The sequence below is a fragment of the Symphalangus syndactylus genome, chromosome 4 (genome assembly GCF_028878055.3).
Source record: "Symphalangus syndactylus isolate Jambi chromosome 4, NHGRI_mSymSyn1-v2.1_pri, whole genome shotgun sequence".
Taxonomy (NCBI): Eukaryota; Metazoa; Chordata; class Mammalia; order Primates; family Hylobatidae; genus Symphalangus; species Symphalangus syndactylus.
In genome coordinates this window covers 69,527,591-69,815,948 of record NC_072426.2, presented here as the reverse complement: position 1 = coordinate 69,815,948, position 288,358 = coordinate 69,527,591, and the positions used below count along the sequence as shown (strand labels likewise).

At 41.8% G+C, this 288,358-nt stretch overlaps 2 protein-coding genes, 2 long non-coding RNA genes, 3 other non-coding genes and 1 pseudogene across 38 annotated transcripts; 3 read left to right on the top strand and 5 right to left on the bottom strand.

Moving 5' to 3' along the window:
• Positions 1 to 1,279: 1,279 nt before the first annotated feature.
• Positions 1,280 to 1,384, top strand: LOC129481386 (U6 spliceosomal RNA). Its single transcript, XR_008657393.1, has one exon. It is a non-coding gene; the product is annotated as a U6 spliceosomal RNA (small nuclear RNA).
• Positions 1,385 to 85,296: 83,912 nt separating this feature from the next.
• On the bottom strand, positions 85,297 to 90,782 carry BAMBI (BMP and activin membrane bound inhibitor). 3 transcript variants are annotated; one of them, XM_055273988.2, is made up of 3 exons: positions 90,299 to 90,782; positions 86,686 to 86,973; positions 85,297 to 86,236 (listed from the first exon to the last, which is right to left on the bottom strand). In XM_055273988.2, the coding sequence occupies exons 1-3, from the start codon at positions 90,372 to 90,374 to the stop codon at positions 85,818 to 85,820; spliced, it is 783 nt and encodes a 260-aa protein (XP_055129963.1). In that variant the 5' UTR covers positions 90,375 to 90,782; the 3' UTR covers positions 85,297 to 85,817. The 3 variants fall into 3 exon arrangements, with proteins under 3 accessions (XP_055129963.1, XP_055129964.1, XP_055129965.1); XM_055273989.2 differs by lacking the exon at positions 90,299 to 90,782 and adding an exon at positions 89,906 to 90,249; XM_055273990.2 differs by lacking the exon at positions 90,299 to 90,782 and adding an exon at positions 89,930 to 90,248.
• Positions 90,783 to 100,242: 9,460 nt separating this feature from the next.
• LOC129481515 (U6 spliceosomal RNA) lies at positions 100,243 to 100,349 on the bottom strand. The gene has a single exon (XR_008657480.1). It is a non-coding gene; the product is annotated as a U6 spliceosomal RNA (small nuclear RNA).
• Positions 100,350 to 108,846: 8,497 nt separating this feature from the next.
• LOC129480250 (EKC/KEOPS complex subunit TPRKB-like) lies at positions 108,847 to 109,318 on the bottom strand (annotated as a pseudogene).
• Positions 109,319 to 114,914: 5,596 nt separating this feature from the next.
• LOC129481459 (U4atac minor spliceosomal RNA) lies at positions 114,915 to 115,040 on the bottom strand. Its single transcript, XR_008657448.1, has one exon. It is a non-coding gene; the product is annotated as a U4atac minor spliceosomal RNA (small nuclear RNA).
• A 28,361-nt stretch (positions 115,041 to 143,401) lies between these two features.
• WAC (WW domain containing adaptor with coiled-coil) lies at positions 143,402 to 230,375 on the bottom strand. 29 transcript variants are annotated; one of them, XM_055275019.2, is made up of 15 exons: positions 230,125 to 230,272; positions 229,089 to 229,125; positions 228,787 to 228,889; positions 227,375 to 227,570; positions 180,965 to 181,071; positions 174,593 to 174,708; positions 173,631 to 173,743; positions 168,417 to 168,725; positions 156,026 to 156,271; positions 153,324 to 153,446; positions 152,205 to 152,353; positions 149,724 to 149,842; positions 148,036 to 148,225; positions 146,613 to 146,740; positions 143,402 to 144,858 (listed from the first exon to the last, which is right to left on the bottom strand). In XM_055275019.2, the coding sequence occupies exons 4-15, from the start codon at positions 227,511 to 227,513 to the stop codon at positions 144,789 to 144,791; spliced, it is 1,809 nt and encodes a 602-aa protein (XP_055130994.1). In that variant the 5' UTR covers positions 227,514 to 227,570; positions 228,787 to 228,889; positions 229,089 to 229,125; positions 230,125 to 230,272; the 3' UTR covers positions 143,402 to 144,788. The 29 variants fall into 29 exon arrangements, with proteins under 29 accessions (XP_055130994.1, XP_063493368.1, XP_063493369.1 ...); XM_063637298.1 differs by lacking the exon at positions 230,125 to 230,272 and adding an exon at positions 229,503 to 229,993; XM_063637299.1 differs by lacking the exon at positions 228,787 to 228,889 and having other exon boundaries at positions 148,036 to 148,222; positions 230,125 to 230,375.
• Positions 230,125 to 254,919, top strand: LOC129480765 (uncharacterized). 2 transcript variants are annotated; one of them, XR_010120306.1, is made up of 4 exons: positions 230,125 to 230,693; positions 237,123 to 237,205; positions 238,565 to 245,152; positions 245,188 to 254,919. It is a non-coding gene; the product is annotated as an uncharacterized lncRNA (long non-coding RNA). The 2 variants fall into 2 exon arrangements; XR_008657116.2 differs by having other exon boundaries at positions 238,565 to 254,919.
• Positions 254,920 to 258,770: 3,851 nt separating this feature from the next.
• LOC134736349 (uncharacterized) lies at positions 258,771 to 287,508 on the top strand. Its single transcript, XR_010120311.1, has 2 exons — positions 258,771 to 272,950; positions 286,761 to 287,508. It is a non-coding gene; the product is annotated as an uncharacterized lncRNA (long non-coding RNA).
• Positions 287,509 to 288,358: the final 850 nt, after the last annotated feature.

Genomic DNA, 288,358 nt, shown 5'->3' with positions numbered 1-288,358 from the left:
GCAGAAAAGAAGATTATTAAAACTTTAATAACCTGAGCCTTTGAACCTTTTCAAATTCTTTACAATTTTCTCACATTTCCAGCCCAGATGTCTGCACGTAGTTATAGGGACAACACGAACTTTTTGTTTACAATTTTATTCAGCTTATTTATTACCTCCTTTAAAAAAAAAAAAAAAAAACAGGAAGAAGAACACACAGAAATGTTTTAGCTCTTCTAAGCAAAATAATTTAGCTATTAAAAAAATAAACTTGAAGAATGATTTTTATCCATTTTTAAGTTAAATATTTCCAGCAACACAACTGTTTCCTCCCCACTGCTAGAGGTAAATTGTCAGGCAGCCTAGCAACGTGGCCAGCTGAATCACAGCATTCTTTTCAATCATCTACAAAGCTCCAAACGACTGAAAAAGAGAGTTCACTTCGGAAACTTGAACTCTTGAGATTGTTACAAAAGAAAGAGACCAAAAAGAAGGCATCCCTTAACATAATTAGCTGCTTGCTGTTTCACCAAAGAGAGGGATATTTGCATACAACAATAGCCAGTAGAATTGCCTTTCATAGAATTCAATGTGGCAGTTGTATTATCCCAACTCCAGATGATTGTAGCCCCTCAAGAGCAATTATTACCTTTCTTTTAATAACAGAACCCCAGTTATTCAAGCATTTCACAAACATCTTTGTTCTGTGATCAAGTGCTGGCAAAAGAAATACAAGCAGATATGTTGAAAGGTACCTTCAGGAAGTCTCCAAAAAAGTGAGCCAGGGCACCTTCTTCTTCCTTTCCTCTTTCAGTGGGATGCAATTTTAGTGTGATGGCTGGAACCTGAGCAGCCATCTTGGACCTTAAGTCCAAGGAACAAAAAGCTAAGGAAGACAGAGCACTAAGCTAGCAGGAGTCTGGGTCCCTGCCCAGCAATGGCAGACTTACTTCCAGAATTATTTTCTATATGAAAGAGAGAAACATCTTTATTGTTTGAGCCACTGTTATTTTAGGATGTTGGTTTGCTTAATGTGACAAAATCTAGTCCTAACAAATGCCCTCATTTTGAGGGCTCTCCTTATAGCTACAGCTAGCTGAGAAAGAGAAAACCAGTGCTGGCAACCAGGAGCTGTCCTGGTACAATGGGCAACGCACAATGGCATTGTTAAAAGCTGTTCTGGTCTTCACAATTAGATCCTGATGTTGTCCAGTTGAACATAAACAACTGCACAAAATATCAGCATCAGACAAGGCCACTTTGTGACCATGAGAGTTCCTGACAAAAATAAGATCACTCCGTGCTCGCTTCAGCAATACAGATACTAAAATTGGAATGATACAGAGAAGGTTAGCATGGCCTCTGTGCAAGGATGACACAAATTCATGAAATGTTCCATTTTAAAAAAATAATATTATTCCATATCATGTGTGAACACAGACAAAATATGAACATTGTCCAAGCCACAAAATACCAACTCCCCACCCATCCTAGCTAATACGAGTGACTGCTGATTTAGCAATTAAAGTTCTAACCTGGCTTCCTTCCTCTCACTTTCTAGATAAGATGCCCAACTATAGAATTAATTCCACTTCCTGACAGCATCCAATTCAGACCAAAGTCCCGCTTCCTTGAATCCTTTCCCAAATCACCACACACAGCTTAAATCCTGTAAGTCCTTTTTGACACTCTTCTACAGAGACACTCCACTGTTTCCAATTGTGTGTTCTCTCTCATCGCAGTGAATAACACCAATTTGTTCAATTCCAGTTGTGTTCCTGGAGGTCTACATGGCATTCATGTTGCTATGCTGTGTCTCTCTACGATGAAAACTAAAAATAAATCTACTCAACGTATCAATCTGTAATTCAAATGATCCCACCCAAATGGAAAGCCCCTATTCTTCAACAGACTTCAATCATCAAGAAACCAAAACATTAATTTGTAGTAATCGGATTCATTGAAATTATCCCCTTGTGCTATTTCCATGGCCTGGAAAAGTCCCAGTCAGAACCTTCACCTGGTGGCAAGTTTGCAGTAACTACAGCAAGTTCAACTCAATGTTTCTTCAAATAAGAAAAACCTGTGGCAAAATAGACAGCCCGAAGCTATACTCTATTTTTCTCCCTTTCTTTTTTTTTTTTTTTTTTTTGAGATGGAGTCTGGCTCTGGCACCTAGGCTGGAGTGTAGTGGCACGATCTCAGCTCACTGCAACCTCTGCCTCCTGGGTTCAAGTGATTCCCTTGCCTCAGCCTCCTGGGTAGCTGGGATTACAGGCGCCCACCACCATGTCTGGCTAATTTTTGTATTTTTGGTAGAGAAGGGGTTTCACCATATTGCCCAGGCTGGTCATGAACTCCTGATCTCAACTGGCCCACCCGCCTTGGCCTCCCAAAGTACTGAGATTACAGGCATCACCCACCGTGCCTGGCCAATTTTTCTCCCTTTCTTTTTTTCCTGCTTTTTGTTCCTATCCCTCCACTCCCTATCCTGTCTTCTCCCTTGCTAAACTTCCAACTTTTCAGTAGTTCCTGAGCTTCATTCCCTAAGAGCTACTTTAAGTGGGACACTCTTGGACTAAGTTCATAAATTGGATTCTTAAATCACATCTGTCATTCATAGGCAGCTCTTGCAGCTATACTGCCTGCCATTTTTCCTTCTACTCTTTACCTGCTTAAAAAGGACGACAGCATGCCTCATTTTCTCAAGAAAAACTCATAGGCCCTCTCAAATGCTCTAATAGGGAAAAGCAAGAGACAACTCAATTTCTATTCTAATTTCTACTTTTATCCTTTTTCTCCTCTCCTGATCCACAGCCTGCATTCAGAAGTAAATTTCTAGAGACAATGTCCTTGCTTTTATTGTCTAAATCAAAGACATAACTCTCAAGATGGAAAAACAGAAGGGAAATTATAAGGCAGATACTTCAGGACAAGTAATGCCTTCAGATGTTTTTCCTCCTCACTCAAAATAAGCATTGATGCCAAAATTATAACTATACTTGGCTGGGTGTGGTGGCTCACGCCTGTAATCCCAGCACTTTGGGAGGCCAAGGCAGGCAGATCACGAGGTCAAGAGATCGAGACCATTCTGGCCAACATGGTGAAACCCCATCTCTACTAAAAATACGAAAATTAGCTGGGGGTGGTGGTGCATGCCTGTAGTCCCAGCTACTTGGGAGGCTGAGGCAGGAGAATTGCTTGAACCCAGGAGGAGGAGGTTGCAGTGAGCCAAGATCGTACCACTGCACTCCAGCCTGGCAACAGAGCAAGACTCTGTCTCAAAAAAAAAAAAAAAAAAAAAAAATATATATATATATATATATATATATGATTCTTGAGAATAAGAACTTTAATATCTTTGGAATCTCTGGCTTCTATCTAAACACCTAGGGCAAAAGCAAATGATAAACATTGTTTGAACGATTTAATTAATTACCTATAAAAAAAAAACAATGTAGCATACATTAACCAAATAGGAGAAAAATTCATAAGATGGACAAGGAAGAAGGTGACATGAACCAAAAACAAAGGGTTATTGTGAGCATTGTGTTTTCTTTAGGGCTTGCAAAAAATCACCTTGAAACTTGAGGCATAAAGAAACAAACAGTAAATTAGGAGTCAGGTCACCCAGGTTTTCAGAAGATCTGAAGCTTGTTTTTTCTATACTGTTTCTGTTTTAGTTTTGTTTTTTTCTTTTTTAAATAAACTTAAAGGTAGGCTCAGTGGCTCACGCCTGTAATTCCAATGCTTTGAGAGGCCAAGGCAGGAAGATCACTTGAGTTTAAGACCAGCCTGGGCAACGTAGCAAGACCCCACCTCCACACACACACACAAATTTTAATTAGCAGGGCTTGGTGGCTAATATTACTTCGAAAGAACTTTTACATTGGTTACAGAATGTAATTGATCGGTCTCTCCTAGGTATTGATCACCACACAGTGTGACATCATTTGGGTCAGTATTATACCACACTCAGTTCTCAATAGGCTCAGGTGAGCTTAAGAGTTTGATTTTTTTCTAGTGTACCATTTTATTCCTCCTCATTTTCTTTTTCTTTCTTTTTTTTTTTTTTTTTTTTCCTAGACGTCTCAATCTGTCGCCCAGGCTGGAGGGCAGAGGCATGATCTCGGCTCACTGCAACCTCCATCTCCCAGATTCAAACAATTCTCCTTCCTCAGCCTTCCGAGTAGCTGGTACTACAGGCACATGCAACCACGCCCAGCTAATTTTTATATTTTTAGTAGAGAGGGGGTTTCGCCACGTTGGCCAGGCAGGTCTTGAACTCCTGACCTCAAGTGATCTGCCCACCTCAGCCTCCCAAAGTGCTAGGATTACAGGCATGAGCCACTGCACTCAGCCCTCATTTTCCTTTCTATATTTTTTAGTTACATTCTCAGTGGCTGCTGCTCTTGATATCCTACATTTATGATAATCTACTTTGAATGGTTACCAACTTAGCTTCAATAACAAAGAAAAACTTGCTTCTATACAGATCTGCCCTCCTTTTCATTGTGAGTTCCTTGACATAGATTTATTTTATGCATTTACCTCTAAATCATATTGAAAACAAAGAAGATCTGTGTGTGTGTGTGTGTGTGTGTGTACACATATATATTTGTATATATTCAGCTGCCTTCTTCATTAAGCATTCCTCTGGTTTCTATACATTTCTCATTAGATTCCACAGTTCCAAAAAAGTAGCTTCTGTCAGTTGTTCCCAGCTTAATGGTTGTTTCATTAGAGAGATTGATTGACTATCCTGCTCTGCCATGTTCCATGAAGTAATTTGTATATATGCTTTGTTGTCTTGCTTTTTTTTAATGTTTTATTTATTTATTTATTTATTTATTTATTTATTTATTTTGAGACAGAGTTTTGCTCTTGTCGTCCGGGCTGGAGTGCAATGGCACAATCTCAGCTCACTGCAACCTCCACCTCCCAGGTTCAAGTGATTCTCCTGCCTCAGCCTCCGAGTAGCTGGGATTACAGGGGCCCGCTACCACGCCCAACTAATTTTTGTATTTTTAGTAGAGATGGGGTTTCGCCATGTTGGCCAGACTGGTCTCTTACTCCTGACCTCAGGTGATCCAACTGTCTCGGCCTCCCAAAGTGCTGGGATTACAGGCATGAGCCACAGTGCCCGGCTGCTGTTGCCTTGCTTTAAAAAAAAACTAAGCATTGTAAAATTTACTCATTATTGTATATAGCCAGAATTGAATTTATGGGTTTGTTTTGTTTTGTTTTGAGACAGGGTCTCACTTTATCACTCAGGCTGGAACACAGTGGTGCGATCTCAACTCACTGCAGCCTCAACCTCCCAAGCACAAGTGGTCCTCCCACCTCAGCCCCCCAAGTAGCTGAGATTCCAGGCACACACCACCATTCCCAGGTAATTTTTTGTATTTGCATAGAGACAGGGTTTTGCCATGTTGTCCAGGATGGATTCAAACTCCTGAGCTCAAGTGATCCTCCCACCTCAGCCTCCCAAAGTGCTGGGATTACAGGCGTGACCCACAGCAACCAGCCGATTATGCCAATTTATACTACAACAGATGACGAATGAGAATTTGAGTTCCTTCATATCCTTGTCAGAATTTGGCATTGCCAGGCTTTTTAATGTTAGCCATTCTAGTGGATGTGGCTATTAGCAATTCTTGGGTAAGTAATAGAAGAGCACCTTTATGTAAGTATGTTAACCACTTGGATATCCTCTTCTATAAAGTGCCTGTTCAAGTCTCTTACCATTTTTCTTCTACTGGATTGTTTGGTTTTTTTCGTAGTGATAAATACGAGCCCTTTATATTTTCCAGAATGAGTCATTTGCTTTTTGTGCCCTTTCTAATATACTTTGATAAATAGGAGTTCTTGATTTTCATGTTCAATGTATCAGTATTTTCCATTATACCCAGTACTGCGTGAGGGCTGGAGTATTGCAGAAATAAGATTGGCCATGAATTAATAATTATAGAAATTAGGTGATAAATACATGAGGGCACATTACATGATTAAAGGCTTTGGTACATATTTGAGACTTTCTATAATAAAAAGTTTTATTATTATTATTTTTAATCCAAGGGATAATTTAAGACAGGACCAATGGGATAAGCAGGAACACAATAACAGAAGCAGAGACAGAAGGAGGAAGGAGAAGGTGATAAGAAATGAAACATATGAATTTGGAGATTTAGAAATGGAATCTATGACTTGAACACACATCGGGAGTTTTTCACTTGGCAATCTTACTATACGATCCAAAGGAACTATAGCAAGAGTTAAATACATAGAAAAAAAGATAAGGTCAAAACTGATACACTGGGAAAGCAAAGAGGTCTGAGCGTGCATACAACTCGAATCTTCCAAGAGAGAGTAGGGTTAGAAGTGGCTTGTGGCCGGGCACGGTGGCTCATGCCTGTAATCCCAGCACTTTTGGAGGCTGAGATGGGTGGATCTCTGAGGTCAGGGGTTCGAGACTAGCCTGCCAAACATGGCGAAACCCTGTCTCTCCTAAAAATACAAAAAATGAGCCTGGCATGGTGGCGCATGACTGTAATCCCAGCTACTCGGGAGGCTGAGGCAGAAGAATCGCTTGAACCTAGGATTTGGAGGTTGCAGTGAGCCAAGATCATGCCACTGCACTCCAGCCTGGGCAACACAGAAAGACTCTGTCTCAAAAAAAAAAAGTGGCTAGTGACCTACTTACTAGTCATATGGGACAAAGACAATTAAATGATACATTTTGAGTTAACCTGAATTACTGCCAATTCTCTTTTATATGCAAAAGCTAGGAAATGAGATGTCCTAGTTAAGCCAATTTCATATGCGTAAATACCATACATTTAGTCACTTATTAAAGTAGTAAACAGAACTCTCCTGGAGCCACTTCATCCTATTGTAGAGCCTTTGGCTTTCCTGAGAAAAATCTGTAGAATATTTTTGGAAGAGAAAGTTTTTGAGTCTCTACCATTCACATCATTTCATGTTATTATTCCAAATGCATGACTTTCATTTACAAGGAAAATACGGATCTTCCAAAGATATGAACTATTCTGGGTCATTCGTGTTTTTCAGCCAGGAAAGCATCTATGGAAATGAAAAAGCAGAACACTGTTATCAGACGTGGGGTTAAATAATCGTAATGAAAGACCACTCCTTAATCACTCCATAGCACATGAGCCCCTCTAGACAGCTGAATTTACTTACATCTGTCAAAAACATGGCTGATTTTGGAACCAAGTTGCAGGTTATTATAGTACAAAATTTCAGTTGACATTTAGCAAGCTTAACCCAAATAAAGATGACAGTTCAGGCTATAGTAGGGCTATTAAATTTGTCATTATAACTTCTAGCCAAGTATTTGTCAACTACGTATTCATTTGAACAAAACCATATGCATTTATAAGATGTCAGCCTCCTAACTGTAGACATACATAGCCTAAAAATCATCCCAAGAACAGCTCAGTAATTCTCCTGCTGCAAAATTTAAGGACAGAGCCAACTCAGAGACACAGGAAGGTTTTCCGCAGCCTCTGGGGCAGAACTTCCAAGTTGCCTAGGAACAAGTCGTTTGCTTCTGTCTATTGTCTCAAGAATGCTGAGGTGCAGGCAGAAGGGAAGAAGGCAGTAGCAGAATCAGATGGTTTGCAAATATGAATCATAAGGCACTCACTCATTTCTGCCCTTGTCTGCTATCTTCCTTTCCACCCTTAAGTATTTATTTTAACCTAGTTTGATCTGTGTCAATGCACATGGAGGCAAGGATGAATAAAAATTACTGAGGATGGGCCAGGCACAGTGGCTCACGCCTGTAATCCCAGCACTTTGGGAGGCCGAGGTGGGAGGATCACGAAGTCAGGAGTTCGAGACCAGCCTGGCCAATATGGTGAAACCCCGACTCTACTAAAAATACAAAAATTAGCCGGACATGGTGGTGGGCACCTGTAATCCCAGCTACTCAGGAGGCTGAGCCAGGAGAATCGCTTGAAACCAGACAGCAGAGGTAACAGTGGGCTGAGATCACACCACTGCACTCCAGCCTGGGCAAAAGAGCAAAACTCCTTCTTGTTGTTGAACTCTTGTTTCTCTGGGTCCATTTTTCTCATGTGGTTCAACAGAGGGACTTTTTATTTAGAACCAGGCCCCCCAAACAAAGAACCTAAATGAGGGATATAGGAATCGGCCATGATTCTCACAATATGCCAGTTCATGCTTCACTTAGTCTTCTGGTTCACTGTAATTCTCTGCCAGGTTTCAAGTTGCTTTCCTTGGCTAAAGCCAAACCTCAGCTGTACTCCAGCCCTGTGACAAACCATAAAGTCCCTCATCCTGCTGGACAAAGTCTACTTCAACGTATGGCGCATGACAGACAATAGTTCTCCATTTCGGGAAATACTTTCTAGTAGACTACAAGTATTACCAACAGACTTGGGGGAAACCCACAGGCCAGATTCCCATCAATAATATTTCTAACATTTTTGGAAATGTAGGAATTTCTAACATTATTGGAAATGAGAATATTTATTATAATAATATAGATATAATAATTAAATATTTTATAAATTTATAAAATATAAAATTTATAAAATATATAATATAATTTACAAAATTTATAAGATAATTTATATTGAATTTTATCATTTATAAGTATAAATTTGTATTTATAATTTATTATTAAAAATAATTTATAAAATGATATTATATAATATTATTGATGGGGATAATATTCCATCAGTAATATCAGTAATATTTCCAAGAAAAGAGGTTTCCTGAAGTTATTACTTGTACCAGATACCTTGGCTAGGTCAAGATGCCCCTTGGACACCACTCCACACCTGCTCAGCCTCACCTGTTTCTCTTTGCATCCATTGCTGTTGCGACTAGTACTGTGTAGGATCTGACCAGCAGGTGCAACCTAACAGCACCCAGACCAAGGCCCCCACTGCCAGCCTTGGTAGGGTAGTTGACACGTGGGAACAGCTTGGTGTTCCCAGATGATGATAACTACTAAATTATCATCTTTCTAATAATCTCCATAGGATTTTAATATTTTAATCATTAATACTCTATAGGACAAACCTTTGATCATTGGAAAAATGGATCCAGTGGATAAAGGCATCCCCTCTGTTCTTTCCCTGGGCTTATGACTTCAAGACACATCTCAGGCAGTCCCACGAGACTGGACACAGGAGCTGTGCCCAGCTCAACAAAACAGCTCTGTAATCGACTCTCTTTCCTTCCTTGCTTCACTCCCATCCTTCAATCCTGCTCCTAGGTCATATGCTAAAATAAAGCATGTGAAGTATGACCTTAAGCCTTAACTATGTGGCCGTATCAGCTTTCCGGAGAACCCAGGCTAAGATACTAGTCAGCAGTCCCAGTGTGATGATGAGTAAATCATTGATTTCCCAACCTTTGAACATTTTATACAATAGAAATATAAACTCTACTAAGCCTTCTCAAATTCCAATGCCATCACATCATCTGCCTAAACAACAAACTACAACTTCTTCTGCCATCATTTCAACTCCTCAACTGTTCCCTTTCCATTTCTACTTTATTAACGTTTATTGGAAAGTCCCCTTGGGATTACATTCAAGGCTGTCCATCTTCTCCCTCCTTCCCCACCCTTCACCAGCTATACCCCCTCCCCCAAACCCAAGCTTCCCTGTTGTTGTCACTCCACGTGCAAGGTGCTCATTCTGCCGCCAGGACTTCCATTCATTAACGGTACCTAGTTAGGTTGCCTCCCATCACACCATTACTCCACCTCCCTTCAACAGCAAGATGTTGATGAACATGGTATACAACTGGCACTGTCAAATCCCCTTTACAAGCCAGATGTGGTGCTGTGCTTCTGTAATCTCAGCTACTCAGGAGGTTGAGGCAGGAGGATTGCTTGAGCCCCAGAGTTCAAGGCCAGCCTGAGCAACATAACAAGACCTCATCTCTTAAAAAAAATTCCCCTTTACAGAAAAAGAGAGAAAAACTGTACAACTGTTATTTTGCTGTAATAAGTCTGCTATTTTAAAAGGATGTCCCAGCCTAGGAAACACGGAAAAACCCCATCTCTACAAAAAAATTAAAAATTAGCTGGGCATGGTGGCATGTGCCTATAGTCCCACTACTCAAGAGGCTAAGTAAGGCCTGAGGGTTGCTTGAGCCCAGAAGGTCGAGGCTGCAGTGAACCATGATCACACCACTGTGCTCCAGCCTGGATGACAGAGTGAGACCCTGTCTCAAATAAAAAAAAAACAAAACAAAACAGGATGTCATTTTGAGCTTAGATATTTTCAAAAAAATACATGTTTGTAATGGTTTTTATCATCATAGTAGAATATTAGAATATTACCTACACATCATTTGGCAATTGAGGAAGCTGCTTTTTCCTTTTCTGTGGATATTTTGTCTCCACCCACAACTGAACTAGGACTTTATTTCTCTTGCTCTTTTCTACTCACAGCCTCAGATCATCAACCCAGTCTGCGCATCTAGAGTGGTGCATCACACAAGAAGGTACTTGCTCAGTGTGTTGGGAAGTGTTCAGGGGACCCAGCCACAGCTAAAGCCAAACAGGCATCTGAAAAACTGGCCTGGTCCCTCTTCCAACCACTGTTCTAGGATTCCATGTTCATCTCTCATCACTTGTGGGGATAAATAGTTGCTAATAAGATGAAATCATAACTCTGACTTTTAAGCCATAGGAAACATTTTCCAGACACACATATGCACACATATATATTTATGTATGTATGCATGTATATATATATATTTTTTTCCCACCACTTTCCTGGAGGCAAAGGAGATGCCTGTGGATTAAACTCAGCTTTGTAGCCATTTAGCAATTGCCTTAAGTGGGAGTTTTATAAAAACATCTAATTGAGGCCGGGTGCAGTGGCTTCTGCCTGTAATCCCATTGCTTTGAGGGGCCAAGGCAGGAGGATTGCTTGAAGCCAGGAGTTTAAGACCACCCTGAACAACATAGCAAGACCCATCTCTTAAAAAAAAAAAAAAAAAGCTGAAAATTTTAAAAATCAAAATTTAAAAAATCTAATGATATTTACTAATTCTTCCCACTCCCTACTTGTCTGTCTCCTGTCATGTAAAGGCTGCCTCCTCTCTTTCAATTGTTTAGCCTCCAAAGCTGGAATCCTCCCCAGTTTCTCTTTCTCTCACATATCATGCCCATTCCATTAGCAAGTCCTATAAGTTGTAACTTCAAAGAGACCTCAATATGACACTCCTCACCACCCTGGTCCAAACCACCATCATCCTTTCCCTGAACTGTATTTGAATCACTTTCTTTTTTTTTTTTTTTTTTTTGAGACGGAGTCTCGCTCTGTCACCCAGGCTGGAGTGCAGTGGCGCAATCTCGGCTCACTGCAAGCTCCGCCTCCCGGGTTCAGGCCATTCTCCTGCCTCAGCCTCTCCAAGTAGCTGGGACTACAGGCGCCTGCCACCATGCACGGCTAATTTTTTTTTTTTTTGTATTTTTAGTAGAGCCGGGGTTTCATCGTGGTCTCAATCTCCTGACCTCGTGATCCGCCCGCCTCGGCCTCCCAAAGTGCTGGGATTACAAGCGTGAGCCACCGCGCCCGGCCGAATCACTTTCTAAATATTCTCATTGCCTCTATCTTCACCTCCCTTTTAGCCCATTCTCAACATAGCAGCTTGTACAATCTTATTAAAATAAGAGGCAGGCCAGGCGCAGTGACTCATGCCAGTAATCCCAGCACTTTGGAAGACCAGGGCAGGAGAATTGCTTGAGCCCAAGAGTTTGAGACCAGCCTGGGCAACAAAGCAAGAACCCATCTCTACAAAAATAAAATAAAAATAAAAAATTAGCCAAGCATGGTGGCATGCACCTGTAGTCTCAGCTACTTGGGAGGCTGAAGCTGGTGGATTGCCTGAGCCCAGGAGTTTGAGGCTGCAGTAAGCTATGATCACACCACTGCACTCCAGCCTGGGCAACAGAGCAAGACCCTGTCTTTAAAAAACAAAACAAATTCACTGGGCAAGATGGCCAAATGGGAACAGCTCCAGTCTGCAGCTCCCAGTTAGACCAACATAGAAGGTGGATGATTTCTGCATTTCCAACCAAGCCTCCTCTGGTGATATCCAGGCAAACAGTGTCTGCAGTGGACCTCCAGCAAACTCCAGCAGACCTGCAGAAGAGGGTCCTAGTTTTCCTTCCTAGTTAGAAGGAAAACTAACAAAGAGAAAGCAATAACATCAACATCAACAAAAAACGCCCATGCAAAAATGTCATCCAAAGGTCATCAGCATCAAAGATCAAAGGTAGATAAATCCACGAAGATGAGGAAAAACCAGCACAAAAATGCTGAAAATCCCAAAAACCAGAATGCCTCTTCTCCTCCAGAAGGTCACAACTCCTCACCAGCAAGGGAACAAAACTGGGGGAGAATGAGTTTGACGAATTGACAGAAGTAGGCTTCAGAAGGTGGGTAATAACAAACACCTCCGAGCTAAAGGAGCGTATTCTAATGCAATGCAAGGAGGCTAAGAACCTTGATAAAAGGTTAAAGGAACTGCTAACTAGAATAACCAGTTTAGAGAAAAACATAAATTACCTAATTGAGAACATAAATGACTTGATGGAGCTGAGGAAACACAGCTCGAGAACTTCGTGAAGCATACACAAGTATCGATAGCCAAATCGAACAAGTGGAAGAAAGGATATCAGAGATTGAAAATCAACTTAATGAAATAAAGCATGAAGATAAGATTAGAGAAAAAGAATAAAAAGGAATGAACAAAGCCTCCAAGAAATATGGGACTATGTGAAAAGACCAAATCTACAATTGATTGATGTACTTGAAAGTGATGGGGAGAATGGAAACAAGTTGGAAAACACACTTCAGGATATTATCCAGTAGAAATTCCCCAAACTAGCAAGACAGGCCAACATTCAAATTCAGGAAATACAGAGAACACCATTAAGATACTCCTTGAGAGGAGCAACCCCAAAACACATAATCTTCAGATTCATCAAGGTTGAAACAAAGGAAAAAATGTTAAGGGCAGCCAGAGAGAAAGGTCAGGTTACCCACAAAGGGAAGCCCATCAGACTAACAGTGGATCTCTCTGCAGAAACCCTACAAGCCAGAAGAGAGTGGGGGCCAATATTCAACATTCCTAGAGAAAAGAATTTTCAACCCAGAATTTCATATCCAGCCAAACTAAGCTTCGTAAGCAAAGAAGAAATAAAATCCTTTACAGATAAGCAAATGCTGAGGGATTTTGTCACCACCAGGCCTGCCTTACAAGAGCTCCTGAAGGAAGCACTAAATATAGAAAGGAAAAACTGGTACCAGCCACTGCAAAAACATACCAAACTATAAAGACCAATGACACTATGAAGAAACTGCATCAACTAATGTGCAAAATAACCAGCTAGTATCATGATGACAGGATTAAATTCACATGCAACAATATTAACCTTAAATGTAAATGGGCAGCTGGGCGCAGTGGCTCATGCCTGTAATCCCAGCACTTTGGTAGGCCGAGGCAGGCAGATTGCCTGAGGTCAGGAGTTCGACACCAGCATGACCAACATGGTGAAACCTTGTCTCTACTAAAAATACAAAAATCAGCTGGGTGTGGTGGCGGGCACCTGCAATCTCAGCTACTTGGGAGGCTGAGGCAGGAGAATCACTTGAACCCAGGAGGTGGAGGTTGCAGTGAGCCTAGACTGGGCCATTGCACTCCAGCCTGGGCAACAAGAGTGAAACTCCATCTCAAAAATAAATAAATAAATAAAGAATAAATGGGCTAAATGCCCCAATTAAAAGACAGAAACTGGCAAATTAGGTAAAGAGTCAACACCTATCAGTGTGCTGTATTCAGGAGACCCACCATGTGCAAAGACACACATAGGCTCAAAATAAAGGGATGGAGGAAGACTTACCAAGCAAATGGAAAGCAAAAAAAGGCAGGGGTTGCAATCCTAGTCTCTGATAAAACAGACTTTAAACCAACAAAGATCAAAAGAGACAAACAAGGGCATTACATAATGGTAAGGGGATCAATGCAACAAGAAGAGCTAACTATCCTAAATATATATGCACCCAATACAGGAGCATGCAGGTTCATAAAGCAAGTCCTTAGAGACCTACGAAGAGACTTAGACTCCCACACAATAATAGTAGGGGAATTTAACACCCCACTGTCAATATTACAGATCAACAAGACAGAAAATTAACAAGGATATCAGCTGAACTCAGCTCTGGACCAAGTGGACCTAACAGACATCTACAGAACTCTCCACCCCAAATCAACAGAATATACATTCTTCTCAGCACCACATCACACTTTTTTCTAAAATTGACCAAATAATTGGAAATAAAACACTCCTCAGCAAATGTAAAAGAAGAGAAATCATAACAAACCGTCTCTTAGACCACAGTGCAATCAAATTAGAACTCAGCATTAGGAAACCCACTCAAAACCACACAACTACATGGAAACTGAACAACCTGCTCCTGTATTGGGTAAATAACAAAATCAAGGCAGAAATAAATAAGTTATTTGAAACCAATGAGAACAAAGACACAATGTACCAGAATCTCTGGGACACAGCTAAAGCAGTGTTTAGAGGGAAATTGATAGCACTAAATACCCACACAAGAAGGTGGGAAAGATCTAAAATTGACACCCTAACATCACAGTTAAAAGAACTAGAGAAGCAAGAGCAAACAAACTCAAAAGCTAGCAGAAGACAAGAAATAACTAATATCAGAGCAGAACTGAAGGAGATAGAGACATGAAAAACACTTCAAAAAATCAATGAATCCAGGAGCTGCTTGTTTGAAAAGATTAACAAAATAGATAGACTGCTAGCCAGACTAATAGAGAGAAGAATCAAATAGACAAAATAAAAAATGATAAAGGGGATATCATCACTGATCCCACCAAAATATAAACTACCATCAGAGAATACTATAAACACCTCTATGCAAATAAACTAGAAAATCTAGAAGAAATGGATAAATTCCTGGACACATACACCCTGCCAAGACTAAACCAGGAAGAAGTTGAATCCTCGAATGGATCAAAAACAAATTCTGAAATTGAGGCAGTAATTAATAGGCTACCAACCTAAAAAAAAAAAAAAACAACCCAGGACCAGACGGATTCATAGCAAAATTCTACCAGAGGTACAAAGAAGAGCTGGTACCATTCCTTCTGAAACTATTCCAAACAACAGAAAAAGAGGGACTCCTCCCTAACTCATTTTATGAGGCCAGCATCATCCTCATACCAAAACCTGGCAGAGACACAATAAAAAAAGAAAATTTCAGGCCAATATCCCTGATGAACATTGATGCAAAACTCCTCAATAAAATACTGGATAACCGAATCCAGCAGCACATTAAAAAGCTTATCCACCATGATCAAGTCAGCTTCATCCATGGGATGCAAGGCTGGTTCAACATACACAAATCAATAAACATAATCCATCACATAAAAAGAACCAATGACAAAAGCCACATGATTATCTCAATAGATGCAGAAAAGGCCTTGGATAAAATTCAACACCACTTCATGCTAAAAACACTCAATAAACTAGGCATTGATGGAACATATCTCAAAGTAATAAGAGCCATTTAAGACAAACCCACAGCCAATATCATACTGAATGGGCAAAAGCTGGAAGAATTGCCTTTGAAAACCAGCACAAGGCAAGGGTGCACTCTCTCACCACTCCTATTCAACATACTATTGGAAGTTCTGGCCAGGGCAATCAGGCAAGAGAAAGAATTAAAGGGTATTCAAACAGAAAGAGAGGAAGTCAAATTGTCTCTGTTTTCAGATGACACGATTGTATATTTAGAAAACCCCATCATCTCAGCCCAAAAACTCCTTAAGCTGATAAGCAAATTCAGCAAAGTCTCAGAATATAAAATAAATACGCAAAAATCACAAGCACTTCTATACACTAATAATAGACAAACAGAGAGTCAAATCATGAGTGAACTCCCATTCACAATTGCTACAAAGAGAATAAAATACATAGGAATACAACTTACAAGGGATGTGAAGAACCTCTTTAATAAGAACTACAAAGCACTGCTCAAGGAAATAAGAGAGGACACAAACAAATGGAAAAACATTCCATGCTCATAGATAGGAAGAATCAATATTGTGAAAATGGCCACACTGCCCAAAGTAATTTATAGATTCAATGCTATTCCCATCAAGCTACCATTAACTTTCTTCACAGAATTAGAAAAAACTACTTTAAATTTCATATGGAACCAAAAAACGAGCCCGTATAGCCAAGACAATCCTAAGCAAAAAGAACCAAACTTGAGGCATCACGCTATCTGACTTCAAGCTATACTACAAGCCTACAGTAACCAAAACAGCATGGTACTGGTACCAAAAAAGATATATAGACAAATGGAACAGAACAGAGGCCTCAGAAATAAGGTGTGTGCATCTACAACCATCTGATCTTTGACAAACCTGACAAAAATGAGCAATGGGGAAAGGATGCCCTTTTTAATAAATGGTGTTAGGAAAACTGGCTAGCCATGGGCAGAAAACTGAAACTGGACCCCTTTCTTACACCTTATACAAAAATTAACTTAAGATGGATTAAAGACTTAAATGTAAGACCTAAAACCATAAAAACCCTAGAAGAAAACCTAGGCAATATCATTCAGGACATAGGCGTGGGCAAAAGTTTCATGACTAAAACACAAAAAGCAATGGCAACAGAAGCCAAAATTGACAAATGGGATCTAATTAAACTATAGAGCTTCTGCACAGCAAAAGAAACTGTCATCAGAATGAACAAGCAACCTACAGAATGGGAGAAAATTTTTGCAATCTATCCATCCGACAAAGGGCTAATATCCAGAATCTACAAGGAACTTAAACAAATTTACAACAGAAAAACAAACAATCCCATTGAAAAGTAGGCAAAGGATATGAACAGGCACTTCTCAAAAGGAGACATTTGCACAGCCAACAAACATGAAAAAAAGCTCAACATCACTGGTCATTAGAGAAATGCAAATCAAAGCCACAATGAGACACCATCTCATGCCGGTTAGAATGGCGATCATTAAAAAATCAGGAAACAACAGATCCTGGAGAGGATGTGGAGAAATAGGAACGCTTTTATACTGTTGATGGGAGTATAAATTAGTTCAGCCATTGTGGAAGACAGTGTGGTGATTCCTCAAGGACCTAGAACCAGAAATACCATTTGACCCAGCAATCCCATTACTGGGTATATACCCAAAGGATTATAAATCATTCTACTATAAAAACACATATGCCAGCACCAGGCATGGTGGTTGATGCCTGTAATCTCAGCACTTTGGGAGGCTGAGACAGACAGATCACGAGGTCAGGAGATCGAGACCATCCTGGCCAACATGGTGAAACCCCATCTCTACTAAAAATACAAAAATTAGCTGGGCATGGTAGCACATGCCTGTAATCCCAGCAACTCAGGAGGCTGAGGCAGGAGAATCGCTTGAGCCAGGGAGTTGGAGGTTGCAATGAGCTGAGATCATGCCACTACACTCCAGCCTGGAAACTCCATCTCAAAAAAAAAAAAAAATAGGAAGAAGAAGAAGAGGAAGAGGAGGAAGAGGAAGAGGAGGAAGAGGAAGAAGAAGTAGAAGAAGAAGAAGAAGAAGAAGAAGAAGAAGAAGAAGAAGAAGAAGAAGAAGAAGAAGAAGAAGAAGAAGAAGAAGAAAAAAACACATGCACACATATGTTTATTGCAGCACTATTCACAATAGCAAAGACTTGGAACCAACCCAAATGCCCATCAGTGATGGACTGGATAAAGAAAATGTGGCACATATACACCATGGAATACTATGGAGCCATAAAAAAGAATAATTTAATGTCCTTTGCAGAGACATGGATGAAGTTGGAAACCATCATTCTCAGCAAACTAACACAGGAACAGAAAACCAAACATCGCATGTTCTCACTCATAAGTGTGAGCTGACAATGAGAACACATGAACACAGGGAGGGGGACATCACACACTGGGGCCTGTCAACAGGATGGGGGGGGCAAAAGGGAGGGATAGCATTCGGAGAAATACCTAATGTAGATGATGGGTTTATGGGTGCAGCAAACACCGTGGCACATGTATACCTATGTAACAAACCTGTGTGTTCTGCACGTGTATCCCAGAACTTTAAGTATAATAATAAAAAAAAAAAAATGTATAGTCAGCTCACATCACTCCTCTGCTCAAAGCCTGCAAAACAATAGCCCTCAATTCACCTAAAGTAAGAGCCAAAGTCCATAAGACATTGTATAAGCCTGTAAAGTTAGGAGGTAGTTCCAAGACAACTCTCACTTCTGACACCAATTGCAACTTCTGGGGTCCTCAGACCTCGATTTTTGATAACTCATTGAAAATCTTCACAGAGCTCACTGACAGCTATTATACTCATGGTTATGGTTTCTTACAGGGAAAGGATACAGATTAAATTCACCAAGAGAAGAGATGCATGGGGCCAAGTGCAAGAGCTCCCAGGGGTCCTTTCCCAGTGGAGCAACAGATAGCACTGACTTCTCCCAGCTGTGATGCATGATGGTGCACACAGAGTATGGCCAACCGGGAAAGGTCATTTGAGCCTTGGTATCCAGAGCTTTTCTTGGGGCTCTCTACATAGATATGGTCGATTGTCTTCATGGCTGATGTTTTGTTTTCCTCCAGAAATCAAGCTGATATGATATGACCTAAGGCCCCCATCATAATTCACAATCCAGTGTACCCCAAGGCCCCAAGGTAAAAAAACATTTTTACCAGGCAGGACATTGCAAGGCCACAGAGATCACCTCCCAGGAGCAGAGAACCAAGGCCAGACCTCTCTTTGGGTAAGATTAACCCTTTACTGCACAAGGCCCTTTGAGGTCAGGCTCTCTGTGGCCTCATTGGCCAACGTTCCCCCATTTTCTCTTTTCAAAGTTATCACTTTGAAACCAATCCCAGAGGTTTGACAAGAATTGCATGCCGTGGTTCTGGACAAAAATACAGTTACAATCAAGGATTCATCACAGTGCAGTCAGGCCCACTTCCTTGTTGCTAAAAGTCAGCTGGCACCACATCCTGCCCATTCACATCCTCGTTGTTCCTATAGACAGGATGTCTAACATTAGAATCGTAATGCTTTTGGTTAAGGATTGCTTAAGATGTTTTTCAGACCCCAAATTATAGCAGCCAGTTTGAAGACCCCCACAGAGGAACAGGGTCAGCCTGAGAACACAGCTTCTTCCTCTCCCTGTCTCGTGACTTCACCCTTCACTCTTCTACCAATCAACAATCTTGACACTTCAGCCCACTCCAGAACCTTTAAAAACCCTAACTTCCAAACTCCTTGGGGAGACGGACTTGAGATTTCCTCCCATCTCCTCGTTCAGTGACCCTTGGATTGAACCCCTTTCTCTGCTGCAACCTGGCGACATGCTGTGTGCATAGGGCAATGAACTTATCAGTGTTACAACTTCTCTCCAGCCACACCAGCCTCCTTGCTAGTCCAACACATTCAGGACACCCCAATTTAGGGCTTTCATACTTGCTGTTCCCTCTGAGTGCCACCCCTATTCCGCCTGTGCATACACGAGCTCCTCCAGACCTTCCAGGTCTCTGCTTAGGATTCCCCTGCTAGTGAGCCCCTTCCCCATCACCCTACTGAAAATAGCGACCCCACTCACACACACCAGCCTTCCCGAGCTGCTCTCAACTTCATGTTCTCCATGCCACTTAGCACTGCCAGTTAAGTATTTGTTTGCCATCCATCTCATCCATGCAGGGCAGGAAAAATAATTTTCTCCTCCACCCTTCCTGAGTTCTTAGCTGGGCTTCTCTGTAACAAAAGACAGATTAACAAGAGAAAAACAAACAGTAGTTTAATAGCATATATACCTCTTGTATCCATGGGAGATAAATCAGAGAGATGAGTAATCTCTAGAATAGATCTCAAAGGGGTAATTTAAACTACAAAGAAAGAAAGTGTGGGGAAAGACCCAGTTAAGATGAGATGGCAAGAAAAATCATCATAAAACAAAGGTATGTTCTCTCCAGTCTGCAGACTGAAGTCCTTGCTTTCTCTGACAAGAGACTTCTCTGATTTAGTCATCCTTCTCTTCCTAGTGCAGAGGAAGACACACTTACAAATGGAGATTTCCTTTGTAGATGTAAATTTCTCTTCCAGAAGACTAACTTTTCAGGGCTTCTCCTGTGTCTGCAGTTTCTCAAAATAATCAAATCAACATAATCCTTGAAGCCAAAGGGCATATTTTGGGATGGCATGTGCTAATCTCCTACAGTCATAGCTTGGGATGGCATATCCTGAGCCCCCTCATGCAAGACACTGTAAACTCTGGCTGGCTAGGATCCTCCCTCACCTGATTTGTTCACCACTCTGAGCATCTAGAACAGTGCTCAGCACAGAGTAGATGTTCAGTAAATATTCAGTGAATGAACAATTCTACATGCCCCTGAAGGACAAATGAGGAACTAGCTGCCGTATGGAGTGAGGAAACAGCTCCTCCAGGAGTTGCCCTTGTCTCTGTTGGACATTAATCAGATAAAATCCATTTTAAGTGCTAAAGAAAGAAGTACTGTAAGTTGATTTTATACTTACTTCCTGGTGGAGATTGCCTGTCTTTGGAGCCTGGAAGTCTCTGGTTCCCGGTGGATTTTGTTCTTTTCTTTTCTCCTTCATTTACCTGCTGGTGATTTTCCAGGGAATTATAAATGATGCCAGCGTTTGAGAGCCGGGAGAACTGGGCTGGAGGATCTGTCAGGTCCTGACCAGCTCTAAAAGTCCAGATCCAAGCGTACAAACAATTACTCTTGTAGTTTTCCCCCCTCTCACTGTCACTCTGCTTTCTTCCTCCCTTCCCGGTCCCGGCTGCCCTCTGACATCTCCCCTGAAGCAGTCCCTGGAGGCCTGTCTAAGGCATGAGAGAAAGGGGCCGGTCTCACACCTGCTTCATTGTGTCAGATTTCCCTTCCAGGACTCCGGACTCCGAGGATCTCTAAGAGGCAGGCACAGCTGATAACCACTATGCCCTGTGGAAGCCACCTTTGTGGTCCCACAGGAAAATTATGAGGTCACAGAGCTCTGAGGCCCCTTGCCACCCACTGTCCTCACTGCCTGCTAGGTCTCTCCCAGATCCTCAGGCAGCTGCTGACTGCCACCACAACAGCCCCCTCGCCTCCACTCTGATGGCAAAACTGCCCCCTGCCAATCCCGCTCCACCCCCCTTAAAACCTCACCTATCGCAGCAGCTGACATCAGCCAGTGTGAGGCAAAGATGAGCTGGGTAACAAAGTCATGGCTGGGCACCATGGCTCACACCTGTAATCCCAGCACTTTGGGAGGCTGAGGTGGTAGGATCACTTGAGACCAGGAGTTTGAGACCAGCCTGGACTTGTGAGACCCCCATCTCTATTTTAATTATTTTAAAAAGAAAGGGAAAAAAAAGTCAGAAGGCCTGCGTCACAGCCAAGTGCCAAACCTCCCCAGAAGGCTTATGCTCTTACCCTCCACAGGTTAATTGAAGTATAATTAACAAATGAGAACACGTGCAGTGGCTCATGTCTGTAATCCCAACATTTCAGGGAGCCAAGGTGGGAGGATCACTGGAGGTCAAGAGTTTGAGACCAGCCTGAGGAATATAGTGAGACCTCATCTCTACATAAAATAAAAAAATTAACTGGCTCTGGTGACGCACACCTTAGTCATTCAGGAGCCTGGGGAGAAGGCTCACTTGACGCTTATCACAATTAAGCTAATTAGCATATCCATCGCTTCACAGTTACCCTTGTGTGGTGTGGTGTGTGTGTGTGTGTGTGTGTGTGTGTGGTGAGACAACTTAAGATCTAACCTCTTAGCAAATTGCAAACATAGAATACATTATTATTAATCCTATAGTCACCATGCTGTACCTTAGATCTCCAGAACTTATTCATCTTATAACTGAAAGTTTGTTCCCCTTAACCAATGCTCCTCATTTCCTCTACCTTCCCATTGGTCCGACCTCTGGTAACAACCCCCTACTTTCTGTTTCTATGAGTTTGACTCTTTTGGATTCCACATGTAAGTGACATCAGCATTTGTCTCTCTGTGCCTGTCTTATTTCACTTCACAAAATGTCCTCCAGGTTCAATGTTGTCACAAATGACAAAATTTCTTTCTTTTAAACACTAAATAATAGGCCAGGCATGGTGGTTCACGCCTGTAATTCCAGCACTTTGGGAGGCCAAACCAGGCGGATCATTTGAGGTCAGGAGTTCGAGAACAGCCTGGCCAACATGGTGAAACTCTGTCTCTACTAAAAATACAAAAACTAGCCAGGAGTGGTGGTGTGCGCCTGTAGTCTCAGCTACTTGGGAGGCGGAGGCAGGAGAATCGCTTGAAGCCGGGAGGCAGAGGTTGTGGTGAGCTGAGATCATGCCACTAACTCCAGCCTGGGTGACAGAGTAAGACTCTGTCTCAAAAAATAATAATAGTAATAATAATAATAAATTAATTAATACTTCATAATGTGTGTGTGTTTATGACATTTTCTTTATCCACTCATCCATTGATGGACACATAGATTGTTTTTATCGTGGCTATTGTGAATAATGCTGCAATGAACTTGGAAGTGCAAATATCTCTTTGAGATGGTAATTTTCTTTCTTTTGGATATATACTGAGATTTGAGATTGCTGGATCATATGGGAGTTCCATTTTGAGTGTGTTGAGGAACCTCCCTGTACTAATTGACATTCCCATCTAGACTGTGCACGTTTCCCTTTTCCACACATTCTTGCCAATGCTGATCTTTTGTCTTTTTGATGATAGTCACCCTAACATGTGTGAGGTGATAGCTCACTCTGGTTTTGATTTGCATTTTCCTGATGGTTAGTGATATTAATTAAGCACATTTCATGTGCTCGTTGGCCATTTGTATAAATTCTTTGGGGAAATGTCTTTATCATTTTTTAATGGGGTTATTTGTTTTTTGGCTTCTGAATTGTGTGAGTTCCTTATATATTGTGGCTATTCACCCCCTATCAGATGGATAATTTGCAAATATTTTCTCCCATTCCATACGTTGCCCTTTCACGTCAATGATTGTTTCCTTTGTTGTATAGGAAGGTTCATACCCTTTAAAAGCCCAAAAGAATAAACTAGAACTCAAAAATTCTTCACCCTGGCTGCACTTGGGCAGCTTTTTAAGAACTCTGATACTTAGGCCTGTTCCAGACCAACAGAAGCACAAATCAGCGGCAGAGAGGAGGATGGGGCAGGTATGGGGGTCAGGCCTGGTGTTGCCTAAGCTCCCCAGGAGAGTCCAATTTACAGCCCAGGTGAGACCCCTGACCACTGCCACAAAGAAGCATCTATGACAGGCTCTCTGGGATTCCTGGGGATACAGCCACCTCCACCTATGAAGGATCAACGCTCTTGTTAATGACTCCAGTAAACCCCTTGTGCCCCCAAACTCTCCTCCACTCTACATCTTGGCACCTCTGCTCTGCCCAGTGAACTAAAGGGCAATATAAGGGTAAGGAGGCTCCAAGCAATATCATTTCAGATAATTTGAGAGGACTCTAAGCCAGAAGATGTTACTTGTTGTTTGTCCTTTACTAGCCCCCCACAAACTCCTCCATACCCACCACCCTACACCTCACCTCTCTTGGCTCAGGAGAATCTGGGCCTGCAGTCTTAGTAGTAAAATGATGTTGAAAACCATCTGAGTGGTGACACTAATCAACCGCTCCGTGTGTCTGTGTGGGCATCAGCAGCATCTTCCCACGTGACACCAGGAAGTGCCGTCACCTGAATGGCCCTGTGTTCATCAGTGCTGCTTCAGTGAATCAAAAATTAAAGCCCAGACAACTCTCAGAACTCTTAGAGACACCAAATTATTCAAAGCATCTTACAGGAGAAAGTGGCGCCCAGAGCAGTGTGGCTCACACCTGTAATCCCAGCACTTTGGGAGGCCAAGGTGGGAGGGTCACCTGAGGTCAGGAATTCAAGACCAGCCTGTCCAACATGGTGAAACCTCATCTCTACTAAAAATACAAAAATTAGCCAGGTGTGGTGGTATGCACCTGTTATCCCAGCAACTCGAGAGGCTGAGGCAGGATAATCACTTGAACCCAGGAGGCGGAGGTTGCAGTGAGCCAAGATTGCACCACTGCACTCCAGCCCGGGAGACAGAGTCAGAAGAGAGAAAGAGAGAAAGGAGAGAAAGAGAGAAAGAGAGAAAGGAGAGAAAGGAGAGAAAGAAGGAAAGAAAGAAAGAGAGAGAAAGAAAGAAGAAAGAAAGAAAGAAAGAAAGAAAGAAAGAAAGAAAGAAAGAAGAAAGAAAGGAAGAAAGAAAGAAACAAAGAAAGGAAGGAAGAAGGGAGGGAGGGAGGGAAGGAAGGAAGGAAGGAAGGAAGGAAGGAAGGAAGGAAGGAAGGAGAAAGAAAAAGAAAGAAAGAAAGAAAGAAAGAAAGAAAGAAAGAAAGAAAGGAAAGAAAGGAAAGAAAGAAAGAAAGGAAGAAAGAAAGGAAGGAAGGAAGGGCCTGGCGTGGTGGCTCACGGCTGTAATCCCAGAACTTTTGGAGGCCGAGGCGGGCAGATCACGAGGTCAGGAGATCGAGACCACGGTGAAACCCCGTCTGTACTAAAAATACAAAAATAAGCGGGACGTGGTGGTGGGCGCCTGTAGTCCCAGCTACTCAGGAGGCTGAGGCAGGAGAATGGCACGAACCTGGGAGGTGGAGCTTGTAGTGAGCCAAGATCGCACCACTGCACTCCAGCCTGGGCGACAGAGTGAGACTCCGTCAAGCAAGCAAGGACGAAAGGAAGGAAGGAAGGAAGGGAGGGAGGGAGGGAGGGAGGGAGGGAGGGAGGGAAAGAAAGAGAGAGAGAGAAAGAAAAGAAAGAAAGAAAGAAAGAAAGAAGAAAGAAAGAAGAAGAAAGAAAGAAAGAAAGAAAGAAAGAAAGAAAGAAAGAAAGAAAGAAAGAAAGAAAGAAAGAAAGAAAGAAAGAAAGAAAGAAAGAAGGGAGGGAAGAGAGGTAGGTAGATTTTGGCCCCATCAACTGGGACTTTAACCAACAGCTCCTCATTTTCTCTGCAGATTAGGATCAAAGGTCAGACCCCTTGAGGTTCTACTGGTCTCTTGATGAGACCCCTGTGTTACATGTGTGTAGGGAAGAAAATGAAAAAGCCAACCAAAATCTGCTCACTCTTTTCCTCTAGACTGGAGCAACCAGATGATGTATAATAGATACCATCTTTCTTGCCTAAAATATAACTCTAAAAAGGTGAGAGAGAGAGAGTGTGTGTGTGTGTGTGTGTGTAGCCATCAGGCATAAACTTATTCAAGCTTGAGTATCTACATCTCTCACTTACCCACGTCTGTACATATCCTCCTAGCAGTCAATTCCAATGACTGGTCCTTCTTGGCCATCGCACAGTGATAAAAGAAAAACTTCAGCCCAATTAAGTTTTAAGGAGTTTAATTGAGCAATGAATGATTTGCGAATAGGGCAGCCCCCAGAATCACAGCGATTCACAGAGACTCCAGCACAGCCACGTGGTAGAAGAAGATTTATAGACAAAAGAGAGAGAAATGACGTACAGAAATAGGAAGTGAGGCACAGAGCGGTTGGATTGGTTACAGGCTGGTGTTTGACTTATTTGAACACAGTTTGAACACTCAGCAGTGTATGAATGGTTGAAGTATGGCCGCTTGGATTGGCTAAGACTTAGCTATTGTTACAGGTGCATACTATGAAGTTAGGTTTTCAATTTTGTCTGCCTATTAAGCTAGGTTACAGTTCATCCACAAGGACTCAAATATAGAAGTATGGAGTCCTTCTCAGGCCATATTTAGTTTGCACTAAAAGCAGGCTTTGACACAGTGACCATTCCCTTCTTGAACATGCTCTCCCTTGGTCTCCATGATGTTGCTCTTCCCTGGCTCTCCTCTGAGCTCTTGGGCTGTTCCAACTCAGTCCTCTGCCTTTTCTGTCCATGTTAAGGCTCTTCCATGTTCTGCCTTTAACTCTTTTCTATGCACATCTCCAGGAGATTTCACTTATATATCCACAGATTTCTTATTATCTGTGCTGTGACGTTAAACCGTCTCTTTCCTGCCCTTTCCTGAGTACAACATGCCCCCCCAAACTCAACGTGCCACAAACTCATGATCTTCCCAGCCATCTAGATCTGCTGCCCCTCTTCTTGTGTCCTCACGCTCAGCCAAGAACACAAGTGCCATCCATTCACTCTGGAGGAACCTGGGAATCATTCCAGCCTCCTTCATCTTCCCAAAATGCCCCATCCAATCAGGGACCTGATTCTGCCTCTTCTGCATCTCTAGTGTCCCTTTCCTCCCTCTACTCCTGCAGTGAAACAATCTGACTTTATGCCCTTGTCCTCTCCCTCCTGGATCATTGCAATTGACTCTCAACAAATCTCATCTAGTCTCAGCATCCACCATCCTTCTCCACATGTTACTAAAGCAACAATTCTAAGGAGCAAACCTTGACCTGCTCTTCCATGGCCTGGGATCCAAATTTATGTCTGCGTTGGGAAGCAGTGAGTGGGTAGATATCTGTCATAAGAGAGTAGATCTTACTGAATTTGAGTGGGAGGGAAAGTGTTGAATCAGTCCAACCATGAAAATGAAAATTATTCTAGATATTTCAAACAGAGGGCATTTAATACAGGGAAGTGGCCGCAAAAGTGTTGGAAGACCTGGGGCTCACAAGACGGTGAGGAAGTCCAAAAAGTTGGCCTGAAGGAGGCAGTGTTCCTGGAGTTCAAGATCTGACATCTCTTGGGATCAGGAACCTAGAAGAGACATGATTACTATTGGAGATGCCAGAAAGACAGGACAAAACGTGCCTTGATCTCTTCCTACCACTTAACCTCCAATTTCATGCCAGTGCCTCCCATTGGCCAAATCCAGCCAGAAGGCAATTATGGAAATTCTGGAAAATGATTTTCCTATAATACAGACCAGAGCAAGGGAAGGGTAGAGAATGAATCTAACAGCAAACAGGAAAATGACTGGCATAAAAGTGTAGAACATTTATACATCCACAGGGTTTTTTCAAAGATAGAAAGCTCAGTAATCAGACCATCTGATTCCACAAGTGATCTTTGGAAACCTTCAACTTCTTCGCCAGGCATGGCTTGCTCAAACTTAGCTTTTTAGAAACTCTTCAAATTAGTCAGCTCATATATTTGTCCCCTAAATACAGAATGAATATTTCTTGGCTCAAATTGTTTCCTTCTGTCTAGAATAATGATCTTGCTCTGTCTACTTATTTAAATCAAACCCATCTTTGGAATCTGAATTTTTTCTTTTGCTTTTGTTTTTTGTTAGAGATGGCATCTTGCTCTGTCACCCATGCTGGAGTTCAGTGGCACAATCATAGCTCACTGCATCCTTGAACTCCTGGATTTAATTGATCCTCCTGCCTCAGCCTTCCTATTAGCTGGGACTACAGATGTGAGCCACCACGCTCGGCTAGAATGCTAGTTTAATTCCAAACCCTTTCACTAGCATTTCCTGACAACTACTATTGGGATAGGGTTGAAAAGTATTATCAATTCTAGTGAACCACGGTATAGCTGAAAAGTTACAGGATACACAGCTAAAATCCATTCACTATAAGATAAGGGGTGTCATGGATGAGTGGTGACTATCTAGACCAGTGGTGCCAGTGGTAAAAGCGTTTACCAAGACAGTTGTAGGTAAAGAAAGGCAGATTTATTACAGAAAGTAGAAAAATACATTGCAAGGGAGCAACAGGCAGGCCTGCAAAAACGAGTTGACTGTCAGGAGACAAAGGCTTGCTGGGGATTTTATACAATAGTGTTTTTGCTTGTGCTGAAGAGGGCTTCATGCAGTACTGATAATGCCAAGGTTGCAGTGAGCTAACTTGCATTTTTCTATCAGCTGAGGTTCTGGTGATAGCTGGGTGCAGGAAGATCGTAAGTTATTTGTGCAGGAGGGTTATGTGTCTTGGATCATGAAGAAGGGCAGATTTGTAGATTATCTGCTTCTTCTTTTTGCGTTCCTTTGGTCCCGCCAGCCCAACTCCTTTTCTCTAACTAGAACTCCACAAGGGGAACTTTGGTCCCACCAGCCCAACTCTTTTTCTCTAATTAGAACTCCACAAGAGGAACTTCTGGTGCTTCCACCATGAAAAGAATGACCATCAAGACATGAATATAACATCTGGCCTCTCACCATCTCTTATTCACTCTGTCTAAGAGAAGGTAGAAACACTTTTCTGAGAAGAATATACTGGGCATGAAACTATCATCACAGGGTTAACAAGAATTGCATGGCAGGTTCTGGACAGAAATAAGGTTACAATTAAGCATTCATCAGGCTGCACTTTGCCCACTTCCATGTAACTGAAAGTCACATAGTTGGCCGGGCGCGGTGGCTCACGCTTGTAATCCCAGCACTTTGGGAGGCCGAGGCGGGCGGATCACGACGTCAGGAGATCGAGACCACAGTGAAACCCTGTCTCTACTAAAAATACAAAAAATTAGCCGGGCATGGTGGCAGGCGCCTGTAGTCCCAGCTACTTGGAGAGGCTGAGGCAGGAGAATGGCGTGAACCCGGGAGGCGGAGCTTGCAGTGAGCCGAGATTGCGCCACTGCACTCCAGCCTGGGCGACAGAGCGAGACTCCGTCTCAAAAAAAAAAAAAAGAAAGTCACATAGCACCAGATACAGACATTTTGCATCCCCACTGTTCCTGTAGATAGGATCTCTGATGATAGAATCATAAAGCTTTTGTTTAAGAATTGCTTAAGATGCTTTTCAGACCCTGCATTCTAGCGAAACGGCTGACGCAAACCAGTTTGAAGACCCCACAGAGGAATCGAGTCCGCATGAAAATAGCTTCTTCATCACCCCATCCTATGACTTCACCCTGCACTCTTCGACCCATGAAAAATCCCTATACTCAATCCACTCTAAACCCGTTAAAATCCCTGGCCCCTCAGCCAGGACAACATAGTGAGAACTCTATCTCTACAAAAAATAAAAAATTAGCCAGGCATGGTGGTACACACCTGTAGTCCCAGCTACTCGGGAGACTGAGGTGGGAGGAAGGCAAGACCTACAGAGCAAGAGAGAGTCCTAACTTCCATTTTTTTTATATATAATATATATATTATACATATATGCAAATATAGGAATATAGAAATATACATAAATGCGAGTCCTATACTTGCATTTATATATATTCCTAGCCCCAAACTCCTTGGGGAGGTGGATTTGAGGTTTCCTCTTGTCTCCTTGTTCAGCAGCCTTATGATTAAACCTCTTTCTCTGCTGCAACCCTCAGTGTTGGTATACTGACTTGCTGCACATCAGACAATGTACTTCTTATGGTCGTAGGCATTCTTGGATCAGCTACACCCTTTTCCCTCTTGGAAGTGAACTTAACTGCAAGCACCAAGAGTTCTCTGTTTCTCCATGCTGTAAGTCTTACCTGGTCCAGTGCCTACATGAGTGTGGGGTAAGTATGTTGAATTTTGGAATTACTTCACAGGTCCCTTTGGTTCTTGCAATGAGCTATGGCTTCCAATTTAACCTTGAACAAAAATAAAGGAAAACTGTGGCCCTATCTGCTACTCTGGACCTGTCAGGCTTTTCAGAACTTGAGCAGGAAAAACAGGTGCCATTTATCAGCACTCCTTCTCCCACAAGAAACTCTAACATGTGATTTTCATCTCAGGTTCTTATGCATAGATTCCTTGCTAGTCATATTTCGGGTTTTGTTTGTTTGTCTGTTTGTTTTGTTTTGTTTTGTTTTGTTTTGTTTTAGAGACAGGGTCTCACACCGTCACACAGGTTGGAGTGCAGTCGCACAATCATGGCTTATGCATGCAGGCCCAAACTCCTGGGCTCAAGCGATCCTCCTGCCTCAGGATCCTGAGTAGTTGGGACAACAGGTGCATGCCAGCATGCCTGGCTAATATTTTCTTTGTAAAAATTGTTTATAGAGACAGGGTCTCATCATGTTGCCGAGGCTGGTCTCGAACTCCTGGCCTCAAGCAATCCTCCCAGTTTAGCCTCCCAAAACACTGGGATTAGAGGCATGAGTCACCACACTTGGCCAATATCCACTTTTTGTTTCGTAATAAGACACCCCTCTATCTCTGATCTGGTTCTTCCTGGACTTTTGCTATGACATGGCATTTCTCTATTCTGAAATGTCAGCAAAGTGTACCCTGATCTCTACCCCTGCTAAGTTTGCTGGATGCCTTCAGATTCTGCCTCCCTGCTCTTCACCAGAGCAACCAACACTATTGGGACGAGTCATCTCCAGCCCACAGCGATCTCTAATTCTTTTGAGCCCTTGGTGAGGCGTGATAGCATAGTTGCTAAGAACATGGGCTCTGTAGCCAGACTGCCTGCATTTGAACAGTTTCCCCATTTAACAGCTGTCTAGCCTTGGGCAAGATACTTAAACTCCCTATAATATGGCATTACATAATAATTCATGCTCATAAACATTACATGAATCATCAAGCAAAGTTTAAAATCTGTCCGGCATGCTCTGTTTAAGAAAGTGAAAAATATGTAACACATTCTACAGATATTTTTGTCTACAAAAGTTTACAAAATGGTGATGCTTAAAAGGCTAAGCTTTGATTATTTCAAAACATAATTTAGAAAGGATGCCTCACTTCCTGACACAATTGTATAACTGAAGCATGAGTATTTTGGGGAGGTTGGCTGGGTGCGGTGGCTCACGCCTATAATTCCAGCACTTTGGGAGGCCGAGGTGGGCAGATCACCTGAGGTCAGGAGTTCAAGACCAGCCTGGTTAACATGGTGAAACCCCGTCTCTATTAAAAAATACAAAAATTAGCCAGGGGTGGTGACCCGCACCTATAGTCCCAGCTACTGAGGAGGCTAAGGCAGGAGAATAGCTTGAAACCGAGAGGCAGAGGTTGCACTGAGCCGAGATCAAACCACTCCAGCCTGGGCAACAAGAGTGAAACCCCGTCTCAAAAAAAAAACTTTTGGGGAGGCATCCTGGTAGAGTGGAAGAGGTCCAAATTTGAAAGCAGACCTGAGTTTGAATCCCATTTCTGGTGCTTGCTGTGTCAATGCATGTATGGTGTTTTATCTTCCTAAGTACCTGTGTTTGTCTGTGAAAACGGAGATTGAAATTACTACCTTGCAAAATCATCATGAAGCTTAAATGAAATAGTAGGTGCAAGAGGATACATGGGCAGCAGCTCTAGGGGTGAGGAGGGGTTCTTCAACAGCCACTACCCCAACCCACTGGGATTTGGACCATGAGTGCTGTGAGTGGAGTTGGACAGAATTCTTCTGCCCACTCACCTATTTGCCCCAGGAATTTACATAGGAACAGGAAGACTCTTGCAGAGAAAGAGATCTTTTCCCCTTACAATTCAAAATCATTAAAATATATCTGATGGGCTTAAAAGCACCAACCAAGGCCTAATTACACAGAGTACAGGACAATGAGGTCCCTGAAAGAGAATTCTCCCTGAGGGTAGAAGGAGACGCACACAGGTAACTCCCCAGGTAAGGGCTAAGGAACAAGATGAGTATTGACCCTGGTTCATGACTTAAATCTGTCCTGATTTAGCCTGGTGACAGGGTCACACCTCAAGAAGAGGCTTTGTGAATGATTCCAAAGAGCTAATGAAGCCATATGATATGCACAAAGGACATCCAAAGCAGTGCTGTGAGGGAAATGTGTAGCCTTAAATGCATACAAGAAGAATTGAAATAAATAAAGCATCTAAATCAGGAAAAAGCAGGCAGAAGAAACAGTAAATAAAAGCAGAAATAAATTTGAAAGAAAGAATTATAAAACTAATAAGTATATCACAGAGCTAATCATAGGAAAAAGCAGGCAGAAGAAACAGCAAATAAAAGCAGAAATAAATTTTAAAGAAAGAATTATAAAACTAGTAAGTATATCAAAGCTAATCATAGGAAAAAATACCCTTCTTTTCCATACTTGTTGGGTGTGAATGGATTACATACTCAAAAATTAAGTTATGAGATGATAGATGATGATAGATGATGATGATAGATAGATGATAGATAGATAGATAGATAGATAGATAGATAGATAGATAGATAGATGATAGATAGATAGATAGATGATAGATAGATAGAAAGAAAGAAAGAATAGTTGTAGAGCGGGGGACCCACCCTGTCTTAGCTCCCTAGAAAGAGGTCCATAGTAAGGAAGGTGAGTCCTGTCTTATTCTTGGGCACCATACTGCTGTCCCCTGGGCTCGCCAGCAGAAACTCATTTTGTCAGGAGAATGGCTCTCTTGGGTCCCCACTTAATGGGACAGCACACCCAACTTCCCTCCACTTTTTTTTCCTCTCATGCCCACATCCAATCTATCAGCAAATCTTTTTTTCTCTACATTAATAATAGATCAGGCTGGGCTCAGTGGCTCACACCTGTAATCCCAGCACTTTGGGAGGCCGAGGTGGGCGGATCACCTGAGGTCAGGACTTCGAGACCAGCCTGGCCAACATGGCAAAACTCTGTCTCTACTAAAAATGCAAAAAATTAGTCCGGCATGATGGCGAGTGCCTGTAATCCCAGCTACTTGGGGGGCTGAGGCAGAAGAATTTCTTGAACTCAGGAGGCGGAGGTTGCAGTGAGCCAAGATCGAACCACTGCACTCCAGCCTGGGCGACAGAGTGAGACTCTGTCCCCCACCAAAAAAAAGAATAGATCGGAATCCAACACTTCTCACACCTCCACCCCAGCCACGCTGATCTAAGCCTTCTCATCTCTCACCCGGATTATTAACAGCCTCCTAACCAATCTCTCCATCACCTCTTGCAATTTTTCTCTCAACACAGCAGCCAGAGTGGTCTTTTTATAACAGGTCAGTCATGGCATTCCTCTATCCAAAATCCCCCAGAGGCTTCCCACCTCCTTCAGAGTAAATGTCCAAGCCCTTTCGAGGCCTACAAGGCCTTTGATAATCTACCTCGCAACACACAAGCATCCCACACCAACAGCGTCCCCAACTCCTCTCCTAAGCACTCACTGAGCTCTGAACACCGGTCCCCCTCACATGTTCCCATGTAAATGCCTGTGCCTTTGGGGTTTCTCCTGCCTGGAACTGTTTCACCCCAGACATCACACAACTCCCTCACATCTTTCGGCTCTTGGTGAGACATAGGTTATCAGTGAGGCCTTTCCTGACCACCTACTTAAAATAGCAACCTCACTCTCCCGGCTACACACACACCCAGCCAGTCAACACTTTCTCTGCCTATTTCCCTCTGCGGGACTTATAGACTTACCAGTTACTGCATTTGCTCACTCATTTTTTAGCTCCTTCCATTAGAATATAATTTCCTAGAGGCAGAGATTAGATGTGTCTTGGTCACTGTGTCCCCAGTGCCTAGAACCATTTCTGGCACATTTGAGATACTTAGTAAATTAAGAGAGTAAATGAACAAATGAATGAATGAATGAATGAATGAATGAATGTATCTGTGGTGCTGAAAGCAAGAATACCACTGAGGCTGAGCAAGGTTGCTCACGCCTGTAATTCCAGCACTTAAGGAGACCCAGGCAAGAGGATCATTTGAGCTCAGAAGTTTGAGATCAGCCTGGGCAACATGGCGAGACCCCTGTCTTGACAAAAAAATACAAAAATTAGCAGGCGTGGTGGTGTGCGCCTGTAACCCCAGCTACTAGGGAGGCAGAGGTGGGAGGATCGCTTCAACCCAGGAGGCAGAGGTTGCAGTGAGCTGAGATCCATGCCACTGCACTCCTGCCTGGGTGACAGAGAAAGATTCTGTCACAAAATAAATAAATAAATAAATACAACGGAAAGGGGAAAACAAAACAGATCTTAAGCAAAGTCCTTACCCTTCAAGATGAGCCTTGTAACAATAGAAACAAGAAGGCCAGGCGCGGTGGCTCACGCCTGTTATCCCAGCACTTTGGGAGGCCAAGGCTCATAGATCCCTTGAGGCCAGGAGTTTGAGACCAGCCTGGCCAACATGGAGAAACCCCGTCTCTACAAAAAATACAGAAATTAGCCAAGCATGCTGGTGCAGGCCTGTAATCCCAGCTACTCGGGAGGCTGACACACAAGAATTGCTTTAATCTGGGAAGAAGAGGTTGCAGTGAGCCGAGATTATGCCACTGCACTACACCCTGGGCGACAGAGTGAAACTCTGTCTAGAAAGAGAAGAAAAGAAAAGAGAGAGAGAAAGAGAGAGAGAGAGAAATAGAGAAAGAGAGAAAGAAAGAAGAGAAAGAAAGAAAAGAAAGAAGAAAGAAAGGAGGGAGGGAGGGAAGGAAGGAAGGAAGGAAGGAAGGAAGGAAGGAAGGAAGGAAGGAAGGAAGGAAAGAAGGAAGGAAGGGGAGAGAGAGAGAGAGAAAAAGAAAGAGAAAGAAAGAGAGAGAAAGAAAGAAAGAAAGAACGCAAACAAACAGGCCAGGCACAGTGGCTCATGCCTGTAATCTCAGCACTTTGGGAGGCCGAGGTGGGCGGACCACCTGAGGTCAGGAGTTCGAGACCAGCCTGGCCAACATGGCGAAAACCCATCTCTACTAAAAATACAAAAATTTGCTGGGTGGTGGCAGGTGCCTGTAATCCCTACTACTCGGGAGGCTGAGGCAGGAGAATCACTTGAACTCAGGAGGCAGAGGTTACAGTGAGCTGAGATCACGCTACTGCACTCCAGCCTGGGCAACAGAGCAAGAATCTGTCAAAAAAAAAAAAAAAAAAGGAAGGAACAAGGAAAGGAAAGGGGAAAGGAAAGGAAAAAGGCCCTGGAAGGGTTTTAATCGCCTGTCAAGTCTACAAAGTCAAAATCAGTGTAACCATTTGGTTTCGTTTTCTGTCTCATTCCCCTGCATAACTGAACTCTGACAACAGGATAGGAAGCCAGAGTCCCTCACTCCTGGCTCCTGTCATCTCTTCCAGCTCCATCCCTGGGCATCACCTGGAGCCAAAACATCCCAGCTGGTAACCCCTAGCCAAGGCACCGCTCACACCCCCAATTTAAAACCCACTGTTCTCTTTAGAAGAGAAAGTCATGCAACCTGGAAGCAAATGTAGCATTTGAGAGGCCTCAAGCAAGCAGCTCTTTAGAAACAATTATCTCCTACAAACTGTGGATGCCACTTTTTTTTTTCCTTTCTGCTTTTTGGCACAAGACCCTTTAAAAAAAGTGACTTACTGTTGCCTAACAGGATTAAATTCTTAACTGAGGCATTTTCGTCTAATCCATGCACTACCTGCTAATCCCCTGTGAGTCAGAATGTAAGGAAAAGTTTCTATTTTGACTCAAAAAGCACATTCTTAGAAGTCCCCACACCCTTGCACTCCTCAGAGCCTCCTTGCTAAACAGGGCAACCCCAAAATGAATCTTCAACTGCGGCCTCAGGGAGAAAATTCTCAAAAGGACCTTAGCTCTAAATCCAGATCAACTCTTATTTACCACCCGATCTTGCCTTGAGCCATGACTTTTTTGCTCTTTTGTTTTTTTCGTCTCACTCTTGTCACCTAGGCTGGAGTGAAATGGTGTGATCTTGGCTCACTGCAACCTCTGCCTCCCAGGTTCAAGCAATTCTCATGCCTCAGCCTCCCAAGTAGCTGGGATTACAGGCTGTAATTGTGCCACCACATCCAGCTAATTTTTGTATTTTTAGTAGAGACGGGGTTTCACCATGTTGTCCAGGCTGGTCTTGAACTCCTGACCTCAGGTGACCCGCCTGCCTCGGCCTCCCAAAGTGCTGGGATTACAGGCGTGAGCCCTCACACCCGGCCTCCTCTTTCCTTTTCTCTTCTTCTTTTCTTTGATGTACAAGCAAGAGATGTTCCCTCTTGGGGCAAGTGAACATTCCAGAGATCTTTCAAGGAAAAGGTCCCCTTGGAGCCGTGTTCCTGTGGACAAACTCAATGTTTCATTCTATGCTACAGATTTTATTTTGAAAATCTTAACCAGAGACTCATCAAGCATCACCAATCCATTCTAGATACTCCTTATTGTTGGAAATGTAGGAAAAATAATATTGAAGTGGGAATTAAAGCACCTAGATTTTTGTTTTGTTTTGTTTGTTTTTTGTTTTTTGTTTGAGACCAGTCTCACTCTGTCACCCAGGCTGGAATGCAGTGGCGTGATCTCTGCTCACTGCAACCTCCACCTCTGGGGTTCAAGCAATTCTTCTGCCTCAGACTCCCGAGTAACTGGAACTACAGGTGCCTGCCACCATGCCCGGCTAATTTTTGTATTTTTAGTAGAGACAGGGTTTCATCATATTGGCCAGGCTGATCTCAAACTCCTGACCTTGTGATCCACCCACCTCGGCCCCCCAAAGTGCTGGGATTACAGGCGTGAGCCATCGTGCCCGGCCTAGATTTTATTTTATTTGTATTTATTTATTTTTTTAGAGACAGGGTCTCACTCTGTCACCTAAGCTGGAATGCAGTGGTGCAATCATAGCTCACTGCAGCTTTGAACTCCTGAGCTCAAGTGATCCTCCCCCGCTTGACCTCCCAAGTGGCTGGGACTACAGGTATACACCACCACACCTGGCAAAATATGTATTTTAAAAACCTTTAGTAGAGATGGTGGTCTCATTATGTTGCTGGGACTGGTCTTGAACTTCTGAACTCAAGTGATCCTCCTGCCTCAGCCTCTCAAAGTGCTGGGATTACAAGTGTGAGCCACCGTGACCAACCTAAACCCCTAGATTTTCAATCCAGTTCTCCTACCTACGAGCTGACTCACTTTAGCTTGCTGAACCTCCATTGTCTCATGCCTGAGAATAATACCCACCTGGGAACCTTCACAGATGAGGAGCCTAATAGATGAGTTCTTGTGTATGAAGGTGACTCATAAGCTACAATGCACTCTACAAATACAAGGTATTAACATTTTCCATCCTGAAGTTTGCACGTGTTGAAAATGTGTCCTGTCCCCTTTGCCCAATATAAACACAGAATGTTATTGTACTGTTATCTTCTGCAGGGCCTCTCCTCCCTCATAAATCCTTATTACCACTGGTCCTCTGGACAATCTTGCTGGCCTACAAAAAATAATATTAATGTTATTTAATCCTGGATTATCAGGGGTTTTCTGTTTGGCAGATGTTGCTGCTCTGTTGGCCTAAGATTAGACTATTAGGTAAGGTAAATGTTTTGCAGAAGTATTTATTTCTCTAGCAGAGAAGGAATTTGCGCAATTAATTCACTGGAAAGATCCACATAGATATATGATATGACAGGATTCTTTTCCATGAAATACTGCCATCACAAAGCAAAGGAGGAAAAGTAGCACGTATTCATTGGGAAGCATTTTGTAGTCCCATTTATGCCATAAGAGGGAAGGGAACCATGTTCTAAATGTTCAGCAGTCTTGTTGTAGACCAAGTCTCTGGCTTCTCGGTGCTGAACTGGACACTCTTCTATTCCACAGGGCACTTCATGGCCTTGGTGTGTCTAGCGTCAGCCTGAAAGCACACACACGTGTGTGCATTTGGCAGCAGCTTTTCACTACAGCACTTAACATTTCTTGAGAACGAGACCAGACACAATGACAAATTACCTTTGGGGAGGAAGCAGGCATAAGCCAGTCCACCAGGCCACCACGCTGTGTGTCCCGGGATATTAGGGCCCAGGTGGGCCTTTCCTCTTCCCACTTTTGCTCCAAGTACTGGTCTGACCAGGGAATATTCTGCCTGATATACAGGTAAATTTATCAAAGTACAAGATGCAGAATGTTTCAGCCACATTCATCACGCTCCATGTATTAGTCTGTTTTCACACTGCCATAAAGACATGCCCAAGACTGGGTCATTTATAAAGGAAAGAGATTTCATTGACTCACAATTCCCCATGGCTGGGGAAGCCTTAGGAAACTGACAATCGTGGTGGAAGGTGAAGGGGAAGCAAGGATCTTCTTCACATGGCGGCAGGAGAGAGAAGTGCAAGCAGAGGAAATGCCAGACACTTCTAAAACCATCAGATCTCGTGAGAACTCACTCACTATCATGAGAACAGCATGGTGGAAACTGTGCCCATGATCCAATCACTTCCTTGCTTCCACACTTGGGGATTACAACTCAAGATGAGATTTGGGTGGGGACACAGAGTCGAAGCTCATCACTCCATCTCTACAATCAGATAGTTGCAAAGGTAAGTAGTTGTGGAGAGAAGGCCTTGCAAATTCTACTTAGGACAAGTGGAGAGATGTAGTCTGAAGTCTTCCTAGCAGAAATAATTTTTGTGCCCATGGGAAGAAAACTGTTCCTCTTCCTTCTTTCCTTCTTAACTGAGATAATGGAGCAACTTCCCTGGGCTGTCTTTATTAAAATATCTCTTTGCAGGCCAGGCACAGTGGCTCATGCCTGTAATCCCAGCACTTTGGGAGGCCTTGGTGGGCGGATCGCCTGAGACCAGGAGTTCGAGACCAGAAGTTCAAGACCAGCCTAGCCAACATGGTGAAACCCCATCTCTACTGAAAATACAAAAATTAATCAGGCATGGTGTCGGGTGCCTGTAATCCCAGCTACTTGGGAGGCTGAGGCACAAGAATTGCTTGAACTCAGGAAGTGGAGGTTGCAGTGAGCCAAGATCACGCCACTGCACTCCAGCCTGGACGACAGAGTGAGACTCTGTCTCAAAAAAACAAAAACAAAAATCTCTTCATGCAGTTTTATTCCAATTCTGATCTTTACAAAAGATGAATGGGTGGGATGCTTTGGAAGAAGATGATATTTGACAAGAAAGGCAGCTCACATGTCCTTTCTAGAGCGTACTGTGGGTTAATAACACATTGCTCTGTTGAGGCCTGTAGGAAGTCTGTTCTGATGGGGAACTTAAATAAATCATATTTAGCCTCTTGATGGTTTCTCCCTCCCTATTTTGTGTTTCTCAAATCCTGTGCATTTTATTTATTTATTTATTTCTCAAATCCTGTGCATTTATCAACTATGAGCGACTCTTAGTTTGCTGAGCAAAGGCTGTCAACTATGCAAAGGCAAGCTTCAGCTCTCAGTCTTTTCAACCTGTTTCATTCCAAGATCTGGCTTTGAGAGATTTGAATTGATGAGGTATTATCATAGTACAGCCAGTAAGCACCAAAGACTCAAATTGTGTGTGTGGATGGTTACTGTCAGACGCCCAACCTCCTCATGAATCATGAATCTGTGTGTCCCACGGCATGTTCCACTTTGTAGGATACATGAAATGACTGGTCCTCACATTTTGGATGGCATAAAATTTAAAACCCACAGATTATTAATATCAGATTCTCGTTTATTGTTTCATCATTCCTGAAAACATGCTCTGTAGTAAAGACTTTCCAAATATCTTCATATTCATGGGGCCGCCCTGGGGAAAAACAAAACAAAAACAAAATTGCCCTTTGACTACAATATGTGGCACAAGAAAAGTCATTTTCTACTGAATTGGCCCCTGTCACAATTATCCCCTGATGCCTGGTTTTGAATATAGAGCTTACATTTCTAATCATCCATGCTGGCATTTTCTTTACTTGATTGCCCAATTGCTACAAACACAGACATTATGGTGGATTGACCTGAGTTCATTTTTGCCACGATATACTCTGTTGTCTTATGAATAAAAGACTCGAAATTCCTGAAGGGAGGCCTGTGATTGATGGCTGTGTTTCGGTAACCCTTTATGTGGGGTGGGTGGAGTGAAAGAAGCTGGGAGAGGGTCAGATTTGTACCTCTAAAATATGTAAATGAGGATAAAATTACTTCCCAGAAAATGGGGGCTAATGCAAACATCTAGAAATTTTGTTTGTTTGTTATTTTCTTAGAGACAGGGTCTGGCCCCATCTCCCAGGCAGGAATGCAACAGCGCAATCATAAATCACTGTAACCTGAACTCTGGGACTCAAGCAGTCCTCCTGCCTCAGCCTCCCAAGTAGCTAGGACTACAGTTGCATGCCACCATGCCCTGCCAATTTCTTTAAATTTTTTGTTGTCTCTCTATGTTGTCCAGGCTGGTCTCTAACATCTGGCCTCTAGTGATACCCCTGCCTCAGCTTCCCAAAGAGTTGGAATTACAAGCATGAGTCACCGTGCCCAGCCCAGAACATTTTTTTTTTTAATTCAAAATTGGCTGGGCACGATGGCTCACACCTGTAATTCCAGCGCTTTGGGAGGCCAAGGTGGGTGGATCATTTAAGGTCAGAAGTTCAAGACCATCGTGTCCCACATGGTGAAACCCCGTCTTTACTAAAAATACAAAAATTAGCCAGGCATAGTGGCACACATCTGTAATCCCAGCTACTTGGGAGGCTGAGGCAGGAAAATCACTTGAACCTAGAAGGCAGAGGTTGCAGTGGACCAAGATTGCACCACTGCACTCCAGTCTGGGCAACAGAGCAAGACTCCATCTCAAAAAAAAAAAATCCACCATAAATTGTTAATGGATTGGGAGGCCGAGGCGGGCGGATCACGAGGTCAGGAGATCGAGACCATCCTGGCTAACACGGTGAAACCCTGTCTCTACTAAAAAATTCAAAAAAAAAAAAAAAAAGAAAAAGTTAATGGAAAGAGCGTGCCTCTCTACATAGGGCCAAGCCTGAAGTTGATCAGATGATAGAAGCATCTTTTCGTCCATTTTGTAGGATTCTCCAATGTCCTAAGTCCAAAGTTCCCAATATAATGTCTTAATCTGTTTTCTTCTTACCATCGTTTATCAGAAAAGATCAGGTTCATTTTCAGAGTGGTGTGGCCATATACCTTACCATAATTTAAAAGCTCAGTTGTTATCATCATTCATTTTAATTTGGTTTTGGGAAAAGATAGGAGGAAAGAGAGAAAAAGTTATATTCTATCAGTCTTAAAATTCAATATATAAATCAAATTTAACTTCAAATTTTCCACTTTCTGGTATTCTGCAAAAATCCACTAAATTTCTGCCTAGTCCCAAGAGGTAATACTACCATCCTGTAAGTTTAACTTTCTCTTATGCCAAATATTTAATGACCCAACATACAGCACTGCAAAATCCTTTCTTGGCTAGACTCTGCATCCAGCCATTACATCTGCCTTTAACAGACTGTCTGTCTGGCAAGAACACCCACTATATGAAGAGCTGCTATTGATCTCAGGTATAATTGGTTCACAGCCTGGCCTGTGTCAGGGTTGGCAACACAGGTCAGCGGAAATACGCACAGATTAGACATGATCAATAGGTGGTTTCCAACCTCTTTTCCATCGGCCCAAGTGAAGGTAACAAGCACACAACAATCTTGCCCACCTATAAACTGGAATTTACCACACAAGCAGTCCAACTTTTCCAGAGGATTAAGCTGGAAGGCAAGAAATTAAATTATTAAATATGATTGCTCTTTGCAAAGCATGATACTGTATAAATACCAAAAATATTACAGGTCAGATGTGATGGCTTACACTCAGAATCCCAGCACTTTGGGAGGCTGAGGTGGGATGACCACTTGAGCTCAGGAGCTCAAGACCAGACTGGGCAAGATAATGAAACCTCGTCTCTACTAAAAATAAAATTTTAAAATTAACCATGTGTGGTGACATGTGCCTGTAGTCCCAGATACTCAGGAGGCTGAGGTGGGAGGCTCTCTTGGCCAGTGAGGTCAAGGCTGCAGTGAGCTATGATCGTGCCACTACACTCCAGCCTGGACAACAGAGCAAGACCCAGTCTCAAAAAAAAAAAAAAGCAAAAAAGCAAAAAAAAAAAATTACTCTGTTAGGCTGGGCACAGTGGCTCACACCTGTAATCCCAGCACTTTGGGAGGCCGAGGCAGGTGGATTACCTGAGGTTGGGAGTTCGAGACCAGCCTGACCAACATAGAGAAACCCTGTCTCTACTAAAAATATAAAATTAGCCAGGTGGAGTGGTGCATGCCTGTAATCCCAGCTACTCAGGAGGCTGAGGCAGGAGAATCGCTTGAACCCGGGAGGCGGAGGTTGTGGTGAGCCAAGATCACGCCATTGCACTCCAGTCTGGACAACAAGAGCAAAACTCTGTCTCAAAAACAAACAAACAAACAAACAAACAAACATGACTTTGCATAGGGGAAAAAATGGAAGGATTCATGTATTTCCTCATCACAGTTGAGAATATGGATTAATACAACTGCATCATAGAGAATTCATTGTATCTTATGTATACACTATAGCATATCACTCCTTTGGATTTTAAATTTACTAGGTCAAAAAGTTTCCCTTAACAGCAACAACAGTAAAAAATTATATGTGTAGATGTTTTACATGGTGGGGTGGGCGGGGGGGGGGCGGGAATTAATTCTTCAAGCATCAAAGGGGAGACTTAATGTTGTAGAAATGTGGCCAAGTTCATCAACTTGGAAAATTAACTTATGTGCCTGGGTTGTATTGACTTCATCTGCTATTCCTTCTCCAGAACAAGTTAGAAACACTCAAGATTTTGCAAATAAGGAACCCGTCTGTCCATGTAGTCATCAAGAAGTTGGGGGTCTCTTTCCAGTTATCTGAGAAAAGTGATTTCAACGCTCTGAGCCTCCCCGCCACTCCCTACCTCCCCCAGGACTTTCACAAGAAATTCCAAGGTCATTCAGCCTGGGCCAAAGGAAAAAGAAAGATATTTTTTAATTAAGAAATCAATGCAAAAGCGAAATGCCTTTGGTGTAAGTCCTCTCCAAGTCGCTTAGAGACGTGAGAAAATCTGCTCGAGCTAAGCTATCTTTAATAATACCAATTCTTCAGCGAGCCCCTCCTAGGTGGGTTCACATATAGGCCCCCCAGAGAGAGGCACCTCTGCGGAAATGAACATTGACCTCACGCGGCTGAGTATTCTGCAGCAAGGGGATGCCATCCCTGGGGCTCCTGGATCCACGTGTTGCTGGGGCGCATTTACACCTGGCACCGGGATGGGCGGTGCGTTGAGGCGCTTGGAGGATCTCACCTGGGCGGGGAGACGGAGCGCTGATGTTAGCTGGAACTGCCTCAGCATTTTGCGTTCTTGATCACATTTCACAGGGATTTCATTCCCACCCGAGCACCCTCTTTCGGCTGCTGCTGATGGGACGCGTGCATCCAGGGATCAGTGAACCCAGAGCGAGGCGGGGACGTGACACAGGGCGGCGGGGCCTCGGGGGACAAAGGGGACCCGCGCTCGGAAGGGGACGTCCGGGCGTGCGCCATCGCGACGCGGAGACGTTTCTATTTCCAGCCTGTCTGCCCGGAGGCTGAGTTTGCCACATCAGTGACGGCCGGCCTGGGAAGGTTTCTCTAAAATAGCCTCCCACTTGTGCTCAACATGAAGCTGAACCCATTAATTCAAAACACAGCTCTGCGCTTCCTCCCCGCCGCTGCTTTCGCGACAGACGCTGCCCCAGCAGAGCAAACCCTCGCATTTGGAGGCCCGCGCGGCTCCGGAGCGCTGAGCCCGTTTGTCTAAACAGCTCCCAGCGGTGGTTCTCATTACAGGGAGACAGCCCCAAGCAAACAGACAGCCCTGCTCCTTTAAACACAGCAATTTGGGCTCGTCTGTTGCTCCCTGCTCTTTTTTTTTTTTTTTTTTTAATCATTTGGACTGTAAAGTAATTAGAGGGATAGACATTCCCAAAATAAGATCAACAGCTGAGCTTTATAATTCTAACGTGAGCACACATATCATTTCAGGCTCTCCCAGGACCCCTAGGCAGGTACAATTTCAATAATCAAAGCGTTTTGCATACATTTTCTAATTACCACTCTTGCCCTTGGATTTTTTTGTTTTTGAACTTCCAAGCTCGCCAGTGCCACAGAGGGTGGGCTCCATCCCCTCTGTCACCGCCGGGCTTCTCGCTCCTATCCTCAGCCTTTCCCACCGCTGAGCATAAATTTGGTTTGTTTTTTTTCCCTATCAAAGCGCTGTGCGAAGAAAGGAAAATAGTGTTTTGAGGGGGAAGAGTAAGGAGTGGTAATTATATTCCTAATCACATGTAATTTAAGAGAAAATGAGTAGATGGGAGAGGCTATTTAGCTCTTGACTCCGTGTAATTCCACAGTCTGGGACCACGGGCACCCCACTGTCACCTGGGTGTCCTTCAAAGCCACCCTAGGCTCAGCAGCCAAACGGTTAATTACAAGGGAGAAGCTGCTTTCCAGCAACTGCAGCTCTAACTGTGGAACACTGTCATTAGATGACAATGGCAGCCTTTGCCCCAAATCCAGAGCCTACCTCAGACTGTTCCCCTGGGTTCTCTGCCCCACTTCCGAAGTGGGAAAGGCACTAGGCATGTACAAACACATGACAACAAACAGTAGGGCTGCACTCCGTTTAACATACCAGTATTTTTGTGCTCAGTACATTAGATATGTAACTCATGACATTTGCACAATTCAATTAATGAACAATTGAATAATTTATTGAGCAAAAGCTACTCACATGGGTAACATTGTGCAAAGAGTCACATTTGTTAGTTCATCTGTGAAACAAACACCGACTCAAGAATTGCTGAGAGGATTCAATGAGATAATAAATAATAATGACCGGGTGCGGTGGCTCACGCCTGTAATCCCAACACTTTGGGAGACCAAGGTGGGCAGATCACTTGAGACCAGGAGTTCAAGACAAACCGTGGGCAACATGGAAAAACCCCATCCCTATAAAAAATTTAAAAATTAGCCAGGCATGGTGGTGCATGCCTGTAGTCCCAGCCACTTGGTAGGCTGAGGTAGGAGATCATTTGAGCCCAGAAGATTGAAGGTGCAGTGAGTGGTGATCAAACCACTGCACTCCAGCCTGGGCAACAGAGCAAGACCTTGTCTCAATAAAACAATAAAATGAAATAAAATTAATAATAATGATAATAAAACCTTGAACACTTCCTGACACAGCAGGTGCTCAGCAAATATTACATATTAATACTTAAAATTCAAACCTGAGCAACATAGTGGGACTCTGTCTCTTTTTTTATTTCTTTATTTTATTTTTCAATTTTTTTTTTGAGACAGAATCTCGCTCTGCTGCCCAGGCTGAAGTGCAGTGGCACGATCTCAGCTCACTGCAACCTCCACCTCCCGAGTTCAAGCAATTCTCTTGTCTCAGTCTCCCCAGTAGCTGGGACTACAAGTGCCTGCCACCATGCGCTGCTAATTTTTTGTATTTTTAGTACAGACTGGGTTTCACCATATTGGTCAGGCTGGTCTTGAACTCCTGACCTCAAATGATCCACCCACCTCGGCCTCCCGAAGGAGACTCTGTCTCTTAAAACATTTTAAATTAGCCAGGCATGGTGGTGCACACTTGTAGTTCCAGCTACTCAGGAGGCTGAGGCAGGAGGATGACTTGAGCCCAGGAGTTCGAGGCTGCAGGGGGCTATGATCACACCACTGCACTCCAGCCTGGACAACAGAGGGAGACCCTGTCTCAAAAAAAAAAAAAAAAAAAAAAAAAAACTTAAAATTCCGTGCATATAAGTTGTGTGTCCAGTACTTTATATTCGTCTTATTTCATATTTACAATAATACCATGAAGAAGGCTATTCTTGTTCACATTTCACCAAAAACTGAGAATTAAAGAGATCAAAAAACTGTGCCCAAGGTCACAAAGCCAGTAACAGAAGTGGGATTTAAACTCAGGAAACGTGACTCAGCAGTCTGTTATTTAATCAAAACATTCCTCTCTTTCTCTCCCTCCCTACCTCTTCCTCTGTCTTATCTTGTGCATATAAATATATGTATAATGTTGTACGTCTTTAAATAATAAACCTCATACAAACGACCTGTTGTTAGAACCTCAGGATTATTATTTTCCCTCAAAGAGATTTACTGCATCTCACAATTTATAGCTAGAGTGCTTGATTGACATAGAGTTTTATTGAAAGTTATGTTTTAAGTGTGTTGTCTTATCTCCAAAATTGTACTTTGAGCTCCTCTATAACCACACTATGTCTATTCAGCTTTGTATCCCCCCAGGGTTTGCCCTTTAACATCAGAAAGAGTGCAATAGATAGCATGCATTAATTAAGTTCAAAATGAATTAACAAATACATATTGAGTGCCAATACAAGGCATTATTCACCATGTTCTTTTCATTCAAAAAAAGTTTAACATAGCCAGAAATTAAAGATAACTTCACAATATCTTTGCCACATGGCGCCAATGGCAGAGGCTCTCAAAAACAACAACAACAACAACAAACTTCAATGTTTGAATTAAATGATGAAATTTCTTTGTGTTTTTGAAATAGGGTCTCACTCTCTCACCTAGACTGGAGCGCAGTGGCATGAACACAGCTCACTGCAGCTTTAGTCTCCTGGGTTCAAGCAATTCTCCCACCTCAGCCTCCCAAGTAGCTGGGGCCACAGGTATGCACCACCATGCTCAGCTAATTTTTCAGCTTTCTGTAGAGGTAGGGTCTCACCATCTTGCCCAGGCTGGTCCCAAACTTTTAGGCTCAAGTGATCTGCCCTCTTCAGCCTCCCAAGGTGCTGGGATTACAGGTGTGAGTCACCGCACCAGATCAGTAATTTCTTAGACTAACATGGGGCAGGAGCCATAATGGTCCCATGACTTCTCAACTACAAATAGTTGCCAAAAGTGGTATCCACAGCCATACTTTATAAGTGAAATTTTATTAATCAGTTGATTTATATGAACATAAATGCAGAAAGGGGAGCAATAAGTATTTGATGTTGCCCTGGATTATTATAGTGGTTAAAAAGGGAGGAAAATTATTATGATAAAGGTAAGGACCTATTTATTCAATATATAAGTACTGATTATCATGTATTCTACATTGAAGGTGTTACAAAGATGTTTAAGAAATGGACTGGCAGCCGGGTGTGGTGGCTCACACCTATAATCCCAACACTTTGGGAGGCCAAGGCGATGGATCACTGGAGGTCAGGATTTCAAGATCAGCCTGGCCAACATGGTGAAACCCCATCTCTACTAAAAATACAAAAAAGAAAAATAGCTAGACATGGTGGCGGATGCCTGTAATCCCAGCTACTCAGGAGACTGAGGTAGGAGAATCACTTGAATCCGGGAGGCAGAGGTTGCAGTGAGCCAGGATCGCATCACTGCACTCCAGCCTGGGCAACAGAGTGAGACTCCATAACAAAAAATAAAAAAGAAATGGACTGGGCATGGTGGTGCACACCTGTAATCTCACCACTTTGAGAGGCCAAGGAGGGAGGATCAGTTGAGCCCAGGAGTCTGAGACCAGCCTGTTCAACATAGGGAGACCCTGTCTCTACAAAAAATAAAACTGGGGGCCAGGCACAGTGGCTCGTGTCTATAATCCCAGCACTTTGGGAGGCCAAGACGGGTGGATCACCTGCGGTCAGGAGTTCAAGACCAGCCTGGCCAACATGACCAAACCCCATCTCTACTAAAAAATACAAAAATTAGCCAGTCATGATGGTGCGCACCTGTAATCCCAGCTACTCAGGAGGCTGAGGTATGAGAATCACTTGAACCCCAGAGGCAGAGGTTGCAGTGAGCTGAGATCACACCACTGCACTCCAGCCTGGGTGACAGAGCAAGACTCCATCATAAATATAAAATAAAATAAAATAAAATAAAAAATAAAATGCCATCCATGGTGTATCACACCAGTGGTCCCAGCTACTCAGGTGACTGAAGTGGGAGGATCAATTGAGCCCTGGAGGTCGAGGTTATAGTGAACTGTGATCACACCACTGTACTCCAGCTGGGCAACAGAACAAACTCCTGTCTCAAAAAAAAAAACAAAAGGGAAAAAATTAGCTAGGCACAGTGGTGTGTGCCTGTAGTCCTAATTACTTAGGAAGCTGAGGTGGGAGGAGCCATTGACCCCAGGAGTTGGAGGCTGCAGTGAGCTATGATGGCACCACTGCACATCAGCTTAGGCAACAATGACTTTGACAAAAAAAGAAAAGAAAGAAAAAAGGGAGGGAGGGAGGGAGAAAGGAAAGAAAGAAAAGAAAAGAAAAAGGAAAAGAAAAGAAAAGGAAAGGAAAGAAAAATAGGGAAAAAAGTGAATAAGACACTGGCTGTGAGCTCAAAGAACTCAGAGTTCAACTGGAGAGGTGAACATGTAAATAAACAATGACGACACAATGTGGTAGGTGCAATAACAGCTAGAAACATAGAAACAGAATGTCCTGAAAGCCCTGGAGAGAAGTCAAGAAACAGCAGAAGAAGTGACATTTTAACAGGGTCTGGAAGGCACTACAGCAGTTGGCCAGGTAGAGCAGGAAAGAATAGCCTTCCACACAGATAACAACATGGACACACAGCAAGACTGACACTAACAAAGCATGTTCATGTTCATCATTTCATTCAGCAACTTGAGGGTAGGAAGGACAAATATTATTATCCCTGTTTTACCAAGATAGAAGCTGAGGCTCAGAGAATTTCACTTACCTAAAAATTAGTAGTTGCAGGTCATTTAACTCCAAGTCCAGCTCCCTTCTGTCTAAGATAGACACCGACCCCTGAAAAGTGGAGGAAATATTGCTCCTGAGAGGAGTATTTTGCTTGTTTTAAAATTGGAAACGGGCAATGGTGGAAGGAGTGGTGAGCATTCATAATTTTATGAGGCTTAATGATGTTATGGCTGTGGGTTGAGAGTTGAAGGTTCTGGTTGGATGTGACAGCTATGTCCCCTTTCAATCTAGTTGTCATAAAAGAAGAGAGGACCACTTCATTAACAGTGCTCTCAGGGTGGGCTCAGTGGCTCACACCTGTAATCCCAGCACTTTGAGAGACCAAGATGGGAGGATTGCTTGAGGCTAGAAGTTTGAGTTAAGCCCGGCCAACATAGCAAGACCCCATCTCTGTAAAATAAGACAAAAGGAAAAAAAAAAAAAACCACCACACAATGCTTCCATTTTCCCAGGAGGGGCTGCACTTTAAAATAAAAAGTAATTTGAACTCCATGCCTGTCTTAGTCCATTTGGTGTTCCTACAACAGAAAACCTGAGACTGGGTAATTTATCATGAACATAAACTTATGTTGTCACAGTTCTGGAGGCTGGGAAGTCCAAGGTCAAGGCTCTGGCATTTGGTGAGGGCTTTCTTGCTGTGGCACCCCATGGAGGAAGGCAGAAGGTCAAGAAGAGGTGGGGAGGGACAAACTCATCCTTTTATAAGGGATCAACTCCCACAATAGCAGCATTAATTTGTCCATGAGGGCAGCACCCACATAAACCAAACACCCCTCATTAGGCTCCACCTCTCAGCACCAGGGCACTGAGGATCAAGTTCCCAGCACAAGAACTTTGGGGCACACATTCAAACCATAGCAATGCCTTCCTTTGTTTGGGCCCCTTTGTCCTGCAAATAACAAGCTGTTATCATTCTTCCTCTTTAGCATTTTCAGGCTCTTCTTCATCTTCATCATTAAACAGCCATCTTCCTTCAATGCCTTCAAAGCTTGATGCATGGACAAAGGACACATTTTTATATCAATTGATGCAAAAATGAATTAAGATCTTTATCCATTGTGCTGGTGTATGACTTTTAAAACTTGAATTTAATACACACTAATGGCATCAGAGTTGGTTTGACTTGGGTCCCACTAACTTAAAAGTAACTTGCCACAGAGGACAATAGTGATTTCCAGTGACAAAGAGCTCAATCCAAAAGTGTTGTTCTTCTGACTTGGTACTCAGGAGGAAAATACCATAGGTCTCATCCCCCACCAGATCCAAGACTTCTAGCTTTTTACTTGTTAGGTATCAGAAAAGCACAGAAAGAGTTTTTTCCACATTGGTCATACTCAACTATGAAGCTTTCTCCAAGGCTAAAAGTATTCCTTAAAATATACCCCTGTCACCTGCACACAGAGTAATTGCACCACTTTGGGAGGCCAAAGGGGCGGATTGCTTGAGCTCAGGAGTTCAAGACCAGCTTGGGCAACATAGTGAAACCACATCTCTATTAAAAATACAGAAAGTTAGCTGAGCATGGTGGCATGCGTCTGTAGTCCCAGCTACTTGGGCGGCTGAGGTGGGAGGACTACATTGAGCTCAGGAGGTCAAGGCTGCCGTGAACTGGGATTGCACAACTACACTCCAGCCTGAGTGACAGTATGGGACCCCGTCTCAAAAAAAAAAAATTTTTTTAAGAAATTACTGGGAGGAAGCCTAGGCTGTGCCCTTTGCCTACAAGCCAGTTGAACTTCTCCAGAAGTGGTCTAAGTGTTTGCTCCTAAGATTAGAGAATGAGCTGAAATAAAATTTTTAAATTGCCCACCAACTAGTTAATCCCTTTTAAAATAGGCAATGCCAATCAACTTTTTCAGACGTACTTAGAAAATGAAGCCTATCATTTGCATCCTTCTGAATTGTACTTCCTGCCTTTGAATTTTGAAAAAGCAACTCTTGTGTTCTCAAAGAGAAGGGTAACGTCAAGTTCACACAGCAGCTAGAAACGTGATAAATCCACCAGGGCCACAGTGATGCCTGCCTAAACTAACAATCCATTTATTGCTACAGTTCACTGCCGTTGTCATCACTTTCATGCCTCTAATTACCTTACATCTGTTTTATGTTTGAAGTTTACAGCACTTGCCCACTTTGGCTACACTAGTTTACATCTAACACCAAACACATGTTTATGTTTACCACATATCAGTTCTGCATTCTTAGACTTAAAATTATATCAATTTATAATCCCATTAATGGAAAACTTATGAGAAGGATCCGGCTCCTTTAATAAAACTAGAAAGAACAACCATTTGGATGCTGTTAAGTACAAGCCCATACCGAAGGCTAAATGCTTCAATTAGATGCACCCCGTTCAGGTAAGTGGGCTTCATGAAACACTCTCTTGGCTGCTGAGTACAGACGATGTCTTGTAGTCCATTTTCCAGCACTCCATGCTGGAGTTCCCATCTTCATTGAAAAGATAAAGTGTGATCAAAGAGTAATTTGGGTGTGCTTTGTTCAAAATATATCAAATTTATATCGGCATCTTGGAACTTCGCATTTTTAAGGTCACATTTGTGAATAAAATAAGTTTTCCATTTTGAGAGTGACAGGGGAGGCAAGCGAGCAGTGTTTTACCATTTGGCAACACCTGCCCCCTCCATATATAGAGCTCCCTACAACACAGCTGGGTACATGTCTGAATATCTGTGTCTACTGCTGAACGATCTCCAAAGAAAACCACAGATAAGAACATTATTTGGATCTTGGACCATTTCTGAGGGATTTCAGCTCTATAAAAAAGGGGGGAAAAGACCTTGGGAACTGTAAGCGATTAAATTCTGCTCACATATGCTTCGTTCCACTTAAAGGAGAAACTACCCTTTCCTTTCAACCTGTTTTGCCAATTTCAATCCTCTTGTTGGGAACCAGACTGAGAGTCTTGCCCTCTACTGGAGTCCAACATCTATTAACAGGAAACTTGATCTTCAAAACCAGTAAATAAACAAGAGGTTTGATGACCTTTTGATGACCGTTCTAAGTAGCATTCCTTTAAAACAAAAAATAGCTCTCTATCTAGAATACACTAATATAGACGACTGGTCTAGCTGTCTGAATAAGAAGTTGTATGTTAAAGAAAATGCACTATGTAGCCTGAACAGTAGCAACTCTTCTATCTTTTGCCTCTACCTCTTCAGAACCGACACTGGGTTTTAGAGAGCTTTTCCCAGGTACATCAGAATCTTGCATTAAAAATCGAAGACATAACCTGGGCAATATGGCAAAAACCCCTCTCTACAAAAAATACAAAAAAAACTAGGCATGATGGTGCACATCTATAGTCCCAGCTGCTTCGGAGGCTGAGGCAAGAGAATCATCTGAGCCCAGGAGGTCAAGGCTGCAGTGAGCTGTGATCGCACCACTGCACTCCAGCTGGGCAACAGAGCGAGAACCTGTCTCAAAAAAAAAAAAAAAAAAAAAAAAAAAATCGAACACATCAAATGAGATTAGAGTTTGTCCTGAAAAGCCAACCTGGGCTTGTCTGAACTCAATGATCGGATCCCTTTCCCTTTCATCTAGTGGCCCGCTCAGCCAACACAAAATCTAAGTGGCACTTTTCCCCCATGGGATTCTTGCTGCCCTGGACGTCTCACTGTTTCGTGGGGTCTCTGAAAATCCTCTCTGATGGGGATCAGCATGCCTGCCCTGGTCCCTATCAACCCAGAATAAAGATGCGCTGGACAGCACAGGGAAAAGGGTAAAGGAGGGAAGGAGCAGGAAGGGAAGGAGTGCTCATGACTGAGCTCAGCAGCCTGAGCCCTGCTGAATCATGTCAAAGATTGTAATTCATGCTTGCAAAGCAGCATCAATTCTGTTCACTTGGGAGCCTTTCTTTACCACGTCAGGCTAACTTTTGTATTTTTAGTAGAGACGGGGTTTCACCACGTTGGTCAGGCTAATCTCGAACTCCTGGCCTCATGATCTGCCCACTTCGGCCTCCCAAAGTGCTGGGATTACATGCATGAGCCACAGCGCCTGGCCATAATGGGTTCTTAATAAATGGTAGCTCTGATGATGGGGACCAACCCCCAACATCACAGAGCTGGGGACTGGAGGAACACGGACTCCAGCTTAGATCCTCCACCACCGAAGGCCTTACCCTTCCACTACAGGCCATCTGGCAGTGGCTGCAGAGGTGAGCAGCAACATGGTATTCTGTAGGGGCTGCACTATTGGCAAACAAAATCCGTTAAGATCAGGGATTGTTGGGCTAGGCATAGCAGCTCATGCCTGTAATCTCAGCACTTTAGGAGGTTGAGACAGGAGGATTGCTTGAGTCCAGGAGTTCAAGACCAGCATGGGCAACATGGTGAAACCCCTCTTTTACCAAAAAATAAAACAATTATCTGGGTGTGGTGGTACTCACCTGTAGTCCTAGCTACTGGAAAGGCTGAGATGGGAGGATTGCTTGAGCAGAGGAGATCAAGGCTGCAGTGAGGTATGCTTGTGCCCTGTACCGTAGCCTGGGTGACAGAGTGAGACCCTATCTCAAAAAAAGAAAAAAGACCAGGGATTGTCTCAGTCCATTCAGGTTGCCATAACAAAATGCTTTAGACTGGGTAATTAGTACACAACAGAAGTTTACTGTTCACAGTTCTGGAGGCTGAGAAGTCCAAGATCAAGGCACCATCAGATTTGGTGTCTCTTGAGGGCCCATTCCTCATAGATGGTGCCTTCTACGTGTCCTCACAGAGCAGAAGGGGAAAGGGGCCAACACCTCTCTTAAGCTTCTTTTGTAAGGGCACTAATCCCATGCACGAGGGTGGAGCCCATGTGACCTAATCACTTCCCCAAAAGCCCCATCTCTCAATACGATTACACACTGGCGATTCCATTTCAATACATGAATAGTGAAGGGGCTCATACCTGTAATCCCAGCTCTTTGGGATGTGTAGGCAGGAGGGTTGCTCGAGCTCAGGAGTTCAAGACTAGCCTGGTCAACAGAGTGAGACCCCATCTCTACAAAAAGCCAGGCATAGTAGTGTGCACCTGTAGTCCCAGCTACTTAGGAAGCTGAGGTGGGCAAATCACTTGTGCCCAGGAGTTCGAGGCTGCCATGACAGCCTGGGTGACAGAGCGAGACCCCATATCTAAATTAAAAAAAAAAATTAGAGGGACAGAAACATTCAGATTATAGCAGGGATTTAGGTTCTATAAGATACATTTGTCCACATATCCCCAAGTCTATAAAAAGATACTAATGCACAAGTATCAAGGTGTTATCAGTGGTTGTCCCTGGGTATTAAGTTTTCTGGGTGTTGACATTACAGTGGTTTTTACATTCTTTTCATTTATCCGTAGTTTCTAATTGTGCTCAAATGCTCATGTAGTAAGAGGAAAGTTTGGAACCTATTGAAGACTATCTATAGCATGGAGTGTCTGCCTAGTGGACCTATGATACTTAAAGAGAACTGGGGCCTAGTGCAGTGGCTCACACCTGTAATTCTAGAACTTTGTGAGGCCTGAGTTGAGAGGATCACTTGAGTCCAGGAGTTCAGGACCAACCTGGGCAACATAGTGAGATGCAATCTCCACCAAAAGTTAGTGAGGCATGGTGGTGCATGCCTGTAGTCCTAGCTGCTCAGGAGGCTGAACTATGACCACGCCATGGCATTCCAGCCTGGGTGACAAAGCAAGACCCTGTCTCTGGAAAACAAACAAACAAAACTGAAACTGAGCACCGGTAGGTAGCCTTTGAAAATCTTTATTTTAGACCCCCAAAAGGTCTGCACCAGCAGAACTGTTCTTTTGTTTTAATTTTTTTTTTTTTGAGACGGAGTCTCGCTGCATTGCCCAGGCTAGAGTGCAGTGGCACAATCTCAGCTCACTGCAACCTCTGCTTCCTGGGTTCAAGCGATTCTCCTGCCTCAGCCTCCCAAGTAGCTGGGATTACAGGTGCGTGCCACCACGCCCAGCTAATTTTTGTATTTTTAGTAGAGACAGGATTTCACCATGTTGGCCAGGCTGGTCTCGAACACCTGACCTCAAGTGATGGGCCCACTTTGGCCTCCCAAAGTGCTGGGACTACAGGGGTGAGCCACCAAGCCCAGTCGAGAACTGCTCTTTTAACGGGGGTTGGAGGGTACTTCGTTTTTTGTACAGAAGCTTTATTAATGGCATTGAATGCCATTATCAAGCATTAAAGCAAGCCTAGTGACAAGATGTTATTGTCCTTCCCTTTCATTTCTGTCTCTATTCCCAAATGACAACAGCCATTTGAATCAGAGATACATGTATAGATTGGCCTTGACTTCTGCCATAAGGAATTACTCACAGGGTGTGTTGCAATTGCCTTCAAGGATGTCTTTCAATAAAAAGAGCATTTGACAATCTTGGCAAAGCTGGGCCTAAGCCCCCTGCTCTAAGCTGATGAACTTGGGACTCCCTCTGAGGACAGAGTTCAGTGTTCTGAAAGTCTCCTGCTCACAGAGATTTCACATTCTCAGTTGAGTCTTTCCTGCCAGATAAATGGCCCTAGACAACGTGACCAAGTTCATTCACTTTCTCCATCCACCCACCATCCGGTGAACTCCTGGCCTCTAGGCATCTCTTCCAGTGCCAGAGCCTGGACACCACCTTTGTCCAGTGCACCTTCCTTTGCCTTCTAGAAGCATTCCATCCAGATCTGCTTTTTCATTTTCATTCTGAACTTCCTGGATCTAAAATGATCTTTATTTCCCCATCAGAATTCCAGCTCCTAGCTAGTTTCCAAAGTGGACAATAGTGAACTTGTTCATCCCGAGATTGTTAGTGACTGATACAGATTTATGAGTGCATGTCCTGGGAAAACATGTCCTTGGAAGAGTGAAAAAAAAAGAAAATTAGAGAGAGAAAGGCCCAATCAAAGGAGAGGAGTGGCAATGTTGTAATCATGGGTACTGCAGGCTGGTAGAGGAAACATTTGCAAGCCTGCGCATTTCCAGAACCTTTGAGTGTGATTCAGAGCTGCAGCCTCGCCCTCATGTGAGGCTCACCCTGCTTTTGACATGACATGCTGCAAAGCTGTGCCCTTGGAGAACTCTAAGGACTTTTCTCACTGCTGGAATCTGTATCCACAGGTTGCCTTGTCCACTATAGTGGCAAGGGCTTCTCTGTTCACTTTCCGAGTGACAGCTGGTGGAGGACAAGAGGCCAGGCTGGGAGGCAGAAGGCTGGAGCTGGCCCATTTCCACCCCAACTCATGCAGCAACCTTGGGAAAGCACAGTGGCCTCGCCCTCAGCTTCTTTACCTGTAAAATGGAGAGTTAACACTAAACAACTGCTTCCCAGGCTCTTGGATTTTGTACCAAAATGCTTAAAACAAAGCTCTTTTCAAAAACGTTTTAGCTTTATCTTTTAAAAAATACTTTTAGATATATTGTCTAATTAAAAAAACATGGGTTGGGGCCATGGCTCACACCTATAATCCCAGCACTTTGGGAGGCCGAGGCGGGCAGATAACTTGAGGTCAGGAGTTCGAGACCAGCTTGTCCAATTTGGTGAACTCCATCTCTACTAAAAATACAAAAATTAGCCAAGCGTGGTGGCAGGCACCTGTAATCCCAGCTACCCGGAAGGTTGAGGCAGGAGAATTGCTTGAACCCAGGAGGCGGAGGTTGCAGTGAGCCAAGATGGTGCCACTGCACTTCAGCCTGGGTCATAGGACAAGACAAGACTCCGTCTCAAAAAAAATTAATTAATTAATTAATTAATTAATGATAATAAAATAAGTTATTTTATACCAACGAGGGAGAAAAACAAAACTTCAAAGTAAAGGTCGGTCATTTAAATGAATAAATGTATTTTCTTAAGAAAACTCACTATAATCTGAATTTTTCTCTTTGGTTGGCAGCCGTCGACATTCTGGCCTGGAATCATCCCTGAGGTCCCTTCTAGCATCATATCCTAGAGAAGGAAAAATTAAAAAGGGAAAAAAAAAGCAAACCTTTAGGACAGAGTCAAAGCAGCTCCTTCAAAGCCAAGAAGGATGCTTTAGAACTCGGGATAATTTCAGGCTCCACATTTAAGCAAGGCTTTGCCATCCAGTAAGACTTTAAGAGGAAGGATTTAGAAATCCATCTGTTTGCCTTGGGGGACTCAGAGCAAAAGCAAAGTTTCAAGCTGATAGGCCTGTGATAATATAACATATTCATTAGGTCATAAAGGGTAAAATACATGACTGCAGGTTTGGAGCCCCTCATTTACACAGCTTTTAGGAAACTCACTTTATATACCCCCAGCTGGAACTGCTTCTCCAAAGCCATTCCCCAGATTGCATAATTGTTCATTATGTCTTCAGGGAGGGTTCCATCTGCAGTCACGAATCCCCATGAAAACTTGTGGGAAAATATCCTTGCTCTTTCATTACATCTAAAATGTGATCACCCGATATTAAAACACAAAGCGCGGCTACATTTTAAAGGTAAACTGCAGAGCTAAATTGAGACTTGACTTAATCCCATTTTTATGGGCTGATTAATGTCCCGAGTAACCAGGCTGGGAGGAAAGTTAATGCCTTTTTTCCTTTAATGGAACGCACCATGTTTCTTGCTTTTTATCAGGGGAGCACATCGCTACCACTGTGGCTTCATACAGAACAAGACTCAAAGCGACTGTCAGAACTTTCCTTGTGTCAAATGGACCTCAAATTATACATGCACCAAAATTCTTAAGTCTGAGTTTCAATAAAGGAGGAAAAAAGGAAAATAAATGGGAAGTTGAGATTTCTTCACAAGAGGCTAATCGTGTCTACTTGTGACAGCTTGAGATGAGATGATGTGTAAACTCTGCCTCAGTGGTAACAGTAACAGCCACTTGTTGAGTAGCTACTCTGTGCAAAGAATTGTGCCAGGCACCTTGCCTATGTCTTTTTTCTTTTTTTTGACAGAGTTTTGCTCTTGTCGCCCAGGCTGGAGTGCAGTGGCTCCATCTCGGCTCACTGCAACCTCCGCCTCCTGGGTTCAAGCAATCCTCCTGCCTCAGCCTCCTGAGTAGCTGGGATTACAGGTGCCCGCCACCTCACCCAGCTAATTTTTTATATTTTTAGTAGAGATGGGGTTTCACCATGTTGGCCAGGCTGGTCTCATCACTTCAGGTGATCCACCCACCTCAGCCTCCCAAAGTGCCGGGACTACAGGCATGAGCCACCACCCCCGGCCTCTTTGCATATGTCTTCTTATTTAACCCTCTGAGATAGCTGATATGAGCCACACAGAGGCTGAGCAACCTGTTCAAGGAGCAGACTTAGGCTTGCCTGACTTATGGGCCCCCCTGCCCACCCCAGATTGACCTCCCTGACTCTTCAGTCTCCCATCTACCTTGGACAGATTCTCTTACCCACCAACGTGCAGCAGTTTCAAGAAGACATCCTTTCATTCATCCATTGACTCATCAGTGAAGAAATTAACATTGTATAGAGCTCTTTCCAAAAACAATATGGCCAGGCTGTCTAGATCCCTCCCCTCAACCTTCGCCCTGACCACAACCACCACCACAAGCGCCCTGATCACAGCTACCACCCCAAGTCCCCAACCCAACCTGAGATGTGGCAATTTCACTCCTTGTCCCTTGAGTCCATACCTCCATAACTCAGCATGTCACAGGCATACCCATTGTGAAAAATATCCATTATCACCATAGTATTACCAACACATTATTACAGGGCTTTACGTGTCACAGAACTCTTTCTGATGAATTATTTCATTTGATAATTACCTTAGGCTGAGGGAGAAGGGAGAAAGATAAATGATTTAAGGCTGGGTGCGATGGCTCATGACCTTAATCCCAGCATTTTGGGAGGCCAAGGCAAGAGGATTGCTTGAGCCCAGGAGTTCAAGACCAGCCTGGGCAACATAGCGAGACTCTTCTCTCTATAAAAAAATTCAAAAATTAGCTTAGCATGGTGGCTCATGCCTGTAGTCCCAGCTACTTGGGGGCACTGAGGCCGGAGGATCACTTGAGCCCGGCAGGTTGAGGCTGCAGTGAGCTGTGATCATACCTCTGCACTCCAGCCTGGATGACAAAGTGAGACCCTGTCTCAAAAAAATTAATCAATTAAATTTAACTTAAAAATTAAAAAATTGGCCAGGTGTGACGGCTCATGCCTGTAATCCCAGCACTTTGGGAGGCTGAGGTGGGCGGATCACAAGGTCAGGATTTTGAGACCAGCTTGGCCAACATGGTGAAACCCCATCTCTAATAAAAATACAAAAAGTTAGCCAGGTGTGGTGGTGTGCATCTGTAATCTCAGCTACTCAGGAGGGTGAGGCAGGAGAATCACTTGAACCTGGGAGGTGGAGGTTGTAGTGAGCTGAGCTCGAACCATTGTACTCCAGCCTGGGTGACAGATAAGAGACTTTGGGAAAAAAAATTAAAAATTAAACTAATTAATTAATGAATAATAATAAAATTATTTAGGCCAGGTGCAGTGGCTCACGCCTCTAATCCCAGCACTTTGGGAGGCTGAGGTGGGTAGATCACTTGAGGTCAGGAGTTTGAGACCAGCCTAGCCAACATTGTGAAACCCCGTCTCTACTAAAAATACAAAAGTTAGCCCGGCATGGTGGCAGGCGCCTGTAATCTCAGCTACTCAGGAGGCTGAGGTGAGAGAATAGCTTGAACCCGGGAGGCAGAGGTTGCAGTGAGCCGAGGTCGTGCCACTGCATTCCAGCCTGGGTAACAGAGCAAGACTCCGTCTCAAAAAAAAAAAAAAAAAACCAAGCTGGTTACAGGTTGGTTGCAACCTGGTTACATTGTCACTATTGTCACTTGATGGTATAGTATTTTGGTTTCCAGAAACTGAAGGGTGAAGAAGTTATCATTTTCCAACACATCTGCCTTTTTCTCTGCTTGCTTGAATCTCCAATATTTATCCCACCTAATTCCTTTCTTTATCCTCTACTCCTCACTTTCAAGAAAAAATATGGCCAGGAGCCATGGCTTACACCTGTAATCCCAGTGCTTTGGGAGGCCAAGGTGGGAGGCTCACTTGAGGCCAGGAGTTCGAGACCAACATGGGCAGCGTAGCAAGAACCCCACTCATCTCTACAAAAAAAAAAAAAAAAAAAAGAAAAAAAAGAAAAGAAATTGAGAAATTGACTGGTCATGGTGGTGCATGCCTGTAGTTCCAGCTACTCAGGATGCACCTGAGGAAGGAGGATCACTTGAGCTCAGGAGTTCAAGGCTGCAGTGAGCTATGATTGTGCCGCTGCACTCTAGCCTGGGCAACACAGAGCAAGATTCTGTCTCTTAAAAGAAGCTAAAGAAAAAAAAGAACAGAACCTATTTGCATGCACTAAAGTATAATAACTGAGAACAGATCAAAATGTTAACTCTTGCCATGCCATTTTTATCAATAGGGATTCAATGTCTTATCGAAAGGCATAGTTTCAAAAGTTCAGACGTTAGCTGATGGGTCGGGAGAAATGGCAGCAAGAGAGCGGCAGAACTTCTGGAATTAGAAAACACACAGCCTCAGCCGGGCAGAGTGGCTCACACCTGCAATCCCAGCACTTTAGGAGGCTGAGGCAGGTGGATCACCTGAGGTCTGGAGTTTGAGACCAGCCTGGACAGCATGGTGAAATCCCATCTCCACTAAAAATAAAACAAAAATTAGCCGGCCATGGTGGTGGGCGCCTGTAATCCCAGCTACTCGGGAGGCTGAGGCAGAAGAATCACTCGAACCCGGGAGGCAGAGGTTGCAGTGAGCCCAGATCATGCCACTGCACTCCGGTCTGGGCAACAGAGCAAGCCTCCATCTCAAAAAGAAAAAGAACACAGCTCTTGGGTGTGCTTTCTAGCACCGTCCAGTGATTTGCCTCTCGTCAAGTCAGACAGTCCTGAAGCAAACCCAAGCATCTGTGCTTCATCTCCCTCCCAGACCCAACCCCACCACCAGACCCCACCCCACCACCAGGAGTCAGTACTGATGCTCCCTCAGAGTCTCCAGCGGCCCCACAACCCGAGTGGGCCACACAGCCAGGGCTGCTGCAGGCCCATGGTCATCTAGCAGCCTGGTTGGCCAGGGATATGGGGCCAAAAGGGATGCAGACTGCCGCTGTTACCTGCCACTTCCTTCCCAGTTGGTTGTTGTAAAACTACGGCAAATGAGAAGAGGCAATCAGCCCCCTCTTTTTTTTTTTAAGTGATGTTACTCTTAAAAGAAATAATAGCTAATGATAAATAACATGTTTTTAATACTTAACCATGTGTCAGGCACTGTTATAAGCATGCATTAACCTATTTAATCATTACAGTAATCCTTTGATGCAGACACTACGATTGTCCACATTTTATTGTGAAACTGAGGCTGAGAGAGGTTAGGTGACTTTCCCAAAGGCACACAGCTGCAAAGTGACAGCTGGGACCCAAAGGAAATAGACTTGAGTACTGTCCACAGCAACTCCATTAAGGAGTGATGTGACCCGGAGCCAATCCTTCAACTTCTCTGGACTCCTCAGAAAAGGATACTGGACTAGATCACCTCTGACCACACTTAGCTCTCTCATCTAATGAATTTAAGCTCTTTTGCGAAGTCCCTCACCCACCCCGAGCGCTGGAACCTAATTCATTTTCTTGGGAGTGGTTGTGAATCAGATCCTCCTGTTTCAAAGCCCAGTGGAATCCCAGGCATGAAGTATATTCTATAAATGTTCGGTTGTTATCGTTATTAGTGTGACTTTAATGGGAAGTATCAGCACTAATTTCCCCTAACCCCTTCAGGGGTTTTTCTTATCCCTGGATCCTTTTTCATTCACCACTTAGACAACAGCAAGGGAGAACATTTTATTATTAACATTTTATTATCTGCGTGGAGGCATCTGGCTTTGCACTCTCCCTCCTCTGCAAACCACCTCCACTTTATCAATTCCAGTGATAAATTATTTATTCCCGAGACGACTGTTTTTTCAATCCTAGGCTTGGAACAAGGAGGAAAATAGCTACATTCCCTTCACGCTCACGGTCAGCTGTCTGATTTATTTTCCCCTTTTGCAAATTCCTCTCCTCTCTTTTCTCAGCAGCTTTTCTGCTAGAAGAGTTATATCTTAAAATTGCCCCAAGGCCTTAGGCCACCAGTGACAACCCATCCCATGCCGGAATACGTTTCTTTTCTGACTTTGGGACTAAAAGCAGAGAGATTGGACAGTATTTTAATGGCTTCTTTTTGGAGGTTGTAGGGGTTTTTATATTTTGGTTTGGTTTTCAGGTTTTTGTTTTCTTACATTTTGTTCTGTTGTTTTTGTTTTTTTTGAGACAGTGTCTTGCTCTTTCACCCAGGCTGGAGCACAGTGGTGTAATCAAGGCTCACTGCAGCCTCATCCTCCCAGGCTCAAGCAATCCTCCCCCTTCAGCCCCCGCAAGCAGCTGGGATTACAGGCATGCACCACCACACCCAGCTAATTTTGTAATTTTTTGTAGAAAGAGCATCTTCCTATATTGCCCAGGCTGGTCTCGATCTGGGCTCACGTGATCCTCCCACCTCAGCTTCCCAAAGTGCTGGGATTACAGGTGCCAACCACTGTGACTGGTAGGTTTTTGTTTTGTCTTTCTGCCTGAGGGAAGGATCTCTAGGTGGGAGGATCCAGGGGGGTCCCACTCGAAGGGAATATGGAGTTCCTATGAAACTCACTCCAAGCAAGTGAGGCAAGCCTTCCTGTTGTCTAGTGGCCCTGACTGACTACTGTAGAAATGCCGCATTTTTTTTTTCTTCCTGAGACAGAGTTTCACTCTTGTTGCCCAGGCTGGAGTGCAATGGCCCGATCTCGGCTCACTGCAACCTCCACCTCCCGAGTTCAAGCAACTCTCCTGCCTCAGCCTCCCCAGTAGCTGGGACTAGAGGCGTGTGCCACCATGCCCAGCTAATTTTTGTATTTTTAGTAGAGACAGTGTTTCACCATATTAGCCAGTCTGGTCTCGAACTCCTGACCTCAGGCATCCACCCGCCTTGGCCTCCCAGTGTGCTGGGATTACAGGCATGAGCCACCATGCCTGGCCCAGAAATGCCACTTTTAAGATGCCACTGCAATGCCCTCTTATCCCCAGGAAGACACATCCTGACTTCTTTCTTTGGGGCCAAGCTTTGTCAAAAATCTGTTTAATCCAGGCACAGTGGCTCACACTTGTAATCCCAGCACGTTAGAAGGCCACGGCAAGAAGATCACTTGAAGCCTGGAGTTCAAAACCAGCTTGGGCAACACAGCAAGACCTGTGTCTACAAAAATTCAAAATAAAAACATTAGCCTGGCCTGGTGGTGCATTCATGTAGTCCCAGCTTCTCAAGAGGTGGAGGAAGGAAGATCACTTAAGCTCAGGAGTTCGAGGCTGCAGTGAGCTATGATCACACCACTGCACTGCAGCCTGGACAACAGAGTGAGACCCTGTCTCAAGAAAAAACAAACAACAAAAAAATATGTTTAAAGGCAACAACAACCAGAAAAGAAGAAGACATTCCAGAACCAGATCACTGCCCAAACTGATATCCTGCTCCTCGAGAAAAGAAAACTACAGGAGCAACTCAAAAAGCAAGAAGAATGGATACACTGCAACAAACAGAATCTTCGGTCCAAAGCAGGGTGCTTTTCCTGCATGAGGAAAATAAGCAATTACAGGAAAGCAATCTCCGGCTCACCCTCTTAGGGCACAGTCTACAGAGCCCCCTGATTTTCAGAGAAGAGAAAACAACGATTAATAAAATTCCCGAATTTGAAGTATTGAATAAGATACTGCTTTTAGCAGCCAGGCACAGTGACTCATGCTTGTAATCCCAGCATTTTGGGAGGCCTTGGTGGGCGGATCACAAGGTCAAGAGATCGAGACCAGCCTGGCCAACATGGTGAAACCCCGTCTCTACTAAAAATACAAAAATTAGCTGGGTGTTGTGGCACTAACCTTTAATCCCAGCTACTCGGGAGGCTGAGGCAGGAGAATCACTTGAACCCGGGAGGCTGTAGTGAGCCAAGATCGTGCCACTGCACTCCAGCCTGGCGACAGCAAGACTTCGTCTCAAAAAAAAAAAAAAAGATACTGCCTTTAGCAAACTCTAGTTTTTCAGGAACAGATTTAGTTCCTGTTAAGAGATTGAAGAACATCAGTCAGAAGAAGCAAAGGGAAACTCAGCATCTCCGGAGTCTTCATGTTCCTAGAATTCCAAAGCTGGACATATAAATGAGGCTTCTCTGAAAGAGACATGCAGCATCCAAGAGCAAGACCCAAGTCAGAACTATAAAATCACCCACGTTTAAAACTACACTCATCAAAACTGCTGACTTGAAGCCTGGACAAGAAGGTGGAACATGGGCCAAGGACGGTGGCTCATGTCTGTAATCCCAGCACTCTGGGAGGCCGAGGTGGGTGGATCGTTTGAGGTCAGGAGTTCAAGACCAGCCTGGCCAACATGGTGAAACCCCATCTCTACTAAAAATACAAAACAAATTAGCCGGGCATGGTGACATATACCTGTAATCCAAGCTATTCGGGAGGCTGAGGCATGAGTATCGCTTGAACCTGGGAGGCGGAGGTTGCAGTGAGCCGAGATTGTACCACTGCACCCCAGCCTGGGTGTCAGAGTGAGGCTCCATCTCAAAAAAAAAAAAAAAGGTGGAACATGACGTGGAGAAGAATTACCATAGACCCGTACTAGACCAGTATGTTAAAAGTTAGAAGTTACTGATAATACCAGGCACAGTGGTTCACACCTTTAGTCTGAACACTTTGGGAGGCTAAGGCAGGAGGATCGCTTGAGGCCAGGAGTTTAAGACCAGCCTGGGCAACATAGCAAGACCTTGTTTCTAAAAAATAAAAATTTTAGTTAGCCAGATGTGGTGGTACACACCTGTTGTAGTCCCAGCTACATTGGAGGCTGAGGTAGGAGGATCACTTGAGCCCAGGAGTTTGAGGCTGCAGTGAGCTATGATAGTCCCACTGCACTTCAGCCTGGGCAACAGAGCAAGACCCTTTATCTAAGAAAAAGAAGTTGCTGATAAATTCATTAAACTAATTCAATAAAAAAGAATAAGATTAAATGTAATAATGTAATAATACAGAATGTAATGTAAATAACCCCTCTTCTGGAACACATAATGTTGTGTGACACTAAACTGCATCCACAGCACGTTTGTGTCCCATTCTATCAGTCCTTGCTATGCGTGGATCAGCCGGGGCTGTGGCTGCTGGCCTCTCGCTGTCTCTGACCCAGCCTGACCAGAACAAGGTCCCCCTTAGTAGCCCCATTCAGCAGCAGTTAGAATCTGGAATTCACTTTGCACTTGTGACCTAGAGGACATTTACAGCCAAGCACACCTTAAACCAGCCAACAGTATCCAAGTGGCTGTGTCCCTCAAATTCAAGTTAGTTGCCACTTCTCTCTGAAGGACTGGAAATCTGAACCCAAACCCCAAACCAGAAGCCTTTCGTAGTACTTGTTAACCTTCTGTCACCATGGGCTGAATGAATTTGACATGTGTAGCCCCGATGGAGTCTCGGTCAGAATGGGGTGACCACTCAGCTCTAAGGCATTGCCTGCCACCTGCCTATGTTCAAGGCCCTTGTCCCCTCAGCAACAACGCCAGCTCAGATCAGACCACATGGGGCTCAGCTCTCCACCGGTCATCCCACTCAAGGGACGTGTGTGCTGCCAGTGTCCCTTTGGACCAACCCCAGGAAGGCCTGATTTCCTCCCTTTTCTGTGGTACCATGGAGGTCTCAGGTCCGTGGCCTCCAAACCAGCTGAAGATATGATAAATCCTGACCACCCAGGAACTATTTGATAAGAACTAGGAAGAACAAGACCTGGTTTAGATGTTTGCCCCCTCCAAATCTCATGTTGAAATGTGATTTCCAGCCGGGCACGGTGGCTCACGCCTGTAATTCCAGCACTTTGGGAGGCTGAGGTGGGTGGATCACCTGAAGTCAGGAGTTCGAGACCAGCCTGGCCAACATGGTGAAACCCTGTCTCTACTAAAAATACAAAAATTAGCTGGGTGTGGTGGCACACACCTGTAGTCCCAGCTACTCGGGAGGCTGAGGCAGGAGAATCTTTTGAACCCAGGAGGCAAAGGTTGCAGCGGGCCAAGATAGTACCACTGCACTCCAGCCTGGGCAATAGAGTGAGACTCTGTCTCAAAAAAAAAATTAGCTGGGCATGGTGGTGGGCACTTGTAATCCAAGCTACTTGGGAGGCTGAGGCAGGAGAATTGCTTGAACCCCGGAGGTGGAGGTTGCAGTGAGCCAAGATCGTGCCATTGCACTCCGGCCTGGGCGACAAGAGCAAGACTCCATCTCAAAAAAAAAAAAATTAGCCAGGTGCAGTGGCACACAACTGTGGTCTCAGCTACCGGGGAGGCTGGGGTGGGAGGACCGCTTGAGCCCAGGTATTCAAGGCTGCAGTGAACCATGATTGTGCCATTGCACTCCAGTCTGGGCAACAGAGAGTGACCTTTTCTTTAAAAATAATAATAATAATTATACATATACACACACACACGCACACAGCATAAAATTTACCATTTTAACCACTTTTAAGTGTACAGTTCAATGGCATGGAGTACATTCACGTTGTTGGGCAATCATTACCACAATCCATTCGCAGGACTTTTTCATCATCCCAGACTGAAAGTCCCTACCCATCAAACCAGTAACTTCCCACTTTCCTTTCCCCAGTCCCTGGTAACCCCTATTATACTTCTGTCCCTATGAATTTGCCTCCTCCAGATACTTCATATAAATGGAATTACACAATATTTGTCCATTTGTGTATGGCTTATTTCACTCAACATAATATTTTCAAGGTTTATCCTGTGTTGTAGCATGGGTTTGAATTTCATTTTTCATGGATAATATTCTGTTGTATGTATGTACTGGATATTGTTTATCCGTCTATTTGTTGATGGACAAGCGGCTTGTTTCTACCTTTTGACTATTGTGAATAATGCTGCTATGAACATTGGTGTACAAATATCTGTTTGAGTCCCTGCTTTCAATTACTTTGGGTATGTACCTAGGGGTAGTAGAACTGCTTGATCACGTGATAATTCTATTTTAACTTTTTGAGGAACTACAAAACGGTTTTCTATGGCAACGGCATTATTTTAAATTCTCAGAAGCAATGCACTAGGGTTGCAATTCTTCACATCTTCACCCATGTTCGATATATTCCAGGTTTTTTGTTGTGATTTAATTTTTAAATAACAGCCATCCTGGCCAGGCATGGTAGCTCATGCCTGTAATCCCAACACTTTGGGAGGCCAAGGTGGACAGATCACTTGAGGTCAGGAGTTAGAGACCAGCCCGGCCCACATGGTGAAACCCTGTCTCTACTAACAATACAAAAATTAGCTGGGCATGGTGGCACGTGCCTGTAGTCCCAGCTACTAGGGAGGCTGAGGCAGGAGAATTGCTTGAACCTGGGAGGCGGAGGTTGCAGTGAGCCGAGATTGCGCCACTGTACTCCAGCCTGGTGACAGAGCAAGACTTCGTCTCAAAAAAGAAAGAAAGAAAATATTTTAAAAACCAACTGCATTTCTATATCCTAGCAATGAAAAATTGGAAATTGAGTTTTTTTTAAGTGTATAGGGAGTCATAAGACAAATGTATTTGAGAACCATTGCTCTAAACAACACCACTTACTACAGATCATTGGTTTGGAGCGCTCTCTTTACAGTAAGGAAACTTTGAACCTTTGCTTCATAAACTCCGTCTATGTTTGGCAGAGAGTGATACCTCTTTCCCAAAAATACTTTTTACTGGTTCACCCCCTGGTTCTCCAGAGCAGTGTTTCTCAAACTATTTATGATAGAAGGCCAATTTTCCCCCAATCTCTCACAAACTGATATTTTATAAAATACATTAAAAAGACAGTACTAGCAGAAATGAAATTAAGAACAAAGATAAACAAAATGAAGCCCCATTTTAACAATATTTATTATTAGATTCAACAGACATAAAGTGACTCCATTGAATTGTTCTAAAAGTATCTAAATGCTTTCCTTTATTTGTTATGCTTATTAGCTGGGCGTGGTGGTACACACCTGTAGTCCCAGCTACTCGGCAGGCTGAGGCAGAATCAATTGAGCCCAAGAGGTGTAAGGTGCAGTGAGCTGAGATGGCACCACTGCACTCTAGCCTGGGTGACAGCCTGTCTCAAAAAAAGAAAAAAAAAATTATTAGGTAGGTGCAAAAGTAATTGCAGTTTTTGCAATGACTTTTAATGGCAAACCCCACAATTATTTTTGCACCAACATAACAACAACAATTTTGTGCTTACCTCATCATGAACCAGTACAAAACAGTTTGTGCAGTAGCCTCAATCTGTGGGCCTTACCTCAAGTCACCCCACCCTAGAGTTTGGCCAGCAAGGCCAAGGAAGGTGTGGGGAGCTATTAAAAATGATGAGGAGCCCAGATCATGAGGTCAGGAGATCGAGACCATCCTGGCTAACATGGTGAAACCCCATCTCTACTAAAATGACAAAAAATTAGCCGGGCGTGGTGGTGGGCGCCTATAGTCCCAGCTACTCAGGCAGCTGAGGCAAGAGAATGGCATGAACCCAGGAGGCGGAGCTTGCAGTGAGCCAAGATCACACCACTGCACTCCAGCCTGGGTGACAGAGCAAGACTCCGTCTCAAAAAAAAAAAAAAAAAAAGGAACCAACAGTCTAGGAGGGGCCAGGGCATGGCTTTACCTCAAATCAGTGCAGACTCCAGGAGTGAGCCTTTGCTGGTGACCCTGCTGTTTCCCTACTCCTTGGTCTCAGTTCTCAAGGCTCCTGGCATCAGATTTAGCTGCTGCTTGGAGACCACCCATGACCCTGCGGCTGACTCCACTGAATGGTAACCTGTTCCATTTGTTTCCCTGTTCCACATTCCAGAAAGAAATTTAATTTCCTCCTACTCTTCTAATATTCCTTTATGTTTTCTTTCTTCTCCCTCGTTCTTTTTGTTTTTATTTCTCTCTCTCTCTTTCTCTCTGTCTCTCTCTCTCGTGCAACCATAGACTACAGAAAATCAAGATGATGGCCATGCATGGTGGCTCACACCTGTAATCCCAGCACTTCGGGAGGCCATGGTGGGTGGATCACTTGAGGTCAGGAGTTCGAGATCAGCCTGGCCAATATGATGAAACCCTGTCTCTAAAAAATACAAAAATTAGTTGGGCGTGGTGGCAGGTGCCTGTAATCCCAGCTATCCCGGAGGCTGAGGCAGGAGAATTGCTTGAACCCTGGAGGCAGAGGTTGTAGTGACCCAAGATCACGCCATTGCACTCCAGCCTGGGTGACAAAGCAAGACTCCATCTCAAAAACAAACAAACAAAAAAAATTAGCTGACTATGGTGGCAGGCACCTGTAATCTCAGCTACTCTGGAGACTGAGGCAAGAGAATTGCTTCAGCCCAGGAGGCAGAGGTTGCAGTGAGCCGAGATCACACCACTGCACTCCAGCCTGGGTGACAGAAAGAAAAGAAAATCAAGATTACTCGGGTACACATAAAGACTTCTCGAAAATTGCTAAAACTGGCCCGGCATGGTGACTCACACCTGTAATTCCAACACTGTGGGAGACTGAGGCAGGAGGATCACTTGAGGCCAGAAGTCCAAGACCAGCCTGGGCAACATAACAAGACCCCATCTCTACAAATAAAATAAAATAAAATAAAATAATTAGCCAATGTGGTGGGGTGTACGTCTCCATAGTCCCAGCTACTCAGGAAGCTGAGGTGGGAGAATTGCTTGAGCCCAGGGGTTTGAGGCTGCAGTGAGCTGTGATTGCACCACTGCACTTCAGCCTGGGCAACAGAGCCAGACCCTGTCTCCACAAAAAAAGTAAAAAAATTTTAAAACTTCTTTCCAATACCCTGTCCAGGGCACTTTTTAATGTGTTGAAATAACCAATCCAGAATTATTTTTTCCTCCCTCTCTCCCTCTTGCTCTCTCTCATACATTTCATTTAAGCAAAACTTGGAAAAGTTAAATGTTGACCTTTGATATGCTAGTTATTCTGAAGTAAACTGAAGTCTTAATTTTCTTATTCTAGCATTTTATCAGTGCCTGACAAGTTCCATTAAGCTGCTTACTTTAGTTCTGAAATATCAAATATTCACTGCCCAGTAAGAAGCTGAATGTCTCTGGGCTGGCTGATTATTTTGGAAATAGAACTCTGCTCTTCCATGAATTCAATCAAGGAGAAAATTCCCCCTGACTTGCACTCATTGACTGTTTTCTGAAAGGAAATTCTTTTAAGATAGTGTTATGGATAAAGTGAAGGAGTTGTCAAAGCATGGTTTTGAAAGATGTTGTTTGAGTCTGTTTTGTGAGTAAGACACTGTCAGGATATAATTATAGTGTCTGAGTGCTGTTGAGGATTTAGAAATACAATTTACATGAAGTTTGACATTTTGCGACTTTACAAACTATATGCTGATGCTAGTCACTGAAATTGCACCAGGGATCTCCTGTTCTTAGCAAGGAATTAAAAATCAAGACTATTGAAAGAGTAAATTCAATACATCATGTTTTTCCCTGCAGGTAATTCTATATGTTTCCAAGGGAAAAATTACTCACTTTAAAAAAAAGTATTTCAGAACAGTTCACTAATATAAACCACAAAAAAGAATCAGAATCAATTATTTCTGCTTCTTTTGGTCTCAAGGGTGGTTTGTAAGGAAGTAGGCAATGAGAAGTAAGTGAAAGGATGAGATTGTGTTTTCCCCCATCTTTCACGCCCCACAAAGCCAAAAAAAGGAGGGGGAAAGTTAGTTAACAGTGGTCTCTCCTTATCCCTAGAGTAAGTGGGTAATGAAAGAGGAGAATAAAAATTTGTTTCTCAGACGGGCACAGTGGCTCACACCTGTAATCCCAGCACTTTGGGAGGCCGAAATGGGCGGATCACTTGAGGTCAGAAGTTGGAGACCAGCCTGGCCAACACGATGAAACCCCATCTTTACTAAAAATACAAAAATTAGCCGGGCATGGTGGTGTGCACCTGTAGTCTCAGCCTACTCGGGAGGCTGAGGCAGGAGAATCGCCTGAACCCGGGAGGCAGAGGTTGCAGTGAGCCGAGATTGTGCCACTACACTCCAACCTAAGCAACAGAATGACTCTGTCAAAAAAAAAAAAAAAAGTGTTTATCATAGATTCCAGAATGTTCCAGAATGACACATAACATGTGGAATCTTCCCTTAAGGAGTCAAACCTGGAGAGAAGAGGAGAAATTTCTTCTGATCCCCCAAACTGCATCCCAGAAATAACTACACCAAGAATTCCTTCCCAGTTCCATAGGTAGGATGGAGTGTGTCTTGGCAGAAATAGTGCGACTGGGGCAGGGTGTGGTAGCTCACACCTGTAATCCCAGCACTTTGGGAGGCCGAGGCAAGCAGATCATCTGAGGTTGGGAGTTCAAGACTAGCCTGACCAACATGGAGAAACCCCGTCTCTACTAAAGATATAAAAAATTAGCCGGGCGTTGTGGCACATGCCTGTAATCCCAGCTACTCAGGAGGCTGAAGCAAGAGAATCGCTTGAATCCCGGAGGCGGAGGTTGCAGTGAGCCGAGATCATGCCATTGCACTCCAGCCTAAGCAACAAGAGCGAAACTCCGTCTAAAAAAAAAAAAAAGAAGAAGAAATAGTGCGATTGGGGTTTAGCATGGTTTTGCCTCCTGAAAAGCAGAGAAGACCCTATATGAGACAAAGTGTCATTGTACGGGTTCCATTCGGATATAAAACCTTGAAAATTTAGTATTATCGTTCTCACAAGTTTTCAGTATCCTTTGGGGTGAATGTGTCCCAGTGATTTAATCCCAGCAAGAAATCCCCAGGTCTGAGTCCTCCTCACAGCATGGCCTCGAGTGAGTCACTTTGCCAGTGTTTTCCAACTAGGAGGTAGGGAGAACACCCAAATTTGCAATATTTTTGCACCATTTAAGTATGAAACATTTAGGCCAATAAGAAACATAATTATTTGGCCAGACACAGTGGCTCACACCTGTCATCTCAGCCCTTTGGGAGGCCAAGGCAGGAAGATCACTTGAGGCCAAGGATTAAAGACCAGCCTGGCCAACAAGGTGAGATCCCATCTCTATGAAAATAATAATAAAAATAAATAAAAGGAAGCATAAATATTCTTTCTTGTTGTTTCTTTTGTTTATTTATTTCGGGTTTGCTTTTATTTTTCAGAGACAGGTTCTTGCCTTGTCATTCAGGCTGGAGTACAGTGGCACCATGACAGCTCGTTACAGCCTGAATTCCTGGGCTCCAGTGATCCTCCCACCTCAGCCTCCCGAGTAGCTGGGACGACAGGCACACACCACCATGACTGGCTAATTTTTTATTTTTTGTAGAGACAGAGTCTCACTATTTTGCCCAGGCTGGTCTTGAACTCCTGGGCTCAAGCCATCCGTCCGCCTTGGCCTCCCAAAGTGCTGGAACTACAGACATGAGCCATCACATCAAGTCTTTGTGATGTTTCTAACCAAGACACAGTCTACTCATCTCAACATTTCAGCTTATTGTAGAAAAATTTCAAAAACAAAGGGCAGTTTCGTTGCTGTGTAATATTTATCTTAAGTAGGAAGAAAAACACAAGGTTATTTTTAAACTTATTTTTAAGCAGGATTGTCTCCAAGGTTCTCTGTTTTCAGGGTTTTTTGTTGAACTTTGTTTTGTTTTGTTTCATCTTTATTTGGGAGACTCAAAAAAAATTAATGCATTTGTTTTAAGCTATACAATAATGTTGCTACTGCTTTTGTTAATTACAATGTTTAGACTTGTCTTTCCCTTCATTCTTTAGCTCTAAGTCTGAGGTTTATTGTAAATTCAATCACAAACAATGTTGCAAATAGGTAGTGGATTTATTGGTTGAAAAAGGAAAGATGGCCTCAAGCATGTAACTGTGTATGTGCCATTTTCCATCTTCTTAAAGCAAACTTTATTGGTTATAAACATGAAAGAAAGCAGACACAATTCAAACCTGTATTTACAAAGGAATGAGAACGAAAATTATGAAAGAAATAAAAATATGGCCGGGCGCGGTGGCTCACGCTTGTAATCCCAGCACTTTGGGAGGCCGAGGCGGGCGGATCACGAGGTCAGGAGATTGAGACCACGGTGAAACCCCGTCTCTACTAAAAATACAAAAAATTAGCCGGGCGTAGTGGCGGGCGCCTGTAGTCCCAGCTACTCGGAGAGGCTGAGGCAGGAGAATGGCGTGAACCTGGGAGGCGGAGCTTGCGGTGAGCCGAGATTGCGCCACTGCACTCCAGCCTGGGCGACAGAGCGAGACTCCGTCTCAAAAAAAAAAAAAAGAAAAAAGAAATAAAAATATATAAATACATGAAAAAGGCTTATCTTTATTTCAAAATAGCATTTTAATAATAATTCCCGTTTTATAATGCCTTCCCCAAGCAGATCAAAGGGCCTTCAGGGCACTGTAGACTTTTAATAACATGCATTTGAGGTTGGAGGAAAGCATTGTGATCCTCTAACTCTCACTTTACAAATGAAAAAGATGAAACTGAAAGATGACTTGCTTCACTAAATCTCACTGCTCAGTATAGAATCTTGGAACAAATTGCTTTTTGTTTTAAATTAGCTGGGTGTGGTGGCATGTGCCTGTGGTCCCAGTTACTCAGGAGGCTGAGGCAGGAGGATGGATTGAGCCTGGGAAGTCAAGTGAGCTGTGATCGTGTCATTGCACTCCAGCCTGGGTGACAGAGAGACTCGGTTTCAAAAATAACAATAATAATTTATTTTTTTAAAAGAAAGGATGGGTGTGGTGGCTCACACCTGTAATCCCAGCATGTTGGGAGGCTGAGGCAGGCAGATCACTTGAGGTCAGGAGTTCGAGACCAGCCTGGCCAACATGGTGAAACCGCATCTCTACTAAAATACAAAAATTAGCCAAGTGTGGTGGCATGTGCCTGTAATCCCAGCTACTAGGGAGGGTGAGGCAGGAGAATCACTTGAACCCGGGAGGTGGAGGTTACACTGAGCTGAGATTGTACCACTGCACTTCAGCCTGGGCAACAGAGCAAGACTCTGTCTCAAAAATAATAATAATAATAATAAATAAAAGAAAGATAAGAAGGACATGAAGTCAGAGCAAAAGGAGGCAGAGTAAGCCAGAGGTGGAACCCCAGAGACGGCCTGAGCTGTGGAGACTTGCAGATGGGCAGGAAATATCAAGTCAACAGGGAGAGTTGAAGGTAAAACATTATCATTTTTTATCACAAGGTCATTTCGAGGGAGCAGAAGAAATGGGGTTAAGAGCAAGACCCAGGATGGAAGGAAAGGTTCACAAGCTGGTCTGCTAATGCAAAATGTGCTGGAACTGCCTTCTGGGTTTCACGCCGCAAGTGCCTGCAGGAAGGGGCTGGTGGCTCCTTAAAGGTGCTGGACAGATGTGGGACACACAGATCAATTCCTGGGCTTGGGGAAGCCCCACCGATTTGTCAGTATCTTAAGTAACATACACATTAGCCTGATATATGAACACTAAATCACAGAAGCATTTATGCCCCAACTTTTTTTTTTTTGAGGTTCTTGTTTTGTCACCCAGGCTGGAGTGCAGTGGCACAATCAGAGCTCACTGCAGCCTCAATCTCCTAGGCTCAAGCAGTCCTCTTATCTCAGTCTCCTGAGTCGCTGAAATTATAGGTGCATGCTGCCACACCTGGCTAATTTTTTGATTTTTGTTTCTTGTAGGGACAGGGTCTAACTATGTTGCCCAGGCTGATCTTAAACTCCCAGCTTCAAGTGATCCTCCTGCCTCGGCCTCCCAAAGTGCTGGGATTGCAGGTGTGAACCACTGTGCCCAGCTCCAGCATTTCTTAGTAAGGAACAATAAATGACTAGGTGTTGGGTTTATGATTTATACTACAATTATTAAAGCTGTATTGTGTTTTTAGTCCAGCAATTTTTTGGAGACAGCATCTTGCTCTGTTGCCCAGGCTGGAGTGCAGTGGCACAGTCTCGGCTCACTGCAGCCTCCACCTCCTGGGTTCAAGCAGTTATCCCGCCTCAGCCTCCTGGGTAGCTGGGATTATAGGCACATGCCACCACGCCCAGCTAATTTCTGTATTTTTAGTAGAGACGGGATTTCACCATGTTAGCCAGGCTGGTCTCGAACTCCTGACCTCAGGTGATCCACCTGCCTCAGCTTCCCAAAGTGCTAGGATTACAGGCGTGAGCCACCATGCCCGGCTAGTCTGGCAAATTTCTTAGAAGCCCAGATTCTCATGAAAACAGACCTCACTCAGTTTATGAATTACAAGCATGCTCTAGAACAACAACAACAACAAATTTAAGAGAAGATCTCGCTCTGTTGCCCAGTAGGGAGAGTAGTGGCACCATCGTATCTCACTGCAGCCTCGACTTCTCAGGTCCAAGCAATCCTCCTACCTCAGCCTCCTGAGTAGCTGGGACCACAGGCATGCACCACCATGCCTAGCTAATTTTTAAATTGTTTTGTATAGATGGGGTTTCACCATGTTGCCCAGGCTGGTCTCCACCTCCTGGGCTCAAGCAATCCTCTTGCCTCAGCCTCCCTAAGTGCTGAGATTACAGGCATGAGCCACCACTCCCGGCCTGGGACAAAATTTTAATTTGTCTCTTTCCTCCCTATGAGACAAACTTTGCCAGCCCTTCACCTGGACCCCCAAGAAGAAAGACAGTGCCAGGAGCTCATACCACCTGTGCTCCAGGCACAGCTGTCGCCTAGAACTGTGGCTTGGCGCCCCATCAGCAGAGCAAACAAGCACACTCAACAGGTGTGTATTCATTAATAGGATGTGCAAAAACAGCTATCTGTTGTAACATGGAGCAGATAGCATGTCCTTCCTGAAGAGTGTTAAACTATTCTGTGTATCGCACATCGTAACTGTTCCTAGTATGTAATATTTTCCTGCAAGGGATATGTTAGTTTCAATATGTTTAAATAAAAATTAAGTACTTTCCTACTGTCTTGAGCAAAATATAATCGTGGAAAGTTAAAGCGAATTCAAGACACTCACACCCACAAACGAAAAACCTTAAACATCACTGGATCTGGTTTTTTTTTTTTGAGACAGAATCTCACTCTGTCGCCCAGGCTGCAGTGCAGTGGCATGATGTCGGCTCACTGCAACCTCCACCTCCCCAGTTCAAGCGATTCTCCAGCCTCAGCCTTCCAAGTAGCTGGGATTACAGGCATATGCTACCACGCCCAGCTAATTTTTGTATTTTTAGTAGAGATGGGGTTTCACCATGTTGGCCAGGCTGGTCTCGACCTCCTGACCTCAGGTGATCCACCCACCTCGGCCTCCCAAAATGCTGAGATGACAGGTGAGCTACTGCACCCGGCCTGGATCTTTGGGTCTACCTGAAGTCCAGCTCTTCCATTTGTAGAGTCTGCATAGTGATCTCTATCATCTGTGTGTGTTTCCTAGGCACTGTGAGGGCTCATGAAGGAACGATACTTAATAGGAATGGCTAACTTTCACAGTGTTTTTAGGAATGATACTAAATCTTTATTTATATTATCTCATTTAATCCTCACAACAACCAAAGTGCTAATAAAGCCCAGGGTGGTGGCAAAAACCTGTAATCCCAGCTACTCGGGAGGCTGTGGTGGGAGGATCACTTGAGCCAGGAGTTCGAGGCTGTAGTGAGCCATGATTGCACCACTGCACTCCAGCCTGGGCAACAGAGCAAGACCCTGTCTCCAAAAATAAGTAAATAAAAACTTTAAAAAATAAAGTGCTGATAATATTATTACCTTCATTATGTGAGTGAGGAAGTTGAGAGGTTAATTAGCCCAAAGTCATACCACTAGTAACAGGCTAAGTCTGAATTTGAACCCAGGTCTCTCAGAGTCTGGAACCATACATACTCATAGCAGCTTGTTTTAGGTCATTCTCACACTGCTGTAAAGAACTACTTGAGACTGGGGATTTATGAAGACAAGAGGTTTAATTAACTCAGTTCCACAGGCTTAACAGGAAGCATGGCTGGGAGGCCTCAGGAAACTTACAATAGTGGCAGAGGGTGAAGGGGAAGCAAGCACTTTCTTCTCATGGTGGCAGGAGAGAGAGAGAGAGAAAGAGAGAGAGAGAGACAGAGACGGAGGGAGAGGGGGGTGGAGAGAGGGGGGATGGAGGGGGGAGAGAGAGGGAGAGGGAGAGGAGGGGGGAGAGAGAGGGAGAGGGAGAGGAGAGAGGGGAAGAGGGAGAGGGAGGGAGGGAAGGAGGGAGGGAGGGAGAGGGGGAGGGAGAGAGAGAGAGGTGCCACACACTTTTAGATAGGGAGAGGGAGGGAGGGGAGGGAGGGGGAGGGAGGGAGAGGGAGGGGAAGGGAGGGAGAGGGAGAGGTGCCACACACTTTTAAATAACCAGATCTCGTGAGAACTCACTCACTATCATGAGAACGGCAAGGGGGAAATCCACCCCCATGATAAAATCACCTTCTACCAGGTCCCTCGCTGACAGACGGGGATTGCAATTTGACATGAGATTTGGGAGGGCACATAGAGCCAAACCATATCACAGCTATGCAGGCTTATAAAAACATTAGGATGTAGGCTGGGTGTGGTGGCACACACCTATAATCCCAGCACATTGGGAGACCAAGGTGGAAGGATCACTTGAGCCCAGGAATTCGAGATCAACCTGGGCAACATAGTGAGACTCCCCATCTCTACAAAAAAATTTTAAAAATTAGCTGAGTGTGGTGGTGCACACCTGTATTCCCAGCTACTCATAAGAGTGAGGTGGGAGGACTGCTTGAGCCTGGAAGGTTGAGGCTGCAGTGAGCCAAGATCCCGTCACTGCACTCCAGCCTGGGCGATAGAGGGAGATCCTGTCTCAAAAAAGAAAAAAAATTAGGATAAGCACTTTCAGAAAAAGCTTCAGAAAAAAGGGCGGGTTCTTCTTTAGGCCAGGTGCGAAGGTGTGACTTCCCAGAAGAAACGGGAAGACCAAAAAAAATTGGCCAATGTATTTTTCTCCAGATGAGGTATTTGTGTATGGATATTCTGAAGAAAGGGTTTTCTTTTTCCCCCTAGCAGTTGGTTGCTGTCACATGCTGGGGACTAGCCAGCAGAGCCCTAGAGGAACTGCAGGACGTGGTCACCACTGTCTGTGTTAGTCCAGGGAACCAGCAGAGCTCTTTGGCTTCTGAAGCCTACTTAAGTTAATGAAAATCCTAGGGACTCTGCTGAACCCAATTCATTGCTGAGAGCCATGAAAAATAGCTCCATAAATCTGCCTCTGAAGAAACGGTCGGGCTTCCCAGGTTGGGATAAACAAATTGAGGATTTCAAAGCAACCTGTTTTAGCTACTCATGTCAATTTGCATACAAATGCCAACAAACAACCTCCCATTGTTAAAGGAGATGGTGAAGGGCGTTCCAGTTTTATTGTCCAACTATGGTGACTGTCACAGTCCAATCCCTTGAAAGAGTTACCTCGCAACCTGCTTCACAATCAAGTGTCAGGACAGGGAAATGACCCTTGACATTTACCAAGCCCGGATGGATAGACGATCCCCCCGCAGGCCGCCTCCTCAACCAGCCACACCTTCTTGCTCTGTCCAGGCTGTGAAATTGGTGACCAGATGCCTCCACTTCAAGCGTGATAAATGCTACACCACGTTTAGCAGAGAGAATACGATTTCTGACTTCCAGCCAAGGCGTTTGCATTTTAAAATGTCCACAACAGTGTTGCTTTTAAAGAGGGAGATTTTCTCTTTTCCACATTTATTCCATTTTTAGTAAGCACCACTGGAGGGGGATGAAGAGAGCTTGATTAGTAGGTACCAATAGATAGTTTGACAGAAAAAAACATAAGACCTAGTGTTTGACAGATCAGTGAGGTGACTATAGTTTACAGTAATCTATTACATATTTCAAAATAACTAGAAGAGAATAATTCAGATGTTTCTAGTATACAACAAAGACAAATATTTAAAGTGATACCCAACTATACGGCTTTGATCTGTACAAATTATATGAATGTATTAAATTATCACATGTGCCCCCAAAATATGTACATCTATTGTGTATCAATTTTTAAAAATCTAAAACATTAAAAAAAAAACGCAGAAAGCAGATTGACACTGGTTTGAGCCAGGACTCAGAAAATATAAAGATATGTATAATATTTTAAGATAAATAAATAAAAAGAACACAGGAAACTAGAAAAAATACTGTATAAGGATTATGAAGTCAAGAATGACCTTCCCTTCTCTCCTGCTCCTGCCACCCCTACCCAACATATGCATTCTTTTTTCAAAATTTATCTTTGCACTTTGGGAGGCTATGGAGGGAGGCTCACTTGAGGCCAGGAGTTTGAGACCAATGCGGACAGCAAAGTGAGAGCCTCATCTCTACAAAAAAAATTTTTTTTAATTAGCTGGGCATGGTGGTGCACAGCTGTGGTCCCAGTTACTCAGGAGGCTGAGATGGGAGGATTGCTTGAGCCCAGGAGTTTGAGACCAGCCTGGAGACTCCCTCTACCAAAAAATGAGAAAAGGCCAGGTGTGGTGGCATGTGCCTGTAGTCCCAGCTACTCAGAGGCTGAAGCAGGAGGATCACTGAGTCCAGGAGTTCAAGGCTGCAGTGAGCTATGATCCCACCACTGCACTCCAGCCTGATCTACAGACTGGGCTTACAAAAATAAGTAATTTTCGTAAAAGAACGCTATATAATAATGTGATAAAATAAATAAATATAGGCCGGGCATGGTGGCTCATGCCTGTAATCTCAGCACTTTGAGAGGCCGAGGCGGGTGGATCACCTGAGATCAGGAGTTTGGGACCAACCTGACCAACATGGAGAAACCCTGTCTCTACTAAAAATACAAAATTAGCCGGGCGTGGTGGCACACGCCTGTAATCCCAGCTCCTCGGGAGTTTGAGGCAGGATAATCATTCAAACCTGGGAAGCGGAGGTTGTGGTGAGCCGAGATCGCGCCATTGCACTCCAGCCTGGGCAACAGGAGCGAAACTCTGTCTCAAAAAAAAAGTGTATATATATATATATTATAAAACTGCAATGGATGCACAAGAGCTATTTGGATTTTGAAGTTAAAGGTAAACTTTTCATGAAGACGCTAAGTGTTTGTGAAGGGAAGGGAATTTATAACTTGGTGTGTCCTTGAATGAAAGACGCAGGGAGCTATTTGTTGCTTTTATTACAGCCTCTGGGCAGAGGTTCATTTCCATGAGAAGAAAAGAGAATTTGCCAAAGTTGCCCTGGTGTAGCAGGGCCTGTCAAGCCATTGAGGATGAAATACTAAATCAGGTAGCGTATTCCAGGTTCTCAACCTTTTTGATCAACAAAACTCTCAGTGGCTTGTTCTTAACTCCTTGGAGAGACAATGGTGGAAACTTTGGATTATCTTTAAATACTAAAACGAAAGTACAACTCTTAGTTCAAAGGAGAATAGCGATACACTTCTGGGTGAGAATTAGTGTCCTTAAATGAGCTTAGAGCCTGCACCAAATATAAAAGGTAGACTCAGATATTTGACTTTAGCAATGTTTCGATAATGTTCAGGCCCATTAGAATTTTTTCTCAACTTCCTTCCCTAGCAATTTGTTTTCCTTTAGGCTTTCCATACAAAAATTATAAATCTGTAAAACAATCACTTAGGACAGAGAAATAAAAGAGAAAGACAACATTTATTTACTAAAAACCAGAAACAGGTGCCTGAAAACAAAAGGCCTTAATCTGTCCTTCATCTAACTCTCTCCTTTGGATTTTAGAAATGTACAAAGGTTATTGATCACAGCTCCTGCCCACGGGAAGTTCACAGTTTAATCCCCAAATCCAGGTGAGAAAGGCCCTCATTTACCAAGGCAACTGTGAATTAAAGCTATGGTATCAAAACCACATCCACTAAATTTAGGGGGGAAAAAACGCTCCACCATGAACTTGTAACACTTAAAAAGTAAGAAACTTGCTTTGAGAAGTGTGGTGTTTTTCCACTGTCCTCGTCGGTTCCCTAGGGAAATTCCAAGGGGAAGAAACCGGGGATAAAGAGCTTTTTGTATTTCTCTTGGTTTTAACTGCTAAAACAATTTTTGTTCCATTAGGTTTGTAATGCGAGATCTTTCAGAGTGAATTGACACAACAGCCTCTGAGTTTATTAATTCATCACAACTAAATCTTCACGTGTCTAAAAACAAATTGCTGACTTCTCGCAAGTTCCAAATCTACTTATGCAATTCCTTGAAAATTGTTAAATGTAAAATTATTCCAGGATTACGAAGTCTATTCAATTAGCAGGGCATACAAACACACACACACACACACACACACACACACACACACACACAGCATGCATAGTTTTCAGCTGATCTTTCCTGAGTTCTATTCAGATTTAGTCCAACATCAATCTAATCTGCAAGATACAGGGAGCTAAACACCATTTGAAATTGCCCCTGAGAGGTCAGCTGGCCATTAGCTCCTAGATAGAATGAATCTCCTAAAAGTCTTGAGGAATGACAAATGCCTTGAGATATTATCTCACTGCTTACCCAAGGTATCTCCCCAGATTGCTTATCAATGCCTTTCCTGTTCCCCTTTTCATATTCAAAGAATGGGAGAAGTTTGCAGAAGTTTGGCTGGTAGGCCTTTTCCAGCAATAAATACTTTGAAACTCTAAAAAAGCACATCCCTTGGAAAATTGCTGCCTTGCTGGAAGAAGTAAACCCCCAACTGGTTAATCTCAGCTCTGCCACCCTCCTGATTCTATCCTCAAATTCCTGGAATGGCAGACAAATGAATTACACCACCACGCTGCAAAACGGTGCAGTGTTAGCAGATTAACAAGGACAGTTCAGAGTGTAAACTGTATTCCAAATAAAGAGTTGCCAAAATTTGAGAGATGAATTTCGTCATTCTATGGGATCTCCAATTCCCCCAAAAAAATCAATGATCTGCTTTTTTAAGGCAGCAGATAGAGTCATATTGACAGGATGAATTGGGCAGAGGGAAGGGGAGCCAGTTGGTATCTGGAGCAATCAATTTTTCTATTATAAATGTTGGTATCTGGAGCATTTAATTTTTCTATTATAACTGTGACCCACAGAGTAACTAAATTAATTTCATCCGGGGTAATTAAATGATTTTTAACTAGATCCTCCACTTCCAAATTCACACAGTTCTGAAAACCAGTTCTGGAAGTATTTGTATTTTGTTGGGAGCACCTGTGGGGCAGGTTGTAATCGATTGTGGCATTGAGAATCAATTGTTGAGAATGTAACAACCAGACATAAGCCACGCAAACAATATGGACACGTTATCTGCTACCTATCAAATCCATTGATTTTCTCAATGGATTGACCATTCAGAGCAGCTGTAACTCCAAGGGAACTTCATTCTATCAACTACTAGAAATTGAAGTAAGTTTATATGATTAAAACATTCTCATCAGTAGCCAACTGTATTATTCCAGAAGGAAACAATTACAAATGAACCTATTTAATAGGCATGAGAGGCCAAAAATAATAAATTGAAAATGAATATTTAAAATGCTAAATCCAGTCTGCAGGTGACTGGCAGGTCTGCAAGTCTCAAGTATGCAAAGATCTTAAATACTAAAAAGTAATATTAATGTACGGTACAAATAATGGGCACAAGTTCTCAGATTTTAAGGAATATTATGTGGGGACAGTTTATACAAGACTGTTGTGTATATTAATGAAAATAGCTACAAGGTCTCTTCACAATAATCCTACAAGGTGTTACTATGGCCCCCATTCCACATGCAACAAAAGTGAATATTCAAAAAGCTTACATAATTTGCCCAAGTTCTCACAGCTGTGGAGGTTTAAAGAAATTTGGGCTGAGAGGCAGAGAAGAGGACCAATTAGAGGTTGTAAGGGAAAAAAAAAAGCTATCCCGGCCCCAAAAGAGGCAGTTCCCGAGTCATGATACTAGATGCCACTGCTTTCAAGCTTTTAGCCTATAATCAACCCATATTGAAACCAGATTTATGAGCCCTTCAGACGAAAGCTTTGTGATTTTCTAAAGCAGACATGTTTGGTATTTTATAAGGTCAAACCCCCTACGGTGTAGTGTTTTTAATAAAATCAGTTCAGCAGAAATTAGAGACACACCAGTCAATTTCTAGGAAGCCTCTAAGCCATTCAAAATAAAAGGAAAAAAAAATAACATAAAAGACATAACCATGCACAGATCAATTTTTTCAACAGTGGTAGAATGTAAGGAGTTGTAGATGGAAAATCATCTTGGCAAATTTGGTCCCATGTCTCTAGTTTGGGCAAATTTCCACTCAGAAGGGAAAATTCCTTTTGGGGGGAGTTCTATGACAATATTAAGCAAGGGTTATTCCTGGTTAGCCTGGCCTTGTGACACCTCAAAGTAACAGTAAACATCTCTAAGAGGGAAAAACAAACAAACCAGTCACCACCACCATTTCTGACATCACTGAATCAGGTAGACCCTGGACCTTATCTTAGTCCTTATCTCTGGCTCCTGGCAACTTCTACACTCTCACAGGGAAGCAAAAGTAAAATCTATACGTAGTTCTTAGTTACATCAAAAGTTGAGGTGCCTGCAATATTTTCATAAGAAGGCGGATCTGACCTTATGTGCGGATCTGATTTTAAGACTGGTGGTGAGGACATGTGTAAAAACTAAATGAGTTATCAAAAGGGGGAGGATTTTTTTAGGAACAGAGGCAGGGCTGGCCTATTATGTGGCTAGAAGCTGAGCCCCAGAAAACTGAGAAGCCATGGGCACAGTGCCACCTCCCCACAGTACAGGGAGCTGTAAATAGCCTCGTGAATATACAATAGGAAGAACAAAGGCCCAAGATCAAGTGGAGAGGCTGTTCATGCATCCTCCATGAAGTTCGTGGTAACACCAGCCCAGACATAGGCCTCTCTGGGAGGAAGGGGTTCACTGATTTCAGTGTTTCAAAGCACATGACTTTAAATCTTTCATTGTTTTATTTCCTAAAGAATTGCGGAGTTCCTAGTTAACCTGTACTTAGAAGAAATGAGGTGAACAGGCCCTCATCAGGGCAAGCAGAGAAAAGAAACTTTGACTACACATAACAGGTATAAAAACTGGCCACTTGAAGAAATGCTGAGCTTGCATAATGTCATACATGAAATGAGAATGTACAAGGAGCAAGAAGTCCTTTAATCTCCAAACTACAAAGTACTATAATGTGATCAAGAGCCAGAGTGGGGTTGGGCAGAGTGGCTCATACCTTAATCCCAGCACTTTAGGAGGCTGAGCAGGAGGATCACTTGAGGTCAGGAGTTTGAGATCAGCCTGGCCAACATGGTGAAAACCCTGTCTCTACTAAAAATACAAAAATTAGCCAGGCATGGTGGTGGGTGCCTGTTAATCCCAGCTGCTTCAGAGGCCATGGCAGGAGAATCGCTTGAACCCAAGGCAGGGCGGGGCGGTGTGCGCCATGTGTGGTGTGTGGGAGGGGGGTGGAGGTTGTAGTGATGTAGATGGCACCACCAGATTCCAGCCTGGGCGACAGAGTGAGACTCAAACAGCCAGAGGTGGAGGTGAGGGTGGAAATTTCACCAACAGATAACTTTGATCAATTCTCTTGACAGGTTTGAAGGGTTGGGTTCAACAATTCTTTGGCTTCCTCAAAAACTGACATACATAAAGCTTAACATCTTTTATAAAATATAAGGCATGCATGCAAGAGCTGCTCATCTTAAAAGGTGCTATCATTTATTAATGTGTTTATTCCACAGCCTAGTTTTTTGGGGCAGGTGGTCCATTAATAAAAGAAAACCCCATACTCAAATATGCAGGCTGTAGATTTTTTTTGAGATGGATTCTCCCTTTGTTGCCCAGGCTGGAGTGCAGTGGCAGTCTCAGCTCACCACAACCTCCGCCTCCCGGGTTCGAGCAATTCTCCTGCCTCAGCCTCCTGAGTAGCTGGGACTACAGATGCACACCACCATGCCCAGCTAATTTTTGCATTTTTAGTAGAGATGGGGTTTCACTATGTTGGCCAGGCTGGTCTCGAACTCGTTACCTTGTGATCCACCTGCCTCGGCCTCCCAAAGTGCTAGGATTACAGGTGTGAGCCACCGTGCCTGGCCTACAGGTTAACTTTTAAGCAAAAATTTCAAATATACAAAGGAATTCAGAAGATACTCTCCATGGCATATTATTCTCACATTTAAAATAAGAAAGATCCACTGGGGGCGTGGGAAGTACACAAATAAAGCATACGTTTAAATTCAGGATGGGCAATGTTACCAGGACAAAGTCTTATAGGAGGAAACATTGTTTCCTAGCTGTATTAGTTACTGGCTAAAGCCAATGTTCTATTTGGTTACATAAAGAATCATTTGGGAGGATGAAACCTAGTAGCAGTTATTTAAATCAATTGGTGTATCATGTTCACTACAGAAAACCTTTCTAAGGAATAAGTAAAAATAAATAAATAAATAAATAAATAAAGGCATCACACTGTTTAAGCACAAGGTTTAAAATTAAGCGTGTTGTACAGTAAGGTTTGGCTAATTGGAGAGCCAAAATACTTAATTTGGCTTAGGACAAAATAAACTGGCCAATTAATCAACAGTAAAAGGAGACAGTGACTGACTTGAACAAAAAAAAAGTTGTTTAGTTGGGTTTTTTTTTTCTTTTTTGGGTGGAGGTATACACATTGGAAAAGGTATTCCAGAACACCTGGATCAAAATGAACTTTGCTAAGTCAACTCCAGAAATTGATCAATCATATCTGACCTGGTACACATAAATTTCAGATCTCCTTCTTAGATGAAAGCTAAAACCAGAGTTATCCTGTAACCAGAATGTGGGTAAAACACTAGAAGATGGTCAGTATACATTTAGAAACTCCGCACTGTAAGAAAATTACACAGGCACATGGAAGAATAAGCAAGATCTTGGTCTTGTTTAAAAAAGAAAAGAGAAAAAAAAAATCAAGCCACATCCTATGAGAACAAATTATTAACAGCAAATGGCCATTTGTATAATTAACATGTACTGTCTCACACTTCCCAGTTAAATTTATGAAAGACACTATTAAATTTCAGACAAAATATATATTTCTTTTAAATCTTTACAATAAATCAAGATGTAGAAGCTTAGATAGGGCACATTTTTGTTTATTTAGGTACTCAATTCCAGCTCCCTTGGATGCAAATAACCCTGGTGACAGTGTGTACAAAGTCTTCTCTTTGCTTTTTATAATTTTAAAGCAAATAACACATTTAACTGTATTTAAGTCTGTGCAAATAATCCTTCAGAAGAAATATCCAAGATTCTGTTTGCAGAGGTCATTTTGTCTCTCAAAGATGATTAAATGAGTTTGTCTTCAGATAAAGTGCTCCTGTCCAGCAGAACTCAAAAGGCCTTCAAGCGTTCAATAAGTGTAGTTCAGATAAGACTCCATCATACGAATTCCAGCTTCCCGTGCCCACTGTACATGCCCCAGTGAACAAGCGAGAGGATCTTATCGTTGCTGAGGTCTGCTTGTCTCATTTTATCACAGGTCAGACAGCAGTTCTCGTGCCCACTGACCGGCACCATGCATTCCAAGTCTAACTTTGCAACCTGCCCCTTTTTGGAATGGTGTCCGTGAAAGCTGTAGTGCAAACGGGAGAGCATCTGTTGCCGCTGATCCTGCAGCCTCTTGTTTTCACTTCGAAGCATCCTTAGGGCCAACATAATAAGCAACACTAAAATCAGCCCTCCAGCAATGGGCACAGCAATGACCGCCGCCCGGAACCACAACTCTTTGGAAGAAGTCAGCTCCTGCACCTTGGTGATAAGGTTTCTGCTACCATCATGCTGATACCTGTTTCCTTGTCCTAAAGGAATACAAAGAAAATGATCAAACTCCATGCTAACTCCTCCTAGGGATATTCATAATCATCAATTCATTTTAAGAATTTAAGAATTGTAAGAATTCCATTACAAAGAATCTTACAATTAAATCAACGATATTTAGAAAATATTGCAAAACTAAAGCAGCTTACAAACGCGTTTGTTTACAGACTGTCATTACTGAGATGTAATGGCCTTTTAATGTCTTCAAAATGTTGAAAAAACAGGCAAAACCTATTATGTAGACAGACATCTAATGCTCAGAGAGACATAAAAGCCACTCAATCAGATGCATCTTTGCATCCAGCCAGGCTTCTCCCTCTGGTGTCTCTAATTACATTAACAACAAAATCAATAGCAGACATACAGAGTCGTGGCTGTCACAAGCCTATAGATCAGGCAGGCATTCTGGTTAGAAATGGCTTCCACCTACCTGAGGCCTCACCCCTGGGAGGAGAGAGAACATCGTGCAGCCCTCTGTAATTGCACATGTCTTCATGACAGCATTCCAACGTGGGCATGGTGGTGCCAGAGTGGTTTCGGGACTGTTTGGCTTGGCAGATGTCTGTCGTGCTTGCAAGAGAGTCCAGGCAGCCATGGGTGAGTGGGGAATTTGAGTTCTGAGGATCAAGAAGTCTGGAGAAGCAGGCGCTGAGCTCAGATTTACACATATAACCAGTGGCTACACAGTGGGCAGCATCACAGTAGCATCGAATTTCACCTGAAAACAATGAGAAACCAACTCAAACTCTGCTCCAGAAACCAGATAAAGCAACTATTTAGGCAACTGCTAAATTCCAAATTCAAAGGCACAAACTTTTAGGTCATCCAAGCTGAGGGCTCCAGTCTATGGAGCCTGGAGAAGCCCTTCCTGCAGCCAGTGTGTAAGTTTCAATCCAGTTAAACGTCATTTTGGCAACTTAGTAATCCCAATAGCAGGTTTCTGAGGAGTTTAGAGTCATTTTAAAAAAAAACTTTTGCTTTTTGAAGGAAATAGTAATGAGTATAATTTCTCCTACCATAAGGTAAATCACATTATTTATTCATTTTAATCCTACATGACCATACAACATAAAAATGTTAGGCTTTTTGATTTTGTCAGTATAAATATTTGATCGGAACTACTGAATTGTTTACTATCCCACAGGACTGCGCCAAGAGTTAAGAGCTTTAGCTAACACCTTATAAAGTTATTAACTAGAAACACGACAATCTAGAAACTGCCCAGTTCAGGAGGTTTTAAAACTATGAAACTAGGCAGCTATTTGCAACCTCTCTAGAAAAGGCAAACTTTTTGCCTATAAAGATCTTTTCATGCAGAGGAGCTTTTAGTCAGTATATTGTAAAACAGGAACTAGGCAGTTTACAATTAGTGGTTTGCTTGCCAAAGTCAATTTCTTTCAGCCCAAATGGAAAGTCATAAAAGGTGGGGGGAGTATAAAACTGCAAGGCTAACTTCTCCTCCTCCTCCTCACAAGTTTTACATGTAATTCGACATGTGACCTAAAAGGGGAAACATTGAAACTGAAAATCCTCTGCTGGTTGAATGAAAAATCCTTAAGGAAACCTCAAATTTTCTACAGGAAGTGATTAAAAGTTTCCTTTATAAAAACTTATTTTGTGAGTTGCATGGCTCGGTTCACATTTTGTCACAGGGCAAGATTGGAGGCTTTAATATCAGTTTCTAGTTGAAATAATCTGGGTCTTAAAGTTATCACTAATACGATATCCACCTAGTGGACCCTGGTTGCTGTCACATGCCACAGCGAGTAAACTGAACTAATGCACACGCCTCTTCCAGTTTCCTGTCTGAAGATCCGAAACCTACATTCTGAAATTAAACACCGGGATCTGCTGTTTTACAAACCTCTTCCCACCCTTACCTTTATTCTTCCCCCTCTCTCTGAATGCCCCATAAGGTGTCTCATTTAATTATCTGTCCAAATTCCAGACCACGGTATGGTATGCTCAGTTTTCACCGAACGCTGCTAATGCTTCGGTTCTAAGGAAAACCAGCCCACTAAACACAGACCTTTGGCAACCCTTAACAGTCCAAAGCTGGGGGTCTTGCTCCTAAATCTGCACTCGCTTTCCTGTGGTTGGGCCCAAGTCCCTTCTCTGCTTCAAGAACCTTGCTTTGCAGGAGCCACTTTTCTGCTCTTTCTCCTCCTCCCTCCAAGCTCACTTTATTTTCCACATAAAGCTCACCAGTCTTCTGGGGTGATGACTACATATCCCTAGTTTGACAAATTCCATATACAGATTTAAAGTATAAATAAAACAGATTAAAAGCCCATTTTGACCCTATTAGCTTCAGACCTTGTACAGAAAAGGAAGACTGAATACAAGTAAAATGCTGCTTAAATGTTTATGAGAGCCTATTTAAAATACTGTATTTTCAATGACCTAAAAACAGCCTAATAAAATTTTGACAGGTAACTGGGAAAGTTCTAACTACTTTTTTTTTTAATTGGAGCCACATTTTAAGCAAGGAGAAAGGACTTTTGTACCACTGTATTAAAACTGTATTTCTGTCGTTCATAAAGTTTCTTCCTGTGGCATGCAAAAGGCCAGAAAGGGGACTGGTATTTTGAAACTGTGGAACAATGCCCTTCTGTTTCTGCCCCCTTCTCGTTACTGTATGTAGTGATTAAACAAAAATGTCTGCTTTAGTCAAGATGGCTACAGGAGAGACTGCTGGCTTCTTTTAAAGCTTTTGAAGTCCACAGCCGTCAGAAATCTCTGATCCCCTAATTATATCATTATCAGGCACATAGTTTCGGTATCTGTGACTTCATGTCAGCCTCAGTCCCTCCCTGTTCTGCCCGCCTTTGATAGGGCCAGGAGGCTCCCCTCTGCAAGCTACAAGGGCTGTTATTTAGGGTTAATTACACCCTTCCTTCCAAAATAAATAAATACTGTAGCACATCATCCTCGCTGGGCTAGCTTATGCTTTAACCTTATGCCTGCTACATAGCAATTAAAGAGAAGTAGGGGGCTGCAAAGGCTAAACAGTGCTTCATACTTAAAAAAATTATCTGTTCACAGAACAGTAGGTAGATTTCATAGAAGGGAGGTGAGGGGAACCCTGAAATTCGGAGAAAGTTCGGGTTATTTCTATCTAAAAGGTGAAAGCCTGCAGAGGAAAAAAGAAAGTGACCCGCTGCCTTTTTTTTTTTTTTTTTTTGGTCCTGTTTGTAAAATATGAGGTGAATGGGAATGAGACGCTGACAGAGCCTACTCCTCCCGGCTACTGAAAAGCAACACAACACACACTTCTGCACACCTCGGACACCTAAACTCTCAGGGAGACTCACACACTCGCTCGCACACACTCAGAGAGATGTATGCAGAGACACACTCACACAGAGACTCAGATGCACATTCAGAGACACAAAGACACTTAGAGATAAACACAGAAATGCATTCAGAAAGACACACTCAGGGTCAGAGAGATACAGAGACTCAGACACATTCAGAGACACAAAGACTCAGAAAGACACAGAAATGCATTCAGAGATACATTTAGAGACACACTCAGAGACAGAGATACACTGAGTGATACAGAGGTTCAGACACACTTTCAGAAACACAACGACACTCAGGGACACACGAATGCATTTAGGGATACTGAGACTCAGAGAGACACTCACAGAAATACATCCTGAGGCACTCACACTGACACGCTGCGGGCACGCGGCAGCTACAGGCCGGGATCTGCGATTCCTCCCGGCCGCCCGGGCCCCCAGGGTGCGGAGGCGGCGGCGTCTAGGCGAGACTCCGGCCCGGCTCCCCGCTGGGCTGCAAACGCGCCGCTCCCCGCAGGCAGAGCCAGGAGGACCCTCTCATCAGCGCCTGCCGTTAGATCGGAGTCCGCATCCACGCGCCAGGCCACCGCCGCGACTTCTAAGAACACAGCAACTTGTCGCGACCTACGGCTCCGGCGCGGGAGGGAGCCTCGCCCGCCGCTAACAAAGCCTCTGCAGCCGGCTCCAAAGCCCCGCGGCGGGGACGGGACCCCGGGCCCCGTGAGCCCCGGCACCCACCTTTGGTGAGCAGCACGGCCATGGCGCAGAGCTCCAGCTGCAGCCAGATGAAGATGTAGCTGGAGTGGCGATCCATTGACGTCCCGCACGGCCGCGGCGCCCCCGCCGGCTTCCGGAGCCCCGGCTCGGCGGCAGCCTACGACCCCCGGAGCGCGCAGGGCATGGGCCCTGCCCGGAGCGGTGGGCGCCGTCAGCGGCGGGGCTGGGGTTCGGGCCGCGGCCGGAGCATGGAGCGCGGCTACAGGGCGCGCCCACGAGCCCCGAAAAGTTTCCCGGTCCCCCCTTGGCAACCACCGGCTCCCTCGCCCCGCTCGACTCTAGGGACACACGCTAGCCCCGGGCCGGGGGTGGGCTCCCAGCCTTCAGTCCCCGCTAGCGGCCGCTCTCAGCAAAAAGGGCAGGGGCTCCCCAGCGCTCAAAGAAATCCGCCGCAGCTCCCGCCCGCGCCAGCCCAGGTCTCGCCGGCTCCGCGCCGTAAATAGCGCCCCGCGCCGGGAGCCGGCCCGCACCGCCCCGCCTCGCCCCGCCCCACGGCGTCCGATTGGCCGCCAGGCTGCTGTCAATCCGCCCCGCAGCGGGGGGCGGACCCAGACGCGAGCGCGGAGGGACCTGCCCGGCGGCTCCGAGCGGCGCCGGTGTCTGGGGCGCCCGGCTGGTGCGCTGCCGTCTCCCGCGCTCCCCCTTGCGGAGGCCTGCGCGTCCGTGACCTTCGCGAGGCGCCGGGGGAGCCCAGCCCCGGGACTGGCTCGGGAACCCGCCTCCGAGACCCTGACGGCTCAGCCTCGGGCGGTCAGCGTTCCCCAGCCCGGGGCTTCTTTTGGGTGCCACCCGAAACACGCAGGGGGTCCGCGTGGTCTTCCTCCCCGGCCGCACTGCGTTTTCTGGAGCCCCCAGGGGCTAGTGACGATGCCCCGGCCTGTACAGGTGGCGGAAGAGAGTTCGGGTGGGAGCCCTGGGGAGGCGGCCCAGCGCTAGGGTCTGCATTCAGCCTTCGCCCCCACCCCCTCGGCGTGTCCGCCTCGAGCTGCCCGCCATGGGATCAATAAAGCCCAGACAGACCGACTGTTGATCAGTTAGGAGCCGCTAGGTTCTCCCGGGTACACGGGACGAGTAGCCGGCTAGAGACACTTAACGAAAATTAGCAAATCCAAAAGCACCCGGCGCCAACGAGACGACACTGGCTGAGACTGACACTCAATTAACCACCCTGCAAACAATGGCTGGCAAACACGCCGGCTGACCCTGATCAATATCAGCACCGCAGTGATCTCCTTGAGATGCTAATTCGTTTATTAGGGATCGCGGGGCTGCCCTTCCCAAGGTACTCAAGGTGGTCTTGCTGTAGTTTTGTTTCCCCTCCGCTTTGGAAGGAATTAAGCTTAAAACTCATTATCTGAGGGAATGTTCTTTTATCCTCTCCCTCCAAAACCTGAGATGAACAAAAATCAACCATTTGCAAAATTCTTCTTGAGAATCTACCAGAGCTTCCCTACCGGATATGTCAAAAGGGAGTGGGGGGTGGGGAAGGAAAGAGAAGCACATTTCATGCTAAGGTGAGAATTATAAAGACAAATCCTTTAGGACTAGAGTGCAGACATGAGCTTTAAGACTAAGAAAAATGTATCTATGTCTTGAGGACTGAAAGTCAAGGCGAACATATCTCAAACGCCTAACCTTTTAAAGTTGTTGAAAGTCTGCAGAGCTGCAGGATGTAGTTAATGAAATTGCCTTTGAAAAATAATGTTTATGTGCAGAAAAATAAAATAATTTCATAAACTGATGCTCAGACCATTACTTCTCTAGATCAAAATTGCATCTAAAAGGAGAGAAGGAGAAGTCCAGTAGAAGTTTTAAAAGAAAATTAAACTGGTTAGGGCACCAGGTAAATAGCAGGTTTCTCAGACAAGTTTCTGAAGGGGCGTGCTGACAGGTCAGTCCTGGGGCTGAGTTTGATTAGAACTTCCTGGCTTCTAGAACCTTGACAAGTTAACAATTGTAAGGGTTTTATGCAGACAATGCTTTTTTTTTTTTTTTTTTTTTTTTTTTTTTTTGAGACGAGTCTGGCTCTGTCACCCAGGCTGGAGTGCAGGGGCATGATCTCGGCTCACTGCAACCTTCCGCCTCCCGGGTTCAAGCAATTCTCCTGCCTCAGCCTCCTGAGTAGCTGGGATTACAGGCACCTGTTGCCACACCTGGCTAATTTTTGTATTTTTATAGAGACGAGGTTTCGCCATGTTGGTCAGGCTGGTCTCCAACTTCTGAGCTCGTGATCCTCCCGCTTCGGCCTCCCAAAGTGCTGGGATTTACAGGCGTGAGCCACCGCGCCCAGAGGACAATACTTTTTATGTAATGATTACACTCTCTTTTTAGAGAGTCAATTATTAGCTAAAAGGAAACTTTCAGGGTATGTTCGTTTAACCTGGCCTCCCACGGTAGGCCAGGCTTGCGATGTCTGGGGTTATAAAGATGTCAGAAACTAGATAGTAAATCTCAAAACAATGGAGCTGGACAATAATAGAGATTTATGTGCATGATGTTACAATGCCTAAAAGAAAGAGGTTAACTAGCCTAGGAAGGTAAAGAGAGCCGGTCAAGTCTCCTAGAAGCAATGACATTAAGGATTGGAAGAAGACCATTACAAGCACAGAGGACCACAGGACTTAGGCGTGAAATTATATGATTGTGTAGGCGAGTAGGAGTGGTAAGTAGCGAACAGGTAGTTGGGATGACAAGCAAGTCTTTGTGATTGCAGCATAAAATGTGAAGAAGTGAACAGAGACGTATCAGAAATGAACTATATTTCCCTTTGATACAGATAAATACTTATTTAATGGAAGAAGTCTGGGGAATGTGTTGGTGAAAGTTGCATTCTAGTAGACACTTTCTGAGTGTCTCCCAGCCCAATTCAGAGAATGTCCCTTTTCCCTGGAGTGGGCGTTGGCAACTTGATTAGGAGACTCTGATCTCCTAATCTCTGGCCATAGCTAGTCACATGACCCAGGTTAGGTCAGTTAGATTCTCTCTTCTGTGTCTTTGAACAGACATGCTTCTCAGTCCCTTGAGGTCATTTCACGGGAGACATAAAAATTTTGCTTTGGGGCAGCTGTAGTCCACCTGTCTGCAGAGAAAGAAAAATAATGAAGATATGCAAAGTGGCAAATACATAAATCCAAATGGATTTCCAGGCACTCAGCCTCACTTCTTGTCCTTAGGTTAACTCAGTAACCTTAATAAAGTCCCCTTTTTACTTAAGATTCTTTTCCTTGCGACCCAAAGAAAGCACACTAATATATTTGTATTTTATTGAATTAATGTTGACTTTGAGCACTCCAGGTTGTATATATTTTTTTGTTCCAAGTCCAGTTCTGAATAAGAACTTGGGATCCATTTTTTAAACAATGATTTCAACTATTTTGTTTTTATTATTAATGGGCAAACTTTCTAAATGACCAGAAATTAAAGAGAAACAAGTCTGCACTTTATTTAATGGTTCTGGGGAAGACATGGACTTTTCAACTAAATGAATCAGAGTGTTTGAATCAATGTAGAATATCAAAATCAGTTTAGGGATAATGTGTCAATTATGAGGCCATATCAATAGTTGAGAGAATAGGCAACAATTTTAATTCAATTTAAGATTCTTAAGGAAAATTGCTTCTCTAGAGAATTTTACTTGTGCTTTGCACATAATTCAGTTATTACTTTCCTACAAGTAGGTTGATAAGTAGAAGGAAAAAAAAAGTACAATCTACTGTCCTTTTGAAGTTTAAAGCAAGAAATGAAATCAACGACCAAAATTCTTTTTACACCTACAAAGGGATTCTGAAAATACCTGGGAACAAGCTATCTATAACCAAGAACAGAAAACTGATTCCAGACCTAACTGAAACAGCTAAACAGTATAATAGTTTTTTATTACCTTCAAACAGCATTCAAGTTATAACTTATCCATGGGAGATACATACGTATATATATATAGGCGTGAGCCACCATGCCCGACTAATTTTTTAATTTTTTTGTAGAGTTGGTGGTCTCCCTATGTTACCTAGGCTGGTTTCAGAATTCCTGGGCTCAAGCAGTCCTCCTGCCTGAGCCTCCAAAAGTGCTGGGATTATAGGTGTGAGCCACCATGCCGGCCATATATATGTTTTAAAGGATTTTAAATGATGTCTTTGAAATTATAGGCTAAACATGTAACTAAATGGCACTAAATTGTGAATGGGAGAGTAGAGAGTTACTTGGTTTTGCTTTTGCTTTTTTAGAGACGAAGGTCTCACTCTGTTTCTCAGGCTGGAGTACAGCACTGCAATCATAGCTCACTGTAGCCTCGAACCACTGGCCCCAGCCTCCCAAGTAGCTAAGACCATAGGTGCTCCCCACTACATGGGGCTAATTTCTGTACTTTTTGTTGAGACAGAGTCTCCTTATGTTGCCCAGGCTGGTCCCAAACTTCTAGCCTCGAGTGACCCTCCCACCTTAGCCTCCCAAGTAGCTGGGATTACAGGTGTAAGCTTGACTATCTTATCAGAGTTATTTGTGTTTAAGGGATTCATAGCAGAATAGGAGCTCATTTGTTAGGTGACCAGATAGAACAAAGGAAGATTATTCAATCTAAGAAAGCGCATCAGAAGTTCTTCCCTTAATACCAAGGAGAAGAACAAGAATTCTGTTCATTGATGACCTCACTTAGGGTGTACTCTCTTCATAACCTCTGCCCATAAATCTCATTGAAATGCATTAAATATTTGAAGATATGCACGTTTGGCTGGCATTTTATTTCATGGCTTAAACTCACACATCAAATATAATGTGTGTCTTGATACTTTGTAAATGATAAAACAAATACTATATAGTTAGTTATTTTCTCAGGAATTATTATGAAATAAAAACGACAGTGGCCAGAACATAATAGCAAATAAATAAATAAATAAATAACATTTATAGTACATCGTTAGTCAACTTGTTTAATTAAAAGGGAGAGAGACGCACTAAAGATTAATTTAGGAGGGATTTGTGGTATGGACACAATAGGCTGACGGTATGGTTACTACTAACTGGTGATTGACAAGCACCGCCTATCAGCTCGGGGAGCCAACCTTCCTGGAGCCAGAAGCTAGAGACTTGGGTCTGTTTTTCTCAGGGTTGTCTTTGCTTCTCACCTCTCTGCCAGTGGGCTGTCATCCTCTCCTTATTTGTAGTTTTTACTCTCATAATTTCTGCTTTTTTTTGTCCAAGCATAAGTCCCCTATACAGAGAGATACTACCCAAGAGATGGTTTCACCTTCTATCACTACTGCAAACTAGCACAGTCGTTTGTTCAGCTTACGGAGACACCATCCCCAAATACTCAGTCTATGATGTCTTGGGCTTGGATAGGGTTCTGGCTGATATAAAACCTGGGTACTGCTCTCAGCAAGGGTGTGAGCCAGACAGAACACACAGAAAGAGATATGGGCAGGCTGGCACGATAAAGCATGTCATATTATATAAAGTTAATTCACCTATAAAGAAAAATAAAGTAGGCCAGGCTCAGAGGCTCACACCTGTAATTCCAGCACTTTGGGAGGCTGAGGCGGGAGGATCACATGAGTTCAGGAGTTTGAGACCGCAAGCCCAGTAACAGATGCCTGTAGTCTCAGCTACTTGGGAGGCTAAAGTAGGAGGATTACTGGAGCCCAGGAGTTCCAGGCTGCAGTGAGCTAAGATCACACCACCACACTTCAGGCTGGGCAACAGAGACCATCTCAAAAGAAAAGAAAAATATCAGTGAGTGAATTTTGACCTTAGCCAAAAGGCTGAGAAGTGATTAGTGAGTGGAATTAAGATCATTCCTCCAAGCCAGGCACGGTGGCTCATGCCTGTGATCCCAGCACTTCGAGAAGCTGAGTCAGATGGATAACTTGAGGTCAGGAGTTTGAGAACAACCTGGCCAATATGGTGAAACCCCATCTCTACTAAAAATATAAAAATTAGCCAAGCATCATGGCACATGCCTGTAATCCGAGCTACTGGGGAGGCTGAAGCAGGAGAATCTCCAGGAGGCGGAGGTTGCTGTGAGCCAAGATCGTGCCACTGCACTCCAGCCTGGACAACTGAGTGAGACTCTGTCTCAAAAAAAAAAAAAAAAATCATTCCTTCAAATTATTACTTCTGTGTGACTTTATCACTTGAGTGTTTGCTATCATCTAAGATAACTTAATGTAGCCATTTGAAGACAGCCCATTTTAAACAGACTGAAGACTCAGAACCTTGCAGAGTCCAGGACTTTCCAGAGTCCAGGACCATTTTGAACTCCTGGATTATTTTTAATATACAACAATCTTGAACGTCTTGTCTTCTTAGTGGGGCCATGGCAACGAGCAGAGCTTTTTATTAGTTTCTTGAGAAAGATGAGTATTTGGAGTGAATAGTCAACCTGGCATTTTCCACATATAGTGGAGGGGGGAGGAGCAGGCAAGATGCCCGTGATGCAGTGTCTATGAGCAATGACATTGCTTGCCAGTCTGTATGGAATACATGAGCAAAATCCATCAATATTACAGCCAAAGGGTCAAAGTAGTCACTTGTTTCCTTGGAGGTCTATCCACTTGGCTCCACCCCATACCACTTAGTTGTTCCTCATTAAATCACAGGAGTATATAAAAAGAGTTCCCTGGGCCTGGCATGGTGGCTCATACCTATAATCCCAGCCCTTTGGGAGGCCAAGGAGGGTGGATCACTTGAATCCAGAGGCTCAAGACCATCCTGGGCAACATGGTGAAACCCCACCTCTACTAAAAATATAAAAATTAGCTGAATGTGGTGGTGCATGCCTGTAATCCCAGCTACTCAGGAGGCTGAGGCTGGAGAATCGCTTGAGCCAGAGATGGGGAGGCTGCAGCGAGCCGAGATCGCACCACTGCACTCCAGCCTGGGTAACAGAGCAAGGAAAAAGTAACCCTAAAGGAAGAAACTGAAGTCCTGCATTTGTATCCACGCCCCACTACTCAATGTTTTGTTTGTGTGTTTTTTGAGATGGCCTCGCTCTGTCACCCAGGCTGGAGTGCACTGGCACAATCTCAGCTCACTGCAGCCTCCACCACCATGGCTCAAGTGATCCTCCCACCTCAGACTCCCCAGTAGCTAGGACTACAGGTGCATGCCACCACACCCTGCTAATTTTTAAATATTTTGTAGAGACGGGGTCTCGCCATGTTGCCCAAGCTGGTTGTTTATTTTATTATTATTATTATTATTATTATTATTATTATTTTTGAGCTAGAGTCTTGCTTCATTGCCCAGGCTGAAGTGCAGTGGAGCAAGCTCACTGCAGCCTCCGCCTCCCTGGTTCAAGCAATTCTCGTGCCTCACCCTCCTGAGTGGCTAGGATTACAGATGTTTGCCACCATGCCTGGCTAATTTTTTTGTATTTTTGATAGAGGCAAGGTTTCACCGTTTTGGCCAGACCGGTCTCGAACTCCTGGCCTCAAGTGATTTGCCTGCCTCAGCCTCCCAAAGTGCTGGGATCACAGGCATGAACCTCCATGCCCAGTATACTCAATGAGTTTTTATGAGCCAATCAATTGGCCCCTTGGTACTCAGTTTTCTTGCCCATAAAATGAGAACAAGAGTGTTTGGTAGCCTGCCTGCTCCAGAGATTGCTACTAGTGCAACTTGAGGTCTTCGTGTAAGTTTTGTTAACAGTGAATCTCTATACAAATGGTGACCAATTTTCCTTAGAAATTGGTGTAAGGAAAAAATTAGTAATATCTGAATGTATTTGTGATGGCTTCAGGACTTCCCAGGTGGTTTCAGGATTTTCTCCTCCCTGGAGCTGAAGATTTGAAGTGCAAATAATGTTACTGCCAAGCCAGCCTGCGGCCTGGGCAGGGTGATAGTATCTCTAAAAACGCGGAATCTTGCCAGCAAACGTTTGCTCCCATGACTGGTGATAGTCCAAGAATCAGCCGAGACAAATTGGTCGCCTAACTTGTCATTACGCAAGAAACTTAGCTGCTGTCATGGAACCATAACTCGTGCCTCTAGTCTGCTGGAAAACACAAGAAGTATCTTCCACCCTGCAACATGACACCTTGAGATAACCCATCTCCTATCCAATGGCATTGTTCGAAGAAGTCTGATGTTGCTTATTCGCTTTCAAACGGAAGCATTTTCCAAGAAAATCCTGATTAATTATGGATACACTTCCCATGAACTGTACTCATGAGCTGTCCTTTTTTTTAGGGGTGATCAAGAGATTTCTGAAACGGCTCCTGCCCTCAAAATACTTCTAATCCACCTGCCTTTTTTTTTTTTTTTCAGGTGACTGCCTAATTTTAACCAAGATCTGTAGGAATGATGGGAAGAGGCACTGGTACTTCTCTCTTTCCTAATCCTTCAAGTCATCCCTGAAGATTCGCAGTTTTTCTGGAGACAGGTGAGGTCCAGCCCCTGAAAGACGCAGACAGTGCAGAGAAAAGAGCGTATGTTTTTACATTTTTGTCAGAGGTGATGTCTCAAGGTACAATCAAAGCCTTTTCAGATCTGAAGTCTTTTCGTTCCCATCAGCCAGCACGACTCCAGTGAAGAGAGTGGGAGGAGGGAGACGGGGATATCCAGGAAGATTAACCTTCCTATTGACAGATCAGGAAGTTTCGGGAAAATGTACTACAGGCTCCACACATCGTTACTAATTCCCAGTTCGTTGGACTACAAGCAGAAAAGTACTTACAAAAATTAGTTTAAGTATACGATAAATGCTGATCCCCGGGTCCCTCTAAGTTTCTATTGACAATGGAAAAATAGCAGCCGCAGCGCCATTTCGGTTCAATCGAAGAGATATTAGCATCCGTTTTAGGCAGGGAGAACATCCAAAAAGATCGATACTGAGGGGAGGGCGAGGCTGGGAGAACGATCGGGAGCCGAGAGCCAGTGAGCGAGAGAGGGCGAGGAGAAGGAACGGGAACCAGTGAGAGATCCCTCGGGGGAAATGCAAACGCTGGAGAGAGGCACCAATTATGATAATTGAAGGTAATGGTGCCGAGGCGCCAAGGAGCTCCGCGCTGTTTTACATCATCCAGCCCCAACCCAGACGCGCCCGAGCCCTCCCCTCCCCGGCCGGGTCCACGCCCTCCCGGGCTCTCTGGAGCCCCCGCCCCGGGCCTCCCGCGCGCAGCTCGGGTTCCCAGCGCGCAAGGCGAGCCCCAGTCCCGCACGTCCCAGCCGCTGTCTCCCCCACCGCCTCCTCTGTGCTGACTCATTGAGCGACCCCGACTTGTCTCAAAATAAAACAGGGGCACAGACGCTTGTAGTCTGGACAGACGCCCCCCGAGGCTAGAGTCTGTAGGAACTGGAGACATCCCTGTCCCGATCCTGGTACCAATGCGCCCCTGTTCGCGCTGTGCTTCTCAGTCTCGCTCCCACCGTAACCCCTTCCCCCCCGTAACTCGAGAAGTTTAAGCCGGCGTCTTAAAAATAAACCGCGTGGGAGCCCAGGAGTTCGTGAATGTGGCGGACAGGATAGGAAAAGGTTTTATTGTTTTTCAGCTTCCGACCAAAATGGGATCTTTGAGTGGTTGAATTTTAAGGATTCAGGAGAGATGGAACAGCAGTTTCCCTGACCTAGAGGTTCAAAGAAGAGACCCAGAGACTTTAGGGGCTGGCCTCGGTATGAGTGAGGTGTGTTTTTCAAAACTGCTGGGTTTTGTTTGTTTGATTGATTGATTTCCTTTCTTTCTTTTTTTTTCAATATGTTTCCTTTTATTTTGAAATTGAAACAGCAAAATGAAGTGGTTTGTGGCTGAAACAACCTCCATGGGAAAGAAAACTGGAGTGTTCGTTCATCCATTAAAGAACAAACGCCAACATCTGAACCAGCGACCCGACCTCCCCCAGACAAAGCAGTGAACAGATTAAAGGACGGGAGGAAGGATTCAATCAAAATCGGGTGGTGATGACTGGCAGATAAAAATATGGAACGCTTCATGAATTTGTGTGTCGTTCTTGCGCAGGGGCCATGCTAATCTTCTGTGTATCGTTCCAATTTTAGCATATGTGCTGCCGAAGCAAGCACCTTTTATTTATTTATTTTTTTTTAATGGAGACAGGGTCTTGCTTTTATGCTCCACGTGGTCTCAAACTCCTGGCTTCAAGTGATCCTGCCTCAGCCTCCCAAAGCCCTGGCATTACAGGCTTGAGCCACCATATCTGGCCAATTGATTTTCTTTTCTTTTCCTTTTTCTTCTTCTTTTTTTCTTTTTTTTTTTTTTTTTGAGTTGATGCCTCACTCTGTCACCCAGGCTGGAGTGCAGTAGGGCAATCTCAGCTCACTGCAACCTCTGCCTGTGTTCAAGCAATTCTCCTGCCTCAGCCTCCCGAGAAGAAGGGATTACAGGCATAGGCCACCACACCCAGCTAAGTTTTGTATTTTTAGTAGTGATGGGTTTTTGACATGTTGGCCAGGCTGGTCTCAAACTCCCAACCTCAAATAATCCGCCCGCCTGGGACTCCCAAAGTGCTGGAATTACAGGCATGAGCCACCTCGTCTGTGTCAGTTGATTGTTTTCTGATTGTAAAAGTAATGGATCACTGTAGAAAACTTGGAAAATACAAAAAAGAAAGATGAAAACGTCTGTGGCTGCGGCAGGTGGCAGGGATTCTGTTCCTAGGCCAGTTCCTGAGGCAGAACCAGACACAAGGAAGCAGTGGTGAGGTGGGCTCCTGTACCTGGGGCCCAGCATTAGCTTGGGGCTTAGTCACTTACCAGTGTGTGGCTTTGGGCAAACACTGTTAAACCTCTCTAGACCTCATTTTGTCACCTATAAAATATGACTAATAAAATGACCTCTAGGATCCCTTCTCGGCTCTGTGAAAGGCAGCCTCAGAAATCAACTCTGAGTCCAAAACAAGTGGCATGAGCTTCTCCACCAAGTCAAATAAAGTGGAATTACTACTTTTCTAGAAATGCTTTAAGAAAGCGTTTGAAAAGCAGATCTATGACTCCATCTGTCTTTCAGGAGTGCTGTCTCTTAAAAACAGATGTGAATAATAACACAAATATTTGGCAGGTGCCAATACATGTTAAAAGTCCAGCCCAAGGTGATGACCATTCTGATCAGACCATTCTAGAACGGCCAACCCAGTGGAAAGTGTGGCATCTTTAAAAATTCTGTAATGAAGCAGAGTGATCAAGTTGGTAAGAGCACTTAATACCACATTCAAACAGGGAATGTGAAGGAGGGACTTACATGATAAGAAAGGAGACTTACTTTGTATAATTGCAGAGGTCACAACAAGGACTAGTGGGTGCCAGGGAAAAGGCACCACATAGGTTTAAGATAAGGAAGAACTTCCAGGAATTAATTCTGTCCGAAGACAGCACAGGCTGTGGTTCCCAAGCACCAGGAGAAGTCCAGCAAGGGACGCATGGACTAACTGTTGAACCAAGTGACCATATAAAATCTCTTTCAGTGTCAAGATGTTGTCATAACAGCGACATCTTCTAGTTATCATTTCCTTTAATATTAGAGATGACAATGATTTTTCACAACTAGGAAAAACGCTGCGCACTGGATCTCATCTAGAGTAAGAACCTGAGTGTCAGCTCGGACTTTCCTGAGCTGTTCAAGACCAAAGATGCCCAACTGTGGAGAAAAATGAGGGCAGGTGCACAACTCACTTCAGAACAGGCCGAGCACCGGGGCTGGCTGCGACTGCTTAAGAGGAACCAAAAAAAAGCATAGGATGGGGCCATCACATTCCTATGACCCAGCCCTCCCTAACCTAGCAGGCCTGCTCATGAGTGAATAATTACGGGAAGAGCTGCAGAGGCCAAAGGGCCCACAGAAGACAGCTATAAGCAGGATCTTTTTTTTTTTTTTTGAGATGGAGTTTCGCTCTTGTTGCCCAGGCTGGAGTGCAGTGGTGCAATCTCAGCTCACTGCAACCTCTGACTCCCAGGTTCAAGCGATTCTCCTGCCTCAGCCTCCCAAGTAGCTGGGATTACAGGCATGCACCATTATGCCCAGCTAATTTTTGTATTTTTAGTAGAGATGGGGTTTCACCATGTTGACCAGGATGGTCTTGATCTGACCTCATGATCTGCCCGCCTCGGCCTCCCAAAGTGTTGGGATTACAGGCGTGAGCCACTGTGCCCAGCCCGTAAGCAGTATCTTGATTCACATTTGGGATCCATTTCAAACCAATAAGGAGCCTCCCAAACCTGTATTCTGTATGACTGAAAGGCACTTTCTCTCTCCCTTTTCTGACCAGTCTCTAAGCAATGCCTCATGTCCATTTTGTTTTGGTCAACAACTGGACAGATTTAACTTTCGATGGATTAAAGGTAAATTCTGTCTGGCAGGCTCTACCAACGTTCCTTATAAGTCATTTCATATCATGGCCAGGCACAGTGGCTTACACCTGTAATCCCAGCACTTTGGGAAGCTGAGGCGGGTGGATCACCTGAGGTCAGGAGTTCAAGACCAGCCTGGCCAACATGGTGAAACCCTGTCTCTATAAAAATACAAAAATTAGCTGGACCTGGTGGTAGGCACCTGTAATTCCAGCTACTCGAGAGACTGAGGCAGGAGAATCGCTTGAACACGGGAGGTGGAGGTTGCAGTGAGCTGAGATTGTGCCACTGCTCTCCAGCCTGGGCAACAAGAGTGAAACTTTGTCTAAAAAAAAAAATCATTTCATATCATATGATAATTCTAGACAAAAAAGGCAGAGGAAGGAGGTGGGAGAGAGAGGAAGGAAAACCCAAGTAGATCTGATATCTTTCTTTAAGGAGCAGTCATAGTTTATTTTCCCTGCTTTTGCTAACACTGTTCCTTGGTAGGCACCTCTTAAGGTGTACCTACTGGAGGTGTACTGGACCTTCCAGTACCAGGAATAGAATCACCATATCCCAGCCTCTTGGCTTTTCTTCTCTTGAAAACACTGTCCTCCCCAGTCCCCTCCTAAGTTTTCTGCACATCACATAGCCTGGTAGCAAGAGAAGCAGCTTATGTTCCAAACCATCAAAACTTTTTTTTTTTTTACTTTTTTGAGACGAGTCTCACTGTGTTGCCTAAGCTGGAATGCAGTGGCGCAATCTTGGTTCACTGCAACCTCCACCTCCCAGGTTCAATCGATTCTCATGCCTCAGCCTCCCCAGTAGGTGGAACTACAGGCAGGCACCACCATGCCCGGCTAATTTCTTTTGTATTTATTTTTAGTAGAGATGGGGTTTCACCATGTTGACCAGGCTGGTCTCGAACTCCTGACCTTGTGATCCACCCGCCTTGGTCCCCCAAAATGCTGGGATTACAAGTGTGAGCCATCGTGCCTGGCCTCAAACCCTCTTTTATCAAATGTTTGGATTCTTACACGTACATCATTCAAGTTACTTAAAATAATGTGTTCAGGCCAGGCCTGGTGATTCATGCCTGTATTCCCAGAGCTTTAGGAGGCCGGGCTGGGGAATTGCTTGAGGCCAGGAGTTAAAGACCAGACTGGGCAACACAGTAAGAACCTTCTCTACAAAAAATATGAAAATTAGCCAGGCATGGTGGTGCATTCCTGCAGCCCCTCAGTCGGGAGGCTGAGGCAGGAAGATTGTTTGAACCCAGGAGTTCAAGGCTGCAATGAGTTATGCTCAAACCACTGCCTTCCAGCCTGGGCAACACAGTGAGGCCCTGTCTCTAAATAATAATAATAATAATAATAATAATAATAATAATAATAATAATAATAAATAATAATGTTCTCTAGAGAATATAGTTCATTCTCTAGAGAATAATTATGCTCCAAGCTCTAAAAGACTGGGGCGAGGGGAAGCAAGCAAACAAACAAAAAACCCACCAGGGTAACCACTGTTTCTTAGGCCAACACTGGAACTTTGGCATCTCTTATTACTTTTATGTTCCAGAGAATAAAATGTCTTCTTGATGGCAGCCCAGAGCTTTCTCTTCCTTCCTCCCGCAGGGAGGGAGAGGTCCTGTCGCGGGTCTTTCTCGCCCTCTTGTGGTGAGAGGGAAGCAGCGCTCAACTGAGAAGACAGCAGCTGCTGTTTGCTGTTGATACAAGAAGCAAGGTCGTTCTGGGGAATATTTAGACTCGATATTTTAATGACTCTCTCTCCATGTCATGCAATGATCTCAGTAAAAGAGGACTGTGAACCCTGTTGCCAGAGTCTTTTTAAGGCTTCAGACAATAATGAGCCAGATTCCCATTGTGCATAAGACAGAGAGGAGGTGGTGTTACCTCCCGCAGGTGCATATATGCCATGAAGTGCGACAGTGATCATTGTTCTAAATAAATCACCCTTGCTTGAGAGTGTGTGTCACCCACCAGAAGGGATAGTTTCTATTCTGGGCCATCCGAGTTCATTTCTGGGTCTTAATATTTTTGAATGGAAATGTGCTAACTGAACAGTACAAGGCATCACTCCTACTCTCTATGATCTCAACCTGGGCTTTTTTTTCCCTACAAATTTAGGAACTTTTTGTTTGTTTGTTTGTTTTTGAGATGGAGTTTCACTCTTGTTGCCCAGGCTGGAGTGCAGTGCAGTGGTGTGATCTTGGCTCACTGCAACCTCCACCTCCCAGGTTCAAGTGATTGTCCTGCCTTAGCCTCCCAAGTAGCTGGGATTACAGCCTCCCAAGTAGCTGGAATTAGCCACCACACCTGGTTAATTTTTGTATTTTTAGTAGAGATGGGATTTCACCATGTTGGCCAGGCTGGTCTTGAATACAAACTTTTTGACTGACTCTGACTTTAAAAAGCAAACAAACAGGAAGCTCCCAAACAGATGAATTAAGAAATGATCCCCTCCTTTCCTGATCTGTATAACACCAAATGATGGGCGACTGAATTTTTGTCCCTAACTGAAACTGACAGCATTGTATTGACAGGAACTCCTATCCAGCTGGAGACCAAAGCCAAGAGACTAACAGGAAAAATCTGCCTCCAACTGTACATTAATCACCAGTCTATACTGCTCATATTAATCAAATAGTTCATGTGGATGCTAAGAGCTATGTGAGACCACATCAGCCACTCTTTAAATTAAATGATGGGGGCTGGATGTGGTGGCTCACGCCTGTAATCTTAGCACTTTGGAAGGCCGAGGCATGTGGATTACTTGAGCCCAGGAGTTTGAGATCAGCCTGGGCAACATAGTGAAACACTGTCTCTACAAAAAGTACAAAAATTAGCCAGAAATGGTGGCATGTGCCTGTAGTCCCAAATCCGTGGGAGGCTGAGGTGGGAAGATCGCTTGAGCCATGGAGATTGAGGCTGCAGTGAGCCATAATCATGCCACTATACTCCAGACTGGGCAACAGAGCAAGATCCTCTCTCAAAAAACAAACAAAAATTAATTAATTAATTAATTAATTAATAAAAATGAGGCTGGGCACGGTGGTTCACACCTGTGATCCCAGCACTTTGAGAGGCTGAGGCAGGTAGATCACCTGAGGTCAGGAGCTCGAGACCAGCCTGGCCAACATGGTGAAACTCTGTCTCTACTAAAAATACAAAAAATGAGCCAGGCATGGTGGCAGGAGCCTGTAATCCCAGTTACTCGGGAGACTGAGGCAGAAGAATTGCTTGAACCCAGGAGGCAGAGGTTGCAGAGAGCAGAGACTGTGCCATTGCACTCCAGCCTGGGTGACAGAGTGAGACTCCATCTCAAAAAAGAGAAAGATCACATCTGTCTCTGATTTTACAGCTGAAGGGACCAAGACTAGGTTAAATGAATTCCTCAAGTTCACACCAACTGCACTGAAGCTCTGAGTTCAGGACACCACCCTCCATCTGAAACGCTGGGAAGCGGTGAAGGGCTCGTCACTGGCAAATAGTGGTTTGTTTCTCCTTGAACAGAATGTGGCAAGAAATTGTTAAGAGAGGGAGGAGAAGGGAAGGAGAGGAAGGGGAGAGCCTTTATAACTGAAAATATGGGCTGTTTTTGAGTTGATTAAATAACTACCACTCCCAAACTTGTCTCAGTTTCTATGAGCCTAAAGTAAGGAATTCTGCGAATGAGTTTTAGGTCATTCTTGGATTTCAGCTTTCAGTTACAGTTACAACCTGTCTAGGGAGCTGTCAGTGGCTGCTTTCTCCAATGCTTCATTTTATTTGCAAGGTCCTTCTGTTCAGAGCTTGGCCTTCTCCTATGGAAAAATGCTCTATGGGAAATTCCTGACCCTCACACCAGTCAGGGAAATGGCTTCCATGGAAGGGACACCCCAGGGCCCCTGGGGTCCATACCTGGTTCCATTTCAAGGACCATAAATGGGAGACCCACCAATCACTAAGGACCTGGAGATGATTTTATCTTCCAGGCTGAAACTGCCTTTGAAAGAATGACGACAGTGAGGGAAGTCTAGCATGGCTGACTCCATCTTGCTCTAGCCTCACAGCCTGGCTGTCTTTGCTCACACCTGGGCATAGGCCAAGTTAACCATGGGAGGAATTTAGTTTATAGTTTAAGTTGGAAGCAAGAATGATAATAGTCCCTCTCTCAAAGTAACCCCTTCCTTGCTCAGGGACCAAAAACTGATGAAAGGCGATGAGATTAAAATTATGGGAGGGTCCTGAACTCTGCTAAAATGTAGGAATGGTTTCTATAATCCCTTACTGCTTAGGAGTCCTGTGGCCAGAAGCCACAAGATTTGTGACTTCCCCAGTTGCTCCTATAGATAACACCACCGGTGTAGAACCTCAGATTGGTCTTTTGAGATGTTTTTCAGATATTTGCATTCTGGCAACCAACTGGCCCCACCCAGGATCGTGACTCATGACTCAACCAGTCCTGTGGCCATCAACCAGAGGCAGACTCAGTGAACAAGAACCATTTTTCCACACCCTGTGATTTCATCACCAACTAGTTAGCAGCATCCATTCCCTAGTCTCCAGCCCACCACACTATCCTTGAAAAACCCTAACCCCAGTCTTCTGGGAGACTGATTTGAGTGACAACTCCAGTTCTTTCATGTGGCCAGCCTCAAGTCAGTTAAACTCTTGCTTTTGCTCTGTCGCCAAGGCTGGAGTACGGTGGTGTGATTTTGGCTCACTGCAACCTCCGCCTCCTGGGTTCAAGCAATTCTCCTTCCTCAGCCTGTCTAGTAGCTGGGATTACAGGTGCAAGCCACCACGCCTGGCTAATTTCTGTATTTTTAGTAGAGACAGAGTTTTGCCATGTTGGCCAGGCTGGTCTCAAACTCCTGACCTCAATTGATCTGCTCACCTTGGCCTCCCAAAATGCTGGGATTACGGGTGTGAGCCATCACACACAGCTTAAACTCTATCTTTACTGCAATACCACAGTCTCAGCAAACTGGTTTTGTCTGTAGCAGGCAGGAAGAATCCATCAGGCAATTTACAAGACCAAGAACAAGGAAGGCAGCTGTGACTTCCCCTGGGGCCCTGCCCTCTGGGCTAGAACTAAGTGGGTCTATCCAAACCCAGCTTCTCCACCTGACCTTGCTCCTTCAAGCTCTACTGCCTTCAAGTCACAACTGCGTGGTGCTTTTGCTCTGGCTACAAGAAAGGGAGTAGACACACAGGAAGGGCCCTGGGCTGAGAATCGCCTTGACATCAGCTGTTGGCCTGGCTCTGGGTCAGACTTCACTTAACCCCTTGGGTTGCAAAGTCCTCAGCTACAAAACAAACTGACCTGAGAAATGGTTTCTGAAGTCCCTCCTGGCTCTAGGAGTTGAAGCCTCTTTTGTGCGGCTTGCTCACACTATGCAAGATAATGAAAAGGCTGTTAAAGTGGAGTCCTCGTTCTTGGTTCTTGCAGAGGCTCCAAAGACCTAGGTCAGTGATTCTCCAACTTCAGCATGCTTTAGAATCATCTGGAGAGCTCGGAAAAACAGATTCATGGGCCCCATCCCACAGTGTACGATTTAGTAGGGTTGAGGTAGGGCCTGAGAATTTGCATTTCTTCTTTTTTAAAAGTGTTTGCAATTTTTATCCAATTATATAAAAATAAAATACATTTGAATGGAAGTAGAAGACTAGAAGGCACTAACAAATAATAGTAACTGGTTATCTTTTAAAATAATAAAAGAGGTGGGGCCAAGGCATGGTGGCTCATGCCTATAATCCTAGTGCTTTAGGAGGCTGAGTTGGGAGGATCACTTGAGGTTAGGAGTTTGAGACCAGTCTGGGCAACATAGCGAGATGCCATCACTACAAAACATAAAAATAAAATAACATTTTAATCAGCAAAGGAAAATACATTTGTTTTGTTTTGTTTTGTTTTGTTTTTGAGATGGGGGCTCACTCTGTCACCCACGCTGGAATGCAGTGGCACGATCTGGGCTCACCGCAACCTACTCCTCCCGGGTTCAAGCAATTCTCCCAAGTAGCTGTGATTACAGATGCGCCACCACTACGCCCAGCTAATTTTTTGTATTTTTATAGAGATGGGGTTTCACCATGTTGCCCAGGCTGGTCTTGAACGCCTTAGCTCAGGTGATCTGCCCACCATGGTCTCCCAAAGTGCTGGGATTACAGGCCCAGTGTTTTCTTCAATGCTGAAAATTTCTGCAAATAATTCTTTTCACAAAACATCCTTTTCACAAAACATCCTTTGTTGACATTCTACAAATACCATCCAATAATGTTCCCAATACTTTCTTTTTGTGGAGGGAGTGTATATTTCTTTTTGACTTTTGTAATATTTATTATTTCAGGAAGATTTTTCAGAGAAACCTGCTGACCTTCTATTTGAGACATTAGATATCCTTGATTTATTTGTTTTTCTCCCTCATTACTATAAACAATTGGAATTTAAGTGTCATTTGCTGAGATAACACATTTTTTCAATGCCTCTGAAATATTGTTATTTGGGGAAAGGTTGAAAATAATTTCAGTAGATAGAGCTCTTGTCTTCATTTCTCCCAGTTTGTAGAGGCAAACTGCTTTCTTTGTGGCTGCAAATATCTCAAATGGATTGACAATCACTGCAGGATGTATCAGTGAGCCATCAATGATACCTTCCATGGCTTTGTTTCTCAAGTTCCCCGCATTTTTTACATCTTTAAATAATATTAATAGAAGGGTCGGCCAGGTACAGTGACTCACTCCTGTAATCCCAGCACTTTGGGAGGCTGAAGCAGGCGGATGACCTGAGGTCAGGAGTTCGAGACCAGCCCGGCCAACATGGTGAAACCCTGTCTCTACTGAAAATACAAAAATTAGCCAGGCATGGTGACACATGCCTGTAATCCCAGCTACTTGGGAGGCTGAGGCACGAGACTCACTTGAACTCAGAAGGCAGAGGTTGCAGTGAGCCAAGATCAGGCCACTGCATTCCAGCCTGGGTGACAGAGCAAGACTCCGTCTCAAAAAAAAAAAAAAAGAGGCCGAGCACAGTGGCTCACGCCTGTAATCCCAGCAGTTTGGGAGACTGAAATGGGTGGATCACCTGAGGTCAGGAGTTCAAGACCAGCCTGGCCAGCATGGTGAAACCCTATCTCTACTAAAAATACAAAAACTAGCTGGGCATGGTGGCGCATGCCTGTAGTCCAAGCTACTCAGAAGGCTGAGGCAGGAAAATTGCTTGAACCCAGGAGGCAGAGGTTGCAGTGAGCCGAGATGGCGCCACTGCACTCTAGCCTGGCGACAAAGCAAGACTCTTTCTCCAAAAAAAAAGAAAAAGAAGAAATAGAACAGCACCCATCCAGTCACCTGTCCAGTCTCTGGTGCATCTCCTGCACGTCCTGTAAGTTCCCAGGTGATGCTGCCAACTGGGGACCACCCTTTGAGAACCTTTGGCCTAGAGCTAGAGGCACCAGGTATTCTCCAGTTCTTACAAGACATGCCAAGAGATTAGAACCCTACTCTGCCAGCAATAAGAAGGCTCCTACAGGCAGACACCTAACCCTATAACTGACGACAGATTCTGACATAACCTGTTTCCTAAGGTCGGTCTCATGGAGACTGTTCAATGATAACTAATATTCACAGAGTGCATTACAGTTTTCAGAGAGCTTCACTTTACTTCATTTGTTTCTCCTCACAATTCTGTGATACGGATACCGTATCTTCATTTTTGGAGGAAAAAAAGTCAAGTCAAGTCTTTGATGAGTGTCATGGTCAAGACTTTGATAAGTGTCATGCAGCTACAAAGAGGTGGAGTGGGGACCCAGGACTCACCCAGGTCTTTTGAGTCTTCCGTGATCTCTGTACTTTACCAAGCTGCACTTCAATCTACTCTTCTGGTTTACTGGAGCACTGGGTTTTGTTTTTTGTTTTGTTTGTTTGTTTGTTGGTTTGTTTTGAGATGGAGTCTTGCTCTTTCACCCAGGCTGGAGTGCAGTGTCACCGTCTCAGCTCGCTGCAACCTCCACCTCCAAGTTCAAGTGATTCTCTTGCCTCAGCCTCCCAAGTAGCTGGGATTACAGGTGGGTGCCACCACCCCTGGCTAATTTTTTTGTATTTTTAGTAGAGACGGGGTTTCACCATATTGGCCAGGTTGGTTGCAAACTCCTGACCTTAAGTGATCTGCCCGCCTCAGCCTCCCTAAGTGCTGGGATTACAGATGTGAACCACTGTGCCCAGGCCAGGGTACTGTTTCTTTTCTTTTCTTTCTTTCTTTTTTTTTTTTTTTTTGAGACAGTTTCTCTCTTGTTGCCCAGGATGGGGTGTAATGGTGCAATCTCAGCTCACTGCAACCTCCACCTCCCGGGTTCAAGCGATTCTCCTGCCTCAGCCTCCCGAGTAGCTGGGACTACAGGCATGCGCCACCACGTCCAGCTAATTTTTGTATTTTTAGTAGAGATGGGGTTTCACCATGTTGGCCAGGCTGGTCTCAGACTCCTGACCTCAGGTGACCCACCCACCTCTGCCTCCCAAAGTGCTGAGATTACAGGCGTGAGCCACGGCGCCCAGCCCTGGGGCACTGTTTCTGACCAGAAAATTACTTCTTGAGGTGCTAATTAGGGATCATTTTAACACATTCAAAACTGTTATTCGGATGGCCATTTTTCCCTGGTTCCATTGCAAATCCCAGTAGAAACCTGACCTGCAAGCCCTTGCTCCTGCATTAGAACGTGGCATGGAAATGGTCTGGTGAAATAGTGAATTAATTTTCACTGTGTTCCAGCCATTGTCCTCCGTGGTGTCAGTTTTTCTGTACTGTCCAATGTGCTGGAGAAGGACTCTCTGGATAGGATTGTCCAAAGGCACATTTTGATACTTAGTTCTCAGTTTTGATTTTTCAAATCTCTGATCACTTTCTTTTTTCTTTCTTTTTTTTATTTTTTGAGACAGAGTTTCGCTCTTGTTGCCCAGGCTGGAGTGCAATGGCATGATCTCAGCTCACTGCAACCTCCACCTCCCAGCTTCAAGCGATTCTCCTGTCTCAGCCTCCCTAGTAGCTGGGATTATAGGCATGCGCCACTACACCCAGCTAATTTTGTATTTTTACTTGAGATGGGGTTTATCCATGTTGGTCAGGCTGGCCTTGAACTCCCGACCTCAGGTGAGCCGCCTGCCTCGGCCTCCCAAAGTGCTGGGATTACAGGCTTCTTTTTATTTTTTTAAAGATGGGGTCTCGCCATGTTGCCCAGGCTGGTCTCAAACTCCTGGGCTCAAGTGATCAACCCACTTCAGCCTCCTAAAGTGCTGGGATTACAGGCGTAAGTCACCGCATCTGGCTCTGATCACTTTCTTAATTCCTTTCTGTCCGAAGCGAACATAATGAACAGCAAGTTCTTAGAAATATTTGGCAGACAGTTAACATAAAGTGATGACTGCAAACAGAATAAGGTCATTCTCCTCTGTAGGTAACTCTTCTGCATTGACTATTAGGAACTTCCTAAATAAAGTTACTTAAGTGATGTGGAGAGGATGCTGTTGCTATCTTTCATGAAGAATGACCCAGTGTAGTTAGAGGGAATTCAGGCCTATTTACTAGGATGGACACACACACACACACACACACACTCACAATCACCTATCACCTTAAATGTTTCTACTTTAGGACAAATAGACTATCTTACAATGACTTAACTATGCTTGTCCTATGGTAAAACATTGACTCTTGACATAGGTGTTTGTTTGTTTGTTTGTTTGTTGGTTTGTTTGTTTGTTTTTCTTTTGGAGACGGAGTCTTGCTCTGTCGCCCAGGCTGAAGTGCAGTGGCACAATCTTGGCTCACTGCAACCTCCACCTCCTTGGTTCAAGCAATTCTGCTGCCTCAGCCTCCTGAGTAGCTGGGATTACAGGTGCCCACCACCACACCTGGCTAATCGCCCAGCTAATTTTTTGCATTTTTAGTAGAGACGGGGTTTTTTAGTAGAGACGGGGTTTCACCATGTTGGCCAGGCTGGTCTTGAACTCCTGACTCAGGTGATCCACCTGCCTCAGCCTCCCAAAGTATTGGGATTACAGGCATGAGCCACTGTGCCTGGCCAACATAGGCCTTTTGAATGAGAGATTAAAAACCATGTTCATTCATCTTGAGATTCTCCCCCCATCACAGGGTCCTGCATTCCTCATCAGTGATGCTGAGAGATGAGTGGGGCATAGGGCATCAGTTCTGACCAGTGGGAGTCTCCCAAGCCACAAGTGATGGAGAGAATTGGGCTTTCTGGTCTTACAGTCAAAACCCCATCTTCACAAGCCTATTTCCCTAAGACCAGACTCTAAGGAGAGAGGAAAGGGGAAATGCTGTGGCCTCAAGCCCTCTGGACAATGTGAAGGTTGGATAGTTGGTCTTGAGCAGCAGCTAGACAGAGATGAGCCCAGAAGGGCAGTAGTGGCCGAGCAGAGGTAGGGAGAAAGGACAAAGGCCGCCCTGATGCATGACGAGGGCATGGACAGGAGCACCAGCGCCAGGGACAGGAACCAAACTTTCCCAAAGTCCTCAATGAGCTGACAGAATGCGTTTTTTAGCAAACTGGTTGAGAGGCATCCAGAGCAGGATGATTCTCCCTTGATATCTTCCTCGCTTGGAGATATATATATATATATATATTTTTTTTTTTTTTGAGATGGAGTCTCACTGTGTCACCCAGGCTGGAGTGCAGTGGTGTGATCTCAGCTCACTGCAACCTCCACCTCCCGGGTTCAAGTGACTCTCCTGTCTCAGCCTCCTGAGTAGCTGAGATTACAGGCGCTCACCACCATGACTGGCTAATTTTTTTGTGTTTTTAGTATAGAGATGGGGTTTCACCATGTTGGTCGGGCTGGTCTCGAACTCCTGACCTCAGGTGATGTGCCCACCTCAGCCTCCCAAAGTGCTGGGATTACAGGCATGAGCCAACACTCTGTGGCACCATTCTTGGATTTTATGCATTCAATCAACTACCTTCTCACCTAAATTTGGTTGCATAGCTTTGGTGAAAGTCAGGCCTCTCCTTCAGTGAAAAAATAATTTCAATACCTAATTATTCATCTTACATAGTAGCACAATAAAATGCACCACATTCTGAAGAAATTTCAGAATTACGGAATAAGAGTCAGGAAAATTCAGACGGGCTACAATATCCACTACCTTAAACTCCAAAGACAAGGTTAATATTTACATATTTGTGGCTGAGCGTGGTGGCTCACATCACACCTATAATCCCCAGTGCTTTGGGAGGCTGAGGCAGGAGAATTGCTTGAGGCCAGGAGTTCAAGACCAGCCTGGGCAACATGGTGAGATCTCATCTCTACAAAAAAATTAAAAAATTAGCCAAATGTGATGACATGCACCTGTGGTCTCAGCTACTTGGGAGGCTGAAGTGGGAGGATCACTTGAGTGCAGGAATTCAAGGACACAGTGAGCTATGATTGCAACATTGCCCTCTAGCCTGGGTGATGGAGGTGCTGTCTCTAAAAATTAATTAATTAATTAATTTAATTGACTAAAAATAACCATTTGGAGTCTGGGCGCACTGGCTCACACCCGTAATCTGAGCACTTTGGGAGGCCGAGGTGGGCAGATCACCTGAGGTCAGGAGTTCGAAACCAGCCTGGCCAACATGGTGAAACCCCGTCTCTACTAAAAACACAAAAAATTAGCCCGGCGTGGTGGCTGGCACCTGTAGTCCCAGCTATTCGGGAAGTTTAGACAGGAGAACTGCTTGAACCTAGGAGGCAGAAGTTCCAGTGAGCAGAGATCCCGCCACTGCACTCCAGCCTGGGCGACAGAGCAAGACTGTCTCAAAAACAAAACAAAAACCATTTGGTAAGCTGTAAAGATCCATTACTGGTATTCTATGGAACGGGTATCCTTCAAGGGACCACGAACGGGAGAATGAGCTCAAAGGAAGAACAACGGGAAGATGCTGAACACAGACTTCTCCTGCTCACAGTTGTGCCTAAAGGCTACCATAGCTGTCTTTGGAATATCCAGCTCCTCAAACAGTTCTATTGCTGGTGTTTGGTGTGTTCTATAAGCAGCATTTCAGTATGACTTACTCTAAACTGAAATGTTTCGGACTCCCTGCTCATGTTCCCCGGGTTGCTGACAAACAACCTACAGATAATCTCAGATGCTACCAGCACTTGGGATGAGAGGCCACTAGGCTACAGGTCGCCCACCCTTACTAGGGAGCCGCCTTTCCCCACACTCAGCCCATCGCACTGGAGAGAGGAGGCAGGGGGAGGAATTGCCCCTAATGCACTGCTTTTGGTTTTTGCTTTTTTGCTTTTTTTCAAAAATTGCACGAAGATAAAGCAAAGCTGTAGTTGATGCAGGCGTGTTGTGTAGACGCTTGCAGTTCCACCCTCACTGTGCGCTCATTGGACAGTAACGCAACCCCAAGTAAAGGATGATGGTTGCTGCTAATGTACTTCCATTCCACTGGGGTGAGGCCCATCAAGCAAATGGTCTGTTTGGAAAAAATATAAGGACATTTGCTCCCCTACCCAGAAAGACCTTTGAACTTAGAAGAAAATGAATAAACACATAAAAATAAAAAAAGAAAGAAAATTAATAAACACAACAGAGTTAGGTTATTACATAGTGAGGTTCATTTTCTTCTAATGTACCAAGAGTCACAACATACAGGTTGAAGTCTGATACACTCTCTGTTCCTCCTTCCTGCTATGGGTTCCCCACTAATAACTTTATGAGCTCAGGCTGAAATGTCAACTTGAACTTTAGCGCTTGTGGCACAACCAACTATAACTCAGTTTAAGCATACTTATTTTATTTGATTGAGCGTTTCAATTTACTCTGCACTTCCTGAGGTTCTTGGGTTAAAACAACATGATCTAATGCAATAAAAACTAGCAAAAATATATATTTATTCTTTATTTCCAGTAGCACAAGGCCAATTGAATCTACCCAAAGCATACCTAAACAGTGTTAATAAGCCTGCGTGCTAAATGATTTTCTCTCCTTTCTGGTGCCCACACATTCAATTAAGAAGCCCCTTGGTTTGGCAATGGCATATCAACATACACAGTTTCAGGACTAACCAAGCGTGTTTGCAAGCTAAAAGGTGGTGTTAATAGTGAGTGCATAAGGAGGTTTCTGAATAGTTTTGAGGCAGATTAGGCCAAGGAGAAACAAGGTTCATTCTTCAATGATTAATATTAATTTTGTAACTCCTGCCAGGAGTGTAGAGCATAAGAACTTTACAATTTTTTTTTTTTTTTTTTTTTTTTTTTGAGATGGAGTTTCGCTCTTGTTGCCCAGGCTGGAGTGCAGTGGAGCAATCTTGGCTCGCTGCAACCTCCGCCTCCCAGTTTCAAGAGATTCTCCTACTTCAGCTTCCGGAGTAGCTGGGATTACAGGTATGCGCCACCAGGCCCAGCCAATTTTTGTATTTTTAGTAGAGACAGGGTTTTACCACGTCGGCCAGGCTGGTCTCTAACTCCTGACCTCAAGTGACCCACCTGCCTCTGCCTCCCAAATTGCTGGGATTACAGGCGTGAGCCATTGCACCCGGCCTGAACTTTATAATATTCTTGAAGACATAAAACCAGGAAAGGGACCAGGGAGAAGCTGGTACTTGACTTGGACCTTAAAGCAAGAACAGAAGATTTAAAAAGAGAGAGAGCGAAGGCAGGAGAGCACAAGTGAGAGTGGCATGCATGCACTCAACAAATATTAATAGTGCATGAACTGGCTGGGTGCGGTGGCTCACGCCTGTAATCCCAGCATTTTGGGAGGCTGAGGTAGGTGGATCACTTGAGGTTGGGAGTTGGAGACCAGCCTGACCAACATGGAGAAACCCCATCTCTACTAAAAATACCAAAAAAATTAGCTGGACATGGTGGCGCACATCTGTAATCCCAGCTACTTGGGAGGCTGAGGCAGAAGAATTGCTTGAAGCCAGGGGGCAGATGTTGCAGTGAGCTGAGATCACACCACTGCACACCAGCCTGGGCAACAAGAGCGAAACTCTGTCTCAAAAAAAAAAAAAAATAGTACATGAACCATGTGCCAGGACCTGGACTAGATGTTAGGATACATCTGTGAATACAAATATCTCCTGGAACTTACAATGACACAGAGGTAGACACACAACGGACAAGTAACATGTAGAGGTTACAGATGGTAATAGGTCCAATAGAGAATAGAGCCAGGAAAGGGGATGGGGGTCCTGAGTGAGTTAAAACAGAGTGACCAGGTGATGCCTCTCTGATAAAGTGACCATTTTAGTAAGACCAAAAGGAAGTAAGAGAGTGGGTTGTCCAGCTCTAAGGAGGAAGTGTTCTGCACAGAGGGTACAGTAAGTGTAAACGCCCTATGGTAGAACTGTGCTCAAACAGAGAAAGCATGCATTCTCAGCAGGGCAGACAGCATCCCGAGGGAGTGAAAATTCATTCTTGGAAGATGAAGAAAAACTTACTCTTTTTTTTTTTGAGATGGAGTCTTGCTCTGTTGCCCAGGCTGGAGTGCAGTGCCATGATCTCCGCTCACTGCAAGCTCTGCCTTCCAGGTTCAAGCGATTCTCCTGCCTCAGCCTCCCTAGTAGCTGGGATTACAGGCACACGCCATCATGCCCATCTAATTTTTTGTTTTTTTAGTAGAGACGGGGTTTCACTGTATTAGCCAGGATGGTCTCTATCTCCTGACCTCATGATCCTCCTGCCTTGGCCTCCCAAAGTGCTGGGATTACAGGCATGAGCCACCGTGCTAGGCCTTTTTTTTTTTTTTTTTAGACAATGTGTCACTCTGTTGCCCAGGCTGGAGTGCAGTGGCATCATCTGGGCTCACTGCCACCTCCGCCTCCCGGTTGAAGCGATTCTCGTGCCTCAGCCACCCGAGTAGCTGGGACCACGAGCACACGCCACCACACCTGGCTAATTTTTGTATTTTTGGTAGAGATGGGGTTTCACCATGTTGGCCAGGCTGGTCTGCAACTCCTGACCTCAAGTGATCCGCCTGCCTCAGCCTCCCAAAGTACTGGGATTACAGGCATGAGACATTGCATCCTACCAAAACTTACAAACTTAATCTGTTTTTTTTGGTTTTTGATTTTTTTTTTTTTTTTTTTGAGACCGAGTCTCGCACTGTCACCAAGGCTGGAGTGCAGTGGCGCCATCTCAGCTCACTGCAAGCTCCGCCTCCCGGGTTCATGCCATTCTCCTGCTTCAGCCTCCCCAGCAGCTGGGACTACAGGTGCCCAACGCCACGCCCAGCTAAATTTTTTTGAATTTTTTTTTTTTTTTTTTGAGACGGAGTCTCGTTGTGTCGCCCAGGCTGGAGTGCAGTGGCGCAATCTCGGCTCACTGCAAGCTCCGCCTCCCGGGTTCACGCCATTCTCCTGCCTCAGCCTCTCCGAGTAGCTGGGACTACAGGCACCCGCCACCACGCCCGGCTAATTTTTTGTATTTTTAGTAGAGACGGGGTTTCACCGTGGTCTCGATCTCCTGACCTCGTGATCCGCCTGCCTCGGCCTCCCAAAGTGCTGGGATTACAAGCGTGAGCCATCGCGCCCGGCCTCTAATTTTTTTGAATTTTTGTAGAGACGGGGTTTCACCGTGTTAGCCAGGATGGTCTCGATCTCCTGACTTCGTGATCTGCCTGCCTTGGCCTCCCAAAGTGCTGGGATTACAGGCGTGAGTCACTGCACCCGGCCAGCTTACTCTTTTAATGCATATAGCACAGATATAGACTCAGTAGATAACCATACATCATATACCCATGGCATTAAAATTTCTTGCCCCTGACAGGAGTGATAATTTTAAAAGATTGGAAAACATTGAGTTAGGGAAACAGTAAGGAAGCCAAGGTGGCTACAATGAAGTGAACAAGGGAAAGTATAGAAGAGGGCAAAAAAATATTGGGAAGTGGCTTTTATTCTGAGTAACATTGGGGACGATTGCAAGATTTTTAACAGAGCAGGGATGTGACTTAATTTAGATTTTAATAGCATCCCTCTGGCTGCTATGTTGAGCATAGACTGTAGGGAGACCAGTAGGAGGTGATTGCTGTATCCCAGGTGGAAGATGATGAAGCTTGGTCTGGGGTGGTAGAGGTGGAGGTGGTGAGAAGTGGTGGACTCTGTAAATATTTTGAAGATAACGCTGACAGGATATGCATGTATTGAATCTGGGGAGTAAAAGAAAGAGAAGAGTTGAATATGACTCCAAGTTTGGCCAGAAGAACTAGAAGGATGGAGCTGTCATTGACTTAGATGGAGACCATTTCGGGAGAAGAGTTGGGAGAGGACTGTCAGGAGCTCAAGTTTAGTGTGTTAAGTTTGAGGTGCCTAGTAGATATCCAAACACAGATGCTGAGTAAGCAATTGAATGTGGGAGTCTGGAGTTCAGGGAAGAGACTCAGGCTGGAGATACAAATCTGGGTGTTATACATGAGACATGGCAATAACATTAAAAGGAGAGGAGCAGGAAAAGAGGAATAGAGGAAAAAAACAAGAAAACTAACCAAATGGAAGATCCAAACCCACACATATCAATAATTATATTAAAGATGAATGAACTAAACACTACAATTAAAAGGCAGAGATTGTCAGAATGGAAACTTACTCTATTTTTTTCTTTTTTTTTTTTTTTTTGAGACAGAGTCTCGCTCTGTCACCCAGGCTGGAGTGCAGTGGTGCGATGTCAACTCACTGCAAGCTCCACCTCCCGGGTTCACGCCATTCTCCTGCCTCTGCCTCCCAAGTAGCTGGGACTACAGGCACCCGCCACCATGCCCAGCTAATTTTTTTGTAGTTTTAGTAGAGACGGGGTTTCACCTTGTTAGCCAGGATGATCTCGATCTCCTGACCTCATGATCCGCCCACCTCGGCCTCCCAAAGTGCTGGAATTACAGGCGTGAGCCACCGCGCCTGGCCTACTCTATTTTTTTCTAAAAGAAATGCAGTTTAAATATAGAAACACACAGATAGCCTAAAAGCAAATGGACAAAGATGTACCATGCAAACAGTAAGCATTAACAGGGTTTGAGTGGCTATATTAAGGCCAGATTAAATAGACTTCAAGAAAAAAATATTTCCAGAGATGAAGAGGGACATTTAATTATAATTAAAATTGTTCCACAGCTAATATTTTACTGAATGGGGAAAAACTGAATGCTTTTCCTCTAAAAACTGGAACAAGACAAGTACACCCACTCTCATCACTCTTATTCAATATAGTATTATTAATAGAAGTTCTAGCCATAGCAACTAAGCAAGAGAAAGGAATAAAGGGCATCCAAATAGGAAAGTGGGAAGTAAAATTGTCCCTTTTTGCAGATGACATGATCTTATATATAGAAAAACCTAAATACTCTACCAAGAAAACTATTTGAATTGATAAACTCAGTAAAATTGCAGGATACAAAATTTTTATATGAAAATCAGTGGCATATCTTTTTTTTTTTTTTTTTTTTTGTGATGGAGTCTTGCTCTGTCACTCTGCCTGGAGTGCAGTGGCGTGATCTCGGCTCACTGCAAGCTCCGCCTCCTGGGTTCATGCCATTTTCCTGCCTCAGCCTCCCAAGTAGCTGGGACTACAGGCATCCGCCACCATGCCCGGCTAATTTTTTTTGCATTTTTAGTAGCGACGGGGTTTCACCATGTAAGCCAGGATGGTCTCGATCTCCTGATCTCATGATCTGCCCACCTTGGCCTCCCAAAGTGCCGCGATTACAGGCATGAGCCACCGTGCCTGGCAAATCAGTGGCATTTCTATACACAAACAATGAACTAGCTGAAGGAGAAAATCAAGAAGGCAATTCTATTTCCAATAGCTACAGGAAAGTATCTAGGAATAAATTTAACCAAGGGAGGTGAAAGACCCATACAAGGAAAACTGCAAAACACTGGTGAGAGAAATTGCCGAGGATACAAATAAATGGAAAAACACCCCATGCTCATGCATGGAAAGAATTAATATTGTTAAAATGACAATACTACCTAAAGCAATTTACAGATTTAATGCAATCTCTATCAAAATACCAATGACATTCTTCACAGAAATAGGGAAAAAAATTCCTATTATTTGTGTGGAACCACAAAAGACCCTGAAGCAATCCTAGGAAAAAGAACGAAGCTGGAGTCAGAACACTGCCAGACCTCAAAATGTACTACAAAGCTGTAGTAACCCAAATAGCATGGTACGGGCATAAAAACAGACACTTAGACCAATATAACAAAATAAAGAACTCAGAAATTAATCTGCATATCTACAGGAAACTAATTTTTGGCAAAAGTGCCAAGAATACTCATTAGCGAAAGGACAGTCTGTTCAATGAATGATGCTGAGAAAATTGAATATTTATAAGCAGAAGAATAAAACCAGACCACCACCTCTTACCCTATATAAAATCCAACTCAAAATGGATCAAAGCAGGTGGGAGGTGAGCATAAAAAAATAAAAATAAAAATAATGGATCAGAGACCTAAGTATAAGATCTGAAACAATAAAAATACTAGAAGAAAGCGTAAGCAAAATCCTCCAGGACACTGGTCAGGAAAAGATTTTATCAATAAGACCTCCAACAACACAGGCAACAAAAACAAAAATAAACAAATGGGATATATCAAACTAGAAAGCTTCTACACAGCAAGGGAAGTAATCAACAGAGTGAAAAAACAGCCTACAGAATGGGAAAAAATATTTGCAAACAACTTATCCAACAGGTAATTAATATCCAGAATATACAAGGAATTCTAACATCTCAACAGCAAAAAATAATCTGAGGTCGGGTGCGGTGGCTCACGCCTGTAATCCCAGCACTTTGGGAGGCTGAGGCAGGTGCATCACCTGAGATCAGGAGTTTGAGACCAGCCTGGGCAACATGGTGAAACCCCATCTCTACTAAAAATACAAAATTAGCTGGAAATGGTGGCGAACGCCTGTAATCCCGGCTACTTGGGAGGCTGAGGCAGGAGAATCACTTGAACCCATGAGGCAGAGGTTGCAGTGAGCCAAGATTGCGCCACAGCACTCCAGCCTGGGCGACAGAGAAAGACTGTCTTAAAATAAAAATTATTAAAGACTTCTCAGAAAATAGTACATCTTTCTCCTGGTTAAGAGTCAAATGTAAAAAGTTATCAGTGCCTACAAATTAATCACTCTTCTGTGGTAGAAAAATTTCGGCGATTATGCACGTCAAAGCAAACAAACAAGGTAAACAAAACCACTAATTACTAAAAACCTTTTGGATTTAGAAACCTAACTGGCTTTGTTGGTGACTTGGCATCTTGACCAACCCCTGTGATTCCTGGATCGCTTTACTCTTCCTGGTGCGAGCCAGTGATGGAGAAACACCTCTTCCCTTAGGAAAGCCAAGATTTTTAGTAGGAAGTAGGGAAGAGTTGTATTTTAATAAGCAAATAGTGAAAACAGCAAGACAGTAAACTCTTTCAGAATTGGTATAATTGAGAAGAGACAAATGACTCTGGTTAACAGAGCTATTTAATACATAATATGTTGGCGGGGCACAGTGGCTCATGCCTGTAATCCCAGCACTTTGGGAGGCCGAGGCAGGTGGATCACCTGAGGTCCGGAGTTCGAGACCATCCTGGCCAACATGGTAATACCCCATCTCTACTAAAAATACAAAAATCAGCCAGGCACAGTGGCACATGCCTGTAGTCCTGTAATCCCAGCTACTCAGGAGGCTGAGGCAGGAGAATTGCTTGAACCCAGGACGCAGAGGCTGCAGTGAGCTGAGATCACACCACTGCATTCCAGCCTGGGCAACAGAGAGAGACTCCGGCTCAAAAAAAAAAAAATACATACATAATATATTAACCAATAATTTTTAGCAAATATTTATAACACTAAGACTGTAATGAAAACAGGTGTGATCTTCTGATGACTGAGCTAGACCATAAGTTGCTTGAGGATGGGGGCCATCTGCGCATCTCCCAGAGCCTTCCCCTCCCTTATTGCTGATCTGTGTGGCCCTTGCCTCTCCCCGGGGTCATCTCTGTGAACATCCAGCGTCCCTGTACTAAATGGTTGGAGTGAAGCACTTGTTACCAATAATGATAGCAATAACAATCACATATCTCTTCGAACACTTTCGCGTACATTCTCTCATTTGATTCTCGCAACCAACCATGCAAGCTTTATAGGGAAATATTGCCATCTCCATTTTACAAATGAGAAAACTGAAACTCAGAAGGTTAAATGACATGACTGCAACTCTAGTTAATGAGAGACCCAGGACCCCAATTCTGTGGGGCTGGGAGTTTGTCCACTTCTCCTCTGAGCTCTGATGCTGGAAGGCAAAGCCCCGTCAGCATGTGCAGAGATCACATGGTGAGAAAGGAAGCCAGAGAGAGCCAAAGGAGGTGCCACGCTCGCTTTAACAACTAGCTCTCACGGGAACGAATAGCGTGAGAACTCACCAGCCTCCCCCCGACCCCCTCATAGGGAGGGATCGCCCCCATGACCCAAACACCTTCCATTAGGCCCCACCTCTGATACTGGAATTTCAGTTTCAACATGAGATTTGGAGGTGTCAAGCAACCATATCCAAACTATAGCAATACTCCACATCACTAATGATCAGGGAAGTGCAAACCAGAACTGTGAAGAGATACCACCTCACTACTGTTAAGATGGTCATTATATATGTTAAAAAACAACAACAGAAAACAACAAATGCTGACAAGAATGTAGAGAAGGGGGAACCCTTGTGGACTATTGGTTGGAATGTAAGATGGTGCAGCTGTTATGGAAAATAGTATAGAGGTTTCTCAAAAACTTAAAACTAGAACCACCATATGATCCAGCAATCTTGTTTCTGGTTATTCTTCTAAAAAGAATTGAAAGCAGGGTCTCAAAGAGATATTTCCACTCCCCTGGTCATTGCAGCATTATTCCCTATAGCCAAGAATTGAAAACAACCTAAATGTCCCTCAAGGGATGAATGGATAAAGAAATTGTGGTAATATACATACAATGGGATGTTATTCTGCCTTAAAAAAGAAGGAAGGCCAGGTGCGGTGGCCCACACCTGCAATCCTGGCACTTTGGGAGGCCTAGGTGGATGGATCACTTGAGTCCAGGAGTTCAAGTCCAGCTTGCCAACATGGTGAAACCTTGTCTCTACTGAAAATACAAAAATTAGCTGGGTGTGGTGGGGGGCGCCTGTGATCCCAGCTATTCAGGAGGCTGAGGCAGGAGAACCGCTTGAACCCAGGAGACAGAGGTTGTGGTGAGCCAAAATGGCACCTCTGTGCTCCAGCCTGGGCAGCAGAGGGAGACTCCATCTCAAAAGAGGAAGGAGGAGGAGGAGGAGGAGGAGGAGGAGGAGGAGGAGGAGGAGGAGGAGGAGGAGGAGGAGGAAGAAAACTTCTGCCATATGCATGGATGAACTTTGAGGAGATTATGCTAAATGCAATAAGCAAATCCCAAATCAACATACACTGCATGCACAATTCTGCTTATATGAGGCAGCTAAAGTAGTCAAACTCATAAAAGCAGAAAGCAAAATAGTTACCAGGAGCTGATGGGAGGGGGAAATGGGAAGTTGCTGTTTAATGGGCATAACATCTTAGTCATGCAAGATGAAAAAGTTATGGATATCTGTTTTACAAAAATATGCAAGTAAATGACAATACTGTACTATACACTTAAAAGTGTGTTAATGGCTGGGTGTGGTGCCTCATGCCTGTAATCCCAGCACTTTGGGAGGCTGAGGCAGGTAGATCACCTGAGGTCAGGAGTTCGAGAGCAGCCTGGCCAACATGGTGAAACCCAGTCTCTACTAAAAATACAAAAATTAGCTAGGCCTGGTGGTGGGCGCTTGTAATCCCAGCTACTCGGGAGGCTGAGGCAGGAGAATTGCTTGAACCCTGGAGGCAGAGGTTGCAGTGAGCTGAGATCTCACCACAGCACTCCAGCCTGGGCAACAGGAGCAAAAACTCCATCTCAAAAAAAAAAAAAGTGTGTTAAGAAGGCAGATTTCACGTTAGGTGTTTTTTTTTTTTTTTTTTTTTTTTTTTTATCACAATACAATAATGAGGGTTAGCTTGGACACCTAATTTTTTACCTATTTTCCCCTTATTATTGAATTATAAGCAATTTTCTTCTTGTCATTAAATATTTTGGAAAACAAAACAAACAAGTCATAAATTGTGAAGTAATGTTTGTAATACACACATCAATAAAAAAAGAGGATCTTCCCTATAGAGTTTCCTAAAGTCAATGTTTTATATGATCAGTTTTCACTCATCAGATTATCAATATATAATAAGAATGACAGTGCCTGGTCCAGAAAGGGTGTGACAAAGGGCATTCTCTTCAATGTTGCTGGCCAGATTAACTGGTCCATACTGTTGGAGGTCAGCTTGGCATTGTCAAAAGTCTTAAAGATAGATATTCCTTTTGGCCTAGCAATTTTGCATCTCAGAATTTCTCCTAAATATTAAACAATCAAGTAATGTTACATGTACAAGAATGTTATCTAAAGCACCATAAAAACTTAAGAAAAGCCTCCAGACAAGCTTATTGAAGTAGGCCAAAAAAATTTTTTTAATTAAAAAACTTAAAAAACAACCAACCTTGATGTCTAACAACAGATGGTTGTCAGGAAATAAATGATGATATTGCTGTACTTAGAATAATATGTGGGCAGTAAAAATAATCATGTGGTTCTATGTTCCTTGACATGCAATGATATCCATCTATATGTTAAGTGTAAAAAGAGGTTAACAAAACAATATGAATGGGATGATTCTAGTTTTGTAAAGATATATTTTGTTTGTATAAGTTGACTAATTAAAAAAATCTGGAGATATATGTGTGTGTATATACATACATATATAAACAGTGGTTGTCTTTGAATAGAATAAATAATGGATATTTTATTTTCCTCCTTACACATTTCAATATTTTTCGAGCAATTTTTTTTTTTTTTTTTTTTTTTGAGACGGAGTCTCACTCTGTCGCCCAGGCTGGAGTACAGTGGCGCAATCTCGGCTCACTGCCAGCTCTGCCTCCCAGGTTCACGCCATTCTCCTGCCTCAGCCTCTCCGAGTAGCTGGGACTACAGGTGCCCGCCACCACGCCCGGCTAATTTTTTTGTATTTTTAGTAGAGACGGGGTTTCACCGTGGTCTCGATCTCCTGACCTCGTGATCTGCCTGCCTCGGCCTCCCAAAGTGCTGGGATTACAAGCGTGAGCCACTGCGCCCAGCCAAGCAATTTTTTTTCTTTTTTGAGACAGGGATCTTGCTCTGTTGCCCAGGCTGGAGTTCAGTGGCACTATCATAGCTCACTGCAGCCTCAAACTCCAGGCTAAAGTCGTCCTCCCACCTCAGCCTCCTGAGTAGCTGGGACTAAGGCGTGCACCACTATGTTCAATTTTTTATTTTTGTAGAGATGGGGTCTAATTATGTTTTCCAGGCTGGTCTCAAATTTCTGAGCTCAAACGATCCTCCTGCCTTGGCCTCTCAAAGTGTTGGGATTACAGGTGTGAACCACTGCATCTGGCTTTTTTTTTTTTTTTTAATGAGCATGCGTTTACTTTAAATTGAGGGTGGTTGCAGTGGTGGTAACTTTCCTCTTTGAAAAAAACATTTCACAAAAACATAATAAAATAGTTGTGGTCCTTCTACATGAAATGACTGAGCAGTTACCAAAAGTCCAATCTTGGTTTTGCATTTTTCCCCTAAGACACAAAGCTCTGTTTTGTCCACAATGTTTCTGGCATAGGCTATGCTCCCTGTGTTCCCCTGTGTCTTCTCCCCAGCCCTTCTGAACAGGTTGGCTTGGTTCAACCTAAATAACAATCAGCTAGTTTGACTCTAAGTTAAGTCCTTGGAACAGAAGGTGCAGATTAGTTTAATCTCATAAATAAACTAATTCCTCTGGAAGCAAGGACAAGTCACAGCTTAATTCAGATCTTCTTCCAATCAATGAAATCCTCGCTGGTGTGGACCAGGTGATCTGCTCAGGCTAGCAGCTGGATGGGTAAGGACGCATGTGTCTGGCCAGGACCCTGGGACCCCAGCCAGTAACACACAGTACTAGTACCCTCACAGTGGCCATGTAACTTATCATTCAAACAGAAACTTTTTTTTTTTTTCTTGAGACAGAGTCTCACTCTGTCACCCAGGCTGGAGTAGAGTGGCATGATCTCAGCTCACTGCAACCTGTGCCTCCCAGGTTCAAGCAATCCTCCTGCCTCAGCCTCCTGAGTAGCTGGGATTACAGGTATGCACCACCATGCTGGCTGATTTTTGTATTTTTAGTAGAGACAGGGTTTCACCATGTTGGCCAGGCTGCTCTCGAACTCCTGACCTCAGGTGATCTGCCCACCTCAGCCTCCCAAAATGCTGGGATGATAGGTGTGAGCCACCGCACCCAGCATAGAAACACTTTTGAGAGGGAAATTTAGGGTTACTTGAGGTGCCATTTCAACAAACATAAGCGGAACATTGCCAAGCAAACCAGGCTGTGGGGTCGCCCTCCCCAAGGTGCTCATGGCTTTTAAGCTGAGATGGAGGCCTGTGGTCAGTGCCCACAGAAGCACAGTCCCACCTGCTCTGCCCTACTCAGGAATTCCTGAGAAATAAGAGCAGTCAGCCTCACTGGATTTACGGGCGACTTTAGGGTCTAACAGGGAGGGCTGAAAAAGAGCTCAAAAAACAAAGGTGGGTTCTTACTTTATCTTATTTCACAAGCCTGGTTTTGTGTGTTTGGCAGGTGTTGCAGGAACCCTCTGACCAGAACAGCCCAGTAGCATGCCTGGATAGAGAAACCCTGCTCAGTGCACACTTGCAACACGAGCCGCCCTGAGTCCTCGCAGGCCTGCAGGTACAGACAGGGCCACTTGGGAGGTCACTCCTGCAGCTTCATGGGCATTGTCATCTCCAGTCTAAGGCTGGACCCTGCTCTCTGAAATCTCACTGGGTCACTTTTTTTCTTTCCTTTTTTTTTTTTTTTTTTTTGAGACAGAGTCTTGCTCTGTTGCCCAGGGTGGAGTGCAGTGGCACGACCTCGGCTCACTGCAACCTCTATCTCCCAGGTTCAGGCGAGTCTCCTGCCTCAGCCTCCTGTGTAGCTGGGATTACAGGCACCTGCCACCACGCCTGGCTAATTTTATATTTTTAGTAAAGACAGGGTTTCACCATGTTGGCCGGGCTGGTCTCACACTCCTGACATCAAGTGATCCACCCTCCTTAGCCTCCTAAAGGGCTGGGATTACAGGCGTGAGCCACCGCACCTGGCCACACTAAGTCATTTTCTAAAGGAGCTTCTCTAAAAGACTGACATCACTCTTCCTCCCAATGGTTTGAGGGATACCAAGACTACAGGTGGAAATAGGTTCCCTCCAATGGATCACTGAGCCCTTCATGGATGCTGTGCTGCCCCCTACAGCCCCTGGTGCTGCAAGGTGCCAAGAGTGACCTGTGCCATCCACAGCCTCCAATGCACCAAAGCTGTAGGGTACCCTGTGCGGAACCGGGCAACCTCCCATCTCACTCACTGCCAACTTTTTCTTCTAAAAACTTTGGAGTCATCCTCAACTCCTCTCTTTCTCTGAAACTGTACATCCCATTCATCAGGCAGTTCTATTGAGCTGCCTTCAAAATCTCCCAAGACCTTGCCTCTTGTCACCAGGTTGCTGCCTTGCCCTGGTCCAAGCTACCAGCAGGTGTACCTGGGTTACGGCAGTAGCCTCCTGAAGGGTATCCCTGCCTCTCTCCTTGCCACCACCCCCCATTCAATCCATTCTCAAGACACAGCCCTTGGAAATGTAAGTTAGATCACGTCACTGCCGTGACCAAAACCCTCCAATGGGCACATCTTGCTTAGGGTGAAAGCTAACCTTCTTACCAGGCCTCCAGGCCCTGTACTATCTGCACCACGTGTGCCCTGTTACCTTTCTCCCCTTCTCTCCTCCTCATCTCCACACTGGTCACTCCATTCCTCCACACACTAGTAGTCCTCTTCTAACCTGGGGACCTTTGTGCCAGCAGTCTCCTCTTCTTATGTATGTATGTATGTAATGTATTTTTGGAGACAGCATCTCCTTCTATCACTTACACCCGAGAGCAGTGGTGCAATCTGAGCTCACTGCAGCCTCGAACTCCTGGGCTCAAGCGATCCTCCCACTTCAGCCTCCTGAGTAGCTAAGACTACAGGCACGCCTAGCTGAATTTTTTTTCTTAAAATTTTTTGTAGAAATGGGGTCTTGCTATGTTGCCCAGGCTGTTCTTGTACTCCTGGGTTCAAGTAACCCTCCCACCTCAGCCTCCCAAAGTGCTGGAATTACAGGCATGAGCCACTGTGCCAAGCAGTTTCCTCTTCGTGACGCTCCCTTAGCAATGGCCAAATCAAGTCTTGGCATCAATGTCACCTCTCAACCAAGTCTATTCTGACCACTGCATTTAAAATGGCAGTTGGTTCTTCTGGCTACATGCACATCTGGATTTTCTTATCCTGTCCCACTCTATATCACTTCCTACCTCCTAAATGACCGCATAATTGGCTTATCTATTATATTTACCATTTATTATCTATTCCCCAATGTGGAAGCTTGTAGGTTTCATGATGGCAGGGGTTTGTTACTGTTGTTGTTCACTGATGTATCCTAAGTACCTAGGACAGTTTCTGGCACATAAGTAGTTGCTCCATTAATATTTGTTGAATGAATGGGCTGAGTGCAGTGGCTCATACCTGTAATCCCAGCATTTTGGGAGGTCAAAGCGGGCAGATCACTTGAGGTCAGGAGTTCGAGACCAGCCTGGACAACATGGTAAACACCCATCTCTACTAAAAATACAAAAATTAGCCAGGAATGGTGGCACGCGCCTGTAATCCCAGCTACTCAAGAGGCTGAGGCAGGAGAATCACTTGATCTCGAACTGCAGTGAACTGAGATGGCGCCACTGAACTCCAGCCTGGGTGACAGAACAAGACTTGGTCTCAAAAAAAATTTTTTTTCGAATGAATGAGCAAAAAGACCGTTTGTCTTTACCAACAGGCATGACACCTTGTCACTTGGGCGTTGAAGCCACCATGCTTGTGCTCCTGCCTGTGAGTCCTAGAGTCTCTTGTGAAAATACTCCTTCCTCGTAATTCATAGGTACATCTGAATCTCAGAGATAATTATACAACTGAAATTAAACTGGTCCCAAAGATGGAAGAAAACAGGAGAAAGGGCAGGAGAACTCCCTGAATGCAGCCTCTCCGATGTGGCTCCGTATCAGAGAACACATAGGCAGTAAAATCCAGGCTTAACCTCCCAACCACCCAATGACTGCTTGGGGAGGTGAATGACAACCCCACAGGGTTGTGGCTTTGTTTGGTTATAGAGATTATTATATGCAACCACCTAATATATGGTAGGTATTTGATAAATGATTGAACCTTTTTATCTGCTTTTTCAGCCCAAGAAGCATGTTTGTAATTGCCATTACAAGGTGGTTGAGCGTTTCCGAGGCTCGTTACCGTTGACTGGGCACCACCAGCTTGCTGGGTAGCTGCTTCTATCTGAGTCATGTCTGGTAGCCCTGGCTAAATAAACGAACTGACCTGGAATGGAAAGCTGAAAGATAAGAGAAATGTAGTGTGTGAAACAGTCTGACACAGTTTTGATATTTGTCCTGGCCCAAATCTCATGTTGAAATGTAATTCCCAACGTTGCAGGTGGGGCCTGGGGAGGTGTTTGGTTCATGGGGGTGGATTCCTCATGAATGGCTCGGGCTATCCCCTTGGTGATAAGTGAGCTCTCGCTCTGAGTTCACGCGAGATCTGGTCATTTAAAAGTGTGTGGGACCTCCCTCTGCACCCACCCTCAATCTCACTTGCTCCTGCTTTTGCTGTGTGACATGCCTGCCCCCGCTTCACCTTCTGCCATGATTGTAAGATTCCTGAGGCCTCCCCAGAAGTCGAGAAGATGCCGGCATCATGCTTCCTATACAGCCTGCAGAACTGTGAGGCAGTGAAACCTCTTTTCTTGATAAGTTACCCAGTATCAGGTATGTCTTTACAGCAACGTAAGAACGGCCTAACACACAGTCATTGATGCAAAAACAAGTGACTAGTTAATGATGTTAATTCTCTTCATGACTTCTCTTTCTTTTCTTTTCTTTTTTTTTTTTTTTTTTTTTTTGAGACGGAGTTTTGCTCTTGTTGCCCAGGCTGGAGTGCAGTGGTGCCATCTCGGCTCACCGCAACCTCCACCTCCCAGGTTCAGGCGATTCTCCTGCCTCAGACTCCCGAGTACCCGGGATTACAGGCATGTGCCATCACACCTGGTTAATTTTGTAATTTTAGTAGAGATGGGGTTTCTCCATGTTGGTCAGGCTGGTCTCGAACTCCTGACCTCAGGTGATCTGCTCGCCTAGGCCTCCCAAAATGCTGGGGTTACAGGTGTGAGCCACTGCTCCCAGCCCCTCTTCATGATTTCTAATTGTAGAAAGCAACAAATGAAGATGCAGTAAAGAGCCAAATACACACACACACACACACACACGTATACACACACACGTATGCACACATTCCTGGTTCAAATTAAACACTCTCAGGTGTTAACTGTGAAATCAACTTATACTGCCTTTTCTCTCAGGAAGATTTTTCAAGTTTCCTCCTCTTAAGGTTAAAAAAAAAAAGCTCCCAGGCATTGGTTACAAAGCAGTCATTAATATGCTTGCAGTTCTGCAGAGGTAAGAGAGCACCTACTCACTGGTGAGTGCTCAACCCACTAACTAGCATCTGTTTTTGGCAAAAAGAAGAATGATGTGTCATTCAGTAGACTTGGCTTCTCCCAGCTGAATTCTGCTTCCTTTTATTCCTCTACGTGATCAGAGTAAAATAGCAAAGCTCACAGTTAAGCAGGCCCATATGAATATCATGTCTCTTTATGCGTGTTTTTCTGTTTTAATTTCATGCTAACTCCTTAGAAAAATAAACTTCACTATCTTACTAATGCTTGCTTTTCATCCAATTATCGTAGCTATAATAAATACTATTTCTTGAGCACTTTCTATGGGCAAAACACTGGGCTGGCACATTACCTACAGGATCTCATTAAGTTTTTGCAGTCACCATTCAGAGAAACTTATGCAGCTGGGCACTGTGACTCATGCCTGTAATCACAGTACTTTGAGGGGTTGAGGTGGATGGATCGCCTGAGCTCAAGAGTTCAATACCAGCCTGGGCAACACGACGAAACCCTGTCTTTACCAAAAATACACAAAAATTAACTGGGTGTGGTGGTGCCCACACCTGTCATCCCAGCTACTCAGGAGGCTGAGATGGGAGGGTCACTTTAGCCTAGGAGGTTGCAGTAAGCAGAGATCATGCCACTGCACTCCAGCCTGGGTGACGAAACAAAACCCTGTCTCAAAAACAAACCAAAAAAAGTGAGAGAAGCTCACCTAGTCCCCTAGTGAGGCAAGAGGAACTCACATGCACTCTGAGAGCTGATTTGTGCAGTCTCACAGTTAGAAATGAGCAGAGTTGACATTTGAACTCAGGTTCACCTGAATTTCTTTGTTTTTTTTTCTTTTCTGTCTCTCTTTTTGTTTTTTTTTAGAGAGAAAGACAGAGTCTTACTTGGTCACCCAGGCTGGAATGCAGGGGCACAATTATGGCTCATTGTCACTGTAACCTCGACCTTATTCCTGGGCTCAAGCAATCCTCCCACCTCAGCCTCCAGAGTAGTTGGGACTATAGGTGCACCACCTTGCCAGCTAATTTTTACACTTTTTTGTAGAGATGGGGTCTCGCCATGCTGCCCAGGCTGGTCTTGAACTCCTAGCCACTGCATTTCTTTTCACTGATTGTCTTGGCTGACAACTTGGTGCTCACTTTGGCGATTAATTCCACCCTGCCCTGTACTATAAACTCAACATGTGGAGAAAGCCCAGGTTCTCCTGTGCCAGCTGAGTTTCAGCTTGTCCCCAATCCTCTCAGGGCACTCGCCTTTCTTAGTTTCTCTGCCTTCCAAACCAGACTCTGTTGAGAATAGAGCTTTGCACAAATCCATGCTGTGAGTTCCATGTGAGCTGGAACCTTTGTGCCCCTCCACTAGGTGCTCATTGTGTCCATGGTTGTTGAACTAAGCTTTGGTCTCCTCACCCGTGACCTAACCGCTTTCCTAGTCTGTACAGGCTCCTGCCCTCTCACTTGCTGTCAGCCTCTGGCTGCCATCTTCTTCTGTAGATCGATCACTGTTAGCTGGGCATGGTAGCTCACACCTCTAGTCCCATGTACTTAGGAGTCCAAGGTAGGAGCATTGCTTGAAGCCAGGAGTTCCAGACCAGCCTGGGCAATAGAGTGAGACCCTGTCTCTATAAAAAATTAAAAAATTAGCAGGGCATGGTGGTGTATAACTGTAGTCCCAGCTACTCGGGAGGCTGAGGTGGGAGAACCACTTGAGCCCAGGAGTTCAAGGCTACAGTGAGCTATGAGTGTCACACTCCACTCTAGCCTGGGCAATAGAGCAAGACCCTGTCTCAAAACAAACAAACAAAAAGAATCACTGTCCACTTTGGGCTGTTGCTCACCTGCACTGCTAATCCTGTTCCACCCGCAGCAGCCCTATGTCCTTCTCCTCTAAGCCAGTCCATGACATGGAGGTACAGAAGCCAAGTCGGCTTACACGATGAGAGTGAATGGGAAGTAGATCCCTCCAGCCACAAGGCTTTGGGTTTTTCAGAGTGGTTAGAATAGGGCAGGCAGATGCTTCCTGCAGCTTCCATGTTGCTAAACAGTTTGCTCCTTTATTCTTTTCCTATGTCCTAGGCACGGTCTAGACTGCTTCCACTGCTCATGGATAAATGCAGATCTAAGTGGCATGTGCATAGGGTCACCAGAATGGTAGCCTTGAGGATCCTCCCCAGCTCAGAAAACTCTTATAAGCACCAAAGGATAAACCTGAGGCCAAAAGACAGCCAAAACCAGCCAAAGAATGATACACAAGGCAAGCATTCTCAAGGACACAAAGCTGAGTGTGCTGGGGCTGCTGTTTCCCATCTCACTTCCAGCTTGTCTGGACAGAAGAGCCCCAGAGCTATCAGCTTCCACAGGATGAGAGAGGTTCAGACAAAGAGCAAGAGAGAGTTTGCCAGAGTGTATGACTGCTTCCAGTTTGGGGGCTGGGGTCTTTATTCATTCAGTAATTTTTACCCAGCACTTTTTTTTAAAGAGATTGGCTCTTGCTCTGTTACCAAGGCTGGACTGCAGTGGCACAATCATGATTCATTGCAGCCTCAGACTCCAGGGCTCGAGCGATCCCCCTGCCTCAGCCTCCCAAGGAACTAGGATTACAGGTGGGTATCACTGTGCCCAGATAATTTTTGATTTTGGTAGAGACAGGGTCTTGAACTCCTGGCCTCAAGTAATCCTCCCACCTTGGCCTCCCAAAGTGCTGGCATGACAGGTGTGAGCCACCACGTCCAGCCTATGGAGCGTCTCTCATGTGCCAGGCCCTACAGTGGGTGTGGGGACCAAGCAGTCAATGAACAAGATCAAGTCCCTGCTCTTGGGGAGTTTATTTATTACTTGAGTAGCAGGAAAGAAACCATAAATACGTTAAAAGTAAAATGACCTTTCCTGATGCTCACAGATAAATTAGTGTAAACTTAGAGAGGGCCACATGCCATGAAAAAAATACACAGAGTGGGCTGGGCACAGTAGCTCACGTCTGTAATCTCAGCACTTTGGGAGGCTGAGGCAGGTGGATCACCTGAGGTCGGGAGTTGGAGAACAGCCTGGACAGCATGGTGAAATCTCCTCTCTACTAAAAATACAAAAATTAGCTGGGCATGGTGGCGGGCACCTGTAATCCTGCCTACTTGGGAGGCTGAGGCAGGAGAATTGATTGAACCCGGGAGGTGGAGGTTGCAGTGAGCCGAGATCGCGCCACTGCACTCCAGCCTGGGTGATAGAGCAAAACTCCATCTCAAAAAAACAAAAAAAAAAATACCCAGAGTGACAGGATAGCGAGACTAGGAAGGGAAGGTCACCTGGGGAGGGGTACTGCAGCCGAGACGTAGGAGGTGTGAAGGAACCAATCACGTGAGACTCTTGGGGGATCATTCCAGGCAGAGGCAACATCTGGAGATAGCAGAGTGGATCTGCACTAAGAAGGGGCATTTGCCCAGCTCTTGAACGATGCTGGGTGCAGATACCTAGAGGAAGAGGTGGGCATTCCCAGGAGAAAGGGGCAAGAGGAGCTCTGACAAGGGAGGGCACACACCAGCAGCAGGTAGAAGAAATCGGTGCAATGTTGGGTGGAGATGGGCAGTGGCAAGAGCTGTCAGGGAGGGCTCTGGGTCAGCTTGCTGGCTGGGATGAGCCACCCAGTGACCCCGAGTCCTCTCCAACCTACTTCTTAGGAGAAGGCTGATGCCGTCCTATGAAGCAAAGCAGCTACTGTGCATGCTCCGGAGGGAGCTTGGCAAAGCCGGCCGAGGGCCTGAATGTTTCCATTCTAGGGTGGCTTTGTGCCAATATATTCTGAACCCAAAATCAAGATTCTTTGTCCATCAGGTATAAGTACACTTATGCTGCAGGATGGACTCTGGAGGCCAATGGAGAACTCTCCTGTGCTTGCAGCCTGTGACGCAGTCCTGCTCTCAACATATGGGTGCTGTCCACCTCCCTGACTCTGCAAAAGAAGCCACTGTCCACCCATACCCAGGTAGCTCTGCAAACAAGGTGACTAGAGCAGAGGCAGAAGAGGTTTTCAAGAGGACAAAGCCAGCAGTGGCTCAGTTGTGGAGAGAAGTGAGTCATCATAGTTAAGTAGCCAGCACGTTGTATGCACTTGCACGGTGTCAGGCCCTGTGCTCAGGGCTTTCGTCACCCGTATCCCTGCCAGTCATCCTGCATAGGATAAAACAAAACCCAGCGTTCTCTGGGTCACGTTGCTTGTACATGCCAAGTCAACTAGGAGGGGACAGAATGAGGGTTTGAATTCAGTAGATCAGCCTCCTGAGACAATGTATAGAACATCTTCCCCCAAAAGAGGTATGTTCATTAAGATAAGTTCTCCATCATTTCCCCCTTCCTATGTCTTTAGGGGTTTACCTGAAGTTCTGACATTTACTTTGAAAGTGCAACCACCCTTCTCTTGCCCCATCCCTAGTTTCCCAGGGAGGCTTCTCACCGGTTATTACCGGCTTGCTGAATGTAGCCCACCACCGCCACCTGGTGTTGAAGGCCCATGACAAGCCCAGTGGCCACCACAGACATGGCTGAGACCCAGTGTTCCTGACTGCTGCTTTAAAAGGTTTTGTATTTTTTTTTCATTCTGACTCCAAAATAACATGCTCATTGTAAAACATTTAAGTATGCTTGTAGGGAGTAATTGGAAAAGCCTGCTTGCACAATAGAACGTGAAACCTCCTCTGCTTTGACCTCCATAGGGATATTTCTCTAATTATTCCTATCCCCAAATTCCATCAAATTGTGTTTGCTTTTGTGATGACAGTATATATATATGTGTGTGTGTGTGTGTATATATATATATATATATACACACACAAATATATATACATGTGTATATATATACACACATATATACACATGTATATATATTTGTGTGTGTGTATACATTTATTTTTTTTTTTTGAGACAGTCTCGCTCTGTCACCCAGGCTGGAGTGCAATGGTGCGATCTCAGCTCACCGTAACCTCCACCTCCCAGGTTCAAGCAATTCTTGTACCTCAGTCTCGCGAGTGACTGGGACTACAGGCATGCACCACCACGCCTGGCTAATTTTTGCATTTTTAGTAGAGATAAGGTTTCACCATGTTGCTCAGTCTGGTCTTGAATCCCTGACCTCAAGTGATCTGCCTGCTTTGGCCTCCCAAAATGCTGTGATTACAGGTGTGAGCCACCATGCCCAGCCTATTATAGTTATAGGATAATAGCCTTATTCTTAGGAGAGTCACACTAAAGTGTGTAGAGATATGTCCCACCATGTCTACAATTGGCTTTCAAATGTTTCAAACAAAAGAGCATACAGAGACCGAGAAAGAGAGGTAGAGAAATAGGACCACATTAATCATTGAATCTCAATGGGGAATATACGAGTAGGTGCTCACTGTATAGTTCTTTCAACTTTTTATACGTTTGATATTTTTCAAAATAAAAAGTCACAGCATCACTGTTGAGTGAGGAGAGAAGAGAGACAGCTGGAATGTCAAACACCCACACTTAGGAAAGCTGACATGAGTGCCCTTCCATATGAGTGGGACTCCTAGGCGCTGCATGGTGCTAATGAGCAAGCTGAATGATGTGGGATGGATTCCAGCCAAGAACCTCAATGGCAGCATTAAACCTTCTTGGAGATATGCAGTCTTCCCCTGCCTGAGAAGTTCAGTGGCCCCAACCAAACAAAACATGGTAAACCTTACATGGCATTAAATGCAAATTCACCAGAGTGATTTGCAGCAAGAACCTCCTATTGACCATCATCAGTGACTCTTTGGAAGCAGAGAGGATGCAGACAAGGGAGTCCCCATGATGAATGGCTTCCAAGGCATCAATGGAAAGGCTTGACATTTGCTCTGCAGTTTGCGTTGACTTTGTCCCCAGGCACAGTTTTCCTCTTTCCTGGTTCAACTACATGGGAACAGCTCAGTTCCTTCCTCTAGTGCTGGACACAGACACATTTCTCTTCCTAGGTTCTCACCTTCATTCTCTACCAGCAGCTTTTCTAACACTTTTCTGTTTTTACACTAAAGCAGGAAATGCTAGCTCCAGCAAAGTCCACATGGAAAATAACAATAGGTGAAGAGAATCGATTAAGTTTCCCAAAGTGCTAGTTGATATCTTGTCTTGTGGGGTTGGGGCAGAGGGAAACGGGCATGTGTGGAAGAAGTAGAATGAAAAGATCTCACCAGGATCGTGGGAACCAGAGAGTGCGTCCATTTCTGAAGTTAATCGCTCCCGTCATCTGACAAATTCTTCTGGGAGACATGCATTTAACCAAAGTAAATGTTGAAAAAATTTTGCAATTCGTTCACATGATTGGAAACCCCACTGAGGGAAAAGCAGTGAAAAGGATTTTGTAATGAAGCCTCTCCTTCCCCAGATCTGCATCTTTTTGTCCCAGGCCTGCCTGCAGGGCTCCACTGTTACGACCTCATCCGTGTGAGATTTCTTGAAGGCAATTCACACTGTGTTCAAACTGGGAAGTTTTTTGCACATTTCAAAGAGGACCCTCGGCTGGGCGCGGTGGCTCACACCTGTAATCCCAGCACTTTGGTAGGCTGAGGTGGGTGGATCACCTGAGGTCAGGAGTTCAAGACCAGCCTGACCAACATGGTGAAACCCCGTCTCTACAAAAATACAAAAATCAGCTGGGCATAATGGCGGGTGCCTGTAATCCTGGCTACTCAGGAGGCTGAGGCAGGAGAATTGCTTGAACTTGGGAGGTGGAGGTTGCAATGAGCCGAGATGTTGCAGTGAGCTTGAACCTGGGAAGCAGAGGTTGCAGTGAGCCCAGGCTGTACTCCAGCCTGGGCAACAGAGTGAGACTTTTAGAACAGGAACCAGGCACTCATCACATTCTAAGCTGTATCACTAATAGAACATCTGTACTACCCACACCCATCTTAAAGGAAAAAGGCTAGGGATGTAAGGATTGCCTGCCTTTGCAATGGATGGGAAAATTAAAATTGAACAGAACTTGATGCCATTGTTTTTCCCCAAAAATGAGCTTCCTTTTTTAAGATGCCTTCTGTTAATTGCCCAACTTGAAAAGAAAAAAAAAATCATTAACTAGACAGCCTACAGTGCTACAGAACACTTTTATTAAAGGATATAAAATTTCTAGCCGTAATCTTATATCCTTTAACCAATTAATCAATTTCTCCCTATTCCCTCTCCCCTTCCCAGCCCCTAGTAACCACTTTCTACTTCTATGATATCAACTTGTTTAGGTTCTGCATATGAGAAGTATGTATCTTTCCGTTCCTGGCTTATTTCACTTAACATAATGTCCTCCAGGGAATGACAGGATTTCATTTTTTTAATGGCCAAATAGTATTCCATTGTGTATACGTACCACACTTTTATCCATCCACTGATAGACACTTAAGTTGATTCTCTCTTAGCTATTGTGAATAGTGCTTGCTGCAGTAAACATGGGGTTGCAGATATCTCTGATACATGCTTTTCTTTAGGTGTAGGAAATGCCACTAATGGAATTGCTGGATCATATGGTCGTTCTATTTGTATTGTTGTTTGTTTTTTAAGACAGTGCCTTGCTGCGTCGCCCAGGCTGGAGAGCAGTGGCATGATCTTAGCCCACTGCAATCTCCGCCTCCCGGGTTCAAGCGATTCTCTTGCCTCAGTCTCCTGAGTAGCTGGGATTACAGGCATGCACCACTGTGCCTGGCTCTATTTGTAGTTTCTTAAGGAAACTCCATACTGCTCTCCATAATGGCTGTACTAGTGTCACGTTCCCACCAACAGTGATTGAGTTCTCTTTTCTCCAATCCTTGCCAGCATGTTATTTTTCATCTGATAATAGTCAAAAGTGGAGTTGATATCTCGTGGTTTTGATTTCCATTTCCCTGATTAATGGTATTGAACATTTTTTTCATACCACTGTATTTTAGATAGTATCTTTGGAACTCTTGTGCTTGTGAAGATACAGACAAGTGTAGCCTGAAACTACTCTGACATTTTAAAAGTGAGAGCCCTCACCAACCATGGTAGTATTTTCAGCTTATCACTTTAACAGTTTTAGTTCATAAAGGTAATAAAATGTCAAGGCATCAAAATGAGGGGCAAAACATGAAATTTAAAAGGCTTATTGACAAATATCTGTTTATTCTCCAACATGTGTTGATTCTTTTAGGTGATGGGGATACATAAGACACAAAAATGACAAAAATCACCGTCCTTACATTCTGTTGTCCCAAGATAAAGCCCTTGAACTGCCTAAAAGTGTAAGAAACAGTTCATACTAGCACACTTACGTACGCTGATCAAATTGGGCAATTAACAGAAGGCATCTTAAAAAAGGAAGCTCATTTTTGGAGAAAAACAATGGCATCAAGTTCTGTTCAATCTTAATTTTCCCATCCATTGCAAAGGCAGGCAATCCTTACATCCCTAGCCTTTTTCCTTTAAGATGGGTGTGGGTAGTACAGATGTTCTATTAGTGATACAGCTTAGAATGTGATGAGTGCCTGGTTCCTGTTCTAAAAGTCAGAAGGGGGCTGGTTGGATGTCAAAGCATCTTCTAAACCACAGGTTCAGTCCTATAGTGAAACCAGGACAATCTCCAACCCCCACGCCTCACCCAATCCTGGCTTTAGAAGCAGGGTCACTTCCTACCAGTCCATCTCCCCAAGATTGTCACATCAGAAGCAGCATCTCATTTCTCATTGGCTTATTTACTCCTAAAATGTGTTCCTCTTAGGAATATGCTTACTGGTTCCTCTTAGGCTATGATTACTGGTTTAGTTGGTTACCCTTGCTTAGAGACTACATATGCTAACAATTTAGGACAGGTTTGCAGTTAGGTTTTGGTGACCAATCAAAGTGTAATCATTTTTTTAAAAAAATGCTACTTGCTGTTCCTTTTCCATCTCTCAAGGTGAGGGGACCAAAATCAAAACAAAGAAAAAAAATTCATTAACCTTTTTACATCTTCACAGGTTCGGATTCGTCCAAAGCCCTTTAAACATGCACAATTCACTCAACACATCTGGTGTACTTTTGAAGAAAACTTGAGTGAAGAAAGAGTGATGGAGGGTGCTTTTAGATGGTCTGAGCCATCAGGAAAGGCTAAAAAAAAAAAAAAAAAAAAAGTCTAAGGCTGGTCTCAAACTCGAGCTCAAGCAATCCTTCCACCTTGAACTCCCAAGTGCTAGGATTACAAGGGTAAACCACTGCACCTGGCCCAGGAAAGGCCTCTTTGAAGAGACTGATACAGGGGCAGCAAGCTGTACCAATTTCTATCACGAGCTTTTTAGGCAGAGGAAAGCAAACCCGCAAGGAGAGACTGCAGCGAAGAAAACGTGGCAATAATCAGGGGCTTGAACACGCAAGCCATGGTATGAGCTCTGGGTTTTATTCTGAGTGTGAATCATTGCAGGATTATGAACAGAACGGCCTGGTGGAGAACAGGTTGTGTGTGTGCGGAGGTGGGGTGGAGAGAACTTTGGGCGATCTGAGTAGAAGCAGAAAGGTTAGGAGGTTGTGGCAGGGATTTGGTTCAAAGATGATCGTGGATTGGACTAGAGAGGTGAACATTAAGGAAACATTTTCAAAGACAGAGCTTGTGGGTCTTGATGGATTAAATATGGAGTGTTAGAAAAAAAATAAAGGATGACTTGATTTGGGTTTTGGGCAACTTTAACAATGATGGTGTCAATTACTAAAAAACTAGGAGAATAATCTGAGGCACAAACCATGAGTTCCTTTTGGAGCGCATGCTGTGTTAAGGAGAGCATCTAAGTGGACTGTTTTTGGGAACTCAAAAAGATCAGGACTGGAGATAATCGGGATGTAAAGTAGCACATGAAGGGGTTTTTAGAGCCAAGAGCCTGCATGAGATCATCTAGGCAGGCTGCACTTCAGGGCACTATCAAAGGTCATGATCAGGAAAAGGAGGGTACCGCAAATTAGAGCACGACCTAAACAATCCCAACTTTACGTTAGAATTTTCACTAAAATGTTTCAGAGACTATTGAAACACACCGACTGATTAAAATTTCAGCAGTAATCTGTATTTTAAATTTCCTTACTCAAATGCAAATCATGCATTCTAAGACTTTCAAAACACAGTTCTGAAATAACTGCACAATATAGTCAAAACATATTTATTACTTTTCAGTGTCATTTTGTACACTCCCGTACAAATACAAGAATATAGCCGTTATTTACAGGTATTGAAAAGAAATCTGTATATTCAAACCCAACATCTAAATACAGTAGCTGGAAGTCCTGAACTACAATAGTTCCAGTGCGCAGAGTGAATTATTTCCCGCATTGCCCTCTCCCCTTTAAAACAGTCCCTCAAAGATATGGTGGTTTTTGAACATAATAAACTGTTTTGGAAATGGGTAACAATTCCTGGCAAAGTTTTAAGAACCTCCTTCCCAAGATTTTACAAGTGTGAAACAACGATTTAGAAGAAAAATACTACTACTAATTTGGGCTGTTAAAAGAAGCATAATGTCTTGAAACAGGGCTGAAGCATGTTTTTAGTCTGGAATTGCAGTCGTTTTAAAATCAGGTTAGACAAGTTAGAAAAATAAAAAGCGTAGGGAAGCTGGTTCTTCAGGGGAGTCTCTAACCTTCTTTCATCAAATATATTGTTACAATAACACGACATTTTAAAAGTTTGAATAGAGACTAATCTTTTAAAACGGGGGGAAAAAGCCACTTAAGTTCCCTAGAGGCTATTCAGTATTTCTACTTTCAAATTACCTAAACCAAGGTACATGTTCAAATCCATGGCCAACTAGATAAGGAATATTCCAGTCCAGAACATTATGCTTATTTTAATAGATATTCCCTAGTTAAGGTTAGGAGCTGGATACCATGTCTGTAGTAAGGTGCAATATTTAAAATATTTCCACAAAATTTTAAATTTTCTGTGTTTAAAAATTCACTACTGGCCAGGAGCGGTGGCTCACGCCTGTAATCCCAGCACTTTGGGAGGCCAAGGCAGGCAGATCACCTGAGGTTGGCAGTTTGAGACCAGCCTGACCAACATGGAGAAACCCCATCTCTACTAAAAATACAAAATTAGCCAGGCGTGGTGGTGACTGCCTGTAATCCCAGCTACTCGGAATGCTGAGGCAGGAGAATCGCTTGAACCCAGGAGGCGGAGGTTGCGGTGAGCCGAGATCACGCCATTGCACTCCAGCCTGGGCAACAAGAGTGAAACTCCGTCTCAAGAAAAAAAAAATTCACTATTAAGAAATGTCAAATTAGGCGTCTTCTCCTAAATATATGTGACTAATTCATTTAGGGATTTAAACTTTTTTAAAAAACAAAACATAGCTACACAGACCAGTAGACTATAAGCAAATCAAATTCAAATTTACCTAAATCACAAATTGCCATCTGATCAGGAAACACTTGCCTATTAAAACAAATTGCTCATTTCTTTCCAGAAAAGACACAGTAAGGTTTCTAGCTTAACACACAGCTCTTTGGGGTTTCATTTACATGCACTAATTAAATTCAGCAGATGTTAATCTCACAGAGGTATAAACATGACAATAAACTAATGGCATTTGTCTTTTCTTACATTTAAAAAGTATTCTTAAATTACAGGAAAATATCTTCCAGTATAAGATTTTAATTCCTTTTAATTACACTGGAACATTTTTGTATTTTAGAAAACACCAACACTATCGCTTACAGTTAACTTTTTGAGCTTACTGAAGAGTCTGACCATTTCACTTCCATACTTTAAATATATGCTTAAAGCACAAGAGCAATTTCAAAATTTATGTTAGCATCCAAGAATGTAGTAACATTGACATTGATGTCTAACATAAAAAACAAGCCCTTGGTGCTGCCAGTTTTGGAAGCACTTATCTGCCCCAACAGAAAAAAAAAAAAACACCAAAAAACCCTAAACCAATTAAAAAAAAAAAAGAAAAAGAAAAAACACCTTTCTAAATCAGATGGCAAGATTTTGATGGTAAAAGTTTTTTTGTGGGGGAAGAAAGTATTTTTTTCATGTGGAAACCCTTGTGATTTGATACATTACTGGCAGTGTGAAGCTAAGGCTATGTGACTAGTACTTTAGCAAAGGAAAAAAAAGTCAAGGTAATTTTATAGTAGCAATAGTTTCTTTTTTTATTTTAATATACTTTAGGAAACAATATACAAAGCTGCGCTTTCCTGCTATTTCCAGATAACAGCAGGAAGCTCCAATTACACAAATTTAGCGTTTTGTGATGGCTAAGAACAGCAGTCAGCACCAGACTTGAACAGTTAGCTACAACACAAACATCCTTCCAAATGAAATGTCATAATAGCAAGACAGGTAAACCAGGGTTTAACAAATGACAACCACTTGGGAAGTGACTTAATCATTCTTGTTGAATTTCTTATTTCATTAAATATCTTATACACAATTTCCTGTTAATACGTTTTAAACAAAACCTCCCTTAAGGAATTATTTCAATTAAGTATAAATATTCAACAAGAACAGTTCTGATAAAGAATCCCCAGGTAGTTCAAATTTTAATGTGCACTGACCGAAGGAAAAGAAAAATAACAATTTTTGTTTGTTTTAACATGTTTATTACAACAGATACAATTCACATCTGACTAGCTCTGTTTCCTCTTTCCCCTCCCACAACCATGTTCATTGGGCCATTTCCTTATATTTGAGCAATCAATGTACTTTGAGCACACATGCCTGTCCAGCAGTACTTTTTAAGTCCATTCTTACAGGGTGCAAATGGATTTCAATAATTTATACAAACAAGTAGGTTATGCTCAATCACTGCAATTTTAAGCTACTGTACACAGGAATGAAAAGGTTATAGAAAAGTGCCATAGCAACAGTGCCTTAAGAAAGGAGATAAAGAGGAGCCTTAAAAAAATGGATAAAATCAGAATTTCAGAGGGAAATGGAAACACACGGGAAATGAAAAACATTTCTCTGCAAAACAAATGGAGAAGCACTGCTCTTGATCAGGTGCAAGTGTGGAAACAGTTGTTTCATATTTTGTACACTGCCCATATGGTTCAAAATCGTATCCTTAGACACAGATCGCCTGGCGCTTGCACTGAATTTTTGAAAATGCAAGATTTCTGAATGATAAATTAACCCCCCCAATTTTTTTTTTCTTTTAAAAAAAGCTAATTTTGCAGACAGGTTTACATGTAAAAGGCTAGGTATTTAGCCACCTCAGCATTGATTAGTTTTGGATGTCTAAGCTCTGTTACACATGGCTTCCCATGGCTTCACTCTACAAAACATATTTACAACGTGAAGGATACATCTACAAGAAATCTACATTTCAAGGGTTTTACAAATCAATCTTGTATCTTTCCCCTGAATTGACTCTCACAGACCCCGTCCCCTTGTCATTTCCTTTGCCCAGCTTAACGGTCCAAAGTCTACTTAAATGCAGCTCAAAAATGTTAAGATTGGGCAACAGATTTACAGTTCCTGTTCTCAAAACCATGTGCAATTATTCACATCTTCACACCATGAAGGAATTCTGATTTTTTAGCTTTTCAAGTTCCTTAATTTGTTGTCTCAAAAATAGTATCCTGAAAAAAAAAAGCAGACATTAGAACCTGTGTATATATACAAATATTACAGAAAACCCAAGCTTTTATAATTGTAATTTTTAAAATTAAAACAAGTGATTTCTAATTAAGGCAAAAAAATTAAAAAAATTAATTTAACTATAAATTGGTTTACAGTTAAGACAAAGTAAACATTTAATACATAATATCTATTAAAGTATCAGGATGATGAAAGGATGTTTTAGTTTTCTAACAACTTTTTTTGTTTTTTATTTTTTTGAGACAGAGTCTTGCTCTGTTGCCCAGGCTAGAGTGCAGGGGTGCGATCTTGACTCACTGCAATATCCACCTCCTGGGTTTCAAGCAATTCTCCCTGCCTGAGCCTCCCGAGTAGCTGGGATTACAGGCACCTGTCCTTATGCCTGGCTAATTTTTGTATTTTTAGTAGAGACAAGGTTTTGCCATGTTGGCCAGGCTGGTCTTGATCTCCTGACCTCAGGTGATCCGCCCACCTCGGCCTCCCAAAGTGCTGGGATTACAGGCTTTAGCCACCGTGCCCGGCCTTTTTAACGATTTCTTAATAATTCCCTTGGCTCTAACGACTTAAAATGTATTACTTTATAAACTATCATCACAATAAAGAAAGCAGCAGCTATTATACATGAAATAAACCTATACTGCATGTTTTCTGGCCCACTATATAGTAAAGAGTAGAATTAACCAGGTGTAAGAGATTAATCATTTAGAACAGCAATTCTCAATGTAGATGTAGGTACATAAAAATGAAGCCAAAAACCAAAAATTGAAACACACAAACCCCACAGTTACCCAGATTCCCATGAACGTAAAAATATTTCCTGTTTTTACTCCTCTCTTCTGGGAACTATAATATTTATTGCCTGTACACATGAATTAGGCATAATCAGGCTGGCTTGATATTTGACTGTATATACTGTTTTCCTAAGATGCAATAATGAATAATTTCCTAAAAGTCTAATGATGTAACAAGCCAAAATGAAGTTTATGTTAGAACTACTTTCAGAGCAATCTGAGAGTATAAGAACCTAAATTGTTACTCAGAGAGTACCTCTAGATATTTTAGTAACTGTAAATAAACTTACTTTTTCAAGTTGTACTATAAACTACATTTGGTATTTACTAAGTATTTATGGTTTCTTGACAAGATTCAGTCTACCTGTAACTTTGTGACTTGCACAGACAGGACATAAAGCCATTGCCAAGTCTGTCCTCAACTCTGTAATAGGCATTAAAAAAAATACCTATGCTATTATTATTGTGACCTAGATATTCTATTTGAGTGAAACACTATATTAAGAAATGCAAGACGAGTTCAGGTGAAAAATACTAAGACAGCAGATACACTAAACTTGCTGGACAAATTCTTCCTATACTTTTCAAGGCATCTATTGATGATGCAAGGACAAATAATCTGAAATTTCAATGGAAACACCCTCAGCAAGAGAGGACATTTATAATTAGTTGTGGTCAATATTTCATTTTTTTCAATAATATATTATTGCAGCTTATGGAGTTATGAGAAAAGTCAAATGAAGCATTCATCATGGGTTAAGAGAAAATCGATAGGCTTTATCCCTTCACGAGAAATATTATTAAATTATGAAAATGCAGTGATAGAATGTGATCAATGTATCAAAGAGAACTTTACATTTCATAAAATGTGATTTACATCTTTAGTTCGATTTAAGAACCATAATCTTGAGAAACATAAAAATATATTTCAGTGAAAGACTTACCTTTGCTCTCGCAAAGTTGCTTGAATTTCACATACTCGGACTAAAGATCTTAAATTTTTTAATTCAGTACAAATTTCGGACATGTGAATAGTTCCCATGTTATGCGCTTCTTCACGTAATCTTGATGCCTGTAATTAAAGAAATGAACAAAACAAACATTAATATACACAAAATAAAACATGAAATTTCTGAGTACAATTTTATACTAGGATCAGAGAATAATCCTTTTCCCTTAAATACACAAAAATGCTAGTGAATCTAATGGGGAAAATTAATTTCTTTTAAGAAACTGTCTCTAAGGGTGGAAGGTACTTATTTTAATATTTCTCTTCCAAGTTGGAGAAAATAGGATTTCCAACCTGAAGCTAATACAGCACTAAGAAAGGACTCATAATTTGTGCTTAATAAAAGATGCTGGGTCAGCCAAAGAGATTGTCATTTCTGCAAGTTCAGGTATTAGATACTGATTCAAGAGCCTCACTATACTCCATCATAAGACACACAACATATTCTCTGTAAACTTTCGAACACCCCAGATGGCCAGTTATCTGATAAAAAGAAAGGGGCAAATGGCAGTAAGTGGAATGTCCTAAGGTCTCTCACCCCAAAGCAAAAATGTTTCCTAACTTCCAGTTGCTAGTCCAGTGGGAAAGTCATAGAAAATTAACAGTTTTTTTGTTTGTTTGGTTTTTTTGAGACAGTCTTACTCTGTCACCCAGGCTGGAGTGCAGTGGTGCGATCTCAGCTCATTGCAACTTCTGCCTCCTGGGTTCAAGTAATTCTGGTGCCTCAGGCTCCCGAGTAGCTGGAATTACAGGTGCATGCCACCATGCCTGGCTAATTTTTATACTTATGGTTAGAGATGGGGTTTCACTATGTTGGCCAGGCTGGTCTCAAACTCCTGGCTGGCCTCAAGTGATCCACCTGCATCGGCCTCCCAAAGTGTTGGGATTACAGGCATGAGCCACTGCGCTTGGCCAGTAGATTAACAGTGCTAATGGATTCTGAGACTATCAGAGAAGCCGAGTGGAAAAAGTACACTGGCTTTGAGCTACTCACTGTTAACTGGGTGACCCTGGGATCAAGGTCTTATGCACTATTTGGTCTTAAGGACTTCAATGGCAAAATGAGAAAACTCTATCTACACTGCTTAGCTGTTTTAAGAAGTAAAGAAAATAAATATAAGGCATTAAGCACTGAGCTAACTGCTGAGTACTTGACAACAGCGGCTATATAATGTTAAAATATTTTGTAAAACCAGAAAAGTTATCATACATATCAAATATTTTTTAAATGACTACACAGTTAGAGATTCATTATTTTAAATATTGCTTGAATTCAGTGGTCACATTAGATTTTCTAGTTGATTAAGTTCTGTTTTGCTGATCATCCAAAGGTAAAATCTAGGCTGTACGTAACATACCTGCTTCTCTGCATGATCTGCAGGCCATCCTTGAACGTGTTTTATGAGATTTTCACTGAAGTGTGCTGCTAGTGCAGGCGTTAATGAACACGTGGATCGGGCAGAAGAATTCTGTGGTACAACTGTTGCATTTGATGCATTACTACTATTAGAAGTATGATTGGGACCAGGTGATGGACTTCTCTGGCTACTAGAAAACAGAATTGAATGTGTAGTATGTTTAAAAGTAGTTTCTGGGTATCCTTATCCTAGAAACTGCATGTTAATACCTTTTATTAACTTAAAGATATCCAAATTCCTAAGAAATCTGTTATTTTAACGTCAAATAAAGAGAATTAACAATCCAAAGTATATTATTCCTCAAAACACTTTGGGGGAAAAAGCCCTTTTAACACTACCGTCAGAGTCAAATGTAAATTTTACTCTCCACATCTGAGAGCAGAACCTGCTAACTTTGTGTAGCACAAACACTAATAAGAATATAACTAAAAAAAGTCACATTTTAACAGCTGTAGATATAATGCACATCTGAAGACTGCTCATATACATCTAGGTAAGGGGAAAATATATATTGCCTTTGTTCCCAACGTCAGAACTGCTGAATCAGAGGGTGAAATAATGTGAAGCAAAATACAGACATTTTATTGGATAGCACTCAACAAGCATAGTGGCAAAACAAAACCAAAAAAATAACACTCTGAGATTCTTTATCTTCTTTTAAAGCCAAATGGTTTGGGCCAGGGTTGGGGATGTGGTGGTGAGAACCAAAAAATTTAATCACCCAAGTTGATCTCCTACCTGCTTCACCAGACTTGGCTCTGAATGAATTTCAGTTATTTCCAAAAACTAAATCTCCCAAAGGATGAAGAGTTTTCATCACTGAGGATATTTAAAATAATACTGCAGCCTCTAAAAACAATTTAAAAGAAGAATTTCCCAAAAATGTTCAGAGCAATGGCAACATTGCTGGAGTAAGTAGACAGCTTCCCAAGGTGATTATTTTGAAGGGAACAACTCTCATTTGGAGGTATAAGTTCTGAAATGCTTGTTTAGAAAACAACAATAAAAACAACAGGTGAATTATTTTGCTACCTCATAGCATGAAATAAAAAATAGGAAAATCAATCAAAGGAAAACCATTCATTCAACAAATGTCACTTAAAGTTGTGTTGTTAATGAACAAAGAAAAGTGCTAACACAATACAGCAGTATATAGAACCATCTAAAAAGCCATCTGTATAGGGTCACAGTTAAGCTATTGGGAAAGCCTGACATATACCAGTTGGGAAACATTGGCCCAAGTTTTAGATATGAGACTTTGGCTTTCATCAATATACTCAAACCAAAACTGCTATCAGGAGGTTAAAAAGTAAGGTAATTCCAACAAATATTGTAAAATCGTGTGCCTTTCTGGTACAAGTATCACAAATCTTTAGCCCCAACATATTGTACTGTGTAAAATTTTAAAGAGCCACTTTCTTCAAAATAACCCAGGCTTCACTACTAGACACAACAACCTACCCTCTTGTATACAGGTTTGTCTTTGTAAATTTTACAACATATAAGCCTACTTTAGGGTATTCATGGAGTTTAAGGTTAAGTTCTATTTTACAGATACAATATTCAAACAATGCAGTGTACCATCATTAAATAAAACAATGTGGTGTCAATATACAATATCAACCTACCTTGAGCGCTGAAGACTTCGAGGAGAGACAGGTTCATGACCTTGCTGCTTGTCAGCAGTTACAGGCTGCTGTGTGGCTGACTGTGACACTGGTCCTTGCTTAACTACTGGAGTACTAACCTGAAATGTCAAAATCTGGTGAGATGGTCTCCAAATCTAATTCACATCTCTCCCCCCAAAATCTAGGTAATCGTCTTAAAACACGTAAAATGTGGTGTTTTAAAGAAGACAGTCAAAGTTCTGAAACTTACATCTCATTTCTTTGTAAAAGCCCAAGGTCATAAAATTACTTCCCTATCAAACCAGTCTAAGAAACTAGTTCTCCTCCTTTACAGCTCAGTTTTCTTTCCAATACATTATTATCTCTTCTGATTTACTGTTACTTTTATATCAATAAAAGTAAATATGTATGCTACCACATCATAGACATATGGATGCTTAGATTTTAATGATATGGAGAAATATGAGTTATGGCCCATATAAAGTTCAACATCAGAGTTTTTCAAAGAGGTGTTACTCTACAGAGGTAGACTGAAGTCCATGACTGCCAATCAGGATATGTATTATATTCAGAAGCCACATAGAGAAAAGCAGTTTAAAATATAAGCTCTAAATTGAGGCACAAAGGCAGATGGAGTCCTTTGTGATTAAGTCACACCTGACTGCTGTTTTTCTTTTGGTAGGGTGAGGGGATATGATTAATAATTCTCCCTAACAAATTCGGAATGTCCTGCTTAACTTCTGAATATTACCTATCAATTCTAGTCAAGTCTTATAAAGAACATTTTAGCAAGCACTACATAAAAGCTCAAATGTTCAATTATTTTAAAAGCAACTTGAAGAAGTTTTTGGAACACAAAAAACGAACAGCTACCTGCTTAAAGGATTTTTTTTTTTTTTTTAAGACAGGGTCTTAATCTGGTTGCCTAGTCTGGAGTGCAGAGTGACGTGATCTTCGCTCACTCTAACCTTGAATTCCCAGGCGCAGGTGATTCTCCTACCTCAGCCTCCTGAGTAGTGCACATTGCCATGCCCAAGAAAGTTTTTCAGAGTTTCACTCTTTTGCCCAGGCTGGAGTGCAGTGGCGTGATCTTGGCTCAACTGCACCTCCACTTCCCAGGTCAAGTGATTCTCATGCCTCAGCCTCCTGAGTAGCTGGGATTATAGGTCTGTGCCAGCACGCCCAGATAATTTTTGTACTTTTAGTAGAGATCGGGTTTTGCCTGTTGGCCAGGCTTGTTTCACACTCCAGGCCTCAAGTGATCCGCCTGCCTCGAACTCCCCCAGCAAATTTTCAAATTATTTTTGTAGAGATGAGGTCTTGCTATATTGCCCAGGGCCTAATTCAATCCTCCCGCCTTGGCCTCCTAAGTGCTGTAATTATAGCTGTGAGCCACCACACCCGGCCTGCTTAAAGGAGTTGAAATGCTCAGTTTACAAGTGACTATAAAACCAATACTACCACTTATTTCACTTTTAACCACTATTTACTATACTCTTAAAATACCACCCTGAAGACAAGTTCTAAGCTCCAAAAATAACATCTCTTTTGCTGAAACTCACATTTTAATTCTTTCCTCCTTAAAATACTGGCAAATGATAAGAACTGCATAATAAACTAACAACTGTAACTTGGAATTTTAAAAATCAATCTAAATTGACCCTAAAACATGCAATGATCAATGGCCAAGGTAGGGAAGGGATGAACAAACGAGAAGACTTTAAAAGCTGACCAGCCACCTCTTTCACGTTATATTTCAATGCATTTTTATTTTTGGGCTTCTGCTTAAGACCTTACAAAGAATTATTTGGCATTAAAAAGTTTGAAACAGCCTACTGTTCCAAAACTACTCAAAAGAAATTCCCCCTACATTTACCATTTAGACCAGCAATTTTCTAACTGCACCTATGGGGCCAACCATGTAAGATTCTGCTGGGACAAATACAGGCAATATAAGCTTAGTAAAATTGGTCCCTGTATTCACAAACACCTAGGTTTCAAATTCTGACTCTACCACAGAAACTTGAGAGTTTGATTTTCTCATCTATTAAATAAAGCAAGTGATTCTCATGATGTGAAAATTAAACATACATTAAGTTCTTAGCACAGAAACTGCCTCATTTTTGAAATACAAATATGGAAAAGTCGCTGGAAAACATGTTCATTCATGTCTTTTGGAGTTTGAAAATTCTACAAATATTAAGACTCAGTATATCCTCTTTATCTCACTCTCCATGTGACAAATCCCAAAACCATTAGGGAACAGACTCAGATGGTGTATTAAAGTAGCACAGATTCAAAGCCCCTCTCTATCCCTCAGTGAACTGAGAAATTCTAGGCTGCATCTACTATCATACCTGTCATTCATTCCACCACTACACCTCATTCTCGGAGGGCTTTTTCTATAACAGATTCTAAAATGTTACTGACTTTCCAAAAGTAAGTAGTTTCTTTCCCAAAGGTCCCTCAAAGGTGACATACCTTTGGCTGTGATGAAACAGGAGGAGTACTGATCAAAGGTTTGATAGGGACTGTGTTAGTTTGAGGTGTGCTTATTCTTGGAGAAACATATGATCTTGGGGATGACGCATCAGACGTTAAAGACATCGGAGACTGATTAGATGGCTGGGCTGTAAAAAAGGGAAACAATTAATTTTAAAGAAAAACAAAACAGAACAAAAAACTAAAGTCCTTTGTAATATATGTGGCAAAGATATTTGTATCACTCTAAACCCCCCACCCCCATATTACCCAGAGAACACTTAATGGAATAAATCAGAATCTGACCTTCTCACTGGGCCACACTGACTAAGTGAGCTGTGTGTTCAGAGGTAAGCACACCCAGTGTGGCCCACTCTCCTTTATGTGGCTGTAACAGGAAGGTAGGCCTGAACCTATTCTCACATGGAAGGCCTCCTCACCATCCTTATTTCTTCTTTCTTATTCTACATTTAGGCCCAGGTATCCCACGCAGTCTCCTGCTCATGAGGCTAGCCAGAGGGTTGCAAGAGTCTCTGCACCATTATACTTCCATTCCAGACAAGGCATTCCTGCTGTTTATCAGCTTTCTGACAAAGTGACCCTTTCACTTCCCATTTGCTCCTATGTGTATCTCTCTCCATTTGGATACCTTCATGAAGAGGGATATCTAATTCAAGGCAGAAAATGAGCATTTCCATATTATCCAGTCAAAAAACATCTAACGTCAATCTGAACCAAACTTCAACTCTTCAAATACATGCAATGTTTCACAAAGATATATGGCACATCATAGTTTACTTTTAGCTTTGGCATAAAAAAACTCATTAATAACAAAGTCTGAATTAAATACTGTATTAAATAATTACAGATTTGATGGCAATACCTTAAGACAAATGTCAAAGCTTGCTTCATCTAAAAAGAAAGGAAATAAAAATACTACTGTATATGCCAGTGTTACCAAAAAAAAAACCAAAATTATTGTAGCTAATCTCTTAAAAAACTAAAAAAAAAAAAAAAAAAAAAGGAAAGAAAAGAAAAAACTAAATATAAAAAAGGGCTATTAATTCCAAAACAAAATCAAGATACCATTCTAGAGATATCTAAGATGAGTAAGAATACCTTGTGTTGAGAGCTGAGCAGCTTGAGAAATCAGAGACGTTATGTTGAAAGCAGATGGTCCAGCAGTAAGAAACTTATGAATTATAGACTGCAGTGAGGCTTGTGTCACAGCTGCTGTAAGAACTAAAAACATATTATTTCATACATTCATATAAAAACAAGAGGCTTATGTGGCATTAGTAACAACCTGACAAGGAAGAGAACCCACAAGAAACAAATATTTCCACCTAGAACTCTCAAAATAAAAGCCTACTAGGTAGGAGTAATACAATGGGTCCCAAGATGTGAAATGATCTGAGGCAGAGAAAAAGAAACTTACTGGGTTTACAATAAAGGTAAACCAACAGAGTTTCTTTTACACTAATTAAGATGATCACCTGAACAAAGTCTCTCTACAAAATTTAACGAGTGTTCACAGGAACTTCCGATTACATCAGAAACCTATTAGTATGTGACTGTTCAGTATGTTATATGGAATTCACTGGATAAACGATTGCTATTTCATGTGACTGCCTTTTTAGACAAGCTGGCCATTCAAATCCTACATCAAGATCCATCCTAATAATCTAAAAATGGATACAAAAAAGGGAGTATTGGCCAGACATGGTAGCTAACACCCAGCACTTTGGGAGGCTGAGGCAGGTGGATCGCCTGAGGTTAGGAGTTCGAGAACAGCCTGCCCAACATAGTGAAACCCCATCTCTACTAAAAATACAAAAAATTAGCTGGGCATAGTGGCAGGTGCCTGTAATCCCAGCTACTAGGGAGGCTGAGGCAGGAGAATTGCTTGAACCTGGGAGGCAGAGGTTGCAGTGAGCCAGGATTACGCCATTGCACTCCAGACTGGGCAACGAGCAAAAACTCCATCTCAAAAAAAAAAAAAAAGGTATTTAGAAATACCATGTATTTTTGATGTGTAAGATATTTTATTATTGACATTAACTATTATTTCTTCAACTATTTATTTTGGAGACAGGGTTGTACAATCACAGCTCACCATAGCCTTCACCTTCCAGGCTTAAGTTATGCTCCCACCTCAGCCTCCCAAGTAGCTGGAACTACAGGCGTTCACCACCACACCTGGCTAAGTTTTTGTATTTGTAGTAGAGATGGGGTTTTACCATGTTGCCCAGGCTGGTCTCAAACACCTGGGCTTCAGTGGTCCACCAGCCTCGGCAAGTGCTGGAATTACAGGCATGAGCCACTGCATCTGGCCTCCTCAAACTATCTAAAAGCCCCACTTTGCCTAAATAAAACACTTACCTACCACACAAGAGAACTGTGTGGTTAGAGAATAAAATAAAAATACAAAAAAATTAAGGACAGTAGGAACAGACTAATGACCAACTAGCCTGAGATAGCTTTATTTTTAGGATAAGAACTTAACCACTTAACACTACTTTTAAGTACATTATGTGAAAATGTACACAAAAATTGATCATTTTATTATTTATTTATTTTGAGATGGAGTCTTGCTCTGTCAGCCAGGCTGGAGTGCAGAGGCACCATCTCAGCTCACTGCAACCTCCGTCTCCTGGGTTCAAGCAATTCTCGTACCTCAGCTGGGAGTAGCTGGGATTTACAGGCATGTGCCATCACGCCTGGTTAACTTTTGTATTTTTATTAGAGACAGCGTTGCACCATCTTGGTCAGGCTGGTCTCAAACTCCTGACCTCAGGTGATCCACCCGCCTTGGCCTAAAAATTTATCATTTTCAACAGAAAATTTTGCAGTGCTCTTAGGAATTAACGTGTGAATGTGAATAGTTTCCAAATTAAAACCACATCTACTTTTATTCAGACTTTTTCAAAGTGGCTGCCTAAATATTCTGAAACATAAGTAGCATTACTGAAAAGGCTGGAATTAAATAATGCAATTCACCAGGAAAAAATGGCAATATTTTATCTAGTACCTATCTCCTCTCTTCTCAGAATTTTTTAAAAGTATTTTAAGTAGCTACCTGAATTCCTACTTTTCTAGTAATTAGCATATTTTAAATATTCTGAGTAATTATTTATACAGGTTTTTTAGAAACATACCAGAAGTTTTTATATCAATTTCAACAAATGCTCTGTTGTTTTAATGTAAAATTTTACCATACACATTAAGTACATAGAATGGCTTATCTGCAGTAACTACTAGACACATAACAAGTATTGAAAAATATACACAAGATCCAAGCACCACTAACTCAATTATACTACCAATAGTCTTAAACTACAGTGGATATAAATTTCCAAACCACAAAAAAAAAAAAAAAAAAAAAAGTTCAACTATAAATTTCAAAAGAGGCCGGGCGCAGTGGCTCACGCTTATAATCCTAGCACTTTGGGAGGACGAGGTGGGCGGATCACGAGGTCAGGAGATCGAGACCACGATGAAACGCCGTCTCTATTAAAAATACAAAAAATTAGCCGGGCGTGGTGGCGGGTGCCTGTAGTCCCAGCTACTCGGAGAGGCTGAGGCAGGAGAATGGTGTGAACCCGGGAGGCGGAGCTTGCAGTGACCCGAGATTGCGCCACTGCACTCCAGCCGGGGCGACAGAGCGAGACTCCGTCTCAAAAAAAAAAAAAAAAAAAAAAAAAAAAAAAAAAAAAAAAATTCAAAAGAAAACAAAGACCATTCCTAAGTTGGGGATTTTACTACTTACATAACTTTGCACAATGCAAATAAATTTTTAAAAAACTGTTATGAAGATTTACCTTCATTTATTTTAGATATGTCCACATTAGAATTATTAAGCTGCAGCGTGGCTTGCAAAGCAGGAAGCAATTGTCTAAGAAGATTTGGGTCCTGAAGTAAGGGAGGTATTGGTGACTGTGGAATAGGAGAAACAGGGACCGCTGAAGCAGATGTTGGAGGTGCAGATGTGGGGTTCAGTCCAGAGGCAGAAGACGTGGAAGGAGTTGTGCAAGAATGTGATACGGATTTGTCTCCTGATGTAGATTCTAAATAAAAAGATAATAAGCCTGAAAAATTATTTGAATAGAGAAAATTGGAACAAACATCAAAAGAACACCTCTCATGTGCCAGGCACCTAGGTAATCTCATTTAACCCTTACACATTGGAGTGCACAGAGAATGCTCAGTAAACATTCAAGTGACTAGAATAATGATTTAGACATTTCTCACCCTATTTCATAGGTAAGAAAGCTGAACAAGAAAGGTTAGATAACCTGAAGCCATAAAACCTGGTAAATCATACCCATATCTGATTTGAAAAGTACCAATCTGTCTACCAGCAATGCTACCTCAGAGATAATTATTTATTAACCACACATTCAAATAAGCTTCCATTAGGATAAAAGGACAATATAATTCTACAGGATTTAATTTATATCTCATGAAATAAGGTGAAAAATGTTTATGGCCACAGTAACAACCTACCTCAATAAGACATTGGTCTTAATACAAATCAGGACAAGTACCAAGGTGGTTACACCCAGAATGGGCTAAAGATGTGATGAGAAGAGACTTTTATACTTAATAACTGAGTTTTGTAACTACATACTTCCCTTTTCTAATTCAATATATAAGGCAATGAGCTATTTGTTTCATTTTAAGATTATTAAAATTAAAAAGGACACTTTAATAGTAAAAACAACCCACCTCATAGTATTTAGAAATAAAGGATGTATAAAATATGCATGGAAAATTATTTGAAAGCTGTTGTTTCAATTATTTATACAGATTTAATGTAACTGTAATCAAAGCCCCAAGAGCACTGTTAATACTATTTGACAAGCTAGTAACATAAATCCTGAAGATTCCATATCCTGAAGAAAAAGAACACTGCCAGCAGGACATGCCCTGCCAAATATAAAAACTTACATTTAAAACAAAGCCAGTTAAAGGTAGACTGAACTTCTGTGTAGGCATTTAAGTCTTTAAAACTATTAGAGGAAAATGTAGAAAGGTATTCATAATACCAAGCAGATGTGTAAAGTTACAAAAAGCAAAACAATTATATTCAAAGTAGTGGTAATCAGACTAAAGAATTTCTATAAGTCAAAAAAGACAAACTGCCCAATAGAAAAATGTACAGAAGACATTATTTCAAAGAAGGAACTTGAATGCCTAGGAAATTCAAGAAAAGATGCTCAACTTCTTTCAGAATCAGGAAAATGTAAAATAAAGCGACATATCCCTTTACACTCACCATAATGCAAAAATTTTAAAGTCAGACAATATCAAATGTTGGCAAAGAGTAATGAGAACATTTACTTAACATTTCTGATGGATAATAAATTGATATAACCACACTGGAAAGTAATTTGGCATTATTTAGAAAGTTGAAGACACAAACACTACATGACCCAGTAATTCTCCTTTAGGTACACACCCTCAGTGAAACTCAGATATATGTAAATTAGGAGAAATATTCAAAGACTATCATAACAGCACTCTGTTTGCTTTATTTTAGTACAAAACTAGAAACAACCTATTTCTTTAAGATTTTCAAGATCATATATACAGTACCAGCAAGCTTATTGAAAACAGACTCCCCTATGAGTCTTTTTACACTACTATAATGGTCGAAAGAACTAGGGATAATAGCTCTCTAAAGTGTGGATCTCACAGCTGATTTAAGTACATTTCAAAAATGTGTTGATTAACCATGACGAACTCAGAAGGACTAAGATATTTTTATTTGCGTAAGGGTATACACTTTTAAAGGAGGGTGCTTGAATCCAGCAGACTGCCTATTATTTTCAGCTTTGCTGTTCTGGATTCATAGACAAGCATAAAGAAACTCGAATAAAACAATAAATGTTTTCCTTGCAAAAATTCTGCTGTCAGATGGATGTGGTGGCTCATGCCTATAATCCCAGCATTTTGCAAGGCTGAGATGGGTGACTGCTTGAGCCCAGGATTTCCAAGACCAGCCTGGGCAACATGGCAAAACCCTGTCTCTACTAAAAATACAAAAAATTAGCCAGTTGTGGTGGCCTGCGCCTGTGGTCCCAGCTACTCAGGAAGCTGAGGTGGGAGAATCACCTGAGCCACGAAGTCGTGGCTGCAGCAAGCCATGATTGAGCCACTGTAATCTATCCTGGGCAATGGGAGTGAGGCCCTGTCTAAAAAAACCAAAAAACAAAAAACTGCTGTCAGCTATTGTATTTTATGGGGCAATCAATTATAGAGTATATTAGCAGTATTCTCCAGATCACATCCCTCTTAAAGGTTCTTTCACACACAACTTGGGGGCATCCTGATTAATATTAATAATGAAATAAACTCTTTATATCTACTTACTGCATGAATTAAACTAGTATTAATATCCCCCTGAAATTATCCTCATTCTTTGTTATTTCTGTAAATTTTCTTCTGCTTTTAACAGAAACAAGTTGGAGAAGAAAGTGCAAGGTGTTTACAATTTTATTTGGTGCTACCAAATCTATGAGACATGAAATATTAAAAATAAAAATTAAAAATCCGTCAGTGTTGCTCATCAAGCCAAGCAAAAGGGAAAACACTCCAAAATAAAAAACAAATACACATCATCATTAACAAAAAATAACAACAACATCCTTAATTTCTGTTTATTTACCCCAAGGATAGACTTCTTTTGCAGTTTTGGGGAATTATAGTTGAGTAGTGTGGAAACCAGTTGATCCTACTTAGTATTTATGGGACTCTTGGGCAAGTGACATCTCTGAAGGCCAGAATTGCTCTATGAAAAGGTTTGATTTTATTAAACCTTTTAATAAAGGTATTAGTCCTCAACAGACTGCTCATCGGAATCACTTCTAAAGTTAAAAAACAAAACACATACCTGGGCTCCAAGCCACATCTACTGGGCATATCTAACAACTTGTAAAAGTTCTATGTGTGATTCTGGCACTACTTGCTGTTTATGCAAAAAGACTGGAGAACCTCCAAGGTTCCTTTTAAGTTTAAAAACAAAAGAAAAACATAAAGCAAAATTGAAAAAATATAGCACAATGTGGAGAACTGAAATGAATAAAGATACGATCAGGGACAGAAGCGAAATCTTTTATCCATAGAGGTCTTCAGCATGCTATATTTACACTTTTTTTATTGCTCCGCTCTCTCAACCAAAGACACACATACAAACGTCCTTCCAAAGCATGTTGCAAGTTATTCACATATTTCTTATGTTACATGCCTCAATCTACATGTATAATACTAATAGGTGAGTTTAATAATCCAAACATAAAATGCTATTCTGGGAGGTAGTTTTACTTTTATCACTGAAATAGTATAAAAGGTAGAAGTTTTATATTTAAAGTGTTGGTTGGGTGCCCCTCCCCTTTGGTTTGGAGTGCCCTTACACAAATCTACCATATTACTCAGTATCTTCAATTACATAACATTTATTATCCCTCCTTTGTACTAGGAACATGAGCTTCCTCGGGAGAGGATTTGTGTTGTACCTTTTCTTTCCTGAGATACAGTCGTTCTCTGTCACCCAGGCTGGAGTGCAGTGGCATGATCTTGGCTCTGCCTACCGGGTTCAAGTGATTCTCCTGCCTCAGCTGGGATTACAGGTGCGTGCCACCACACCCAGCGAATTTTTTTTATTTTTAGTAGAGATGGGATTTTACCATGTTGGCCAAGCTGGTATTGAACTTCTGGCCTCAACTCATCTGCTCATCTCGGCTTCCCAAAGTGCTGGGATTACAGGCATGAGCCACCATGCCGGGCCTTGTACTTTTCTCTGTAGCCCTTGTAGAAAACAGGACTTGGCACCAAAATGGCATCAACATACACTTGTTGCCTGGGTGCCAGTTAATGACAGCATTCTTCAATACAGGTAACAGAAGCATGTACACATGCATTCGCATTTAACTTCTAGGCCAATCATCTTTATTGGCCTCAAAACTGATAATGCTAAACAATAAAAAAAAAAACCTGATAATGCTGGGAAGGTAGGCCTTATGCTTCCACTGATGTAACAGTCAAACAAAACGATCAATAGTTCATTTTATGCTATATTCATAAAGCTAAGTAACAAACACTATGTAGAGACAAATTTAACTTAAACTTATTTTAAATAATCTTATAAAAATAACTCAAACCACCTTTTGTAAACACAAAGGCAACAAAACTTTGGAATAACTAAAAAAAAAAAAAAAAATCAGTGTACTTTAGTATAGAAATAGATAATTTTTTTTTTTTTTTTGAGACGGAGTCTTGCTCTGTCACCCAGGCTGGAGTGCAGTGGCGCGATCTCAGCTCACTGCAAGCTCCGCCTCCTGGGTTCACACCATTCTCCTGCCTCAGCCTCCCGATAGCTGGGACTACAGGTGTCTGCCACCTCGCCCAGCTAATTTTTTGTATTTTTAGTAGAGATGGGGTTTCACCGTGTTAGCCAGGATGGTCTCGATCTCCTGACCTCGTGATCCACCTGCCTTAGTCTCCCAAAGTGCTGGGATTACAGGCGTGAGCCACCGCACCTGGCCTACAAATACATAATTTTAATTAACAACTTCATTTGTCTGAAACCTTTTAGGCTAATTTGTTAGGATATGAGGCTAATATGCTTAATAACATGTTTTACATGTTTGCAACAAACTGAACATAAACAGAAAATCCACATCTTTGAAAACAGCTAAACACAAAGAATGAATTTACGTTAAGAATGTAGTGTTTCTCACTAAAAAGTCAGTTCAATGCATTCTTCTGCTCTTGAAGAGTATCAGCCCTACTCTCATTGCTTCAATGCAAACTTTTCCAAGCATTAAGGAAACCTAGACTACTATAGATTAAGCTCGTCCAACCCATGGGCCACAGGCCACATGAGGCCTAGGACAGCTTTGAATGTGGCTCGAAACAAATTTGTAAACTTTCTTAAAACATGCAATTTTTTAAAAAGCTCATCAGCTATCATTAGTGTATTTTATGTGTGGACCAAGACAATTCTTCCTCTTCCAATGTGGCCCAGGGAAGCCAAAAGATTGGATACTCCTACTTTAAATGGTCTTTCAAAATCACTCTTTAGTAATGGAATAATATCTGGTTTTAGCTCTAGTGTTGACTTGTGTGTGCCTATGATCTTTCAAAGGATATTTTGTGATCTCTTCCTAAGCTATTTTAAAATTTCCTTCACTCTCCCATTTGACATTTCTGTGACTTGTTTATCTCTGACCAATTATTTGATATATGCTGTAAATGTCACCCTTTGATTTTAAATTGTACGTATTTAAGAGACAAAACTTCTTAATGCTTTATAATTATAAATTATTCACTTGTATTTCCAAATTCTGCTGGGGCAGGGCAGCCTACCAAAGACTACAAGCATAAAAATCTGTTGCTATAACCTCTTTCTAGGGTTTAAAATATTATCACTTCAACTCTTCTTATAGGTACCCTTGCAAACTACTGTAAAGAGCATAAACTAAAGTCAAACTTTATTTATTACCTATATTTTTCTGGTATGTCAAATCCTTTTCAATATACAGATCTAAAATGATACTAGTAATAAGTTTACTTCTAATCATTACTTTGGTGTTGTGTTTTGACAGTTGCTCTAATACTGAGCAGGACATGGGAACACATGAAACTCAAATTACTGCTACAAAGGCAGCCTGCTTTATCTATTTTGTAATAGTGGTGTTACATGGGAAACAGCAGATTATGAAGAGGTACGTAAGTGTAGTAGGAAAAAACCGTAAGGTGGGTAGGTGACAACACCTAAATCTGTGACTTTAATTTTTAAATTCATGAGTATTTTTACTCATATATCCTTCTAGAACTCAATGCATTTATAAATGTACATAAATATGCTGTTTTATAACAGAAAGTATCCTTTAACTTGTTTTATTCAACTGAGAAAATCTTTGTGTTAATACATACAAAAGAGAAGCAACTTCCAACAGATTTTGCTAAAGTGACATCCCATACTAGCAAGACCCACTTACACACTCCCACATACTGTGCTTCCCAACATTCAATTGTTGTCATTAGTCTCAAGAGTGAAAAATATCCTCCTAGTAATTTTCAACATGCACTGGCAATCTTTCTCTTGCATTGTTTTTATCCTGGTAAAGTATACACAGCATCAAACTTACTATTTTAACTATTTTACAAGTATAATGCAGTGTCTTTAAGTACATCCACATTTCTGTGCAACTATCACCACTATACGTCTCCAGAACATTTTCATCTTCCCAAACAGAAACTTAACACCCACTCCCACCTCGGACACCACCACAGTCCCTGGTAACTACTATTCCAGTTTCTGTCTGTGTGAATTTGCCCATTCTAGGTACCCTTGTGTATGTGGAATCATAAAATATGTGTCCTGCTCCTGGCTTATTTCATGTAATATTCTCAAGGTTCATCCATGTTGTAGCATGTATGTAGCAGTTCATCCACGTTGTAGCATGTATCAGCCTTCACTCCCTTTCAAGGCTGAATATTGTATTGTTAGTCTATGTATCACGTCGTATCCTTTCATCTGCTGAACACTTGATTGTTTCTATCTAATGTTTGTCTGTTGTGAATTACCAGGAACACCCGCATGTAAGCACGTTCTGAGTCTCTGCTTTTCTTTTGGGTATGTATCTAGAAATGGAATTGCTGGATCCTACACATAATTCTATGTTTAACTTTCTGAAGAACTGCTGAACTGTATTCTAGAGTAGCAGCATCATTTTACATTCCCACCAACAATGTACAAGGGTTTCAATTTTTCCACACCCTCCAAAACACCTATTTCCATTTTTTAATTATAATAGTCATCCTAATGGGTATTAAGTGGTATTTCATTATGGTTTTTGAATTGCATTTCCCTAATGACTAAGGAGATTGAGCATCTTTTCATGTGCTTACTGGCCACCAGAATATCTTCTTTGCAGAAATGTTTATTCGAGTCCTTTGCCCATTTATGAACTGTGTTGCTTCACATGGTTGAGCTGGACTTCTACATATATTCATTCATCTCTTATCAACATACATGATTTACAAATATTTTCTTTTATTCTATGAATTGCATTTTCACTCCCTTTGATGTACAAGGTACATACATGATTTACAAATATTTTCTTTCATTCTATGAATTGCATTTTCACTCCCTTTGATGTACAAGGTTTTAATACTGATGAAGTCCAATGTGCCTATTTTTTTCTTTTGTTGCCTGTGCTCTGGTATCATATTTCAAGAAATCATGGCGAACTCTAATACCATTGAGATTTTGTTTTCTTCCAAGTGTCTTAGTGTTTTAGTTCTTAAATTTAGGTCTTTGATCCATTCTCAGTGAATTTTTGTATACGGTGCAACTGCTCTTCTCTAATTTTCTGTTCATTGGATTGTCCACTGTTCTACTGGATTGTCTTTTTCATTCTGTTTTGTATGTATCTTTTTATGTATCTTTAATGTATCATGTTACATATGTTGCAAGTATTTTCTCCTGTCTGATACTTATCTTTCAACCTTTGTTTATTGTACTTTCCATAAAGAAGTTTTAAATGTCTTATATGTGGTCAAATTTATTAATTTTTAAAAAGACAAATCCATTTTGGGTCTTGATGAAGACTTTCCTTACCCTCAAATTACAAACAATATTTCCTAATATTCTTTTTATCAGTTATTTCTTAAGTTGACTAAACCTAGTTAAATTTAATGACTAAGACAAAATTCCTACACTAATGTATTTGATTATTCAATAAATATTTGAATAACTATGGCCAATCTTTCTAACTTTTCATGAATATTTAGTAAGCCTAAAAATTATTTTAAAGCGAAGCAACTTAGTGCTGAAGTTGGCCCACTACCACTGCCAGTTAATGACCATCTACATCAGCTATAGAAGCCTAGCTTTAACACATACTGAAGTTTTTGAGTTCATTCAATTGTCATTTAGTCTACAGATAGCATAAAAACAGAAGGGAATTTTACTTCAAGTGACTGACTCACACCTCATATTAAAACGACTAGTCTGTCCTGTCCTTTACATATGGCACCAGCACACGAGTATGTGATTATTTACACATGTTCATACTGAGAGCTAGCTTGAGATTACTAAATAGGTCTAATTCTGTGGCTACTTTGTTTTGTTTTCAAATTTATCTCTGCTAATAATTCTAAATCACTAAATAAGGAACTTACTGAGTAAGGATATTAAACTCTCCTGACAACTTGGTCATAGCAAACAATAAGGACCCATGTTTCCTATTTTGTCATTTCACCAATCTAGAAGGGATAGCAGAGTTAGAGCAGGTTTAAAATGGCCATTGGGGTGCCAACTGATAAAATTCAATTTTATATTTTTTTGGTGTATCAGAGTTTCTCTATTTGTTATATGGTTGTCCAACAAAGTGATCATACATAGATGTTCAAATGTTACCCTAACAAACAAATATAGACCCAAATGGGGTCACCTCACTCCCTTGTTTCACTCTACCTAACATCAAGACTGTGTTCTCTGCAAAAATAAAGAGCTCTGCAGCTTTCTATACCCTTCTGACTACTCACGCAGGCACAAAACTTGAATTCACCTTAGGTTCTTTCTCTCAAATGACACATTGGCATCAAACAGATCTAAATCCATTGCTGGTATGCTTTAATCAGATGCACAACACATACACAAACTTCTTTTTCTCCAAATACTTTTTTAAACCATGACTAGTGCAAGTGTTCCCAACTCTCAACACCTTTTCTTATAGCATCCATCTACAACAAATATTTACACATACAACATGGATGCCTATACAACACCCATTACACACATGTAGTACAGTCATCCATCCAACACTTACACACTGTTGTATAGGCATCTACAACAAATATTTACACACTGCCTATTATCTGTCAAGCACTAGGAATAGAGCAGTGGTTAAGAAAGACAAAGACTCTGCTCTTGTACACAGCATCAACTACTGACATCTTTAGACACAGCTCAGCTATACTATTAGTGCTTAAGACCAGGCCAACCTGATTTGAACCATCAGCGCTTAATATAAATTATTTAACTGTTAAGAAAAACCTAAACAAGTAAAATCACTAATTTTAATCATCTTAATCATTTTAATCATCTACTGATGAGAAGAGTCAATAGAAAGCTTAATTTAAATAACATGGATGTCTCCGTTGAGAAAAAAAAAATGTCAAATGGACACTTCAGAAATATGGAGAACAATCTAAATGAACAATCTAAACAGACAAAATGGGAAACAGTCTGTAAAGATTAAAGTTGCTATAAAACTTAGATCTAAGGATGTAAGTCTTCAATTAACATACAAGGAGAAGTACTTGGAAAGGCTGCACAATTTCCCCTAAACAAACACATAATTCCATGGTAGGTAATCGAGTTTCTTCCTACAAGTTTAAGAATACTATATATAAATTATGCACATGCTTGTGATTAGCAAACACACTTCGTGAAATTTAAACTCGAATCTACTGTCAGAAATTTTACATTATGAGCGTCCGAACTGACACAGATGTGCTGTATGTTATGTCTTTCATTACATTTGGTTTTGAGGAAAGAACAGGGTTGCGGAGAAGCGGCCTCTAACACCACATGTTTGAACTGGGGTAATGTTTAGGCTCTTCATTTCTAAGATAGAGATATTACCTTCCTTCAGTGTTGTTTTAAGGAATAAACTAAAATGAACATAAGACAATTAGCATCAAACTGCATGGAGGGAAAGGTTAGAAGGTGAACAAAGTACAAAATGCAGTAAAACATAATGTTGAGCCCTAAAGGGGATATAATCTAAGTGAAAAAACTGAAATTACAATGTTTAAGTGTTGTAACAAAAGAGTATTGGATTCAACAGGACAGCAATGAAAGAAAGAACATGTTCTATTTAGCAAAAGCTCAGGACAGGAAAGATAATGGCAAGTCCTAAGAAATGTCCAAGTTTGCAACAGATGAATTACAGAGAATTAAGAGTGCAACGGGTGGAGACCAAGCTAGTAAAACAGACTGCAACCATCCTGCCAAGTGCTTGCTATAATCTATAAGTATAGACTTTATCATTTGGATGTTTAAGAAACCACTAGAAGTTTTAAGCAAGGAGCTGACACAATTCAATTTAAATGGTATAATGATGTCACCGTTAAGCGGATAGACTGGGTAAGAAGACAATCAGGAGATTATTTCAAGAGAACCTGGCCAGGTACGGTGGCTCGCACCTGTAATCCCAGCACGTTGGGAGGCCAAGGCCAGAAGACTGCTTGAGGCCAAAAGTTTGAGACCAGTTAGAGCAATACAGTGATTTTTACAAATTAACAAACAGAGAGAGATGACCTGAATTTCAGTAAGTGAAATCTCCACAAAATATTTTTACAATTAAAAGAGAGAGAATCTGAATTTCAATGAGTGCTAGGAGAAAGAGCCCGATTTGTCAATGGGTGGGTGGGTGAGAATGTTTAAGAACAAGGCAAAGTTAGGGAGAACAGTGCTGTTAATTACTGCGAATCTAAGAATAAATTGTGGGAAAGGGAGAATTTAGGGACACGTTGTATATGAGGATACGTAACAAATACTAAGAGTTTACAGAAGGTAAGTAGATATATAAGTCTGAACTAGAACTAAAGATTTGGTAGTCATAACAGTAACAAAATGACTACCAAGGAATATGGTGAACAAGAAAAAGAACCAAACAGGAAAAAAGGCCGAGATGCTGATATGTAAGAAGCAGGAAGGAACAGAAATAGGCAACTGAAGGAGGGTAGTATCACAAAAGCCAGAGAAAGAATTTCAAAAAGGAGTTAAAAAGTGTTAAATGTACAAAGGAGACATGGGATAAATACTTTCAAAGGGCCATCAGAATTTTAACTGACAAGGATTTTTTAAGTAAAATTTCCTGTGAGCAAATTGTCAAAATTATAGGAACTTAAGAAACCAAAATGTCCTATGGAAAATATATTAACTATAGCATTAATTCAGATTTCATCTCTCAATATTTCTCTTTGCAAATTTAATTCTGTCACAGGGTAAATCTGACATGTTATGTATGAATTTTGGTACAAACCATCTTTACCGAATTTGACATGTGGAACAAGCATTAATCTGACACATTATGTACTGTATGATATATATACTAAAGTATATGGTTGAATAACAAGGAAAATTCAAATAACATGCATAATACATATGTGTGTATTACATGCATATAACATGTAATAAGAAAATTTCAAATAAAATGTATTTATAGTTGAGTTTCTGCTCAACTATAAATATTAATCTATATTAATCTAGATTTTAAGGGAGCTACAAGTTCTTTTTTAGGATTCTTTAAAATCACACTGTAGTTCAAGGAGAGAGGAAATCAGAAACAAAAGAAATCCAACTATTTGAGCCCTCTGTCAACAAATTAAATCAATGTGAATTAATGTATCAAGCCTCTCCTAAACCCACAGGACATTTAAAAGCACATCAACACTTACTAATGGTCTGCTAATGGATCTACCTGTGACAATTTATTTACTGCGTTTTAATTTCCTTAGATTCTTAAAACATACTATGAAGTACAAGTTTCAGATTGTGAATGGTCTATGCAAATTTCATCACATTGCTTATGTTGTGTCACACCTTCCAAGTAGCTGTTCTTAAGTTTTTCTGTAACTTTTTAAACATGCTATGATTATTGACACTGAGTTGGATAAACGCAATTTGGGTTGCAATGTTTAACTTCCACTCTTCAGACTTAAGGTCCAATTCAGACATTAACACTCCTTAACCTATGGCCCACAACTTAATTTTCTAATCACAAACTGAAACCAATAATGAAATGTTATACAGACATTAGTTTTAAAATATCTCTATTCATATTAAGTATTAAGAGAAAACTGAGACGATTTATAAACTGTCAAGACAATGATCACAAAAACAGAAAATTGAAGAGACAGTTTTGACTTTAACAAATTACTTAAACCATTATTGTTATAAATTAAGCACCTGACTTAATTCAGAGGCAAGAAACAGTACTGAGGCTGGATAATTATAAATTAAAGAAAAAAGCTAAATATTGCTAACTCTACACCTAACTATACAAAAACATTCTAAAAGACTTTTTAAAAAATTTATAATTCAGAGCCAAAGGAAATAATGTTATAAGAAACTTAGAAGAAACTTAGAAACTATAGTTCAACGTGCAGCATCTAGTAATAATGGCATACCTTTTCTTTCTGTTTTCTGTGCAGGGACAGAAGATGTGGGTGTAGGCAGTTTTGATAAAGTAGATGCTCCATTAGCATCAAATGATTTCTTTGGCTGGTGATCAGACTGTAGCGTAAATGGACTAGAAGGAACAGTGCTTGGGGTAGCAGTTGGATGAACCACTGGTTTGATGGGGTGCTGTACTGGCGCAGAACTACTGTGAGTCTCTGCTCTTGGCAGTCTGTAGTCTCTGTCATTGTGTCTGCTTGTTTGAGACAAAATATTCTGTGGGAGCAAACTACTGGCATCACTGGAATGCTTGTCTTCCACTTTAGTTCACAGTTCGAAAAAACAGATGTTGGAATGACAGAAGGGGGAAGAAAAAAGATTACATTAGAATCCTACCTTTAACATCAGCTAATTTAGCAACATACTTGTACTTACATATTCTTTTATAAAACTGCAAACCCAGTTAGTGTCTGCAGTTTTACCACTGGCATGTAAATATGCAATACTGGAAGAGGAGGAGTTTTTGCTCAACTATAAATATTCATCTATACTCATATTTCAAGGGTGCTACATATTTTTTAAGGATTCCTTAGAATCACACTGTAGTTCAAACAAAACATAAAAAAAAAAAACCAAAAAAATCAACATATGGAGTTATAGTATCATCTCATAAAATTTTTAAAAATGTTTTAAAAGCAGAGAAAGTAAATGCTTCATTCTTTTACACTGTGGGTCATAGATTTTAATAACTGAATTATTCACAGTGGTTCAACTGCAAAGGAATATTAGGCTTTATTAGCCTGGTCTTTCTGAATATTAAGTTAGCTATAATTAGTTGCCTCTAAAGCAGTTTATACGAAGGCTTAAATGAAATCATTTTAAGATGACTGAAGTTATGATGAACTGTGAACACAGTAAGTAAAGCAATCTCTAGTATTTTTAATATTACAAATACTAAAGAGTTAATAAAATCATGATGCATAATGCTATCTAAGTCCAACACCTGCAGCATAGTCAGAACAATCTACTTATCATTAGGTGTATTAAAAACAAATCCTCTTTCAATTTAAAGTCACAAGAATACTTTAAGCTCAGAAATACTGAAAACAGTTTAAAACCTATCAATTTAAATTCTAACACCATGATTCCACAAAACAGTACAAAAGAACGAAAATTTCAACTACCGTGTTGAAGTTCATTCAAAGTGTCCAATCTAAATTACAATATTCCCAACAATAACTAAAGAATTAAAATAACCTCCAAGGAGAGAAATGATCTAAAATCCAAGCATGTGATGCACAATAATTTTACTAAAGGATGCCCTCTCTGTTGATTATTGTATTGTTTTTTCCAATTCACAGCTCCTCCAATTGTAAGGACCAAGACAAAACAACGAAGGAGGAACAGTCAAACTAGAAGTCAGTTTCAAACTTGTCAGTACACAACCACTACATGGTACACCACAACAAAAGGTACCGGAATACCACCCAAAAAGTCAATCGCATCAAAGTACAGGGTCTTTTGACAATGACTTACTATATAAAATTCAGTGTTATAAATGATACAATATAAAAATCTACAAAAATGAACAGAATACAAACATCTGTTGTAACTTGCATGAACATAAAATTAAAAAAAATTTTATTCTACAGTTTCTACCTGCAATGAGGATACTACTAAGACAGAAACCTTTAGAGACAGACATAACAGGAATAATATCATGCCCAACCCTGTATACAATTTTTATTTCCTCAACCAAGAAAACTTCCTTTCAGTTCTATATTGCTAGTCAAAATGTATCAAGCGTATGTACTCCAGTGAAAATTAAGGATGATACTTCTAACATTTTTGAGTTAAAAAAACAAAAAGGACAGCAGCATTACAGGAAGAGGGGACGCTATAGCTGTAACAGCTTTCTATACTTACAACTCTAGATAAATACGGTTAAAGCAGTGCCTATTTGCCACCCTCCCAGACGGTGGTGCTTTGCTTTTCCTGACTGGAGAGAGGGGAGGTATGCTACTGGCATCTAGTGAGGAGAGGCCAGTTATGGTGCTCAACAACCTACAAAACAGGAAAGCCTTCCATAACAAACAATTACTTCACCCAAAATGTCATTAGTGCTTCTGTTGAGAAACCCTAAGTAAAGTTTCTCTAAACATAGAGCCATCAACATATAAAGCACAGGTTTGCAAAAATAAAAATTAGTAGCAGTTACAAGCAAATTAAAAATCTTATCCATATAATTTTCAGTATCAAGTTATGGAGAATATTAACATTTGATAAAGTATTTTATTTATTTATTTATTTTTTTGAGAGTGTCTTACTCTGTCACCCAGGCTGGAGTGCAACGGCATGAATCTCACCTCACTGAAACCTCTGCCTGCCTCAGCCTCCCAAGTGGCTCGGATTATAGGCGCGCACCACCAACGCCCAGCTTATTTTTGTATTTTTAGTAGAGACGGGGTTTCGCCACATTGGCCGGGCTAGTCTCAAACTCTTGACCTCAGATGATCCACCCGCCTCGGCCTCCCAAAGTGCTGGGATTACAGGCGTGAGCCACTGTGCCTGGCCTTTGTTACAATATTTTAGTGCTTTACAAACAATGTATTGCAAAAAAAAACAAAAACAAAAATCTCATTAAAACCGACTTTATCTCTTTACATGTAAAAATCTTCCGAATCCTTCCCCCTCTGCCATCCCCTAAAGTTCTTTTATTGGTAGTCAAAAACAAGCTTTAAGCCATACTCTACACAAACACCAATACACTGAAACACAAGGCAACACTCTGCCAATATGTTTTGGATAGACTAAGTTAAACATTTGAATGGCTTATTCACTTTATTACTAAGTTGACCAATATTTTAAAAAAGCAACAACACAGCTAAGGTTCTTTCTCAGACATTACCTAAACTAAAAAAAAAGTGTGATACATGACTACATTTCAACACAAGCACAGACACAATGACTCATCATTTGCCTATCTAGGAATTTAACTGAAGGCAGTAATCAGAGAAGTGGACAGATATGAAATCATAATCTTGTTTATAGTAGGAAAAGGCTGAAAACCTCCCAAGTATTCATTGATAGGGGATTATTTATCAATGAAGGTATACCTATGCAATCAATATAACAAATGCAGAATTATAAATAGACATAAAAACATATTCCTGATACATTACTGAATAAAAGAACAGATAAAAAACAGTAACACAGAATCCCATTTTTCAAATACATACATATGTAATTTGTATACACATTTACATGCATACAGAAAAAAAAAGCATATATTCCAAAATGTTCCGGGGTCACGGAATTTAAAAATTTTACCTATTTACGAATATGTCCTACTTTTGAAATCATGAAGAAAAACAAGTTAAGAAGTTATTTTTATACTTATCTATCACTCATCACTCATTTTCTTTTTTTTTTTTTTGGAGACACAGTGTTGCTATGTCGCCCAGGCTGGAGTACAGTGGCGCAATCTCAGCTCACAGCAACCTCCACCTCCTGGGTTCAAGCGAATTCTCCTGCCTCAGCCTCCTGAGTGGCTGGGATTACAGGCATGCGCCACCACACCTAGCTAATTTTTGTATTTTAGTAGAGATGGGGTTTCACCATGTTGGCCAGGATGGGCTCGATCTCTTGACTTCACGATCCGCCTGCCTAGGCCTCCCAAAGTGCTGGGATTACAACAGGTGTGAGCCATCGCGCCCAGCCATCTGTCATTCATTTTCTATGCATCCCCTCCCCTGCAATTTGTTCAAAAAACCCACAAGCTGGGTGCAACTTGTTTCCGTCTAGAGGAAAACCTCTGTCTCATTTTTAATTGTTTGACAAAAGTCAGTTAATTAAGATATAAAAAGAAACGGGACTAGAATCTAATTCTTCCATCTCAAAATTCAATGTTCTTTAATATGCCAACTTTAGTACTTTATACCATTAAAAAATTACATACAATGTCACTGATTTAAAAATTTAATATTTAACACTTAATCCTGCAGATGTTACTGTTTCATCTTAAATATTTTCTCCCATCAAAAACTCAATAATCCCTTCTAAGACCAAACACACCCCCAACTTTTTGGTTTGAATTACAGGAGCAGGATTGAAACACTGAAGTCTAAGAATTCCCAGAAAACATCATCTTGAAATTCTTCTCAAAATTGCAAAAGGAACCCAAGAAGTCTATGTGACAGTTAAATTTTTTTTTGAGACAGAGTCTGACTCTGTTGCCAGGCTAGAGTGCAGTGGCAAGATCATAGCCAAACTCCAAAGCTCAAGTCATCTTCTTGCCTCAGCCTCCCAAGCGGCTGGACTACAGCTGGGTGGTTAATTTTTAATTCTGTGGACACTGGGTCTTGCCATGTTGCACAGGTCGGTCTCAAACTCCTGGCCTCAAGCCATCCTCCTGCCTCGGCCTCCCAAAGGGCTGGGATTGCAGCAGGCATGAGCCACGGCACCGGGAGTAAATTTTATTCAAGGTAAGGGACACCAGTGGAAATAGAGTACCTTTAATAAAGCTTCAAATTTGGAGAATGAATTACAAAACAAATGTATGTTATACAAAATTGTCCCACTAGCACAAAATTTGGCCTCAGAAGAACACTGAAGTATGCCCATGGTTTGATTTATAGATGAAGAGCAACTTAGAACAAAAAGGTGTTAAGTTTTCTAGTAGATATTTTAAAATTGTGTGGAAATTCAAATTAGAGATGTTACATAGATCTATGATCATGGTGAAATTAGTTTCTAAATACAAGGATAAACAAGTTACTCACTGGTAACATAAAAAAAAAAAGTAGCTATTCTAGTGTCACTGTGTGTGATTATGATTCAATTATTAGACTAAAACCCAGTGAGATTTGTGTCCAGTTTAACAGGACACAACTTAAGGGCAGGCAAGTAGGGTGGGAGAGGAAGCTCCCGTCTAGGGGGATCAGGGGAAACCAATCCAAAACAAAATTTTACTGTTTGCAATTCAACTCCATTATAGCCATAATGTGTAGTGGGAAACACATACGTGTACTACTCAACCGTGTCTCTTTTCTCCTTTCAGGGACCAAAATGGTGGAGGGTAGGGGATAATAAATCCAACAGAAAAGAATCTCCATATGTTTCTATTTATTTTAATTTACATATGTAGATGGCAATGGATATAGATTTGAAAAATAAATACGAGTAAGTCAAACATACATTTCAAAGAAAAAAAAATTAATACTTACTTCCACTGGCAAACCCACTAGTGGCTGTTGCTTGCATCACCTCTCTTCTGTAATCCCTATCTTTTGGGAAGCTGTTGACTGCCATCTTGTTTGCTTCTTTTTGTCTCTGTTCTCTAAAAATAAAAAGATAAACACATAAAAACTACATTAAGGGCATGAGTTTCCATAATAAACAGCTCTGGCCAAATGCCTAACAAATGGTATATAGAAAACAAAAGGAGTGAACGTGGTCATAATTTAACTGGTGTGGGAGATGGAACGTGGCAAACAGAACACTAACGTGTCTCACTAATGGCAAAACTATACCAATTATCATACCACTAACGCCATAACCAAAGCTCAGCAATTTTAATTCTACATGTGAATGAAACATTATGGCCTTATTAAACTATTAAAATTTCCATCAAAATTAAAGATGCATAAATGTAGGTAAGTATTTTATTAACTATACTGACTATTCAAAAGGCCTTTGTGGACAGCTGCCTATCTATCCTAGATTTTTGTTTTTTTTTTGGAGATAGCATCTTGCTCTGTTGCTCAGGTTAGAGTGCAGTGGCACCATGATGGCTCACTGCAGCTTTGGCCTCTCAGGCTCAAGCCATCCTCCCACCTCAGCCTCCTTAGTAGCTGGGACTACAAATGCATGCTACCACTCAGAACTAACTTTTTGTAGAGGCAGGGTCTCACTACGTTGCCAGGGCTGGCCTCAAACTCCTGGGCTCAAGTAATCCTCCCAAAATTCTGGGATTATAGGCATGAGCCACTGCACCTGGACAGGTTTTTTGTTTTTAAAAGTAAAGACAAACTATGGAAAACATGAAGGGGCAACCAACCACTGCAACTAAAAAGTGCAGATGGGCAGCACTATAAAAAAGCTAAATTAGAATGTTTAATGCTGTAAGATGTTAACCTGTAGAACCACGCTAGAGAAATAATGTTTAATTAGATTAAAAGCTAATTACCTTTCAAGCCACTCTTTTGGTTTTTCCCATTGTGAAACTTCTGTTCGACAATTGTAGTAGTACTTTTTCCCAGAAGAGCTAATATGCTCAGACCAGTCATCTGCAGAATCATAAGGCTTAAAAATATATTTTTTACAATTAGAAAATGTTAATACTATTTAATCACATGAAATATCAAGAACATCAAAACACACATACAGGAAAACACTTATGAGATAAACGTACTCTGAACCAGAATGCAATTATCTGTGTAAGTATTCATAAGACCTTAGTTTATGAAAGTCTTCAAAGACAAAAGAACTTTATAAAATATCAAAATTAAGCAGAATAAAAATTAGATCGTTAGGCACAGAAAGAAAACTGTGAAATTAACATCACCTTGATTTTAGAAAGCATGACAAAATCTCCCACCGCAATTTTAATTGTTGAAATCCAGTAACATGGGGGTGAGGAATGCACTCTCAACTAGATGATGGCATGAAATCATCAGTTCTAAATTCTAAGGCACAATAGTAATTATATATGGTATAAAAGAGAACAATCTTGCCTGTATTAACTGTTACTCAGTGAAAAAAGGAACCAAAATATGTAAACATAAACAGCTAATTAAAAGCTGTAAGTTCGTTTCACCTTCAAAATGGACAAGACGGATCAAGTACACATAACTAGAATCTTGTTCTCATGTAATATACAGGATTAGCAGTATCACTCATTTTCCCATAACTAAAAATGGTCTTTCAAAAATTCTCAGGTACAGTCTCTTCCAGGTACTTTTACAGGCAATGGTAACATCATAACGAAATTAGAAAGATCTGAAAAGTCTAGTTTCCACGAAACGAATCTCACAAAGATTAGTTAAGTGTCTGACTGCCCCCAGGAAATCTGGTAGAATCTCAAGTATCCTGGTTGAATTCCTTAATTATTTTTTCAAAGGAGCTTACTGAAATAACTGATTATATTTTGTCAAACAGCTAGAAAAGAGGATTTTGAGTGTTCCCAACACAAATAAATGTTTGAGATGACAGACACGCAAATTACTCATTTGAACATTATAAAAATATAGTGTATGTATCGAAACATCACTATGTACCCCATCAATATGTAGAATTGTCAATTTAGAAAAATTAAAAAATATTTGAAAAAATTAAACCACTTAAAAAAATGAAATAATGTACTGTATTATCACAGTCTATCCTTCCGGGTTCACTGTATCGTGACACAATCTTCAAGCTTGAGGAAATGAAGTCTTATTCACTGCCTTACCCTTGGCCCAGCTTTAGTTTTAACAACTAGGGAACAAGCTGAGAGAACTTATGAGTTGTCTATAAGTCACAAAACTAATTAGTGGTTTATCAAAGGACAAAAAACTGGTTTCCAAATGCCTATTATTTCCACTAAATTAACACCAATTCTGGAAATTCCCCTAATAATTCTGAAAGCAGTTGGAAAAAGATCACAGACTCTGCCATGTATTTATATGCTCAGGTTTACATCCCAAAATAATGAGGGTGGCAAAGCAGCCCTGTGCCCTCACACCTCAAAAAGCAGTGGAGAGTTAATTCTCAATCCCACTAGCTTCCAGAAGCCCACAATCAAGCATTAGGAACCCAATCACAAAGGGCCAAATTCAGAAAGTTCTTCTCTACCACCTACTCCTCCCTATACATAAATTATTATGCAACTGATCCCTTCTACAGATGTTATCTGGAAGACTTGGTTTGCTTTGCCAAGTGGTTATGGGGAATTACTGAATTGAAGAGGTAGAACGAGATTTGAGACTAGTAGACAGAGGACATCAGACGTCAGTATGGTCTAGGCCAGTGCTCTTCCAAGTGATGGTTTGCCAACTTATCCTGGAGGAAATAAGGAGTTTGCATTTGAATATATAAACATACTGTTTCTTTCACAGAAGTTGTGCTTTAAGAAAAAAAAAAAAGTCAGCTGAACTAAACATTCTATTTAAGTGATTAACATTCTGGCACAACCTCCAGGACAGAAAGTTCACAAACCCGAGCACTGGGCTACCACACTACATTGACTTTGCCTATCAAATTCTAGATTAGTTCAAGCTGATGCCTTACACTTAACAAAATTCCAGAGTAGAGCATACAATCACATACCAATAACTTTATTTTCTCCACCCCACTGCCATCCTCAAGGGATTAAGGAAAAAGAAACCCTTCAAATTATGGGATAATTTTTACAATGCCGATGTGCAATAGCAGGTGTCAAATTTCTTGACTTTACAAAAATAATAACTAATACTGAGAACTTAAACAAAAGGCCTGCAAACATTTAAAGTTTTCTAGATTTGGCCTGGGATGGCTGCCAACATATGCTCTAAAGCAGCTCTCCAAGTGTTATCCAGGAAACCTTGGGGAACCCCAACAGCCTTTCACAAGACCAAAACTATTTTCATAATAATACTAACATGATTATTTTTTTTTTCCTCATTTTACCACAAGCATATACTGAAGTTTACCCAGAGGCTCAACAAAACACTGGATGTATCGTAACAGACTGAATGCAGAAGCAGATATGAAGTTATGAAATTCTAAGTGTCTTTTTCTATTAAGTAAAACATTACCAAGATGTTCAATGTCTTTCTAAAAAATTACTTTTCATAAAGATGTTACATATGTTACCATATAATGGGTTTACAATTGGTATTTTAAATGAAATGAATAGTTAATTTCCCAGTTTTAATTTTTAATATGGTAGATATTGATGAGACTCAAACTTTTTCTTTCCTTTCCGTTCTTCCCTGAGATGAGGTCTTGTTATACTGCCCAGGCTGGTTTCCAACTCCTGGGCTCAAGTGAGCCTCCCTCAGTCTCCTGAGTAGCCAGGACTACAGGTGGCAAGCACCTCGCCTGGCTCAAGACTCAAAAGCTCCAAAGTATGCAGATGATACTTAGTTGATAACAAGAGGAACTGGAATATGAATGCAAACTCATACAGGATTGAACTTAAGCAGATTCCAGCAAATCAAAATTGGCATAGAATATTTAGAAGGGAAAATCTCAATTACAGTGTCTTTAAATAAAAATAAGCAACATTTTTTTCCCTAATTCAGAGCCCCTTTTGAAAAATCAAATATGCACGACTAATCTAAAATAGTCTACAAGTCATACCATGATTTTTTATTTTACCTTTTATTATTATTATTATTATTATTATTATTATTATTGAGACAGGGTCTTGCTGTTGGCCAGGCTGGAGGTGCAGTGGCGCAACCATAGCTCAATGAAGCAGCCTCAACCTTCTGGGCTGAAGCAATCCTTTGCTTCAGCCTTCCAAGTAGTTGGGACCACAGGAACACACCACCACACTTAGCTATTTATTTTTTTATTTTAATTTTTTTGTAGAGACAGGCGCTTACTGTGTTGCCCAGGCTGGTTTTAAACTCCAAGCCTCAAGTGATCCTCCTGCCTTGGCATTCCAAAGTGCTGGGATTATAGTTGTGAGCCACTGCGCCCAACATTCCCATGATTTTTGTGTGAAGGAGGCATTCACCAAGCTTTTCCTAATCATTACCATAAGCCAGGCTCTGTGGTAAACACCCCACAATAAATGTTTATCACAGGACTTAGCAGGGAAGTACATTAAATGTTAACGCCTTAATCTGATACTGAAAATAAAAGATAATTTCAACTTGGCTTTTAACAGTTAACTTGATTTTAAAAAAATCACTCACATACCCAAATATCTGTGTAGATAATTCTAAAGCCAACTTTTCAGGTAAGATTAAATTTACAGTTTGTAAAGGCTGTTTGTGTCATTCCCACTAGGTACATTATAATGCAAAAGACCACTACTTATGTACCTACAGGTGAAACCTAGAGAAACCAGAACGCGGATTCCAGAAACACAAAACATTTTATCTATTCTAGTAATGGTCTTCAACTTTCACTCACATAATTAAGTTCCCTGACACCCTTATGATTTGAATCATTCAAGCTTATCTGATGCCCATTATTTATTCTTTCTGACTTCACTGGGTTAAACCCACTGCTGTAAAATCCTAATAATCAAAATTTGTCTTCCTTGAATGAGGTGTTTTGTTTGCTTTTGTTTTACAAAAAAAAAAAAAAAAAAAAAATGCCCACAACGGCTGCTGCTGTCCTAAGAGTACACAAATAGCAAATCTAAACTGTCAATGACAAGTGGAACTTTAGGTTAGTGTTACTTTGTAAAGTAATAGACTGTTTTCCAGGAAAACAGGCAGATTCATTCTAAAATCCTGAATATACATCTCACTGAAAATGATTTGCTCCCCCTTCTCCGCACTTGGCCTCATCCTCCCTTCCCTACTTGAAGAAAAAAAAAGAAAGGAAAAAGAAAATGACCCATCACAAATAGTTTGACAACAGCACGCGTGAAGGCTTAGTGAGCTGTTTTCTCAGTCCCAATCCCACCCTTTGATAGTCCGCTCTGTGATGCTAGAGCTGGGACAGTGCAAATTACTCTCTATTTAGCCAGGTGGCTTCCTTCCTGTCAGAAGCATTAGACGAATGAAACGCAGGAGAAAGGAGCAGCCACAGTTGTTACCAGCTCTGGGCTACCATCCCACCACTAGAACTAGCTTCACCATACCCTTAGAGATATTACTACCAGCTCTGTGGGGCTCCTCCTCTATGCTATTAGGTTCTAAAACCTCAAATTCATCCTGTTGTTCAACAGCCCTGAGTGGTGATTACTATATGTGTTACTTCAGGGTTCCTTTGTTTTTTTTCAGTATCTGCTTAACCAATCCCATATATTAAATTCTGTGTTAAAACAACTGACATGATTTTCTTTTCTTTTTTTGAGCAGTCTTGCTCTGTCACCCAGGCTGGAATGCAACAGGGTGATCTTGGCTCACTGCAACCTCTGCCTCCCAGGTTCAAGTAATTCTCCTGCCTCAGCCTCCCAAGTAGCTGGGATTACAGGTGCTTGCCACCATGCCAGGATAACTTTTCTAAGTAGAGATGGGGTTTCACCACCTTGGCCTCAAGTGATCCACCTACCTTGGCCTCCCAAGTGCTAGGATTACAGGAATGAGCCACTGTGCCTGGCCACTAGTGAAGTGCCTGGCCAACAGTACAATTTTCTAAATGAACACTAATACTATCTATTTTTATCCAAATATTATCCTAATGTCTCAATTTTCTATAGAAATGTACTATCCACACTGCTTCAACAAGAAACAAAAATAAAATCTGAAGGTCTTTCAACATCAATTAAGACATGATGATCACTCAAATACTCAAAGCAAAATCAGCTGGACTCAACCTACACCTTTGTTGGCCTTCTCATTGTTTGTTCTTTCCTATAATGTATTTTCCACACTGCTGAGATAATTTTTTAAATTGCAAATATGATGTTATTTTACTGATTATATCCTTCAATACCTCTCCACTGCCTTATATATGTATAATTAATATTCCTTGGCATGACATAGAACTTATGATATGCCTCCCACTTACCTCTGTAACTTTAGCTCCTGCCATTTTTCCATACTGTCAAAATTCCAGCAGTTCTCTAACTGTGCTACACTATTTTACACTTCTACATCGTTGCAAGCTCTATTCCTTTGTATGCTATGAAGTCCAGAGCTCTTTTACTGCCTACGTTTTAGTCAGCCTGCTGGGAAGCATTAGTTATACTTTACTATCTTCCTCATCCAAGCTGGGAGTCCTGTGTTGAGTGCCCTCCAAAGCAACTTTAACAGGCACTGTTTGTTTACTTTTCTGTCTCTACCACAGGTCCCAGAATTCCTTTAAGATGGGCCACATTCTATGTACATGCAGCTTAGCATATGCCTGGTTAATTAAAACCTTATTAATTTTTTGCTGAATTAAAAATTTCATTTAAACCTATGACTTAAAATTCAAAATAAGTAAGTTATTTCATTAAACTGAACTTCAGAAAATATTTAAAAATCCCTCATTGGGTTTCACACCCTTGTGGACAGGTAAGTGTATATCCCTAGTGTCTGGGAGAGTGTGTAAGACACAGTAGATAATAAATATATCCTATAAAGAATTTATACACTATGGAAAGAAAGTAAGCTTAACTTAGACCACTTTAAAGAAGTTTCAGCCTAAAGTTCTTTTTATCTCAGGTATCACAACGGAAAAACATTGCTTTGTACAGGAATCCTAATTAAGTAATACCAAAGATACTATCTTCTGACAACGCTCAGTTCCATTAATAAGCTTGGCTCACTGGTTTAAAATAGGATAATAATAACATCAAATAAACACATTAAGACTGTGACTGAAACATTTAAAAAAAAAAAGACATTAGATTTTACAAGACTTGCCATGAGTTTTTTTTTTTTGCTATAAATTCCAAAGAAACAATATTAGACATGTTTATAATACTTACTGCATCTGAAGTTTTGCTTGGGTTATTGCTTGGATTAGAAGAATGTGAATTTGAACTATGAAGAGCACTGTGGTTGTGTGAATTTTCTTGTGGAGAGTAACTGGTCCCTTAAAAAAATAAAGAACAAAGTGAATTACAAGTAAATTGTATTTCATGTTTAAACTGTTTTCTATCATACTAGATATTACTGTATATCTCTAAACGAACATCTTACATAAGCATTAGGAATATATACACAGTCATACTTTTTATAGTATATAAAGTATCTGTGAACCTACTAAAGATGTGGCTTTAAAATATTATACATAGTTGTTATCCTGATATGCCCTGGAACAGCAGCATGTAACAGAACCTTTTTGAGAGAAACAAAACCTTATCTTTATCATCTGTAGCAACTTCTGGGTTTTCTTAAAGTTTTATTGGACAAAAATAGAAGTACAATGAGCACAGAAAAAATGCACAAGAACTCAAATGATACAGAACTAAAAGTCACTGTTATCAGTATGTTTTTGCAACTGTATTTCAATTTCTTAATAGTTTCCCCATTTGCCTTTTAACAGTCTTGACAATTTTTCAAATAAAACAGCATCAACTTTTTTCAAGGAGTTAAAGAGTCTTAGGGAAGGTGCTCACTTGTAAGATGATAAAGACATCAAGAGTCTTTTCCTAACAGGTCCAACTCTATCTAAAAATTGCTTAAGAGTAACTCAAGTTTTATGAAAATCTGTATATGTCAGTGACACAGAGAAAAAAGTTTCTCTTGCTTTAAGAAAAAGCAGGGTATAAAAATCCAGACTTGCAAAAACACTTGATGAATGACACAAAAAGGTTCACCACAGAAGTCTAATGTTAGTATTTCAATTTCATTCCTTAATTTTGGATTTTTCAGCAACAAAGTAACATAATCCAACTGGTTTTTTTAATAAGTGATCTGGGAGTGGCATGGAGGCTACACCATTATGAACAAAAACTGGAAGTGCAAAGAGCAATTTAAATGCTCCAGTGGTCCAGGAATTATCAGTTAGAACCAGGGTGGATAAAAGTAGAAATGAGTTAGGATATTACTTCAATCACTAGAAACAACTAAATGTTAAGAGGAAAGGTGAAGTGAGACAGATGATGACTATAAGGTTTTAGATATCCAAGTGAAAATGGTAAGCAGATTAATACAGATCTAGGAATTCAGAAGAAAAGGTGTAAGTAGATGTGGATTTGGAAGTCTTTTCTATTAGAGGTCAAAGGTAAGAGAGGGGACTAACTGCTTTGCATGTAAGCAGCAGGCACTAAAAGTTCATGGAAGAAGTAAGAGTATGGCAGGAAAAAAGGCAATGGCCAAGATTTACCCTCAGATAAGGGTCTGCTTATAATGGAAACTACAAGCAGATTCAAAGACCCAAGAAAGCTAGTGATGTCACAAAAGATCAAAGAGAATTACCTAAGTACAATGGTTACTTAAGAACAACGTAAGTGGTATGATAGAGGACATTTCCTAAGAAGTCTAATGGGCTCTTCTACTTACTTTGATTTCATCTTGCTGTACAGTATTCTATTTATATAGACAGAATACCTTAAACCCCCTTTTAAATAACAGGAAGCAAGAAATAAATCCTCAATAAATGATCTAAGAATGAACACAATCAAGAAGAAATCAGTTAAAAATAAGCTGAACACTTTGGGAGGCCGAGGCGAGTGGATCCCCCGAGGTCCAGGAGCTCGAGACCAGCCTGACCAACATGGTAAAACCCCATCTCTACTAAAAATACAAAAGTTAGCTGGACGTAGTGGTGTGTGCCTGTAGTCCCAGCTACTCGGGAGGCTGAGGCAGGAGCATCACTTGAACCCGGGAGGTGAGGCTGCAGTGAGCTGAGAATCATGCCACTGCACTCCAGCCTGGGCAACAGAGCAAGACTCTGTCTCCAAAAAAAAAAAAAAAAAAAAGGCTGAGTATGCAGGAAAAGTTAACAGAAGCCCAGAGACTACTATCTTTAGAAAGGCTTTCTGGCACAGCTGGCCCCTGACAGATATGTGGGAATCTAGATTTCCAGAGGGATCTCATAACCCTAACTGATAAAGAGGTAAAAGAAGTGCTCACTGAGGCCAGGCACAGTGGCTTGCACTAGTCCCAACTACTGAGGAGGCAGAGGCAGGGGAATCCCTTGAGTCCAGGAGTTCAAGACCAGCCTGGGTGATATAATGAGAACCTGTCTTTAAAGAAAAAAAAAAAAAAAAAAAAGAATCGCTCATTGTACCCAAGCTGTTTGGGTATATAATATGGTTTGTACTGAACACCTGCTTTCCTACTGGAGTCTGAAATTTTGGTACATGCAAGGCAAAGAGTACCTATATAACTCACCAAATCCAGTAAAAGCCGTGCACACTAAATCTCTAGTGAGCTTCCTTGGTAGACAACATTCCGTAAGTGTGTCACAATTTGTTGCCGGAGGAATTAAGTGCATCCTGTATGACTCTCTTAGGCAAGAATTCTTGGAAGCTTACACACACCTGGATTCCTTCAGATTTTGCCCCATGTGCCTTTTCTCTTTGCACCTGTCCACTGTAGTAAGTCACAGTCATGATAATGACTATGTTGACTCCTGAGAGTCTTAGAGAATCACCAAACCTCACAAATGGTTTTAGGATCCCAAAATGCTTAGTAACAAAGGAAAATTAATGCTTCAAGTTTTAAAGAAAACATGAGATCTATGCTGAAATTTCTACTTTTCAGATATAACTCCAAAGATTTTTTATAGCCGGGCGCGGTGGCTCATGCCTGTAATCCCAGCACTTTGGGAGGCCGAGACAGGCGAATCACAAGGTCAGGAGATCAAGACCGTCCTGGCCAACACAGTGAAACCCCATCTCTACTAAAAAATACAAAAAAATTAGCCAGGCGTGGTGGTGGGCGCCTGTAGTCCCAGCTACTCAGGAGGCTCAGGCAGGAGAATGGCGTGAACCTGGGAGGCAGAGCTTGTAGTGAGCCGAGATCACGCCACTGCACTCCAGCCTGGGCAAGAGAGCAAGACTCCGTCTCAAAAAAAAAAGAAACAAAAAAAATCAGATTTACAACTGAATATAAGAAGTAGAACTAGTAATATGGACTACTAGAATATATATGCACTACTCGCAGAGTTGGGATTTCCATGAAAATTTCCATAAGTTTGTTGACAGTAATGGAAAAAAAGCTAATCTTACTGACTGAAATAAATCCCAGAATAATCCATTAAAAAGCCTGGGTTAGATACCCCACTCTGACATTTATTTGCACGCATTCTTGAACAGTATGTTCTATGCTTACATCTATGAAATGAAAGTGCCACATTAAAAGTTTACTGAAAGACATGACAGGTATTCTACAAATATAAGGTATATTACAAATGAGGGCTATTGACCTCTCATGAGGTTAAGATCCAGGAATTCACTCCACTTTAGTGACTATTCCTGAAGTCAATGAAAACTCAAATACTGACAAGCATTCCAATTAATTATACCTCTAAAGAAATGGTATGCCTTCCACCAGCCTGATGGAACTAACCAACTAACTTTTAGGTCTCGTATATGTGTTTTCAGAAGGCACAGCATAATAAAGTCATAAGCATCAAGGCACACCAGCCTAAGACTTCTCTAAAAGAGAAAACGGAATCAGTTGTTGATGGGAAATTATTTTCAAAGACAGGAGCTCTTTGGATAGGGACCAGATTCCACATTCTATGGAGATTTACTCAGACTGCTTACCAAAAACAAAACTTGAAATGGGTGAGGAGTAAGATAAAGATATTTTTGTAAAAGACTAAGAATAAACTAACATTCTTAAACAGATTTCAAATTCACATTAAGAGGTTTTATACAAAGCATGGCAGGCAATACATCTTTAGATTCCGACTAGAAGGATACCCTTTGGACCTGAAGGTAGTGCAGATTTGCCCCTGAATAAAATGACAATAAGGTAAACAAAGTTAAATGTCTCAGAATAAAAGCTTCAGCTTGTATTACCTTAGATACTTTTTTTTGGTATTTCATTTGAGCCTTTTACTTTCTCCGTGTAACTCTTTCCAAACTGAAGTAATACACAAGTAGAAGAACAAACTGATTGTGCACATCCTCCCCAAGGCTGGGGTAATGGTGGTTATGATTTTCTAGAGCCATACCGAGAAGAAGTGCTACAACACAAAATTCCTTTTAAATCTCCTATCTTAAAATATCACATAATTTTTATATGCGACCCCACAAGTTTTAGATTTCTCTTATTATAATACAGAATCTAAGGCTAAGAGAAAGAATATAGTAAGACTTCTGAACATATCCAGTAAGAGCAGAACCCATGCATAAAACTTGAACTCAGAATTTCAATCCCAAATCCAGTGAGTATTCAAGCATACAAAGGAAGATAATATATACATGCTGGTGAAAGACAGAGTGCATAAAGGGTACTTCTTACTGTATAAACAGCATTGTCTCCATTGCTTCACTGGGTCACACACTGACCCAAAAAAGAAACGGAGGCAATGCCGTTTATACAGTCAAGTACCTTTATGCACTGTGTATATTACCAAGGAAAAGCTCACTATTTAACGACAAAAAAAAAAAAAATTCATCTACCCAAGAAATATGGTATCGGTGAGTAAGTGGGATAAAAATGTTTTTAAATGTTGTACATTTAAACCAACCTCAAGAAATTAAAGTTACGACTGATAAAGGAGTCTAAAAAAAGGATGCTATTGGGAATGACTTGGTTTAGGGAGAAGGGCAAGACAGATATAGAGGTTCTATACTTCAGCTTGCAACCTGAAGAACTTAAATGGTGAGCAAAATTCTCCCTTCCAGTGCTTAGCTAGGGCAAACATGACTGGATGCTAGTTTCAGACCACAGTCCAAGGGTCGGTACAAGAGAATGACATTTTCCCTGACAAAACCTTCAGTATTTTTGACAGAATAATCCCTATTTGGCATCTTCTGAAACTTCAGAAGCTAAAATTTAAGGGTGAGAAGGACCCTATAGTTTCAAAGAGTGAGGGCCTAGGAGAATAATCAGAAAATGGTCCAAAAAAATTCATCGAAACATACCCAACTCAGCGAGAAATGGACATTAAGCAATTACAATGCCCTTCCATTTACAAAAGAGAACCAGGATATTAGGAGTAGGGAAAGCAGAGGGAGGATATACAACTCTATACGATTAAATGACAGTGGGAAAGGCAACCAGCTTTCAAAAAGGTGGAACAACAGTTTTCAGTCTACTCAGGAACAAAATATTATGGCATTTATGTCCTTATTCAGACCTTGACAACCGCCAGAATTTATTGCCAGATCCACAGACTTAGAAGTCTTAGTGTCTTTATTCTCTTTAAGACACTAAGGAAGGAATAGGTATATCTGCATACTAAATAAAATAATTCGAAGACATCTACTATCCCATATTGCTTTCAGACAAAAGCAAAAATAGGACTGAATAAAGCTCAGTAGTGAATCTGAATCTTTAGTATATTAAAAATTGTAGATTTCAAGGTTGTCTTTCTCAGAGATTCTAATTCATGGTAATTTTTAAATTTGTTTTGTTTTGAGACAGGATCTCTCAGTTACCCAAGCTGGAGTGCAGTGGCACGATCTTGGCTCACTGCAACCTCTGCCTCCCGGGCTCAAGAGATCCTTGTGCCTCAGCCTCCCAAGTAGCTGGCACCACAGGTGTACGTTACCATGTCCCACTAATTTTTGTATTTTTAGTAGAGACGTTCACTTTGTTGGCCAGGCTGTTTTCGAACTCCTGTCCTCAAGTGATCCATCCACCTGCCTTGGTCTCCCAAAGTGCTGGGACTGCAGGCGTGAGCCAACATGCCTGGCTTAATACCTGAATTTTTAATAGGCATTCCCAGGATGGTTCTAGTGTAGTTAGCACCCAGGCCATACATAGTGAAAGGGGGCCAGGGATGCCTACTGTGCATTATACATGTCTCCCAAAGAACTGTCTAACGTCTGAAAACAAGCTGCTTATAATTAACTGAGTCTAGAACCAAAATCTGCTTAGCACAGCATGCTAAATTTTCCAAGAATATAGCTGATATGCAAATTGTACTGTATAAAGCTTAATTCTTTTTTACACATGAACCAATACAACTTTAGTTTATAATAAGGTCATTTTTTGGAACTTTTATCAAAATGTCCACTACTTGGAAAAATCTCACCACTGACAATAATGCTATATATATAATACATCTGCCTTATATCTGTCACAAACAAATGACATTAAGTAGATTCCTTTGTTAACAGTTAGGTCCAAACACTGAAGTGGCAGAGATAAACGCAAGACGAAACACTCAACAAATTTCATTGTTTAAAAAACAGTACTGCCATATCTTATCTTAAATATACATATATGGCTACATATTTTTAGCACAGTGCTACAAAGAGTTTGTGAAAACTACACATAACATTATTTCTATGTGCAGGTAGTATATGTTATGTATATATTACTATGGCGATTTTATACCATACAGTCATGTGCTGCTTAAAGACAAGGATACGTTCTGAGCAATATGTTGTCAAGCAATTTTGTCCTGCAAACATCCTAAGAGTGTACTGATGCAAACCTATAAGGTATAGTCTACTATACACCTTGGCTATGTGGTATAACCTATTGCTCCTAGGCTATAAACCTATACAGCCTGTAACTGTACTGAAGACTGTAAGCAACTACAATACAGTGTTAGTATTTGTGTATCTAAGCATATCTAAACACAGAAAAGGTACAGTAAAAATACATTATGAGATCACCTTCACATACACAGTCCTTCATTTATGGAAACATTATGCGACAGGAGCGTTTAAAAATGGGAGGCGGCATGTGCAAAAGAATGAAACTGAGTTGTGTCTGAAAAGACGCTATCAAAAAAGTGAAAAGACAACACGTAGAATGTTGCTAATCATGCATCTGGTAAGACTTTTATCTAATTCTACCAGTAAAAACTCTACAGCTCAATAAAAATAATCTGATTACAAATGAGTAAAAAATCTGAACAAACATTTCCTCAAAGATGACATACAAATTGCCAAAGCGCATATCAAAGATGAACAATGGCATTAGCCATTGGGGAAATGCAAACCAAACCTGCAGGGAAATAACACTTCACACCCACTAGAATAGCTATAGTCAAAAACACAGGCAAAAACAAGTGTTGGTGAGGATGCAGAAAAACTGGAACCCTCTCATCCACACTGCTAATGTGAAAGTAAAATACTGCATCTGCTTTGGCAAACAGTCTGGTAGTTTCTGAAAATGTTAAGCATAGTTATCTGTAGCCATAAAAAAGAACAAAATCACATCATATATACAAATACAACGTTGGGTACTCGAGGACATAAAGATGGCAACAACAGAAACCGGGGACTACTAGAAAGGGAGGAAAGGAGGAGATAAGGGTTGAAAAACTAACTGTTGGGTACTATGCTCAGTACCTGGGTGATGGGATCATTCGTACCCCAAACCTCAGCATCACTCAATATTCCCAAGTAACAAATCTGCAAATGTTCCCAACTAAATGTTACACAAACAAAAACTTAAACACAGGATATCCTCTATTAGTTGAAGATATACACAAAATACTAGTAATAAACAAGTGCTACAATCCTGGGTTAAACAGAACATCAATATTTACCAAATAATAAGCTCTAGGTACCATTAACAGTTAGGTCCAAACACTGAAGTGGCAGAGATAAACACAAGATGACACACTCAACAAATTTCATTGTTTAAAAAACAGTACTGCCATATCTTATCTTAAATATATATATATGGCTACATATTTTTAGCACAGTGCTACAAAGAGTTTGTGAAAATTACACATAACATTATTTCTACGTGCAGGTAGTATATGTTATTACGTATACTAACATTCATTCAAACATCTACTTGTGTACATAAAATGTACTGGCACTATACTGGCAAACAAGAATAAAGCAGTGAAAAAGAGACCAAAAAAACCACCAACCAACCAATCAGTTACATGAGCCAGCAATTCCACACCTAGGTACATATTCAGAAGAAATGAAAACATATGCCCAACACTTGTACATGAATGTTCATAATGCATTATTCTTGGCCGGACACAATGGCTCATACCTGTAATCCTAGCACTTTGGAAAGCTGAGGCAAGCGGATTGCCTGAGCTCAGGAGTTTGAGACCAGCTTGGGCACCATGGTGAAACCCCGTCTCTACTAAAAATACAAAAAATTAGCCGGGTGTGGTGCTGTGTGCCTGTAGTCTCAGCTACTGAGGAGGCTGACGCAGGAGAATCGCTTGAACCCAGGAGGCAGAGGCTGCAGTGAGCTGAGACTGCACCACTGCAGTCCAGCCTGGGCAACAGAGTGAGACACTGTCTCAAAAACAGCAACAGGCCGTGCACAGTGGCTCACTGCTGTAAGCTCAGCACTTTGGGCAGCCAAGGCAGGCGGACTGCCTGAGGTCAGGAGTTTGAGACCAGCCTGGCCAACACGGGGAAACCCCGCCTCTACTAAAAATACAAAAATAAGCCAAGTGTGGTGACGCATGCCTGTAATCCCAGGTAATCCCAGCTACTTGGGAGGCAGAGGCAGGAGAATCACTGGAACCTGGGAGGCGGAGGTTGCAGTGAGCCGAGATCTCATCACTGTACACCAGTCTGGGGGACAGAGTGAGACTGTCTAAAAAAAACAAAAAACAAAAACAAAAAACACATAATGCATTATTCTTAACAGTCAAAAAATAAAAACCAAATGTTTACCAATTGACAAGAAAATGTGGCATAATCATATAACAGAATCATTTAGCAACAAAGAGAAATGAGTACATGCTACAACACAAATGAATCTCAAAAATATGCTAAGTGAAATACCCCAGTCACAAAAGATCATATATGGTATGAGCCCATTTATTCAAAACATTAAGAATAGACAAACCTGTCGAGACAGAAAATACAGTAATAGTTTCTTAGAGCTGAGGGTGAGGGGGGTGTTGGGGGATGACAGTTAAAGGGTTTGTAAGTGATGTAAATATTCTAAAGTTGATTTAGAACATTGGTGACTAATTGTGAATATGTTAAAAATCAGTGAACTATACACTTCAAATGGCTGAATGGTATGGTATGTGAATTACACATAAATAAAACTTACGCTCCCACCAAAAAAAGCAATCTACTATACTTTACATGTGACTTTAATTTGTCTAGCTTAGACACAGTCCTTAATTCTTCAGTTCTCAACACCTAATCCCATGGGATGCTTTGAATAGAAAGTGGTGCATGACTGTGAATCTGGAATAAGCTGTATTGACATTCTCTTATGGCTTAAATGTACCTTATAGGCTCTGAGAATTACTGGAGTAAAATTTTAACCTAGGAAGCAAAAGCCTAAGTACTGATATATAAAACAACATGGGTGAGCCTTGAAAACACTAAGTGAAAGCAGCCAGTCACAAAAGACCATATACTGTGTAATCAATTTATATGACATATCCAGAAAACAAAAATCTAGAGAGACAGAAAGCAGATCAATAATTGGGGAGCTGGGCATTGAGAAGAAAAAATGAAAGTGACTGCTAATGAATATACAGTAATTTGGGGGGGGGAGAGATGATAATTGGTATGTGAATTTCATCTCAATTTTTAAAAATAACCAGGAATTCCAGACCAGCCTAGGGCAATATGGGGAGAGATTCTGTCTCTACAATAATACTAACAAATATCTTAAAAACAGAAAAAAAATAGCCATGTAAAATATTTTTTAAAAGAGATGGCTGGTCTAACCAAGAGCCACTCCTTTAGTGAGACTAGCAATCAGGCAATCTGGGCTTCAGTTCAGATTTTGCCTCTACCTAGGTGGGGGCCCACCTGTGGTCACTTGTCAAATAAGATATTGCCTGACACTGTACATGGCTGAAATAATCACAAAAAGTCTGAAATGAGATACTTATGAATGCTTCTAACTTCTTTTGACCCCTGCCATCTGACTTTTCACTGAGGAATTAGCTAAGATTTCAAGAGTAAGCTTTTTGTTTTTGTTGTTGCTGAGACTGAGTTTCGCTCTCGTTGCCAAGGCTGGAGTGCAATGGTGCAACCTTGGCTCACCGCAACCTCTGCCTCCTGGGTTCAAGCAATTCTCCTGCCTCAGCCTCCCAAGCAGCTGGGATTACAGGTGCCCACCACCACACCTGGCTAATTTTCGTATTTTTAGTAGAGACGGGGTTTCACCATATTGCCCAGGCTGGTCTGGAACTTCTGACCTCAAGTGATCCGCCCGCCTCCGCCTCCCAAAGTGTTGGATTACAGGTGTGAGCCACCACACCCAGCCAAGAGTAAGATTTTTAGATCCTTTATACATTCTGTATCTCCTCTCCTCTATCTCCCACTCTATTTCTTGGTCATGTTTGATTTCTCAGCTTAAATGTCACATCCTCAGAAAAGCCTTTCTTGACCACCAAATTTAAAGCAAGCCCCCATCATAGCACACATCTCTCCTTAATGGCTTTTTTTTTTTGGAGACAGAGTCTCTCACTCTGTTGCCCAGGCTGGAGTGCAGTGGTGCAATCTTGGCTCACTGCAAAATCTGCCACCCAGGTTCCAGCGATTCTCCTGCCTCAGCCTCTCGAGTAGCTGGGATTACATGCACCTGCCACCATGCCCGGCTAATTTTTGTACTTTCAGTAGAGATAGGGTTTCGTCATCTTGGCCAGGCTGGTCTTGAACTCCCGACCTTGTGATCCACCCGCCTCGGCCTCCCAAAGTGCTGGGATTACAGGCCTGAGCCACTGCGCCTGGACAATAGCTACTTTTATGCAGTGTAATTACATCCTATATTGCTCCCTGTTTTCTTATTTTTAAATTAAGTAGTTATTCTAAGGGAGGAAAGCATTCCTCTGAGAGAAAAAATATAGGTTAGTGTAAAACCTTAAGTTTTATAAAAATTTATCAAATTATAATAAGATTCTTAATACAGCTAAAAAACTGAGTATTACCCCTTTTCCAAGCTGACTGATTAGAGTTACAAGAACAGAAGGCAAAAAGAAACAGAGGCAGGTACCTGCATACACATAGGTGTCTCCAAGTAATTTTACCTCCTGACCCTAATTAACCAAGAAGTGGATTTCAACTTTGGAAGCCACATGGAACTCACTTCTCAATCTGAGAAGGAGTGAAAATGAACACAAAGCAATCTTCAAGTACATGCTGCGTTTTCATCTGAGTTACACTAAGATAATAAGGCAAGCTACAAAAATCATCTCACACAGAAGATTTCAACTTGGTACAGTAGACAACAACCTTCAGTCAAGGGACACATTATGAACAACAGCATAAAAGTAGGAAAGTACATGGTGATAAAGATCCAGAGGGCAAAGTACAACAGTCTGACAGGAACACGGTTACTGTACCTGCGATGTAACGGATGTGTAAAGCTGTTATGCTAGACTACTAAGGGGCCTTGGATACTAAACTAAAGAAAGAACAGATCTCATCTTCTGAATAACAAATTCTCAAAATTATTTACTTTTCACTTTTAAGCATTTTTTGATGCTTCTGAATAGTACTCGTGGCATCACAAAAAAGCACATTAGAAGTATGTATTTAAGGGCCAGGCATGGTGGCTCATGCCTGTAATTCCAGCACTCTCGGAGGCCGAGGTGGGTGGATTATCTGAGGTCAGGAGTTCAAGACCAGCCTGGCCAACATGGCAAAACCCCAGGTGTGGTGGCGAGCGCCTGTAGTCCCAGCTACTCGAGGAGGCCAAGGCAGGAGAATCATCTGAACCCGGGAGGCCGAGGTTGCAGCGAGCCGAGACTGAACTCCAGCCTGGGTGACAGAGCGAGACTCCATCTCAAAAAAAAAAAAAAAAAAGTGTATCTTTAAGGATAACACAACTAAAGAAGAAGAGTCTTTCTAGAAAAACAGTTATCTAATTTTTTTCCCCAACTATTTAAAGCCACAGAGTTCTTTCCTTATATGGCTGGCTGTTCATCCTTCAGATGTTAATTCATAAGTCAGCCTTTCCCTGACGAATGTAACTACTCTGCCTACCTCACTGCCACTACTGTTTGAATCACTATTTCCTTATCACACAATTATCCTTTTATATATTTTATATTGTCTGTCTCTTCCACTAGAAGAGAAACTCTGAGGACAGGGATCTTCCTGACATGCCACTGGAATAATTTCATAATCACAACAGTGCCCAGATCTGACAGTAGACTCCAAAATAAAATAAATGCATGAATGAAAGTCCAATACTTAAAAGTGGAGCTGCTCCTATTGCAACAAGGATAGTGAGTGATTAAGGATCAACTCTTGGTTCAATCTGCTCTTAGAACCTTCTGGGCTCCATACAGCATCATTTAATAATAAGGGATACAGAGAATCTCTGCAGATGAGCTGCCAAAGGCTGGAGACAACAAATCTTAGTGTCATATTCAAGAATATAATCATCATCTATTAAATACAACTATTATAAGCACAGCAAAGTTTTAAGACAACACACTATACCTGTAATACCCACTAAAAATACTTAGAATAAAAGTTGGTAACTAGTAACTTTAAAATTACTCTAGCCTCCACTCTATTATCTGTACAAAATAAAATAAACTGGAATAGTGCTTTTCCCAAAAATATGTGGTATTCAAGAGAGAAAAAAGGTAGCATATTACAGCAGAGTTACCTCAAGGAAAACTGTAAGTAAATTCTCCCTTACAGATAAGACAATTTCAATACTGCTCATGTGTCTCAGTTGAGACATGTGCACACAAAGCAGCATTTATTCTAAAACTCCATCTGTTTTGGGTGCTTAGTCATCCTGCTTTTATGCTGAGGCAACCAGAGTGCATTTTTGGATAGGGCCATTGATAACCCAATATTGGACACTTTTGGTGCTGTTGAACTATGAAATGGTTGTTTATTCAAGGGAAAGTACATATTGCCACACTGCCTAAACCAATTTTATATACAAAAAGAAACAGATGGAAATGTTACTTACTATAAGGTACTGTACTAAAGATAAAAACAGAATCTCAATGATTACTGGAGGGGAAGCCCCAACAAACCATATGTATGACAACATGCTCTAGACATATCTCTTCACTCTCCCTTCAGTCCCAATCTTTTCATTCCCCACCAACCTCCTTGCCCAACCACAGCTCTAGCCAAACTGAGATTATAGAAGTTCATTGAAGAACTGTTTCAAACATTCGGAGATTCTCAGTGTATATATGCTCCAGAAACAGATTCAATCATAAAAGTAATCAACTGCAAAATGCTGACAAATAGAATAAGAGAATTCGCAACTATACACATCCCTTAGCACAGGAATACAAAATGGTTGAATAACCAGACTGGCAAAAATATAATTCTTAAATGTTAATGTCTTTAAAATATGCTATCAAAAGAGAGCAGTTGATAACATTCAAACAGATTTTCAACAAAGCATTAACAACTAATTGTAGGAATAGATGAATGTCTCCTTAATATGAAAAAGTTTTTGCATAATGATCATTTACCACCAGGCACAAGAATGAAATTCTCATAAATCTATTTTTATCATTATTTTTAAAAACTGCAGTACTATTTTATCTGATTTTCTATAAAGAACAGTTATTAGTATCAAGGGGCTATAGAAAAACACTTAGAAAAGGTGAGTCTCCTTATAGTTTTTCTGTATGTACATATTGTAACCAAAAATAGAATCATGCTACTTTGTGTGGGGATTTTTCTATTTAGTATCCAGGAACTTCTTCATTCATCAATAAATGTGCCTCTTACACCATCATTTTTAACAGCAACTCCACATGTACAATGCATATATTGTATGTAATCCACATGTACAATGCATATATTGTATGTAATCACAGGGACATGTATGTTCTCTAATTACTATTTATCTGGGTGTTGGAATTCCCAACTCATATAAAAAGAACTTAGGCCGGGCACAGTGGCTCATGCCTGTAATCCCAGCACTTTGGGAGGTCGAGGTGGGCAGATCACGAGGTCAGGAGTTCAAGACCAGCCTGGCCAGCATAGTGAAACCCCGTCTCTATAAAAAATTAGTCTGACATAAGGGGAACATCACACACCAGGGCCTGTGGTGGGGTGTGGGGAGAGGGGAGAGATAGCATTAGGAGATATACCTAATGTAAATGACAAGTTAATGGGTGCAGCACACCAACATGGAACATGTATACATATGTAACAAACCTGCACGTTCTGCACATGTACCCTAGAACTTAAAGTATTAAAAAAAAAAAAAAATTAGCCTGGCATGGTGGCAGGTGCCTGTAATCCTAGCTACTCAGGGGGCTGAGACAGGAGAATCGCTTGAACCCGGGAGGCGGAGGTTGCAGCGAGCCAAGATCCGGCCACTGCACACTAGCCCAGGTGACAGTGCAAGACTCCATCTCAAAAAAAACAACAAAAAAAGAACTTAGCAGTAACTAATATTGAAATAATCATATGAAAGTTATCTTAAAAGACCTATTTCCAACTGACTTAAAAAGCCATTAATTCAGCAGCTGGAATAATGTATTTTTGCAAACAACTCAGATGAATCAGACAGCAAATTGACACTGAAAATTATATTAAAAGGAAACTTTCAAAAAGATGACAGTTTGAGAATATGTTTCTGTATTTGCCCTCTATAACACCTATCAAAAATAACTAAAGGGACCAAAAAGAAAATGTAATCAAATCTAACAAGGCAAGTCATAACTCAACAAACCATCTCTGACAAATGGTTTCAAGAGACAAATTAAATCCATACTGAGGCCGGGCGAGGTGGCTCGGGCCTGTAATCCCAGTGCTTTGGGAGGCCAGGGTAGGCGGATCACTTGAGCCCAGGAGTTCAAGACCAGCTTGGGCAACATAGCGAGACCCCCATCTCTACAATGGTGTGGTGGTACCTGCCTTTAGTCCCAGCTACTTGGGAGGCTGGAGTGGGAGGATCACTTAAGCTGAGGAGGTCAAGGCTGCAGTGAGCCATGATAGTGCCACTGCACTCCAGCTTGGGCGATAAAGTGGGACCTCATCTCGAAAGAAAGAAAGAAAGAAAGAAAGAAAGAAAGAAAGAAAGAAAGAAAGAAAGAAAGAAAGGCAGACAGACAGAAAGAAAGAACGAAAGAACGAAAGAGAAAGAAAGAACGAAAGAAAGAGCGAAGAACGAAAGAACGAAAGAAAGAAAGAAAGAAAAAGAAAGAAAGAAAAAGAAAAGCCCATACTGAAATGCAGGAAGGTACAAATTCCAATTCTTGTCAAGGCTACGTATTTAGAAAACTTATGGCAGGCAGAAGAGGTGGGAGAGAAGGGTCATCTGTACCAATAAACTGCCTTTTTTGGCCCAATGATGTAGAGAATTCTCAAAAGGGAGCCCTGCGCCACCCTACATCTTTGCCTGGATCCCCAGGTGTAATCTCTGAGAAGAGACTTCATCAAATACTGTAAACCTTCAGAGTAAATATATAACCTCCTCACTTTATCACTCTCTTCCAAATATATGCCTTTCACACCTCTTTCCTTAACCTGGCCTCAGATTACAAACACCAAATTTTAAGGGCACAATTAAAATAGTGTCCAAAAGGGTAAGATGCAGAATCAGAGAGTATCTAATCATACTATCCACACACGATCCACTCAAAACACACATACACAAAACCTGTACAGACATGGAAGTGGGGGTATACAACATAAAGAAAATACTTCAAAAGAAATTTCAGGAAACCAAAAATTTTAAAGTCCCCCTAACAAAAAAGAAAAAAAAAAAAAAATCAGAGCTGGAATTTAGAGGAACTTAAGGAAAAAGATGAAATTATTTAAAAAATAAAACCACATTAGAAGTAGCAAAAGAATAACATGGCTAAAAGCAATGTCAATCATAAGGAAACAGAACAGAGAAATACCATAAAGCACATAGGACAAAAATGTGAAGTACTTAGAGATAAGATACCCAATATGAAAAGATGAAGCCAATATATGCAAAACTGAAGGTCCTGAAAAAAAAAAAAAACAGGGAGGACATTCAAGGGGATAATAAAACAAAACTTCCCTGAAATAAAAGATCTGAATCTGCAGATTGAAAAGGACTCACCACATACCAGCAAAAATAAAGAACCGAAAAAAACTGACACACGTCCTCACATCCTGGTGGAGCTGCTGTTTTAACTATTAAAAAAAATTCTAAAAGCATCCCAGCAGAAGCACGTCACTTACAAAACAAAAATGGGCTGACCTTGGACTTTTCCACAGTAACACTAAATGCCAGAAGACAATGGAGTAATGTCTCATGCTAAGAGAAAAAAATTGGATGTGACCCAGAAAATTATTTTCCAATCTAAGATGTCATTCATGAGTAAAAGCAATAGGAAGACATTCTCAAATACATTGGGGGAGAGGAAACTACAGAATACAGACAATCATAAGAAAAATCAACATACATTCACAAATGGAGTAGCTGTACTTTGAGGACTGGCAGTGTACACCAAATCCAGCTAAACTCACCTGCTTACTGTCTGAGATCAATAGCCACTCTGATTACCATGTGCTTATTTTGACAACTTAATTTGTGTCCAAGGACTGACATTATAAATATTTACTCAAAATATATTCTTCACACTTTTTCTCTTTATAAAAAGTCAACACTTGCCCCACCCTACTCCCAGCATATGCACACACACACGTGCACACACAATACTCACTTAACAAACATTTAATTTATTGAACATTTACTATGTGCCAAAGCTGGTATAAGACACCAAAAGAATAAGATAGAAATTATTCTTCCCTGGAGCTTTGTCTGACTTTCCAAGCTTTATTAGGCATCAAACAAAACTGAAGTGCTTTTTAAGATTCAAGTCTCCTATGTCATCTAAGGCAGAGTAAGTAGCCTTCGGTACTGTATTTTACTCTAATTTTTTTTTTAACACAATGGCAGTACTGTAAGTATGAAACTTTGGTATAAATGTCAGATTCTAGATTGTGCTACTGCTTTCTGCACACTCTAACATTTTTAAACATCTTGAAAATACAGAGTGGCAGCAAAATCACCTGTGAAAACATACTACCTCAAGAGTTTGACAGGCTCAAAATAAATTACCTTAAATACATTAAACAAGAAGTATATTTGTTATACAGTATGTACTGATCAAAATTAAAGTGCAGGTTGTACAGAAAGAGTTGCTTGTATTATTTTATGAGCAAAATGAAAAGCTAATTTGGCACATTTAAAAATTAGCATCTAGCAAATCCTTTTAAAAATTCAGGTATTTGCGTAATAACCTACAGAAGAATGTAACGAGAGGACAATAGATAAAAACAGTAACAACTTATAATATTATTATTTGATAATTGATGACAATAAGTGAAGATTATTCTGCTTGTAACTGTCACTAGAACATTAAGCAGAGCTGGGCGGGGTGGTGCACACCTGTAGTCCCAGCTACTCCAGAGGCTGAGGCAAGAGGATTGCTTGAGCCCAGGAGTTCCAGGCTGCAGTGAGCTATGATTGAGCCACTGCACTCCAGCCTGGGTGACAGAACAAGACCCTATCTCTTTAAAACAAAAGTAAAAAATGTTAAGCAGCTAACCTACCATATGAATTTTGCAACTGCACTCTTGGGAATCACAGAGATACAAAAAGTGATGTTCACACAAGAATCTGTACATGAATGTTGTAAGAGCTGTACTGCTAACAGCCTTAACCTGGAAACGATCCACATTTCCTTCAATAGCGTATGGTTAAACAAACTGTGGTACATTCAAACCAGCAGTAAAACAGGAACATGTAACAACTTGGATGGTTTTCAAGGGAATTTTGCTGAGTGAAAAAAGCACATTTCAAAAGGGTAATGCTATACCATTTATACATAACACATTCCTGAAATGACAAAACTAGAGAGGCTGAGAACAGATTAGTAGTTACTAGGGGTTATGAAAGGTTAGGCTGTGCCTTTAAAAGAGTAGCACAAAGAATTCTTGTGATGGAACTGCTCTGTATATCTTGACTGTGGCAGTAGTTGCCTTAACATATTAATGCAAAAAACACCAACCAACCCTGCATGGAACAAAATATAGACACACACACACTGCATGCAAATCTTGTAAAATCTCAATAGAGTCAATGGGGATTATCATTATCAATTTGAAGGCTGTCATGGTATACTACAGCTATGCAAGGTGTTGCCACTGTGGCAAATTGGATGAAGGGTATAGTGAATTTCTCTGCAGTATTATTTCATAATTGCAGGTAAATCTACAATTATCTCAAAATAGATTTTTTTTCCCTAAAAAACTAGCTAAATATAAACAGGTGAGGTTTAAACCCTAGTATAACCTTTATGTCTATTCTCCTGCCTATTAACAAGCATGAGAAGTGTGGTCTTGTTCTCCTTGTCCCTAATGATAAAGACATTGTTGGTGGATGTTCTTGTGTCACTGCTCCTCAGTATCCTCACTAACATTCCTTAATCTCCACTAATGTGTTTTCATCACTCCCACTACTCCTCTAACCACCATGGCCTTTTCTGTCTTCTCTTCTTCCATCTCTATGACTTCAGTCAGCATCAAAACTTAATCCAAAAACTCATTTTTGCCTTCTAGCTACAACAATAGTATCTGACCACAGGACATTTTCCCTTCCCACTGTTCTTGTTCCTAGGGGTTTCTGTTTTGTTTGGTTTTGTTTTTTTGAGACAAGGTCTGGCTCTATCGTGCAGTGGCACAATCTTGGCTCACTGCAACCTCCACCTCCTAGGCTCAAGCCTTCCTCCCACCTCGGCCTCCAGAGTTGCTGGGAATACAGGTGTACACCACCATGCCTGGCTCGTTTTTGTATTTTTTGGTAAAGATGGAGTTGCCCAGGCTGGTCTCAAACTGAACTCAAGGGATCCGCCTGCCTCAGCTTCCCCAAGTGCTGGGATTACAGGAATGAGCCACCACACCCAGCCTTTTTCTTCTACTTTCAGATTGGACGGTGTTTCGGAAAATAAGCCTCTATTCAAATAATATTTTACTATAATTCTCGTTAAAAATACTGTATACTAGGCTGGGCACAGTGGCTCATGCTTGTAATCCCAGCACTTTGGGAGACCAAGGCAGCGGATCACGAGGTCAGGAGATCAAGACCACCCTGGCCAACATGGTGAAACCCCATCTCTACTAAAAATAAAATTGAATAGAGTCATGCTGAAAGAGTAATATAGTTCTTTGTACCTAACTCCAAAGAGTTTTACTCAAACATAAAACACTAAAGAAAATAAAATTTTTGATCACCCTCTGCACACTAGTAATTGTTACAGATTTCACCGTTTCATTTATTTTTCAAGAAAATCTTTGCAGAAGGTAGTAAAAAACACATTTTTCACAGTTTGAAAAACAGCATTTAAAAAAAAAAAAGCCCAAAGCCACAAACTGAGAAGACAACCACAGGCTAGAGTTTTTGCCCTAATGCTAACTTTATTTTCATTCTATCACTGTCATTAATGCACTACAATTTACACAACATCTGATATTTGGTTACAGGATAGCCATAATGTAATTAGTTTAACCTCTTCAAATAAGCACAGAATGAAATGCCTAAATGCTGTCAGCTTTATTAATGTTTACTACCTTTCTTATCTCATAAAAATGTTCTGAAGACATATTCAAATTGAGAAACTAAATCACCATATCATTCAGCATCTCCTATGTGCAAAAGACAACACGTACCAGACCAAAAATCATGTTATAAAATATCAGATCAATCACTGTATCAGACCAAAAATCACGCTTGTAAAATGATCAATCATTATATTTGCAACAAATTTTCAAATATTGTCACTGCTCTTAAGAAACTGGAAAAAAACACATAGAAAATCTATTAGAAAATTGGCTGGGCCTGGTGGCTGATGCCTGTAATCCCAACACTTTGGGAGGCTGAGGTGGGCAGATTACTTGAGGTCAGAGTTCGAGACCAGCCTGGCTAACATGGCAAAAACCCGTTCTCTACTAAAAATACAAAAATTAGCCAGATGTGGTTGCACACACCTACAATCCCAGCTACTCAGGAAGTTGAGGCAGAAGAATCACTTGAACTCGGGAGGCAAAGTTGCAGTGAACCAAGATGGCTCCACTGCACTCCAACCTAGGTGACAGAGCGCGACTCCATCTCAAAAAGAAAATCTATTAGAAAACAGAACTAATCTCAGCTGTCTGTAGCACATCACAGATTATACTCAGCTCCTAGTCTCTGCACCCTACCTGCTTCTCATCCTTACCCTTCTTCCCAACAATTCCAATTCAATTGGGGTAGGGTGGTTGGGAAGGTGTTGATGGTTTTGGGGTGAAACGATTCCACCTCAGATAAGGCATTAGTTAGATTCTCATAAGGGGTACATAACCTAGATTCCTCACATGCACAGTTCACAATAGGGTTCTCATGCTCCTATGAGAATCTATTGCCATGGCTGATCTGACAGGAGGTGGAGCTCCGGCTGCATTGCTTGCTCAACTGCCGCTCACCTAATAGGTGATTCCTAATAGGCCACAGAAAGGTACTGGTCTGTGGCCCAGGGATTAAAGACCCCGGGGTTTCAAAAAACCTATATTATTTCATCCATTACCCAACCTAGCGAAAAAACTTAAAAGTTCCATAATCCTTTTTGCCCCACAGGGTCAAATTCCATTAAATATACACGTGCTGTAATGTAAATTGTTTATGCCATCTTTAAAAAACAAAACATTTAAAAGTGAACTTTTCATTTTGGATTAAATTCTTGTCAAAGGAAAATCTGTAAAACTGCATTTTGGATAAATCTAAACTAGAAACAAGATAGGCAAATCAATGGGAATGACAAAATCAGGACAATTCTGGGAAGAGAACGGTTAGAGAATAAAATGACTGAGAACGGGTAGTACCTAGGTGCTTCCTTTATGTGTAATTGAGTGGTGAGTACCCAGTTCTGGAGAGCTGTAGCAGATCATCACCTTGTATTACTGTTTGTGTAACTTGGCCATCAATATTTCATGTTAAAAGATAGAACATAAGCTAAAATATTTTGAAATATTCCCAAGTCCACTGATACTGCTCTCCATCAATGTTCAATGCCCTCTAGGTTGCAGATTCTCAGTTATTACAGTATCTGATCTACTGGCAGACCTAGACACAGCATACACTCACATATTCCTGAGACATCCTCTTCATCTGGCATTCAGTAGACATTCTCTAGGTTCTCTTCCTACCTCACGTGCCACTCCTTCTCAGTATCATTTGCTAGTCTCCCCTCATATCCTTGACTCCTCAACATCATAGTAACACAGGGATCACCACAAAGCCGTAACTTCCTCTGTCTACAGCAGAAGTGTACAAATTAGGAAAATCTGCCTACTGGTCAAAGCTGGCAATACCCCTTCACTTCCATCTTGCCTGTGGCTGCTTTTACACTATATAGGCAGACTTGAATCGTTTCCAAGAGACTCTATAGCAGCAAAGCCAAAAATATTTACATGTGTCCTTTACAGAGTCTGCAGGTTCCTGGTCTTTACTCAATTTCTTTAAGAGTCTGGGTGGAATATACTAGTTTCATGGTTTTAAATTCCATTTACATGCAGATAACCTCAGCCCAAATCTGTGCCTTCGACTCTACACTCTACCTACTTATTTGCCTACTCAACATCTGTTTGGTGTCTAAACCAGAATCTCAGGCATAAGACACCACAAAAAAAAAAACAAAATTCCCGATTCTCTTCACACCACAAACATTTTGCTCTATAGTCTTCCTCATCTTAATAAACAATTCCAGCTAATGCCTGCTTCAGCTTAAAATCGTGCCCCCCCCCACTCCCACTCCCGACAGGACCTCACTTTGTTACCCAGGCTGGGGTACAGTGGCATCAGGATGGCTCGCTAGACCTCCTAGTCTCAAGCTATCTGTGATTGCCCCCTCAGGTGCCTCCCATCCCCTAGCAGCTGGTACTACAGGTGCCTACCACCATGCCTGGCTAATTTTTAAATTTTTTATTTTATTTTTTGCAGAGACAGAGTCTCACTATGTTGCCTAGCCTGGTCTCGAACTCCCAGGCTCAAGCAATCCTCCCACGTCAGCCTCTCAAAGTGCTGGGATTACAAGCATGAGCCACCACGCCTGGCCTTATTCTTCGTTCTTAACTTCCAGTTCATCAATCAGTTGATTCTTTCAAAATATATCAAGAATCACATTACATCTATTGTCATTGCCCTAATCCAAGTCATTCTATTCAGAGGAAAAACCAAAATCCTTTCCAAAAACCTACAAGATCTTACATGATCTAGCCCTTATGCAAAAGAAAAGAAACATCTATCTGAGGAATGTGAACCCTTTCATCATGCCCAGAGAGGCAATGAAATGTGACACAAAGTCATGTCTCACTCCCCACTCAAGCTAAGTAATCACCTCTTGAAGTTTCTTGCTATGTGGGTTCTAGATTGACACCAAGTAGACGTAAATTAACCTATGCTGGACACCTTAACTTATCCCTTATCATGAACGGTAATAATAATCAATGTTATTTCTGTAAACCAATGGGAACTGCCATCAAACATCCTTGTATCAGCCCACTCCTTGTTTCCTTGTCTTTACAAACCTGCTTGTCACAAATGCTAAACAGAACACCTCCCAGTGTTTTCGGGGCTGCAGTGCTCAACCTTGGTCCAAAGGAAATCTCTCTATTAATTTTGCCTCCATTTCCTTCTTAGGTCAACTCTTGTTACCCCTTCCCTGAACTCATCTTGTATTACTTTCCCACCAGAAAGACACTGGTAGCGATCTTGTTTAAACAAACACTCTCACCATAAGGCCTGGACATTTACTGTTCTCTGCCTAGAACACACTTCCCTCACTCCCATATCCACAGGCTTAGCTTCCTTGTTTTTACATAGAAAAGCAACTCCTACTTCCCAAGCATATCTTACTACTTCCTCCTTTACCTACCTTTATTTTTCTACAAGACAGCACTATCACCAACTCATATACTATCGCACCCAAGAGAACATCAGACTTACACACTCACACACACACACACACACACACACACACACACAATCAGGTTTCTCAAGAGCAGAGATTTAACTAATCTGTTGTCTACCATACCCACAGTACTTGACACACTCGGCTGCTTGATATATTTATGTACTACATTAGTATCTCATGAAAAATATTACACCCACCTCCAAAGCTTTATTTTACACATTCTATTTGTTATATTAACAAATTGAGCTGGGTTGATTTGCACCAAATGAACTACACATATTCGTCATTCTAGGATTTTCTGATATTTTCCAACATTCCAATAACATCTAAAGCAATACTTGACTTCTAAGGGCCAGCCAACTGTATCAAATAAAAAGCCCACAGTGCACAAAAATTATATTCTATCTTTGCAATGTATCTTTATCACAGGACAGTACCACCTTTGGATTCTCTGAATTTCTTGAGTGCACCAGACTTTATTGATTCACTGTAAAGCAAACTCACTATTATTTTACTTGCTTTCATTAATACCCACGATTTTAGTCTCTGATACAATGAAGGCAATGAGGAACAACGTAAAAAATAGAAAATTCTGGAACATACACAGGTGGTTCACTTACGTAATTTTTTTAATAATTAATACTTATACAAATAGATTGCTACACATAACTCAAAAGAATTAAAATTAAAATTAAACAAACCCGGCTTCCTAATGAAAATGAAATACACTCAGCCAATCACAGGTGGCCAAATAGGTATTAAGTTACAATGTCTTGAACTTCCCACTGAGACAGTCCAAATAAGGCAACTGTTCAAACATTAAGAAATCAAATAATTTCTTTGCTCTGCTTCTGCATTTACCCTATATAAGCTTTCCCCTCAAACACCGCAGGCTGAGCTCCCTAACTGCTTAAGATCTGATTGTGAATCACTCTCCTCAATAAAATCTTTAAATTTTAAACATTAGAGAACAAACTGGCAACAAAAAAAAAAAGGAGAAAAATAATTTCACAAAGTTTTCTCTCTAAAGATTGAGTTTTCTTGTAGATATTTTATAAGGAAAGAGCTAGGCCAAAAGATGACCCAGAATGAGTTTCTCGAAGTGTTTCATGTGACTCTAAGAGTATTTTCTTTTTTTTCCAAGACAGAGTCTTGCTCTGTTACCCAGGCTGGAATAGAGTGGCACGATCTAGGCTGACTGCAACTTCCACCTCCTGGGTTCAAGCGATTCTCTTGCCTCAGCCTCCCGAGTAGCTGGGACTACAGGCGCCTGCCAGCACACCCGACTAATTTTTTGTGTTTTTAGTAGAGACGGGGTTTCACCATGTTAGCCAGGACAGTCTCAATCTCCTGACCTCATGATCCACCCACCTCGGCCTCCGAAAGCACTGGGATTATAGGCGTGAGCCACTGAGCCCGACCCCTGAGAGTATTTTCTTAACATCTATCAAAATCTATCCAAAGACATTTTTCCACATTCCAGGACCATTTTAATAAAGCTATTCCTTTTTCTCTTTAAAGACACAATGTCTCATTCTGTCTCCCAGGCTGGAGTGCAGTGGAACAATGATGGCTCACTGCAGCCTCAACCTCCTAGGCTCAAGCAATCCTCCTGCCTCAGCCTCTCAAATAGCTGAGACCATAGGGGCACACCACCACGCCCAGCTAATTTTTAAAATTTTTTGTAGAGACAAGGTCTCACTATGTTCAGGTGGGTCTTGAACACCTGACTTCAGGTGATCCTCCCACCTTGGCCTCCCCATGTGCTAGGATTATAGGTGTGAGCCACCACACCCAGCCTACAACTATTCCTTTATTTTCCAATTTTGACTGTTTATACAAAAGAAAATCTCATATCCTTTATATAGCTAATGACACTGTATAATATTGACAGTTTTATAATATTATATTATTACATTGCTTCAATAGTCAATTTTTATTGGCACTGAAAATGCATTAAATTATGTCCAACAGTTTATTAGTCAATATTACAAGGCACTCAAATTTATCTTTAAAAATCTGGCACAGGAACCTGAGTCAAGATATAAACACCTATATTACCAGTTGTTACTAGAAAAAGGCTGTTCAACTTAAATAATCGTGACTTATACCTATCAAAATTCCAATGAAATTTCAACACACAAAAAAAAACTCCCAAAATTTGTAGGGAACATAAAAAGACCACAAATAGCTAAGCATTTTGAGAAAGAACAAAGCTGGAGGTATCACAATTCTTGATTTAAAATTATCTTACAAAGCTATGGTAATAATAAAAAAAAGTATAGTTCTGGCATAAAAACAGAAACACCAATGCAACAGAACGCCCAAAACTAAACCCATGCTTCCATGGTCAAATAATCTTTGACAACAATACACAATGAGAAATGGAAATGGAAAGTCTCTTCAAAAAATGTTGCTGGGAACTGGGTATCTGCATGCGGAAGAATGAAATTGGATCCTTGTTGTACACCATATACAATCAGTAACTCAAAATGAATAACAACTGAAAATATGAGGTCTGAGACTGTAGAACTCCCACAAGAAAACATAGGGGACAAAACAACAGCTCTTTGACTTTGGTCTTGGCAATAATTTTTTGAATACTACACCAAAGGCAACAAAAGCAAAAATACGTGTGACTATATCACACTAAAAAGCTTCTTGCATCAAGAAAGAAAAAAATCAACAAAACGAAAAGACAACCTATGAAATAGTAGAAAATATTTGCAAACCATATATGTGATAAGGGGTTAAGTATCCAAAATCTATAAGGAACTCACCAGCTTAATGGCCACAAAAAAAAAAAAAAAAAAAAAATTTAATGGGCAACGAAATTGAATCTACCATTTTTAAAACATACAAATGGTTGACAGGTATATTAAAAAGTGCTTAGCATCACTAATCATCAGAGAAATGCAAATCAAACTACAACGATCTATTAGCTCACACTTCTTAGGATGGCTATTATGGAAAAAACAAAAGATAAGTGTTGGTGAGGGTGCAGGAGGGAACCTTTGTACACTATTGGTGGGAATAATGGAAACCAGCATAGAAGCTTCTTTAAAAATTAACAATAGAACTACCATATGATCCAGCAAACCTACAACTGCATATATATCCAAAGGAAAGGAAATCAGTATCTCAAAGAGATATGCTCAATATCTGATCAGGGTTCTCATCCTCTACCATCTCCCAGGTGATGTCTAATCACCCTGGACAATATTCAGCAGGAATCCTGCTTGGCTGGTGTCTTAGTTTTCTGTTGCTATAACTGAATACCAGATTGTGTAATTTATAAAGAATAGAAGTTCATTTAGTTCGTGGTTCTGGAAGCTGGAAAGTTGTACAGCATGGTGCCAGTCACCACATGGCGAGAGGTCAAGTGCACACAAGCTCAGGTCTCTTTTCTTCTTCTTACAAAACCACCAAGGCCATCATGGGGGCCCTACACAGGTGCCTTATCTAATCTTAATTACTTCCCAAAGGCCCAATCTCCAAATACCATCAACATATGAATCTGGGAATTAAGTTTCCAACAAATAAAAACTTAGGGAACACACTCAAACCACAGCAGTTGGTTTAGCCAAATCCCCCTCACTTTATGCTTCGTCTTATAATTTTCCACCCACTGACTCCTACGCTACTCCTTGGCTATGAATTCCCACTTGCTCATGCTGCATTCAGAGTTGAGCCCAACACTCCCACCAACTCTAAGACCTGGTTGCAGTGGTTCTTGTATCTACTGCAATAGTCCCGGAAAAAAAAAAATCTTCCTTACTGTGGCTTTAAACAAGTATTACTGAATACCATTTTCTCTAACATAAGGCAGGAATGTGCCTGGAATGCTCAAGGAACTACAATGTTCATGTGACTGAGTAAACCTAAGTGAAGATCATAACTCAGAGACAAAAGGTTGGAGAGGTAAGGGGGCTAGGCAGGAGTAACAAGGTGTAAGGCCTCATGAGCCACTTGCAAGGACATCTGAGAGGGTTTTGAGCAGAACAGTAACTTCAGCTCATTGCTACATAAAGATACTAACGAGTAGGCTTGAAAGCAGAAAGACCGGTTAAAGGAGGAGGCTCAAGATTATTGGCCTGGCAATTGGGAAACTGTAGTTTCTACTTAACAAAATGCCGAAGACCTGAGAAAAGCAGGTTTGGGAGAGGAAAACACACAATTCCGTTTCAGACACTAAAATACTATCATCATAAACTATTATATGTGATAACGGATGTGCTAAGTAACTGAGACTGGGGGGGGGTTGAGAGGATAGAGGAAGTAACTTTTAAGTTGAAGCCTGAAAAATAAGGAATTAACTAGGCAAAAGGAGCTGATGGAAAGACTATTCTAGAAAGAAAAAGCATGTGTGAGGTACCCAAGATAAGTCAGAACTCTTACCTCAAAGAACATCTTCAGTGAAAGAGCCAAGGGGAGGGGTGGAAAAGTAGAAAGACATAGGAGTTGGCCACTGTAATGTCTGTGCTTTATTTTAAGGGCAATAAAAGATTTTTTACAAAAAGAACAAGCAAATGTCCTTTTCTTAAAAGGTGATTCTGACTGCAATGTGAAGAATGAACTGAGAGGGAATGGTGGGGTAGTACGACTCTTAGAGCAAGAGACAATCATGGCCCAACCTAGAAAAAGTGAACAAATTCACGAGCTATTTGTGGATATTGGGGATAAGGGAGAACAATGAGCTAAGCAAAGTAAAGGAAACCAAGATACAAAAATGAACTTAAGTTAATAAAACTCCTAAGTTTTATTAAACCTCAGTTAAACCTCAGTAGTTCCTTCCATTCCACAGCAACAGAAGCAAACAACTTTACAAGTATTAACTGATTCTAGAGATCTGCATTTGGAAAAAATCCATTTTCACAAAAAATAAATCATCACATTTAGGTACAGTCATGTCTCAGTATCCATGGGAGACTGGTTCTAAGACGCTCCAGCTGATACCAAATTCCAAGAATGCTCAATTCCCTTATATGAAATAGTATAGTATTTGCATATAACCTATGCACATCCTGTGTACTTAAAATCACCTCTAAGGCTGGGTGCAGCAGTTCATACCTATAAATCCCAGCACCGTGGGAGGCAGAGGCGGGCAGATCACTTCAGGTCAGGAGTTCGAGACCAGCCTGGCCAACATGGTGAAACCCCATCTCTTACTAAAAATAAAAAACTAGCCAGGCGCGGTGGTATGCGCCTGTAGTCCCGGCCACTTGGGAGACGGAGGCAGGGGAATCGCCTGAACCTGGGAGGTGGAGGCTGCAGTGAGCCAAAATAGCACCACTGCATTCCAGCATGGTTAACAGAGGAAGATTCTGCCTCAAAAGAGAAAAAAATCTCTAGATTACTTACGATACTTATTACAATGTAAACAATTCTCATATCCTATTCCTTAGGGAATAAGAAAGAAGTCTGTACATGTTCAGTAAAGACACAACCATCCTTTTATCCCCCAAATATTTTCTATCTGTGGTTGGGGAAACCACAGATGTGGAATCCATGGATATAGAAGGCTGACTGTATTAATATTTACACTCTACTTATATACCTTAACAACCTTAAGTTTAAAATGCTTAGTATCTACTATTTCAAGAGTCAAAATGAGTATTTCCTGACTTAAGCAGAAAATGAATACTGTATCTGGCAGGCAACTTAAGATTTACTAAATTGAAAGCTGTATTAACAAGGTTACAAAGTAAATCACTTTTTAAACAAAAATTATCTGTAAATAGTACATACAGTACATACAGCAAAAACTATAAAAGACTTCTGTTTATAGTAGTTGTGAAAATTTTCAATCTTGTTTCTCAATTTAAACCTAATAAATCCAGAGATAACTATTTTCTTGTTCTATCCTTCTCTATATGCTGATGAAAATATTAAATGAACATTGGGGGAAAATATTCCATTCGTCTCCACACAAACAAATGAAGCCATAAATACTACCTCTGGCAGGGAAAGTTACCATGGGCTGGCAGGACACAGAACAAATATTTGAAAGCAGAAATTAAAGTACAAAAATCAAAAGGCTCTCCTGTACAGGTCTCAAATCATTTATTCTGAAAAGGACCTTGGAGATTATCAAATTCAACCTTGTTCTTTACCCAAGAAGACAAAAAAAAAAAAAAAAAAAAAAAGCAGCCAAGTGGTTTCAAGATTTGCTCACTGTCAAAACACTAAAAACCAAAATAAAAACAACAACATCCAGATCCCAAGACTGTTCTAATACTCTCTTTTCTCACTTTAATTCTTGTTGTCAAGTTAACAATACTCTCTAGCAGCATACAATCCTAAATGATACATAATATCCAAACCCAAAAAGGAACTTCCTCATACACATTAGAATCCAGTCAATACTCAAAAAGTTCTGACTATATAATTCAAAATTTTCGGTTTTAAATTTTATTTGGTGTAATTCCTTAACATGATGCTTTCTCAAAACCCCAAAGGCCAACCAATTAAGGGTCTTCTAAAGTAAAACTACACAAAACACAAGCTCTCTATATGCTTCCTTGCATTCCTCCACTGACAGCAACATTAATGATATTGAAAGAATTACAACAGAAAGGGGGTAGTATCTAATGTCACAAGGAAGAAACAGGGCTAACAAACCAAAATATAAACTATCACTCTGACCAACAAGCCTGATTTTAACCACCTGATTCTGATCAATTCTGAGCCTAGGCAGAAGAAAAACCACAATGATACATCACTGCAGCATCCACAAAATTAATGCTTTTTAAAGTCAGAAGATGGCTTTTCAAAAATCACACATATACCTAAGAATAAACACTAAGAGGAAAAAAAATTGAGAAGTAACAAATAATGTATTACTTTTTAAAAAGTAAACATTATTACAATACACATACAAGGGCTGGGTGTGGTGGTGGCTCACGCCTAAAATCCCAACACTTTGGGAGGCCAAGGCGGGTGGATCACCTGAGGTCAGGAGTTTGGGACCAGCGAAACCCATCTCTACTAAAAATACAAATATTAGTCGGGCGTCGTGGCGCATGCCTGTAATCCCAGCTCCTCGGGAGGCTGAGAGGCAGGAGAATCGCTTGAACTCGGGAGGCAAAGGTTGCAGTGAGCTGAGATCGTGCCACTGCACTCCAGCCTAGGCAACAGAGCGAGATTCCATTTCAGGAATCACACACATGTAGACAGGAAACATAAAAGCATTTAAGTCTAAAATGACATCAATTCTCAAAACATTAATTGTTTCTGAAAAACAATTTCAGATCCTACAGCATTCACTCCAATATCTTAAGCTAATTCTTTAATTATTGGGGATGGGTTTAACTATTAAAAACAATTCAGTGAAAATAACAGTAAATAAGATAAAAGGCAAGATGGTTTATAATGTTTCAGATCAAAAATAAGATGGGATTGAAAAGAAACCAAGACTGACCTGCTATGTGGCCCCTGGCTTTTCCACAGGATGTGAATTCAACCCCAAAAACTTTTTACAACTGAGCCACTGCTCGATTATAATAGCTTATATGCTTTCAATGGGTTTACTTGTAAAAGTCATAGTTTTACTGTCAAAATGCACAAGCTCAAGAGCTAAAGTATGCCCATGTAATAGCTGCATTCTTTCCCCCCCCCAATACAAAGTGATGAAAGTCACTTTACATCATTATAGTCAGTTTAGGAATAAAATCACAACATAATGAATCACCAGTTCAAAACAATTAGCCATTCTCTAGGATGCAGGAAATAAAACACTACATCTGAGAAGTTTTAGGGATGTGTAAGTAGCTTCAAAAAGCTTACTGAATATTCAAATACAGGATATTTAGAAAACAGACCACCACTAACACCACCCCAAAATATCCCCCTATTATTCTACCTAATTTACTACAGAAAAGAAAACCATAAAAATCTCCTTAGCTAGTGAGATATGAATTTAAGAGGGTTTGAGAAACAATGATTTGGGAAAGGAACAATAAAATTAGTAAAGAGTCTGAACTGCAAAATTTAAAATGTCACTTCAGTATTCAAATCACATACAGCTTTCTACAGGATTATACTAATGCAACAGACACTAGTCTAACCAGCGGGGCTACTTAAGGGATTGACAATGGTTTGGAATTAGCACATCAATTATGTACACAAGTTTTTTTAAGTTTACATGCTTATAATTTACACATTTTCCTGAAAGCCTGAATAGACTATTTGCTTCCTCCACAAATAATACAAGAGCAACTTCAATTCAAACACTATAGGAACTCGGTAGTAGTAAATTCTTATGATTTTACTCTTAAATGCATTTAAAAGTTTGAGGGACATCAATTCTCTGAAGGTTACTGCCACTCACCTGTTCCTGAATATGTCAAATGACATATAAGACATTTAACATTTACTGAGCACGTATATATACACCAGACTCCCCTCCACACACACATACAAATCGCTGCCTATTAGTAGCTCACAGTGCAGCAGGCAAACAACATATGTAAATAATTACAAATCTCTACAAAAGAGCTATAATAAAGATAGCCTCAAGGAAGGCTTCATAAAATAAAGTAAGACGTTTGGCAAAGGAAAAAAAAAAAAGGTGAGGTACGAGTGGAGAGAGGACAGTTTTGGCTATGAAAACACATATAATGGGACAACAGCATAAAAAAAAAGATGCCTAGGACTGGGTAAGTGCTTTTACATGACTAGATTATAGAGAAGGCAGAGAGTGGCTGAGAAAAGAATAATGTGGACTTTGGGTAATGGTGGCTCATAAAACTGAAACTCTTTTTTTTTTTTTTTTGAGACCGAGTCTTGCACTACCACCCAGGCTGGAGTGCAGTGGCGTGATCTCCGCTCACTGCAACCTCCATCTCCCAGGTTCAAGCGATTCTCCTGCCTCATCAGCCTCCCAAGTAGCTGTGATTACAGGTGCTGGCCACCACACCCAGCTAACTTTTTGTATTTTTAGTAGAGATAGGGTTTCAATCATGTTTGGCCTGGCTGGTCTTGAACTTCTGACCTCGTGATCCACCCGCCTCAGGCCCCCAAACTGCTGGGACTACAGGTGTGAGCCACTGCGCCTGGCCAAAACTTAAGCTCTTTAAACTTCAAGTTATATTTACACAAGCCAGAAACCTAGTGTGAGATGCTAACCTTCGGGCATGGACATAACAAGTTCTTTTCATTTCAGTGGCCTCTTATGTACATTAGATAAGAAAATGTATCTGATAAGTATATGTGGAAGCAGAGAGAAAAACTCGTATTTGGACAACTGTCATCAATACAACATAATTAAGACCTATAAAATTCAGGCTTTCAGGGTTAATGAAAGGAATATGTTTAAATTTGTAGTTAATTTTTACTCAGCTGTGGGTAAAGAATGAGACAACAGGTCTGTAAACAAGATATTGCAATATTTTAAAACAGGGCAATGAGTTCTGGGAGAAAAGAATCAAGGACAACTTCCCAGGCATTAATCAGGACAGGGAATAGTCAAATTAGAAAAAGATTTAGGAAGATTATCTATAGAACATCAGGTGGTGGCTGTCCAGTAAGCAAAGAGATATGTAGGCCTGAAAATCAAAGAAGTAAAAGAAGCATGAGATACCCACAGCTATACCCAGGTAGGGTATGAAAACTGAGAAAGCAGCACAGAACACCTCAGGAAATAGTAACTTTTGAGTCACCCGGCTCAAGCATGAGATTAAAATAGCAGTATAGAAAGGAAAGCCAATACCATAAAAAATAAAAAAGTTGGCTGGATGTGGTGGCTCACACCCATAATCCCAGCACTTTGGGAGGCTGAGGCAGGAGGATTACTTAAAGCCAGGAGTTCAAGACCAGCCTGGGTAACACGGTAAAACTCTGTCTCTATAAAAAACGCAAAAATTAGCCAAAAGTGGCAGCATGTGCCTGTAGGCTCAACTACTTGGGAGGCTGTGGCAAGAGGATTACGAGCCCAGGAATTTTTTTGAGGCTGCAGTGAGCCATGACCATACCAGTGCACCCCAGCCTGGGTGACAGGACAAGACTTTGCCTCAAAAACAAAACAAAATCCAAAAAAACCTACAAAAATTGAGTTTCTTAGCTGCACTAGCCACATTTCAAATGCTCAATATACATGTGGCTGGTGGCTACCACACTGGACAGCTCAGACAGCAAACATTTTCAACCATACATTCTATTTGATAGAGTTGACCTAGTCTTGTATTCCCAAATATGAATAGACAACTATAAACGGCAAGCATCTGAGGAACCCAATAACATGGGTATGATGCACCAAACTCAACCAGAAAAAAATATATTTAACATGAAAAAAACTAAAAAATAACCCAAATTCTCAAGAGTATTTCTAGTAAATCAGTCATAAAATCACAAAAAGCTATGAAAAAAGCAAAGCATCCAAAATACAACTTGGAATAGGTGGATGAAATGAACACAGCTTTAAATATCAGAGGGTTGAAAGAAGATGCCAAGGGATTCTCCCCAGAGTGGTGTGTACACTTAAAAATTATCTAACTACTGTACTTACTATTTACCAGGCAAAAGAGAAATAGAACCAAAAAACATCTAACAGGAGTTCCAAAAGGAGAAAAGTTAGAAACAAGTAAAAGAGAAGAAAAAAGAGTGTGGAAGATGACTCTCTAACGGATAGGGTTAGACAAAAAGGCACTAAGCATTCAGGGTATTGTCCAGGGTCTTTAGAAAATTAAAATGTTGGCCGGGTGTGGTGGCTCACTCCTGTAATCCCAGCATTTTGGGAGGCCGAGGCAGGTGGATCACCTGAGATAAGGAGTTCAAGACCAGCCTGGCTAACATGGTAAAATCCTGTTTCTACTAAAAATACAAAAAATTAGCCGGGCATGGTGGCACGCGCCTGTAATCCCAGCTACTCGGTGAGGCTGAGGCAGGAGAATCCCCTGAACCCAGGAGGTGGAGATTGCAGTGAGCCAAGATTGCGCCACTGCACTCCAGCTTCGGCAACAAGAGCTAAACTCTCAAAAAAAAAAAAAAAAAAAAGAGACAGAAAATTTAAATGTAATTAAAAAAATAAAACGCACTAATTAGAAGTAATGAAAAAAGGCCTACACTTACAGAGTGAGATTTGTGAAGCTTTAGATCTAAGGATAAAGAAGGAAAAACTCTAAACTTTCAAGCTGGGTGGGAAAGTAAATTAGGAGTCATACATCCCAATGGGTATCTATCTACGAAAAAGAACCAGGTTTGATATCAGCTTCTCATTTCTAACACTAAACAGTAATCAGCATTTTAGAAATATCTTCAGGGGAAAAAAAAATTCAAGGATGATTTTTTAATATAGCCAAAAGATAATTTATTCAGACATGAAAACAAAATGAAGACATTTCCCAATACGCAAAGTCTTAGATTACAATTCACAAAAAAATGTCTTTTTTTTTTTTGAGATGGAGTCTCACTCCTGTTGCCCAGGCTGGAGTGCAGTGGCATGATCCAGGCTCACTGCATCTTCTGCCTCCTGGACTCAAGTGATTCTCCTGCCTCAGCCTCCCAAGTAGCTGGGATTACAGGTGCATGCCACCACGCCCAGCTAATTTTTGTATTTTTAGTAGAGACGGGGTTTCACCATGTTGGCCAGGCTGATCTCTAACTCCTGACCTCAGGTGATCCGCCCACCTTGCCCTCCCAAAGCGCTGGGATTACAGGGGTGAGCCACCGCACCTGGCCAAAAGTCCAGTCTTTAAGCAAACATATGTAACACACAAAGCAAAAAGCGCTTTTAAAAATGAGAAATGAAATTAACTATGCTATAAAATAATCCCATCTGTCAGAAAATGCTAAATCAAATAAAGATACAAGACATACTACATAATTATTCATTAAATAATTAAAAAGCTTATCTACTGACAGAGATCTTTGTACCCAACAGGAAATACATTATTTTCAAATATCCAAAAACTACTAACAAAGTATCCAGAGATAATAAAAATCCTAATTCCAAAAAGCCAAGAAAATTAGAAACAAAAAGAAAGCCTAACAGTGACTTACAAAACTGATACATTTAGATTTCTAAAATACCCTTAATAGATCTGGGTTAAAAAAAAAAAAAAAGACAAATCAAAACTGAAATTACATTTAGGCTTGAATAAAAAATGAGATAACTCTTCAACTTTCCATCAAAACCTATGCAATATGAACAAAGCAGCAAAGTTTACAAAATTTACATGTTTAAATAAATAAAATTGGTCAAACTCAAAGGGGAGAGTTTAAGGGTCTAAGTACCTCATTCTGTTTTTCCAAAATAATTAACACTGGCATTTATGTAACAGCAATATAAAAAAGGAATTACACAAAAATATAAAATTATTTTAGTTTTATAAAGTACTACTTCGGGACTTAACTCTTATTTTTTTTTTTTTTTTGAGACGGAGTCTCGCTCTGTCACCCAGGCTGGAGTGCAGTGGCGCAATCTCAGCTCACTGCGAGCTCCGCCTCCTGGGTTCACGCCATTCTCCTGCCTCAGCCTCTCCGAGTAGCTGGGACTACAGGCGCCCGCCACCAAGCCCGGCTAATTTTTTTGTATTTTTTTTAGTAGAGACGGGGTTTCACCGTGGTCTCGATCTCCTGACCTCGTGATCCGCCCGCCTCGGCCTCCCAAAGTGCTGGGATTAAAAGCGTGAGCCACCGCGCCCGGCCTTAACTCTTATTCTTTAAAAAATATCAAAGTATCATAACTGCGATTCAGATATCTGTGCATATCATATTAAATATGAATGCTTAGAAGACTGACAAGGAGCCAGCAGGCAGCAGAACAGAAACCAGCCCCAATAACCACAGAAAAGGCTGAAGGCAGCAGAGAACAGTACTCTAGCAGCTTGTCACTCTGTACCCCAACTTCTCCAGCTTTCTTCCATTACAATGAATCTTTTCACAATCAACAGTCACGCAATTCTATGAAGTTAGAACAAATTATTAAATGCAGAAATATTTTATCACGATCCTCTCTTCCTCCAATGTAACATAATTCACTAGCATTGCTTTTTTAGCTACCAGAAAAGATTAGTTCTATGAATATAGAACAGGTCAGAACCTTTCGGAAGATGCCAAGAGTAGGTCATGCTCTTTTGGCACTGTCATACAAAGTCAGAAGTAATTAAAGCCCACACAGAAAGACTAGCACTATCTAAATATATCAACCACACACATTCTAAATTTCCTTTAAAATGCAAATACTCCTAAGAGTAAACTTTAAGAAATATTTTGTTAACACCTAAGGTCAGCCTAAGTATACTCTACTAACTTGGAGAAAGGCTGTTTTTCAAACCGAGATAAAAGCTAAATGAAATTTACCACTGAAGTGTCTCAGGACAGCTTAATGCTAGAGACGAGGGGTTATGGTGGAAATGTAGTACCTAAGTACATATTATCTAAAGTAACACCAGTGGCTCCAGATACTACCCAATGTATCTCACTGGCCTGTCCAATTAGAAACTTCTCTACTGCTGGGCATTAGACGCCCTTGCACAGGATATTAAGTTAGCTTTTTAATAGCAATTACTTACAAATCCTAATACTACCTGTGAATCTACAAGGTGATAGGGAATTCTTTGAAACAAGAACACATTACACAATTTGCCAAATAACCACTCTAATAATCAGACTGTTAATGATAAAACTCACATTCCTTAATGTCCACTTCAGAGGTCCTCTTCCCTTCTGTGTACTCTCCCTAAATCTGCAGTTTATAAATACTTAAATTAACCCAGTGTTTATTTTAAAATTCAGTTTCCTTTTCTTTTTCTTCTTTTAGACGGAGTTTTGCTCTTGTTGCCCAGGGTGGAATGTAATGGCGTGATCTCAGCTCACCACAAACTCCGCCTCACAGGTTCAAGCAATTCTCCCGCCTCAGCCTCCCGAGTAGCTGGGATTACAGGCATGCACCATGCCTAATTTTGTGTTTTTAGTAGAGATGGGGTTTCTCCACGTTGGTCAGGCTGGTCTCTCCAGCGAACTTAGGTGATCCACCCTCCTCTACCTCCCAAAATGCGGGGATTACAGGCGTGATCCACCGCGCCAAGCCTAAAAACTCAGTTTTCCAGGCTCTATCAACTATTGCTTTGATTCTGGGTAACGGGGAGGGAGTCAAGGAAGCTGTAACTTTAAAAGCTTCTCAGGGAACCATTACTCTAAACTTGAACTTTTTTTTTTTTTTGAGACAGAGTCTCACTCTGTCATCCAGGCTGGAGTACAGTGGTGCAATCCCAGGTTCAAGCGATTCTCCTGCCTCAGCCTCTCGAGTAGCTGGGATTACAGGTATGTACCACCACACCCCAGCTAATTTTTGTATTTTTAGTAGAGACAGGGTTTTACTATGTTGCCCAGGCTGGTCTCAAACTCCTGAGCTCAGGTGATCTGCCCGCCTTGGCCTCCCAAAGTGCTGGCTTTACAGGCGTGAGCCACCACGCCTGGCCGTTTTCTGTTTTTTAACCCTCACATCTATCCCCAAAAATCTCTGAATCACAAAGTCCTGTAGAGGTGCAAGTTCCAAGTTAGAATGTTCCCACAAGCCACATCATGTAGCTCTCATTTGGAAAAGTGTCCAGCATGTTTCTTCCTAACTCTAAACAAAGAAAGCAGCAGCAGCTTTAGAAGTAGCTATAGGTTGCTAATCTGACACTAAATTTAATCACAGGAGTAAGAGCAAGCCTAATAATCTACTCTGTCACAGTCTGGGCACTGAGGTAAATGCTTTACAAATATACGCAATTTCATTTAACCCCGCAACAATCCTACAGGGATGGACACAAACACTCAGAAATTAAGTAGCATGTTAGGTCATCTAGCTAGCGAGTGCCTGAACCAAACACCAACCTAACTGAAAAATGACTTTCCTAATTAACTAGAAATATAAAGTAGGTATCAATATTCCCTGAGCCCCAAATGAAAACTACTTCTAGTCAGTCCTCTAAGACTGATAGTCAACACCAAGCATTTGTTTAATCCACTATGCAATATTAATACAAGCGAATAAAGGGAACACAATGCGGAACAATTTTACAAAAAATCTGGAAAGAAGCGGGACTCAGTGACTCATGCCTGTAATCCTAGCACTTTGGGAGGCTGAGGCGAATGGATCACATGAGGCCAAGAGTTCAAGACCAGCCTGGCCAACATGACAAAACCCTGCCTCTACTAAAAATACAAAAATTAGCTGGAAGTGGCAGTGCGCACCTGTAATCCCAGCTATTTGGGTGGCGGGAAAATCACTTGACCTGTGGAGGCGAGCTTGCTGTGAGCCAAGATTGCGGCACTGCACTCCAGCCTGGGTTGACAGAGTGAGACCCTGCCTCAAACAACAACTACAACAACAACAACAAACAAAACAAAGGAAACCAATTCTGGAAAGATTACAGAATACTAATTATTTTATGGCGTGAGAATGTCTTCTATGAAAACTAGTGATTAACTTTTAATGAGAAGATACAAGGCGACTTTGTTTTTCCCCTTTTCTCTGCATTTCCTAATTTTTCTACAATGAGCATGTACTAACAAAATTTTAGTACAAGCAGCACTATATAGCTCAAGGACCCATTAACTCCAATCTTACTTTGCATAAATATGGCATTTCAGAAGTCAAGCATACAAAATACTTTCCTTAGAGAAATAAAAATATATGTAAAAGCCAGACAGGCCAACAGGGCAATCACATTCTTCAGAACTGCACTGTCCAATTCAATAACCATCACTCACATATGGCAATTAAACACATGAAATGTGGCTTGTCCAAACTGAAATGTGCTGTAAATGTTAAATAGACAATAGGTTTCAAAGATCTCGTACCAAAAAGGGAATGTAAAGTATGTCATTAATAGTTTTTAAGGTATCAATTATAAGTTGAAATATTTTTGATATATTAGGTCAAATAAAATATACTAAAATTGATTCATTTTTACTTTTTAAGCAAAGCTACTAGAAAAGTACATATATGGTTTGCATTTGTGGCTAACATATTTCCACTGGACGGTGCTGCTATAGAACCTTGTTACTCCAGTGAAGCATAGGTATCACCCGAGATTTTGTTAAAAGGCAGATCTTTGGGACCCACCCCAAAATTACTGACTATGGTATCTCCAGGTGCTTAGTATACACATTCAAGTTTGAGGAACACTAATCCAAAATACTGTAATTTCATTCCCCTTAAATTATAAACAATCCATCCGAATTTTTTTAATCTATCCATTTAGTTAAATGCTATAAAGTTTCAGGCACTACTCAAGGTAACAGGAATACAAGGTGGATACAAACATTAAAACTCTCACTTCCTCTTCTGGTGGAGCTTATATTCCACAAAAGGCAAGCAAACAAAAACTAAAATACATTCAGTTCTGCTATAACATTTGTTTCCAAATACACAAATTTGTTTGAAGGCTACTGATGTATCAGAAACCAGCAAATTTCCCACTTATGTGCATTTTCACCTGTGAGAAAACACTAGCTACATCAAGCTGCACAGGAATTTACAAGGCACAGATACACACAGCTCAAATATCTAATAGCTATCTTAGTTCATCATGAATTATGAGTCAGGTCCATCCACATTTGATGTTACAAGTTTTTGTCTCATATCAGGTATCTTCCATCCATCACTTCACAGTAATTCATGAGCTGCAACCCTTCCAGTGAGTGGCCACTTCCACAAGAAGTCAGGTTTTGGTCAAGGTAAAGTGCCATTTATTGTAGTGTTAAAGTATTCTTTAACCATTTTATATGTGTAAAACTAAGTTACAGTTTTTATTAGGTTCCTAGCTTTTTAAAATGTGTCACTGACAATGTTTTTGGTTACTACGCTCCTAACCCCATTTCCCCCATAAATTGGTCTGGTGCAATTTTGCACAGCACAGTGACTTTCAGAAATGCCCATGTCATGTTATAGCAGAATGACTGTAAGTAAATCATAACAGGTCACCTTCATACAAGGAAGGAACAAGCAGGGGCAAGGAAAGACAATGATGAGAATGACTGTTTCAGGGTGTTCAGCAAGGGCAGAGAAGGCCCTGTGAGAGGGTGACACTTAAGCAGACACATTACTGGAGTGAGCACAGTAGAAGAAACATAAAGGCACATAATGTGCAGAGCCCCTGAGACAGGAACAAACTTCTGCCTGCAGGGCCAGTATGGAGAGTAGCACAAACAAGGGGAAGATAGTAGAAGAGGCTGAAAAAATACCCAGACACCAGATTACACAGGATCTATTATAAGCCTTGCTAAGAAACAGGGAGTCACTAGAGGACTGTGAGCTTGAGAGAGATGTGAGGTGACTGGCATTTTAACTGGATCACTCTGGCTACTGTGTGGGGAAACAATTATACAAAGCAAAATGGACTCGGGAACACCAGGGGGCTCTTGCAGATTTCAGGCTAAGAAAAGATGGTAGCCAGAACTAAAATGATGAAGTAGTGAGAATTAGTTATACTTGGAGTATAATTTGAAGGCAGAGATAAAATTTTATGTGAGGAGACTTCCTTTCCAGTTTCAACAACAGTAGGCTAAATACCTTATAATTTCATCAGTACAACAGGAATAATACTGATCAGCCTATTTCAAAGAGCTACCGTGGAGTCAGATAAGAAACAATATAGAAACCCTTTGAAAATTATAAAGCATCATACAAATCCTGAAAAGGACTGCTCATAGAATATATTCGCAAGCCCCAAATAACTGGTTTTGCCAGGAGGTGGGGGTTGCAGTGAGGTGAGATCAAGATCGTGCCTCTGCACTCCAGCCTAGGTAGAGTGAGACTCTGTCTTAAAAAAAAAAAAAAAAAAAAAAAAGAAAACCCACAAAAACTGTTTTTGTAATTATCAAATTGACAATGAGTTATATCTAGTGCCTGGTATAGCATCCCAAATGCCCAGTTATTTCCACCTTCACTCTTTCCAGCATCATAACAAAATGATGCACTACCCCCCAAACAATTTTGCACAACAGAATAAGGTAACAGATGCTTAATAGACACAAATTAGAATATATAAATTTTCTGTGAATTACAGACCAAAACCCCAAGTATGTTACACCAAAAATTTTAAATACTTCTTGCACAACTAGAAAACAGTTCAATTAAGACTGTCTTAAACGATCTACAGATCTAAGTGAACTCGTTCTAAAATATTCTGATTGTAATATAGAAATACCATTAAATCATAAACAATACATAATATCCATCTCTCTAAAAATATAAAAAATGTTAAAACGTGATGATGAGAAGCCGTAAGACAAATGACTTGGTACTAGTGTTCAAATTTAACAATTTACATGCACAGATGCTTACATCACCGACACTGTTTTCTAAAATTAAAAAAAAAAAAAAAAACACTAGAGTTGAAACATTAAGACTGCTACTCCTTCAACCTTATTCCACTTCTCTTGAAACATAGTATGTTTCCTGTGTTTTCTAAATTGACCAATGGAAATCCAATGCAAACATTTCTGCATAGTATTATCACAAAGCATAAATCAATGAAAAAAGGTCATGTGTCACTATTTTTACCAGACAAAAAATAGTCAAACGTATTGTTAAAATCCAAACATTAGTATATTACATTCTATGCAGTACTTCCACTTTGTAAACAAGTCTTTAAATATGAGGGATTCAGAGAAAATGGACTTTTCCTAGTGAAATCTGTGTCATGCTTCCATGTCAAAACTTATTTTTGAAAATAAAACACTGATGTGATAACTGGGCCTAGAACTACACAAATACATTTTATCAGTGTACTATAATTTGGCAAGTTGTAACCACTGAGGGAAGAAGGGTGAAGATATTAGGAGGATAAAAGCAAAAATGCCTTCAAACTAATTCATGCCATAGCAACCACCACCAAATAAGCTTTCAATACCCAAGTGTTTCATCTCTGACAGTTTACAAGTTACCAAAGTTAGAGAACTAGTTTCTAGACTCAGCTCTGTTGTTATCTGTTCAATTTTATTAAATTTTCCCTCATTTGTAAAACTGTGAAGTAAGGATACTATCTGTTGTCTTCCCAAGTCAACATGAGTATCAAAAGGGGCTGTTAATTTGAATAGTTACTTTCTATACAACATTTCTAATGTTAGTAATTTCTAACACTACTAACACAAAGCATATTTCAAAGTCATCTAAATAACGATAAGACCATGTTGCTCAACTGCCAGTGTATTATTCAATGTGAAAGACTCAAACGTTACTAAATTATATTAAAAAAAAAAGACAAATTATCACCAAATAATCCCTACTAATTCCTTCAAAATGTTAATAGTAACTTTTATTTGAAAGGGAGATGAAAATACATTTCCAAATTTTTCCAAAGATATAGCTAAATGACAAGACAAAAACTTCACCATGGGCCAGGCGTGGTGACTCACACCTATAATCCTAGCACTTTGGGAGGCCAAGGCGGGTGGATCACTTGAGCTCAGGAGATTGAGACCGGCCTGGCCAACACAGTGAAACCCTATTTCTACTAAAAATACAAAAATTAGCCAGGCATGACGGCCCATGTTTGTAATCCCAGATACTTGGGACATTAAGGCAGAAGGATCACTTGAACTCAAGAGGCAGAGGTTGCAGCGAGCTGGGATCACACCACTGCACTCCAGCCTGGGCGACTGTCTCCAAAAAACAAAAACAAAAACAAAACAAAACAAAACAAAAAAACCCTAACGATTGTACCATAAGGTTTTTGCTTTTGGTTACTTTAAACAAAAGATTGTATGTTTACAGAGAGATCACAGACTATATAAAAATAACTCATTTCACAAAAAAACCTTTTAATTATACTCTCATATAACCTCTCTTAAATTTACAATAGACATTATTTCTTTTAATAAATCCTAATGGATAAAATCTCTAACTCTAAACTATACACGCTATGTTACAGCAAGTCTTATTTTAACTAGTAAGGTTTTTGGGAGTAAAAACCCTCACAATCCCTGATTTCTCACTTTTTATAGTATATCTGAAAGTCTTTTCATACATTACTTCTGAACGAGCATTTTTCAATGAAATCCAAGATGCTAAGAAATCTAGTAATTACTGAAAAATGCTGTGATGCCAGTAAAGCCTAATCCTAAGGTAAACAAATGCACAAGTTCCACATTTGTTTAACTTGCTGTGTAAAATGCAAGTTACAAATCATAGCATATAGGTTATTATTAGTAAAGAAAATCATTAAATCTTAAAATGAAAAACTGAGAAATTTGAAGTCAGTAGTTCAATGCATATAGTAAGTAACCTGCTGTAATCTTAAGTTTTTTTACATGCTTAGAGCTTAGATAATCCAACTCACTTGCATTTGATTTTTGATAATGGTCTTGAATTTATATACATTAATTCTTTTTTTTTTTTTTTTTAAACAGACCGGTCTCACTCTATCAACCCAGGATAGAGTGTGGTGGCACAATCACAGCTCACTGTTACCCTCAAACTCCTGGGTTCAAGCAATCATCCCACCACATCCAGCTAATTAAATTTTTTTTTTTTTTTTTTTTTTTTTTTTCAGTAGAGGCAGGGCCTTGCTATGTTGCCAAGGCTAGTCTCCTGGCTTCAAAGGACCCTCCCATCTCAACCTCCCAAGCAACCAGGATTAGAGATGAGCAGCTGTGCCTGGCTGAATTTTTTTTTTTGGGACAGAGTCTTAATCCGTCTCCCAGGCTGGAGTGCAGTGGCGCAATCTCAGCTCACTGCAACCTCCACCTCCCGGGTTCAAGTGATTCTCCTGCCTCAGCCTCCCTAGTAGTTGGGATTACAGGCACTCGCCACTGCGCCCAACCAATTTTTTGTATTTGTAGTAGAGACAGGGTTTCACCACGTTGGCCAGGCTGGTCTCAAACTCCTGAACTCAGGTGATCTGCCTGCCTCGGCCTCCCAAAGTGCTTGAGATTACAGGTGTGAGCCACTGAACCGGCCTGAATTCATTTTTGGGTAAAAATCCAACGAAGTTTATAATGCCTGCAATAAAAATCATACATATACACTTCCAACATCTTAGTGCCAAATACATCATTAGCAATAAAAAATAAACACCAGAAAACAAATTATAATGACTAAATATCTCACTATTAAATAAGAAAAATCACCATTTTACGTTTTTTAAAGACAGTATTAATATCAAAGATGTACTCTCAATTCCAGAATGGAGATATATCTCATATTATTATTTCCATATAATATAAAGGAATATGGCAGCCAGGTATGATAGAGATGGTAGAGACAGGAATGGAATTATAGTATTAGCTAGAAGACTCCAGAAGACGACAAGCAGCTAGAAAGAAAATTAGAAAGTGGGACCTAACTTAGCAAGTGATTAGATCAGAAAAACATCAAGTTTCTTGCAAACGAAGCTAAAGAAACATCAGGAAAGATGCAAATTTTTAAAAACGAAAAGCTAACAAGTACCTGGAGTTCACACAGGTAGAAAAATGAAAAACCAAAGTGAAGAAAAAACGGGTACAGAAAAAGTAAGTTGCTAAAACACCACTAGCTCTCAAGAGTCAAAGCATTTAAGAATAGCTTCAAGGCCAGGATCACATCTTGACTCCCAGGAGTATCACACAAATGTTGGCACACACTAGATGCCCCAGGTTTGTTGAATGAATAAGCAACAGAATGTTCTTGGGATTACTTCACCTGTAAAAGAATTGGCTGAGCAAGATTTGCTGGAAATGACTGAAAGCATTTATAAAGTAAGTTTCTTTAACTGAAAAACTGACTTCTTGCATTTGGGGATAAACTGGATCATCGTCACTAAAATAAGAGCCTATCTGTAAGATGAGGTGCCATATCCTATTTTGTTACAATCACCAAATTTTTCAAAATAAATACAGTACAGTATAGTACAACCAGTACCTGCTCTCCAAGAGCTAACATTAGAAATGAAATCCACTACAGAAGAGTGGTTGAGAGTACCATCTCAGGCTTTATATAACACTATGGAAAACTTACCCACAAAACTGATAACTCTAAAAGCTTAATTTTGCAACCCAATAACTTGTAACACTTTAATAATCAAATACACCTGCTACTACTGTTACAAAAATGTGGTTTATCTGCATAAATAGCACTAAGTTACAACTACATTCAATAGAGTACTTTCTTCTCATCCAAATTATTCAATCCCAGTGCAATCTTCTGACTGTATTTTCTCAAACCAGTAATTATGTAGAGGAAGCCAATGTTTCTCAGTATATGATCACAATGAATAAAGCTGATTTCTATCCCAGGAGGACAAAAGGGACCAGAGGCTATTTTTTTTTAAAGTAAGCAAAATATTGAAGAACTAGTTGCCAATGGGGCAAAAAGTCACATGGTACTGTACTGAGTTTCCTTGGAAGCTTTCAATACTGTAAATCTGCTTAAGATACGTTATCTACTTAAGCAACATGTAGGAGAGAATATAGGTGTCTACTGAAATTGCTTTGTTCCTTAATGCATGCTTTTGACATGAAATGTAATTCGGGCAAATTAAGTCTGAAAATAGTCACTGAGAATTGGTTTTGTTTACTTATTCTCAGCCTCCTACCACAAAGAGCTTGAGGCAAACTTATAATTGAAGGTACAGGACTGTGCAAAAGAAATCAGACTAACTTTTAAAAAGAATATTTCAATGAACCAGGTATAAAAATCACATCACCAAAACTGGAGAACACTGAAAATGTTTACAACAAAAAGCAACAATGTATTTTCTAAGTCACAAATAATTTTTTAAATCTGGGAACTATCTTGAAAAAACATACTGAGTTTTTAAATTCACAGTTTATCATTGTAATTCGAAAACAGATTTGAACACCTTAAAAAGTAACAAACTGAAGCAACAATAAGGATCTCAAACTGAAATCTTTAAAAGGTCAAAGTTCCTTTCTTGGAAAAACGTCCTGCATTTTTCCCATCCTTGAGAAAGCATGTTTTAAACTATATTCATAAATGCATTCCCTATTAGACACTAAAGTCCACTTTTTTTTTTTTTTTAATGGAGTCTCACTCTATCGCCCAGGCTGGAGTGCAGTGGCACCATCTCAGGCTCAATGCAACCTCCACCAACCAGGTTCAAGTGATTCTCCTGCCTCAGCCTCCTGAGTAGCTGGGACTACAGGCGCCTGCCACCACCACCATGCCCAACTAACTTGTATTTTTAGTAGAGACGGGTTTTCACCTGTTGGCCAGGCTGGTCTTGAACTCCTGACCTCAAGTGATCTGCCCACCTCGGCCTCCCAAGTGCTGAGATTACAGGCGTGAGCCACCGCGCCTGGCCTTAGAGTCCACTTTTTAGATGCTCACATCAGCATCTTACTTCTACAGTAACTTGTTCGGAAAGAAAAAAAAATTGATAGGATTAAAATATTTTAATGACATAACTGAACAGTAACTTCTTCAAGCTAGAAATACTACTGCCGCCTTTTATATAGACCTATTGTTAAAAATATAAGTCAAAGTTTCAACAAGAAAGATACTCACCACCATCCCTCTCTCTAACTCTGTGAGTATGCACATTTTTGGCCTTACTGTGACCTGTGCTGTCACTGTATTTGTTTTCAGGACTATCAGATCTCCGCAACATTTTATTTGGTGGTGAAGGATCTGCGGCGTCTCGCATCTTTTCATGTCTGTGATCACCGCTACTGGGGTGACTCTTCGATGAATACTTAAGTGCCTGCAAAACATCACCCCCCCAAAAAAAGAGAGAAAGAATTGAAACCTTAAACTCCCTAAACTAATTTAAACATAAATTTTGGTGTATTATCATTAAATTTCATGAACTTATAAAATTAAAATTTCCACTTTCAATTCTGCTTTACTCCTCAGTTTCTCAGACAAAAAACCTAATGCTTAAGTGTTACAATAAGACTCCTGATACAAATCATACTAAACATAAGAAAGAAAAAAAAATTCCATTATTTTATAAATAAACCACCTTGCATATTGATTCTGCAAAAAATAAAAAAATTTGGCTGAGAATATTTAGAATCATTTTTTGATAGCAAAACTAGAAATTCAGTACTACTATAATCAATTTCTGCTGTACAGCTGATATACACAAACACATGTATAAATAAGGACATGCATATTTTTGCAAACCTACAAAAAAAAAAAAAAAAACCCACACACCAGTTTCTCCAATTCTTTGATTCAAATAAAGCATTTCAGACCTAACTTCCTTACTCTCCCAGGTGTGGGAAACAATTTTAAGGTATAAAAACACTAACCAAAATAAACTAACGTGAGTACTATTTCTCACCAAGCATAATGCACTCAAAATAATGGTTTAGCTTTATTCTAACACATATCTTAAGACAACCATAATGTACTAATCTGTTGCAATGTGTAATCAGCTATGCTTTGGAGGACAGATTCAGTAAGGTTTAATTTTTGACATACCCAATGTTTTACACATCAGAGGACAGTGTTTTCAAACTCTGCTGTATAACACAACCATCAGGTTAGAAACCTGCTCTCCGGTCCTTTAAGATGTAGAAAGTGTTTCTGCAGTCATCTGATGGTTAACAATCATTTATGAGGTTTCCCTCCTGAAAACTGGGGCCACTTTCATCATAATCCTTAGAACTTTGCACGCAACGACTGCAGTAACAAAAAGGAACCCACCTACCTAGAACCACCTACATCAGAATGATTATCCAAGTACCCAAGACCTCAATTCTTACACAAACAAAAGCACACGTATCTTTTACTTGTAAAGCAATTAAGTATACCAAAAATATTAAAAGAGGAAAGGGCAGTACTTTATAACCGACTTGAAAGTTGTAAGTCATTTAGCTATTTACCCAAGTTCTTCACATAATTTTAATACCTTTACATTAACTTTCAGTTCCCCCAACACAATAAATAAATAAATAAGCCTCGGAAGTCACCTATCATCTCATCACATCGATTCCTTCACCCGCAAATAATCGAGTCGTCTTTCTGGCTGCAAACAATTCTTTTTTCCTAAATCAGCGAACTCCCTCCAGTCACCTGTCAAAATAAGTCACTAAACCTTGCTGGAGAGCGCTAAAGGAACCAAACCTGGAATTTTAAGGGGATCCGTGGTGCTAGTTTCGGATGTTTTACACCGAAGGGCCTGTATCGACTTCTGAGGCCTGCGCTCGAGTAGCAGTCCCTCCCTTCCCCCTCCGGCCCCTTCCAATCCCTCCACCCCGGCCTCGGCTGGTACCTGGTAAGGCTGCGAGTCCCCCCTCCGGTCGTGACAGCTGAAAAACAGGAAGAGAAGGCAGCGATATAAGACACGGCGGGGGTGGGGGGCTGGGGAGGAAGAAAACGGGTCCCCCGCCGCCCCTCCCCGCGGGAGACCTACCGAGCGCCCCAGCGCGGAGCCCCGCGCGCACACGGCGCAAACCCGGAGCCTCCGGAAGGGCCGGGGAGGCCGAAACGCCGCGAAGCCGGGCCCCCGCTCCCCGCCACACTCCGTTCCCGCCCGCCCGCCCGCGCGGCCGCTCCTCCTCCCCAACCCGATCCGGATCAGGGTTAACAACAAAAATGGCGGCCCGGCCAGCTCCAGATAAGGAGGAACAGCCCCCCCGCCGTCGCCCCCCGCCGCCGCCCGGCCCGAAACGAAAAGACAATTTACCCATCACTGAGTCTCTGCTGTTTCCTCGCATACATTACCATCAATGCCCGGCCTGTGAGTGTGTGTCGGGGAGGGGGGAGAGCGGCCGCGAGAGGCGGACGGGCGCGCAGGCGGCGGCGGCGGCGGCGGCGGGCGGCGGGCAGCCCCGGCACCTGGGCCCGGCGCGCCCTCGGCGACTCTCAGCACCTCCCAGTTACTGGCGCCGGCGCTCCCGGGCCATCTCCCTCCGTCGACACCACGCTCACTCTCAGCCGGGGCAGCGGCGCCAACTACACGGCGGCACCGCGAACCGGGGGGAGGGGGGCAAGACGACGCGTCCGGCTCAGCCCCGCGGAGAGCGACTGCCTCCTCCGCCTTCTCCTCCTCCTGCTCCGCCGCCTCCTCCCCTCCTCCCCCCGCCGCCGCCGCTGCTGCTGCCGCCTGGTCCTTCTCCTCCTCCTCCTCCCGCCGCCGCCGCCGCCGCCGCCGCTGGTGCCGCCGCTGCCGCTCCACCAACTACATCCGGGCAACTCGGACGCTGCCGCCTTCGGGAAACCTCGGCAGTTTCCGCCGGGCCCCTCCTCTCCCACCCTCGGCCTTCCTCCCCGCCCCGCGCGGGTCCGGAACACCGCCCTCGGCAAACCTCGGCTGGCTCCGGCCTCTCTCCTCCTCTGAGGCCTGGCTCTCCTCCTCGCGACCAGTCTGCCGTTTCCTTCTTTTCCTCACTCGCGAGTCCGGCCACCGCCGTTCCCGTTTAGGGATAGTCTCGCTCGGGCGCCTGCTCGAGACTGATCCCAGGGGCTCCGGGCTGCGCAAGGAGGGAGCCGCCTTCCGGAAGAGGACGGTGGGGCGCGAGGGAAGCCATCGCGGACTAAATAAGGGAGGCTGCAGCGGCTGCGCGTGCGCCCAGAGGCGTCGCGGGAGGGGGTGCTCTCGGGCGAGCTCTCCGGCCGCTGCCCCCGCCCCTGCGCTGTCAGGCGGGGAGATCGGAAACCCCCTGGCGAGACCGCGGGCGGACGCTTCCCGAAGAGCTGCCTGGGCTGCAGCCGCGGAAGCTGCGCCCTAGGGAACGGGGAGCGCGCTCCGGCGCCCTCGGGCCGCTGCTAGAAGCCGGAACCGAGCCCGGGCCGCTGCCCCTCACCGGACGCCGCGCGCGCCACCGGCCCTCCGTGGGGCAGGGGCTGCTGCGAGCTCGCCGGGCGCCCTTTAGACGTAAGTCTCACCCTGCGCCCCGAGGCGGGAAGGAGCGCGTGCTGTGCCGCCCAGAAACGGCCAATAGGAAGGGCTGAGGGGTTCTGTGTCCAAGGCAGAAGGCCGTGCGTCAGGGCGGCCCTCAGCGGAGATGCCTGCACGGAGCGGGGAGCGCCGCTCGGGGCAGGGAATGAAAGCGGTGCTTGAGACTGGAAATTTAGGGAGATTAGTTCCTTAGGAACAACGCTGAACCGTCTCACTGCCCCACCCTACCCCTTGTTTTTTTTTTTGAGACAGGGTCTCGCGCTGTCGTCCAGTCTGAGTGCAGTGACGCGATCACAGCTCACTGCAGCCTCGACTTCCGGGGCTCACGGGTCCTCCCACCTCAGCCCTCTGAGTAGCCGGGACCAAGGGCATGCACCACCACGCCCGGCTAATTTTTTTTAAAGAAGTTTTTCCGGAAATAGGGTCTCGCTGTGTTACCCGGGCTGGTCTCGAACCTTTGGCCTGAATTGATCCTCCCGCCTCGGCCTCCCAAAGTGCAGGGATTACAGGCGTGAGCCACTGCGCTCGGCTTTTCACCCCTTTCTAACGTTTTCCATACCCAGCGGTGCCCTGAACACCCTCTTTATCTCTCACTTTTCCCTCTTCTGTTTCTTCCTCGCTGAAGTCCGTTGGTGAAAGAAAATTCATGTGAAAGTTATGGGTGTGAATGAAGGCCTCAGGTGTGTTAAGTGAAATTGCTACAAATTTGATTTTATGTACTGCTGCAGGTACATTGAGAGGAAAAAAGTCAAGTATACCAAACAACCGTTAGTTGAGAGTGGTGGTATTCGGGTGATTGACTGGTTGATTGACTTTTTTTTTTGCACTAAACTCTTTGTAAGGCAACATTAGTTTAATGAAAAGAATTGTGGTAAACATAAATATGTGATTAACACAGAAGAGGCAACTAGTAAACAAGTCAGAAGAAACAACCCCCTCCAAAAATAAAAAGTAACTGATTTATTTAGTGTCTAAGAAGTTACATTATTGCTAGACCTAATAGAATGAAGAGATGGAATGATGTAGGGAGAAAGCCTCTGAAATCACAACTGGTTGGAAAAAAAATTACATAATCTTATTTGTCACATCCACCTGCCAGATGTGAAGCTTATTGCTGTTTATGGAGATGTGCAGACCAATAAAAAGCCTATTTAATGCTCACTTAGACTGTCAGTAACTGAAAAAAAAATTGCCAGTGACTGAAATGATGAAAACAAAAAAATTCGGTAGCGTCTTAACATGCAACTTCTGACATATTTGTAGTGAATCCATTGACAAACATCAGAGGAGTACAACAAATAACAAATATTTCATAGAAACTTTTTGAAAACTGGCATCAAAATTACTACTAATCTGTTTGATAACTAGATGTCTGCTGAAATTGGTATAAACCATTTGCTCAAAAGTAGCCAGGCATGGTGATGCATGCCTGTATTCTTAGCTACTCCAGAGGCTGAGACTGAACAATCACTTTAGTCCAGGAGTTCGAGACTGCAGTGAGTCATGATCACACCAGTGCACTCCAGCCTGGACGACAGAGGGAGACCCTGTCTCAAAAAATAAATAGGCCGGATGCAATGGGTCAGTGCCTGTAATCCCAGCACCTTGGGAGGCCAAGTCGGGTGGATCATTTTGAGGTCTGGAGTTTGAGACTAGCCTGGCCAACATAGTGAAACCCCATCTCTACTAAAAATATAAAAATTAGCCAGGTGTGGTGGTGTGCGCCTGTAATCCCAGTTATTCAGGAGGCTGAGGCAGGAGAATCGCTTGAGCCTGGGAGGCAGAGGTTGTGGTGAGCCAAGATCTCACCACTGCACTCCAGTCTGGGTGACAGAGTGAGATGCTGTCTCTAAATAAAACCACATTATCAGAAGTCTGATCTGCTCTCCTTTACAGAAATACTTTATCTTTACTTCTACTCTCTCTTGAACCCACAGACTTCATTCCCACACTCCTGAACCTGTTCAAGATCATCTGTAGCGTCCATGTTTTCAAGCCTGATTTTTATTTCTCGGTCTTCATCTCCACTTGTCAGCAGCATTTGACACAGCTGATAACTTTCTTCTCCCTAAAGCTCCTTATCTTGCCTACCAGGATTTCATTTTCTTTCTTGCTTCTCTTCCTTCCCAAATGGCTGTTCCTTAGACTCCTTGCTGGTTTCTCCTTCTTTTCCAGCCTCTAAATGCTGGAGTGGCCCAAGATTCAAATCTTACAACCCGCCCTCCTCTGTTCTCTCTCCCTAGGCAATCTCGTTCAGATCTCTGACTGGATGAAACCCACATTTGAATTTCCAGTCCACACCTTTCCTATGAACACAAGACTCACACTTAACTGCCTACTGTATAACACTGCTTGAGTTTCTAACAGGCATCACAGACTTAATGTATTCAAAACCAAACTCTATCTCCCCCCACCCCAAACAAGTCCTGCTGAGATCTTCCCAGTCTCTTGAAATGACAACTCCATTCTTCCAGTGGAAGCTAAAAACTTTGGAGTCATCTTTTATATCTCACATTGACTCCATCAACAAATTTTGCCAGCATTACCTTCAAAATATATCCACAATCTGATCTCTGTAACCCACCTCCACCAAGTTCACTCTGGTCCAAGCCACCATCATTACACCACCTGGACCATGGCAAAGGCTTTCTAACTGATCTTGCCCTTCTCTGCCTGCTTCCACATTGTTTGCTGTCTCATACAGTGCAGTAATCCCTTAAAAAATCAGATAATATCATTCCAATCTTGAATAAAAGCCGACGTTATAGCCATGATCCACTAGACCATATGTAAACTGCCTGTTACCACTGACTTCTTTACTTGCTCTTTTTTTGTTTTTGTTTTTGTTTTGAGACTGATTCTCACTCTGTTGCCAGGCTGCAGTACAATGGCATGATCTTGGCTCACTGCAACCTCTGCCTCCCGGGTTCAAGCAATGCTGCTGCCTCAGCCTCCTGAGTAGCTGGGACTACAGGCACGTGCCACCACACCCAGCTAATTTTTGTATTTTTAGTAGAGACGGGGTTTCACCATGTTGGGCAGGATGGTCTCCTCTTGACCTCGTGATCCACCCACCTCAGCCTCCCAAAGTGCTGGGATTATAGGCATGAGCTACTGCACCCGGCCCTAGTTTCTCGTTCTTTTCCCACCATTCTACCCTCCCTCCCTGTTTCTCCAATATACCAAGCATGCCTCTGCCTCAGGACCTTTGCACTGATGTCCCTTTGCGTGGAATCCTCTTCCCCCTTAGTACTTGCTTAGCTTACACTCTCATTTCTTCAGGTCTCTAATTAAGTCTTGTCTTGTTTAATTGAGAACTCTGCATGATGGCACCCTACCACCATGTTGCTCCCTTAACCCTGATCTATTTTTCTTAAACCATTTGCCATATATTTTGTTTATTGGTTGTTTCCCACTAGAATGAATGCTTCATGTGACATACCATAAATATTTGTTGAATTAAAGGATATTTGCCTGCAGAAACATACACAATGAAAATAGCAAAATTGAATTCTCGAGGAAAAAGCATAGGTTCTATTTCTGTTTGCTTTGTGAAAGAATAAAAGAATTATAAATCCAGTCCTGTTCTCACAAATAAGATGGAGGATAAAGCTAGATTGTTCCTAATACAGGCAAAATATTGTGATAGATATTAAAAAATGTACATGAATTTGCATGTATAGCAAATCTTAAACCAGGTTATTTACACTGCTATCTAATGAGAAATATCAAGTTTCCAAATGAGCAAAAGACCCACATTTCAACCTGTAGATTGAACACATACCAACCAATAGAGGGGAAAAACTATCAACTCATAGGTTATGTATAGGTTGACCAAGATTTTAATGTGATTCTATTGAAGGAAGAACTGAAGGAAGAACCAAAAAGTGAAATCCTCAAGCCTCTAGTTGTGAAAGGGATTTTTTTTTTGAGACAGTCTGACTGTGTTGCCAGGCTGGAGTGCAGTGGCGCGATCTTGGCTGCTTGCAACCTCCACCTCCTGGGTTCAAACGATTCTCCTGCCTCAGCCTCCCGAGTAGCTGGGACTATGGGCACGTGCCACCACACCCAACTAATTTTTGTGTTTTTAGTAGACAGGGTTTCACCATGTTGGACAGGATGGTCTCCATCTCTTGACATCATGACCTGCCCATCTCAGCCTCCCAAAGTGCTGGGATTGCAGGCGTGAACCACTGTGCCCGGCCAAAAGGGACTTTAAAAAGTTTTGCTGCAATTTCTAAAACATCATAAAATAAGGATGTATTCCTTAAAATTTTCACATACTTCATTCCTCTTTTTTCTCTGTCCTTGCCTTCCTCACAAACTCAGCCTACTTTAGTGATTAAAAGCATGGGTTTTAGAATCAGTATGACATTACGTAGAGTTCAGGCTACATTATTGACTAGCAACGTCACCTTGGGCAAATTACTAGTCTTGAAGATTATCCTGCTTTCTCGCTAAACTTGGCTTAATAGGGTATAGTACTGTTTGTGAAAAGTAATTGAAATTGTGTAAATTAGCAGTACCTGGCACATACATGTTTCACTACTGGCGGTTATTGATTCTTTAAAAATAGTATTGAAGTTCTGTGTATCAAGTCTTAGTAACATAGTGTTAAGCAAAGTCACTTGGATTTTGCTCTTATGGAGTTTGTATTTTAAGTATGATACATAACTAAAAGGAGATACTTTGGGGTCTCATATTTGTGATACGAAGCTTTCATTCAATTATGAGGAAAAACAAGAAACTGCAACAAAAATTACTATCTGGGAAAGGGGAGTAAACACCTCCAGGACGTCACCATATCAACATATGGTGTACCCTTCTAGGCAGGGATGATGTAAATAATGCAATCAACAGATCTTGGGAGAATTACTTATTGACTCAAGATTGGCCATTTTTTAAGGTTCTTTGCAGGGAATAGATACTAAAGTTCAGCTAATATTGAGGAGCATACCCTAAACCCGTTACCTATGTCTGGTGAAACTTAACCTGAATTAACCCAACCATTAATTTTCTGAGCACCTCTGAGCAGTTGCATGCTGCTGAAGATTATAAAATAATAGAATATAGTGATTCCACTTCAGCCTCATCATCACCAAAATCAAATGGCATAGTAATTTAGAAAGTAATAACTGCTGCAGAGAACAGTGGGGTAAGATAAAGTGTTGGATGGAAGAGTAATGTTTTCAAGTAGAGTGATTATTGAGCACGTGGCATTTGAGCAAAGATTTGAAGGTGATGAGGTAGCAAGCTATACAGGTGCCTAGAAAGGAATGTTTCTGGCAAAGGGAACAGCAAGAGCAAAGGTCCTGAGGAAAGACTGTGCCTAATGTGTTCAGAAATAATAAGGAAAGCTCTGTGGTTGAAGGGTAGTGACTGAGAGGGAAAATATTAGGAAATGAGGTGAAGTTAAAGGAGTGTGTGGAGGAACAGACTGAAGGATCTTATAGGCCATTATAAGAAGATTGGCTTTTATTCTGAGTTAATTGGGAAGCCATTGAAGAGTTATGAGCAGAAAATGACATGGCTACTGTGTTGAAAATAGTCTATATTGCAAGGAAAGAAGCAGGGAAACTAGTTAGGATCCTACTGCATTGCCTAAGTGCCTAAGGTTACTGTTTCAAAACAGAAAGTAAGCTTCTTATCTAAGGCCATTTTCTTTACCTGTCCTTTATTGCCATCCCCCCTTCAGTTCACCTTATATTATCAATTATTCCTTCCTTTGTATATTCAAGCTCTCTTTCATCTGGATTATTTCCACTGGTCTTTAAACATATCTAAATCCTACCACTAAAAAAACCCTTTCTTGACCCTATACTCTTAATTGCTCACTTCAGCCAAACATCCGCTAAGTCTTATTTGTGGTACCTCACTTGTTTCATTCTTTACTCTCGTATTTACATTTTAGGTCACTGTAGTTTGACATCTGCCCCCATAATATTGGCAAAATAGATTTCCCCACAGCAGTGGTTCTTCAAAAGGCAGTGCTGAGTCTCCAGGGAGCATTTGGAAATGTGTGGCAGTATTTTTTTTTTTTTTATCACTGCTATATTTTTAGTGTGACTTAAGGGCGAAGGGTGCTACTGATATTTAGTTACCAGAGGTCAAAGATGCTAAACATGTAGCAATGCGTAGGACAGTCCTTTATACTTAAGACTTGTCCTGCTCAAAATATCAATGTTGTCTCATTTAGAAATAGTGTTAAGGTCACAGGTCACAAACAACTTCTTTGTACCTATGTTTAATGAACATTTTTTTCACTCTTTTTCTTACTTGATCTCAGAATATTCGACATTGATAGTGACTCTCTTTGCATTGCCCTTCTCTCTCGCCTTCTATGGCACAACACATTTTGTACTTTCTTCTTCCTTCTCTGACTGCTCCTCTCATTACTTTTCACAGACTCGTCCTTGTCTACTCCACCAGCAAATGTTGAAGTTCTTCAAGAATCAGTCCTTTGGAGGTGGTGTCGTTGAAAATGATGAGTAAGAAACTCCAAGAGTGCATTTCTCCACAAAACCAGTGAATACATTGGCAAAAATTGTCGGAATCAATTTTATATAAATTCTGGAAATTAGTCAAAGGTTTATAGTAACTGAGGAAACATCTTTTTAAAAAGATGGCTAAGGCCAGGTGCGGTGGCTTATGCCTATAATCCCAGCACTTTCGGAGGCCAAGGTGAGCAGATCATTTGAGGTCAGGAGTTAGAGACCAGCAAAAAAATTAGCTGGGTGTGGATGCGGGCGCCTGTAATCCCAGATACTCGGGAGGCTGAGGCAGGAGAATCATTTGAACCTGGGAGGTGGAGGTGGCAGCGAGCCAAAATCATGCTACTGCACTCCAGCCTGGGTGACAGAGTGAGACTCTGTCTCAAAAAAAAAAAAAAAAAAAAAAAAAGTCTGAATCCCAAATCTCAGGAGCACTTTCTATCACTTAAACTTACCCTGGTACCACCTCCCTGTCCAGCTTTGAAAACAACGACCTGCATTTCTGATATCTGTTCAACGACCTGCATTTCTGATATCTGTTCTGGTGCCAAAGGGAGCAGAATGGACCTCGTTTTCTTTTTTTCTGTCTTCTTTTTTTTTTTTGAGACAGAGTTTTGCCCATGTTGCCCAGGGTGGAGTGCAGTGGCGCAATCTCGGCTCACTGCAACCTCCACCTCCCGGCTTCAAGTGATTCTCCTGCCTCAACCTCCCAGGTAGCTGGGATTACAGGTGCTCACCACCATGCCCGACCAATTTTTGTATTTTTAGTTGAGACAGGGTTTTGCCATGTTGGCTAGGCTGGTCTTGAACTCCTGACCTTAGGTGATCCACCCACCTCAGCCTCCCAAAGTGCTGGGATTACAGGCATGAGCCACTATGCCTGGCCATGGACCTTGTTTTCAAAGAATTATGGAGGCTTATTTTAGTTCACCTAACTTGGAAATCTCCTGAGGAAGATAGGTGACTACAGGCATTTGTCAAAAATTTGTAAAGGCACGTTTATTAGCCTCTGCCATCTTGGGCAAAGAATAATAGCTAAGGTAAACAATAGACACACCAAAAAGCCTGGGAGGAAAAGCTGGAAAGTAAGATATTTTGGAGAATAAGGGCTTTTAAAACTTTCACATATTCCTGGGAATCCAAAAGGCCACATTCACACCCAGGGTGAGCAAATACTCAGAAAAGACTTGAGAAAGCCTTAAACTCTCACCTCTGGCTAACCATCAGGCTCTGCTCAAATAGGAAGTGAAAACTAAGGTGAATTTGTTGCTTAGCTGAATGTTGAAGGTATGCCCCACGCTTACACAGAGCCTACTGGTAAAGACTGAGAGTGTTTTCTTTTTGTCTTGGTTTCAGGCATTTAAGGAAATCTATTTCTCTGTTGAATCACTAGCTGCGAATTAGGCTAACAACAGAAGCTCAAGTGGTCACACACAGCAACAAATACAGACTTTATGAAGTTCAGAAAAGTTACCAAACAATAGTAACCGTAACAAGTACCAACAACAAACTATGGGGAGGGAGGAGAATCTGATTTCCAGAGTTACCACACTATGATACTATTCAAAATGTCACATTTTTAGCGAAGATTACAAGACAAGGAAAAACCAAAAAAGTATGGCCCATACACAGGAAAAAAAGAAATTAATAGAAACTACCCCTGAAGAAGCACAGACTTTGGATGTAGAAAACGAAAACTTTTCATCAACTTAGATATGCTAGAAGAGCTAAAGGAAACCATGGACAGAGAACAAAAAAATTAGGAAAGCAATGTCTCATCAAATACAGAAAAATATTAAAGAGATTGAAATTGTAGAAAAGAACCAAATAGAAAACGAAAACTTTTCATCAACTTAGACATGCTAGAAGAGCTAAAGGAAACCATGGACAAAGAACAAAAAAATTAGGAAAGCAATGTCTCATCAAATACAGAAAAACATTAAAGAGATTGAAATTGTAGAAAAGAACCAAATAGAAATTCTGGAGTTGAAAAGTATTATAACTAAAACTAAAAATTCACTAGAGGTATTCAGCAGCAGACTGGAGAAGTCAGAAGAAAGAATCAACAGGCTTCAAGATAAGTCAATTAAGATGATGCAGTCTGAGGAGCAGAAAGGAAAAAGAATGAAGAAAAATGAACAGTGCATAAAAGACTTATGGGACTCTATCAAGCATACCAATATATGCATAATGGGAGTCCCAGAAGGAGAAGAAAGAAAGGGACATAAATAATATTTGAAGAAATAATGGTAGAAAATGTCCCAGCTTTGATGAAATACATGAATCTAGATATTCAAGAGGCTCAAAGAACTCTAAATAGGGTAAACTCAAAAAGACCCACACCAAGACACATAACTAAACTGTCAAAAGTCAATGACAAAGAATCCTGCAAGCAGCAAGAGAGAAGCAATTCCTCACATACAAAGGATTCTCAGTAAGATAAATAGCTGACTTCTCATTAGAAACCACAGAGGTCAGGAGGCAGTGGGATGACATATTCAAAGTGCTGAAAGAAAAAACTGTCGGCCGGGCGCGGTGGCTCATGCCTGTAATCCCAGCACTTTGGGAGGCCAAGGCAGGCAGATCACGAGGTCAGGAGATCAAGACCATCCTGGCTAACACGGTGAAACCCCGTCTCTAATAAAAATACAAACAATTAGCCGGGCACGGTGGCGGACGCCTGTAGTCCCAGCTACTCAGGAGGCTGAGGCAGGAGAATGGCGTGAACCCGGGAGGTGGAGCCTGAAGTGAGCCGAGATTGTGCCACTGCACTCCAGCCTGGGCGACAGTGAGACTGTCTCAAAAAAAAAAAAAAAAAAAAAAGTTAAAAAAAAGTAAAAACTGTCAAGATTCTGTATCCAGCAAAACTATCCTTCAAAAGTGAAGGAGAAATTAAGACATCCACAGATAAGCAAAAACAGAGTATCTCACTAGTAGTCCTGCCCTACAAGAAATACTAAAGGGATCCTTCAGCCTGAAGTGAAAAAACACCAGACAGTAATTCAGATCCACATAAAGAAATAAAAAACACTGATAAACATTTAAATACGTAGGTAGATATAAATGAAAGTAATAATTATATCTGTGTCAATGAAAGCACAATGTATTAAGGTGATTCATGATGATGAGGAAAGTATGAAGTATAGGAGCAAAAATTTTGTGTACTGTTGAAACTAAGTTGGTATTTATTTGAAATAGATTGTTATAAATGAAAGTGTTAATTGTAATCCCTAGAGCAACTACTAAGAAAATAACTAAAAATGTTGAAAAGGGAATAAAAATGGTATGCTAGAAAATATCTAATACAAAAAAGGCATAAGGGAGGAATTGAGGAAGACATAGGGAAAACAAATAGCAAGTGGCAATGTCCTCCCTTACTACTAACTACATTAAGTGTGAATGCCTTAAACTCCATGTAACAGTTGGAGAGATTGGCAGAATGGAGTCTTTTAAATGCTCTAACTATATCCTGTTTATAAAAGACTCACTTTAGAACGAAAGACACAAATATGTTGAAAGTGAAAGGGTGTCACCTTAGTTTTCTTTTTTTTTCTTTTTTTTTTGATATGTAGTTTCATTCTTTTTGCCCAGGCTGGAGTGCAATGGCATGATCTTGGCTTACCACAACCTCCGCCTACCGGGCCCAAGCAATTCTCCTGCCTCAGCGTCCTGAGTAGCTGGGATTACAGGCATGTGCCACCACGCCTAGCTAATTTTGTATTTTTTAGTAGAGATGGGGTTTCTCCATGTTGGCCAGGCTGGTCTTTAACTCTAAACTTCAGGTGATCTGCCTGCCTCGGCCTCCCAAAGTGCTGGGATTACAGGCCTGAGCCACTGCGCCCAGCCGGCACCTTAGTTTTCTTGTGCTGCCATAACAGAATACCTGAGACTAGGTAATTTATATAGAGCAGAAATTTATTTTCTCACAGTTTTGGAATCTGAGAAATTCCAAATTATGACATTGGCAGGTTTGGTTGTCTGGTAAGAGCTGCTTTCTGCTTCCAAGATGACGCCTTATTGCTGCATCCTCTATACGGGAGGAATGTTATATCCTCAACGTGGCAGAAGGTAAAAGGGCAAAAAGGAATGAAATTCCTCATCAGGCCCTAACTTAAGGGCACCTAATCTCATTCATGAAGGGAGGAGCCCTCAAGACTTACCCACCTCTTCCTGGCTGGGCACAGTGGCTCACGCCTGTAATCCCAGCACTTTGGGAGGTCGAGGCAGGCGGATCACAAGGTCAGGAGATCGAGACCATCCTGGCTAACACGGTGAAACCCCATCTCTACTAAAAATACAAAAACAAAATTAGCTGGGCGTGCTGGCGGGCGCCTGTAGTCCAGCTACTTGGGAGGCTGAGGTGGGAGAATGGCATGAACCCGGGAGGTGGAGCTTGCAGTGAGCCGAGATTGCACCACTGCACTCCAGCCTGGGTGACAGAGCGAGACTCCTTCTCAAAAAAGAAAACAAACAAAAAAAGTCCCACCTCTTAATACCATCATGTTGGCCATTTAGTTTAAGTATCTGAATTTTGGAGGGCACACATTCAAACCATAGCAAGTGGAAAAAGACATTCCAAGATATCTCAGGTTCACATGGAACATTCTTCAGAATAAAGCACGTTAGTCCACAAGTCTCAGTTTTAAGAGATTGAATTACAAAGTGTCTTCTCTGACTACAATGGAATAAAACTGAAAATAACACACCCTTAAACAACCAATGGGTCAAAGAAAGATTAAGTCACAAGATAAATTAGAAAATACTTTGAGATGAATAAAAACAAAAATGCAGCACCCTAAAACATATGGAATGCAGCAAAAGCAGTGCTCAAAGGAAATTTTATAGCTGCACATGCCTACATTAAAAAATACCTAGAATCAGCAACCTAACCTTCCACCTTTGGGAACTAGAAAAAGAAGAGGAAACCAAAGCTAGCAGAAGGAAGGAAATAATAAAGACTGGAGCAGAGATAAATGAAATATACAGTAGAAAATAGAATCCACAAAACCAAAAGTTCGTTGTTTGAAATAATAATGTTCACAAACCCTTAAAAAGACTGAGCAAGACAAAAAGATTCAGATTACTAAAATCAGGAATAAAGTGGGGACATTACTGCCAATCTTACAGAAATAAAAAGGATTGTAAGGATATACTATTAACAATGATATGCTAACAAATTAGATAACCTATGGACAAATTCCTAGCAGCACACAAACTACCAAAACTGACTCAAGAAAAAACTAAACCTATAATAGTACTAATTAAAAAAAAAAAAAAACTTCCAAGAAAGGAAAGATCAGACCACGTGGCTTTACTGGTGACTTAAAATATTTTAAGAGTGCCAGTCCTTCTCACACACTTAAAGTAGGGGAAGAGGGAATATCTTAACTCATTATATGATGCCAGTGTTACTTAGTACCAAATCCAGACAAAGACATCACAAGAAAATAAAACTACAGTCCACTATTTCTAATGAATATAGATGCAAAGATCCTTAACCAAAGTGAATCCTGAAGCACATTACAAGGATATCCACTTTGAAAATGGCAATACTCCCCCAATTAGCCAACAGAATCAGTGAAATTCCTACCAAAATTCCAACTGCCGTTAATGTAGAAATGGGCAGGTTGATCCTAAAATTCATAAGAAATTGCAAGGATGTGGCCGGGTGTGGTGGCTCACGCCTGTAATCCCAGCACTTTGGGAGGCCAAGGCGGGCAGATCACGAGGTCAGGAGGTAGATACCATCCTGGCTAACACAGTGAAACCCTGTCTCTACTAAAAATTTTAAAAAGCCGGGCGTGGTGGCGGGTGCCTGTAGTCCCAGCTACTGGGGAGGCTGAGGCAGAAGAATGGCATGAACCCGGAAGGCGTTCACTCAAAAGAGTGTGGTACTGACATAAGGATAGATATGTAGGCCAATAAAACAGAATTGAGAGCCCAGAAGTAAGCCTATACATCTGTGGTCAACTGATTTTTGACAAAGGTGTCAAGATAGATCACTGGGAAATAGAATAGTATTTTTAACAAATGCTGAGGATACTGGGTATCCACATGTAATAGAATGGATTTGGACTCTTACCTTACACCACATGCAAACATTAAGTCAAAATAAATCAAATACCTAAATATAAGAATGAAAATATACAACTATTAGAAGAAAATATTGGGGTAAGTCTATATGACCTGGGATTTGCCAGTGGGTTCTTAGATATGATACCAAGAACTCAAGTAGCAACACGAAAAATAGATACAATTAGGCTTGATCAAAATTTAAAACTTTACATATCAAATGACACTATCAAGAAAGAGAAAAGAGAACCCACTGAGTGAGAGAAAATATTTGCAAGTCATATACCTGGTAAAGGTCAAATAACTCTTACAAGTCATCAATTAAAAGACAACTCAAGTTAAAAATGGGCAAAGGACTTGAATAGACATTTCTCCAAGGGAGGTATTCTAATGGCCAAGTACATGAAGAGATGCCTAGCATCATAACCTTCCACCTTAAGGGAAATGCAAATCAAAACCACGATGAGATACCACTTTCTATACTCACTAGGGTGCTATTATTAAAAGACAAGTATTGGCAAGGTTGTGGAGAAATTGGAAAGCTCATAAATTGCTGGCGGAAATATAAAATGGTGCATTCACTATAAAATAGTTTGACAGTTCATCAAAATTTTAAACGGAATTAACATGACCCAGCAGTTCTAAATATATACTCAAGAGGATAGAAAACAAATAAAAACTTCTACACGAATGTATGTAGCGGCACTATAATAGCCAATAAGTAGAAACAACCCAAATGTTCATCAACAGATGAATGGACAAATTGTGGTATATTCATACAATAAAAAACTACTCAGCCATAAAAAGAAATTATGTACTAGTATACTTTGCAACATGGATCAACCTTGAAAACATGCTAACTGAAAAGAAAAGGCCACATCTTACATGATTGTATTTATGTGAAACATCTAGAAGAGGCTCATCCATAGAGACAGAAAACATTGATGGATGCTAGGGGTTAGGGAAATGTAGAAATGGGGAGTTGCTGCTTAATGGGTTTCTTTTTTGAGTGATGAAAATATTCAGATTTAGGTAGTGGTGATACTTGCAAACATTGTGAATGTAATGGAAGGCACTGAATTGTACAGTAAAATGGTTAAAATGGTGAGTTTTATGTCATGTGAATTTTACCTCAATAATTTTTTAAAGTAGCCCCTCTCTTAATCCATTTTCTGCTGCTCTAAAAGAATACCCTAAACTTTATAAAGAACAAACGTTGGCCTGGCACGGTGGCTCACGTCTGTAATCCCAGCACTTTGGAAGGCCGAGGTGGGCAGATCACGAGGTCAGGAGTTCAAGACCAGCCTGGCCAACATGGTGAAACCCCATCTCTACTAAAAAAAATAGCAAAAACCAGCTGGGCGTGGTGGCACGTGCCTGTAATCCCAGCTACTTGGGAAGCTGAGGCAGGAGAATTGCTTAAACCCCGGAGGTGGAGGTTGCAGTGAGCTGAGATCACACCATTGCACTCCAGGCTGGGCAACAGAGCGAGAGACTCTTGTCTGAAAAAAAAAAAAAAAAACAGTATATTGGCCCACAGTTCTGGCAGCTGAGAAGTCCTAGATGAAGGGGCCACATCTAGTGAGGGCCTTCTTACTGCATCATAACATGGTGGAAGTCATCACATGATGAGAGAGAGAGCAAGAAAAAGTGCTTTTGTTACAAGCCCATTCCATTATAATGAACCCACTCCCATGATAACAATCTATTCATGAGGACAGAGCCATCATGACCTATTAGGTCCTACCTCCCAACACTGTTGCATTGAAGATTAATTTTCCAACACAAGAACTTTGGGGGACACAGTCCATAGCAGTCCCTCTCTTCACTAATTTTTTTTCATGAATTCTTCCACTCCCGTGGCTTTTGTGTGTAGTTACCATCTATACAGAGATGCCTCACTAGAGGCAGTTTGTATCTCCAACTCACATCTTTTTTCTGAGTTCCAGATGTGAATATCCTACTGTTTACTTACCTACCACCTCCACACATATGCTTCAAATGCAACTTTGAAATATAAAACTGAGTTCATTACCTTTTCGCCTAAATTTGATTATCTGTGAATGTTTTCTGTCTCACTAAAGATAGCTTCCAGTCATTGAGAGTTTACTGTATGTTATGACTAAAGTAAGTGTTAATCCATTAATTCGCTTAATCCTCACAAGAACCTCAGATAATACTGTTTTCCATTTGCAGTGAGAAAGTTGAAAGGTAAAATAACTTCTTAAAGTCATACACCTTTTAAGGAAAGGCTAGCCCTCAACAAAGGCAGCCTGACTTTTCACAGCCTATGTTCTTAATGCCATTGCTATATCATCCTTTACCTTTTTCTAGAGACCTAGAAGTCATCTTTGTCACTTCTCTCCTTTACTTGCTTTATCCAGTTGATCATGAGGTCCTATTGATTTGACTTCCTAAGTAACTCTCACTCCATCCAATTCATTTCATCTGCTACCACCAGCCTTATCCAAGCAACCATCTTTTGTCTATACAATGGGCTCTTGACTAACCTCCCATATTCACTGACAACAACCTAATAAAAATATTTATAAATATAAATTTGTATCTTACAGGTAGGGAATTTATATTCTTATTAGGCCCAAGGAACATTTCCAAATATTAATCATAAGATTGACCACCTAGAAAACCTTAGTGAATCTCAAAAAGTAGGAATCTTAAGAGCTACTTTTCAGATAGTGCAATAAAACCTAAAGTCAACAAAGGTTATTTTTGTTTCTTGATGATATTAACTGCTGGTTTACCATCAGTCTCTCCAACACTCCTGCCTTAATTCTTGGCGATTTTAATATGCACATCAATGATCTTTCCAATATCTTGACCTCCAGCTTCTTGGACACCTCTTTTCATTCTACTTCAGCCACTCCTTTGGTCATTCCCTAGTTAGATCTGCTTATTACCATTAACTGCATCTCAACTTCATGCATCCACCTTTCTGGTTGCCACATCTTGTCTTTCCAGCTTTCCCCTCTAGATCCCTAGCTCCTCATAATTATTTAACTTTGTTGGTAGTTCTAATCTATTGATTGTATCACTGTTTCACTGCTTCTCACCCTTATTTTCCTCCTCACTTGGCTTAAATTCCATAGCCAGTCATTGATTGGATATTCCTTTTACCCACTGGCAAAACCATAACCCTAATCATTACTTATCTACTCCATTCTTGCTCTCATGTAGCTGAACATGACTGGAAGAAAAATGCAAGAGTTTCACTTTAAATTCTTGAAGACAAACCTCATGTGACCTCAAGATGCTGCCAGTCAATCAAATTATATTTTCTCCAAGTTTATTTACTTGTAGTCAGCTTGGGCTGCTACAATAAAATATCATAAACTAGGTAGCTTATAAACAGCAGACTTGTCTTCCTTATGGTTCTGGAGGCTGGGAAATTCATGATCGAGGCACCAGCAGATTTAGTGTCTGTTGAAGTCCAGCTTTCTGGTTCATGGATGGTGACTTCTCACTGTGAGAAGGTATGGTGGAAGGAAAGAGGGGTCCTTTCTCGAGCCTCTTTGATAAGGACACTAATCTCAATCATGAGGACCACCCCCCCATAACCTAATCACCCTCCAAAGGTGATTAGGCCTTCTGATACCATCACCTTGTGGGTTAGGATTTCAACATACGAATTTTGAAGGGACGCAAACATTCAGAGCATAGCACTCCCTTTTCCTGAGATGATTTTATGTAATTCTCCTCTCTTTTCAAATATCCAACACTCTATTGCCAGTCTTACCCTCGATGATAACTCTTGTTCCTATTTCCTGGAGAAAATCGGAGCAATCAGAAGAGATCCCCTGCCACTAAATATCTTTCTAGCAGCTTCTGAACTCATAATTTTCTTTCCAGCCTGTTACTATACATATATGCATGATGTCCATGCTCTCATCTAAAATCAGCCTCTGCTTGTGTACTAGATCAGGGTTGACAAAATGCAGCCTGTGGCCCAAATCCTGCATTTTCTTTTTGTACAGCCCATAAACCAAGAATAGTTTTTACTTTTTTTTTTTTTTTTTGAGACGGGGTCTCACTCTGTTACCCAGGCTGGAGTGCAGTGGCACGATCTTGGCTCACTGCAACCTCCACCTCCCGGGTTCAAGCGATTCTCTGCCTCAGCCTCCCAAGTAGCTGGGACTAGAGGCGCCCGCCGCCACGCCCGGCTAATCTTTGTATTTTTTAGTAGAGATGGGGTTTCACTATGTTGGTCAGGCTGGTCTTGAATTCCTGACCTTGTGATCCACCCGCCTCAGCCTCCCAAAGTGCTGGGATTGCAGGCGTGAACCACTGCGCCCAGCTAGTTTTTTACATTTTTAAGTGTTGGGGAGAAAAAAGTATATACAGCAGAAACCATGTGTGATCCACAAAGCCTAAAATATTTACTGTCTGGCTCTTTCCAAAAAAATTTTACTGATTCCTGTACTAGATCACATTCCCTCACACCTACTTGATAGTAACACAGCAATTCTTCCTTCTCTCTTCTACATTAACCAGTGTTTGCCCTCATTCAAGATTACTTCCACTGGCATTCAAGCATTCTGTTATTTCTCCCATCTTTAAACAAACCAAAAAAATCTCGATACTACTTTTCTTGCCAGTTACTGTCCTGTTTCTTTGCTCCCCTTCTCAACACAGCACCTTGATTTTTATTTTTATTTTATTTTATTTTGAGACAGGGTCTCGCTCTGTTGCCCAGGCTGGAGTGCAGTGGTGCAGTCTCGGCTCACTGCAACCTCCACCTCCCAGGTTCAAGTGATTCTCCTGTCTCAGCCTGCTGAGTAGCTGGGATTACAGGCATGTGCCACCATGCCCAGCTAATTTTTGTGTTTTTAGTAGAAACAGGGTTTCACCATGTTGGCCAGACTGGTCTTCAACTCCTGACCTCAGGTGATCCGCCTGCCTTGGCCACCCAAGATGCTGGGATTACAGGCACGAGCCACTGCGCCCAAATAGCACCTTGAATTAATAGTCTGTAGATGCTGTTTTGAATTCCTCATTTCTAATTCTCACTTGAACCTACTCTAATCAGGCTTTCTCCCCGTCACAAAGACCACTGTCCTTATCACAGTCACTAATAGCTTCCATATGCTAATTCCAATGGTCAGTTTTCAATCCTACTTTATTTGACCTATCAGCAACATTTGACCAAGTATATTCACTACCTCCTCCTTGGTAAACTTTTCTTCACTTGATTGCACACTGTGTTTTCTCCCTACGTTACTGATGTCTCCTTTATTGGTCTGATACGTTTCCCAGATCTCCTCACACTGGAGTGCCCCAGGGCTCAGCCTGTCTTTCCCCATCTACACATCTTGAGGGATCTTATCCACTTTCATGGCTTTCAAAACCATCTATTTGCTGACAACTCCCAAATTTACATGTAGCCTTGACTTCTCACCTAAAACCCAGATTCCTTTATCTAACAACCTACCCAACATCTCCAGGTAAATGTCAGATAAACATCTCAAAACCAAAACATCTAAAACCAAATTTCTGATATTTAATCCTAAACCTGTTCAGTAGTCATCCTCATTTTAGGAATGTTAACTCACCCTTCTCGATAATGATGGTAAAAACTTTGGAGTCGGCTGGGCGTGGTGGCTCACGCCTGTAATCTCAGCACTTTGGGAGGCTGAGGTGGGCGGATCACAAGGTCACGAGATCAAGACCATCCTGGCTAACACGATGAAACCCCATCTCTACTAAAAATACAAAAAAAATTAGCCAGGTGTGGTGGCGGGCACCTATAGTCCCAGCTACTTGGGAGGCTGAGGCAGGAGAATGGCATGAACCCAGGAGGTGGAGCTTGCAGTGAGCCAAGATCATGCTGCTGCACTCCAGCCTGGGCCACAGAGTGAGACTCTGTCTCGGAAAAAACAAAAAACAAAAAACAACTTTGGAGTCATCCTTGACTTTCCTGTTTAATACCACATATTCATTGTATCAAGAAATCCTGCTGGCTGTACCTTTGAAATGGAATGAGAGTCTGACCCCTTCTCAGTCCTCTACTGCCACCACCTTGATCCAAGCTGCTATTATCTCTCACCTGGGTTGCTGCTCACTTGCCTCCTGATTCTATCCTTGTTCCCTATAATCTGTGCTCAAATAGCCAGTCATGCTTTTGAAATGTAAATTATGTTGTGTCACTCATCTGCTCAGGATTCTTCAGTGGCTCCCCATCTCACTCAGTGAAACCCAAAGTCATAACAATGGCCTAAAAGCCTACATGAACTCATCTCTCTTGCGTCTCAGACCTCATCTCCAACTCTCCACCCGTGCTATTCTGGGCATTTACTAATTTAGGGCTTTTGCACAAGCTGTTTACTTTCTATTCTTCTGTGTGTTCACTTGGCTAACTCCCCTCCTTTAAGTCCTTCCTTAAATCCCACCTGCTCAATGGGGCCTACCTTGATCACATTATTTTAAATTACAGCCCCTCCATTTGCACATATGATTTTCCTTTCTCTTTTTTATTTTTGTGTTACGTATAACACCACTTTCTAGCATGCTGTATAATTTATGTATTATGTTTATTGTCTAGCTCCTGCCTCCTAATGGAGGCTTCATAAGGATAAAAATCAGAATCTCTTTCGCTCTGTGATATATTCCAAGCATGTGGCTCATAGTTGATACTTCATAGATATTTGTAGAATAAATAAAAATGAATTTAAAAACTTCCCGATTCTTTAAAAACACTACAAAATAATTACTGGATTATAGCAGAAGTCAAATTTGAGATTACAAGTTGCATACAAATTGGAAAACTGGAACACTTCATATGAATATGTATGGGAAGTGAATCAAACCTAAGCCCAGAGAAGAATTCATAGCTTTAAAGGAATATAATGCCAAACAAAATAATTCTTACTGTGATCAGAGCTCTTAATAATGTTCTCTATCATCACTTCCTGCATCAATCTCCTAGCAAAGCTACTGGGCTTTCTCTCCCAAAGTTATTACATTAGAACAGCGGTTCTCAATATGTAGTTGCTGGCCTAACAGCATCAGCTTCACCTGAGAACTTGTTAGAAATGCAAATTGTTTTAATTTGCATTTCTCCAACTGATTTCGATACACGCGATTGTTTGAGAATATTGCATTAGACTCAGGAAGCTTATTTCTTACTGCCTTTTTCTTTTCTCACATAGAAGAATAGAGTCCGCTATTGATTCAAACACTGTCTTGCTTAGGGAGACAAATTTAATGCATCAGACAGGGTTAATAGATAATCGTTTCTTTCATGTTAGCCAATATACAATTATCTTTAGGGCCAGGCGTGGTGGCTCATGCCTGTAATCCCAGTACTTTGGGGGACCGAGGCGGGCGGATCAGGAGTTCAAGAACAGCCTGGCCAACATGGTGAAACCCCATTTCTACTAAAAATACAAAAATTAGCTAGGCATGGTGGTGTGTGCCTGCAGTCCCACCTACTTGGGAGGCTGAGGCAGGAGAATCGCTTGAACCCGGGAGGCGGAGTTTGCAGTGAGCCGAGATTGTGCAACTGCACTCTAGCCTGGGTGATAGAGTGAGACTACTTCTCAAAAAAAAAAAGAAAAATGCATTCTGGATGCATTTTGTTCATCATGTATACCTTGAGTATCATTACCTTAACTTCTATTTTTAAGATGAACCAAAACAAAAGTATTGTGTTGAAGTCATAATCATAGGCTTGTATCACCCTTACAGTTTTCATCCTGAGGTTCATAATCACAAACAAATTTTTATAGAATATCCTGTTTAATATCCACGAATATGTTGTAAAAGAAATATCAAGACTTATATTGAGAACATCTTAAGAATTTACAGAAGGGCGCTCTTGGGCAACCTACTTTCTCAGCATGAGGAAGCTTTCTGTCTCTCTTCTTGTCTATTAAACTTTCCACTCCTAAACTCAAAAAAAAAAAAAAAGAATTTACAGAAGGGCATAAAATAATTTGACTAAGTCAAAAAACCATTTAATTTCCTGGTTAGAATAACTTAATAGTGTAAAGATACTTTACACTATTAATATATACATGTAATGCAATAATTTCAATCATAATCATAACTTTGGAGAAATGAGGGTAGTATTTGATGGTTCTAAAATTTATCCTGAGAAATTAATTCATGGAAAAATTTAAAATCATGAGGAAGAAGAAGAATGAGGGAATACCATACATTAAAATGTACTGTAAGTCTAAAGTCATTTTAAATGTATGTTATAGCTACTGGAAGAGACAAATACTACATGAATCAAAATACTTTAAAAATACCTCCATATGGTTATGAGAATTCAGTGAATTATAAAGGAGGCATTTTAAATCAGTAGCAAATTGATGGAATATTTAAGAAATGATGTTGAAACGTATCTACTCATTCTGAATAAAAAGTTAAATCTCTTCTTTACATTGTACTCCCAAATAAGTTCTTAATGTGTTAAATACCTAAATGTTAAAGTATGAAAGCACTAAAAGAATATATAGGATTGTTTTAATCTAGGTATCAACAGAACATGAAACCCAGAAGCCACAGGGAAAAACACTGATAGATTTGACACATACAAATTTATAACTTCTTTATGATGAAAAATATAAATAAAGTTAAAAGCTAAGTTATGGATTTGGAGAAAATAATTACAATACATAAAAGAATCAAGAAGTTAATACGTATACTATACAAAGAACTCCCAAAATTAGTAAAAATACCAACTCATCAAAAAGTAGATAGAATATATTATAGATGAGTCAGAAAAGGAAATAGAGATGGCCAGTAATAAATGTTTAATCTCATATATAAAATAAATACAAATAGCATTGAACTTTCAGTGTAAGGCTAGACTGAGCACCCATATGTACCTCTCTTTCAAGGTCTTTATTCTTCTAATTTCACCATTACATACCCTTATGTGTATCACCACATTATTACCGTCACTCTACAAATAAGGAAACTAGGACATAAAGTAGTTAAATCATTTGGCCAAAGTCAAACAAATAATAAAAGCGGCAGAGCTGGGGTGTGCACTCAGCATTTGAACTCTAGGATCTACCCTCCAACCCTCCATACTATGTTACCTCTAAATGAATTAAAGCATATCTGGGAGTGGCCAAGACACTTTCAGAAGATCTATGAAGTTAAAACTTTGCAAAATAATAGCAAAACATAATTTGGCTTTTCCACTCTTTCATGAGTGTGGCAATGTCATTTTCCAGAGGCTTCATGACATGTAATGTTGCAAAAGATTAAATGCAGAAGCAGATACGAGAATTCAGCTGATTTCCATTAAGTCTCATATTAAAGAGATTTACAAAAAAGTAAACAAAGCCACTCTTGTTTGGAAATACGTAACTTTTTCATGAAAATATTAAAACATAATTAGTTTATTTGAAATGAATTTATAAATAGTTTTAAATTTCTCACTTTTAATTTCTAATTGGTAAATATAAATAGATAAAATCCACATAAGCAAAAGCTCTTTGTATTCCTCAATAATTTTTAAGGATGCAAAGGGATCTTGAGGCCACAAAGTTTGAGAACTACTGAATTAAACAATTACCTCCAGTCAACTGACAGCTGAGCCAGTTAGGCCTCTATCCCCCTTCACTCACATATACAGAGGGAACCTTCTGGGAATCTGTGGCTTTTCCCCCAGGAATAAAATCTCAAGAGGTCTTCTGTAGCCTAGAGCAAAGTACGGTAAGGAAAAACATTTGAGATGGTACCATGTCACTATCAGCTGTTCTCTCCTTCCTGGGCACAAACTTTTGCACAAGTGCAAACTGTCTATTGAACAGCACCTGTGTTCACTAAATGGCCCCACTGTGGCATGCTAGCAGATGCTCTCTGTTAGGGAAAGGGACGTGCTTATCTAGTATCAACAGTAGAAAATGTCCTAGATGACAAAGGAATGACTGATGTTTATAATCTGTTGTGCCTGAAAAGACACCTGATTCTGGTTTTCCATTTACAATACTGCAGTGGCTCACGCTTGTAATCCCAGCACTTTGGGAGGCCGAGGTAGGCAGATTGCCTGAGGTCAGGAGTTCAAGACCAGCCTTCCCAACATGGCGAAACCTCGTCTCTACTAAAAATACAAAAAATTAGCTGGGCGTGGTGGCGGGCACCTGTTATCCCAGCTACTTGGGAGGCTGGGGCAGGACAATTGCTTGAACCCAGGAGGAGGAGGTTGCAGTGAGCCAACATGGAGCCACTACACTCCAGACTGGGTGACAAGAGCGAAACTCCGTCTCAAAATAAATAAATAAATAAATATAAAGTTTCCTTTTAAAATAAATTTAGTGGCCAGGCGCGGTGGCTCATGTCTGTAATCCCAGCACTTTGGGAGGCTGAGGTGGGCAGATCACCTGAGGTCAGGAGTTCCAGACCAGTCTAGCCAACATGGCGAAACCCTGGCTCTACTAAAAATACAAAAATTAGCCAGGCATGGTGGTTTGCGCCTGTAATCTCAGCTACTCAGGAGGCTGAGGCACGAGAATCACTTGAACCCAGGAGGCAGAGGTTGCAGTGAGCTGAGATGGTGCCACTGCACTCCAGCCTAGGTGACAGACTGAGACTCTGTCTCAAAAATAAAATAATAAATTTAATTTTCAAAATTGAGTTGATTTAAAGAAAAGTGTTAAGAAAATGTTATATATATGTAAAGATGGCAAAAATTGTGAAGTGAAAGAAGTTTGAGAAACATTGCTAGAAAGCAAATCATTAGTCTGTCTCGGGTGGGTCTTTGATGTAGTAGTTAGGGGTCTGAGAAAAATGAGGCAGACATGAGGTAACTCCAGACCCCCACGCTAAGGGAGATAAGAAGCAAGGAGGAAGGGCAACTCTGCCTGAGAGTGAAAGGTTGCAACTCTGCACCCTGGCATTCTCTAGTCTCTACTTGTTCCTTCCCCGGTAAATCTGCTTACTGGTATGTTTCAGTCACACAAAGCTTGTGTTCACCCCTATGTGTCTTCTACTGCTACTCAGTCTTCATTGGAGACCTAATTTTCTCCTAAAACTCTTTATGATTGGCCAGGCGCAGTGGCTCATGCCTGTAATCCCAGCACTTTGGGACACCAAGGCGGGTGGATCAGGAGATCAGGGGTTCGAGACCAGCCTAACCAACATGGCGAAACCCCTTCTCTACTAAAAATACAAAAATTAGCTGAGCATGGTGGCAGGCGCCTTAATCCCAGCTACTCAGGAGGCTGAGGTGTGAGAATTGCTTGAACCTGGGAGGTGGAGGTTGCAGTGAGCCGAGATCGCACCACTGCACTCCAGCCTGGGTGACAGAGCGAAACTCTGTCTGAAACAAAACAAAACAAAACAAAAAAACACTTTATGATCGGCCAAGTGTGTTGGCTTATGCCTGTAATCCCAGCACTTTGGGAGGCTGAGGCAGGCGGATCACAAGGTCTTGAGATCAAGACCATCCTGGCTAACATGGTAAAACCCCATCTCTACTAAAAATACAAAAAAATTAGCCAGGTGTGGTGGTGGGCGCCTGTAGTCCCAGCTACTTGGGAGGCTGACGCAGGAGAATGGCATTAACCCGGGAGGCGGAGCTTGCAGTGAGCCGAGATTGCGCTGCTGCACTCCAGCCTGGGCGACAGAGCGAGACCCTGTCTCAAAAAAAAAAAAAAATAGAAAAACACTTTATGATCATCTGTCTGATAAGGAATTGCTACCCAGAATATATAAAGAACTCTCTACAACTCAACCACACACAAAAAAAACCCAATTAAAAAATGAGCAACGGACTTGAATAGACATTTTCCCAAGAAGATATACAAATGGCCAATAAGCTCATAAAAAGATGCTCAGTGTCACAAGTGAAATGCAAGTCAAAACCACAGTGAGATACCACCTCACATTCATTAGGATGGCTATTATAAAACAAAAACAAAACAGAAAATAACAAGTGTTGGTGAGGATATGGAGAAACTGGAACACTTGTGCACTGCTGGTTGGAATATAAAATGGTGCAGCTCCTAGGAAAAACAGTTTGGCAGTTCCTCAAAAATTTAAAAATATATTTACCATATGATCCAGCATTTCCACTTCTGGGTATAAACCCAAAAGAAAGCAGTAACCCTAACAGATGTTTGTACACCAATGTTCATAGCAAAGTTACAAAAGCCAAAAGGTGGAAGCAACCCAAGTGTCTGTTGATGGATAAATGGATAAACAAATGTGGTATATACATATAATGGAATGTTATTCAGCCTTAAAAGAGAAGGAAATTTTTAAATTTTAAAAGAGAATCGCTTGAACACATGCTACAACATGGATGAAACTTGAAGTTATTATTCTAAGTGAAATAATGTCATCATGAAAGGACAAATATTGTATGATTCCATTTATGTGAGGTGCCTATAGTAGTCAAATTCATAGAGACAGAAAGTAGCATGGTGGTTGCCAGGGGTGTGGGGAGAGGGGAGCAGGAAGTTCTTATTTAATGTGTACAGAGTTTCTGTTTGATACGCTTTTGAAAATTTTGGAGGTGGATGATGGTGATAGTTGCACAACAGCATGGATGTACTTAATGCCACAGAACTGTTCATTTAAAAAATGGTTTTACTGGTAAATTTTATGTTATATATATTCAACCACAATTTAAAAAAAACTGTTAGGAACTGTTATCCATATAACTTAAAATACGATCTGAATTGTAATATAATATGTCTCAAGTGAAACAGATAACGAGACATACAGCACAGATGACCTCAAGGTACTAACCAATCCCTGCTCACAAACCACAATATTTAATGTAATTTGCATGGCATGGTTATCTGTTCTACTCACAGATTAAAAATTTAGACAGATAGAACATAGTATTTTGGTCTCCATTTTAGGCTTTTCTTTTGCAACCCTGGTAATATTACAATACAGCAGGCTGGAGCCAAAAAGGAAGCAGTGGGGCTCTGTTGTGCCAGGAAGTTACCCCAAAACAGAAGCACCTGTTATCCAACTAATGTGTGATGCAACCGTGCTTGGCCAGGGAGTTACAGTGCTACAACACTTGTCCAGGACCTACATATTCAGATCTTTGGTTTATCCAGATCATTTTGCTGTGCAGACTTTCTTTTTACAAAACAGTACATGTGCTGTACAAAAGCTTAAGACAATGGTAAGCACTTTTTTAATAGGAAAGGTGATCCATATTTCAAAGCATTTTCATAATTTTATGTTTTTTACCAAGATACTATAGTCACAGTTTTCTTATGAGTAAATGGTTGGTTGTTATTTATGTATTTATTTTTACTTATTTATTTATTTAATATTTTTTTGAGAGAGAGTCTCACTCTGTTGCCCAGGCTGGAGTGCAGTGGCACGATCTTGGCTCACTTCAACCTCTACCCTCCGGGTTCAAGTGATTCTCCTGCCTCAGCCTCCCGAGTAGCTGGGATTACAGGTGCATGCCACCACACCCAGCTAATTTTTGTATTTTTAGTAGAGATAAGGTTTCACCATGTTGGCCAGGCTGTGGTTGTTACTTAATATATAATATTAGAAACTGCATAAACTAGCAACATTTCTCCAAGAAAGAGATAGTTTAGAAATGGAAGCACAGCCTGGCGCGGTGGCTCACGCCTATAATCCCAGCACTTTGGGAGGCGGAGGTGGGTGGATCACCTGAGGTCAAGACCAGCCTGCTCAACATGGTGAAACCCTGTCTCTACTAAAAATACAAAAGCCGCGTGTGGTGGCAGATTCCTGTAATCCGAGCTACTTGGGAGGCTGAGGCAGGAGAATTGCTTGAACCTGGGAAGCAGAGGTTGCAGTGAGCCGAGATTGTGCCACTGCACTCCAGCCTGGGTAACAGAGTAAGACCAAAGAAAGAAAGAAGAAAAAGAAATGGGAGCAGCTCTTTAATCTTTTCCTTTTGTGTGTGGGTTCTCTTGCTCCTTACTCATTGCTGTCCTGTATGCTGTTTTTCAGTCCCAAATGCCACCTGTATCTAGGAAGCTTTCATCCTTGACCAAATCCTGGAGCACTATGCAACTTCCCCAGCCCCAGTATAGAAGCAGGAGTATTAATTCTCAGGTGGAACACGAATCAGTGCATACAATGATCTTCTACTTTGGTTTCTTATTCTTGCAATTGTTTTGCCAGTGAATAGTGTCACTAGGTAAGCTACATGTAGCTCTTTGGCTTCCAATGGCTTATCATTGCCTCAGAGGCTTCTGTATTATCCTTCAGCGATTTGTCTTTGAAATGAAGCAGAAGGAAAGCCTGCCAGTGGTTTCTTGGGGCCCTTTATTCTCCTAAATTTTAGAGATATGGTACCTATCTAGAGGTCTTTGGTAAAGCAAAATTTGCTGAATAATAGAGTGTGTTGTAGAATCCTAGAGGTTTCTAGTATTTTCCGTAATTGTCTCTTATTAATGTAGGGTCTCTCTGGACCCTGCAGCTGGCAATCATTACCCCTGTCAACACTCTCTGTTTACAGACTCTAATGCTCCATCAGCTCAACATAGCATCCACGTCCTCAAAACCTTCCATCATAGTAAACATAAGACTCGGTAAGTGTCTTGAGGCTTGAAAGAATACTCTCAAGTCACATCATCCCAAAGTGATAACAATATTTGATTAATTAGGAAATATTGGACATTTATATGAGTGGAATTATCATTTTCTCAAACACTGCATGAAAATTGGGTGCCTAGTAATTCGATGCTATATTGGATTAAACTGTAGCCTGCATGACTCCATTGATGAATCTTGCAGGAATTCAAATTATGAAGATAGTATCTGAATATTCATGTTTGAAAGATGTTTGTTTGTTTGTGTTTACCGAGTCTTATGTTTACTATGATGGAAGGTTTTGAGGACGTGGATGCTATGTTGAGCTGATGAAGCATTAGAGTCTGTAAAGAGAGAGTGTTGAGGAAATATGATAATTCCACTCATATAAATGTCCAATATTTCCTAATTAATCAAATCTTGTTATCACTTTGGGATAATGTGACTTCTGTGAGAGTATTCTTTCAAGCCCACCTTTGGCCTGCATTACCTGCCTTTAGGCCATTGCATTAAAAGCATGTAGCAGGGAACACACTTGGCACATATAGGCAGGTGCTTGTCCTAGCAGCCCAGCCCAGCAGGGGCATATGACTCCATCGGCAGGGTTCCAAATTCATATTAGTGTTGTCTGCTTGCCAGGTGGTATACAACTGTGCGGTAGTACTGAATTCTTTCTTTTTACAATGCTGTTTTCCATCTGGCTTTGATTCTTTTTTTTTTTTCATCACAAAGTATACTTCCAGAAAAAGGAATATACATCAGCTATATCAAAAAAGACAGGCCATCTTAAATCAACATTTAAAAAACTAGATTTCTTTTTTTTTTTTTTTTTTTTTTTTTGAGACGGAGTCTTGCTCTGTCACCCAGGCTGGAGTGCAGTGGCGCGATCTCGGCTCACTGCAAGCTCCGCCTCCCGGGTTCACGCCATTCTCCTGCCTCAGCCTCTCCGAGTAGCTGGGACTACAGGCGCCCGCCACCACGCCCGGCTAATTTTTTGTATTTTTGGTAGAGACGGGGTTTCACCGTGGTCTCGATCTCCTGACCTCGTGATCCGCCCGCCTCGGCCTCCCAAAGTGCTGGGATTACAAGCGTGAGCCACCGCGCCCGGCCTAAAAAAAAAACTAGATTTCATTTGCAAAATTCTAAAATAAATTTTGGATGTTTTTCTATATGCAAGTTACTTTCATATTCGAAAGAAGATTGACCCTTTTATATAAGTGAATAAATGTACCTGTGGAACACTACAAATATAAAAGCTCTGTCAAAAGGAGGCTTTCTCCCAATATTTTTTCTCCATTCTTTCTTTGTAGAATCCCTAGTTTTTAGAGGGCCTCTCTCTGTCCAGAAAAAGATTGTATTTCTCCACTTCCCTTGTAACTTGGCGTGGCGATGTCTGTCCAACTGGACATAAGCAGGAGTGGTGCATGGAATTTTCAGGAAATGTCCTTAAAGGGAAAAGGTTCTACTTTTCTCCTTTTTTTTTTTTTTTTTTTTGAGACAGAGACGCTCTGTCGCCCAGGCTGGAGTGCAGTGGTGCGATCTCGGCTCACTGCAAGCTCCGCCTCCCAGGTTCACGCCATTCTCCTGGCTCAGCCTCCCGAGTAGCTGGGACTACAGGCGCCTGCCACCATGCCCGGCTAATTTTTTGTATTTTTAGTAGAGACGGGGTTTCACTGTGTTAGCCAGGATGGTCTCGATCTCCTGACCTCATGATCCGCACGCCTAGGCCTTCCAAAGTGCTGGGATTACAGGCGTGAGCCACCGCGCCTGGCCTATTTTCTCCTTTCTGGCTACAATGTTAATGTGAGAGCTGGAGCGTGAATACACACCTTGGACTATGAGTGGAAACCATGTACTAAGGATGATAGAGCCAAAGATAAGAGCCGGGTTTCCTGGCATTGTGGGACAGCGTGTCACCTCTAGAGAGACTACTACCTCTCTAGAGAGATTTTTAATGTGAGTAAGAAAATAATCTGCTTTTTTGATAAACCACTGTAATTTTGCATTTACTGTTATTCGTAGCTAAACTAATTTAAATGGGTAAACCCTCAAATATGGGAAGAAATTATCTCCTTTTGAAAATACACCATACTGGCTGGGCGTGGTGGCTCACAGCTGTAATCTCAGCACGTTGGGAGGCCAATATGGGTGGATCACCTGAGGTCAGGAGTTCAAGACCAGCCTGGCCAACATGGTGAAACCCCGTCTGTACTAAAAATACAAAAAATTAGCTGGGCGTGGTGTTGGGCACCTGTAATTCCAGCTACTCGGGAGGCTGAGCAGGAGAATCACATGAACCTGGGAGGCAGACGCAGTGAGCCGAGATGGTGCCACCGCATTCCAGCCTGGGCAACAAGAGTGAAACGCCATCTCAAAAAAAGAAAAGAAAAGAAAGAAAATACACCATACTGACGGTACTGTACTCCAAGTTATTTAGTTTGGCCTAATGGTGGCGTCTCCATGAAGTAATTCAAATCTGAATGATGTTTCTATTAAAAAAAAATACAGCTCACTCCAATTTCTTTTTCTGTTGGCGTCAGTACCTTGAATATGATGTTCACTTCCTTTGAATAAATAGCATCTTGAAAAGTGGAAGTAGAGTATCTAAAGCAAACTCAAACCTGCTTTGAAAAAAAAGGCAAATTCAGTAACATTTTCAATGCTTGTGTCTAATGCAATTGTGAAAAAAAATTAGTGTCATGGGTAATTTATGTCCTGATGAATTCAAAAGATTGGGTGTTGAATTAATGGTGAGTTTTGCACTGAAGAGGATTGCTGCTGTATTCTTTGTTGACCTGTATGGTAATTGCATATATTTGCTTTTAATTATCAATTAAACTGTATGTTTATGTGCTTTTCTGCATTATATCTCATAAAGGATTAAAGAAGTGAATTTTGTGGTTTCTTTTTAAAATATACCTTTTACTTTTAAAAGCCAATATTTTGTTTTTGACAAGAATGAAGGTAAATTACAAATTCATATTATTGTGAGTTTCTCAACCAAAAATTTATTGCTTTGCTTAACAAATTTTTTAATCAAATATATGTGATATTTTAGTGGAAGCCATCGAGTAGTTTTAACTAAGGATAATCTCAGAAAGTTATCAGGCTTTCTATGTATAGCAACTCCTTAGCTAAACCCATTAATATATTGGATCTAGTTGAAATATAACCACCTCAAATCTTTTATAGAACAAGGTTAGAAAAAAATGGATGGATAAATCAAAGTTTAAAAGTTGCAGGCCGGGCGCGGTGGGTTACGCCTGTAATCTCAGCACTTTGGGAGGCCGAGGCAGGCAGATCACGAGGTCAGGAGATCGAGACCATCCTGGCTAACACGGTGAAACCCCGTCTCTACTAAAAATACAAAACAAATTAGCTGGGCGTAGTGGCAGGCGCCTATAGTCCCAGCTACTCGGGAGGCTGAGGCAGGAGAATGGGGTGAACCCGGGAGGCGGAGCTTGCAGTGAGCCGAGATCGCGCCACTGCACTTCAGCCTGGGCGACAGAGTGAGACTCAGTCTCAAAAAAAAAAAAAAAAAAATTGCAGTACCAACTTTTTTGTACTGTTTACCTATATAACAAGTTTACCTACATAACAAAACCTGCACATGTACCCCTGAACCTAAAAAAAAAGTTAAAAAAAAAGTTGCAGTAAGGTTCTAAGAAACTTTCCATAAGAAATATAACTAATATAAACTCCTACTCATAGCTTGATTAAATAAATAATGAAAAAAGGCCGAGTGGGGTGGCTCACGCCTACAATCCCAGCACTTTAGGAGGCCAAGGCAGGCGGATCACGAGGTCAGGAGATCAAGACCATCCTGGCTAACACGGTGAAATCCTGTCTCTACTAAAAAAAATACAAAAAAATTAGCCGGGCTTGGTGGCAGGCGCCTGTAGTCCCAGCTACTCGGGAGGCTGGGGCAGGAGAATGGCATGAACCTGGAAGGCGGAGGTTGCAGTGAGCTGATATCGCGCCACTGCACTCCAGCCTGGGCTACAGAGCGAGACTCCGTCTCAAAAAAAAAAAAAAAAGAAAGTTATTAGCTATCACAAAACAATGATCTGAAGAGGTTAGCTGATTTTGGACACTCATTTCATAAATGGCTCATATAAATAACAAAAGTAACTAATGAAAGTGTAAAATTAAAATATATTAACTCTGAATTGAGTCTAAATGAATCCACGATGATTAAGAATTCTTACCCACCCACTTCAAAATGGAAGCATCAATTTCCAGCAAATACATTTTACTTCTCTTTACATGAGTAGCAGTTGCTAAATCTTTTTTTTGTTTGTTTTTTTAATTGAGATGGAGTCTTGCTCTGTCGCCCAGTCTGGAGTGCAGTGGCACGATCTCAGCTCACTGCAACCTCCATCTCCTGGGTTCAAGCTATTCTCCTGCCTCAGCCTCCCAAATAGTTGGGACTACAGGTGTGTGCCACCACACCCAGCTAATTTTTGTATTTTTAGTAGAGACGGGGTTTCACCATGTTGGCCAGGATGGTCTTGATCTTTTGACCTCGTGATCTCCCTTCCTCGGCCTCCCAAAGTGCTGGGATTACAGGCGTAAGCCACCGCACCCGGCCATGCTCTTTTAATGTACTCACAGTTCTGCACTATTCTCATCAGCCTAGCACTCAGTGGAAATATTGAGCAGAGATGCTAGCTGGGCTTCCTGGGTCGTAGGGGCTGAGAAAGCTGTGAAACTCACTCATTTCCTGCATCAGGACTTACTTTGGTCCTGGATGAATAATATTGAAGGTATATCCTTAAAATATTCCTAACATCAGAATTTGTGCATGTGTTTTCTTCCCCAAGAAAGCTATAAACAGTGAAAATTTTGCTGTAAGCTTCCCTGTGTCCTCTCTCCCTCTGTCCCTTCCCCCTCCCCTGAAACTAAAAGGAATGTTAAAAAACCCGTTTTTCTGTGACCAGCAGACCTTATCTATGCTCCCAATTCCAATTCCCTGTAAACACAATTTGTAAAGTCTTGTGAGATCCTGTCTCCTTTGCCATGCCGCTGCCAGGTTATAAAGTAGATAAAACTTAAGTTACAATTCTGAGAAGAGTTGCTTCTCTTTCTGTGACCAAATTCCAACAGCTACTTTTAGATCTTTCTGGCATTATCTCCCCTTTCTTCTGGAGCTTTTCCAAAGGTCTGACATTTGGATATCTACCAATTACCTTCAAGATCTGAGACAAATTAATTGTCTTTGTTTCTCGCTCTGGTAACATCTTCCTGCCGCACGTATTTCCAGCCTTAAAGAGTTTAAAAGGTGATGAAAAATCTAACACTGGCTACCCACTCGTGACCCCTTCCACACTGGAAGCTTTGTACTGTCACTCTGCTCGATAAAGTCTACAGCTCTTTTTCTCTCGGTCCGATCCCTGTCTCTCTCTCGTCATGGGCTACCGCCACACCAATCCTTTGGCATGGCTAAGGCAAGAACCTTTGGCGTTACAATTTCAACCTCTAACAAATACCTGCCTTACTCATAAAGGACACCTATTACATCTAGAGACAAAAATTTAAAACTGAGTGATACTTAGTCCAATCTCTTCATTTTAATAAAGAGGAAACTGAAGCACAAGGAATAAATGATTTGTCACAGATAACACATCTAGAAACAGGGTTTCTTGATCCCTACCTCATTAAAATACAATTCATTGTCTTAACCATCAGTGAGATTTGTGATTGGAGGCAGTAAGAGGGGACCCTAGAAACAGGCCAGACTTAGCAGAAAAGAAAATGCTTGTTCACAGAGCTGCTTCTCAGTAAATCACACCAAAATGATCACCTGCAAGACTATAGAGGCCAAACTATTATAGACGCCAAGAGTTGGACTCACGAAGGCAGTAAGTAGGGAAAGGGATGTGGTATAGTAAAATGTTACTAAGAAAGGACTTCAGGCAACGATAGACACGTATAAATAAAATCCACCTGGAGGCTGGGCGCAGTGGCTCACGCTTGTAATCCCAGCACTTTGGGAGGCCGAGGCAGATGGATCACTTGAAGTCAGGAGTTCGAGACCAGCCTGGCCAACATGGTGAAACCCCGTCTCTACTAAAAATACAAAAATTAGCCGGGCGTGGTGGTAGGTGCCTATAATCCCAGCTACTCGGGAGGCTGAGGCAGGAGAATCGCTTGAACCTGGGAGGCAGAGGCTGCAGTGAGCCAAGATTGCACCACTGCACTCCAGCCTGGGCGAGAGTGAGACTCCGTCTAAAAAAAAAAAAAAATTCACCTGGAATGTGGCCTCAGAATCCCTCCATCAAAGCCATGCCTTCTTTACTCACTTGTCTCTCAAAACTTATTTCTCTTCTCCATCTTGTTTCCCCATCAATGCTTCCTTCAGTTGCTTATTTTAGTCAGATTATTCTGCACATAATTTTTTTTTTTTACATGGCAGGGAGAAAGGTATAAAGTACAGAACACATAGGCAGTGTAATTCTCCTAAGTCCTGAATTCCCTTGACTTAGTCTTAGCTACAATTGTATAATTTCCCCTATATATTTAAGGGTAGTTTAAAAATAAAAGATTATGTTTCCCTTTAGAAGAACCATGGGATTGCTGCATGATGCAACTAATGGTCCACATTTTTGGAAAACAAACTTGAAGAAAAATAAAGAAGTATTAAACTTATATATATATGTGACTAGAATACCTCCTGCCTATGAAACTTGTTAGAGGATTAAATACATTTAAAGAAATAATCCAGAAATGCTTCTATGAAATTTACCAAATAGAGTGTTAAGTACCTGAAAAGAAAGAAGATTGGGAGGCTGAGGCAGGTGGACCACTTGAGCCTAGGACTTTGAGACCAGCCTGGGCAACACGGCAAAACCCCATCTCTAAAAAAAAAAAAAAAAAAAAAAAAAGTTAAAACTAGCCAGGTGTGGGGGTGCACCCGTAGTCCCAGCTACTGGAGGGGCTGAGGTGGGAGGATTGTTTGAGCCTGGGAGGCTGAGGCCACAGTGAACTGTAATCACACCACTGTACGCCAGACTGGGCGACAGAGTGAGATCCTGTCTCAAAACAAAACAAAACATGATGGGTGTGGTGGCTCACGCCTGTAATCCCAGCACTTGGGGAGGCTGAGGCTGGTGGATCACCTGAGGTCGGGAGTTCGAGACCAGCCTGACCAACATGGAGAAATCCTGTCTCTACTAAAAATACAAAATTAGCCTGGTGTGGTGGCACATGCCTGTCACCCCAGCTACTCGGGAGGCTGAGGCAAGAGAATCACTTGAACCTAGGAGGCAGAGGTTGCAGTGAGCTGAGATCATGCCATTGCACTTCAGCCTGGGCAACAAGAGCGAAACTCCCTCTATTAAAAAAAAAGAAAAGAAGAAAAAGAAATAAGATAGCAGAATCTTACTCTCCAAATCTGCTTTCTTTTTCTAATATGTACTTTGAAAAAGTATGCAATATTCCTCTTGGTAAAGCATTAACTTAGTGATTGGATTGTGCATGGCAGTGGCAGCCAATACGTTAATCTTAGAGGACTGTTCACTCTCATTAGTTGTCAAAAGGTAATGAAGACTGAGAATTCCTCAGCCCTATGGATAACACATGAGTACAGGCCGATTTGTATTTATTCCATGATCCTATTTTAGTCCCTTGTGGATAATGGAATCCCACTGTGTTATCTGTCTTTTTCCTTCCTTCCTTCCTTCCCTCCTTCCCTCCCTCCTTCCTTCCCTTCTTCCTTCCTTCTTTCCTTCCCTCCCTCCCTCTCTTTCTCTCCTTGCTTCCTTCCTTTTCTTTTTCTCTTTCTTCTTTCTTTCTTTCCTTTCTTTTAATTTCTTTCTCTCTTTCTTTCTTTCTTTCCCTCTCTCTTTCTCTCTGTCTCTCTCTCTCTTTCTCTTTCTTTCTTTCATCAGGATCTCACTCTGTTGCCCAGGCTGGAGTGCAGTGATGCAATCATAGCTTACTGCAGCCTCAAACTCCAGGGCTTAAGCGAGCCTCCTATCTCAGCCTCCTGAGTAGCTGGGACTACAGGTGTGCACCACTACATGTAGCTATTTTCTAAAAAATTTCTGTAGAGACGGGGTCTCACTATGTTGCCCAGGATGATCTCGAACTTCTGTCCTCAAGCAATCCACTTGCTTCGACCTCTCGAAGGGCTGGGATTATAGGCGTAAGCCGCCACACCCAGCCCCGATTAGGTTATTTCTTTTTAAAATATCTCTTATATTTTCAAGTAAATTGACATTTGTGAACTTTTTATTTCTATCATTTATTGTTATTATAGAAATTATCATCTTAAAGTGTGAACATGTAAACATCTGGCTTCTGGAGATTGTGGTCTACCTAATTCTGAACCCTAAGAGTTTGCATCTAGGGTTGCTTAACCCTATCTGAAAAATAGGAAAGTTCCAGCTCAGACTCTGGAATAATTCACATCCTCTGTATGTGGTGGATAAGAAACGAGATCTTCAGCCCAACACTGGGTCATCTGATCCTGTTTCCCCAGTATTTCCAGGAAGTTGATTCTTTATTTAGACTTCTGTGCCTGAGTCCTTGCCTTCCACATTGGTACATCAGAAACCTGACTGCGGCTTTTCTCCCTATGCCTCACTGACCCCTTTCCCTGCAAATTGGACTCTCTTCTATCTCCCCAATTCCATCTAGCCTAGTGAATGAGTTGCTCCTCTGCACGTCACTTTCTGTGATCAAATTCCAACAGCTACTTTTAGATCTTTCTGGCATTATCTCCCCTTTCTTCTGGAGCTTTTCCAAAGGTCTGACATTTGGACATCTACCAATCACCTGCCTTTGTTGACAAAATGTGGTAGAGCTAGAATGCAAGGCCAGATTTCATCACCTCCAAAGACTGCTTGTCTGCACCAGATCCAACCACTGTTTATATGGACATTTTGAAGAGGTTCCCCAGATGAAGGGCCAAGATAGTGGCTCATGCCTATAATCCCAGCACTTTGGGAGGCTGAGGCAAAAGGATTGCTTGAGGCCAGAAGTTCAAGATCACCCTGGACAACAAAGTGAGATCCTGTCTCTAAAAATAAAAGTAAATAATAAATGTTTACAAATGTTCCCCAAATGAGAGATTTAGCAGAGCAAGTTCTGCAAAGAAGGCCTCTTGCAAACACTGGCTTCCTAAACAGTCAACTCACTGGGGCAGAAGCCAACTCTCTTAGTCTAGTTGATGTCAGTGTAACTGAACGCCTGTTAGTCGAGGTGAGACACTGTCCCCTAGCACGCCTAGGGCATGGAGGTAAAGATGACCCATGATAAGGTGGACTCATTTGGTAGCAAAGGCAAATTGAAGATTTCTTGATCCATAAATCAGTCTATAAAAAGTAAGTAAGACTTTGGACTAACGGTTGGTAGATTTTGGATACCTGGGGTTTTTTCTTGTTTTGTTTTGTTTTTGCCTGTTTGCAGGCATCCAACACCCCTCTCGAATCAGTGTCTTGCGGAAGCAGAAGAAAAGTAATACATCTATTGTATTTTGAAATGAAAGCAAGAATTATTTTGCTGCAGAGCTATAGCTTAACATTTTTAGCAAAATGTGGATCCTTCTTCTCAATCTTCATTTAGGATGCTGTGACTACAGCCCTCTGTTTAGTTAGTGGAATTGAGAACAAGGCCCAGGTGGATGATTGAGGACTAAACCCCAAACTTGCCTTGGATCACTCCACTGTTTCAGGTAAGATCAGGGGGTAGTTAACTCTAAGTTATACAAATTGTCTGCAGTAGCATGAGAGTACACCTTTCAGATCTCCTACTGCAGGAAGCATAATTTATTTCCAGCCCTAGCTGCTGGTGTGCCCAGCATTGAGGCCACACTTCCTGTGGGCTGCTCCCAGTCAATGACTGAGTATGGCAGGGATACCAAGGAGGCCCCTTCCTGGGAGGCAGAGGCTCCTCTAATGGGCAACTTAGGTTTGCCGACTCCCTTTTGACCTTGCTGAAACTTTCTTAGAACTACAAGGCAGTCTATGGCCTGTCTTTCCTCCTTCATCCCTCCCTCCCTGCCTCCCTCCCTCCCTCCCCCCCTCCCTCCCTCCCTCCCTCCCTTCCTTCCTTCCTTCTTTCCTTCCTTCCTTCCTTCCTTCCTTCCTTCCTTCCTTCCTTCCTTCCTCCCTTCCTTTCTTTCTCCCTCCCTCCTTTTCTCCTCTTTCCCTCTCCAGTTTCTTCCTTTCTTCCTTCCTTCCTTTCTCCTCCCTCCTCTCCCTTCTCTCTTCCTTCCTCCCTCCCTCCCTCACTCCCTTCCTTCCTTCCTTCTTTCCCTCCTTCCCTCTGTCTTCCCAGGGGGCAGACCTGTGTCATGGTCTGATGGCTCTCCTATCACCCTCTTGTTTCCTTCTCATTATCCCTCCCCAGTGTTTTCGCCAATTAATCTCTTATCCAGCTAATCCTTTTTTGGCATTTGCTTGTCAGACCACCTGGACTAAATCATTATTTAACTAATTTGTTTTGCATGTGTAATTTAGGATCAAACATCACTTCTGAGTTCAGGGGCACATATCATTCATTAGAAGGGGCAAGACCTAATGCTGAAAAAAAAAAAAACCAGTATGTGCATTCTGTGGATCAACTGACTCTGTTGACCTAAACATGTAGAACAGTATTCCAGTTCTTAATACTTTAAAATCTCTAGAGCAAGTCCTTATAGCTTGGAAGAAAACCATTGGAAAGCCAAAAGGAAAGAAGTGACACCAGCCAATTCTCCTCATTCTAGGTCCAGGGCAATGAACTTAGGGAGGAGGTCGTGCAAACTGGAAACCATAGCCCTGTCTCATGGCTTAACTAGGGATGGTTAAAGTTCTGAGAGGCAGGTTGTCACCTCATTATCTATCCACCCATGCACACACAGTGAAGTCCATGGAGCACTCACTCTACGACCAGCACTGGTGGGCCCTGAAGATAACAGAGGTTATCCTCAAGAAACTCAAGTCTATGGAGAAGATAGGCTTGGAAACAGACAGACTGATGACACAATACAAGCCCTAAAACTGAGATGTGAACTGACTTGGAAAGTATGATAAGAACACCTCCAACTGCTTGGCAGATGGAAAGGCATTTAAAGTGGAAATTGAAGGACAGAAGAGATGGTCAGACAGTGAAGATAAGTGACACGAAGGAGCTCCATTCACAGAGAGCGAAATAGATACATCTACAGTCTTTTTCTTCTTTTTCTTTTCTTTCAGCCAGGGTCTCACTCTGTCACTCAGGCTGGAGTGCAGTGGCGCGATCTCAGCTCACTGCTGTCTCAACTTTCTGGGCTCAAGTGATCCTCCCACCTCAGCCTCCCAAGTAGCTGGGACCACAGGTGGATGCCACCATGCCCAGCTAATTTTTATTTTATTTTTGATAGAGATGAGGTCTCCCTATGTTACCCAGGCTGGTCTCTGACTCCTGGCCCAAAGTGATCCTCCTGCCTCAGCCTCCCAAAGTGCTGAGATTACGGGTATGAGTCACTGTGCCTGGATTTTTTTTTTTTTAAACACTGAGATCCTAGGAAACAAATTCACAATCTTTTAAGGTGTTTCTGGGGTGCCACAAGATGTTTCTGCCTGCTGCTTGGCACTGGGCTTGCTGGCCTTGCTGCAGGCACTCGGCCTTCTCTCCCTTCTCCAGGATGTCGATTTTTTTCACACTCATGCTGTTTATTCATAACATCTTCACCCAGCCTAGACTGTGGACCAGACATGGGGACAACGTGAGCAAGACAGACAAGATCCCTGCCCTCCTGCATCTTGTATTCTGATGGGGGAGACAGAAGATAAGGAAATCCCAACACTTTGGGAGGCCAAGGCAGGCAGATCACTTGAGGTCAGGAGTTCGAGACCAGCCTGGCCAACATGGTGAAACCTCATAGTGATAGAGAAAACAGGAGACCTGATGAGCTCTGATAGAGGCAGACCTTTCCTCTATCATGGCTTTGCATGTTCCCTTTGGTTAATATGATGGCGAGGATGAGGTTGACTACTTGAGAGTGGGTGCTCATGGCCTTCCTGCTAAAAGGCCCCATAGCCTTGCATTTCAACAATCCCATGTTTAATGTCTTGGAGTAAAGGGTATGGTACCACCCTAACTTTGAATGTTATCCTCAGCAGGTTAAATCCGATTAGGAAGGTGTTTTTGGCTGGGCGCAGTGGCTCACACCTGTAATCCCAACACTTTAGGAGGCTAAGGCAGGAGGGTTGCTTGAGGCCAGGAGTTCAAGACCAACCTGGGCAACATGGTGAAACCCCCGTCTCTACAAAAAATTTTAAAAATTCGCTGGACGAGGTGTGGTGGCTCGTGCCTGTAGTCCTAGCTACTCAGAATAGTTTGAGCCCAGGAGTTCGAGGTTACAGTGAGCTGTGATGGCACCACTGCACTCCAACCTGGGCAACTGAGACCCTATCTTCAAAAAAAAAAAGAAAGTATTTCAGTCTTTTAGTTTCCTAGAGCTGCTGTAACCAATTATTACAAAGTAAGTGGTTTAAAGCAACAGAAATTTATTCTCGTACAGCTCTGGAGGTTAGAAGTCTAAAATCAAGGCATATTCAGGGTTATGCTCTCTCTGAAGTTTCCAAAGGAGGGTCATTCACTGCCTCTTCTAGCTTCTGGTGGCTGTCTGCAATCTGTGTGTGTGTGTGTGTGTGTGTGTTTTAGTTTTATTTTTGAGATTCAGGCTGAAGTGCAGTGGCATGATCTCGGCTCACTGCAATCTCGGCCTCCCAGGTTCAAGCGATTCTTGTGTCTCAGCCTCCTGAGGAGCTGGGACTTCAGACCCACGCCACCTCGCCCAGCTAATTTTTTTTTTTTTTTTTTTTTTTTTTTGAGATGGAGTCTCACTCTGTCGCCCAGGCTGGAGTGCAGTGGCGCGATCTCGGCTCACTGCAAGCTCCGCCTCCCAGGTTCACGCCATTCTCCTGCCTCAGCCTTCCGAGTAGCTGGGACTACAGGCACCCACCACCAAGCCCAGCTAATTTTTTGTATTTTTAGTAGAGACGGGGTTTCACCATATTAGCCAGGATGGTCTCCATCTCCTGACCTCGTGATCTGCTCGCCTCGGCCTCCCAAACTGCTGAGATTACAGGTGTGAGCCACTGTGCCCGGCTTTTTTTTTTTTTTTAGACAGAGTCTCACTTTGTCACCCAGGCTGGAGTGCAGTGGCACTATCTCAGCTCACCGCAAGCTCCAACTCCCGGGTTCACATCATTTTCCTGCCTCAGCCTCCTGAGTAGCTGGGACTACAGGCACCTGCCACCACGCCCTGCTAATTTTTTTTTTTTTTTTTTTTTTTTTTGTGAGACGGAGTCTAGCTTTGTTACCAGGCTGGAGTGCAGTAACATAGTCTCAGCTCACTGTAACCTCTGCCTCCTGGGTTCAAGCAATTCTCCTGCCTCAGCCTCCTGAGTAACTGGGATTACAGGCACACGCCACCACACCCAGCTAATTTTTGTATTTTTTTTTTTTTTTTTAGTAGAGACAGGGTTTCACTGTGTTACCCAGGATGGTCTCGATCTCCTGACCTGGTGATCCGCCCGCCTCGGCCTCCCAAAGTGGTGGGATTACAGGCGTGAGCCACCGCACCCGGCCTTTTTTTGGTATTTTTAGTGGTGACACAGATTCAGTATGCTGTGGAGGCTGGTCTTGAACTCCTGAACTCAAGTGATCCACCCACCTCGGCCTCCCGAAGTGCTGGGATTACAGGCATGAGCCATCACGCCCAGCCGGCTGCCTGCAATCTTTAGCCTTCCTCAGCTGGCAGGTGCATCACTCCAGTCTCTGCCTCTGTCATCACATCGCGTTCTCCCCATGTGTCTGTTTATGTGTCCAGATTCCCTCCTATAAGGACACTCATCATTGGATTCAGGTGCACACTAATCCAGTATGATCTCATCTTGACTTAATTACATCTGTGAAGACCCTATTTCCAAATAAGGTCACAATCTGAGGTTCTGCGTGGGCATGAATTTGGGGGAGACACTCTTCAACTCAGTAGAGAAGGGGAGTGGAGTAATCACATTCTGCTCTGTAAGGATGACACAGGGATGAACTCGACACTAGAAAAGGTAGTGATGGAGAAAACAGGAGACCTGGTGAGCTCTGATAGAGACAGGCCTTTCCTCTATCATGGCTTTGCGTGTTCCCTTTGGTTAGGAACACAAGTTTCCATCAATGGGTCTACCTTCAGAACTCTTCAGTGTTCAGACTGCATTCAGAAATATACTTGAGGGCCGGGCGCAGCGGCTCACGCCTGTAATCCCAACACTTTGGGAGGCTGAGGCAGGCAGATCACTTGAGGTCAGGAGTTCGAGACCAGCCTGGCCAACATGGTGAAACCCCTTCTCTACTAAAAATACAAAAATTAGCCGGGCGTGTGTCAGGAGCCTATAATCCCAGCTGCTCTGGAAGCCGAGGAAGGAGAATTGCTTTAACCTGGGAGGTGGCAGGTTGCAGTGAGCTGAGAGCATGCCACTGCACCACTGCAGTCTGGGTGACAGAGTGAGACTCCATCTCAAAAAAAAAAAAAAAAAAAAAAATCTGCTCGAGTTTTATTTCTTACTAAAGTTTTTTTTGTAAAAAAAAAAAAATAATAAGTACGTGGGATTTAGTTATAGTTTCCTTTATATTTTTCCATTTGTTTGAGATTTGTCCTATTAAAATTAGTTAAAAGTGAAAAATGATTTCATGAGTTAAATTTTTTTTCTTTTTTAATGGGGAAATAATTTCCAATTCACAGAAAACTTGAAAGAATAAGAATAGTACTAAGAACACTTAGATTGTTCCCCTACTGTTAGCATTTTACCCCATTTGCTTTATCTTTTGTTCTGTTTATCTCTTCCTAATCATTTTTCCCTGAACTCTTTTGAGGGTATGTTACATACAGTAAGGCTCTTTATCCCATAGGAAATGACAATGTACATTTCCTAACCACTTCACAGTTATTAATCTCAGTAAATTTGACACCATACAATGACTTTATCTAATCTATCAGCCTCATTGGTATTCCAGTTTTGTCAGTTAACTCAATAATGTCCGTTTTTGTTTGTTTGTTAAAGACAGGGTCTTGCTCTGTTGCCCAGGCTGGAGTGCAGTAGTGCAATCTCAGCTCACTGCAACCTCTACTTCCTGGGTTCAAGCGATTCTCTCACCTCAGCCTCCTGACTGACTAGCTGGGACTACAAGGTATGTACCAACATGCCCAACTAAATTTTGTATATTTTAGTAGATATGAAGTTTCACCATGTTGGCCAGGCTGGTCTCGACCTCCTGACTTCAAGTGATTGATCTTCCTCGGCCTCCCCAAGTGCTGGGATTACAGGCATGAGCCACTGCGCCTGGCCTAATTTTTTATTGTATATATTTGAAGACACAGGGTCATGCTATGTTGCCCAGGTAGGTGTTGAACTTCTTCTTTTTTTTTTTTAGATGGAGTCTCGCTCTGTCACCCAGGCTCGAGTGCAGTGGCGTGATCTCGGCTCACTGCAAGCTCTGCCTCCCAGGTTCACGCTATTCTCCTGCCTCAGCCTCCCAAGTAGCTGGGACTACAGGCACCCACCACCACGCCTGGCTAATCTTTTTGTATTTTTAATAGAGTTGGGGTTTCACCATGTTAGCCAGGATGGTCTTGATCTCCTGACCTTGTGATCCACCTGCCTCGGCCTCCCAAAGTGCTGGGATTACAGGCGTGAGCCACCATGCTCGGCCTAGGTCTTGAACTTCTGACCTCAAGCAATCCTCCCACCTCTGCCTCCCAAAGCACTGGGATTACGGGCATGCACCACTGTACCTGGCTGGTGTCATTTATAGAATTCTTTTCTCCTCCAGTATAGGATTCATTCTAGGGTCAGATATTGCATTTCATTGTCATGTCTCTTTAGTCCCCTTTACTAGAACATTTCTACAACTTTTCTTGATATTCTTGAAAATACAGCTCCCCCACCTTTTAAAAAACATAGAATATTCCTCACTTTGGGTTTGGCTGGTGTTTCCTCATGATTAGATGCAGGTATGCATTTGTCTCCAAACAGCCACATCAGTGATGGACCCTTCTCAGGGCACCACTTCTGACATCACATGGTATTCACCTGTTCTTCAATGGGTTCATTTAGACCCCAGTGAAGGCGTCCTCCAATCTCTCCACTGTATAATTGCTGTATTCTTTCATCTTGCAGCTAATAAACGGTCTAGGGGAACACACTTTCAAGCCAAGCTCCTCATTGAAATACCCTCCAAGGTTGAGCACCCGTTGATATTAATAATTCTTACCTTACTCAGGCTTTACTATGAGTATCCAACTTCAGTACTCCTCCAAGTTGACCAGTAAGCCATCAACAAGACTTCCTTTTCTCCCAGTTGTTGATTACCTGTTTAATTTTGCTTAGTAGCTATTATTATTAGTATGAACTCATAGATTACTATTGTATCCAACAGTTTGCAACGTATTGACACACACAGTTATTTTGGTGCTCAAATTGTCCCAGATCTGGCTTGTCAGCTACCCATCAAGCTGAGTCCTGTGTCTTTGTGACATGCCATGAATAGCGTTGGTGTTTTTTTTGTTTGTTTTTTGTTTTTTGAGACGAAGTTTTGCTTTTGTTGCCCAAGCTGGAGTGCAATGGTGTGATCTCACCTCACTACAACCTCCACTTCCCGGGTTCAAGCGATTCTCCTGCCTCAGCCTCCTGAGTAGCTGGGATTTCAGGCATGCACCACCACGTCGGCTAATTTTTGTATTTTTAGTAGAGATGGGGTTTCTTCATATTGGTCAGGCTGGTCTTGAACTCCCGACCTCAGGTGATCCACCTGCCTCAACCTCCCAAAGTGCTGGGATTACAGGCGTGAGCCACCGCGCCCAGCCCAGTGGTGTTTTTAAGAACTGATTTTTAATAATACATTCTACCATTACTGGGTGATATGATTCAGCTGTGTCCTCATCTGAATCTCGTCTTGAACTGTAGTTCCCATAAGCCCCACGTGTTGTGCGAGGGACCCAGTGGGAGGTAATTAATCATAGGAGGTAATTGAACCTCCACGCTGGTCTCATGATGTAAGTTATCACGAGATCTGATGGTTTTATATGCACTTTACTGTGCACTTCTCCTTGCTGCCACCATGTGAAGAAGGATGTGTTTGCTTCCCCTTCCACCATGATTGTGAGTTTCCTGAGGCCTCCCCAGCCCTGTGGAACTGTGAATCAATTAAACCTCCTTGTAAATTACCCGGTCTTGGATATGTCTTTATTAGCAGTGTGAGAACGGACTGGGAAATAAAAGTAAAATACACTGGGAAAAAAAAGTAAAAAGAGATGCTTTGTAAAAGGAAGTTTCATCTAAAATAATTTCAGCAGTGGCCCTTTGTGGCTTGAATTATATCACAGTCACTTTTGTTATAAAAGTTTTTAATTTTTTTAATAAATAAAAATCTCTTGAGCATCCATAGTGCATTCCAGATTCAAAATTCTATTAAGGCACAAAAGGAGAGTAAAAGAAGTATAAAATATGCTCTCCCTTACATTAAAGAATTTATAATACAGCTGCAAACAGATCTCTTAGGGCTCTAATCAACGTTTTAATCACGAATGAAGGCAAAACACACATGGAGATCATCAGAAGTTAAATAAAACCCTGTGTGTTCAACCTTGGTGTCAGCCCTGCCTCCCTGAGCCCTCCCAGGAGCTGTTGAAAGCCTGAACCCCCTACTTTCCAGGCTCCCCAGCACACAGAGAGGCATCTGAGAAGTGAGTGGTGGGCAGAGGAACCATTCTTCCCCAGAAACACATGGACATCTGGCCCAGCGCAGTGGCTCACGCCTGTAATCCCAGCACTTTGTGAGGCCGAGGTGGGCAGATCACAAAGTCAGGAGATCAAGACCATCCTGGCTAACACGGTGAAACCCCGTCTCTGCTAAAAAAAATACAAAAAATTAGCCGGGCATGGTGTTGAGCGCCTGTAGTCCCAGCTATCTGGGAGGCTGAGGCAGGAGAATAGCGTGAACCCGGGAGGCAGAGCTTGCAGTGAGCGGAGATGCGCCACTGCACTCCAGCCTGGGCGACAGAGCGAGACTCTGTCTCAAAAAAAAAAAAAAAACAGAAACACATGGACATCTGCACATGCAGACAGCTGACATCGGTGTCAGCCCAAGGTTTTTGACGGTCCTCTGAGAATCACCCACGTCAGTGCTGAGGATTGGTGGTGGCTTTTCTGTGATCCCTGACTTCTGCCATTTCTGCCTTTTTTATCTTCAGAGGTCATATAAGTCTCTAGTTCCCAATAATAAACTCCTTATTCAAATTTCTTAGGTTGCTCTTATTTTCCTGACTAATGGAATACAACTCATCAGTTTGTGTGTGTGTGTGTGTGTGTGTGTGTGTGTGTGTGTGTGTGTGTGCGTTTTGTTTTTTTAAAGGAAAGGGTCTCACTTTGTTGCTTAGGCTGGAGTGCAGTGGTGTGAGCGTAGCCCACTGCAGCTTCAAACTCCCGGGCTCAAGTAATCCTCCCACCTCAGCCTCTTAAGTAGCTAGGATTACAGGCATGCACCACCATGCCCGGCTAGTTTTTGTGGGGTTTGTTTGTTTGTTTGTTTTGAGATGGTGTCTCACTCTGTTGCCCAGGCTGGAGGGCAATGGCACAATCTTGGCTCACTGCAACCTCCGCCTCCCAGGTTCAAGTGATTCTCCTGCCTCAGCCTCCCGAGTAGCTGGGATTACAGGCTCCTGCCATCATGCCCCTCTAATTTTTGTAGAGATGGGGTTTCACCATGTTGGCCAGGCTGGTCTTGAACTCCTGGCCTCAGGTGATCTGCCTGGCTTGGCCTCCCAAAGTGCTGGGATTACGGATGTGATTCACTATGCCCGGCCTTTTAATTTGTTTTTAGAGACAGAGTCTTGCTATGTTTCCCAGGCTGGCCTTGAACTTCTGGTTTCAAGTGATCCTCCTGCCTCAGTTTCCCAAATCATTGGAATTACAGGTATGAGCCACTGTGCCTGGTTCAGTTTCTTTGTTATTTGTCACGCACTTGTATAGCATTTACTCTATATGAGCCATGCCCAGTGCTTTAAAATGTTAACAAATGTAGTCCTCATAATAATCCTATAAGGTAGGTATGATTATTTTTCCCTAGTAGGAACGGACAGATTAAATAACTTCCCTAAGGTCATAGAGCTAGTAAGTAGTGGAACTGGGGCCGGGCGCAGTGGCTCCTGCTTGTAATCCCAGCACTTTGGGAGGCCGAGGCGGGCGGATCACGAGGTCAGGAGATCGAGACCATCCCGGCTAACACAGTGAAACCCTGTCTCTACTAAAAATACAAAAAAAAAAAAAAAAAAAAAAAATTAGTTGGGTGTGGTTAGCCGGGTGTAGGGGCAGGCGCCTGTAGTCCCAGCTACTCGGGAGGCTGAGGCAGGAGAATGGTGTGAACCCAGGAGGCGGAGCTCGCAGTGAGCCCAGATCGCACCACTGCACTCCAGCCTGGGAAACAGAGCGAGACACCATCTCAAAAAAAAAAAAGTAGTGGAACTGCAACTCAATGAACCCAGTATTTTGACTACACAGTCCATGCTTTTATTCTTATAATTTTTGCAAAGAATGCCTGTGAGACTGTATGAGTCTGCTCCAGCTGGTGAGGATGTAGAGATATTGGGCCCCTAGGGCACTGGTGGTGAAAATGTAAAATGATGCAGATATATGGCAGTTCCTCAAAAAAATTAAAAACAGAATTACCATGTGACCTAGCAATTCCACTTCTGGGTATATACCCCAAAGAACTGAAAACAGGATCTCTAAGAGCTATCTGTGCACTCGTGTTTTGAGCAGGATTATTCACAATAACTAAAAGGCAGAAGCAACTCAAGGGTCCATGAACAGATGAATGGATAAACAAAATGTGGCATATACATGCAGTCGAGTACTATTAGGCCTTAAAGAGGAAGAAAATTCTGGCACATGCTACAACATGGATGAACCTGGAGGATATTAGGCTAAGTGAAATAAGCCAGTCACAAAAAGGCAAATACTGTATGATTCCATTTATATGAGGTACCCAGAGTAGTCAAACTCATAGAGACAGAAAGTAGAATGGTGGTTGCCAGGGGCCGGGGTGAGGGGAATGTGGAATTAATGTTTAATGGGTACAGATTTCAGTTTTGTAAAATGAAAAGTTCTGGGGATGGATGGATGGTGATGACAGTTGCCCAAGAATGTGAATGTATATAATGCCACTGAACTGTATGCTTAAAAATGGTATCAGTGGTAAATTTTATGTATATTTTACCACAATTGAAAAAAAAAAAACATAAAGAAGTGACATCTCATCATTTCTGCCATATTCTATTGGCTAATCCTAACCCTAACCCTAACCCTCACACAAAGAGAGAAGAATTAAGTTTCTTCTCTTAAGGGAGGCAGTATCAGAGGATTTGTGGATATATCTTTAAAACCATCACATCATTTTGGAAGACTACCATTCTGAAATAGACATAATTAGCATAAATGTAGAAAAATGCTCAAACTACTTGCTTCAAGTACTTGTCACAAACTACTTCAGTGGACAGACTTCATGCCAAGACTGATCTAGAAGGCAAGGACAGGTTTTTTTGTGTGGTTTTGTTTTGTTTATTTTTTTGAGACAGAGTCTCTGTCGCTCAGGCTGGAGTGCAGTGGCATGATCTCAGCTCACTGCAACCTCTGCCTCCTTGGTTCAAGCCATTCTCCTGCCTCAGCCTCCCAAGTAGCTGGGATTACAGGCTCCCACCATCTCGTCTGGCTAATTTTTGTGTTTTTAGTAGATACGGGGTTTCACCATGCTGGCCAGGCTGGTCTCAAACTCCCGAGCTCAAGCAATCCATCCGCTTCGGCCTCCCAGAGTGCTAGGATTACAGGTGTGAGCCACTGCACCTGGCCGACAATGGCAGTATTTATCCTTCCATTGTCATTAGTGCTTAGCATTGATCTGCTCACACATGGGGTCTTGAAATCTGAATTGGTTTACTACAGAGAATAAAATATTGATAAAGAGATTGGTATCCATGAAACATATTCTTTAAAAACAAGATTCTATCTTTAATGATTTAAAATAAAAAATAAGTCCCTAAAGGGCTATATTTGAAATTGTAGCCCCACAACATACAGAGCTGGTGACACAATTTGTAACCTGCATATTTGCTGAATTGCTTGAGCTTGTATAGAGAGCATTAGAACGTGTGTACAGAGAGTGTATAGAGAGATTATAGAGGCTTCTTATTTATTTATGTATTTATTTTAGAGATAGATTCTTGCTCTGTCACCCAGGCTGGAGTGCAGTGACACAATCCTAGCTCACTGCAGCCTCAAACTCCTGGGCTCAAGTGATCCTCCCACCTGAACCTCCCAAGTAGCTGAGACTGCAGGTTCAGGCCACCACATGCCTAGCTAATTTTTAAAATTGTTTGTAGAGATGGGATCTCGCTGTGTTGCCCAGGCTGGTCTCGAACTCCTGGCCTCAAGTGATTCTCCTGCCTCAGCCTTCCAATGTGTTGAGATTACAGGCGTGAGCCACTGGGCCCTGCCTCCAGAGGCTTCTGTATGGATTCCGCTGGCTGTGATCTCTATGCACTAACACCCTGGGCCTCTCAGTCACAGAATGGAATGGGACAGGTTATAGAGCTGGTCAGAGCGGGTGTGGCAGGTAATAAGCATCTACCTGTTGTTTTAAAATACCCTCAAAATTCTATGCAAGATCATAATCAAGTAGAGAATGCTCAAAAGAGCATTTTCCACTTCCTCCCAAAGCAATTGGCTAACATACGCACTGTTAATAATTCTCTTAAGTAGCTTAATTTTTGCTGTGTATACTGATAATTTAATTTTTTTCCTCTCAGATGTATTCATCTGTTTCTTCCTGCATTTCTTTTTCCTTTCTGATGAAAGAACGAAACCTCAAACCATTTCTAATTTAAGCTAACACTGCACAGGCTTTTTTGTAATATTGTATTTGCTTTCCTTCCTCTTCTCTTTCTCCAGAGTGTGTTACAGAAGAGTTGTAGCTATTTCTCAATTTTAAACAGCTGCTTTCTGGGGAAACAAACCAGCCAGAGAATAAACTTAAAAAAAAAAAAAAAAAAGATCAGCACCTTCTCTCTTGCTTTTTATTTGTTTTATTTGTTATTCGTCATGTCTGTGGTTATGGCTCCTCCAGGAGACCACAGAATTTTATCAAAAGAATTGCACATAAATCACAGCCTATTTTTACCAAAACTGGGATTTCTCTTTTTTTTGAGACGTAGTCTTGCTCTGTCACCCAGGCTGGAGTGCAGTGGCACGATCTCGGCTCACTGCAAGCTCTGACTCCCAGGTTCAAGCCATTCTCCTGCCACAGCCTCCTCAGTAGCTGCGATTACAGGCGCCCACCACCATGCCTAGCTAATTTTGGTATTTTTAGTAGAGATGGGGTTTCACTATGTTGGCCAGGCTGGTCTTCAATTCCTGACCTCAAGCGATCCACCTGCCTTGGCCTCCTAAAGTGCTGGGGTTACAGGTGTGAGCCACTGCGCCCGGCCAATTCATTTTTCTTTCAGAATCTCTTCCTTCTCCCTCCCCTTTCCTCTCCCTCCCTCCCTCCCTCCCTCTCTCTATTGGGGCTGAAGGAGTTGACATTCTTCTTTCCATTTCTAGTGGTCACTAGCAGTTCTACCATCAGCATTACCGTCACTGCTGAGTAACTGCACAATTTCTCCTCCTCCCTTCCAGTCCTACACAAACACAAGTGCCTATGAGTTGGGAGGTTTTTCCTTTTGTCTTTGTGGGAGGGGTGGGGCAGTTGTAGTTTCATTTGAGTTTGCTCATGTGTATTTTGCCACTCCCCTGCTAACGTAGGAGCAAAGGAGCTAAACTAAGTACCAACAGAATATTTAACATTTGCCAGCACTGAACTGGTGCTGACAGGACCAGGGTTGTTCCCTGACATCGCCTCTTCCTTGGCCAGTGAGAGACTTGTGCTGTGTAGCTGACATAGCCCCTTGGACTCCAAGTTCACTTTCCTGTATATCTAAGTCTTCCGTTTTTAAAAGATTGTCATTTTCAAAATGAAAGTCAACAATAATTACCAGTTTAATTATTTATTTTATCACATTAGCTCCTTATTAACGATCAAAAATCAGAAGTCTCTCAAGAAATTGTACCATATCGAAGACAGTTTTCTATACATATAAAGTTCTGAAAGTGGATGCAATTGTTGTCAGTATGGTAAAGCAAATATGAATATTAAGGTTGGGTTGCCCCAGGAAGCAGACTCTGAGACGGAAACTAGTGGGCAGGATCTTTATTAAGGAGTGTTCCTGACCACTATGGAGAACAGTTTGGAGGTTCCTCAAAAAATTAAAAATAGAGCTACCATATGACTCAGCAATCCCACTGCTGTTATATACCCCAAAGAAAGGAAATTAGTATAGTGAAGAGATATCTGCACTCTCTTGTTTGTTGCAGCACTGCTCACAATAGCCAGGATTTGAAAGCAACCTAAGTGTCCATAAACATATGAATGGATAAAGAAAACATGGCACATATACATGATGGAGTACTATTCAGCTATAAAAAACATGAGATCCTGCCATTTGCAACAACATGGATGGAACTGAAGATCATTATGTTACGTGAAATAAGCCAGGCACAGAAAGACAAACATGACATGTTCTCACTCATTTGTGGGATCTAAAAATCAAAACAATTGAACTCATGGACATAGAGAGTAGAAGGATAGTTACTAGAGGCTGGGAAGGTTAGTGAGGGGTCAGGGGGAAGTGGAGATGTTTAATGAGTTCAAAAAATAGTTAGCAACAATGAATAAGACCTATAATTTGATAGCACAACAGGGTGCCTATAGTCAATAACAACTTAATTGTACATTTTAAAATAAGAGGCCGGGCGCGGTGGCTCACGCTGTAATCCCAGCACTTTGGGAGGCCGAGGCAGGCAGATCACAAGGTCAGGAGATCGAGACCATCCTGGCTAACACAGTGAAACCCCGTCTCTACTAAAAAAATACAAAAAAAAAAAATATTAGCTGGGCACGGTGGCAGGCACCTGTAGCCCCAGCCACTCGGGAGGCTGAGGCAGGAGAATGGCGTGAACTGGAGAGGCGGAGCTTGCAGTGAGCCGAGATTGCACCACTGCACTCCAGCCTGGGCTACAGAGCGAAACTCTGTCTTAAACAAACAAACAAACAAACAAAAAAACTAGAAGAGTATAACTGTATTGTTTGTAACACAAAGGATAAATGCTTGAGGGGACGGATTCCCCATTCTCCATGATACGATTACTATGCATTTCACGCCTGTATCCATACAGCTCATGTACCCCATAAATATATACACCTGTACACCTGCTATGTACCCACAAAAATTTTTTTTTTAATATTTTTTTAAAGGAGTGTTCCTGGGAGCTTACCTTGAGAAGGAAGGAGAAGGGACAGGGAAGATTAGGCAAAGGGAGAAGTTGGGCTCGGATGGAGTTTTGACAAATGCTGTAATCACAGAGAGCTCTGAACCCAGGAAGGCCTTCCAGAGCTGTCACAGTTGAGTGAGAGGATGTGTCAATTAGTCACTGGACATGGGCCACCCTGGGAAGGGCAAATGACCTTGGGTAAGGTTTTTCAGCTGAGGCAATTCCGAAAATGACAGCTGTCTCGTGGCAGAACCTCCCACAGCTCTGGGACTGAGGCCTTCATTCCTGAAGGGGAACCTGGGTGGTACATTACAGTGTTCACTACGCCCGGCATGCCCTTTTGCAAGAAGAGCACACCAAATTCTGTGTCTGAAAGTGGAGAACGCACATGAACCTGTGGCAAGGTCATCACTGTGGTGCGGGCAAAGCCTCTGCACCCTGAGACTGGTCCATGATCACCAGGCAAGCTCTGATCATAGCAGTCCCAGAAAGAAGAGTAGGCAAAGAAGTTTATAATCCCCTGCACCCCCTCTGAGTCTCTTCCATTATTCTAACTTTCCAATGACAACTCAGCTGACACTCGACCTCTCACGCTTGAGCAGGGGAAGAGTTGGCTTTCCAGCTGGAACGAAGACCCAGCCGCATGCCTGCATTCACACCTCTTCCAGTCTCTTTCTCTCTCTCTTTTTCTTTCTTTCTTTCTCTCTTTTCTTTCCTTCCTTCCTTCTTTTCTTTTTTCTTTTCTTTTCTTTTCTTTTTTCTTTTCTCTTTCTTTCTTTCTTTCTTTCTTTCTTTCTTTCTTTCTTTCTTTCTTTCTTTCTTTCTTTCTTTCTTCCTTCCTTCCTTCCTTCCTTCCTTTTTCTTTCTTTTTTCTTTCTCTCTCTTTCTTTCTTTCTGACAGAGTCTTGCTCTGTCGCCCAGGCTGGATGCAGTGGCACAATCTCAGCTCACTGCAACCTCCACCTCCCGGGTTCAAGCAATTCTCTGCCTCAGCCTCCTGAGTAGCTGGGATTACAGGCGTCCGCAACCACGCCCAGCTAATTTTTGTATTTTTAGTACAGACAGGGTTTCACCATCTTGGCCGGGCTGGTCTTGAACTCCTGACCTCGTGATCCACCTGCCTCGGCCTCCCAAAGTGCTGGGATTACAGGAGTGAGCCACCGCACCCGGGCCCGATCTTTTTCTTTTTTAATATATATTTTACAATATGGGATCTCACTACATTGCCCAGGCTGGTCCAAAACTCCTGAGCCAAAGCAATCCTCTGGCCTCGGCCTCCCAAGTACCCAGGACTACAGGTGCAGCCACCACACCCAGCTCTCCCAGTCTTACACCTTCCCTCAGATGTCACCCAAATAAATCTTTCCCCTTTCTCATACTTAAGTCCTACTTACTTTCCTTTTGTGATAACCCAAAAATATGGGCCAATGTGTGGAAGGGGTGACTTTTCTGGAACTATAATTCCCCCTGGCCTTTTTTTTTTTTTCTCTCCCCCTGTGGCCAATTGACCCTGATAATGGAATACCCTTATCAACACCCTTTTAATGGAATATGGCTGTCAAGAATCCCCACCTACACCATGTTTTTCTAATGTCATTTTGGAGGAGCAATATCAAAAATAGATACCACCTTCTCACATTCTGGAATGATTTGCATTAAACTCACAAAGGTAAATAGAAGAATAAGGCAGAACTACCTAAAAACCATGATCAATCCTTTATGTCAGGACAAGAGAATGTATTCATATTTCCCTTCGAAGTTTTCTTTCAGAGTTGAGCTTTGTAAACATGCGTATTGGAATATGTTACAGATTCTGCTACGGAAGCACCAGGGATTCTGTCTAGGTCCTGCTGGCCACACAGAAAGCCAATCACTGACACAATGAATATTGCCAAGGGAGAAAGGCTTTTTTTAAAAAAAAAATTATTTATTTATGTATTTATTTTTTGAGACGGAGTCTCGCTCTCTCTCCCAGTCTGGAGTGCAGTGCACTCAGCTCACTACAAGCTCTGCCTCCCGGGTTCAGGCCATTCTCCTGCCTCAGCCTCCTGAGTAGCTGGGACCACAGGCACCCGCCACCACGCCCAGCTAATTTTTTGTATTTTTATTAGAGACGGGGTTTCAACATGTCAGCCAGGATGGTCTCGATCTCCTGACCTCGTGATCCACCCACCTCAGCCTCCCAAAGTGCTGGGATTACAGGTGTGAGCCACCGCGCTCGGCCGAAGGCTTTAATCAGGTGCTGCAGTCAAGGAGATGAGAGCTCTTTCTCAAATCATCTCCCTGATGACTAAAAGTAGGGGTTTATATAACAGGGAGGAAATGTAACAATGTGTAAGAAAACAGGAAGTAGGGAGGGGCTAGGAAACAATCATGACAAATGAGGGGTCCATGTGTCATTGGATGTGGTTGCCTGGTGAGTTTAAGTTCTTTGACAATTTTTTTTTTTTGAGAGGCCTGAAGTTGATTTGTTAAGGAAGGAACTCACATAAAACAAATGTAAGTTTCAACGTTTAAGACCAGAAGGGTCAATTTTTGTTTATCCAAAAAAAAAAAAAGTAAACAAAACAAAACCAAAACAAAAAACCCAAAACTCTCTATGGGATTATTGGGTCAGTTTAGTTCTGTGACTTGTTTGTATTTACAGAAGAATCTTCCAACTTTATATTTTATTTGAAATCTTTGGCTTTGAGCACTGAATAATGACAGATCACTACCAGTTATTTTAGATTGACTAGAATCAAGTAGGGCTTTCTGTGTATACAGTGGGAAAATAGTTGGACTGAATCAGTGAGGAGGAGCTGAATGGGAGTTGAGATTCTTTTCTATTTTCTTAGATAGATAAGAAATTGAGAGGACCTGAAAGACCTTTGATGAGATAAATGATATAATGTTGAAGTCAGAAGGTTTTCTTCTATTTATTTATTTAAGACAGGGACTCAGCTGGGCGCGGTGGCTCACGCCTGTAATCCCAGCACTTTAGGAGGCTGAGGCAGGCGGATCTCGAGGTCAAGAGATCGAGATCATCCTGGCCAACATGATGAAACCCCTTCTCTACTAAAACTACAAAAATTAGCTGGGCATGGTGGCACACATCTGTAGTCCCAGCTACTCAGGAAGCTGAGGCAGGAGAATCGCTTGAACCTGGGAGGCGGAGGTTGCAGTGAGCCGAGATCGCGCCACTGCACTCCAGCCTGGTGACAGAGCGAGATTCTGTCTCAAAACAAACAAACAAACAAACAAAAAAAAAAACAAGACAGAGTCTCCCTGCGTCACCCAAACTGAAGTGCAGTGGCGCAATCATAGCTTACTGCAGTCTCCACCTCCCAGGCTCAAGTGTTCCTTCCACCTGAGCCTCCTGAGTAGCTGGGAGGACAGGTGTGTGCCACCACATCTGGCTAATTTAAAACAATTTTTTTTGTAGAGGCAGGGTCTCTATGTTGCCTAGGCTGGTCTTGAACCCCCAGCCTCAAATGATGCTTCCGTCTTGCCCTCCCAAAGGGCTGGGATTACAGGCTTGAGCCATCATGTCTGGCCAGTTTTCTTCTATTTTAAAAGGAATTTTAAAGTAATGACAGAGGAAGGAAAGCATAGAAAGCAAGTACTGCACGATAGGAAGAAATAAAAATATGCAAAAAAAAAAAAAATCAGTAAGCCGTGTAAAGGGATCTCTCAAAAGAAAAAGATGGAAAAGAAGAAATAATCCTTTGGAGGCATCAGTTCAATCTCTTAACGCTAATTCATAATATTTATGATTTGAATTTCTGTTTTGCTTATGAGATAATACTAATTTTTAAATTTTTGGTTGTCTTGGAGTTCCATCAAGTTTTATATTGGTGACATCGAGTGCTAAAAGCTCATCCATTCTAAAAACACTGCTGGATACAGCCACAGGCCAGAACTGCTAGTCTTAACATCCTTCCTCTATTTCTTACTTGTCCACAGAAGAGAAGCAATTAATTGAGGAGGAAATAGACGCTTAATAGATTTTATCTGTCTTTGTCACGTAGCTAATAAGCATTAAAGCCAGTACGTCTTTAATCCAAGTATGGGTTATCCCAAAGTCCATGCTCTTTCCACCACCTTAGCCTCGTATCTAATAAAGATTTCTGAGTCAACATCAAGAACCTGTTACTGAAAAGATCTAAGAAAATGCCAGAATGAGATTTTTATGGGGCGACTGAATTTCAGAGGAATACATCAGGGAAAGTAAACTGAAGACTTTTAGTTGAGGAAAGAATATCTGATTCTTAAATAAATTACTTAATTTGAAATTCTAAGTATAGTATAGCTGTGATTTTCCAAGGAGAGTGTTCTTAAATTGAATCAGATTCTGAAATATATCAACAACACAGAAAAATGTGTAATTTATATGCTAAATGATTAGACAAACAAGGCAGAGACAAACAGAAAATGGAAACCAGAGGTTATGCTACCATAAATGAAGTAAAGGAGACAAATTGAAATAAAAATAAGATAAAAAAAAAGAGAAGGAACAGAATAGAGCAAAGCAGTTCTTACCACCTCTTTTTAAAATCTTTTCCCTACTTTTCTTGGCCCAACACTTGTGTTCACTGCAGAGAAACAAATGCTGGCCTTGAGACTCAAATAACTACAGTTGACCCTTGAAAATCATGGATTTGAACTGCAAGGTCCACTTATACATGGACTTTTTTCCACCTCTGCCATCCCTGAGACAGCAAGACCAACCCCTCCTCTTCCCTGTCCTCCCTAGCCTACTCAACATGAAGATGACGAGGATGAAGACTTTTATGATGATCCACTTCCATTTAATGAATAGTAACTATATTTTCTCTTCCTTATGACTTTCTTAATAACATTTATTTTATCTAGCTTACTTTATTGTAAGAATACTGTCTATAATATGTAGAACATACAAAATATATATTAATAATTGCCTGTTTATGTTATTGATAAGACTCATGGTTAACAGCAGGCTATTAGTAGCTAAGTTTTGGAGGAGTCAAAAGTTATATATGGATTTTCAACTGTATGGGGTTCAGCACCCCTGATATGGTTTAGCTGTGTCCCCACCCAAATCTCATTTTGAATTGTAGTTCCCATAATCCCCAGTGTCATAGGAGGGACCTGGTGGGAGGTAATAGAATCATGGGGGCAGGTGCTGTTCTTGTGATAGTGAATACATCTCACGAGATCTGATGGTTTTATAAGGGCAGTTTCCCTGCACATGCTCTCTTGCCTGTGGCCATGTAAGACAGGCCTTTGCTCTTCCTTTGCCTTCTTCCATGATTGTGAGGCCTCCCTAGCCATGTGGAACTGAGTCCATTAAACCTCTTTTTCTTTATAGATTACCTAGTCTCAGGTATTTCTTCACAGCAGTGTGAAAATAACTAATACAGCCCCTGACAAAGGTCAGCTCTAATACCAGGAGGTGCAAAGGGAGCTTGGTCCTTCTTTCTTCTGCTCTTGGTCCTTCTTTCTTTCTTCTGTTAAAGACCTTACTGTGAACCCGAGACATCCTGGTTGATACAACCAGAAAGATCAGGAGAGGATTGTAAAGGGAATAACTTTCTCTTGGTGTGAATCTATGTTATTTGATCCTCATCCAAAAGGCAATTGTGTCTCAACTGTTGGGCAACGCTGCCCCACAGCAACCAGTAGCAAGTAGTTACTGACTCAGTTAATACCCTCAAATTATGTCTTTGATATTAATCTCAAGATCATAGAAGATACTAGATAATTCTAGAAGACACTAGAAGATGATTCTCGCATAAGGAAACAATATCAACTCATGTACTAGCATGAAACAATTAGCCCTTTCTCAACAACAACAACAACAACAACACTAACAACAACAAAGTCACTTTGGAAGGCTGAGGAAGGATGATCACTTGAGTTCAGGAGTTTGAGACCAGCCTGGACAACATAGTGAGACCTCCAAAATTAAAAAATGTGGCTGGGTGCAATAGCTCACACCTGTAATCCCAGCACTTTGGGAGGCCAAGGCAGGAGGATTGCTTGAGCCCAGGAGTTTGAGACCAGCCTTGGCGACATAGTGAGACCTTGTTGCTAAAAATCAACACATGCACACACACACACACACATATAGTTTTTGTTTTTTAAACAGAGCCTCACTGTGTGGCCCAGGCTGGAGTGAAGTGGCATGATCTTGGCTCACTGCAACCTCTGCCTCTCT

What these genes read in the sequence shown, in the direction of transcription:
- BAMBI (XM_055273988.2), bottom strand. Translation starts at nt 90,374, where the DNA reads ATGGATCGCCACTCCAGCTACATCTTCATCTGGCTGCAGCTGGAGCTC. An exon ending in GGCCGTGCTGCTCACCAAAG is followed by an intron (nt 86,974 to 90,298) that starts GTGGGTGCCGGG and finishes CATTGTTTTCAG; the next exon opens with GTGAAATTCGATGCTACTGT. An exon ending in TCCCAGGGGTGAGGCCTCAG is followed by an intron (nt 86,237 to 86,685) that starts GTAGGTGGAAGC and finishes GTATTCCTTTAG; the next exon opens with GACAAGGAAACAGGTATCAG.
- WAC (XM_055275013.2), bottom strand. Translation starts at nt 229,543, where the DNA reads ATGGTAATGTATGCGAGGAAACAGCAGAGACTCAGTGATGG. An exon ending in CAAGCAAAACTTCAGATGCA is followed by an intron (nt 174,709 to 180,964) that starts GTAAGTATTATA and finishes TATATTTTTAAG; the next exon opens with CCTTATGATTCTGCAGATGA. An exon ending in ACAGAAAACAGAAAGAAAAG is followed by an intron (nt 156,272 to 168,416) that starts GTATGCCATTAT and finishes CTTTTTATTTAG; the next exon opens with AATCTACATCAGGAGACAAA.